The sequence below is a fragment of the Falco punctatus genome (assembly GCF_963210335.1).
Source record: "Falco punctatus genome assembly, chromosome: 8".
Lineage (NCBI taxonomy): Eukaryota > Metazoa > Chordata > Aves > Falconiformes > Falconidae > Falco > Falco punctatus.
This window is the reverse complement of record NC_137588.1, coordinates 43,035,126-43,288,563: the sequence shown is the minus strand read 5'-3', so window position 1 is coordinate 43,288,563 and position 253,438 is coordinate 43,035,126. Positions and strand designations below refer to the sequence as shown.

The 253,438-nt window shown below is 48.1% G+C and overlaps 5 protein-coding genes across 11 annotated transcripts; 4 read left to right on the top strand and 1 right to left on the bottom strand.

Annotated features, from left to right (window-relative positions):
* The first annotated feature begins 16,930 nt into the window (after nt 1–16,930).
* Nucleotides 16,931–84,603, top strand: ACVR1 (activin A receptor type 1). Of its 2 annotated transcripts, none has more exons than XM_080398686.1 (10): nt 16,931–17,155; nt 51,316–51,389; nt 60,132–60,398; nt 60,914–61,131; nt 67,395–67,494; nt 69,812–69,958; nt 72,473–72,748; nt 75,920–76,117; nt 82,560–82,694; nt 83,747–84,603. In XM_080398686.1, exons 1-10 carry the CDS (start codon nt 17,148–17,150, stop codon nt 83,845–83,847), a joined length of 1,524 nt encoding a protein of 507 aa, XP_080254812.1. In that variant the 5' UTR covers nt 16,931–17,147; the 3' UTR covers nt 83,848–84,603. The 2 variants fall into 2 exon arrangements, with proteins under 2 accessions (XP_080254812.1, XP_080254813.1); XM_080398687.1 differs by having other exon boundaries at nt 16,985–17,155; nt 82,560–82,690.
* A 3,564-nt stretch (nt 84,604–88,167) lies between these two features.
* ACVR1C (activin A receptor type 1C) lies at nt 88,168–139,579 on the top strand. Of its 3 annotated transcripts, none has more exons than XM_080398684.1 (9): nt 88,168–102,133; nt 115,196–115,426; nt 127,539–127,781; nt 130,170–130,400; nt 130,642–130,809; nt 131,337–131,493; nt 132,041–132,237; nt 132,471–132,601; nt 132,929–139,579. In XM_080398684.1, exons 1-9 carry the CDS (start codon nt 102,061–102,063, stop codon nt 133,052–133,054), a joined length of 1,557 nt encoding a protein of 518 aa, XP_080254810.1. In that variant the 5' UTR covers nt 88,168–102,060; the 3' UTR covers nt 133,055–139,579. The 3 variants fall into 3 exon arrangements, with proteins under 3 accessions (XP_080254810.1, XP_080254811.1, XP_080254809.1); XM_080398685.1 differs by having other exon boundaries at nt 127,536–127,781; nt 132,113–132,237; XM_080398683.1 differs by having other exon boundaries at nt 127,536–127,781.
* A 9,795-nt stretch (nt 139,580–149,374) lies between these two features.
* On the top strand, nt 149,375–164,121 carry CYTIP (cytohesin 1 interacting protein). 2 transcript variants are annotated; one of them, XM_080399290.1, is made up of 8 exons: nt 149,375–149,631; nt 152,479–152,528; nt 152,858–152,912; nt 155,702–155,804; nt 155,941–156,034; nt 156,399–156,468; nt 159,898–159,982; nt 160,519–164,121. In XM_080399290.1, the coding sequence occupies exons 1-8, from the start codon at nt 149,470–149,472 to the stop codon at nt 160,989–160,991; spliced, it is 1,092 nt and encodes a 363-aa protein (XP_080255416.1). In that variant the 5' UTR covers nt 149,375–149,469; the 3' UTR covers nt 160,992–164,121. The 2 variants fall into 2 exon arrangements, with proteins under 2 accessions (XP_080255416.1, XP_080255417.1); XM_080399291.1 differs by having other exon boundaries at nt 149,377–149,631; nt 159,898–159,964.
* A 5,279-nt stretch (nt 164,122–169,400) lies between these two features.
* Nucleotides 169,401–173,485, top strand: ERMN (ermin). Its single transcript, XM_080399292.1, has 3 exons — nt 169,401–169,850; nt 170,171–170,257; nt 172,793–173,485. The coding sequence occupies exons 1-3, from the start codon at nt 169,604–169,606 to the stop codon at nt 173,257–173,259; spliced, it is 801 nt and encodes a 266-aa protein (XP_080255418.1). The 5' UTR covers nt 169,401–169,603; the 3' UTR covers nt 173,260–173,485.
* Nucleotides 173,486–179,264: 5,779 nt separating this feature from the next.
* GALNT5 (polypeptide N-acetylgalactosaminyltransferase 5) lies at nt 179,265–206,434 on the bottom strand. Of its 3 annotated transcripts, none has more exons than XM_080399280.1 (10): nt 195,205–206,434; nt 190,386–190,552; nt 188,037–188,156; nt 187,494–187,629; nt 186,996–187,115; nt 186,386–186,503; nt 185,865–186,200; nt 182,584–182,664; nt 181,626–181,787; nt 179,265–179,854 (listed from the first exon to the last, which is right to left on the bottom strand). In XM_080399280.1, the coding sequence occupies exons 1-10, from the start codon at nt 196,371–196,373 to the stop codon at nt 179,714–179,716; spliced, it is 2,550 nt and encodes an 849-aa protein (XP_080255406.1). In that variant the 5' UTR covers nt 196,374–206,434; the 3' UTR covers nt 179,265–179,713. The 3 variants fall into 3 exon arrangements, with proteins under 3 accessions (XP_080255406.1, XP_080255407.1, XP_080255408.1); XM_080399281.1 differs by having other exon boundaries at nt 185,877–186,200; XM_080399282.1 differs by lacking the exon at nt 179,265–179,854 and adding an exon at nt 179,862–181,259.
* Nucleotides 206,435–253,438: the final 47,004 nt, after the last annotated feature.

Below are 253,438 nucleotides of genomic sequence, written 5' to 3'. Positions count from 1 at the left end.
TCTTCCAGTTGTTCTGCAAATATGCCTGTTAGATATGCCCAAGCCATCACAGAAACACAGTGCCTCCATAGGCTGCCATGTGCCAGAAAAGAAGGCAGTTTTAGCTGCAGAAAGAGAACTCATGAATTTCTTCATACTATATTCAAATCCATTTGCAGCGTAAGTATTCTGCTTCCTGCAACTTGGGAACACAAAAATTCACTTTACAGTAGCAGCAGAGTTTCTGAAGTATTGATGTGATTTTCCTGATGATTTTGAAATGGGATATTTAATCATAGCTACATTTCATGAGGCAGGAATTTAGGTAAATTATGCCTCAGGCCCAGCCCCCACTCATATGGGTTTCAATCTGAACCAATTCAGCTGAAGTACATGCTACTTCCATGCAGTAACGCCCTGCAACTGTTCATGAGATCTGCAATGAACTTTCACAGCTTTGTGTGCTGAAACGGTGAATCAAAAGTAACGTCACCCCTGAAATCTGGGGGTGGGAGCAGGGGAGAGCGCAGGGCACTGGCAGCGACCCCTGCCCTCTGCCCCAGCCCCAGCTCACACTCCCATCTGCAAGCCCTGAGAGCCCAGGAGCCGGCCCTGCGTCCACGGGCAAGTTGTGAAACAGCCAAACGGACAGCAGTCAGCGTGCTGGGGCAGAACACGCCCCACTGCCGACACCAGGGTTTTCCATCAGCGGCACATGGCAGCAGCGTGCGACAGCATCGCCCCAGTTGGTGGTTAACCGCCGCAGCGCTTGGCACCAACGCGTCTTCAGGGCCGAGGTGCTGGGGTGTGAGCCCCGGCGTGTGGTGCTGTGGGCATGTGCGGGCTGCAGCCAACAGCCCTCACGGTTAGGAGGGAAAAAGGGGCTCGACCGCACCGTGCTGGCTGGGGCTGTCGGCAGTTTTCGCACAGACCATTTTCCCAATGTGAAAGGCCAATTCGTCAAAAGCGAATACTCTTCGGTGAAGACAGACTGTTTTGATGAATTGCTACATCAGCAAAATGCCCAAACAAAAAATGATTCATTAATGTCATCCCAAGCTGACATTTTCAGAACGTGATGTCTAGATTGCCATGTAGGAACTTCATTACTTTGAAATATATTTCCTTTTATATTAGAAAAGGCCATTTTAAAAAAGTTGAGATTGGAGCACAGTGCTTTGACACACTAAAAAGTCTACCCCTACCCCAACCCCACTCTGATTTGGGGAGAAATACTGAAACTTTAACTTCCACTTGGTGTTGGGAAAGACATTTACTGGTGCTGCTGGCAAGCATGGCATGTGGGACCCTGCAATGGGAGCAATTAATCTAAGAGCAGCTCTGCATTGCAGCACACGCAAGGCTCTGAGCAGCAAGTCTGTACAGCCAGGGGGGCTGTACATGCCCCAGGGCTGTGCCTGGCCCAGGGTTTGGGTGCTCAGGGTTGTATGTGCTGGAGTTTTGGGGGCCCAGGGCTGTGTGTGTCAGGGTTTTGGGTGCTGGGGCTGTGCCCTGCCTGTGCTGTGCCCTGGTGCAGAGCACTCTGTGCTTTCCCCCATGCTGCCAGGGGACGGGACCAAGCTGGTGATGAGGTTAGGCCCAGGGATGTGCTCGTGACAGCCAGTCCCAGCCTTCGGTGATGTATTTGTTGCATTTTGAGAGGACCCTGAAGAACGGGAAGCATCTGTATAAATGGAGCCTCCTTGCCAACAATACATAACCAGGATCCTTAGTTTATTACAGAAAACATGACAGAGGCACTATCTTTGTCATTCCTTCATAACAGCTTGATAACAGCTGTTCTCTGAAGTCTGCTAATCTAAACAAATCCTGCAATATTAACTCCCTGAGTTTAGCAGCCATGGGACCAGCTCCAGAACAGCTCTGGGATGGATGCCAGGATGAGCATGGGCACACTGGGCTGTCAGACTTGGGCCATCCCGCTGGCACAGGCAGTGAACACCTTGCCCAGCACAGCCTGGGCAGCTCAGCCAGGCCACCGTGGTGTTACCATCTCACTACTTGATGCAAGAAACTATTTCCAGCTCCCCTGTATTTCTAATACATAATTATATTTTGCATTTCCTTTGTGTGGAAAGGTCAGGATCAAAAGCAAAAGCCTGCAGTGGAAGGCAGGCCTCTTCAGCATCATGCATTTGAATGCAAATGCATATTGTACGTCAGCAGAGCTATAACTGGTCTGCACTGTGTATGAAAAAAAAATTCTAAAATACCTTAATTGTGATTTAAAATTATAGGCACAAAACATGAAGCTCCATCAGATAAAGTGCAGGGCAGATCTGCTGGGAGCACATCAACCTCTTTCTCCATCTGCAGTGGGACATGAAGTGCTCACATGCTGGGGGCCAGGGGTGTCCCTGTACCAGCTCAGGCAGCCGGGGGTGGCTGGACAGGGCTCCCTGTTGGCTCCCGGGGCCACCCTTGGGCCTTGGGAGGCTCTGAGTGAAAGCCTGCCTGTCCCAAAGCTGGGGCACATGGGTGCTGACTCAGCTTTTGTCAGCCTCATCCGTCCTGCCTGCTTCTCACTGCTAAATACCAGTGCTGGTCATGGCAAAATTTACTTCTATTCCTGATTGTTAGTGCCTAGGAAAAAAAAAAAAATCGCTAATGAGTGAATTAATGATGAATTATGAGTCCTGTTTGCTAGGAGTAAATTTTCAGAGAATATTTTCAGGTACCTTTTAGCTTCTGCCGAGTGAGGCTGAAAGGGAAGGAGACAGGTGCCACCTTGTGTGGAAATGTTTCTTCATGCTGTAGCACAGGGAGAGACTTAATCCCCCCCATCTTCCCTCCCCCCCCCCCTTTTTTTTTTTTTTGGCATGTTTTGATAAACTCTTACTTATCACTGATATGCAGCCAGCTCTTTATTAGACCATGCCAGCTATTTAAAAATGCACAGCAGCACAGAGCCACTTTCAGAGAGACAATGATGAAAGATGCAATTTGCAGCGCGCAGCCAGTGGGGGCTCAGCTGGCGGCTGGGGGGAGCAGCCCGCGTGGCCGTGGGCAGACAGGGGGGTCTGGGCTGAGCCACTCACCTGCACAAAAGGGCAGGTACAGCCACTGCAGGGACCTGGCCCAAGCCTAAAGCGAGGACAGTCTCGGGCAATTGGGAAAGGCACCTTCAGGAGGCAGAGCAGGTGGCTGAAGTGGGTGGAGAAAAACCTGGCCCAGGGAGACGCCAAGTGCCGGCACTGGGTGCCAGAGGCTGAGCACGCTCTCAGTGGGGCAGAGTGCTGCCCTAGGTGAGTCTGCTTTAGCAAGGGGTTGGACTAGATGACCTCCAGAGGTGCCCTCTAACCCTGATCATTCTGTGAGTCTGTGATTTGGTGATGCTCACAGGCACCCGATCCCTCTGCGGTGCTCTGCGGAGTCCGTGCTGTCCGTCCCGCACGCAGCAGCCGGCGGGCACCCCTGTCCGGCAGCTGCCTCCCCCCCAGCTGCAGCCGGGTATGGCGCTGGCAGTAGGTTGTTGCCGAGGGACCAGTTGCATCCGCCTCTGCTCAGAGCTTGCAGTGTCACATGCTCAGCTAAAGCAGGATGAAAACCCGAGTGATTAGACATGCGATGGGGACATCTGCAGGGTTAACCGAAGCCGTCACATTTCTCATCAGACATTTTTGCCTTAAGTAAAATCAGCCCCATGATGGCTTCCCGTGCTGACTAGCTGCAGGTGTCAGAGCAGAATCATTTTCCGTGAAGATCGGCTTGTTCAGATCTGTGGTGATGAACCCAAATCTGCCCCGTGGCAGGTAATCCTCACACTGTGCTCAGCCCCGTGGAAACGGAGCCTGCTGCTGCTATCGTGTGCTCCGGCCAGGCCAGCTGGCAGTCTGCAGCACGTATGGGGCACATGCATGTTTTCATGTGTCTGGGGTCCCAGGTGTGTGGGGGACACTTAGCACGGTCCGTTGGAGGCACTGAGGGTACCACATTGCTCTGCAGCCAGCAAATGCTCGGCCAGGCTGTGCGTCAGGCACACTTCTGCTACCAAAGACAGTGAAGGCAGGAAAATAAACAGTAAAAGCCACTCAATGAATGTGCTGAAGAGCAAAACAAACGCACTGTATCCAATCTATGAAGAACCACCTGAGGAAACATAATGTGAAAGTGAGGAAAATGAAGCCGTTCGGTTCATTCTTGAGCCTGTGGAGGAGCAGGCTGTCCTCCCTGACTCGGTGCAGCTGAACATGAAGCAAACTGACCAAAATAAGACAAATAGTGACGGATGGAAGTGGCTGGTGCTGGTGCTTCTGCCTTTCACAGTGCCACTGGGAGGGAAGGAGCGGTGCTGACAAGCCGGAGGGAGGATGACGGGTCCCTCTCCCCAGCCAGTGCATCCAGCTGGGTGACTCAGGGCTTTGGCAGAGACAAGACTGGAGCACCATGCTCTGTTTTCTCTCCCTGCTCTTTGTCTCTTCGGTTATTAATGACTTGCCCCACTGTTGCTGTGACAGGCGCTGCTGCTCTGAAATCCTTACCTTGTTTGTGCTGCTTACCTTGTTTGACGCTGTACAAACTCCTCCTGTAAAACCAATTCCAGCTTCTGGTGCAATTATTTATGTGCTAGCCAGCAGACCAGGCAGGCTGGGCAGGTGTGCTAATGAAACATCAGTCGTCACCCAAGCTGGCAGTGCATCTCCTTCTTATAAATATTTACATTCCTGCGCTCACCTCCAGCTCTAGCAGTAATTACTTTATCAAGGTGATAAAAATAGCAGCCTTTAAGGCAGCACTAGCAGTTGACTCTGAGCTGTGTATCCCAAGCCTTTTCGAAAAATTAATTTGACAATCAATGTCATCAGGCTGAAGGTGTAGGTCACCCCAGCTGCACCAGCAGCGCTGCTGGCCTGGCACCGTGAGCGAGACCCACTGTTGCAGCACTGGCAGAAGGAGATGCCAGCACTGCCAGTAACTCGGGTGGGCTGCTCGAGGAGGGAGCACAGCCACTGGCAGCCTGAGCTCGACTGAAACACGCGGAGGGTGATCGGTGCTGGTACATCACTGGCAATGGGTTGGGAAGCTGACCTGTGCTGAAATGAATTGCTTTTTTTCCAGTTAATCAGGAGTTTGAGTAGAGTGCATAGAAAGATGAGATGGTATAACTGAAGCTGGCATGCAGCGGCATGCAGGACCCTCCTGGGTGCTAGAACTCAGGCCAAAGCAGGCAGCTGGGCTGCGCTCACCCCAGTGCCATGTTGAGGATGTGCCAGCAGGGCACGAGGTGCCACTGCCACTGCTTGTCAGGGCTTGTGCCCCCCGAGGGCAGGACACAAGCAGTTCAGCTGCTCATGACAGATTTTGAGCTGTGCTGCATTGACATGAAGTTGATGGGGTTTTTTTGCCCACAGAAGATGCTTCTGTGGCTCTCACCCGCAGGACTGCAGTGTTGAGCAGGAGGGGATCCATGGGGCAGAGAAACACAGCTCGAGCAGAGCAGAGGCTGAGTGCACAGGGGACCTGCTCCTGTGCAGGCAATGCCCACTGCCAGGGACACATGGGGCCGCTGGTATGGGGACACCACTGCACAGGGTCAGACTCTGAGCAGCATTTCCAGGCACAGTGCTGGTTTTCTCCTGCAGCTCAGCATGTCCCTGCGCTGCGCAGGGAGGCCTCATCCCTCGTTGCGACCCCACCACCAGCCCACCCAGCCTTAGCGGCATCCCCAGTGCAGAGCTATCACTTTGTTTGCAGACTGTGGGGATCTGGGCTAGGCCCCCAGGTAAGCGCATGGCGACAGCATGGGCAGCTCCAGCGTGGGCTGCAGGCTGGACTGGGAGGGCAGCTGTGAACCTGGGGGCTGGAGCTTTATTTGCCTACAAAATACCTGTCAGCTCAGGGTGTTGGCCACTACAGGGAGTGTTATTCATTTGCCTTTACTACATAAGGCACAGCACAGTAAAAGGCTCTTAAACATAAAAGTTTCAGAACTAATTTCAGTAACTATTCTTTTTTTGAGAAAATGTGCTCATTTTCTTCTGCCTTTATTAGAACAGATTTTTAATTCAGTGGTTATAAAGCTAAAGCTAAACAAGCAGCCCCCATCAGGAGAGTACTTCCCTTTTATTCCCTTTGCCCTGGTCTGTGTTACTAGCCCCAGCCATCCCCAGCCAGGGAAGTTGCTCACCCTTTGACTCTGGCCGGGTGCTGGTTTTGCAGGCTGCCAGAACAACACCAGCCTCCCTTTCCCTCCGCTGGCCCTACTTTCCTGCCATACCGAATTTCAGAAATACCATTGCCCAAATGACAGAGGAGGGTGCATGCAGCAACCCACTTCTGAGTGTCTCACCGCAGAGTCAAACCCAGGTTTGTCAGCCCAGTGCTGCGAGATGGACGGAGAACCTGGCAGCAGGGCTGGACCTGAGAGACAAAACTAGGGGGACTGAAGATCGGTTTCTGTAAACATGAAGGAGGGTTGTTCACGGGCAGCTCAGGCCACCTTGGTCATGCAGGCAGCCCGGGGGAAAGCTCCGCAAGCAGAAATAAAGCCAGGGCTGGTGGGAGTTTTCCAGTGCCGAGCTCCAGTCCTGGCCTGGATGTGGCATGGTGGGTTAGGGTGCCGGGCAGGGGCCCAGGGCGGGCAGGGGACTGGGGATGCTGGGCAGGGTGCTGGGGCAGGCAGGGTGCCAGGGCGGGCAGGGGGATGGAGGTGCTGGGCAGGGGGCTGGGTGTACCAGGCAGGGGGCTGGGGTGGGCAGAAGGCTGAGCAGGTGAGCGGGGCAGGGGCAGGCAGTGCGCCGGAGGTGCCCGGCTTGGGGAGGCATGTCACTTTCAGCATTGGCAGCATTTTCAGGGCCAGTTGTGGTCACTCGGTACTCCAGTCATCCAAGAGCAGGCAGGTGCTTTCCCAACAGCCAAGCAAAATCACAGCTCACGCTTTCTTCCTACCACGTTCCCAGTTCTTGTATCTGCACACTGGGCCTGGAAAGGGCAGAGCTGACACCAGGCAGGGAACAAAACTTGATGTGGTGCCATGCTGCTGGGTACACAGGGTCTGCAGGTGGACATCTTCTGGGGTCTGTGGAGGAAACCCAGCAAAAATCCCTAGCACTACAGAGGAGTCCTGCCCTGCAGCCTTCTGTAAATGTGCAGACTTCTTGCATTTAGGCCATTTTCATTGCTTTGGGCAGTAGCTCATGTTTTTCAATGGCAGCACTGCTGCATTTATATCTTTGTAGAGTGGTGGCTCTGGTGGCTTTTACACGGAGGTGACAGGTCAAAGGTGACAAAACTAAGGCATATTGGTGAAAGAGTCTCATTCTGCCCATTTGTGCACCGTAGCAAAGCAGAAGCATGCTGGGTGTGCCACTGGGTTCCCAGTGCTCCCCGCTGCTGCCCTCCTGCCTGCTCAGCCCTATGCCTGGTATAGCTCTGCTGGCTCATATCTCATCCCACGTAATGAGACAAAGGCAATTTAATTAAGTACACCAGGGCAGACAGCCTACCAACTGATCCACAGAGGAGCCTGATTTTCAGCACTCACAACGTCAGGACAGTTTATATACAAGCTGTTGACTCTCTAATTCCCAAGTATCCAACTATGCAGGTTATAATGTGGCAAGAGATTCAGGTATGCAGGTAGTATATTTTCTGTGTAGCTGTTTTAAGTTTTCATATACCTCTCACTTTGAAATCATGAAAGCACTTCCTGTATTTGGCCAGCAGTTGTGATTCTGTCCTTCAGATGAGCCTCAGATTATCACCAAATCTATGAAGTTTCCTTATTGCTTTGCAAAAAAGAAGCCTAAAACAAATAAATCACATTAAGTAGATCAAAGCATCCTTTTTACAGTGATGAGCTGGCTTTGTTTCTTATTTCATGCTGGCACTCCTATCTGCTGAAAGCAGCTGTTCTGGGGAGGAGATGTCATACACGACTGTTTATAACTGCTTCCCATCCCCTGCACCCAGCTCACCCAAGCACTCTCTGGAGCCGAGCTATGTCAGTGGCACTTTGCTGTGGACCACAGTATATTTCAGCCATGTTTCATCATGCACACCACAATTGTGCTCCCCAGAAAGAATTGTGCTGCCTGCAGGTCAGCGGCCAGCTGGGTCACGTTGAGCTTGTCCAAGAGAGAAGGACTTAAGTCAGGCTGTAGCCTCATCCACGCCAGTCACAAGTTCTGAAGAAATCTGGGAACGTTCCAAAGTGTATTATTTAAAATATAATGGTATCTTACAGCGCATGCTGCCCTTAACTGCATTAGGCTGTCTGCCCCCTGATATATTGCTGGGTTATTTCTGTCACATCCAGTATTAACAGACATTCTCCCTCTTTCCCTTTCCAGCTGTTCTGAAGCATCACAGCGAGCAGACTTCGGTTCCTTGTCCTGAGTCAGACCATGAACTACACATCTTCCCTTCACTGGCTACTTAATCAGCTGTCGGAGAGGAAAATAAAAATGGTGCCTGGCTTTATGAGGATTGATTTATGAGCACTATCTTCATACTGAGGCTGCCACTCCTTTTAGCCTTTACTTCGGGGGAGCCGCTAAGGACCTAGCCTCTTCTGCTCTGATCTCATGCCCTGTGCTCTGGAGGCATTTGAATCATGATCTCTGCTTGGCAGATGTTGTAAAAGGGTGAGCCAAGCCCCCATATCCAATACCTCCTCTCACTCCTAGGTCTAAGTTTGTTGACTGCAGTCCTCTTTCCTGTGTCTACTCTTCGAGCAGAAGAGCACATGCCAAGAGCTGCTTTAAAATACTGGGTGTGGTTTTCCAGCGCAGAACCTGGTCACAGCTTCCAAGCAGAAGGCTGAAGAAATCTGTCACAGAGTGGGTCTTTTAGGGGTGGTGCAGGCGATGAGACCTTTGAGGGATTCCTCAGCCCATGGTGAGGTGGGAAGTTCTGGAAAAGACGAGTGGGAGAAGAGGATGCCAGTGGCTAAGGTGGCTGCTGGCAGCCTGCCTTGCTCCTGCAGAGGTAAGGGCTCCCTTGATTCAGATCTGGAGACTGGCTCAAAAATCTGGAGGCTTAAAAATGTTTGGGTTTTTTATTGTCTGATTGAGCCTGTGGGGTTTACATCTCAAGCTCCTTGTTGTGACCACAAGGATGAGAAGCCTCTCTTCTTATTCTTTACAGCCCCTGTGGTGTCCAGGGTGTCCAGGACCTGTGGCTTTGGGACAACCCCAAACCACTGCCGGGATGGGCCGGTGAGGGACAGACGGAGCTGCTGTTGCCCTTCACCCACCATGTGGTGCCGAGCTGCCCGGGTGCGCAAGGGAGGGACGCCCGCACACGCTGCACCCCGGCGCAGGCTGATCCAGATCGGCCTTCAAAGCTTGGAGGGTATCGTAACGAAGTGTCAAACAGAAGCAGGAAGAAGAGGCTCTTTGGTAACCTTTGGTGTCGCTTTAGGCTTTTTCAGAAGTCAGGAACACATCTTTGTTAGACAGCTGTGGGACTGAGGCATCACTTTCTGCTTGCCTCGGTGCTTTTGCCCAGCTCCCCTCCTGCGCTGCAGCGGCACCAGGAAGGCAGGAGCGTCCTGCTGGGCAGCCTGGCCCTGCGGGCTCCACGGAGGGGTGAGGGACAGGCCATGTGCTGGCTCCGTGTGCGCAGACTGGGCCATGCTCGCTCTCCACCTTCCCTTTCCAGGTGTTTTTTGCAGACTAACTGCCAGGGCTGCAGCAAGAGCAGTGGGTATTTAAATACATGCCCTGGCACATGCATTATTTGATCAGGCACTTTAAACCATTTTCTCTCTTTAATTACTGCCTTTGATTAAATTCATGGCAGGCTGATGACCGTAGCTTGTCCTTCTCCCATTTCCTCCTCTGCCTCACTGCGTGGACCCATTTGACAAACCCTGCAGAGCCCTTCGTGCGCCAGCACCTTCTGGATGCAGCCAGCACCTGGCGCCAGCCCCAGCGGTGAGCCGAAGCCCCAGCCGGGGATGAAAGTGACATAGCTGTCACTGTTTGAGCTTGCCACCACCTCCTGCCCAGCCAGCACACAGTGGTGCCTGCGAGCTAAATGCCCACCAGCAGCAGGTGGTGAAAGCCCCGAGAGGGTACACTCAGAGGCAGCTGCTGCTGCCACGCTGCTGCTGCGAGGGCTGGTGCTACTCTGGGGGAGCGCTGGCGGGCTCTTCCTCTTCTTCCTGGCACCAGTGCTGCTCGGGGTGCCGGTGGTGCTCACTGGTTCTCCCTGGCAGTGCACCCACTGCTGCGCAGCCAGGGGTAACGTCTGTTTGCTGGCACAGACCTGAAGTGATGCAGAGGAGGGCTTGGGGGGTCTTCAGCTGGGCTTGGCAATGGGACTTTAATGACATGTGTTACAAGCCCTGGAACTTAAATATTTTGCTTCTATAAATGTTAGCCATGAGAGATCTCATTACATTTAAATGCCAGATGACAGAAGCAGAGGCCAAAAAAAGCACCCTTCCCAGCCAAGTGGGAAGAGAAGGGGGCGACTGTGCCAGCAGGGCCCTTGGGGCACAGGGCTGGCACCAGGCACGCCGGGGATGCCCATGCCGGGCAGGAGCAGGCGGGGGGGACAGCCCAGCTGCCGTTCTTTGGGCTGCAGGGAGGAAGGGGCTGGTGCATCACTCAGCAAACCCCACCTAGCGTGGCACCGAGCGGGGTGCTGAGCAGAGGCGTGCCAGTGCCCGCAGAGATGCACTGGTGGCCACAGAGGAGAGCTCGCCTGTATTACAGTCTTGGCGTTTGAAATAGTAAAGAGCTTGCTGGCTCTTCTCTGACCTCCTGCGTTCTGCCGTGTGCCCTGGGACTCTGTTGTGAGAGTCCTCATGAGCTGAAAATTTGGCACACACGGTCTCCCACCCAGCTGGGGAGCAATCTTAATTGTTTATTATTTTGACATAATTTCAATAAATTCCAGTTGGCCGTTCCTAAATAACAATCAGAACAGAAAGAAGTTGCACAGCCATGTGAAGTGAATCTTTGCAATTAGAGAACTTGAACACTTCTTGGTGGGTGTTTTGGTGAAAACAAAATGTTGCATGTGATCAGTTTGGAAAGCAAAAAGGACTAATTACAAGTACTATTTTAAAAAATGGAATGAAAATGAGTTATGCTGCTGATGCTCAGATGCAAGAACATGATTTGCTTAATTTAATAACACTGTGTAATTTGTGTAAAACCGAATTAGTAGCAATTATAGGTTATTGTTAATTACTTGGGGTTGGGTTTTCTTCTCTGTGCTCATACTGAATTGTACCTGGCTCCCTGACACCACCGTAGTCCGTGGGATTTATGACATAAAGGTACACGTGTGCTCTAAGGACCTGAACAAGGAGAAGCAAAGAAGGTGCTCGGCATCAGCCCTTTCCAGAGCAGCTGGGACAGCACACATGTCCTCCGTCCTATCCTCATGCTAATTAAACCTCCTCAGAGGAATTAATGGGAGTTTTGCATACACACACTGGAATTGTTAGGACAGGCCTCACCGGCTGTCTTCAGCAGCCTGAGCTCGGCTTCCTTTGTGACTCATGCGCCTGCCTCACAGACGCCTGATGAAATACATGTACTCCCAGTCAAATTTATCATAGCTAAATATTAAAATGAGCTCTTTAATTTCAAACCCAAGTACTTCCCGGGGTTTTCTCAGCAGCTGTACTCAAAACGATGCTGTGGTGTACACTTGGGAAGGGGCAGTGATGTAACAGTCGCTACGTTACAACTCAAAGATTTGCTTATTTGCATGTATATATATATATATATATTTAGAAATTTCCTCAAGGCAAAAGAAAATAACTCATGAAAAGAAGCAGCTTGGAAGGTCATTTGGATTATTATTTCTGTACCACAGCTCACCTCCAACACATAAGCAAAATCTTTATGCACCGATTTTAATAATGCTAAAAGAGTTCAAAACCTTAGCAATACTCCAAGTAATTATTAGGTAGGCTTTTTCATGTATGGCCTCATTTCACGTACTTTAACAAAAATACCTTTTACTGTGTATTTTAAAAGGAATAATAGTGTTGGTTTGTGGGGGTTTTTTTGGCTGAACAGGCTGAACAGCTCCATGCTGACCCTGAGCTGTCCCACCGCACTTCTGCTGGCCCTGAGCTGTCCCACCGCACTTCTGCTGGCAGCAGTGCCTGTCCAGGCAGCCCGGCCCTGCCTGCTCCTCTCCTGTGCGACGAGGGGAATGGTGTGCACCTCTCCGCAGCATCGGTGCCATGCTGCCTGCTACATGAAGAAGCCTCCTGCCCCTCACCCATGGGGTCGCGTGGAGCTGTGTTGGCACAGGAAAATTCCTACAAACTTTCTTGAAGTAGATATGCTTTAAGAGTGCCGAGTAACCTGGCTGATTGCTGCATGTGCCAAGTTGGGACCATGCTCGTGAGAATGGCAAATCTCCTATTCAATTGAAAAGCCATGGAGTCTAAAGGGAGATCATTTTACTAAATGAGGTGATTGGTCTGGGGTCCAACAACTCTTTAGTCTTCCAAAAATTTCCTCTATGTCATCTTCAAACTGTGCAAGCTGTTTCTAAACTCACAAAGCATTGCAAAGTGGTTTTACTTGAAATTTCAGCTGCTTCAGAGAGAGGCAGAATTTATGAAGTACAAAGGAGTTTCAGGTTACCATGGTAATAATTTCAAAACAGAGAAGCCTGATTTTGCTATACTTGCTGCCTTGTTGGGAGAGTTTTCTACATGGAAGGATGACAGGGTGAACCTGCTCTACAGCAAAAGGTGTGTTCTGCTTGCAATTGCTTTCTGGGACCCACATACTTCTAAAGAGCGTGACATTTGCATGAACATTAATGGGTTTATTCTAATGTCTGTGCATGGCAATTTATGCACATAGTACTCCTTTCACATGGACATGCCATTATGACACCTTGATTAACACAAACATTATCTGGGAAAAAAGTTACGAACTGTACACTGGCATGGGAACAGTAGCTACAAGAAGTACTCTGCCGTGAACAGGAAGACCCCAGATTTATTCGTGCGTCACTCCCCGTACACCTGTGCAGTCAGCTATGTATGACTATGCTCATTAAATCCATAACACTTTTCCTTGGAGGACTGTAAAACCCTTGAAAAGCGAGGTGTTTTACTGCCCTCACTATACCATCGTGGCAATTGAGACACAGAGAGGCGCCCTGTGATTCTCCCCAAACCACTGGTCAGCAGCAGAACCAGCAGTCCTGATTCTGAGACGCCACTGCCAGCCGTTGACCGAAACACCTTGTCATGATCTTAATCTTAGACTTCAGCCCTGGTTTTCTCCCCAAAGAGTGTTATTACAGATAAAATTCTACTTAAATTAAAATTTCATATCAACAGTTATGCTACTGATAGAAAAGATAATTAAAAAAAAACCCAAACTGCACCTTTTGGAAAGCAAATCTATTTGTAAGGGTGCTTATGATGATGAATAAGAAGTGGTATTCAAAAGGACAGAAGAACAGTCATGTTCACAGATTATGCTGAGGTTATCTCACTAACCTAATCCTTCCCTCATCTTCACTATTAATTAAAAATCAGCTGCATGTAAAATGTACATGATCCAGTTACATGGGGCTGTGGGCAGGAGCTGCTGAGTACTAATTCCAGTTTCTAGCACTGGCTCCTGTGTCTTTGAAAGAGCACTTAGCAACAGCTGTCCCTTACCAAGCCATGGGTGGGTTACTTAGAAAATGAGTTTCCAAAACTCATATTGTTCTACCAAAAGTAAAGTATAAACTTTTTCATGAGAAGTGTTTCTAACCCATGCGGTTTCTCATGCCACCTGGAAGTACTGCAACCTGTCATTAGTTAGAGATGGCTTTTAATCCAACAATGTCACCCTTTGTTATGAGTTCTATTAACCATGTGGGCTACTATTTTCAAAAGTGCTTTAGGCTGCAAATAAGCAGCTAGATTTTCAGAAGTGTTGGCTGTCAGCACCACCTGTGGAGCCTCAAGGGAAGTTTGGCATTTCTGGAAATTTGGCTGTTTACATAAATTCTGTAAAGTTGTATTTAGATACTCAACCTTTAGTCTTCTCTTTTGAAAAATGGTCCTTGGTAGAGCTGTATTTTCTCCTGAGGAACACCTACACACAAGCTACTTGAATGTCACATTCAGTTATTTGGCAGTACACTGTGGAAAATTACTGGCCTTGTACTGTTGAGCCAAATGTAGACCTAGATGTATTTTTGAGGGAATTAGTATTCTTTTCTCTGTTTAAAACATTTCTATTACTCATAATGAGTCAAACCCTGGCCCCATTCAGAGAGTGGTGCATAAATGGGTTGTGAGCGCAAAGAAGCTTCTGAGGGAACACTTCCCAAAGCCGCTGTGCACCTGCCTTTTCCCAAGGGAACCAGCATTCACTTCCCACCTGGACACCACCGCTGTGGTTACTACCCGTATTGTCCCAGCCTGACTCATGCTGTTTCTATGTCTTCTGTTTTCACTCCTCTTAGTTGCTCACCTCCTGTCTCGCAGATGCTCATGTCACTGCTTTGAAAGAGCTGCATGTTGAGAAAAAGAGCAATACGTCCTCTAATATAGAAGTGATACAGGGCACAGCATGCGTCTCCTCTGGCCTGAAATCTTTCCCTGCTGCCTCCACAGCTGCAGGCAGTGGTTCAGCCAGCCTTGGGGTCTTGTTACCATCACAAGAACATGTTTTGCCATTGTCCTTGCACAGACCTTTGGTGTCTGCATCACCTAGACTGGGAAGGAAACTTCTGAAGTTCTCCTGCTGGTATGTGCTGTGGGTTGTTAAAGTCCACGGGGCTCCATGTCCATCTGCAGCAGAGCTGTGCGTGGTGGTGTTGCCTGGGAAAACACACACAGTCTAGCGTAGCTCTAAGTGCAGAATGACGTTCCTGGGTAGGTGATAATGTACTGCAGGGCAGCCCTGAGCTGATTGCACAGGGACACATAATAGCTGATAAAATCTGAAGTCTTTGGGAACAAAGTTAATGTTTCAGACAGGGTTTGACAAATGAGCACTTACGGAATGTTTTCACCAGGCCTGAGCTGCTGATGTCATAGGACTCGCCTTCCTCACTGCTACTGACTGCTCTGTCATTGTGCCACTGTCTTGAGGAAAAATAGAGCATCACAGGGAAGCCCTGTATCTCAGGACTGCAGTCAGGAAGGTTTGCAGCGCATCAGAAGGTCAATTTGGAATTTCTGATGTGGTTGGTTTGCTCAGAGTTGTTCAGGCTTGTTTAAAATGTATGTTTTCATGTCCTTAATTCATCATGTAATAATGTAAGTGTCCTGTTGATAGTAATTAGATGTAACTGTTCTGGAAATTTACTTCATTATCCCCCTTGGAAACCCATGCCTTTTCAGGAACTTCCAGTGATGTTTACTTAGCACAACTGGCATGGCGACTGTTGTTCAACCCAGAACAAGCAAAATAGGGGTGTTGATATCACGGTACACTTAACATAGCTTATGGTGGTGTGAAAGTTGCCCACAGTCCAATTCTTGTTGTTGAGTGTTTTTCCTTCAGGTTTCATGCCCTTTGGAGGTCTCCAAGGACAGAAACGGGAGACCTGGTTACCCAGGATGTGAGGAAGGCTGAGGTACTCAATGACTTTTTTGCCTCCGTCTTCACTGACAAGTGCCACACCGCCCAAGTCACAGAAGGCGATGGCAGGGACTGTGAGAATGAAGAGCTGCCTGCTGTAGCAGATCAGGTTTGAGACCATCTAAGGAACCTAAAGTTGCACAAGTCCGTGGGACCTGATGACATGCATCTGCAGGTCCCGAAGGAACTGGTGGATGATGCGGCTAGGCCACTATCTATTATATTTGAGAAGTCGTGGCAGTCCAGTTAAGTTCCCACTAACTGGAAAAGGGGAAATATAACCCCTGTTTTTAAAGGGGGAAAACTAACAGGCCAGTCAGTCTTACTTCTGTGCCCAAGCAACACCAGGGAGCAGACCCTCCTGGCAACTATGCGTAAGCACATGAAAATCAGGAGGTGACTGGTGACAGCCAACACGGGCACATCATGCCTGACAAATCTGGAGGTCTTCTATGACTGTGTTTGGTTCAGAAGTTCAAATCAGACTTCTAATACTGGGTCCAGTTTTGGGCCCCTCACTACAAGAAGAACATTGAGGTGCTGGAGCACGTCCAGAGAAGCTGGGGCACGAGCCTGAGGGGGAGCAGCTGGGGGGGGTCAGCCTGGAGAGGAGGGGGCTCAGGGGGGCCCTGATCGCTCCCTACAGCTCCCTGGAAGGGGGCTGCAGCCAGGGGGGTCGGGCTCTGCTCCCAGGTAACAAGCGACAGGACCAGAGGGAACGGCCTCAAGTGCACCGGGGCAGGGTCAGACTGGGCACTGGGGAACATTTCTTCATGGAAAGGGTGGTCAGGCACTGGGACAGGCTGCCCAGGGGGTGGTGGGGTCAACGTCCCTGGGGGTATTTAAAAGACGCAGCGCTGAGGGACATGTTTACGGGTGGGCTTGGCAGAGCTGGGTTAATGGTTGGACTCCACGATCTAAAGGTCTTTTCCAACCTAGAAGGCTCTATGATGGGGTGACAGCGTTGGAGGATGAGGGGAGGCAAGGAAGCGGCGGCCGTTTGCCTGTGCAGGCTCCCCCCGCGGCCCCCGCACGCCGCGGGCCTGCTGGGCCTGGGGCAGCCGGAGACACCCTCGCCCAGGGCAGCCGCACGGCGCAGCTGCCGCGCCTCAGGCCCGGCGGGGCGCGCTCCCGTTGCCGGGGTCGGGGAGCCGCCGGCCCTCTGCTCCCGACGGCGCACTCCCGGCTCCCGGGGCCGCGGCCCGGCGGCCACCCTGCCCCTGGGCCAGACAGCGGCGCTCCTGCCGCCCCTCGCTGTTGCGGGCCACGCTGCCCCGCAGGCCGGTGGCTGTTTGGGTCCTCGCTGCTCACTGCCTCACCCGCACGGTAACGGAAGGAAGCGGCCATGCGCCCCCCGAGCCCCCTCACGCTCCCTCACGCCGGGGCCGGCCCGCGGGCGGAAGTGACGCGGCGGGCCGGGAGTGACGGCTGCCGGCGGCCATTGGCGGGGCGGGGCGGGGCGCTGCCGCCGCCGCCGCTGCTGCCGCCGCCCCCGCCGCGCCGTCCCCTTTGTCAGCGCTCCGCCGCCGCTCGGCGCTGCCGCGGGCAGGGCGAGCGCCGGGCCTAGGCCCCCGCCGCCCATGGCTAGCCCGCCGCGGCGGCCCTAGCGCGACCGCCGCCGCCGCGATGAGGAGGTGAGCGGGGCCGGGCCGGGGGGCTGCGGGCGGAGCCGCCTCAGCCGCGCCGCTGACCGGCCGAGGGGGGGCCGCGGGGCTGGGGCCGGCCGGTGGAGCTGGGGCCGGCACGGGCGCTCCGGACGGACGCTGGGGGGCCTCGGTCGCCACCCCCCTTCCCGCTGCAGGCCCGGTCGGCCGCCCCTGGCCGCGGAGCGCCGCGGGACGCAGGCGGGACTGTTCCTGCGGGCTGCTGGGGGGCTCGCCCCCTGCCCGGGGGGCTTCGGGAGCGAGCGGCTGTCCCGCGGAAGGGAAGGCGGGGGGCGCGGCGTTCCTCAGCAGCGGGTCTCGCCGCATCACCCGCACGGAGTTGTGGCTGAACTGCAGGGAGAGACACAAAGGATTTTGGTCCCTGTGGCTGTGGCAGAACACGCCTGTAGTGGTTAGCGGTGTTGCTCTGGGCTCCGGTAAACCGGGCTGCCGTGCCTGCGGAGCGGGGCAGCGGTCTGGGGCCCGTTTCCTTTCCTTTTCCAAACCTACATGAACTTACCCAAATCGGAGGTGCAGAGTTGTGCTACATCGGAACGAGCCCTGTAAGCGTGGCCGTGCCGGCATCGTTAATGTCAACGTGCTGAAGGTCCCTGGTCTGATAGGAAGGAGAAGGTTGCAGGTCTCTTGTGCATATTAGTCTGTTAAAGGCACTTCTACCTTGCACAGTGAGGCAGCAGGGGTTCCAGTCGGCTGACTTATTTACAGCCATGCAGCTGTGAATTTTAGGAGGAAACAAAGGGGATGGTGGGACTGTTGCCTAAACTCCTGTCAAGACTTTTGCTGGTGATGGAGGACGGGTCTCTAGAAGCAGGCAATCATCCTTTCAGCCTGCTCAGATCTGTGTATTAACCTCAAGGCTTTTAAAACCACATGCTGGTCTGTGAAATCTGGGACATGAATATAGTTGGAGAAGCTGCCTGGGCAGTCTTTCCAACTGTGTTTGTCTATGAAAATGTGTTAAAATAACTAATTTCTGGCAGCGCTTTTACAGCAAACTGGGGCTAAACCACTTTATTCTCACGAAATTGAGAGACACACTTGTCCTCAGCAGGTTTTGAAAGAGTAGAGGTTTATGTAGGTGTGCTGGAGGGACTAATTCATTGAAGCTGTGTTACTGGTGGCATCCTGATGTGGAAACTCAGTTTCTGTACTGAGCTGCAGACCTGGCACTTTTGTGTAAAAACACTTTTCAGAAATGATGCATTGAGCATTTAGAAGAAAACAGGCTCTTTTCTCATATCTCCATGTTTTTATGATGAGCATTGAAGCTCATCTGTCAAGGATCCCAGCCTTTCGTTTAAGAACACTCCTATGGTTGTAGCACTTTGCCGTGGGCAGTGACAGGTCTATTTTTAAATCTTCAGTTTTCTTTTGTTTCCTGTAATAGGATCTTTGCTGTGATCCTTACACTTCATCTTCAGAGAAACAGTAGTGACCTGGAATGCAGCAGCTACTTTGTAAATACTCTCCAGGTTCTGTCCTTGAAGGTCAAATACTGTTTGAAGAGTACTGGGTTGCCTTGCAATTGAAATCAGTGAAACCTGGAATCCTGGATGTGGAAAGCTCTCAAGTGTGCGTCTGGTTCCTTTGATGACCATAATTTCTCTTTTTGGAGGAGGTGTTGCAGTTCTATTCTAGGGGAACAAAAAGTTCCTGTATGCACTGTGCTCTCCCTCGGAGGTGTTAAGTGCGTGCAATGTTTTGAGAGGTTTGCCTTCCATCTCGGTATTTTGTTTGCTGGGATAAGATCTGCATTCCTTTGCTTAGTTGCAGGGGTGCTGCTCCTTGCCTGATGGCACAGGACTTGGGAGTAGTTACTGCTTGCAAATCTTTGCTTATTTGTCTTCTCAAACTGTAATGACAGGTGTGTGTCATTTGGTCTGCTCATGTCTCCTCCATTCCAGGACTAAGGCTTGTTGCTGTGACTTGGATTACCCCTCAACCATTTCAGTTTGTAAATAATCAGCTTTTATAGGCCTAAATCATCGTTGGGCCAAAACTATAGAAGGGCAGGCTGTTATTTAAATGAAAGAGCCTGAGGGAAGAAAACTGTTACATATTTTTAGTTTTAAGTCTTATAATGTATTTCAAAGTTGCAAGCTGAGAAAGGGAAAACCTACTGACCTGGCGCTGATGATGTTTCCAGACTCCTGGGCAACAGTCTCTGTATAAATTCCTTTGCACAGTAAGTAAAATGAGTTGCTAACTCATTTTCTGATGACTTATTTTTATATGTACCTTAGGAAACTGGAAGTATTTTGGTTGTGTAGCTGTTGAGGTTCTTACTTAAATATTTATACTCTCCGTAGAAAATACGATGGCTGCCTTAGTTCCAAAAGTATCTGTGAAGACGTGAAGGGTTCAGCCTTATCATCTGTGGACTTAGCTCATGAAGTAACTTTGGCCATATTATGTTCTGGGAGCTTGCAATTTAACTGACTTTGGGATATGAGAAATTTTTTTTTTTATGCCTTACTAGTTGGATATTTGATATTCTTATGATTGCTTACACTTCTGTATTAACATGTATTAAGTTGGTTGCATTTTTTTCTGCTGAGGTGACCTGCTAAAGCTCACCTCTAACACTATTTAGAAAGATTCTTCCGCAGGAGAATGTGAATGTGTTGAGGAGCTGAGGTGAAAGGGGAGGGCTAAAAATAGCCATTTCCTGTAGAACTTATCTATTTTTGAGGCTAGCTCTCCAAATGAAATTTGTCATCCCAAGCCTATGGAAAAAGATTTCTTTTCCTGTGTTCCTTTTCACAGGCTGCGTTGTAGGTGTCCGCAGCCTGACAGCGGTCAGTAAGTTCCATTGCAGTTGTAAGGGAACACAAAGGGATTGGTGGCCAGGGCTGGGGGAGATGAAAGGGCATGTGGCAGTGTAACTCCACATGGGATCCTTTGCCTGTCTGCAGTCTGCGGCCAGGAGGGAAGGATTTGAGGCTTGCATCGTCTTGCCAAAACTGCGAGACACAGCAACAGCAGAGGCATCCAATAGCTCATTTGGGAGGGATGCAAATGAGTCTAGGAGAGGGATAAAAATCATTTAGAGGAATCTCGACGCCCCCCCCACCCCCCTCCGCCTCTGTCCTAGCATTGCTCTTTCACAAGCTGCATGCTTCTTGGGAAAGGAGAACACAGTGGGCTTCAGCAGTGAAAAAGCTCTTGAGGTAGGAAGAGAACATAGGCGGGGGAACGAACACCAGTGGGGTGTTGTGGGTGGGTTGTTTGGTTTTTTGTTGTTTTTTTTTTCTTTCAGTTTTTTTGACCAGCTGGTACTCTGAAGTCATGCTTAAACTTAATGAAAGCCTGATGCTAAAATAGGATCTAGGGACAGCCGTTGTAAAATGATTAGGCAACCTTTTAGCCCCCTCATTCCTGACCAAAAAAAAAAAACAACAACCCCCCCCCACCAAAACCAAAGTTGCTTGAATTCACTTGCATTCTTAGGTATTTGAACTCTGAAATGGGCATCTCATTATCAGCTCTTGTATCTTTTATCTCCTGTGTATAAATAGGTTAAAATCTTAGTCTGCTCACCTGTGCAGCTATATAGAGCTACAGATTACTGTGGTGGTGTTGAATGCAGTAGTTTTCCAACTGATAATTGCTGGCTTCCAGCCTCTCTGTGTTTGAGAATTCATGGAGATCCATTGGGGTGGATTGCAGGCCTTGATGAGGGTATGCTCATGAATTAGGAGATAGCTTATTTCTTTTGAGTCTTGAGGGTGGTCAAGGCTGACGCAGTTTTAGAACATGTAAGTTAAAAGGTAACCATCACTGTCTAAAAAAGCACCTTTTAAATCCTGCTGTAGACAAGTTCAGTGACTACCCATTAACAATGAAAGTCACATCTTTTACATATCTGTAAAATAAGGAATGATGGTATTTCTAAGGAGTGTTGGAAAGCTGAATTCATGTAAGTTTACAAAGTGTTACGGGATCGTTAATTTAAAAAATGCTATTGAGTATGAAATGCGTATGGAATTCTGTGGAAATGCTTTCAAGAAATTCCTTTTTTCTTCACTGTGTTTGCAGCCAAAACACAGTTTTAGACTAATGCTTTCAGAAGCATAGCTGCATAGTCAAATAGCAATAAGTAGCTGTGATGAAATAGTGTCTTTGTTATACTGGACCATGAGTATGCACGTGACCCAGTTTCATCTGATGGGTAATATGTTCCTTAAAAATACAGTCTTTTGCCCTTACGTGTATACAACTCAGTGTTCACAGGTTCTATTCCAAAGTGATCTGCATTTGTAAGTCTTGCTGGTATTCAGTACATGCTCTCAAAGTTTTACTCTCATAACAAGATCTGTGGTGAACTAACTATGATTATAACATAGCATTGAATCTAGCCTTTGACATTAATTCTGTGGGATCCTAATCATTTTTTTGGAAGAAACGTCAAGAGTGTCCTGATATTCCTAATGAAGTAAGTACGTTAGTGCTTATTTATGTGAAAGAAAGAGGTAATTTATTTTAGTAATTTGGTGATGTTCTTTGCTAGCAGTTTGGATGCTGACTTTCTCCTGGAAGGCCAGAACTGACCTTATGATTCATCTGCAGGTGAATAGTCAACATCAGGTGCTGACTGGATCACAGTCTTTGCCAGTTATTATGCGGTCCCATCTTTAAAAAGGGTTCTTTTGATCTGCTCTTTCATTTCATGCTGAATTCATCCTGGCTGCTGGAACTCCACCTTGTTTGCTGAACCAGTACTGGCCACAAGCGTTGCTTTGTGGCATGGTGGCTGTGCCTGGCAGGCTGGGCAGTGTGTTGGATCCCAGGGCCTGTTGGACACAGGATTCTGCCCAGTTCTGGTTAGAACATGTTTTGCGTACTTTATGCTCGGAAATTAGCGTGCCACCAGCTCTTAAACACCTCCAAAGCCCCCGAGATCAATGTCCCTCAAGTGATCATGCTCTATTCTGTTTAAGTACGAAGGCAGCACAAGTCTCTAAGCAATTAGGGTAACTTCTTGTCCTTCAGATCTGCAGTTTCTTTATGCTCAGGACCTGTTGTTTTAGTTTTACGTGGGGTTGGATCAGTCTTGTTCTGCAAAGCTTTGTGAGATGGTGTAGATGCAGTGTGTCTAAATAAACTGACTTTTTTGCTGAGGAAAGAAATGTTTGTTAGGAAATATTATAGAGGTCTTAAAGTAATAACTGCAGTGAGAGTAAATGGGAAGTGATGATTTTGCATTATTTCTTATATAAGAAATAAGGAATGCCATGTGTAGTCAATAGTCAGCAGTTTCAAAATTGTAGTTTTTGTGTGTGTCTTAAGTTATAGAATGACTGCAGTGGGACATTCAAGAGACTTTATTTTTTTTTTTAAGAAGGAAGTTGCATATGTTTGTAGGCCTGTGGATGGACCATTAAATGCAGTGATCCAGGTGCAGTTTGGGGTTTGGGAATTTACCTTTGATGGGAAAGGATAGGGTTGGGGCAGGCAGAGTAGGGTGGAAGAATGACCTTTGCATGCTGTGTCCTTACACTTCTTTCTAAGTATCTGCTACTAGCCTCTTCTGGAGTCAGCAGATTATTGTTGAGTTAGGTGTACATTTTGTTGTTCTTTTTCTCCTGTTGACCTGAAAAATGGTTGCCTGTGCCAGTGGCCAGAAGTAATTTTTGTCAGTGCATCTCCCCTTTTTGAAATGCTCCTGGAGGTTTCAAATCATGTTACTGTTCGCTACCTGCAGTGCTTCTGCAAAGATGCATATGTAAGTGTCTGTAGCTTGTTATGAATTAATTCAAGTCTGTTTTAGGAAAAGGAGGGCTGTGGCTTCATTAGGAAAAGCTTATTAAAACAGAAGACCTCCAGTTTGGTGACAGTGCAAGGCAGATGTTGGACCCTTCATTTGCCCTGTCTGGAATAAACAAAAGATGGAGGTAGGAGATGGTGGAGGGGAACACCAGTGGCTATTATCTAGGCCTTTTTATAGAAGAGGAGATGATGCTGCAGTTCTTAACCTTCTGTCCTAAGTACCTGGAACACTCTTCCTTGGCATGCTGAAGCTACGACCATCCTCTGTTGAATGGAAGGACCTCTTCCTCATCTTGCAGAGCAGTTGTAACTAGCTGTGCTCACTGGAGGTCAGGCATTTCTTGTTCTGACTATAACCCTTACTTCTCTGCTAATAAGCTGCAGAAGAGAGGCCAACAAACACCTCTTCTAATTGCAGGTCTGCTGTTTGTCTGGCAAGTATCCTGCAACAGTAGGAGCAGGTTGGCAGCTTCTCGACAGCTGCCTTTGGCTGGGTGGATAGCTTGGAGGCTAGAAGCGGCTTCCTTTTGAAGTCCTGCAAGTTGCTGATCTCTGCTTTCATGAGTCGGTGTGCCTCGGCAGGCCCCTCCAACCTTCCTCTGAATGGCCTGGGGTTCCTGGCTGGGCAGTTCTCGGCAGTTGGTGCTGTGGTTGTGCAAGCCTTTTCACTGGCTACTAATGCCAGGGAAGTAAGTAGTCATGCTTGTCCCTCTCCATGGGTTGTTTTTTCTCCTGTTCTGGCATCTCTATGGCCATGTGGTGAACTGGATAAGGCATTAATTTGGTTAAAACTTTGTCTTTGCCAGATTAGTCCCAACTTGGATTAATTCCTGGTTATTTTGGTTTTTTTCTGCTGGTGCTAAGGAGGGATCTCTAAGGGTATGAGTGGCTGGGCAGATGTGGAGGACTGTGTGGGCTGACTTTATGTGTTTGTGAAAACCATTGCCTTACTTATGTGCCGTGTGGGTGTGTTGAGTTTGCCAGCTGTGACCAAGGCTGCTTGGCCCAGTTTGTCGGTCCCAGAGCAGAGCTGGTGTGATCTACTCCCCTGGAAGAGTTCCTGCAGGTGTCTTTGCTACTTGCTTGTTCTTGGCCCAGGGTGTTAAAATGGCGTGTGCTTGCACACACATATTTTGGAAGTTCTGCATGCCATGGCTTTTGGGCCACAGCTCTTAATGCCTGCCTGCCCTTCCTTCTTGTAAGGATTGTGACTAGCATGGAAGCCGGCCCGTCCTCTGTGAGACACTGCGCATGATGGCAGATCTGCCTGCATTACTCATCCCTTTAGGGGTGGATAATTTCCTACGATGTCAGTTGGTATTGAATTGCAGGTAGAAGAGATCTAAATCTCCCTAGGAACAAATGTAAAATTAAACAAAATGCATGTTTGTATTAGTCAGCCTAAAACAGACGGTGCTATTTAGGGCTCTCCACTGCAATAAAGTTGTCTCCTGTGTTTGTGTGGGTGGACTGCAACAATTAAGTCATTTTAAAGCTGCATCTTAAAAGAGAAAATAAAATGAAAAGATAATGGTTTGGTTTAAGAGAATAAATTAATTGTATCTTGTTACGCTGGAGAAAAGATAGATGGTACCTTGCAGGCTGTTTATTGTTGATAAAAAATCAGGTCTATGTTGGATGTTGAAACTCTTCTTGACTTCATAAGGAGTAATATTTTTTTGGTTTTTATCAGTTAAATAACACTCTTTACTGGTGCTCAAGTGTAACTGCCTGTTGAAGCTGCAGTTCTGTGTAGCAGCCTGCTAAAACATCGATTTTTGACTTGTATGGGCTGGATAAATCCCAGGCTATAGGATGATTTGGCAGTGGATTTTATGTGGCAGTCAATCCTGTAGTAATATAATGTGTGTGACTTCTTATATTCTATTGTCAGAATAAAAAGATATACCACCTGTAGTGCACTACTCTGAGTATTAAACTGGCTAATTTATATCCACTTAGGAATGGAATTAAAATAAGCTTTGCATTTTAAAAACTATTTTCACTTTGGCTTTTAAATACTGGCTCAGGTTAAGTGATAATAGAAAGTGTTTTAGATGTACTCTTAGCTCATGAAAAAGTGCTGATGCTAGTGAATAAAAAAAATTGAGGGGGTGCTTTTGGTGATTGTGATTACACTAGAAAAATAAAGTAAATATTTGGAAAGCTTAGGCTGAAATTCTTTTTTGGACATTAATTTTTACTTACTGGGCATTGATCTAAGTAATTTTTATTCCACTTGACCTGTAGTTTTCAAACGAATTGTAAAACCTGTGTGCATCCTGAGTCTAAATGAAATGATGGTGATGATAAAAATATGCTTGCATGTCAGTTTTCACTCTGCCTGCTTTTCATCTTGAGGGTAACTAGGTGTAAATGTGGTGTGGGACCATCTCTGCTAATCTTGATTCAGGAGCTGTCCTCACTGAAAGAGTTAGTGTAGGGCCTCACATTGATGTAGTCATTCCTCTTTCTCAAGCAGAATGCTTTTGCTGCAGTTTAGAAGCCCTTTCTGTTAAGACTAGCTAACCAAACACAAGTCAGTGTAAGAGCAGAGGTACGTCTTTACTTTTGTGGTTGTGATGAAGGTTAAATCATTTGAGTGTTGGCTGTCCTCCAGTAGCTTTGCATAATTTGAACCTTTCTCTGTCCAGAAAGAAACGTGCAAGTTATTTCAAGTCACTGGGATAGAAGAAAAACCTCCACCTAAAAGATTGCAAAGAAACATGAGATGTTACCCCTACCTGCAAATTCCTGCATGTGCAGCACCAGTAAAGGCACAGCTTGGAGTAGGGCTGGCAGCTTCCTATTTTTTGAATATGTCGTAACTTGGTCTTTCCTCCATGTCTGTTCTCCTGGATCCTGCCCCTTGGCTTTTGTTGTCAGCACTGTGTGCTTCTTGAAAATTCTTGACCAATTCCTTGCCTCTGCTTTTGCTATCTCTCTTAACCTCACATTAGTTGATATTCAATTACACCTCTACAAATGTGCCAGAAAGACACTTGTGTGTGTGTTTGTGGACCCGGCATGTTTGCATCAACCTTGAGTAGAGAATAATCTAAATGAGTAACATGTTCCAACTTGCCTAAACAATAGGGTGTTTTTTTTCTGTCTTTGTGTAGGCATTTTACACATTTGTAAGACTCATGTCCATACCTATGAAGCAAACTTGTGCATAATTGTTCTGCAAAACCTGTTCTAAAATCTGAAGTTATTTGGACCCTTCCCTCCGTGCACGTTCCTTACCACACAAATAATATTTTGAAGAATGAGTGCATCAATATGACTGTTCCTAAATTATGGAAATAAACTCCTAAGCGCCATTAAAATACCATTTAAAAAAAATAAGGTATTTCCATACCTTGTGCAGGTGGCGGTTTTTTTAATGAGTGGAAAAGTCTCTGACTTAATCTTTTTAGTTGGGATTTGTTCCTGGATGTTGGTTAGATATTCAAATAAAACATTTATTGGGCTCTCCTGTACAGCAACATCCAGGATTTTGAGGGAACTTTGTCTTGTTTCTTCATTAAGAAGGCCACAATGACATGCAGTTATGAGCCAGAAGAGCAAACTTGCTTTTAGAAGCTCCCGGTTTTCTTACGCAGTTACTGGAGTCTCTGGTGAGAAATCAGTGTTTCTGAGTTTGCATTGCAGTTTTATGCCTTCCTTAACAAAGGGTTTGCTAGGAGTAAAACTTGCTTTATTCCCAGTCTGGGGATTTGTAAAGCTTTGACGTGTAGACCAATTATAATTATGTTGGTTTAGTTCCCAAAGTGGATGCTCTTTATTCTAAAAGAGGCCCTACTGCATGCAAACAAGAGTACTGAAGGCCCTGAAATGTTAGCATTTGAATGGTTTTGGCTTAGCTTTAAAATAAATATCTACTGGATATGGAGCTCTGGGGAGTGGATTAAAGCAAATGGAAGAGGTGAATTAACTTGAAGTTGTTCTGCAAGGCTGGGTTAATAGAGCCACAGCACATCAACACAGTGGCAGATGAAGACAAAAGAAAGGGATTTTGAGAGCTTGTTTATATTTTGAGGCTATTCAGAAGTGAAGTAGATGCAATTCAGAGGCTACTGTCCCTCTGCACAGAGTCCTCTTGTCATTGTTGCTCTGCAGCGTTGGTGCTTGTATGGGCTAAGGGAGTTTCCTGTGAGCACTGCACTGTTCCTGCAAGGAATAGTGAGAAACATTTCTGGGTATTTTCTGATGTAGGGAAGCCTTTAACTTGCAGCTTTTGAAAGACTGCAGCATTTCTCTCATGGTACTTGATGGTTCTTTTGACACCTGGTTGAAGTTACCAGCAGATTCCCGCTTCCAAGAGGAAGATACAAAGTTTTTCCTGGCTGTGATGGAAAATCTGGAAAGAGAAGCAAACGTGCTTCTTCACACATGGGTGTGATGACTGAAAGCAACACAGATTGATAAACCCCCCTTTTCTGGGGAGGGAAGGAGCCTAGCTCATAGCTTTTGACTGCCTTCTGGCAGGATTGCTGGCACCTGATAGTTTGGGGTGAGTGGAGAAGGCTTTTTTTTTTTTTTCTTCCCCCCCCCCCCCCCCCCCCCCGATGCTACCTAGTTGAGAGTAGCACACGGTCCTTGCTCTAAAGAGTATTCTCTGTGCTCCTGAAAGATCCGTAACAGGATGGCTGCCTTTGTAGGATTGTGGGACTTCACAGCAGCTGGGGAAACTGGAGGATTTTGTGGAGAATGTGGGAGCGCAAAGGAGCCTCTTTCAACAAGCTTTGGAGGAGACCTGAGGGAATATTGGGCAAAGAGGATCACAGAATTTAGGTGTAGGTAACTGCCTGTATAAGTGAGACTGGAACCAGCTTGGAACTTGAAGAGCCAGTGCAACCTGCTTTGCATAGGGTCTTCAGCTTGGAATTCAAATGCCTGCAAACTGGAGGTAGCCCTGGCACCAGGGTTGCAAGGTTTATAGGGTGAAGAACCCATGTGCTGGGGGTGAAGATCTCTTCTGTCAGGCGAGTTCTGGAAAACTGAGATAGTTTGGCTCTTTTTAGATACAAGTAATTGGTTGGGGTAGAGGTGAGAGAGGGGCACTCAGGCAGGCTTTATGAGACCCCTCTGTGTCGCCATGAAAGGGGTTAATGGCAGAATCCAGGCATTGGGCTGAGTATCCATAACAAAATAAGTTGCTGCTCATCAGCTGCTGATTGGTGCTGTTCAGCTCTGTGTGTACACATGGTGTTTCATGAATATGGGTAAAATAGGAGCTGAAAACATGTTACTGGAATGTCAGGTGGTGTGTTTTGATGTTTACTGTGCAGTCACCATGTCCTAGTTGATGCACTAACTGGTATGCCACAGTACCACAGCACCATGGTGGCAAGTCAGAAGAAGTGTGATGGCATTGGATTGCATGTTTGACTTAAGAACTGTTCAGGTAAGACAATCACAGTAGCACATGTAACATCTCATAGGGTGAGGACCATGGTTTTTAACAACTGTTTGTTGGTGGGAGGTGAGAGCAAATGGCTCCGCATGGTGTGAAGGCTGAAGGCCTGACAGTCTCCCTTGCGTGGACTGCACTGGCAGTGACCCTCTGCAGGCTGAACTTCAGGGTCCATCAAAGGAGTAGGGCTTGGTGAGCATCTGCTAAGTTCTTGCATGGTGGTTAAGTGTGCATAGAAGAAGTCTCTAAAATGCTGACCAATGGGAACATGAAGGAAAAGAAAAAACCACCCCAAAACAAAACCGCAAACAGAAGTGAACAATTAGCTGTAAATTGAAGTCTCTGAGGGTTTGGTGTGCCAGTAGTGTGAAAGGATATGAAATGTATTTTTTTCCCCTCAAAGTTCTGAAATGTTCTTCCAAATGTGTTAAGGCTTTTTTTGACATGATTGTTCTTGATTCAGTCCCACAGGTGTGTTTGGTTGTAAGTGAAGTGGGGGATTCTTTTGAAATGAGCACGTTGCAGTTGTAAAAGTTGGTGCATGAACATGTAGCATACCAAAAATGTGCCTGCTTATCCTTAGCCCTTCAAGGTGCTTTGAGAACAGTTCTACCAGTTTCTCTGTAGCTCATCTTTTGGTGTTACAGCCTTCCTGTAACAAGTGCATAAGTAACGGTTTATTTTTTGGGTTAATGTTTGTCATAGCTTTACATTGAAGGTTTCCTTGTCCTTTGTGTTGTGCTCCAGGTGGATCTGCACAGAGATGGGGAAGTGCCGCAGGGTGGTTTTTGTGCGCTCCGTTGGCACTGCTAAACGTCCCAGGAGGATGAACAGTGTCCCAGATCCAGTTCATAATGGCACAGTAATTAAAAAATGAATGTTGGACAAGCCAGTAATGTCTGATTTAACACTCTCAATTTACACATCACAATTGTATGGAGAAAAAAGTCTGTTAAATGTGTTAGTTGACAGCTTGATGCAGCTTATTTTTTGTTTTACCCAAATTGTTCTTAGGATTACAGCCGATACACAGTTGTCTTTTGTTCTAAAAACTGAAGGAAGAAGTATAATTTATCCAAAAAGATAATATATTAAAAATTATTGCTCAAGAAGGCTGCGGTAGCTACTGTGTCAAGAATCAAACCAACACCAAAGGAAAGAAATTAGGCTTGTATAGCTAACCATGAGCTATAGCTTAGTATTAAAATGAGTTTCTCACATAATAAGAAAAAAGTACAGCAGGTTTTCTGCCATAGTATTGATCCATTTCTTGAGACACTGAGGAAATATTTAAGTATCTAAATATAATAGGAGATTCTGTGGGTTCTCTGATCTTGAAAGGCCGCTTTTCTTGTGAAACAAAGAACCTGCAAAAATGTCTTCTCTGTTGCATGTAATTTAAAATGTTTAAATAAATTAACATAGTAAAGATTTTTCCCTGTAAAACATGCAAAAAAAATTAGCGTTTGATTTTACTTTGAATTGAGTTAGAAACTACAAAGCTAAAACTTGGACGTCTGGAAGAATTTGAGGAAATAATGAGACTTTAATCCCTCAGCTAACCCGCCCCTGAAGCAGTACTGAGGCTGAGGTCCTGAAGGAATAGACTCCACCTTCGCTGTTGTGCGTTTAAAGTATAAAAGCTAAAATTAACCTAAATGGTTGAACTGTTTTGGGTTTAATTTAATCTGTATTTTTGTTTGCCTGTTCCTTTTCATAAAAGAACACAGTAAATACTAAATAAAGTTTATTAAATGCTTGCCCCAGCTGTGTAATGAAGATGATATAAAGGTGACTAAATGTTCCCTCCCAGTCTAAGACATTTCAGAGGTTTCTAAAAAGTTCTTCAAATCTTCCACTTGAAGATGGTACACAGACTGACAGGTGCTGGCGGCTGAAGGGGATGGGTGCAGGCAGGTACGGCGATGCTGATCCTGCTGTCTAGCTGGGCGCACAGCACCTCTGCCTGCACTCTGCAGGCTGGGAGCTGGGAAGTCTGCTGGGACTTCAGAAAGCAGACCCGCATGTTTCCATCTGATCTATGAACTGAGAGGCAAAATTATCTTAGAGCCCCACACCCCTGGGTCACCCAGACAAGGTCAACTAGCTGGTTTTTGGTTAATTTAGTTCAGTTACTGCAGGTACAGTGTCCTTTGTCTAATGAATGGGTTTTAATAGCAAAGTGTTTTGAAAAATCTTTCTTGTATAATTAGCACAGTCAAGCTGTTGTAATCCTATTTTCCAGTTAAAAGTGGACTTCTGAAATATTCTACTTGTAAGAGTGAATAATCGAAATAAATGTATGGCTTTCTATTAATGATAACCTGGTGAACTATAAAAACTAGGAACCTAGTTTCCTTGATATTAAAAGTAGTGGCATGGAGCAGCTTTGGTTAAGCCTTGGTGAGTGAAATAAGCCAAATGCAATGTAAAGAGCTGTGACTTTACTGCTCTTTCATGTGAACTGCCCTTGTGCCCCCTTTCTTCCCATGCTCTATGCTTCCCTGACAGCATGTTTGCTCTGTTTCTTTCTCACTGTCTGTTGTTCCACACACCTTTTGCGTCTCTTCTGCCTGATTTCTTGATTGGGGTAAGCAAAAGATTAGCAGAAGTAACTTTGGGGGCTGGCCCTCCTCATTACTGTAAGCCAGCACAGCATGCTCTCAACAGCAGTCAAAAAGTCATCATCTTCCCTTCCATCCCCTGTTATAACAAGACTGCCTTTCTCCCTGGGGAATGGTCTTGGTCTTTGAAGTTTGTGTTCAGTTAGTCTTAACAATATGTTTATTTGTATCACACAATAATTAACCTTGCTTTAGAAAAGAACAAAAAAGTGCAAAATCGGATGTAAAATTGGTTAAAGTGTGACTCAACTGGGTAATTCAAATTGCCTTGATCGCCTTGCAAGTATTTAAATACATACCATAACCTGAAATGAATATTCTACCTATGCAAATGTAAAATGCTGTTTTAAAAATTTCAGAAAAGCAGGTAAAATACTAAATGGTGGAGGGTTTTTTTTGTTTGTTGTTTGGTTTTTTTGCCTCTTAAACCTCGAATTTTGCTTAGCTTTTCATTGAATCGTATGCTCCCACTATTTTGCATTTTTGTACTCCACCCCCTCCCCACCCCAGTAATATCCAAAGAAACTGTTACGTGCATCCACCCTGAGTACAGAGTTCCCTGTTCAAGTGAGGTGGTTGCAGCAAAAGGATGAGCGTGTCTGTATTCAGGGGTGTTGGATATTCATTCTGTGGACTTGCCCAGCGTGAGCTGAGAAGGGTTGGGGGTATGATGTGCTATGAAATAACGTCACTGTAATTTTACACATTTCTAAGAATAAGATTTTGAATATGAGGAAGAAGAGAGCGTGAGGGGGATGAAGATGAATTGTTAAAGCAGTGTGGAAGGTCCAAAGAAACCTTTACCTTTCTATAGGAAAATTCCTCTAATAGCAGTGTGGCATAACACAGCCCCTAAAGCTGTGGTGGAGATAACTGGAGCAAGTCTAGGAAGGATGGAAATACTCCGTATAGTGCTAGAGTAACTCTGTGCAGGGTTACTTGCCTGAAGCAGCTTGTGTAGACTGGCTGGATTTTCAGGTGGCCAGGGATTGTTTTCTCCTTGGGAGCAGTGCAGACCTGCAAAGATCCCCAGCTCATACAACCCTCCCCAGAACTGCTAGTTTAGCAACTCTGCCCCTAGGAAGTTTACCACAAAATTGTTTGGAAGCCGTTTGATTTCTTTGCAGCCCTGCTTGTGGGAACCTTGGTGTTTTTGGGCTTTGTACTGTGGCTCAGTCTGCCTGCACTGAGCTGGTGTTGCTGCTGGTGCTTGAGTCATAGTGTGATGGCAGTGCAGACTTGTGCACGGGTGATGACGGAGCTGTTTAAACATCTCTTACTCTTTCCTCCTTAGCTGGTGACAGGTGAGCTAAGGCTGCATTGATATGGTCAAATGCAGACCATCAAGCAGAGCTGTTGCTCAGAATTCTTGTTTCCAGCAGTTTGTAGACAAGAACTGTCTTATGCTCTCTGGCTTGCACGTGATGCTAATATGAGATTGTCTACCTCTGGTCATACAGGTGTGTAACAGTTGCAGGATTTTAAAGAAAGAAGATAGACTGTTGAGTGCAGCAGTGAGGTGTATAGCTTAATCACTGCTTGAGGAGAACTGGAAAGTAATGTACAGTCACAGGTCCACAAATACACAGCCTTCTAAACAGGTGCAGGTAAGAAGTAATCTTTTAGAAGGGCTGTTATTTAAAGATGTGTTGTTAGTAGTTACGTTTCTTGCAGAAGTGTTTTTATATCTGTGGATCAGTGTTAATTTGTGTCCGGCAACACTTGTCTTCATCAAAACTCAAGATGCTATGTTGCTGAACATATTTAGTGTCCTCACTAAAGATCACAGCTAACTAGCACCCTGGCTACACCCTTCAGAACCTGATAGGACAAAAAGGGAACAGAAGAGGTGTTGATCACAGCTAGCAAAAAGAAGTTTGAGATCATGCACTGCATTCAGTTATAATAGCTACTTAAAAAAAAAAAAAAAAAGTGTGCAGGATGGAAGGAACAGTTGGTCACCTCTTTTCTTAGCCTTCTGCTGCTGAGGTGCCCTGAATGAGATGGACCTGAGGCTCCAGATTCCTGTCAGCTATACAGCTGAGGGACAAAATATTTCAGGCACTGTTCATTATTGCCTCCCATAACTTCTTTCTTTGACTTAGCACAAGTTCAGTCTAATACTTTTGTAAGTAAGGTGATGATGTTTGAAAATTATCTGCTATGTAGTATGCTTGAAATTTTGCTAGTGCAGAAGGTAGCCAGAAGAGAAGGTGGCCAGAAGGGGAGTGTGTGGACTGGAAGGCAGGTGGAAGGTGAAGGATAGGGGAGATTCCAGAAAGCGGAGTGAAAATGATCACTTTGACTTGGAGTGAGTGAAATTGATCATGGTGTTAATAAGGGAATAGATGAAGAGGAGAAATCTAAGTGCTTTCCTTAGATGATTTATGCCATGTAACATTTGTAGGTAGCTAAATTTCAGTTAATGCATCATCATGAACTGGATACTAAGAAAATGCTGCTTTGCTCTTCTAATTCAGGAAAATTCTAGGCAGGGAGATTTTGTTTAATTGTATAAATGGCTCTTCAGAAAAACAAACCTGACCAACAAACTTCATGCAGTAGAGGTTCACTGGTTTGTTAGTTCAAACTCTGCAAGCCCCAGTCTCAGTTGTCTTTGCTCTGAGGAATCTGTGAGGAATGTTAGATCATAGTTTCTGAAAATTGTGAACAGGACAAGAAGGAAGTCCCTTCCATCAGACAACAGTAAGACGGTTCAAGCCCGAAGTTCTAGCACAAATGAATGTAGTCTTATCCCTGTTCACGGTGGATGTTAAATAAACAAAAGGCAAATGACTGTTGCACAGATAGGTAGGGATGACTTTTATATTTTTACTAGCTCAAATTGACTGAATAATACAAACTTACTTGACAATCCTGGGAGTTTTGGAGATGTTTTTAGTAACTTCTGTGTTTATTCAGCCAACTGACATAGAAAAATAATGTATTAAAAGCACTGATAAAGAATTAATTTATTTATCTCTAATCTGCTTGTTTGCTTGCTGGTGCTTAGCTCTATTTGGAGTGCTGGGCTGCCTGCAGTGTGGATTGGAGACCTGCCATGGCAGGGGCACTGGGGGGTGGGAGAGCCCTGCTGTTCGCAGCACTGGGTGTGCGGGGCAGCTATTGCAATGTCAGTGCTTCTGACTACTGTTGCTTTCAGTTAATCCTCCTTTTCAGAAAGGAAATAGCTAATAAGTTGTAGATGCCTTAGGAGTAGGTAACGGGTGCAAAGCAAAAATCTGCTAAAACAGTAGTAATTTCTGAAGTGTTGCATAGAGGTTTTTTGTATGTATTTAGTAGCAAATTACCATTTGAGTGTATGCTGTTGTTGCTTCTCCAAAGTTGGCTGAAGTTGGCATGAGATGTCTATTTGAAACTGTCATTGCTATGCGACTTTGTTAGAAGGGTTGTACAATGTAGTGGTTGGCACTCTCTTTCCACTTGCAACACGATGGATTATGTTCAACAGGAACTATTTTAATTGGTTTCCACTCTGTGTTATGTTAAAACTCTGCTGCTAGATGTAGAAACCCGTGACATATGTTTTGTTTGCTCCTGAAAACATACACTTTATTCTGCTTTGGTCATTCAAATTCATTTATGTGATTGTCAGCTGAAAAAAATACTGCATTTGGCAGCACTTCAGCAGCAAGACAGCTTCCTGTGGCCCAGGACTATAAACTGTATAATTTGGCCGGGGGGGGCTGTGAGTTACAGAAATGAAAATTCCTTCTCTGACAGCGTTCATTGCTTAGCACACAGCGGTATGGCTGTTGGAAAGGGCTGGCACCGTGGGGAGGGTCAGGGGGCAGTGCTGGCTCGGGGCCCGCTGCGGCCAGTTCCAAGGATGGGTTTTGCAGCTGGCCTGCGGTGCAGGCAGCACCAGCCGGGGCGGTGGGCGTTGCTGGTGGGCGGTGGGTGGAAAACTGCTGCCAGTTGCCCGGCTCCTCTTTCCTGGAGCGCCCAGTTATGCCAAATGCGCCCCCGTGGCAGGGAGCTCCAGGTTGTGCTGGACGTCAGGTCTTTGCCAAGGTTAGGTGTGTTGTCTGCTGGGGGAGAAGGCAGGTGGGCAGGTGGGAGGGTATTTCTGTGGTGGTGAGCCTGAAGTTTGTAATTCTCTTCAATGTGATAGCTGGTTAGAAAATAACCAGTAGTCATAGCTTCTGTTAATTAACTACTAAGAGTTAAATAAATGTTGTTGGAAAAACTAGTCTGTGTTTATTTGGCACAGCTTTCTCCAGAAAAGGCTGGTGCTAGTTGGTACATGCTCGATTTCTGTGCATGTCTGCAGCATGGGTTTACGTGGTTTTTTTTTCTCTGTATTGATTTTCATGATTCATTGAACATGATCTAAGCAAAAAGCATACTTAAATGACACCGGAGACAGCTGTCTGTTAAAGTGGGACATTTATGTATGCTGTAATGGCGCCAGGCTTTTTTCCATTACTTTAACAAGTAACACACACCAGTAATATTTCTTTGTTTAATTTCCTTTTCTAGGTCACTGGTATGTCACCTTTGTTTTGTTTAAAGAGCTATGGTAAATTCTTACTCTAGATTTTCATATCAGTTTTGTTCCTGTTATTTTTCTGATAATCCTTTTTGAGGTTCTTTTGAAGTGGAAAGTGCTTTATATTGTCTTCGGGAGTCTGTATGAGAGACCCTTCCCACCCATCCCCAGTAGAGCTGTTTTGAAAGGTGCATGTGGGAAGTTTGGATAGAAGCAGAAATGTATAAAGCTCTGGAAGCTGGTGTGTAGCTTTTTCCAGTTTTAATCTGTCCCTCTTCTTTGTATGGCTAGCTGAAGTTCCAGATGTTGTTTTGGCTTGGAGATAGTGAATAGGGGAAAAATAAGCATTCTTAATGTTAACAGTCAGACTGGCTGGTTCTGTGCTGACAGGAAAATGGAGAGATAAAACCTCCATTAGTGGTGCATGCGCTGCCTCAGTAGCCAATAAAACAATGCCGTCTTCACTGGAAATAAGTCCCAGATTGGCAATGATCAGTGCCAACTGCAAGAGGAGACAGCTGCAGAGGCTGAGAAGTATTAAAGTAAAACTAAACATTAATACTTGGGTAGCAGTGGGGTTTTGTTTGGGTGTGCAACACCCCACCCCCCCCTTTTTTAGTTAAAAGTTAATTCTTAGCTCCCTTTTTCCTCCCACCCCCCAGACATACATCTTAAGAGTCCTGCTTGCCTACTTCCAGCAGCTGGCTGTGAGGGTGGGGGTGCAGAGCCAGGGTGAAGGGATGTCAGTGAAATGTCCGTTCAGGATCAGATGGCTTTATGGCTCTTAACTCCATCAGTTTTGTCTTGGAGCACCAGTGTGGTTTTTGAAGCTCATTGCCCTGATGAGCTCCACTTATTACAAGTCGCAGAGTGGTTTGGGCATGCATGTGCTGGATTCCTTCTGGAGGAAACTAAGCTGCAAGCTCAGTTTCTGGTGTGTACCAAATGTGCTCCATCCCGGAACGTGGGTGTAAAGGTCTCAGCCTCCTGGACAGCTTTGAGCCACATGTGGTGGCAGCAGCTTCCAGTAGAGGGACTGGGCTAAATCCACTCTGAAGTAAAACTGCTGAAATGCTTGTTAGCAGTATATATGGTGACCGCGAATGCAATTTCTGGAACTTGTCTATAGGTTATATGTATAATGGTCTATCCATTTTCCATGTTATATTAATTATATAGATGTGCTGTGTCCTGTGTCTCTTTCTGACCTGTTCTTCCTGTCATGTCATCTCTAAAATGTATGAGCAATTTATTTTTAAATGATTGCTGCAGTTGTGCTTATTTCCTCAATTTTTCTTTTCTTTTTTGCATGGTTAAGACTAGGAAATAACAGTTGCTGGTCAGTGGCTTGCTCCCCCTGTCATCTGTCCCTTCCAGCGTGGTGTAGTTGTCCTTCAGGGTGTTTTGACCTCTGTGAGCAGTTCTTGTAAGAACTCTTGGTTCACTTGCCTTGTTTAATACTATAAGGCTAAAAGTTAATAGTGCTGGCACTGATTCATCGAAGTTACAGAGGAGCCAAGCTTTTACAGCTCCTCAGGTACCAGAAGTCTTGTGTGTTTGCTGCTCAGAACTGGGATAAACTTCTCCATGTCACAATTTGTGTAATTTATTGAAACAAGGGTTTGGCTTTGTGGGTGGTTGAAAGGGAACAGGTGTGTGTTGGTGTAACAGAGTAAGAGATACTTGGAGTGTGTACAGTCTTGGCCAGTTGGACGTGCAAGCTAACATAGGCTAGGATTGTAATGATTTAACCCTTTTTCCCTTGTTTGCCACAGAGGTGGGAGTACATAGCTGGAGCTGGCTGGCTGACCAGCTGTGGTTGTATAAGCATTGCCTGATGCCCCAGAAACACCATCCTTAGAAATCCTACAGGACTGGGCCTTAGGAAGAGCTTCAGAATAAACGGGCTGTTGCACATTTGCTGGAGGAAGATACAGAAGGAAAATCTGGGTGTAGGAGACTCCTCTACCTACCTTTATGCTTCTCTGCATTCCTTTGCTTGGCTGCCTGGAGGCAGCAGTGGGGTGTCTTGCTCATGTGGTTCATGATTCAAGCCAAGCCCAGATGTTTTCGTGCCTGGTCTGACCTATTTTCTGAGAATAATTTTGGATGCTTTAGTCCATTTTATTGTGGTTTCCATACTGTCTAGTCCAGCTGAAGCTGAGTCCTGGCCCAGTTGAATGCTTGTAGGCAGGCATTGCAGCTACTGCTTTATCTCTGCAACCATGTTCCTGCTAACTCCAGAGCACTCACATCCACAATGGTGAGAACCTGGGGGGCGGGGGTTGTTGCTATTTGAGTGGAAAGTTTTGCAGCATGAAACTCAGAAGAGTCTGTCTTGTGGCCAGGAGATAGGTGAACAGTTGACAGATCCCTGTGGAGGTAGATCTGGCCTTGCTGACCGACAATTTCCATTTCCACTGAGTAGCAATAAAGACAGGGAAACCTTTTCATACTGACTGTTGGACGTTTTCATCAGTATTATCACCTGTGCTCACATGTTGATGACAATTAACTCTCCAGGGCATCCAAAATGTAGTTGCTTGTGCCATTAACAATGCTTTTTGGCCATTTTGTAGGAACAGTTTCCGTAGGGCTAGTATATTCTCTGCTTTAACTTGTACATTCTCATCTCACAGGCAAATAGCTTTATGCCAAATAACATCCTGACATTGGGGGGGGGGGGGGGGGGGGGAAAGTGGTGTGGTCACCTGCTGTGTATGAGCAAGAGCTGTCTTTTCTTGTGTTCTTTTCAGAATGATCTCTTACTCCATCACTTCCCATTAGTGAGGAAGTCTATTATACTAACAGTCGTGGCTGGATCCTCTATGTGGAGGAAATTACCAGTGGATGTATGTCATAAACTCACTTTAATCGTATGGCTTCTTTTCTCTGTGATCATAGATGGGTTGCTCTTAGGCAGTCCTTCATTCAGAGATCCAAAGCTAGACTTGTCTGTAAAGAGAGTTTTAGCTTGCATTTTACTTCACATTTGCAGCTAGGAGTATGTGTGAGGTCAGCCACGGTAATTTAGCTGTTAAATAGTAATTTGATTGATTTGTTTTGGCATCTGTAACAGCAATTAAAACAAAAGTCTGGCTAAATATGTGGAACAGTTTCTGAACATATACAAGTAAGGTCAAGTTTGGCAAGGTCATGGTGAGATGCATGAATTTCAAAGCTTACAGCTAAATAGGTGGAAAGGGAACACTTGGAACAGCTCTGGACAGAAGTGTCAAAATTGTATATATTTGGAATAAATTTGACATAGGGAGAGGTGACAAGATGCCTGGTTATTAGGCTGAGGGTTGCATAGTATGACAATGATGAACGTTGGTTGTGACTATGAAAGAAAGGGTAGTTCCATTACCAGGAGGGGCACAGATGTTTTTCTGTGAGATCAAGATAGACGCAGCCAAAACGGCAACTAAGGAATGTCAGGACAGAGTAGTTTGGAAAGAAAGATCCGAAGCTGTTTTAGCATACAGGTTTGAATGTTAGCTGGGTTAGTGCTGGCATGTGAGGCTGCCACAGGTAACGTGTGAGTGGAATGGGGACCTGTGGTGGAGGTTGCGGGGTCTTATAAAGGAAGCTTCAGGTGAGAAAGGAAGACAGCCTGTAGGATGCATGGAGGGAGCTAGGGCAGAGCAAGGGGAAAGGATCATGATGGACGGTAAGAACAGAGGGTAAAGCTGTGGTGTGAACAGCAGCATAAATAACTTTAAGGTTAATGTCGTCAGTGTGTGGGGAGCAGAAATATCATTGGAGAGTTCTAGGATGGAGAAAAACCCCAAGTGTTCTTTACTAGTTCCTTAATCTCAGTTTTGGGTTACATTCACTTTAGTGGTGACTGACCTTCCAGTGTTAGGCTTCTAGATTTAATGAGGTTCTGCATGCCTCTGCGCCGTAGCATCCAACGTACGTAATGTCAGTGGAAGAAGAAAGGTTGCAGACCACCGTGCCTGTAATATAACTTGGGTTTGTCTGTACTTTGTATTTAACAACAGAATAATAGGGTTCTGGCTTGTCCAAACAGGCAATACTAAATTGTAGGACAATATTGTTAAAAGTCTGTGGTGGTATAATATAATCTCTGAAGAATTTTACTTTCTCGTGCAGCAGGGTGTTTCCTCCTTTTCTGGATTGCTAATTGCATTCAGCTTTTTGGACTCCAAAGTAGTAGTTAATGAAAGGATCTGATGAGATGAAAGACTGTGCAGCAACACGTGCCTATGAAGTGTTAGGAACTCCCGTTCTCAGTCTGATTGTTCTAAAAATATTTTGTTAATTTGTATTTGGCTTCCTTTGCCTTGCTGACGTTTGGGAGGGAGCAGTTAAGCTTTAAGCGGCATACAAAACAAACGCAGGACTTTATCACATCCCTTAACCTTTCCCAATTTGTAGCAACCCATCGCTCTTGAACAATGCTGTTCTAATCCCAGCGTAAGCCGTGAGCAATGAGCTGGAGGTGCAGAGCTCTCCCGGAGCCCCTCACTGCTCCGTGGCCCTCGCTGTCCGTGGGGCCGTGTGGGGTGGTGCTGTGCTGGGGTGGTGCGGCTTTATTTTAATGAACAGCTGTGTGTTTGCTCTGTCATGCTGGAGTTATATTTATTCTGCCAAAGCAATGAAATGGATGAAAAAAAAAAAAAGCTAATTTTTATCAAAATACCACGAGTTGCATTCTGGTTAGGATACTTGAACTAAGGGACGTAAGTACTGTATTCTTGTGGTAAGGACCCTTTGGAAATAATTGTAGAGATGCAGATTTCCCCAGGCTGGCAAAATCCTGCTGGGATTATTGATTTGCAAATGCGGGTCCTGGCTGCTGGTGAAATCCCCACGCAGCCCAGGGTCACCAAAGAGTCCTGCGGCAGTGAGGGAGCTCCCAGCAGCTCCCTCCATTCACTCAAGAGTTTGGCTCTGAATAATCCTGCCTGATAACATCAGCGGCTGAAAATAAAAAGCATTTGCACCTCTGAAGGTCCCTGCGTATGGAAAACACAGAACCAGACTGTAGTGAGAGGCTGCGTAATTAATACTTTTTTTATCTTTCAGCAGGGCTTGCCTGAGAGAGAGACGGTCTTTAAATGCTGTTCACATATGATAATCAGACCCTAGCTTCTCTACTAAGAGAAAAACCAAAACCAAACCAAACCCACAGAAACACCCCATGGCAAAGAAATAAGTATTTAAAATTGTTGTAAAGAAAAAAGAGGGGGGAAACTAGAAAAAATACAGTTTTGTTATTTTTTTGAGGAAAAATTAGGACTTTTGCTGGCGAGACTGAAGCTGAGAACTTGTTTTCAGAAATGTTTGTTCTGTGTTGGCTGAAGTGTTCTGGAAGAAACTTTCAACAGGCAATCTGTAATACTTAAATAGTTAATAAAAAGGTTGTTTAAAATTCCTAATCTGAGATTAATAATCATTGATCTCATTTAGACTGTAATTTCAACTGTCAGTTTTTCGTTGAGATTATAGTGCAGTTCTCTGGAAGAGTTAAACCAAGCTGTCGGACAGGGCCGTGTGTGGATATCCACCATCGCAGTAGTGTACACAACCGCCACGCAGCCGCCGACTTCTGCAGGGCTTGACATAGGTGCAACGGTTTTGAGACCTGGTTTCAGTCCAACGTGATGATGTAAGGTGTTTGACTATCTGGTAAAATTGCAGTGCGGGGAGATTTTCTGTCATCCTGTCTTGCAGGCCACCTTCTGAAACTTTCCCGAGGTAGGGGGGTTTAGATTTTCAAGGGCAAAATATTATTTGGGGATGTGCTAGTAGTTTCTCTTTAAGTGGTCTCACAAAACCAGCAAGGCCCAGCCTGCTGACCTAAGCCTGCATCGGGAGGGCGAGCTGCAATTGCTTGAAGAAAGGAAAGTGAAAGCGAGTAATAAAAATAAGAGCTTTGTTTTAGATTGAAAACAAAAAAAAAAATCCTAGAGGAATGTTCTGATGAAAAGATTTCTTTACTTGGCAGATTATTAGGATTTTGCTTTAAAAAGTGTATTTTACTTGGAGAGCTAAGAGGGTGATTGTTACAAACTTGCCGTCTGTCTTGCTAATTCTCTTGTGGGGACTGACTTTTCACTGTGATTTTTTTTTTTTTTAATTTGTTTTTGTTTGTTTGGGGGCTGTGGGGAGGGATTTTTTTTGTGGTGTGGGTTTGGGTTTTTTGTTTGTTTTTTTTTTAATCAACCTAAAATTTTGCTGCCACTGAAGCAATGCTTGTCTGTGCTAGCACAGGCAATGTTGCACTGCTGGGCTGAGCCTTGCATGTTTAGTCACAGTGAAAACTAAAGAGTGTGTGGTCTGATCAGTGGCCTGACCCAGCTTACTCCATGTCCCTGTGATCACTGCAGCCAAGAGGAGGAGCGAGAGCCTGCGTAAAGTGATGGCAGTGACCTGAGGACACGGTTGGACAGCCAGTTTTGGCACTGCTGTGTCTTAGATGGGGTACAGTTTCACAACCAGTTTGGACCAAATAAAACTTGACTCTTGTTCTGTGTCAGACTACGTGCCCTTTCTGTGCAGATGTGATTTAAGCTGTGTTTCTGCCCATACTCCTTGTTTTCCTCACCTGTCAAGATGGACGCACTGGGGATGTGATATAAGCGGTGTTTGATAGGCAGTTTTGAAACGCATGCAAGCTCTGAAAGTGTGTTCCTCCCCAAACTTCTTCATCACATACTGCACAGATAAAATCTTTAATAAATTACATTGCTAGCTGGATGAAAGCAGGCCAAGTCTCAAAGAGGCAGAATTTGAGTAAGTTAAAAGTAGCTGTTATTGTGTGCATTTTGGGCTTGTGTGGTTATTTTCTTTTTCCTAAAGAATGCAGAAACAGCTTTTACAGGCCATTTCTGATAATTTGTCAGTTGAAAATACTTCTGTTTGGGTCTTATTCACAGTTGGTGGATAAATCCAGGTTTTCTGTTTAGATTAGAGGGAGTTTATATCTTGATTGGAAGTTCTGCACTGAGATCTGACAGCAGATGCTGGCTTCTGAGAGAGAACAATTCCAGGGGGAAAAGTACTGTGTCCTGCAGCAGGATTTGATAGGGGTATTTTGCTTGTCTCTTACGCCCAAGGCCCCAGCACAAATTAAGTCTCCAGATGTTAATGCAAATTGTCCCCACCTTGTGTGGGCATTTGGAATGGCCTTAGCAGAGTGAGTGGTATGAAGATTGTCTACAACTTTGAATTGTTTCTTATAGGCAAAATGTCTAAGAAACTTAATGTTGCAGCTGTGCAGTGGAGCCTTTTCCATGGCAATTACAGAATGCAGTGCTCCTCTCTGGTAACAACTGTCTGTACGGCATGTAATAATACCTGTGTAGCAATAAAATGTATGTAGTATAATAAAATAACATCTTTGGGTTTATGTGAAAGATGTGAGAAGCCACACAGTAATTCATGTATATCTGACAGTGTCTCGAGCTGATACCTACTCGATGCCTCAGGCACATACATTGTAGGCTGAAGCTACTGTGTGCTTGACTGTTCACTTGATTGTCTCATGAAACTGCTTACAAATTCTGTTAATTTGCCCATATAAACAAAACCATGTGTAGCTGATTTTTTGCACATGTGGAATTGAATACTTAACTTTCAAGATGCTCACAGTGATGACACGATCAGTGAACCATATGTAGTAACTTGGTGAATGAGCATTTTTAAGGGATGTTGCTGTGGGCAGGCTCTGCAGAGGAAAACTGTTCCATGGTTCCGTGCTAATCCTTGATAGCTGCCTGTTTCCTCGTGCCCAGTCTGACCCTGCCCCGGTGCACTTGAGGCCGTTCCCTCTGGTCCTGTCGCTTGTTACCTGGGAGCAGAGCCCGACCCCCCTGGCTGCAGCCCCCTTCCAGGGAGCTGTAGGGAGCGATCAGGGCCCCCCTGAGCCCCCTCCTCTCCAGGCTGAACCCCCCCAGCTCCCCCAGCCGCCCCCCATCAGGCTTGTGCCCCTGCCCGGGTCCAGCCACGCTCCAGCACCTCAATGTCCTTCTCATAGTGAGGGGCCCAAAACTGGACCCAGGGTTCAAGGTGCACCTTCACAGGGAGATGATCACTGCCCTGGTCCTGCTGGCCACGATGTTTCTGACACAGGCCAGGATGCCGTTGGCCTTCTTGGCCACCGGGGCACACTGCCAGCTCACATTCAGCTGGCTGTCGACCAAGACCACCAGGCCCCTTTCCCCCAGGCAGCTTTCCAGCCACTCTCCCCCAGCCTGTAGCGCTGCAGGGGGCTGCTGTGACCCAAGGGCAGGACGCAGCACTGAGCCTCGTTGAACCTCACACAACTGGCCTTGGCCCGCATACAAGGTTGAGTCTGCCTGCTCACCAGCTGACCTGCATGGGGAAGCTGGTGTTATTTTTGGTCTCTTCTGTGCCTCGTGCATCCTGGGCCTTCAGCTGGTCTGCTTGTTCGCCGGGGATTGCCCCTGTTGTGGGCACAGGAGAGCCTGCCTACCCTTCCATTACAGGAGGGGCTATATGTGTGACTCATGCCTTCCCCATCCCACTTGGGAAGGAGTTGGTGCTGCTTCTGGATCACTTCTTTGCATAGGTAAGATTTTTTTTCTCTCCTGGAGAAGTGGCTGTGTTGTCCCGCTGCTTAAGGTTAACTCAGAAAGTTTAGAATGGTCTGGTTATTTTGTGCAATATATACTTTGTATATGTTAAGCTGACAAGTTTAGGCTGTAATCAGAGAAGTACACAGCCATTCTTTGAGCAAGGGCAGTCTGGCACAGTTACGCTTTGAAGAAACAGTTAATAAGGATACTTTGAGGATGTTTCATATGCATTGCCAGCTTGGCAAGAAGGCTGAAGATCCATGTATCCTTAACTGAACTACTCTCATTATAATACTAAAAATCACACTCCTAGGTCAAAAAGACCCTTGCCCAGGTGAAGATCCCTCCCTGAGCATGCGTAATAGTAAAAATAGTTGTGTAACCATATTATAATGATATGTAAATTACTAACCGGTCATTGTAAAGAGGATGTATACTAACTCTGCAGTTTTTGTGTATAAATTTATTGTGGGAAGTCCCATCTGGTGGGCTTGCTTTGGAGAATATCACCTAGGCTCAAGCTTTATGCAAACCTGAAATAAATAATGTCTTATTGTGTAAGTGTGTGAAAACTGACTTACTGCATACTGTGCCATGGTTCGGTTTTTCAAATAACACCTCTGTGCCATCGTGTGTCTGTCCTCCCACCCTGACACTGTGACTGTTCCTTATTTGTTGCCCCATGCTATGCCTTTTCTGCACTTGGTGTATCAGCTGGAGCCTTTGGGTGCCACCATAGGCAGTAAATGGATTGTTACTTGCATATGCCAGGATGGAGACCAAACAGGATTTTATTTCTACAAGTAATGCCATGCATTGTTACTTTTTCTTTTTTTTTTCTTTGGGTTATTTTTTTTCTCCTAAGAACCTAGGGAGTGGCTCTTCATGAGTGTATTCAGAGTTATTAACTTCATAAGGAGTAACTTTCATAATATTTTACATTGTATAGGTTGCTTTCCTCCTGGTGTTCAGCATATTGTGATTTTGCTTTGTATATGAGGACTAGAGGAGAACCATTATCTTGCACACTTCACTCTCTCTGCTTTTGTGGTCATTTGAATCTGAGGCATTCAGCCTTTCAAGGTGGCAATCTTTTGCAAATTTTCTTGAGCTAAAGTGTATTGATGTGTGCCTTGTGTGCTTGCAGGTGGATGCCAAATGGAGTTTGTGGCTGGCTTCCATCTTGCTGAATTCTGGCAACAAATTCTAGCCTTTAAGAAAAGAATACCCAAGGCTGCCATCCTCTGACGTTAGGAATGCCTTTGTGTGTGCTGTTCTAAGATTGTTAGTTTGTGTGAGTTTCAATTAAAAAAAAGAAGAGCTGTGAATTATTGCTTTTAAATGCACAACTTTACTTTTAAAGACACAGCTGTTGATGAATTTAGTTTGTGTGTGGCTATTGTGGATGGCAGAATTACAATCCAGTATTATGGATGTTTTCTTTTGATACAAATCTGGTGAGGTACATGCAAAATATGTACAGCCCTTGGGCTTTTGGCGGGTTGCCACCATGACTGTCAGTGATAGTGTGGGTGCTTCTGATCTCATCAAAAAAGTCTGAACTCCTCTAATGGTTCGTGTTCCCATGTCTGTGTCATATTGAGATGAAATGTAATCTTAAATTTCTTCACTAATTGGGCGTGCTCTTTTGTCTGGCGCAGTCTTTGCTCTGTATCAGGGTGGTGGCAAGAGACTAAATGCAATTTCCCAACAGCCTATACTGGTGTTGGTGTGGTGTTTCATGTTGTCTTAACTCCTGGTTCTTCTCTCCCCTGCGGCTTGCTGCAGCAGTGATCTTGACAGGCCTGGGTATGGATCCCAGATTTCCCTTGCCCCCGTGTTGCTGTCAGGCCATAAAGGAATGATTTGGCAGGAGACAGATGGTTTTCTTAGGAAGAAAAGAGAAAGCAACTTATACGTTCTGTAAAAGTGGAAAAGGTATTGGGGTTTTCGGGATAAATCCTTTAAAGTGTTGGGACTTTATGAACACAAACTGTAAGAATTCTTATCAGGTTTTTTATCTAAAACAATTTGTTGTGCATCTGTATGTTAAGTTGGGTATCCTGATCAAGTATTATATCTGCCATATGATATGCTTATTATTGTTCATTTAGGCTTCTGAAAACAGTTTGATTCCTTCTTTGGAATCCAGAGCTGTCTTCAGCATATACTAGCCAGCTCTGGAGCTAGGTTCACTTTGTTTTCTGCACTTCACAGCAGATCTGTTTGGAAATTTGTTAGCTGCCACTTTAGAAGAGACTTTTGCATTGTGACTATAGCAAGTTTCAGGTTTTCTAATTATATGCTTTTGTAGGAAAAAGCTAAAACCCAGTGATCTTGTTTTCAGTGTACATGATTGTAATTCACAGAGGCTGTATCCTGCTTCCAGCTCTGCAGAATCCAGGTCTGTACCCTTCCTCCGTAGGGAGGGTGGGATGGAGCGCTCGCATCCTGGGTGCCTGTGTTCTGATCGCCCTCCAGTAGCTACCGCAGCGGTCGTAGCACTGCTACAGGGCACCTTGAAGAGCTGCAGCCAAATAGTAGTAAAGATATACATGTCTAGAAAGGAGAATAAATTTTATGCTTTTTTTGCTGGCTACTTTCTAATTTCCCCCCCTTTTTTTTTTTTATCTGGAATAAATCCCAGTCCTCCCCTTTGGAAAATGTTTGTGAATTCAAACACCAGATGCTAACTGGGTATCTTATGGATCTTTAGACCCATAGCAACTTGCTAGGGAGTTATATTAAAGAGTGTTTTGTTCTTTACATTAAAATGTGTATTTTCTTTCTAAACAAATAATGAGCGGAAGAGACGTGCTTGCTGGTGTTGCTAGAGCCAGTTTTTGGTTCTTATGTATGTGTATTATTAATTGCTTTTTTTAAAAAAGGTCATTTTTTTTAAGCAATGCAGACAGGACTTTTAAACTTATCCTCTGCAGTGTCTGCAGTTTGCTACTGGGATAACCTGAAAGTGAAATAGAGCAAAAGCCTGGCCGCAGCATTGCATGTGGTTTTCGTGTCTTCACTTAAGGGTACGGTGGGAATGCAGATGACTGTTAAAACCAGAGCACCATTTTGGAGCTGTGGCATCCCGGCACCTGCGGCAGCCCTCAGCGGGGCTGGTGCCTGGCGGGACCCTGGAGAGGGGCTTCCCAGCCCCACGTCCCGCAGCCGCCTTGTGAGCAGCATGCTCTCCAGGCTTATTTTTAACTGCTGATTTAACAGGCGCGCAGCAGATACAGCATACCCTGAGCAAAATGGCAACCAGCAAGGGATTGTGACACTTCTTCCAAGGCTCTGGCAGGAGTTCAGCTGTCTAAACAGTGTTCAGCCAGCGCTGGGTAACAGCAAGGGCAGAGAGCAGACTTTGCCTGATCCCACCTGAAATGTTCTCTTCTCTTGTCTGAGAGCAGGGATTAAGGACTTGACGTGGTTTTAGTATAGTGAAGAGTTATATTTTGTCATCTCTAATTTTTAGAGTGGATGCACTTGCTCTCAAATAATTTTTGAAGGAAAACAAATATTTTGCAAATATCAGAGGCTCCTTCCCAGCTCCTCGCCTCCTCCAGTCTCTCAACCCCAGCAAACCCAGTTGAGGTGGTGTAACTGGGCTGTGCCATGCTGAGGGCTGTGTGGGCGGCTTGCCAAAAGCCCGAGAGCTGTATCGCATCTGCACATACACAGCACAGGATTTTAATTGGTGATAAGTAGGTGCAGGGTGGGGTTTTTTATAGGCTGTTGTAAGTATTCACATCACTAGTCGGCAAAAGCAGACAAAATATTCTTTGAGGCTTTTGGGAAAATGAATGTCTACAGGAACAAAGTTTCATAGAAGCAGGGTTTAAATTCATAGTATTTGCCGCCTTTTTGTCGGAGAGGACCATGCATGCAGTGAAACGCATGAAGTCTGTTAATAGTCTGGTTTCGTTGTTTGCATTTATAATAGCAACAGTCTATTCATAAATGTTACCCTACCACAGAAGCTTGCACAAATACTTGCTTGCTAACGTGGGACTGAATGCAGGTCATGCAGCAGGCCTTTCTGTAGGCACTGGGCAAGCTGTTTCTGGCCCGTGGGACCAGGATCCAGGCTGGAGCAGCCTCTGACCCAGCTCCCGCCGGCGCTTGCGGGCTGCGTCACCGCAGGTGCCTTCGCTTTGGTGTGCACATCTCCCTGGCAGCCGTGAAGCAGGGGAAGGATGCCAGCCTTTTTTTGTGTTAGGCACTTAAATGCATTTAACAAAAAAATTGGTGTAATTTCAGGTGCTTTACTCAATGAAGTCATCCTTGGGTTTTGTTGAAGAGGAGCTCTGAACAGTGTTTTGGAAGAAGGATCAGGAATGACTGTTACGGTGGTTTTGTGGCTTTTTTCCTTACTTGATCCCTTTGGTGAGGACTGGTAAAAATCCTCGTACCTGGTGAACTGCTGTCTGTCTCAGCTCATGCTGGCTTTGACCTGACATGCAGATGTGGGCTGGAGATGTGAAAGCATGTAGAATTAGAGGATAGGGACCCGATTTTAGTACCCCAAGTGTGTTACAGTTCCCCTTCTTGAGGTGGTAAGTAGGCACTGTGGGCCAGCTCCCATGGGAGGTTGTTTGCCTCTCAGGGGGCTGCGGTTTGGATTACTGTCCTCTTCCTCCCACTGAGAAATACAGGGCAGATGTGTGTGTCTAAATATATTTATTTAGAATTTTTTTTGTGTGAATTGAAGTAGGTTTAGGAGAAAACAAATAGGTGCATGCAGCTTACAGGAAGCAAGACAACAGTACAGAAACCAGGAAGGCTCTGCATCTTCAATTCCTCTGCTCTAGCTAGCTCGCATGTCTTGTGTGCGGCTGCCTCTCCTGGCAGGACTGACCTCCTTGCAGGTTCCTCCTGCTCTCCCTCCTTCAGCCTCGCTTAACAGGAGGAAGGGCTGAAATGGCCGAGGGTGGGGGGACTTGCAGGTGGTGGATGGCTGGGAGGAGGGAGGGAGCCCCAGTGAGGGGTGCTCTCCCAGCTGACCAGCGGTGTGATGGTTCCCCACCAGCAGAAAAGAATCCTGTCACTTTTTAATTGTGCATGGAGGACACAGCCATGAATTACAGATCTGTAGAAAAACAGGCGGCTGCTCGGCATGTCAGCAGCATGCTGCTGTTTAATGCCTTAACCCACTCTGTCTTGTTAAATTAATTTTTTCTCTCTTGTAAGGCCCTTGTCCCTTGCACTCGATGTCCCCGCTGTCTGAAGGGCTCCCTGGGTGGACCAGCCGGTCCCTGCCAGGCTCACCCCAAGCGCTCCCCCTGCTCCCCCCTGCCCAGCTGCCTCCAGGGCGGCTGCTGGCCCAGCTCCTCCGCGGCTGCAGGCCGGCATCATTAAAATCAAAGTTTTCTGCCTCTGCTCTTTGAACCATTGATGTGTTGAAAGAAAGAGGGCATGTCTCATGAGCCACCTTTGTCTAGACTTGCAGAGAGTTATCCGGGTGTAATACCGAGGAAAATGCTGGTGTAAGCTGTTCAGCCGAAGAAAGTGCGTGTGGTGGCTGAGTGGCTGAGGAGGAGGATGGTACCGCTCTCATGCCCTGCACGCACCCCCCTTTGGAGCAACAGATCCATTTGAGCTGATCCGGAGCATTAGGCAGCTAATCATTCCCTGGGATAGCTTGCTTCTGCTTTGAACTTCCTGTATCGGATTGCTCAATGATAGTGCTATCTATAACTTCATTTCATCATGTTTCCAGTATAATTGTTGAAAGTTAAATATTGGCATGCGTTAAGAGTGGATTGATGTGTATTAAGAATGAGGAAGGCAAAGCTACTTGGTGAGTGGATGTTTGAAAGTAAGAGTTTCATTCCTGGAGACTAAGTGGTGGGCGCTGCCTGATCCTTTCTGTAAGGATGACAGCTCTGAATAGTTGGGTTCAGAATCTTTTCATCATTTTAACTGATGATGAAGAGTTACTGAAATGTTTCTCATGTTCTGCAAAACAAATCCGTGTCAGGAAATACAGAAGTAAATGGCTTGGCTTTCGTCACCAAGCACTTAAGCAGCCTGCTAATGATTTGAAGAGGCAGCAACAGAAAATGCGTGAAAGAAAAATGGCAATATAAATTTTATTTTCAAGTTTCATCTGCTTTACTAAAATTAAATCTGAAAAACGAAGACAAATGCTTACATGTGAGAAGAATGGTAATGACTCAGTACTTTAGTCAAGGAGAGTAATGTTGTTTTGAACATACTACTTGCTGCTGCTTTTGACTGAAATTTTATGGCTTGTGATTAGGCCAGAGAGTCTCTGTAGGAACCAAGTAGCACAGGACAGACGGGCCCTTCAGAGTCATCCAGTCCTACTTGTTGGGTTAAATCCCAATGAAGATTGATTGTAGTTAATCTATTCCTTGGTCATATTAAACACTTAAATGCAGAGTTTAAGAAACAGCAGAAAAGTTTCTTTTCAGAAGCATGTTAAACAAGAATTATTTCACAGTAAGGAGTGGAGCTCTTATTTTCTTGTAAAGACCAAGTACCCTGGAAAAGGTACACAAGAGAATTCACTCCTCTATTTACTCTTTTAGAGGGAGCATGTGCCTCTGCTGTGAACCTGAGTTTTCACACAAGATGTTGTTGTCTGTCTTCAACAGCAGGGAAAGAAAGCTGGGCCAGTGAAAGGAAAAGCCTTGGAAAAGCAGCTTAAACTGGGAAATTACTCTTCTGAGACTGGTGTCTCCCTTAAATACTTCTTGTTCTTTTTCTTGCCATCTAGCAATGGTTTCTGCTGGTTAAAGAAAGTTATTCACGGTTTTCTGGCTGAGATCTTTTCTGTTTCCCCACAAAGCCCAAATAATACACAGGTTTACAGACATTTTCAGTTCACAATAATTTAACTTTTTAATACCTGGTTGGAAGAATGTATCTTCTGTTTTACATGCCTGCTTGGTACTGAAGGGGTTCGTGTTTTCCTACTAGCATATACTACTTCTATATATGCACTGTAGTTGCAAGTGATGTTTCTATGACTCTTAAAAAAAAAAAAAGTCATTTAAGAAATTGTAGTAAACTATGAATTTTATAAATGGAGGCGATGACTTGGGGAAACAAGACACATTAAAAAGGAGCCCTATCAACCTTGGTTGCCCTGCGTTTCATATAAGGAATTGATGAAAACCATTGCTAAACACTGATTTTTGGGATGGTTGTGCTTTAAGACATTAGTAAAAGCATATTGAGTTCTCCTGTCTCTTCTCTTTCTGCAGCTCTGCAATGGTAGATGGAGTTATGATTCTTCCTGTGCTGATTGTGATGGCCTTTCCCTCCTCGAGTTGGCAAGGTGAGTGACGTGCATGGGGATGCGGTAGCTGTTGGCTGCTGGAGGAGCTGGGCTGGCGTGGCGCTCAGCCGGTGGTGCCGCCTGGCACTGTGCCACAGCACCCTGCACGCTTCACAAGCTGACAGCATGGGCAGGTTCCTCTCAGGAATGAGGTGCTGCTTTTCCATTTCAAGTTGCTTCAAAGGATATTCGTTGCCCATTTCTGTAGAAAATTTATGGGGTGTGCGATTGGCATAGGTCTTCCCAGGGCCTGGGGAGGGAAATGGGGAACCTCATTTCAATGGCAATTTTTTGAGCTATATAATGAGGAAATCTTTCTAGCCCATGGGCTGAGCTGCAGTTGTGTTGCTTACATTCTTGAAAAGAAAGTAGTTTGTTTGGGTTTTTTCCTCTGGGAAGGCTCTTAGGAGTATTTACTATGGTGTTTGATAACTTTTCCATGATTACACCAGTAAAATCTTTGGATATGGAAAATGACTTTTTTGTAAGTAATTTACATTGTTGTGTGCACATAAAGGTTTTATGACATGTAGTCCGTTTAAGATTTGCCTCAGCAAAAATGGGAGAAGGGTATTCCCTTGGGCATTCCCTCTCCATGGTATTCCTGCCATGGAGAGGCAGGAATGGTTCATTTGAGGGTCTCCCAGATATTTTGGTAGATGACCTTCTGAAAGGTGCCTACTTGCTACTTCGCAAACAGCCTTTTAAAAATGTTGAATAAAGGTTTTCTGTGAGTAACTTGGTTTTCTCAGTTTTAAGTGACTCGGGAGGTGTATCTAGTGTTTGTCATGGCATATCTATGCTCTCTTGTATTTACCTTGTGAAACCTTTCCGAACTAATCTGCTGAAATGCGTTCATTTTTAAATGTTGATGCAGATGATAAAAGGCAGAGTATATTAAATGGACTTAGAATGGGTGGTGGAAGGTAACGATTAAAAATGCACTGAAGTCTAGTGGTTGACTTTATGTCTATGAATAGAAAATTGAGACAAAATTTTAAAAGGGAGGAAGGTTGGATGAATGTGGAAATACATTAAACTACTAGTGTTACTGATACAATATTATCTTGAAATAAGGTTTGGTAGTAGTTATCACCGTGTACCTTATTATTGCTCTTCAAGTGCAGCTGACTGCTTCTCAGAAATGTTCTTTCAGCTTTGAGCTGCTTGTTTTAAAAATCTGAAACCACCTGCCTTTCACATCCTTAACGCAAAGAGCAGTAGATGGAGAAGAGGAACACCTGGGAAAGGTGCATGTTGAAGTCTGAAGCTCTGGCTCATTTATCTCATTCAATATGCAGAATCAGACGCTTTCACTGCTGGTGTAGCTGCAACCTATAGAGCAGCAGCATCAACCCACCCTGCCCTTCCAAAGTACCCTGCAGGGGTTCAGATCTTACCTATTTGACCTGACTCCGGTTAAAAAAAAAGACAGTAGGTTCTAGGGCTTAAGGATTATCTCTTTGTTAAAAAGATGCCAATAAATGATCAGAAAGAGAAGAGTTGCCAAATCCATGCCAGGATGTTTTCTTTCTTTTCCTGGCCATCTGGGATGCTAAGATTGGAGGTGTAGGATGGTTCCTCATCTGGGAGTGAAGGCAGAGCTGGACCAGGTGTGCTGCTGGAACGGGCTTTGGACAGGGTTTGTGTGGGGGTGGGAGTGTGAGCTGTGCAGGGAGGGAGATGTGCAGATGTTGTGCTCTTGCTATCTGTCCACCTGTGGCAACTGGACATCCCCAAAGAATGTTTTCCTGTTCACACTGTGGAGCTGCCCTGCCCAGGGAGAGCTTGTCCAGTACTAATTTTTAAAGAACTCTGTGTTTGGGCCTGCATTTTTCTCCCATGGTGATAGAGCTCCTGTGAAAGACTTTGTAGAAGAGGCATGCCAATCTTGCTTTGCTTTTCTTGCTTTATTACTTCCCTTTTCCCCTCATACTTCCTATGATGAGTTTTCTTTTTCTGTGAGCAATTACTTGTCTAATGCACACAAACGATAGTGCTCTTCCCCCTTTTCATGTTTGCTAGCAGTAGTGCTGTTCTGTTTCCTTTGGAAATAGTTTCCTACTTCTGAGCTGGTTGTAGAGGAGTGTCTGGGGAGGCAGAAATACCTAGTGGACCTATCGGCAAATTTTCATTTATGTCTCTTCATCTCGTTTTTGGCTTCCTTGCCAATCAGGTCCGTAGTAGCAGTGGGAGAGCTTGCTGCTTTGTTCCTTCCGTGCCCGAGTGCTTGGTGCTCACGAGCCAGCAGCCTGCACTAGGGCTGAGGTGGTGAGCCCAGAAGTGCAGACCTCTGGAGACATTTTCAAGGGAGATCCTGTGAGGGATTGGAAGTTAATCCTCTGCCACCTGCCAATAGGCCATGGAGGTGGGTCTGTTGCACCCTGAGCAGCATGCTTTTCCATGTGCTTTTTCTGAATTTTTAAAAAGTTGATGTTTTGGGGGAGAACAGTTATTTTGTCTTCCCTTGGCACAAAGTAACAACAAAAAAAGTGCAAAGCTTTAAGACTTTCCCCCCTGCCTTCCATGTATTTTATCACAGATCAGTCCATTTCCTTTCACTGGGATTTGGACCAGATTTGGGTTTTGTGTTTTAGGATTTTTTTTTTTTTTTTTTTTTTTTTTGGGGGGGGGCGTGTTTGCATTTTTGATGAGTGAAAAAAATGCCTGGACCTATCTTTGGGTAGTGTTCAGGGGCAGACTGACTATTTCTGCATTGCCACTAGGCTTCAAAAGATGAGATTAAACATGATTTTTTTTTAAAAAAAAGAAAAAAAAAAAACCACCACAACCCAAAAAACCAAACACTGTGTAGAATTTTAAGTGCAGAAACATGTCTCTTCCCTATTTGAGTATCCTGAAAATCCTTTTATTCTAAAGGTTTATTGCAGTGCTTTACTTCTTGTTTTACTTCTTTATTAGCCCTGTAAAGTGAGGTAAGAGGCTTTATGTCATTTACCAAGAAGCTAAACCCTGATGAAGGCAGAGTGTTTCCTAAATAATGTAATGCCTATGCTTAGGACTGTGAGTTTTTTCACTTGCTAATGGCTGTGCAAAATGCAGTTTCCTGATACCCGTGGCTGTGTTAGGAGCATGAAATGCTGCTGATGCTTCTGCCCTCTCTGGTGATGGGGGAAGGTGCCCAGGCAGCTTGCTGCTCCGGCTGCCACGGCTTCCCTGCCAAAGGCAGCCTCCTTCCTTTTGCAGGAATTGTCAGGCTGGAAAGGGTCCTGTGTTGCACCACGACCAGGAAGAGTTTGGGAGCTACTGAAACTCCAAAAACTACTGTCTGCCTGTGGGAAGCTGGCTCTGGGGACAGCCTAACCCGCTCTCCAGCAGCTGGGCTGGGGCAGGCTGCCCTTCTGCAAAGCTGGGCTCCTCTGCCTGGCCTTAGGGCTTTCTAACTGGCTGTCAGCGCCCATAGCACTTGTGATTTTTCTGGTTTAGGGTTTTTCTGTAATACAGAGAACAATAATAAGGCTAAACAGTAGTTTCTTAGTGCTGGAAAATTCAAAGGCTTTTGTTAAATTGATAAATGCTACATAAAATTATTACAGACTGCCCAGGGATGTGGTTGAATCACCATCCCTGGAGGTATTTAAAAGATGTGTAGATGTGGCACTTGGGGACGTGGTTTTGTGGTGGGCTTGGCAGTGTTAGGTTTGTGGTTGGATGCAATGATGTTGAGGGTCTTTTCCAACTTAAATGATTCTGTGATTATTATTATGGCTGTTATATGGTTCTTGTTACTGAATGCATTGAGAAAGAAAAAATAAACCTGAATGGAGCAGTCATCTCTACAAGTGTACTTCTGTTTCCCTGAAATGGCTAAGAATCATAAAGGGAAACTAACTACCAAAAAAGCGCTGTCTAAAGAGATTTTAACTTTTTCAATTGTGCTTTCCTTCATCTTTAGTTCATTATGATATGAAGCCCTAGCAGACCCCACCTCTTCCCCCAGTCCTAGTCATTTAAAAACAAAAAGAATATTGCTGCTTTTATGTATTTCGGCCTTTGAGCATGAAGTCGCTTTCATCCTACTAGAGATTTTCAGCAGTTTTCTGAAGAAAGCTTTGCCTGTGAATGGTAACCTTTCTGGTTTGATTTCAAGGTTTTCCATTTGAAGGAGTGATCCCGCTCAGCAGGTGGTCGCACTCAAAGCCTAGCCGCAAGCCTCTACAGGGGATAACAACCGTGGCACAGCTCCGAGCGGCCTCGAGTTGGGAAGCCGGATCCCAGTGGCTCTGAGGGCAGGGATCGGCTGCGCGTGCCTGAGGTTAGCCGATGACTGCAGTGTCTGTGCATGTTCAGTATGTGACCATGGAGGCACGGCACCTTCCTGCTGCACAGCTGTGGGCTGGGCTGGAGGAGAGATCCCGGCAGATACCCTCTACCTGCTCATTTTGGGACTGAAGGTGTCACTCCTGTTTGCTTTGCCTCACTCTTTGATAAAGACGAATCAAGTAGATGGAGTAGTTCCTCTTGAACTTATGCCATGATAAAATCATGTCTTGGTGGGTGAAGGACTGGTTTGTTTAAGGCTTGTTTACCTCTGTCTATCCTTGGTCACCTGGCTTTTTTTCCAGCTGCATACTAAGATAAGAGGTCTCGTGGTAGGTTATTCCTCTGAACACTTGCTTACATGCACGAGCTAAATACGTATTAAATCTGTGTAGTAAGATGTACTAGTCTTTACCTGCAAGGTGAAATTTAGTCCTGTGAGGAGCAGGGTGTTGGAATCTATGATCCTTACGGGTCCCTTCCAACCTGAGATATTCTGTGAAATTCTGAAAGGAAGAGTATGCAGTGGTGGGGCATTGCTGGAAGGAAATGATTTGTTACTGTTAAAGCCGTTCTTTAAAAGGTACATGTAATATAATTAGATACCGTGTCTTTAGAAAGAAAACTGAGACTCTTGTAGTACATGTTTTTATTCTTTTTATGCTTTTAAAAATTATTTAAATATTTGCTGACCACATTACATAGTTTACATAGGCATTTTTTTCAAGTCAAAGTTCACTGAAGGCCCTGTGTTGCTGCAGTGTCAATAAGAAAAGTTGGCCAAGTGCCTATTATACTAGGTGTTTTGATGGAAAACTTTGATGTTTCTTGTAAACATGAAGAGATCACTTCAAAGTTAAGATGTGTTACCAAAAACACATGTAGTGTATCTCACCTTGGAGAGAAGAAGTTTTGTATTTTCCCAAACAGTTAACAATGTTTACAGTCCAGGAATTGGGTATAAGATACAAAATAAAATTGCCTAGATTGGTTGTGTGAAACAAACTTCACATAGAAGTAAATAATTTGTCTTTGTTTGCATCTGAACCTTTCCATCATTGACCTTTGCAGGCTGGTGTCCTGGGGATTGAGGTGGGGATGGCCAGGGCTGTGTGCCTGGGCACCGCACGCAGCACCACATGCCCTCTGCAGCCACCGAGAGGGTTAGATGCTGCGCCTTCCCATTCCTCACTGAAACGTAGAGTGTCTTGCTTCTCGTTCTGTTGAAATACCTCAATAGAGTAGGCGCTCTTAATTGTTGGCTTTCACAAAGTGAATAAGCAAACAAAATAAAGGAGCTTCAATTTTGATGCTTTCATAATAATGGGCTAATAAACTAGTTAATGAGAACTTAATGCAAATCTCTGTATCTGTGTGGTAAGTCATATTTTTTTTGTGTATGTATGCACAATATATATAGGCCAGAAACGCAGCAATGAGTCTCAGTATTACGAAACAAAAATATATGCCATGAACGTGTTTAGGTAATGGAAGTATTTTTAAACTTGGCTCCGTGCCTGCGTGTGTTGCCAGACTGCTACACGCATAGTTGGCCTGACGGCGTTCCATGCCCGGAGCTGTTGTCAAGTAGGTACTTACCTCTGAGTGTGGGTTTGGGGGACTTGATCTGCTTCAGCCATAACCTCTTGATCACAGCTGGCCTGTGGCGTTTGCTGCTCACGTCCGTCCCACAGACTAGCTTGCACAGCCATGCTCAGGAGCGCTGTGGAGGCGTATCACCCAGTCCAGCTCTGCCTCTGCTGTGGCTTTGCCGTAGGCTGGCAAACTGTGCTTTTGGGGGAAATACGGCTATGGAGTACCCGGCCCTCCCCGGCTGGCTCGTTTGTGGCCTTCATGGGTACAGTGCAGTGCTTGGCTTGTGCGTGTTTGCTGAAGCATCGCCCCGTCTGTCTGCTCTCAGGCTTCAGACCTGCAGCTCTGCCATAGCTGGTGGCCTGCAGAGGTGGGAATGGAGGACACGGCTGGTGCTTTGGCTGGTTCTGCAGCCTGAATAAGCCTTGTGTGTACCAAGGAGCTGGAAAAACAACTAAGAATGGAGCAGCTGGGGCATAAGGGATAGTAACAGTCATGAAGGAGGGTAACTCCATTTCCAGCCAGGGAGCTCCTCACCAGAGATGTTTCATTTTTTACAGCAGATAATCGGTCTGTATTGGTCCATGGATACATCAGGATCTGCAGCAGTTTACGTGTATGCAGTCAGGGTTACTCTGTCTTCATGCTCTATTAAAGGAATCCACAGCCTACGTGTCATGTCAGATCGCTCACCCTGCGTTCGGACTACAGCAGTCTTTTCAGAAGACAGGCAGCATGTTTGGAGTTGTAGTGTCCTAGTTCACTACTTGTAAGGGATGTCAAGTTTGCTCTGCATGGGCTGATGAACTGCCCTGTGGCTGTGCGGTCACTTCCTGGCCTTTTTGGGGGGGATTGCAGAGCTCCCCAAAGAGGCGGCATGTGAGCGGAGGTGGTTTTCTGCCAGAACTGCTCCTCTGGCTTGCGTGAGGTTTGCTCAGTCTTGAAGGGTCCATGAGTCAAGAGAAGAGGGGGGAGCATTAGGCTGGGTCAGGCTGCATGCCAGATGAATTTTCCTCGTGGACTTAGTACCGCTGTCAGATGGTGGGTTGGTTGTCCTACTCTGTACAGCAGCTGTTTCTGCTGTTACTTAATAGCTGCAATGGCAGTCTGCAAACCTCAGCTCTGTCCTCGCAGACAAGTGTTTGTCTGACAGCAGAAACATCTTGCTCACTGGGAGGTACTGAAATCCTTGCTGCCTGAGGGCTGTGTGGGGAAGGCTGTCCTTACCAAAGGTATGGAGCTTGTACTCTTTCAGGCGGGTTGTGACCATGGTCTGGGAGTAAGTCCCTTGATGGTCTCTGGCTTTGAATGCCTTCGGCAGTTCCAGCCAGACGAACCAAGATTAAGGGCTTGTGTGTTACAATACCAGTGGTGTTTTACTGCTGCTGTTGTGGGAGGAAGAAAAGGAACACAACTTTTATTATAGGAATGTTTGGCATGATTTTTTTTTAAAAAAAAAAAGTTCCACAAAACTAGCAAAGTTATTACTTGGTACGTGTATGACTGGGATTGTGTGTGCCAGTACTGTGACAGACACTGTCCAGTTTCAGGATTCTTTCCTTAATTTAGTTTTTGTTAGCAGTTCAGAAATGGAAAATTGTGTTTGTGAATTTGTTCACTGTGGGAGGAGGAGGGGAGGAAAACAAAGGGGGGAAACAGAGTTACGTTCCCAATGGGCAGACTCTAATGATAGGCTTGAAAAAGGCCAACATGTGGTATGTTCAGCTGCTGTTGTAGGAGCATCCACTGTATTTGTGGCTGGAAATTTCTCCTGTGTGTTAAAACTGAAAAAGAGAATGTAGGCATGATTTAAGTTGGCATAAATATGTGTATGTGTGCGCACAGGATGCATGTAACAGAGACCAGTGTCTTATTCTGTCCTTCACAGCTGTGTCTCTTTTCTCAGCCATCTGTGAGTGCACATGGCTGTTTACTACCATGGGCACCTGTGTCTTCCAGGAAACTGAAGAGCTTCCAGTGTCCTCCATTAGCTAGTCAAGTGGTGTCCTCTCCTGTGGAGACCGGAGCGACCCTGTGCTGTGTGTTTAAAGGCATGTGCTCTTCCTGAAAGTGGCAATGTGTGCGGTTCTGGGCAGAGTGTGGGGTTTTTCCCAGCTAGAGAATCTCTGGACACTTCGTGAGGATGCTTAGAAGTTTAGTTTCCTATTGTATATATTCTCTTAAAATTCTTACTTTTACTTAGCGGAAGCACCTGGAGTTGGAAGGTAGGGGGTGTACCTGCTGACAGTGTGTGTGGCTTCTCACTTTACCTTTTATCTCCAGTGGTTACTCAGACTTGCAAGGTACTTCTCAAAGGCTTGCCTTCCTGGGACAGTAGGTCCAGATGTACTTATCAAGCAAGCTAGTTAGACCTGCTAAATCCTGTGTAGCTGTGTCCGCTGCAAATTTAAATGGTGCTAATGTAATTTAGTTAGTCATTGCCAGAATGCTTGAGAATAACTATTTCCATATAGAAATATAATGTGGTTTAGCAAATCTGTTTAAATTTACTGTTTGTTAGGTTTTTTTCCTCCCTGCTGAGTGTCCCTGTAGAGGTGACCCCCCTGTGTTGTCTACCTGCAGTAGTGTATGTGCAAGAGGTGATGTAAAATGTCACTGAACTCTGGAAATTTGAGTACCTGGAGCGGGCAGATATGACTGGTATTTCTTTGATAGTGAAAGCTCATATCTTTGTCTTGCTAAAACGGCTAAATTAGTGCTGAAGAACCACCAAGCAGGAGCTAACAATACTAACTGCAAGTATTATTTCTTCCCTTAAACAGAAGGCATATTGTCTAATGATTTAATTAGCTCTATATAACTGAAGCTATTGAGAGTATTTTTTTCCTCAACTTTCCCCTTTTACAGATGATGAACTGAAGCTAAATATGGTCCACTATGAATGTGTGTGTGAAGGCATGTCCTGTGGGAATGGAGATCGTTGCCAAGGCCAGCAATGTTTTGCTTCCCTGAGCATTAATGATGGTGCTAAGGTTTACCAGAAAGGCTGTTTCCAAGTCTACGAACAAGGGAAAATGACATGCAAAACACCTCCGTCTCCTGACCAAGCTGTTGAGTGCTGCCAGGGATACCTGTGCAACATGAATATCACTGCACAGTTGCCTTCTTCTAAAGGTGAGAGGTTAATTAATAAGTAGTGCATGTTGAGAAAGGGAAGAGGGTTCAGCTTTCATCTGATGTGATGGAAGTGAGATGGCTTCAGTGGTAGCGAAAGTAAGGGTTTCATCAACGCAGTGAGGCCCTCTCTGCTCTGTTCCCCACCCTGGGGCCCGCTGGCACACATCTGATGTCCACAGGTTGAATGATCTGTATTGCTGGATGAATGATAGGGGTTACAGTGTGCAGTCAGGGTTGGGATTGAGTTACTGCCTGTGAGTGAATTGCTCAGTCACTGTTCTGAAGGGGTGGGTTGTTCTGATTAGCTCTGCAGGGAGTTGTTCCTGTAGCATCTTTTGTATAAGCGCACACTCATAGCTCTGGCTGTCTCACAGCCTCTTTCAGACTAGGTGGCTGCCAAGTTAAATGTTTGTGTCAGTGCTACTCATTTTAAAGACTTTTGCTGGGAATTCAAAAAAAAATTTTTTTTCTTCTCTGTTTTTTTTTCCTCCCCTTCCCCCCTCCTCTCTCAGGGCAAACCTTTCAAGGAGAAGCTGCAGGTTACAGCATGGAAACACTAATCATTGTTATACTAGCCCCTGTGATAGTGTTGGTAGTTTTTTCTGCAGTAGCTGTGCTGATCATCCGGAGAATACAGAAGAACCATATGGAGAGGCTCAATTCTAGAGATGCAGAATATGGCACAATTGAGGGACTCATTGCATCAAATGTTGGAGACAGCACGTTGGCAGTAAGTAACCTGCATGCATGGTGAAAATTTGTGCGATCTTTCTTTGCTTCTGAACTCCCCTCTCGTACCCTCCAGGCATGGCCACATCAATAACAGGACCTGTGGCTGCCAGGGGATGCCACTTAGATTTAGGACTTTAGTGATCACGTTCCTGTGCTTGCAAAGTTGTAGTTTAAATGAAACTTAACCAAAAGATAGCTTTTGCAAGTATAGATCCTTTGACCTGGAGAATTGATATAAACTGTAGTCAAACTGTTTATGTTCCTAGAAGCGATGTCTAAACAGCAACAAAGAGTATGCCTGATTGTTGGTAGCCTGAAAGTGATACAAAAGGTGTAAAAATGTACTACATCTTTTATAACAAAAGACAGCCTGGAAAGTTAGAAAAGATGTGATTGCTAGAGGAAGAAGAAAATACAGGTATCTTTTAACTTTTTAAAGCTTGAAAAGTGACTCCCATGATCTTAGTAGAAGGGCTCTCAGATGACTAGAAAATCAGTGAAATGCTGTTGACAGAAGAGTGGTAGGAATTTTAAGGAATGAGAACTGCTTACTCAAACTTCAGTTTTTAAAATGTGTTCTTGTTTATGCAGTATATGGAAAATAAAATTGTATGGGGAAGTGTTTCCTTTTTAAAGACTTAATGTATCTTACCCTTTCACTTGAGGCCAGAAAAAAGTGGTCCTAGCACATTCCCATGCTTAATTGAAACTGAGTAAGTAAGGCTTCACAGGCACCTTGAGTGTTTGTTTCCGAAACTAGTGCAAGGAAGGGAAGTTTTCTCCTCCTTGCATTTCTAAGATAAAATCTCTTCAACATTAAGAGGTTGGAAAACGTTTTCCATTTAGGTGCTTTCACTGCAGAGTTGAAAAGTGGCTAAGAAAAAGGGTCCAAACCACAAATACCATGCTACTAAATACATTGACTGGGTATTTTCTTTCTGTGTTTTGGATTGGGTTTCTCTCTGTAGGAAAAATGGGTATTTTTTTAAGTGAGGGATACCTTTCGATACCTTCCTTAGAAAGTGTTGGTTATCACTGACTAGGGAAGCAGTTGTGGCTATGTCCAAAAAATACCCCAGAAAACAGTTGCATCTCCTCACCTGAAAGTTGACAACTGCTTTGCAGGCCCAGCTGTGGGAATTTATTAAAAGAAAGATTCGTGGGACTGCTCAGGAAGTGGAACTATTTTGGGGAGCTGGGAACTATTTCTTGCATCTCTTTGTTCTGACGCAGAGAAGTTTCTATAAAACACCACTGTGAATAAGTGCTAGAAGAATCATGTGGAAAACCTTTTCGTTCACAAGACAGTATGTCCTGACAAGTAAGTTTTGAGGGTTTGAGATGGCCAGTAAGGGATACCATTGGAGCAGGGAAGATCCTTTAAGGAACGATAGATTACAAGTAAATAATGAGACTCCTGGTCACCTGGATGCCCCAGTGTGCATTTTTGAAATGGCCTGCGTGGGGACCAAGTAAAGCAATGCTTCAGCCAGGAAGATGATCCTGGTTCTCTTAAGGCGGGGGCGGGGGGGGGGGGGGGGGGGGGAGGGGAGGGGAGGGCGCATGTATGATGGAGACATGTAACTTGGCAAGGAGAGGGTATATAGGAATCAGTTTTTCGCTTTCTGCAATGTAATAACAAGGGGAGGCATCAAAATTAGTAAGTAACAGCAAGGATAAAAATAAGGAAGGTGGTTCTTAACATAGTGATAATTGAACCACTGGAACTCCTTGCCCAGCAAATTTTCTAGATGCTACAAGTTTGTATGTATTCAAAGAGCAACAGGATAAGAAGACTGTATGTTGTTAAGCACACTAAAAAAAAACAAAACACACGGGTGTGGGGGTGTGCAAAAAAAAACAACACAAAAACCCCTAACACACAGAAAAAAAACAACCAACCATCAAACCAGCTAAGGAAGTTCCAGAGCTGAATGTTCTTGGAGGCTGGGAGAGCGTTAGAGGAAAGCATCATGTATGTTATCACACTTGTAGATTCCAATACTCTCATACCCCAGTGCCCCTGTATACTTCCATATGTCTGATACTACTATATGTCCGCTACTCCACTGCATTTGTAATACCCTAATAAAGGGCACCGCTTTTGGGTGCGGTCAGGGGCAAGATACCAATCTAGAGGTACCTTAGAGTGGTCACTCTGGTAACAAGTTTTGGCTTCCTTGGTAAGAGGATGCAAAGGGAATTGCCTTCCTCTTAGTGCTTGAAATGTCAGAGCACTTCACATGCATCAAGTATGAGTGCAAACTACAGCAGCTTTCTACTACAGCCCTGCTATTTTGCTTCAGCTTGACCCTATATAAACTATACTTGGTAATTTAATTTTTTTGAAGCGCCTTTGGCGCTCTTGAATTAGCCCACAAGGCTAGATTCTGTCTTACTGTTCTAAAAAGCAGCCAGTTTTGATATGTTCACAGTGAACTAGGCATGTGTGTAACTAAGCACTGCTTGCCAGCTCATACCAGCTCTTATCTCTTATCAGTGCAAGACCATTTCCATTCCATTTGCAAACCTTTTGCACTTCAAGTCGTTTAATGTTACTTGGAAAAGGTGATAAAACCTGAGAAGAATAAATGAAAATTCTTTTAAAAAGAAATTTGAGAAGTTGCTAACTGTAAAAGCTTGGTCTAATGGAGCTGTTTTGTTCTCAGCTGTTAGACCTTCATAGCTGTATGATTGCAGTGTCTCTGGTGTGCCTCGTGAGTGTTGGTGATGAAAAAATAAATAAATTGATAGTTCCTTGTTTCTAAATGTTCATCTAAACAGTGAGTCTTTTTTAAATTCCAGATTTTTCTTCTCCATTGTGTGTTTTAAACTGCCGGTTCTGCTGTGCATTAGATTAGTTTACATTTAGGATTAGTCTCCATAGTGTCGCAAATGCTTAAAGCCCTAAGCTTCCTAATGGGGAATGGAAAGAGCTGTGGCCTCTTCAAATCCTGTTTTTACAGTCGCTGCAGATAAGTTTGGGGGGGATTTGTCTCTGGTATAAGCAGGAAGGAAAATGAGCTGTCTCAGTTTGTATTAAAAAGCAAAACAGTAGTCTCCTGTTATTCTTAGATTATGTTTTTCTTGAGCACTCATTAAAAATTTGTTAGGAGAAATGAGATTTCACTGGATCTGGTTAAAGCTCGGTAGTGCAGTTTGCTGGAAATACTAGGAAGTTGATTGTGCTTATGCCTTTTTTTTTTCTTTACAAAGGAAAAGAGGATAAAAAAAGTCCAGTAATACAGTTAACGCTTTGAACTAGTATGGAAGTCCTAGCCATAAAAGTCGCTGGGTATTAGCACTTTAAAAGGCTAATAGGATTTTAACATTCAATTAGAATCTCACTCATGTCTTTTTATAAGCTTACAGTTTAAAGTCTGGTGTCTGTGCACTAAAAATACCAGAAACTGGTAAAAAAATTTAAGAAAGACTTGTTATGAAAAGTTTTTGGAGTATCAATGTTGTATCTAGTGTAGGTGATACAGGTAAATCTCCTATTGCCTTGTTTATTTTAAAACTGTTTTCAGTTATTTGTAACTGTACCAAATTTTAATAGTTTGGACCAAAAGTTCTCATATGACTGTTGTCTACCACAGAATGACTTTTTTTTTTTTTTTTTTTAAGGGTCTGTTCATCCAGTGCCATTCAGCCACTTTAGGGAAAGAAGACTTAGAATAAGTAATTTGAGTGTTGTCTTTTTAAAGAAGTTCTGATTTGGGGCAGGGACCTGATATTTATCAGGGAAAGCCCTGTGGTGGCAGACATGCTTGTGGCCATTCTTCTCAGGGCTCTCCGTTTTGAGCCACTTCAAAAGCTTATGGTTTATAAGATCTGTTCCTGGATGTGTGAGTCTGTTCCCCTCCGGATGCCATGTGGTGCTCCCCACAGAGATGGGGCATGCTTCTTCCCCAGCCAGGGCACCTTTGGGGTGTTTCTGGATGCAGGGCCGAGGTGGAGCAGAGGAGGCTGGGCAGCACCCAGGTGTCCTGGGAGCGGGCAGCGTTGGGGAGACTGTCATTGACAGTACAGGGCTGAGGGAGTAATGGCAGCAAGGGCAGGGATGGAAGCTGGGGTGGGAAACCAGCATGGTGTATACGGCAGGGGAGAACTGGAATGAATGCTGTAACCAGGGTGGAGGGAAGAGATGCAAATGGAATGGAGGAAAAGGACAGAAAACTGGATGGGGGCAGACTGAGCAAAGGCAAGCCTGTAGTTTGGGAGTAACAGTTCTCTATCTCAGCTTACTGTGTAATGCATGTGAAATAAACTGTAACCAAAGCATCTCTCTCTCTCCTTACCTTCCTTGCTGAAGGTAGTGGGCTCCTGCAGCTAGCAGTTGTTGCCATGCTGCAGATGTATCTACAAATCCTAACCCAGCAGGTTACCTGCAATCACAGCAAAGTATTAAATGATTTTGTTTCTCCTCTCTGTGACTTACTAAATTAACTTCACATTTGCGTTTGGGATTTGGTTGCTAAAACAGAGGTGCCTAGTGACATCAAGGTGCCATGTGGTTTTCAGGATATCTTGTGCAAGTCTGACGAGTATGATACAGGACTTCTTGGGTCCTTGTTCTTCTCTGGGGTGGTGCCTGGTAAGATACACTAGGACATCCCAGATAGCACTGGGTGTAGTTAATCTGCAGTTCACCAGTGGCTCCCACTGTCAGAAGCAAAGCACAGCATGCAAGAGCAAGGCAGTGAGGATCACTGCAGCAGCCTTCCTCCCGCTCTGTTACAGCTGAAGCTCGGATTTGCAGCGGCATGTAGTTTTGTAAATCCAAGCTTGGACTCAAAAGTGGGGAGGGTGGTATGTCGGCGATGGGGGCCTGGGGTGCTGCACCTGCTGGCTCAGCCCTTCCAGGAGGGTTTGGTTTTGGGGTGCTTGCCCACTCCACCTGCCAGAGTGTGCTTCATGGGGGGGTGGGGGTGGTGGCAGGCACTCGTGCTGGTGGGCAGTGGTGTCGGCAGCTGTCTCGTCCCCGCGGGTGGGTGTCTGTCAGGTCTGGGTGCCCCTGAGGCACCCCTGGCTGTGAGCCCTGGGACGTGAGCTCTGGGCTGTCACCTCTCCCCTCGGCTCACATGGACACAGAAGGCACCCGTTTGTAGGTTTTCCTTCAGCAAGACTGACTCCCCTCCCCATATGACTTCAGCCAAAACAGTCAGCACAAATTGTGTGCAGGCCACTGATTAAAAAGGTGCTGAAAACCAAGTTGTATCACAAGAATATGTTGGTTTTATCTGTCTTACCATTTCAATTGGGAACTTTCAGCTGTGGCTCTTTCTAGAGTCTGTTTATAGTAATAAAAAACCATTCAGAGTTCTGAATGTCTCCTCCTAATACACGTTTATTCATAGCGATTTGTAAAATAGATTTTGAGAGTATCTGGTGCCATAGATCAGCGGGGCTGGGACATGACTTTAGCTCTGATTACTGAAAACGCATTAGGGTTGCTGTGCCCTTCTAGTCATCATTACTAGGAAAGCCACAGGTGACTGGAAGAATGGGAAAAGTCTGCAGGAATATTCAGAAGTAAATACTGTTTTTCCTTCTGCTAACTGTTATAGGGATGAAGGTTTTAAGTGTAGAAGTCAGAGAAAGTAAGTTTATTTCTTTTTGAGGCGGCTCAGATTATTGCAAGACATAGAAAACTATGGGGGGAGAAGAGCTGATATTAACCTATTTGAAATAGGTGACAGATACAGAATTGAGATAGCATAAGCTAAGTAAGAAAACAACAAGGGACTGAAAAAGGGTGGAATTTGACTACAGAGGACAGCTTGTAGGCTATGAGTGAGCTTCCAGGTTCACGGTCAGTAAATTTGTTGTCATGTTATTTATTAAACAAAATTATTTATTTGCTAAACAAAATGATACTGTAATGCCAAATATAAGATAGAGACAGAATACGAAATCTGAGAATGATGCTTGATTTGTTTGCTGTTCCTTGTCTTGTTTGCAAAACTTCCAACAGAAAGTGATTACACCTAAGTTACAGCTCTCCTACCAATCTCTTCTATGCATGGGATGTTCTTTGAAGTGCTAAAATCTTGCTGAATAGCATTCTGTGGCCATCTGTATGGTGATGGCAGTGGTTTGTCTTGACCCTGAGTGACCAAGTGGCATCACCAGAGCCATTGAGATACTAATAAACTTTAACTTAACCTGTCCTGTGAAGTGGTGTGCCTTTGTGTATTTAAATGGGGAGAAAATGTAGTTTCTCATAGGTTGTAAACTTCTGCTTTTGTTTTTGAACAGGATTTATTGGACCATTCCTGCACATCTGGAAGTGGTTCTGGACTTCCTTTCTTGGTGCAAAGAACAGTGGCTCGCCAGATCACACTTGTAGAGTGTGTAGGTTAGTGTAATTCTTGTTTGCATCTAGTGCCAAGTCTTGGTAGCAAATGCAGAATGAAAGCTTTATATCCCATCCTAATCAACTGTTTTTTCTCAGTCGCTTATACAAAACTTCTCAGGCTTCAGCTTATGGCACATGTCTGGGTTTGGAAACTGGAGTGGAAAAATTCCTGTCAGATCTGTGCAGAAGAAAGGGGCAAATATCACCTGAGCTCTACGATTGAAAAATAAAGCTTTGTTCAGTAAGGCAATGTTAAAAACCACAAACTAGGCTTGTTTGCGTACTTTGTAAGTTAAGTAAACTATGTTTTTAAAAAAGCAAGCTCAATTTGAAGTTTGAAACTGTCAAACTGTGAAACATTGGTTCATTAAATGGTGTTCAGTTAGAAAGCTTTAGAATTAGAAAAGGATCATCTGGATTTGAGATCTGGAGTTAAAGCATCAAGCAAAGCAGCCAATGGGGCATTGGGAAAAACAAACAAACAAACAAAAAACCTACACCAAAACCCTGTGGGTTTATGCCATTAAAATGGGAGCATGAATGTTTTGTAACTTACCTGCTCTGCGCTGTTGTTTTGGGACTGTGTAGGCGATGATGTACTGTTGCTGCTCTTTTCCCCCTTAAAGAGAGAATCTTTCTAGTAATTCTTCCCTAAAACTCTTCTGGCTCTTTAGTTTTTTTCAGGACTTCAGGATTCATTTTAAGGATCTGTGACGTTTTTCTTCAGCCTGTATATATATATTATGAATTGAATGGTGTTAAATTGGAGTTTAGTAGTTTTAGGAAGCATTTGGGTCAAAGATACCCTGAGGCAGTGACTGAGCTGAGATGCCATACTGGCACTAAAGAGGTGAGGAAAGCATAATGATTGATTCCAGCAGGGAAAAAAAAGGACTGCTTAAGTATGTTCTGTGCTGCTGCTTCAGTGGCTTGAACTCAGAATGGGTTAACATTTTCCTGTAAGTCACTAGAAGTTTTAACTCATCAGGATGTTAAATCAAGTCTGACTAAAACAGATGAATCTGTGAACCTAGAGGGACTGGGCCTACTTTTCCCCAGTGTTTCTTTGCTTTTGGCTTATAGTATGTATTTGAGTAGGCACAACTGTTCACACTTGCATTAAATCCAAGCGTACATCCACTGATTCTCTGCAACTGTAGGATATGATATGTATGATGATTTTGCCTGCAATAGACATTTTTCTGTGCGTGTATATATTCGTGTGAGTAAGTGTGTGTGTCTGGAATTATGCCTGCTCCCAAGTTAACTCAGGCTGGCGCTATTTCCAGACACCATGTGTTTTAGCCTGTAGAGCAGAACCAGATGAAAGCACTTGTGCAGGAAGCCTCTTCTGGGTGGTGGCATTGAGACATCGGTGTTGGGTGTCTCTCTTCATTTGGTTATACCTGCTGCTGATTCATATGTGCCTCTAAAGAACACTGAATAGCATAGCAATGAAGGGCAGAGTTTAGATATTTATAGTTGTCAAATCTAGTACAATTTGTTGCATGAAGTCAGAGGCTGTTGTAGGTGGACTGTGATGAAAATGGCAATGACCAGAACTTGCAGTCTGCCTAGTCCAGGATGTTGCTTTGCTTTTGTGTGCTTGATAATTTCATACGTTTCTTCTAAGCTATTTGGGTAAAAACCTTAGCATGCAGACAGTGTGTCCTGATCTGCACAGAGCAGGATTGGGTTTGGTGGGTTTTTTTTCCCTAAATCCTTTTTAATTGTTGTTTGTGGCTGGATTTTCTCTTTTGTTTTTATTTGGGGTTGGTTTTTTTTTTGTTGTTTTGGGTTTGTTTATTTTATTAATTGTCATTCTGCATTTTGTGTGTCTGGCTGTGCTGACTGTTTTTTACAAGGGCTGATGATGTAACAGAGATGTAAAGGCTCTATCCCCCCAGCATTATATATCCGTCCTGTCCTCCTAACTTCAGAATTCATAGATTTATTTGTATTGTGTAGAATGACCTTGTAGTATGCTGCCCAACTTGTTTAAGCTGCAGAAGTGCTTTCGTTGCTGGTGGTTGAATGATTACACCTGCCCAGTACAAACACTCTGTCCACTGTACCAGCATGCAAGGAGGAGAGATACATACTCTGAGTTTGTAGTTGAATCAAACAGGAAAAATGAAGGGACAGCGGAGCACAGCATGACTATGAAGTGGGAAAAAGTATTTGCAGGGGTAGTCAAACTATATCAGTGTGATACTTGGGCCATGACTGTTGAGTATCCATCGTATTAGCTAATTCTGGTCCTTCTGTCCTATGAAGATTATTAGTTAACAGCTTTGTGGGTTTTTTCCCCCACCAGGAAAGGGCCGTTACGGAGAAGTTTGGAGGGGTCAGTGGCAAGGAGAAAATGTTGCTGTGAAGATCTTCTCTTCTAGGGATGAAAAATCCTGGTTCAGGGAAACTGAATTGTACAACACTGTATTGCTGCGGCATGAAAATATTTTAGGTAAGTAGGACAACCATATTCATGTATCCTAGTGTAGCTGCTGTAAAGGTGAATTAACTGAACAGTTGACTTGCAGAGCACTGCAGATTCACCAGATGTCTTGCAACCTTTGAGATTAGGTTTTTGTCTTTGTGATAAATAGTTGAAGGGAAATTCTAAGGCAGAGCCTTGCCAGGGGGTGCTGAAACCTCAGTCTCAGCTGGATAAAGTATCATAGTAACCATGAATCGTTGTCCTCCTCCAATATTCTAGCAAGCAGCAGTCAACCAGATTAATCAGTTGTCAGCAGCACAGTGTGTAGAAAAGAATAGAGGTGACACAGACCCACATGCTAAGAACTCGCCCTTGCAGCTCTTCTTGCAGGGCAGCCAAGTGCCAAAAGTGTGTTGCACAGTGTGTTAGGTGGGGAAGTTCTAGTGGATCTGTTTCCTTATAACTTCAGTTTACCTGGGCAAAATGAAAGCAGAAAAAGTGGAGAAGAGTTTGTAATATAGAGGTTTAAATATTTGAATACTTTCCATTGTGCCTGAATAAAGTGCACTATGAATCCATTATTTTTTCTGTTAAGTGTTCTGCTCAGGGTCAAACTAAGCTCCTTTTGGTGTTGAAACTTCAACTATAGTTGCCCCTTTATGATGTATCTCATTTCTCTGTAAATATGTGAGTATGATGATTTTGAATTTTCTGCATCCCTTGTACCTTGTGTGCTCAGTTCTGAGAGCTTAGAAAATGGCTTTTTTGTGTTGTGAGCCATGGCTGAAGTTTAAGCAGCCCTTTTGAATCCTTGTAGACATGACCTTCTTTCACTGGTGTGCTACCTTTACATACAAAAGCAGCAGCATATTTTCTGCCTGTTGACAATACCTCACCCCCAATCAGTCTGTCTTCAATCAGTTTTACTTATTTAGTTTTTCCCTATTCTCATTTCCTGTCAGAGTGTGTTCCTTGGCTCTATAGGTCACCCTGCTAGATGTTTGTCTGATGTGTCCTGAAGCAGTTCCTTTGTTACTACCAAAACAATTTGATGGCCTCCTGAAATGTGAATTATTGAACTTTCCATCCCCGAGAGAGCAAGTAACTTGGCTGAAATTACGTTACACATTTCCCATGTTCCTCTGTGTGTATTTAGTCTTTCTTGATAACTGTCAAATTTGTTGGCTATTTTATAGAGTTTTTTTAGATGTGATGTTAAACAATATTACAGATTACAAAAGCATCACATTGTGCAGAAATCTGACTTCAGGAGAGAAGGTAGTGACAATGTCATATGTGGGCTTTTAATAAGCATGATTTGTTCCTCTAACTTGGGAATGAAACTTCTGTTGCTCCCCAGCTAAAGCTGTTGAGGTGAACAGTGTGCAGATGCACGGTGATCTCGGAGGTAACAGGAAGGGAGCGACTCCTGAGGTTTGGATGCAGTTTTAAAACACCACATTTTTGGAAGCATGAGTTTCAAAGAGACATTTTCCTCTGTTCCTTTGTAGAAAATCATTGTGAAATATGGCTATGATGCATAAAGGGGGTCTGCCTTACTTCCCTGGAAGTAAGTTGCACACCAGTTGAACTGTCTGGTATTTGGAGTAGAAGAATTATTATTCTTTGTTTTTCGCTACGCTGATCTTCCGGTGCTGCCACATGCTCCTTAGCCATCTGCTGCTTCTATCCTGTGGCTCCGTTGCGAGCAGGTGAACAGCTAAGCAGATCAGGCGTTTGGAGCCTAGGGCAGCTCAGGGCAGTCCGGTGGGCCTGGGTGGCAGCAGTCCCTCTGCAGCCTGTGAAGCAGTTGGAGAGCGTTGGAGAGCAAGTTGTTGTGGGCAGATGTGCTTTTTCCAATCTGTGTTTGGTCAGAAGGGTGTGGTGGTACCTGTGGGGAACAGCAAGCATTTGACGTGTGGGGCTGGTTGTCGAAAGTACTCTGAAAAGAGTTACCTCGGATGTAAACGTGAAGCTGGCACAGCATGGGGCGTCTGTTGGTTGGGATGTGGTGGGTACGTGGAATGCACGTGACCTCGGTGGCCTGCACTGGTTGCTTGTTGTCCAGAAAAATGGGAATGATTACTTGGGACCTGTCTGTTGGAGGTCTTGCTTCTTTCCAGCATGGTCCCCTTGAGTGGACAGGTCATCTTGTTTAACTGGAAACTTCCCCACTCCTAAGTCCTTCAAAAAGAAGGAAGGAAAAAATACATATATTTTTTTTAAAAAATACAAAAAGTATGTGGTCCTAACAAGTAGATGTGTTTGGTGTGACTGACAAAGTGCATTCTTGTGAATAGACTGAAGAGTTCCAGAGTACGTCAGCTCTTTTTTCATCATGGTAATAATACCTGCAGTCTGTTTTCAGTGTGGTACAATAGTGGAAAAAATTTAATTAAATAGCGTTTGAAATGGCAAGAGGGGCCTGGTAGTATTGATTCTTTTCTTGGGGGGTGGGGGGGTGGGGTGTCACTCTTGTAAGAACTTTGTCACTTTATTGTGGTGTTTCTCCTTTTTTCTTTTTCCTTCCTTTCTTCCTAGGTTTTATCGCATCTGACATGACTTCCAGAAACTCCAGCACCCAGCTGTGGCTGATCACCCACTACCACGAGATGGGGTCCCTGTACGACTACCTGCAGCTCACTACCCTGGACACGGTCAGCTGCCTGCGCATAGTGCTGTCCATAGCTAGCGGCCTTGCACACTTGCACATAGAGATCTTTGGGACCCAGGGGAAGCCCGCCATTTCTCATCGGGACTTGAAGAGCAAGAACATCCTCGTTAAGAAGAACGGGCAGTGCTGCATCGCGGATCTGGGTGCGTGGGGGCAGCGGGCGCGGGTTGCGCTGGGTCAGCCCTGCCGCCAGGGGGCGCCTGGCGCCCAGCAACGGCCGGGCCGGCGCCCCGAGTTGGCCCCGGAGCGCGGGAGCGAACCGCGGCAGAGCAGGGGCCCCGGGTGGCCATCGGCTGGGCAAAATGGGTGCCGGGAGGTGGGAAATTTGGTGGTTTGTTGTTTTTTTTCAATGAAAATTGCACCGTGGAGCTCCTGTCACTTTTGCCTGTACGGGGAAAAAGGGAAAGCCACTCACCTGGGCCTTTTAAATTTGCAGAGGGAATAGTAAGTCAAAAAAGTGGAGCTGTAGGCTGGAAATACAAGGCTTTAGAGACTGGCTTTTAGATATATTTGTACCTCAGACCGAGGAGGGGGCAGCGCGTGTTGCCCTTGGTTGACATCACACTGATAAAGGCAGATCTCCTACGTTATTTGTCTAGAGGTTTCACATACATGCAAGATACTCTGAGAGCACAACAATAAACATTTCCCAGTTAGTTTCTGTGGTGGCAAAATAGCTACTTTTTAAAACATGACATCCTCAGGCGTGCATCTTGACATGTTCTTTGTTTCATATCCGTAAGGGAGAGTTACCAAAGAGTTTGTTGCTTCTGGCATATATCCATGCCCTTTTTTTCTGTATCTTTGTCTCTTTTTTCTTTTTTTTTTTTTTTTTTTTTCCCCTCTTCTGGTCTCCTCCTCTCTTTCAACACATGTACCAAACAAGAAAAACGGCACTAAGAGGCTGGTCAGTAGGAGCAGAGCAGATGAAAAGGTTCACTGTGGCTGCCCATAGCTAAGCTGCACTTGGGTTCTGTGGGTCACACCAGGTTCTGGGCTTGCAGTCTGCCCGTTAAGAATAGATGTGAGCTCTGAAAACGGAGAGGAATAAATGGCTTTGATGCACAGCTCGTAGCTGTCTGTTTTGCCGGCAGCCTGGGCGCTGTACGCCTGAACCGCAGCGTGGCTTGTTGTCTGTTGCCATTCAGTCTCGGTCCTTCTGGCTGGCAGCAGGCGCAGGAGCTTTGTGAATGGGCTGCTTGTCCTTCAGCAAGCGTGCTGGAACCCGGGATCTCAAAGAGCAACCCGAGTATCTAGGGTTGCAGTTACAAAACTGGCTGTTTCAAATATGTTCTAGCTAAGCAGAAACCGTGTGGTAAAGTCCAAGGATGGATGTCAGTCTCGCTTCAGTCTGTCAGCACTGTGGAAAAGTTCTGCCCTTCTACTTCTAAAGCAATTCACGTGCATGATAATAGGTTTTAGTTGAGCAACTTTATAGAGCAGCAGAATAATACTTATACAAAATGAAGAAAAAGCCCAGCCCTCCTCTTACTCCCTCCTGCCCCTTGCCCCTCTCTATAGGGCAGCGAATGTCCATTTGAAACAAACACGGGTATTTGTGAGGAAGGTGCAAAGAATGCTAACAAACCTGTTTGCTGAATTTTGGTTGCTAGCAGATACTCCAGTATACTAAAGAGATTTTTCTGGTGTCTTGAAAACCAATGTGTTCCATCAATTTGTATTCCTGCCCAGCTTTTTCTTTTTTCTTTTTTTTTTTTTTTCCTTTAGTGAATTAGTATCTTAAAGTAAGAGCTTCTCTGACAAGCACAAGCACTTATGTGCCCTTAACTTAAATGTGCACTGAGATCTTCTGAGGTGAAACGAAACTGAGGTAGTGTAATATCTGCTTCCTAACTCTCATAAACAGCACAGATGCCTCCATGATGAGAACATGATTACAACATCGTTGTCCCCTGACCTTATTGCGACACTTTCTTAGTTTGTAGTGTGCAGGATGCTGACTTGCATCCCTCAGCCTTAAACCTTTGACCTGTCAATCTATTTAATCTTATTTGCCCAATTTGGATGGAGAATTATGATTTTTATCAAAGTGTTTTCCAGAGTCTTGATGTCTTCAGAGTTTGCCAGGAAAATTGTTTTCTAACCTTTGTTTCCAATGTGCAAATTTTTGGTTTTGTTTTTTTACAGAAGTATAAACCACACATATTGTATAATATTAATATAAATATAAAAATACATAAATGTATATATGTGTGTGAGATATGTGTGTGTATATATGACAAAAATATTTTTGTCTGGAGAGCAACCTTTCCAAATTATCTTCTTGTCAGTTATGGGGTTAGTAGATGGTATCTTTGTAGAGGTGCCATAACAGTTTTCTTAGCAGCTTGAAATTACTTAAGTGCATTTAAATTGTAGGAAAGCATTTCCAAATTTTTGTTATGTTGAAGTACAGTCTCTTTTTATTTTTGAAAGAAAAATTATTGACCTCATGACAGGCTAATTTTTGTATAGGACTGAGTTAAAAAGCTTTTTTAAGTTTCATCTAAAATAAATTCATGTTAAATGTAAATAGTATATGTTATTCTTACAAGATTTGTTGAGGAAATTAGGGAGAGTTTGTGTCATCTTTTCTATTGCTTAGTTATGTCATGCACCTGTTGCTGTTCAATTTGCAGTACTCTCTGTTTACCATGGCAGAATGAGTACTCTGTGTGTTTCCAAATTTACAGTAATTTAGTCCCTCACATAATGTTCTTTGCCTAAATGTTTAGTAATTAGTAGAAACCAGGTAGAGTGGCTTTGACTGACTCATTTTAGATCAGCTTGAGGATGTTTATTTTTCAAGCTGCTGCAAATACGATGTTTTTTATTTTCCAGCTTCATTTTTTAACTTGTGTATATCCATCATGCAGTGTTTTTCTTCCTCTTCCCCACAGTTCGGATATATCCACCTACCCAAATGTTCTATAAATAAATTTGAATGCTGTGTAAAATTGTTTTCTTCTAAGTAACAGATGCTTGACCTTCTATGTATTACGTGCCTAGAGCGCTGGTGACATCCAGTGGCTGCAAAACACTTAATGACAACATTTTGCAACAGTGCAATAAAATGCTTAATGATAATCCCTGAGGAGATAATTGGTCTAAGTCTATGGACACAGTGGCTGTTTTTGATAGCTAGTTTGGAGCTGACCCAGTTGGTCTTTGGACAGTTGGACTCTCAGCTGCTTCTTTTTAAGAAACTCTGATGGGTGTCGCTGGTCACACGTAATTTTAAATGTATGCTGCTATACTATTAAAGGGGACTTGACAGTAATTTCTTTTTTTTTCTCCTTCCCCTCATCCTTCAGGCCTTGCAGTTATGCACTCCCAAAGCACGAATCAGTTGGATGTGGGGAACAATCCCCGTGTGGGTACCAAACGCTACATGGCTCCAGAAGTCTTGGATGAAACTATCCAGGCAGACTGCTTTGACTCGTATAAAAGGGTCGATATCTGGGCTTTCGGGCTGGTCCTTTGGGAAGTAGCTAGACGCATGGTTAGCAACGGTAAGTATTTGAGACTCCTTTACTTGTTTTTAGAAGGGGTCAAGTGAATGGTAATTTCACAGCAAAGAATCTGCCACCAAAATGCGTAGGATGCATAGTAAAATACTGGACCTCCAAAGTGTTTGGATTGCTGACACTTTGCTGCCTGGGTTGAAGTTGTTGGTACATTGGGTACAGTGGCCCAATATCATCATTTCTGGTAGAGAAGAGAACTCTGCTACTTTCTAAATAATTCATACTGAATAGTCAACTAAGTTAAAATTTTAGATGAGAAAGTCTAAACTTTTTCCATGTGTATTAAACCATGGTCAATACTTTAAGGTGGCTGTTTCTTATGACAAAACTTGAGGAGCAGAAGGAGAATACATAGAAAGTGAAGTGATCGGAAATCAGGGGTGTTCTTACTTTACCAAGTTAAATGCACTCACAAAGCAGGACTCAACAGTTCTGCTTGGGAAAAGGGCCACCACAGTCCTGTTCTGTACCATACAGTGTTGCTTCATGTTTCCTTGGCAAGGGTGTCTGGAATTAAGAACCTTTGAGCTGGGTCTCTGTTGGTGCGATTTTTTTTGGCCTTGTCAATTCAGGAGTTCTTTCTGACTTCTGGACCTCAGGTTGTGCTCTCAGTACCCAAGGGGAGAGGAGAATGCAGAAGACGCCTCTCAGGTGTGTCTGGAGAGACTGGCATTGATGGTTGTTAACAGTGACATGTTTAAATCTGAGGAAGTTTCGTATCGTCATATGCATTTATTTGCTCTGTGTCTGATTTATTCGCACTAAGTCCAAATTGGGGGTTTCTGTGACTGACATCAGACAGCGAGTTTATCTTCTTCTTCAGGAAAAGACAGCCAGTCATTCATTTGCTCTGGCTGAGATGGCTGAGAACAGTTGATTGTATCTTGGTTCTTGTGTTTGTCATTGTGTGTAGTATCAGTGTTTCCCTCTGAGCCTGATGGTAGGCTGGAACCTCACAGGGCAGGTCAGGCTGGTGCCTGCCAGTTTAGGATCCAAGTGCAAACTCGTTTGAAGGGGGCATGGTCAGAATGATAGGCAGTAGTCAGAGTGGCTCAAACTCTGGAGGATTGAGGGTTTTTGGTTTTTTTTGGTAGGAACTATTGCAAGTTGGAATTGGAGGGAAGATTTTGGAGGAAAGGGTTAAGATATGCTTTTGTGATGCTTTTTCAAAAAGCAACTGTTGAGAGCCAAAGGAGGGAGTGTGAGTGGTTTCTGGAGAGATAGGTACAAGGGAGCAGTGAGTGGACAGAGGCAGGCTGCAATAAGGTATGACAGCAGTGGCTCATGGTAGCTAGTACAGGGTAACAAAGCCTGGCTTCAATTCTAGGGGAAGTTAGGTACTTGCCTCCTGTTGTTTCTCATGCATTATCTCCCCTCTGTTCACTGACCCCAATGTGAATCCTGTCCAAATGAGGTTACGTTGGGCTGTGGGGAGCGGGCAGGCACATGTACAACGGCTCTAGAAGCAAACAAATACTGTTACTCTATTGAGGTACAGGGCTTCTTCTAACTATGAACCTTTTCCTTCATCTGCTATCTGTTGGTGGCCAAAGTAATTTAATGTGAGTAAAAAAAGGGAAAAAAAGTATTGCTCCCTTGTTCAGCGTAATTCTCAGCACAGCAGCCATAGGCAGCTAGTTGTCTCCAGAAATTTCTGCAGTGAGGCTCGTTACAAGAAGGCTGCTGGAAGGTGACACTTCTGAAAAGACTTGCAGACCTTCTAAGCTTGCTGGGAGATTCCCTGGGGCCTGGAGCACTGTCCCAGGCCCCTGTCTTCCCGAGGATACTTACAAGGTGCTTAAACAAAACTGACTTGAAGGTAGCAAAATGCTTCAGGTAGGCTCAGGTGGCAAATTTAAAGGCTCCTTGTAAGCCTGAGAGCTTGCTTTGATAGCTCTGAAGAGATCCAAAATGGGTTCTTGGCTATGAAGAGAGCAGGGCAATCTATGCAGGTGCTCAGCTGTTTTGGACAGATGCAGTTTAACTTGTAGGGTCCATAGTGAGCAACTCCTGTCTTGCTGGAAGCTGGTGGCAGCCATGGGACTGACTCAGGACCTGAAGAGAACTTCCATAAGCTTTCTGTGGAGTGGCTGGAGCTAAGGTTATAACCTCGTCTTCTCCCTGCGCTCTCTGAGGTGTTACTTGAAGACATACGCAGCAAAAGGAATAGGTATTGTTCTGATATAAGAACATAAGTCAGCTAAATCACAGTGTGATGATGATCTTGGGTGAACGTGTATGTGGTTACCCAGAGAAAGGAGGAAGGTCTCATGAACACTTGGTATTAATTTCTTCTTACGACGTACTCCATTTATTGGCAAATGTGTGTCATAGGCAGTTACGAAGACTTGCTCGTTGCATTTCCCAATACTTGGAGACCTCTGGGTTGCAGTTCATGTCAGTGTGAGTGCCTTGAGAATTTAAGGTGTAACTTCACTGTTTTCAGTGCAGTTTTATATTCTGCACTTTGTCTCAGCAGCCTGTGAGCACTGGAGCTTACCAGTTGCTGTGGTGGGTTTGCTGGGCAGGGGTTGATTAATTTGCTGTGCGGTAGGTGATGCTCACTGCGATGGGAAGGGAAGCTGGCTGCGGGAGGGGGCAGTCTGTCTGCTGAGGGGCTGTGCTCGTAGCTGTGGGTGGCAGGACCGGCAGTGCTTGCAGGGGTACGTGCTTGCACAGGCACCGGGTAGTGCTGGCTGTTTGAACATAGCAGCTGGCCTGTGTGATGACAAACATTCACATATATAACACTCATAAGTTTTGTTTTAATTGCCACTCTTGAATTTTGAGTAGTTCATCTGGAATCTGCCTTGCCACAGGACTGTTTTGGAGGCTGGTCATCCTGTGTGGAATATTTAGATGTCTGGCTCTCTTCGTGTATGAATATACGTTTATACTTTTGTGCGTCTATACTGTACATACGTAATATATGTATACATAAAAAATACATGTAGTCTTACCTAGTTACCTCTTGAAATGAGACTTCCGTGAAACAGTACCTATTATTTAGATATTTCTGTGCTGAAGTTCTGGTATGTATGTATTGCGGCAGTAACTGCAGTTCACAGAAAATGTACCTGAGCTACGTTCAACCGGAGAGCTTAGATCGTGCTGGCAGCTTCACCAAGATGGTATGGAACTCAGCATGGGCTGCAGACCTGCCAAAGGTGATGGCTAAATGATGTGGTACTTTGATTTAGGCTGAGCTCAGTGCCACTGTGGAAGCACTTTTGACGGTAATACAGATACATCATGACATTGAGTCATGTCTAAAGTCTTAAATTTAAGACAGTAGTGATACTAATGCCACAGTACGTACTTCTAATTGCTCTGTATTTTTGGCTGTTGCCATAAGTAATTACACTTCCTTGCACTGGTTTGAAGTGGAGTAAACATTTTCTCTCTAATCCTAGTATTTAGCAGTGTGGAAATCATTACTTCATCAGGTGATCGCTCAGATAACCCTGTTTGATTTGTAGTAAGACTTCAGCACTGGGAGTGAGCATGCTGAGGTCAAGGTAGCATGCTCCTGTGAGCTGGGTGATGGGGTGGGCCAGAGGCACTCGTCAGTTAAGTGTACTAGAAATTTTTGCTGCCATCTCGTTGCAGAGTCTGTTGCAGTGAGCCAGCCTGGTTTAGTGCTTCAGTTTGTGGAGACTCTGAAGTTGTAATCTGGCTAATAAGTCTGATGGCTTTTTAAAATTTTATTCTAATTTTTTTTTAATTTTTACTTTTACATGTTTAACTTTTTAAAACTTTGAATTCATTTTTTTTAACTTATCAAACAGTCCTCGAGGTGACACAGTGATTCTCTGCACTTTCTTATTGTGGCTTAATGTAAGGAGGAAAATGTTATAGGAAACTCCTTCTCCACAACCAAGACTACTTACATATTGTCTTTGTGCTATATCAGGAGCCACTCAGCATTCCTTTCTGTGCTTGAAAATGTGATTTAAGCCCCCAAATCAGTATTTTACTCACTTAAAATAGAACAGTGTGTGTTCCTTGTAGAGTGGAGGTCGCTGCTTTTTTGAATGTGCTCTCTTCCTAGTGTTCAGTGCCTTGCATCGTTGCTTACCCAGTGCCTGGCTCTGAGAGTTCTGTTCCTTGTGAATTTTCACTGTTGTTCCAGGTATTGTGATCTTGTTCAATATCAATAGTAACATCAGAAGCTGAAAGACGGTTGTTGCTCAAAGCCACCCCTGGGTATGTGATCATTGTGTTATCTGCAAGGCTGTGTCTGTCGCTTCGGTGTTTGCATAGCCCGTGCCTTGCTCCAGCAGTTAGGTTCCTGCATGCATAGGACAAGCTGGTGTTACAGTAACAAAGAATAACTGTGAAGACATTTATTACAGTAACAAAGAATAAACGTCAAGAAAATGCCACTGTATGTGTGAGTCCTAGTTGATTTGAGTAGCAAAAAGCCAGCAACCCGGGGGAGGGGGAGAATGTAGTATAAATGACAGAAGTCATCTTAAAAGCATGCGGAAAGCGGCAAGCTGTAGGTCGCGCTGATGGACCCTGAGGTCTGGCTCGTAGCGAGCGGCAGGCTCGCTCTCCCAGGGCAGTGGGCGAGGGAAGCGTGTCACAGTTCAGTGATGGTTTTGTGAGCAGGGCAGTGTGGGCTAGAGGTTGCAGTGGCTCGCTGGCACTGCCGACAGGCTGCTGCAGAGCCAGCAGTGGTCCCGCAGGGACTGTGCTGTTTGGCTGTGGTAGATCAGAGCACTCTACTGGAGCAAAGGCTAGACCCACATAATTTCATCTTTATTACTGCACGTCTTATCTGAAATAGCTAGTTATATACCCTATACTTTGGAAAGACTACATGAAAATAGTAAATTAGAACCAGACACTCTCTTTTAGTGATAAAGTTAATCTGTAATGTCCTGGTGACCCTGGAAACATTTTCAGGGCTATATGACATAGCTGTGAAGTTCTGCATTTGACTCGTATAAAGCCACTACTTCATCTGAAACAACAGCATAGACAGTGTGGATACACAAGGAGGCTTTTTGTATTCTTGAGTTCTCGCAATAAACTTTTTTCTGTGTTTTGCGAGGAAGCAGGAGGAGTGTAAAGGCAAGAGTTCAGCCGCATAGGTGATGCTTGGTGTACACAATTATGAATTAACCGAAGGAGGTGGATGGATGGGTGATGCTGCTTTACGCACTGTGTGATATAGTCTGTCCTTCTGCATCCATGTCAGAATACCACAGGGCAAACCTGCAGTCTGCTAGTTACTTTGCTATGGTAACTCACTTGCGTAGACAGATCTTTGAACTGTTCTACTGTGTTCTAAGGGAGTTGCAATTTCCTGAAGACCATTTCCCTTTTCAACTGTTCATCACAGATAGGGATTTTTACAGAGTATCTATGGGATTTTGATCTTCACCTCCAACAGAACAAGAAAACTAAAACTCAAACCGCTGTAACAAAGTTTGAGAACCTCTTTTAAACTTCAGTATATCCAAAGCAACAGAAATTCTCCTGGATTTCACGTACATCTGACTGTGGGACAGCTGCCAGTGTACCAAAAAGCAGTTTTAATCTTCTGACCATGTTTCTACTGTACATAGAGGGCCTCATTTGCTTGGTGTTCTTCCAGGCTGCTGACCCAAATGCCTGTTTTTGAACACCAGTTTTTAAATTGGCTTCCTAAGAAAGTTGAGCTCCCTGTAGATCACTTGTGAGCTTAATCCACTGATGAAACAACAGTGCTGCATGCATGTCTTAGAGTAGGCAAAAGGCTTTTTAGCCTGCCAGTTTTATGTGAGCTGGTTGCCAAGTTGAGAGCACACACACAAGCCCGTTTTTCAATGCAGCATCCTAGAAAATACGTTCAGACACTGGATGCCACAGGCTCTCAGGTGTTTGGCTTTGTGGTGGCATGTGGTACCCAGTACCCTGTGTATTTTACTTTATTAATAACCAAAACCAAAATCACTTAAGGCACCAGCGTGAGGGTCTGTAGATGCTGACATGCTTATTGGACGCTTTCAGGAATCATAAAACCATGCAAAATGTGTGGTAATCCTATTAAAAACCACAGTGCAGACCTTTAAATTTTTTACATTTGCTAGTAGAAATCCCAGTTTCATGGTAGTCAGTAAACCTCCATGCATTATAGAAGATGGCCTTTTGGCAAGTGAATTTTTTGCAGCATTTCAGCTCAAGCATCTGCAAAATGAATATAGTTTTACTTTGTGGAATTGTAATATGAGCCAATTGATTAACATTTTGGATAGAAAAAGCTGTTGCTATGATAGTAAGTGCTGTTCTGTTTAATGGCTGCTTGACATTGTGTTAACTTCTAAAAGACTTCTGTGCTTCTTAAATGGCTAGGTCATGCGTTCTCTCTTTCTGTGCAGCAGTGCTGTTTCACTGGCGCAGTCATTAAATAATGCCTCTCTTGTTTGTGTCTCACCAGGTATTGTGGAAGACTATAAACCACCATTTTATGACTTGGTTCCAAATGATCCCAGTTTTGAAGACATGAGAAAAGTGGTCTGTGTAGATCAGCAAAGGCCGAACATTCCCAACAGATGGTTCTCAGACCCTGTAAGTAGGTGTGCTTGCGAGTGGTTTGCAGAAGATAACAAGCCGACCTTTCTTCTTTTGAAATAAAATCATGAAAGTTATTTTCAATTATAATTTGAAATTGAAATGATCTCAGTGCTACTTGTCAGGAACTTTACCTGTACAGATCTCAGAAGCATGCTGGCATGGACCTTTTACGTTGGAGCAGGAAGAAATGCAATAAGCAAACTTATGACTTAAGTCTGAGCTATTCACAGATTAGCCTTTTAGTAGCCCAATTTAACAGTAACTGTTCTGAAGCTGCTCTTCCTATGTTGATATCATCTCTCCAAGGGGAAATTTATTGAAGGGGAAGGTAGTCTGCATAGGACTTTGTGGCTCATAAGCATGTGATTTTACAACAGTTTTGGGGTCTCTCCTGTCTACAGGAGAAGGGACTGCTGTTCTTTCTGAAAGCCTAATGCTGAAGTTTATTTTTCTTCACCAGAATCAGCCTGAACTCTCCAGGTTGACCAGCTGGTTTGTTCCTTATTACTGAAGCTGTGGAGGTTGGTTTGAATCTGTACAGCTGGCTAGGGCCAGCAAGGACAAGGTCCCATCTATAAGATTTTGGCTGTAGAGTCATGGCCTGTACTGCTGCACCAACCAGCTGTGAATCCCAGCAATTTAAATGGTGGACATGGTGAAATCGCTGGCAGAAAATCTGTGCCTTCTCTGGCTTCCTTTGCTGATCTTGCAGGAGCCAGTTTCATTGAAAAGAGATTTTGTAGAGTGTTTTCTTCATTAGAAAAACCCCCAAACGTCAGCTGTTTAAAACTACACTAGCTTGTCACTCCAGCCAAATTGTTGTCCAGCTATTCCCTTGATTTAACCAAACGTGAAACTTTTTTTTCTTTTTTCAACACTTAAAAGCTGTGTATTTGCTAGATAGCAATAAACTGTCTGTAGGCTCTGAAAACTAGTATTGATAAGGCCATAAAACCTTATTGTGTTGGTGCTTCACCCAATGAAGTGCTTTCTTGGCTTGTTACTTGTGGACTTACATGTGTGTTTTGTGTGTTTTAATCTTTTTCCCAGACATTAACATCACTTGCCAAGTTGATGAAAGAATGCTGGTATCAAAATCCATCAGCCAGACTAACAGCCCTGCGAATCAAAAAGACTTTGACCAAAATTGATAATTCCTTAGATAAACTGAAAGCTGACTGTTGACCTTCTTCTCGTGGTGCTCTCCTGGTAGGAAGGCATTTGTCTGGTTCAGAAGTAGTCTGGCCAGACAGTTTATACGATTGGTCCCCATGTGGCTACTTATAGAGGCAGAAGTTCTTACCAAGCCATCTGTGTGGGAGACATCGGAACCATATGGACTTTGCTCAGTGACTACAATGGGCATTTCACAAATGGTCAAGCTATAAAGACTCACGCTGGATGTACTGTTGCAAAGGTAGTGGCCTGAAGGAAGACAGAGAAATCCTAAGACAAGATCAGGGCATTAATTAATGGCTTTGAACAGCTTTTTCCTTTTTTTTTTCTTTTTTTTTTTTTTTTTTTTAATTCTCCTAATCACTCCCAGGGTGAACACATGGAAGTGGTAAATTTTAATCAGCAATATTGCCTGTGCTTCTCTTCTTTATTGCACTAGGAATTCTTTGCATTCCTTACTTGCACTGTCACTGTTAATTTTAATGACATGACTTGCCAAAAATATGATTGGCTGTATACTACATTGATCTATGCCTGAATAATAGGAAATTGGTAAACTGAAAATGTAACTGTCAGATTTTAGCTGCATTTTACATGTGTACTGATGTTTACAATAATGCTGAACATTAGGAATTTCTCGTTTATACAAAACTTGCAAATTATTTATTACTAGTGCACTTGCCAGTTTTTTAAACTGTAAAATAAGTGCATAAAGTTAAAGCTTATTTTTATGTGGCCTCTTTCATGAATTCTTACACAGATGTTTTTGTAACACAATATAACCTGAAACATAAACTGTTTTCTGTATTATCATATTACAACTTGATAGTCACATTTTAAGTGCTTCACATTTGTAGGTGTGTGGTCTGTAACATATTTTCAGTTTGAATACGGAACATATATATAGCCATTACCCACATGACATTGTGTCTAGAATCTTACCGATCTAGAAAAGGAACGCAATGGAGGAATTAACTAGAACTTTAGGTCATGAATGCTGTGGGGAAAATGCATTTTATTTCTTCTAAGCTATATAATATGCATTTAAACTCTGCCAGAAAAATAACTATTTTGTTTTAATCTACTTTTTCTATTTAGTAGTTATTTGTATAAATTAAATAGAACGTTTTCAAGTCAAATGAAAGAGTGTTTTAGTTCTCTTACTGCCTATTAGTAACGAAGGTATACTAATGCAGCAGTGGGTATCTCCAGGCATATGCTTGCAGGTGCGTAGAGTTTGTCCAGGTCAATACTGAGTAGAACACCAAGGTACTGAGGCTGTTAACAGTTGTTTGTCTGGGTGGTTTTTTCCTGTGCTGAACTGGATCCCAAAATAGTACAGCAGGGAACTGGTGTACTTTCCTTGGACGTGACATCAGCTGTGTTCGTGCAGACCTCCTAGAGCATGTCTTGCAGGGGATGTGTGTTATGCCCTAGCCTTAGGGGGAACGACTCAGCTTTGTACGCAGAGAGCTCTTTTACTCTGCCTGTACCTCTTGATACTCTCAGCTAATTTGTTATGCCAAGTGGAGTAGTGGCTAGGAAGTGACAGTGCCCTTTCATCCTTGGAAAAGAACTCCTTTATTCGTGGGCTTGAAATCCTCCGGGTGATCTCAAGGACCTGGATAGTAATTAGCTATTCAGACTTGTTTCCTCTCTGGGTTAAAAAATTTCTCTGAAGTTCCCTTCTGTGCTTTAAGTCTGCCAGATCCTGCTCTCCTTTATCTCTGTAACTTTTCCTTCCCGGCCCCAGGCTTCCTTGTCCTACTCTGGCCAAGTGGTATGCCTTTCTTTTTCTGCATTTTTGGTGCAGAAATAACACCCAGGTTTGTGGGGTAGGTACTGCGTGGGGCTAAGAGACTGCGTGGTACAATAGCTCTGCGGAGCAAACGGCACTGATGCCAGTTGCCAGGTCTGTTAATAATACTTGATGAGACTGAGCAGATCCACTGCTGCAAAAAACATAGGAAAAGCAGGATCTGGTTAGTTTTTATTGTTAGGTTTTAATAAGGAGTCAAATGGTCAGTTGCCTGAATACGTTCCAGTTTGCTTTAAACTGGTTTGTGTATGTGAGGCAGACTGGGCTGACTGTTAAATAACTGCAGCCCAGGGGGGGCAGTATTTCAGCAATGACTCGGGTGAGTCTGTCTGATGGATTGAAGATGCTGTATGAATGGAAGCAACTAGTGACAGTTAAACCTGCAAAATGAGTAGCTGTATTTAGTGATTATTTCTGATACAGAGTATTGCCTGAAGTTCTTTAGTTCTAGGTGCACACACGTAGATACCCCTTTCACATGTATTTGTGATAGAAGGGGCATCAGTATTTAAAACGGGAAGCGAGGCAACCTCTTGCAGAGGTCCCAGGCTGCTGCGGTGCTTAGCGAGGGGGATAGCCAGGGACATCTGGACCGTGGAGGGTGAGAGGGGAGGTAGCTACCGGTCGACAGGGTTGGAGCCAGAGGTGACTGTTCAGTGTGCAATGTGCATTTAAAGTGGCTGGTTAGGTTGATTGGTTTTGGTTTTTTACTTTGGGTTTTCACATCTCCAACCTTTTCCAGTACAGGTGTTGGAGGAGAGAGACAATCTGTCATGCAGATAATTCATAACAAATCTGGCCATGATGGCTTGATTTGCAGTGCTTTTCTCAAATGCTCATCTTACTAGATATTAGGGAAGATGGTTATGGTTAAACGCTTGATCCATCACTTCTCTGCATTGTAGCATCTTCTGAAAAGTACCATGTATGTAAGATCAACGTGACTTCAGGTTGGAAGCAGCTCAGTATATCCAATAGCTGTTTATTCTGCTGTCTCTGAAGATCAGAATTTTCTAATTGCAGCACTGGGTACCAGTCTGTTAGCTGTGCTAGGACTGGTTGGGATGCTGCAGGATGCAGGCCCTGCAGCAAGGAAGTGCACAGTTCTCCAGGGCTGGCCTCTGGGAATCACTGGCCTCTCCTGAGTTTGGATCAAGACTTGACTGTGGAACTTCAGTGTGAATTAAAACCGGAGTCTTGGCTCTCCCTGTCTATAAGGCACAAAACTACGGAATCGTTTAGGTTGGAAAAGACCTTTAAGGTCTTTAAGTCCAACCAATGCCAAGCCCATCACAAAGCCATGTCTTTCAGCACCACATCTACGTGTCTTTTAAATACCCCCAGGGACGGTGACCCCACCTCCCCCTGGGCAGCCTGTCCCAGTGCCTGACCACCCTTTCCATGAAGAAATGTTCCCCAGTGCCCAGTCTGACCCTGCCCCGGTGCACTTGAGGCCGTTCCCTCTGGTCCTGTCGCTTGTTACCTGGGAGCAGAGCCCGACCCCCCTGGCTGCAGCCCCCTTCCAGGGAGCTGTAGGGAGCGATCAGGGGCCCCCTGAGCCCCCTCCTCTCCAGGCTGAACCCCCCAGCTCCCCCAGCCACCCCCCATCAGGCTCGTGCCCCAGCCCCTGCCCCAGCTCCATTGCCCTTCCCAGGGGATAACCCAACTAAAGGATAAAAACACAAACCATAAACCCATCCCAGTAATACCCCATTTATCTCATGTTAGGTAAAGAAGATTATCCAGGCAAGCTATCAGCAGGGTAAAAAAAGTCCGTTCAGTGCTGTGACTGCTAGGCACTCATCAGTGTGCTAGACAAGGTCATTTTCATTGGTGCTGCTGCTAGTAGCTTCCTTTTGCGTATGAAAACGTGCAGGGATTATTTTGAACAAAATTTGCATTCATGCTGTGCTGATGAAGTATTTTTGATCCAGACTTTGACTGAACTGTTTGAAATGTTAACTAGTTTGTTTTTTTTTTTTTAATTAGGTGACTATTTGACAAACGAATCGAGAAAATTGAGTGGAAAACAACTAAGAAGTAATTTCATAGCAATTTCTTATCCCTTGATTTTAGGGATAGGTCATTCAGCACTGTGCTTTTCTAATGTATAGTTGCTACTGAGGGTAGTCAGGGTCCATGCTTTCAAAGAACAGCAGAAATAGCAGCATTCTCAGCAGTCCTCTTGAACTGCAGGGTGGTGTGCCTGGGAGCAGGGAAGGAAGAACTCGGTGATAGCCAGTGAAGGGTTATCCGTGGTCTGTGTTATTTAACCTCATTTTCAAGTGTCTGGACAGTTATAGGCAAAAACGTGTTGCTGCTTTTCCCTTCAAGTTGTCAAGGCTTGGGCAGTGGGGAGGGTTTCCAAGTGATGTTTGTGAAGATGACACCCCCACCTCCCACGCTATTTTTCCAGCATGCTTATTACTTGATGTTCCCTAATACCCCCATAAAATCTAATCTTTTAAAGAGATTTGGAATGCTTATATATAATCTGCTGCATTAAGGGTGTCGCTGCATTTATTACTATGGAGATGGCACAAGCAGTTCCATGGTTGAAGTTGAATTATTCATGTGTCTGGCGGATTTGCACTGGCAGAGCCAGTATGGATCTGGCGTGCTGTCATTTGAACAGTGCCTGGCTGTGTATTAGAGCCCTGGGAAGAGGAGGCCTGGCAATATAAAAAAATAAATAAAATGATTCATCAATGCATGAGTAGCACTGATACGGCTTATCCTGTTGATAGGTATGACCACCCGCCAGTTACAGGAGGGAGGCTAGGCAAAAAGCAGAGGTACTTTAGATTTGGGGGGTGGGGGGTTGCTTTTTGTTTGGATTTCTCTTTCTCAGATGCAGAAGGCTTGTTTACTGCTGGTAGGAATATACTGCACTCTGACAGTTGTCCTGGGGATGGCTGCCTCAAGTAGCCTCAGGCCAGTGACTCAAAGTTAGTGTTGCTGTAGGGAAGTCACTGACTGCTTCCTCTCACTTGTCTGTAACTTTCCTTGTGGGCTCTCCTGTGCTGGAGTTTTTCCTGAAAAATCCATATCACGCTTTCCAGAATCTTTTTATTTACCTGGATTAAACTGTTTTGACAGGGAGGGACAAGGAGGAGTTATCTTCCCTGCAGGGCAAAATGTCTGCTGTGCAAAAAGATCAGCCTTGGCATAGTGGTTGGCATTGGAGAGTTGAAACAAAGACATTACAGCTGCTGTTCCATTTATATAGAGAGAAGTTAAATCTTTCTCAACAACAGAATACCTTTTTACATTTTAAAGCTAAGATTTGTGTGGGAAAAGTAAGCATTTTATCAAATGCAGAGTTAATGGTGTACTGTGACATGCTCTCACCTGGGAATAGCACGTTTGCTTTATCCCCAGTTGGAAGGAAAAAACCCACCACGCTTCTAGTGCCTGAACCAAGAAACTGTGCCAAGATGCAAGCCAAAGTGTGCCAGGAAAAGCAAAGTGCAGTCGTATGTGTTTTACGTCAGTCTCGGCCCGTCACGGTGGAAGAGAGGCTGCTAGAGGGACCTCTGGTATCGCGGAGTAGAAGCTGGAACCTTCTCTGTGGAAAGTGTGGTTTCTCACTGGTTAATGGACTCATCTTGCTACCTCCAGATCCTGCGTGATGGAGATCTGTGTGGAGTCTGCAAAAGGGATCTTCCAAGGGGTGTTTGGGACATCTGCTCACAGGATCACCCTGTTGTGTACCAGCCAGACTGCTTAGAGGTCCAGGCACATGGTCCTCTTGGGGATGGTGGCCTGTAATGATACACCAAAGTGCCTGCCAGCTGCCAGACTTGGGAGACATAGTTGTTGGGGTTTTTTTGGTTGTTGATTTTAAAAAACAAACAAAAAAACAAACTCCCCCCTTTCCACCACAGTTGTTACTGTGTGTTGCTCTGTGCGTAGTGGCATTTGTCCCAGCAATGTGTCTCAACCTGGGGGTGCAGCCCTGGCAGAGCAGCGCGAGAGCTGGTGTACGTGTCCGGTCCTCCAGTCTGGCGTAGCTCCTCAGGTCTCTCTTTATACTTACAGATCTAATAAACATCTCTGCTTGTTCTTGACCAAAACGTTCCTACCTTATATCCGTGACTGCGCGGAGGGTGCTGTGCAGCCCTCCTGGGCTGTGCTTTCCCCCGGCCCTGGCGTGGGGCAGGCTCACACCCGGCAGGGAGCCAGGCGGAGGGGATGGAGCCAAGCCCTCACCGGGGGGTGCAGGACAGCCATGCCCGGGACGAAGAGGGGGAAGCATCCCAAAAAAGTGACTCGGTCCTCCTGGGCAGGCAGCCACTGTTATGGGGCTCCAGTGCGCGCCTCGACGTGGGCTGAGGGTTTTGCCCCAGGGTTTTTCATCTTCGTGAACTGCGTGAATGATGGAACAGCTGATGCACAGATGATGTGAGGTGGATTTTAAATATTACCCAACATCAATAATTACCAATTTGTCTTTCCAATTGCAGTCCCCACCAAAACACTGCCTGCCTTTTCCAGTGCAATGACTGAGGGTTTTCACTGTCACAGAAGCCCTGAACTCCTAAAATCAACAACATTCAGATACCAGCATCGGTTTTAGCAGCTCCATGTGTGTGTTACTATGCTAAAATCTGTTCCTTTCAAAAAATGAAGAGCTGGTGCTGCATTCAGCTTCAACAGCTTATTTTTCTTCTTCCCGTAGGCATCTTGGAGAGCTTTAAATTTTTTTTTTCCTTTGGTGGCTTTCACAGCATATAGAAGGAGCCAGCATGCTCTGACCTGATTAACTGTTGTGAGGCAGTACTTCAGGGAAGGGAGGAAGAGGCAGAGGGTGTGCTGGTGGCGGTACTGCACTGCTTTCACGGCAGTTCCTAACTTAATGCTGCACTTCATGGTTGCTTCTTTCTACCAGTTTAAGGATACTGGTCTGCCTTTGTGGAGTAAGGCTGCAATTTTCATGTTTTGTCAGTGTAGAACTGAAAAATCAAGATCTAACCTCAAGAGTGAGTTGGGGATTTTACCCGTTTTTGATGTTTTTCTAATCACTTAACTGCAGTGAGAGCCCTTAAACACACTGTGGTAACTCAGCGGGGTGTGGGACCTGTGTCGGGAGCTGCTGGTCAGGCGCAGCGTGCCCAGTGTCCTTGGTGCGGGTGTCTGTGGGAGCCCAGGGAGCTTCATTGCCGTGGTTGGGAACGGGGTGCGTGTTACGGGTTTTATTGACGGGAACGATCGCACAGGTGTCTGCAGTACTGGCAAGTTTTGCTGAGTGCTGTGCTTGCCCACACCCGCAGCAGACAGCGGGCTGGGAGTTGTGCCGCTTAAATAAGCTGGGGTGATGTCCTGGAGCGTCGAGATCCCACCGAGCCCTGGAGGTGCCGTGGGGGCGGCTCTGCTGCTGCCGGGGAGGGTCTGCCCAGGCTCGGCCCCGCGCTGCCCGGCGCCCCGGCCTCGGGGATGTGTGGCAGCTGGAGGTGCCCGCTCCTTCCCGGCTGCTGCCGATCCAGCCAGCGCAGGCGGGACGGCCGCGGGGGCGGCGCTGGGGTGGGCTGGCTGCTGCGGTGGGCTGGCTGCTGCGGTGGGCACCTCGCGTCTTGTGCCAGCGTCCATCGCGCCCTGCTCCCCGCGCAGCCCCTTCCCGGCCCTGGGTGCTGAAGACCCCCTCTGCCGCCGCTCCCAACTCCCCCTCCGTGCTTTCCCGAGAGCGGTCCCTGCGGAGGGACGGTGTCTGGGGGGCAGCGCCTCTGACCGTGCCCACCCCCCTCTCACCGCCGGGAGCTGCTCTGTCTCCTTGCAGGCTCAGGGAGAAGCCGTGCGTCAGCTGTGGAGGGCTGCGCCAGAAGGAAATCAAACTTAGCCAGGCTGAGGGGTTTTGTTAACGACATTAAAACTCGCAGCCAGCTTACTCTTTTGATTGTAAAAGGTTATGAGTCAGCTTGATGGCTGACTTACAGACTTCATATCACACCAGTCTCTTCCCCCATAGGTCTCCACAGCAGTTCTCTTCATCTTTCACCACCCAAAAAACCTCCCTACCCCAAATACCATAAATATTTCAGATTCACGGCATAGATCTCTCTATTCTGGGAACGTTTTCCTGTAAACCTGGAGCCTTAAAATGCAATACCTGCCGAAGGTGGTGGTGGGGATAGCGAACTGTTGGGTGCTAGCCAGGAATTTTATTCTGAAGCAAATGTAGCTATGGCATTACATTGTCTACCTCCAAGAAAGAGAACATATCTTTAGCCTACGCTCTAAAATAGAAGGCATTGAGAGGTCTCAAGCACAGTTTATAATGATAGCCAAACTGCTAGCAAAGCAAAGCTTACCGTAACTTGGTGTACGAAGAAGCTGCAAAATAAGGAGGGGAAAATGATGCCTTTTGTCTACCCATCTATCCTTGTTTGGTTATTTACTGTATGTGGATCTTGTAGTCTTTAATGCATGGAGTTAAAAACAGCTTAATATTTGTCATACACAACAGCTGGTTTTTAGCTTAAACAGCTGTTTAAGAAGCATCGAACGCAAGCAGCGGTGTGTTCTGACAGGAGTTCAAGCACTGGACATACGCTTGAGACAACGTAATGCTTAAAGTGTATGATCGATCAACACTATGGCCAGAGTTCAAGTTTGTATTTCAACTTACACTGAAAACAGGCTGAAAAATGATGAATTCACTATGTCAAGTTGCTTGTAATGAGATTCTGTGTGTATTTAAAATACATGACTACCCATCTTTGTTAGGAGAAAGAATGCTGATAACAGTAAAAAAAGAAAGGTATTTTACTGTTTCTAATTGCTCACTGAAATGAGATGATCTTAAATTGTATTTTCTCTGCAAGCACCTTTTTAAAAAATTACTTGAGAAACTTCACAGAATTCAATATTGTGTCTTCTGCTCTGTTTTACAAGGATCTGGAATTAAAATGGAAGCCTTTAGGGAAAGGGCTCTGGCCTTTACTCCTGCCCTTTGTTCCTTTGGCTGTCTGCAGCAGTTCCCAGCAGATGGTCCAGTTTTCCTTTTGCTATTTCTGGTGGATCTCTTCTCCTCCCACTTCCCCAGGGAGATGGTTCCAAAATGGGTCGCTAGGAGCTCCCCACAGGAGGCTCACTGCCTAAGCCCTGGTGCCCAGCACACCCTGGCCTGATCCCCAGCCCAGGGTTAGTGTCATGGAGCTGCGGGATGGCAAACTTGTGTTCTTGTCCGCACCCATACGGCAATGGCTGATGAGGACGCCGTTTCAGGAGCACCTCTAGCAACCGTCCTCCTCCAGGCAGTGGCCTCTGTGCCTGGGCTTTTCGCTGGTGGTTTGTGGATGTAAGGCCAAGCCCTTGCTGCCCTAGGTTGGGCACAATGCAGAGCAGAGGCTCAGAGCTGGGCTGGGCTCGTGCTGTTCGCTCACCTCTGCGGGAGCCGGGACCAAGTGCCCGAGTTGGCAGCTTTGTCGTGCTGGGCTTTGCCGCCACCTCCCCTCCAGTGACCGCTGCCTCAGCACCGGCAGCATCACGAGGAGGAGGAAGAGGAAAGCAAGAGCGGGTGAGGAGGAGGTGGCATGGTCACCACTGGGCTGGCGCTAGGAGGACACTGTTGGGCATCCCGAGGACTGAGGTAAGGAGCGGAGGAAGCAGTCCCATCAAAGAGGCAGCTTTTTAATTATGCTAATGCTCACTCTTTGGACGCTTCTTGTGTCTGAATATTGCTAAAGTGTTCTGAGAAGTTCCATTATTACTCTCCTCATCAAAAAGGCACCCACTGAGACTAATACGAACTTGTAAATAGGATTATGGGCTACTCCCTAATAGATTTCAGAGCTGTAGAAAGCAGCATTGGGAGGGGAGTGACTTAAAGAATTGTAGAATGGTTCTTGGAACAGTTTGGAGAATTTGTTGACTCTTTTTCTAATTGCCACGGTCAACAATATAATGTTTCTGCAGGGATGTATCATTCTGATGGGAGTTTTTGGAAGGTTTCATAGCATTTCTGGGTGAACAGAGTGGGAGGGAGGCAGACTGCAAGATGGGTCTGCAGCTGGGCACTGACCTGGGATGCGGAGGACCAAGGTAAGTGGTAAGTACTGACCTGCCGGCTCTTCCAGGATGTCTGTGGATTTTGTTCTGTTTTGTTTGCAGAAAATTTCAATAGGTCTTAGTTTTGTCCTGATGTGGAGCAAAACAAATTACAAAACAAAATTCTTGTTTTCCAGCCAACCCTAGAAGTACTTCCAGTTGGCAAATGTTTTTATAGTGTTACCCATTTCCAAGGGTTCTTAAATCCCCAGGATACACTATTTCTGCCCTACTATGAACCATGCCATGCAAACATCGAATTTGGGAGCACATTAGCCTCACAATAGCCTCAAAGTGTCGTGGGTTTTTTGTTTCCTCCATCCTTTGTTTTGTTGTTCTTTTGTTTTTCACTGGCATTTGGTGTGTCAAAGACCTGATGAAGATTAGAGACAAAGGGTGAAAGATCAGCGATCCTGGATCACTGGGGACTCAAACTTGCACTGGGGACCCAAACTTGCAAGTCACATAGTGCTCTAGAAACACAGGAAGATGAGAATACCTGGCTCGCCTCCTACTCTGTGCCCTGAAGTGTGCTCTTCAGTAGGTCCTGAAGTGCTGTTTCAATCAGTGCCCCCCCCCCCCCCCCCCCCCCCCCCCCCCCCCCCGTTAATAGCGACTTTGGCCCATTAACAGCGCCTGCTGCCTCAGCTCAGGGGTTTTCAGCAGGAGCCGCTTCTAGCACCTGCACGAGCAAACCCCGGAGCAGCAGTGCTGGGAGGTGGCAGGAGGAGGGAGGGTGCTCGCTGCTTTTCATTCTTACCCCTACTCTGATAAAAATATACATAGAGATTTCTACTTTTAAATTATGGAAGTTCAATTTAAATACAGGTTGTTCTATTTTCTACTCCTGTTGCATCTCAAACAGTTCACCAAATTCATGGCTGTAGAGTTAAGCAGTATTGGTAACCCTTGAAGGAATAAACCAGGACAACGTGCATCACACGAGCTTTGTGAAAAGGCACGTACATGTACATATTAGCAGTGGACTGTATTACATACTGTAGTAACCTTAGGTACTTCCCAAACAGCGGCTGAGGCTGGGGGCTGGAGATACACAGAGCACAAAGTGGAGAAAAAGGTTGAGAGAATATGATCGGGTTCAGTGTGGGTTTGTTGGGGCTTTTTTGTTTGTTTTAAACTCAGTTTCAAACCAATTTACAAATGGAAGTGGCTTGTAATTCTGTATCAATAATAGCTATACTCATAATGCCATTTGTTTACATGAAACCTATTGAAGCAGAAGGTTAAAATCTAACAGATGATTTGAAATACATTGTTCCAGATTTCACAGGCATCATATACTACACAGCATAATAGCTCATGAATTGCCCAGGCAATTAGTTTTTAATGGGCTAGATGGAAACAAAAGGTCTCAAGTGCGTTTTGAAGACACACAGCGTTATCAATATTAAATCATATGAAGGAGGCCTTGTTTAAAACAGATAACAATGATAGTTATCACATGGCAATTGCCACGTGATGTGTGAACAAGCTGGATAGAGCATTTGACCTGATAGGTATGATAGAGCAGTATGATTAGTGTTCTGACATACTACTTTTCTTTTGTAAATACAAATATAAACATGGGGGGAAATGGAAGAACTTGTCAGATCCTTAAATATACCACCAGTATCCATAGCCTAAGTGGTATGGTTTGATTTGTATCAACGTGCCTTAACATTTCTAATAGATATGTATTGAGGTCCCAAATCAAAAATTCCAGCTTTGGCATGCAAGCATCTGCAATGTTGCTTTTCATAAACAAGTCTTCAATCATTGGAATTATCCAGTCTATCAATCCATTACCCTGCTAGCATTCTTTTATATATATATCTGTGTGTATGTGTATATATATGTACTTATGTGTGTGTATGTGTATACATAAAAAATATAAACACATATATATATTTATATATATATACATAGTTTGTGTCTCCAAACCAGTACTTAATTGGTGTTTAAACTTATCTTCTATTGATTAAATGTGTCCAAAACGGTAGAACAAATGTTGTCCAGAAGAGTGGGGCAGGCTTGTGCCTGGCGCCAGCTTCAGAGAACTTTCCCTCTGTTCTCCTTGACGTCACGCCTGCCAAAGGATCAGACCTCCTGTCCCAGACAAGGTATCTTACTTGGGCCAAAGGCACCAGTTATCGTGCAGTTATTGGGTGGCTGGCATCTCTTCCTGAGCTCAGCAAATCTCTTCTAAAATGAAGCCGTCTCTGCTGAACCCCTGGGCGCTGACGGGACGCATCCAGCCTTTGGCAGCGTGGTGGTCACTGTTCACTGAACAGTCTGAAATCCCTTAGGACGAGCTGCAATAATTAACAGGTGTATCAGTTTTGTCATGGTATTTCTTCACTCCCAATGTGTGATATGAACAAAACCAGTTTTCTAACTGTATATACATGTATATAAAATTGTGTGAAACAACACGTATAAAGTAATATAATCTCTTGGAGAGGGGGTGTTGGATAGATGCAGCCTGTATTCCCACTTGCTCAGGCTGGTGGATGTTACATTAAGATGGATAAATTCTCTTCAGTTTGGGTGGAATTTTTGCTGTACCCTTTAGGGGAACTAGATTTGCAGTATATATTTCACTGAAACTTTCTTGCCTTAATGCATCATCAGTATTCTATCATAACTCCAACCAGAAAAAGAAAAACTGGTTGGCTTTCCCTCCCCCAAAAATCTCTTTATTGTTTTAATAAGTTTTTTTCATGTAATTTGTCATCTGTGTATTAAAAGTAATTTACCGTATCTTGTGCAGGGTTCCATGGCACTGACATTACAGATGTTACCTTGTTAGTTGGTATTGTAATAGAAGAGGAAATACAATTTCTAGCTAACCATTTTATTTGGCAAATTTTTCAACTTTTTGCATCCTTGACTGTAGGTAGTAATTACCCCCTGCCATGTGGGTGCTCCAAGGCACTTGGAAGGAAAATATAGCGCTCGCTTTAGGTTCAGCAGGTTCTGAGCAAGGAGAAATGCTTACAGGGGGTGAGGGGCAGAGCGGGGAGCCTCAGGAAGGGGCTGCGCCACTGCAGCGCAGTGTGTAATGGGCAGCGGCGGGGGATGCATTTCTGTCCTTTAAGGTGCGTTGGTGGGACCTGTCTGGGCTATTCATGTGGGGGTTTTTTGGTTGGTTTGTTGGGTTTTTTTAAAGTATTGTTTGCAGGCCAAAAAGTTCTAATTTTGATAAGTAGGATATCTTATGTGAGCACTTCCTTTTAAAAATTATTTTGGTTTTAGTTATCATCCACTTGTGTCTGCTGCTCCTGATGCCCACCCAGGTCTTGTAAAGATGTGAAGATAAAAACATTATGAAATGGAGCATATTGAGGTGAGTGATAATTTTCAGTGAATCTCCTCACCCTAAAAATGTTATATTGAACTGGGGATAGAAGATTGCTGGGGAGAAGGAAAAAAGTTGGGATGAGAACTGTCATAAAAAGTAAGAAGCCTGGAGGGGGTAAGGCTTCAATTAATCTTCTTAAATTTCAGGCAAGCTGGTGCTGCTTGAGTGTTGTGTCCTGTGTTCACTCCTCCATGAAATAGCCCGGAGGATAGGATTATCTTGGTCAGGGATAGGACTTCTGAAGTCAGAAAAACTGCACTCACATGCATTTACAGTTTTTCCTTCAGCTCTGCTGCTCTCACTTGCATCATCATCAGCTACCATGCCTGCGCTGATGGACCACCCGCTGGTGTGATTTTCTTTGCTGCATGCAGATAATCCCACATGATTTCCATGTAGCTGCTGTCTTTGTATGGCAAGAGTACAAGGGTACGAATTTAGAGATTCCTTGCAGTGTAAAAATTGCAAACAAGGATAAAAGTGGACTGGATTAAAAAACTGGCACTAGACAACAGTAGAGCATCGCTCACACCAACCTGCACCCCCAGACCCCTGAGCAAACCTTAGAAACCCTTCTCCCACACCTGAATAAGGTACTCGATGAGGATGAAGGTTCTGGCTTTTAAACTGACTTCTTGGGTTTATAATAGTCTGATATCGAGTTAGTCATGTGGCTCCTCATCATTAATAAACTATGTAACCATAGTGTCCCATTGATAGAGTTGGAGAACAGTCTTGCAATCTTTGTGCAGCATCTCAGGCTGACGTTTTTGGTTAGATTTGGTCCAAACAATAAATAAAGTTATTGACAGAAGTTGCTGTCAGATTTATAAAGGAGAAGTCATGTAGAATTTAGCAGCTGAATAACATAGTAGTAATAAGGCACTTCATATTCCTGTCTCTGTGACTAAGGGTGCTGCAACAAAAAATGCCCACTGGTTGCAAATAATTGATATATAATAATAATAGATATGAAAGAAATAATTCATTATGAATTTCTAGGGTGCTCATTATATATGTGTTTGCTTGACAATGTGTTTGAGACCAGGCCTCACTTTCTGGAAGGAGTAGATTTGATTAGAGTTTTCTGTTTAATAACACATCAATTGTAGGTAGCATTTCTTGGACTAGATCTGTTAAACTACAAGATGCCTCCTGTATCAGTGAGTAAAGGTAAACTTATGCCCATATTTTACTAGGGATGGTGGAGAGGGAGAAATAGGAAGGAAGGGATTAAGGTTGCTACAATAAATAGTTAAAATGGGAGACTTACTGTGGGAGTTTCATCATTTCGGTGTTGATATCTTACGGATTCTCCAAAAAAATGCAATTGTGATAGCAGGTGTGAGAAAGAAAGGAGATACTAAAAAACAAAACAGCCCAACCTGAAATCCAGGATGTAGAACAAAATAATGCTTGAAAAAACCCTCAGTATCTGTGTTATTCAAGGAATAATGCAGATAGAGCTAAAAACCTGTTGCAGTGGGGAGGGGGGGGAGCAGGAACAGACAATTACAGACTGACATCTTCATGGACTGTTAATAAAAACTATGGTTCTGCATTGTCCTCTTTAGATGATGTAGTAGCCCCTCTATATTTGTGTGATGGAAGAACGAGGGTTAACGATACCAAATCTCTGGTAGAAGTATGTCCAATACTAATTTTGTGATTTCTTGTAGGTGGTACATACAGGATAAGTGGGTTTAGCTGTTTATAACCTGAGCTTCCATTAACTTCAACACAAGGTCAGGCACTTTGCCTTTCTGAAGATCAAACTGTAAAAACATTAACATTCACAAATTTTACTCTAATAAACCCCATGGTACACTAAGGACAAACTAATTAGGACAAATGGAGTCTGATTTTGGCGTTGCTGATGAGAACATGGAGCACTTCTGTTGCTGCGATGCTTCAGAGAAGTTACCAATGTGAGCAACCCAGGCTGTTAATAACAAGATAGAAACAAAGGGAGAGGGTAGTAGTAATCAGGAGTTGATAATTAGTGTTCCTTTTCAACTTAAACACTTAAAAAGTGTTAATTATAAACTCGTTTTAGTTGATAATCTTCAAAGAGAGAGAAAGCAAGGATTTGCCAAGGACTGTGTTGTTAATGTTTATCTGATTCTGTCAGAAAGATGAGCAGTAGCTAGGTGTTGGTGAGGATGTTGACATTCTCTCATGCCATGGCCATGAGCAAGCTGGGATACCTTACCTGCATGAAGGTAACGTATGGCTTAACAGGTGTTTGGCAAGCTGCAGCCAGAGAGCAGTTACTAACTCTATGCTTTCGGAAGGGAAAGAGTTGCAAATTTTTCCTCTATTTTACTGCTTTGATGCCCGAACCTGGATGGCTTTTTTTTTTTTAATTAGATCTTAGCATGTATTTTCTAATCCCTCTCCATTATTTGTAAAGCAGTAAGGTATATAACATGCTGCCATGATATGTTTGAGTATGATATTACATTATTCAGTATGATATTACATACACCTATAGAGTTTGCTATGAAATCATCAACATGTTGGACTTAATTGTAATAAAATGTTGTAATTCCCATTGTATTTAACTGATGATGGGGTGACATGGAGTTCTGAATACCTTCCCTGGATGTGTTTGGATAACAATTTAAAAAGAAAAGAAGTTGTAGAAGAGCAGCTTTTTTTTGGGTCTTATTTAATGGCTAATTTAATGGTCTAAAATCCTAGACCACTTGGATTTCATCTTTGCTGTACTCATACAGGATATACTCAGAAATGTAACCTCTAACTGGTGTAGGTTAATTTGTTTTCTTCTAAAAGCATTTAGTCAAATGATTTTTGCTCGTGGAAGAGTAATGCAGAAACACAGGTTGAGTAGTATTAATGTGAGCGTGTTAGTTGAGATAAACACATCATGAAATCCACGGAGCAAACCCACAACAGCGGAGCGAACAAGCCCCGCTGAGCTGGGCTCAGGGGCCGGTGGGCCGGATCGCTTTAAGCAGGCAGCCCTGGTGCTCTGGGCCAGCACGCCAAGCCACGGCCCGTGCGCTCGGAGGAGGGAAAGGGAAGAGGAGACCATGTGCCTGCCTCGGCCGGTCGGTGCCTGCTCCCTGGGCGCATCCCTTGGGCAGCTTCTGCTGCAGGGGGAACCGAGCCCGGCTTCCCCACTCGAAGGTGAAAACTTCCATCACTGGTCTTATTTCCACACAGCTGGGCACTCCTCCCCTGGCATGTTTGGAAATCATTCAGTTAGGTCTGCTTTTTCTTTCCAAAGCAGGTTGTGGAGAAGGATCCAAGGCTCTGGGTCCCGAGTCGGTAGGGATGCCTCACTGCGGTGTCTGAGCTTGGAGGGATGGAGTGGGAGAACCAGCGCGTCCGTGTGCATAGCACTTACTGCTGGCCAGCCTGCACTCCCATTATCTGGGGCTCCGTGCCACAGCATCAGGCTCCTAATTTGAACAGAATCCTAAATTAATTTTCTAATGCTAGCAGCAAAGCACTGGAGTGCATTGCATTCCCAAATCCCAGGACCTTGCTGGAACTCCGTAAGTGTGACTGCCTCAGATGAGGCGTTGGGAACAGCGCTGGCTCTGACGTTGTGTGGAAGCAGCCCAGCGAGCGGGTTGGGGAGGCTCGGCTGTGATCTGCAGTGGAGAAAGGTCTGGGATTAGGAGCTAGCAAAGCCCTTGTGAATGTGGATGGTGGTGTTACCCTGAATAAATACTTAAGGAAAATGACGTGAATGAAATTCAACAGATGATGATGATTTATTTTTCTTTTTTCTCCCCTCTGCCCAGTATTTTGATACAATTATGGAACCGCTGCCAGCACGTTTGGGAATACCAGGTAGAACAAGGTAGGCTGCAAAACGCCGATTTGACAAATGACACTAACTTCGGTATTCAAAAACAAACAAACAAAAACAACCCAGAGAAAGAGAAAAAGATCACTGCTAGGAATTACTGTCTAGAGAAGTTAAAAGGCTTGACAGGGATGTAATAATAATAATAAAGTATTACAAGGCAGAATAAAAGCCTAGAGATTCATCTAAGAGTGTGTCAGAAACAGGGATCTCGCTAGTGTTTTTGCTTTAAAACAACAGAGAGAAACGGAGCATGTGCAACATCTTCCTGAAGACAATTCAGACTACACAGTCTGCTCCACTGACACTTTTAGAAAAGACTTGGTTATACCTTGATTTGAATTTTTTTGATTTTTATGATGATACCAGTAAGTACTACTGAGGCTTCTGGGTTATAGCGGCAGGGTGGCTTCAAAAAAAGTCATGATGGTTTGTAGCATACGAGGGAGCTTTTTGGATGCTGTGTGAGCCAGGCTGCGAGGGGGTGATGGGGTTTCAGGATCTGGAAATGGAATAGATCGTAAGATCTATTGAATGAAAAACCTGAAAACAGTTCAGAATTTTGCTGTTTGTGGAGAATTTGGCACAGCCTGATGAAGCAACCATGGGAAAGGTGCCAGAACTTACCCACAGGTATTTGCCAAAATAAAGAAAAAAAAAAACCCAAAAAAACCCAGACCCGGAGGAAAAGTCCTTTTTTCTGGGCCAGTTCTCTGTCCGCCCGCAGGACTTGCAGCGGGCTGTGCCGGTGGGCAGCGGGGCGGCACCCGGGGGTCCCGGCGCGCCGGCCGCAGGCGGGCGGCCCCGGGGCGGTGCGAGCGGCTGGGGGGTGGGTGGGAAGGGGACACGCCGCCCTGCCCGGGCCGGCTGCGGGGGGTAGGGGGCGGCCCAGCCGGGTGCCGCCCCCACCCCCGGCCGGTCGCCAAGGGCGCTGCCGGGGCGGGGTGCAGAGGCCGCGGCCGGCGGCGCCCGCAGCGGGGGGGTCCGGGCGGGGCAGGTGCGGGCGGAGCCGGGCGGGGCCCCTCCCCCCCGCCCCGCTATAGCTGCCGGCACGGCGGGCACCCGCGCGGCGGCGGCAGCAGCGGGAAGACCGGGCCCGGCCCCGCCGCCGGTGCGCGGCCATGTGGCGGGCGGGCGGCCCCGCGCTGCGCCTGGCCCTGCCGCTGCTGGGCGCCGCCGTCTCGCTGTGCGCAGGTAGGAGCCGCACCGCGCCGCACGCCGGCTGCGCCACCGCCGCGGGGCTGCGGGGGGGATGCGCCGCGCCCCGGGACCCCCGCCCCGCCGTGCGCTCAGGCGCCCCGACGGCTGCCGTCGCGCTCCCCCTGCCCCCGGCGGCGCCGGCGTCGTTCCCCGGGAGGCTGCGGAGCTCGGTGCCGTTAATGGCGGTGCCCCGCGCGCGCAAGTGGGTCAGCCGCGGCTTAGCGCGGCTCGGGCGCGCGCCCGGGGCTTCCCCGTCCCGCGGCTGCGGCCGCCCAGGGCGGTGCGGGGTGCGCGGTGCGGGGTGCGGGGTGCGCGGTGCGCGGTGCGGGGGCAGGTGCTTCCCGGGCACGGCCGGTGGGAGGAAACGTGCGTTCCCCTCGATCTTCCCGTTAAGAGCAGACGGACGCGCTCGAGCAGCGCCCTGCAGAGCCGCGCTTGGCGGGGCAGCGCGGAGCAGAGCGCTGCAAGGTTTCGCTGTCAGGTCTACTCCGATTTACTTTTCCCTCGGTGGTTTCACCACGGGAGTTCCTTGGTGCGCTCCTGGTTACGCTCTGGCAGGGAGGGGTGGTCGCAGCCCCAAGCTGACAGGAAGGACAGCGCCCGCGCCCCCGTCAGCGCTGGTGTAATCCCCTCTCCTGGGAGAGGAGGAGTGGGGAGGTTCAGCCACTGATGCTGGAAGCACTCCCGTGTGCTGTTGTACATCTGGCAAACCTTGGTTATTTCTGAGCGGTGTAAAACCCAATCCGCCTGAGCTCGCTCTTCGTCTAGTTTTTTCTTATTCAAGTTTGGAAATGAACTGCAGAAACGGGCAACCCGTGCTACGCTTGTTTTTCCCTGCTATGTTTGAATTGAGCTGACAGATCAGCAGTGCCGGGCCGCTTCCCTCTGGAGACCATTCATTATGCTAACAAATCGCATTGGCTTTGATTGTTATTTATATAAAGCGATCTTGCATTGCGTTGCTCTCTGAAGTTGCAATAATATGGTTTCCTGTTTTCCTTACCCCATTAATTGTCTTTTCAGAAGAGTCAGGATCAGGTACGGTATGCGTGCATGTGCTCTGGGTGGGCAGGTACCCTCTTCACCCCTACAGCTCTGTAGAGGGGGTCTTAGCTCTTGAGCAGTTGTTGCTGTAGAGAGTGTCCAGTGTTCAGCTGTGCATCTGCTTGATTTACTTTACATCTGGTCATACTCTGCTGCAAACCTGTCTGATCAAGATGCGTGGCTGAGCATGCTCTCCTAAATGTTTTACTCCCTGTTCTCTCTCATGCAAGTTTGAAGATGCCGTGCTGGGCAGTGCAGGTCTGAGGAGCTTCCATTGTGTCCCAGTGCTCAGGAATATTTATAGCATTAAGGGGAAAAGTATTTTGCTACTGATGTTTGCTACTGTGGCTTATCTGCTTACCTTGTGTGGGCTTCTCGAAATTGCTTTCTCCTCCTGGCTCCTACCACCTTTGTTCTACGTCACCTCCATCTGTGTTGTATTAAAATCTTTGCATGCTCTTCACAGTATTATTTCAGGGAAGCAGAGACTACTCACCGTGCTGTCATGTTTCTGAATAAACAGGAACGAGGGTTTGGGTTGCAGTAGGGAAACATGGTGTATGTGGTGGTGGCATGTGAGCCTCCCTCTGCTAGCGCTTGGCACTGAATTGTCTTGGTTTGTATTTCTTAAGGGAGCCTTCAGACATGTATTAAGTTTGCGAGAGTTTGTTTCCCACTTAAATGCATGTTAATCCTCCCAAAAGCAAACCATGAGAACTGTGAGCTGTCCCTGATGCCTGTGTGCACAGTGGAACAGGGGGGTGTGATGGCAAGTGTGGGTCCTTGCCGTAGCTGCGGGAGTGCCGCTAGTTTGTGCGGTGGAGAGCAGAGCACACGCACGGCAGCTGCTGCTTATAGCCAGCTGTAATACAGACTTTCGGTTTAAAAATGAGAAGCAAAATAGACTGCTATTGGAAACTGCTATGTAAGGATAAATACACGAAAATAACATAAATTTGGACTCTGTGTGAGTAGTATCGTACTAAAACAGCTTTATCTCCTTGTCTTTTCCATACTGTTTAATATCTTTCTATCAAGTTATAAACAGTTGCTGAAAATGCCCTGAAATGTTAATCTTAAGTCTGAGTTTCTAGCACACTCGGCTTATTCAAGTAGAATAGACTCCTATAGAAAGTAAACTCAGGATACAAGTCAGAGGTACACAACTGGCATGGTGATGGCTGCTGCCTGCACGCAAAGCTGTGAATCAGCCGCTGCACGTCTGGGTAAGTGTGTGTTACTGACAGGTCTAGAAAGCCACATTCTGAAAAAAAGCATCTTTGTTCCAGCTTAATAACTTGGTTTGCTTGGTCCTTATTAGCTGGTAATATTGAAAAGCTTATGTGTTGTCAAGCACCAAAAATAGTGTGTCCTCAGAAAGAAGTACCGCAATAGCAGAGCAGTTGTATTTTGCTAAACAGTTTAATTCACTACTGTAAAACAAATTATCAGTGTAATGCTGTCTTCTCATTTCTGTGGGTCACTGAAGCTCTGTTTTCTTAGTTTTTAGTAAAAAAGCTTTAATGAAACAACGTGGATGAGAACTGCAAGCACTTAGTAGCCCGACTCTGTGACCTGCCAGGGTGTCTGTCAGTTTGCACAGATAAAGGACTGTGTGTGGGGTGAGGGGGTGTGATTTAATTCTTTTTTTTCTGGAGTGGGTTCTAGATCCTTACCAGTTGCTTGCAAGTTATTATTCTAGGCTTTAATCTGGTCAGGATGTCGTGTCACTTCTGAAGGGCACTGCTGGCATGAGAACGGGACAGTTGCTCTGGGGCGCGCTGTGCAGCAGCACGGCATCCACCCTGCTGCTGGACGTGCCTGGCGAGTCACCCCCGGGCTGGTGTCGAAGCATCTGCCCAAGTCTGCCTGGAATTATGGGTTACAGCATTGAGATGTTGGAGCTTTCAGCAAAAATCCCTAGAAAAAGGGGTGTTGGACATTACACTGCAGCCCCTCAGAGCTGTACTCTGTTGCCGTATTCTTCTCCATATCAAGTGCTGGGAGAGATAGGCTCAGGGCTTTTTTCCAGACCTACTTTGTAGGCTAGAAATTCAGCTTCTGCCTAGCTGTGAAGGTTCTGATAACCTGGTAATTAACGGAACCGTGACATGAAAGTGTTGAGCAGTGAGCAGATGATAGGGAAGAGATACTTAGATAATAACTCCATCCCAGTTCAAAACTGCAATTTCCTCTCTTGTACCTCAAGTGCTGTTAGACTTTGAATTCTCCTGGATTGTCTCTAGCCGTCATGCAGAGAACAAAGTCCTAATTGAAGCCCAAGTTGGATGCTTAAATTTAGATGTTGTGAATAACTGTTGAGGGGGGAGGGATACCCCCCACCCCCCATGGCCCCACAGTAGCTTTGGGCACGTGTAGGTGAATCTGGGCACGTGCAAGTCGCTCTGATGGTGGTTGGCGGGTTCTGTTGCTTTAGCCTGGTCCTGTCCTGTCCTGTTCTGATTCAGCAGCAGCTATGTATCACTGCTGCGTGTAGCCTTGGGAATGGATTTTTCCAGAATAAATGGTCTTTGCAAGTTAAGTTTGGTTTGGTTTGTGGGGGTTTTTTTCTTCGTAGAAGAGAATGGTTCATTTGGAAGGGACCTGCAACCATCATGTTGTCCAACTGTTGGTGTGCAGTCAGCACTTCATCTTTTCTGTTCTTTGTTCATCTTCAGTTTGACTGTGGCAAAAATAAACAAAGTACACTAAAAAGTTAATGTTTTCTTACCGGGAAGCTGATTCTAGGCAATCAGAGCAGCGTTGGCAGAACTCGGACCCCTCTCGCTTCTCCAGCAGTACGCGTTTTCAGTCTGACACACAACGGGGTACAAACAGCAGCAGTTAAGTAAAAGGGACATTTTGGGTTTCCAAGTGTTGTTTTGAAATACTTGCTGCTCTTAATACAGTAATTTCAAAACATTCAGATTTTCACCTTAAAAGTAAAATTTCATGCTTCATTAGTACATACTTTTTGTGAAAAAAAGCCATATCTAATGTGGCAATAGAAAAGACAGTCGTCAAGATTTCCTGGATGTATAATACCTTGTCAGACTGTTTTCAGATGTTGACTATATTCTGCTTTCAGTGCTAGGGCATATTTGTTTTAATGCAAGCCAGTGCAGAACTGGAGTCAGTAAACGCTGTCGGCACTGTGTTATAGCTGCTGCCTTTCCCTGGAACTTGCACCCTCAGCCCTATGCTGGGTTCTCCTTCAGCGCCTTGTAGGCTGAGACCAGCAGATTCTCCTTCAGCTTTACGTGCGTGCTGTATTTCACAGAATTCTTGCATACATAGTGCTTTGCTGCGTATCTCTTGTTTCATAAAGCATAACTTTTCAAAGGATACATCGTCCATTCAAAGCTAATGAGAAAATAGCAAATGTCCTTTGAGAGTTTATTCCAACAAAAATAATTTTGCTGGGTTATGTTGCCCTTTCCCTGCTCAGTTAATATGAATGTAAATGCCTGGCCTCAACTTCTGTCGAAGGTTTTCTTGTCACGGTTGTTGAGTTTTTCTAGAACAGGGATTTTGTGTACCCAATATCCTCCTTCCAAAATTAAGAGACTTGCACATATTAACAAAATAACTTCCCATACATATTTTTAAGAAATGAAAACATTGAAACTATTTGATCTCTCTCATTCTAAGACATTTTCTTCAGTTCTGGAATAATTACTTTTCCTCTGTTCTCTACAGCTTTCTAGTTTTTGCCTAGTTTGGAATCCATCTTTTTTGCAGTACATTTATATAGTGAGCTTTTAATCTACTGTTACTCCTATTTTATTTTTTTTTTTAGAGACCTCTCCAGAGAGAGAACTCCTCCATATTTTTCATAGTAGTCCAACAAACATACTGTTTTTTTAAAAACCTGTCATTGCTTAAGATTCTGGTTTCCTCTTCTGAAGAGATGTGTTACAAGAGAATAAACCTGACAGCAGCACGCTGCCACTGCCACGGACGTGGCTGGCTGTGGGGGATGGATCCCTCTTTGCCCGTGCGAGGGGGCACAGGGCTCGGGGACAGCACGTGTCTCCTGTGGCATGAACAGACTTCCAGCCGATACTCGTGAGTTCATCCTCCTCCCCTTGCGGCCCAGCCACGCTCGTGGCTGCATGTGGGAGCAGGAGGGTGGGCTCGGCAGCCCTGACCACCGCCGCTGCTCCAGCGGGGGCTTGGGGAGGGAGGTGGGACGTGGCACAACAGGCGCTTCCTGACAACCCCCCAGCTCTCGGGGGCTGGCAGCCTGAGGGCTCCCCAGCAGGAGGTGGATTTGTATCAGTCTGCGTGGCAGTTCCTGTAAATCTTTAGCACGTCCAAGGACTTTTTGAATACGTGAATGCTTTGTCCTAAGCAGTGGTGATGGCACTGGCGCCTGACGCTGTTGGGGAAGGTGGCAGGGCGGTGTGAGGAGGAGTGCTGCTTCTTGCTTGTTGTAAGTTTGCTGTCGGTAGCGTCTGCGCTGCCTGGGAGCTTTCAAGTTCATGGGGAATGGTGAGTACCTGATCCCGTCTGTCTTCTCAATGCAATCTATGATTTCTTTGTAAAACTCTCCTATCTCCCCAAAATTGCCTTTGACATGAAAGATCCCTGTTTGTTACGCCCAGCCCCCCTTGCCGTCTGTCCCACAACACTTTCTGCTTCGCTGTGCCCTTTTGAAGTGGGTGACGATAACCGGTCCCAAACGGCAGAGCAGGGCATTGGGTCTCCTCCTGGTTTTCCTGCTGGTGCCTCCCTCCATCAGCTGAGCTGATGTTCTTGGGAGCTCCGCAGAAAGGGAGGGCCGTCCCTGGTCCCAGTGGCAACAGCCGGTACTGGAGAGGTTGCTGCACGTATGCAGCTGATGGTGTTTTTTCTCTGGTATGATGTTACTCTCCTCAGGCTTTTGATCCCTCAGTGTGCCGAGGTTTCTTCGCAAGGCTCTGCAGTCAGTTCTACTTTTTCTATCCTCAGCATACGTTATTGCTTTATTATTGATTCCCCTTTCCAGATCACAGGAGCACACAACACGTGTTTCTGTGCGGCTCTCCCGATAACAGCCTCTCACTGCGAAAGCCGATGGTTTCCCCCTACCTTTTACCTCGGTTGCTACCAGACAAATGGGCCGGCCTCTGCTTAAGGCTGAAGTAGCTCTGCCTTGCAGCAGCGAAGTTTCTTTGTTGTGGTTGTGCAGCCTCGGTCAGAGGACGCCCACCGAGGGCTGTGCCAGCCCCGCAGCATCTTTTCCCTATGCCTGCTCTGGTCTTTGTTCTGCCTCCATCACAAGCGATGGACTGGAGAACGGGAAGCAGCCAGTCTGTAGTTTGTAGGGTCTCCTTTGAGCCCCTTTTAGCCACAGTGAGGCTTTTGCCACCTGGCACCCTCCCGGGAGCGGGGCGGACAGGGTGGCTGCTGGTCAGGTCCAGGTGTGCATCCCGTAGTGCCGGAACACCCCCGAGGGGTCTGGCGGGCAATCCTGTCCCGCTGTGGGGTCCGCACCCCCGCGGGCACCCAGCGAGGCCGGAGCCAGCACTCGCGGGAGCCCCAGAGCTCTGAATCTGGGAGTAAAATGGAAGTACATCTAGAAGCGCACAATACAGGATGACTGTACTGAGCGACAGAGTATGGAAACGTTCTGGGTATTCAGCCCTCCTTCTGCCGTGATGAAAGGCCACTTAGATATTTGCTTTCCAATTTAATTTTGAAATGCTCTGCTGCCCTGTAGTCACAAGAAGAAACTGCTAACTATTGTGGGTAGTAGCACTGGGTTATGACTGAACAGAATATTAATGTATTGTTAATCTATGTAGTAAAGTGTCAGTGTTGAAATGTAGAACCTTGTGTGGTCCATAAGAGATAGCAAGTCTGGGCTTCCCCCCCCGCCTAGTTTTTGGTTTATTATTTTAGTCCAACCGTATTAGTCAGATTATGCTAATTATATGCTCAGTTCTTTCCGTTTAACTTTGGAGGTTGCACTATGTCTACCTACTTGTTATGTTACCTGCTTTTATTAAGCTGGTGTCTAAACCCATATTCTTCCATCTGTTGTTCGTATTTCTTGCATTTCTTGGTTATCTAGTGATTCATGTGTTTGAAGCTGACACTTGGGGAAAAAAAATGGATGGAAGCATACAAAAAAAATATATCTGTTGTGCATCTTTGTGTTGTTGTGAATCACATGCTGGTTTAGTTCTTCCTGCTACGTCAGTTACTTGCACAGTGCGTTTGCCCGTGCTGTGCGTTTTCTTACAGCTGCATTGAAAATTAAAAGGAAAAAAACCCCTTTGCTTTTTGTGTAAGTCACACAGGTTATTTTCTGCTCTGAAGATCAAGTCATCCTGTCCTTGATTCATAGCAGGTCTCATCCAAGAAACTGTAGTCTCGGCTCCTATGGCAATAACAGCAGGGGAAAAAAAAATCCTTGAAAACTACTAACGTCTTAAAATGCTAAAACTGGAGAACACCTGTTCCTTGTGGTCTCTACCTAAAAGCCACTTTCCTTGTGTATCTCACAATTTGTGAATCAGCTTCCCTGTCACTGTGGTTGTCTGTTAGCTTCTCCTGTTCTTCACTTGGGTCTTGACAAGTGCCATGCTCCTCTTTGGAAGACAAGGGGAACCGGCCACCTCTGCCACACAACGTGTCCTTGCAACCGCTGTCCCCGCCAAAGGAAACCCACCGTGTGTCCTCCTGCTGCACCTGTCCCTGCCTGGGGCCGTGCAGCCGGTCGCAGCAGGAGGGATGTGCTCGTGGTCCCTATGGCGTGCGGTGCTCTGGGGAGGTTCGGGACTGGCTCGATGACTGCTGGAGAGTCACACGCTCAGAGAACTGTAACCGTTGGTAACCAAGTTTGGGCGCCTGACACAGCTCTCTGAGGCCACGGCATGTTTCACTTGTTCACTTTCTCCCAATTTCGCAATGAGAGAACGCAGTGTTTAAGGGAAATGGTGTTGTGCTTGAGTAAATGAAGGAGTCATGTTCGTTATGGGATTGAAGAGTGCCTTATTTTGAAACGTAGGGAGCACATTTTCCTCCTGCCTCTTGGATCCTTTTCCCTTTAACTCCTTCACAATCATCTTTCTCCATGGCAGTGGAAGTCCCAATGTTCCCCCTGCCGCAACAGCACGTCACTGGTGATTGATGGCAGGATGGTGATGGTTGGCAGGAGCCTCCCTGGGAACAGAGCTGGAGAAGGGCGATGTGCCCTACCCGGGGAGGGGATAAGCTTTTCTTGTGGCGTGGAGGGACTTGCAGAATTTCAGTCAATATTTGCAAATTCTTCCTCTTCCTTTGTGCTGCAGAATGGCTACTTGGGAGGGAAAGTGTGGTTCAGAGGTGGTGTTGGCTTGAGCAGAGGGAGAGAGATGCAAAGTCTTTCGTTGATGTGCTCTTATCCCTCTGGTCCATAAATTAAGGAGACGGGTCTTGCCAGCTTCTCTGGGACAGCAGTGGAGGCAAATTAGAGCAGAACCTGTGTAGATGTGTAATGCGAAAGCTTGAAATGCATTGCCAGCAATTGTAGCCTGTGAGATCATAGAACTGATGTGGGCAGCTTTTTCCATAAAAAGCAAAGGGCAGTAGAGGAAGTTGTCACGAATGAACTGGAGCAGCACTGAGACATGCCTGGTGGGATCAGCATGGCTAAGTTGCAAATTCTGTCAAGTGCTGTGTCCCTGAGGATGTCAGTGGGAACGGTGATCCAGGCTCAGCAGAGTTCAAGAGGCTGTACAGTGTCTGTGAGGGCAGTACAGGGATGTGACACCGTCTGGGAGCTGATGGGGTTTGTCACCTGCCCCTCTTCAGCGGGACTGGGAGCAGGAAAGGTGTGCATCTTCCCAAGGGCACATTCACAAGGGTCCAGGCTCCTCTTCTGGTTCCACTGAGGTGAGGCATCTGAAATAGCATGGTTGCAAGAAAATCATACTTTGCGGTTACATTTTAAGATCCTCTTTCTGCTCTGTTAACAAAGCATTCTTGATGTATGAGGAAGCATTGGAATGCTTGGATATGAGGTCGAGTTCTTGAATCTGTTTTGAGTGTTCTGTCCCTTTTTCTGCAGGAGAAATTAGTAACACAAGTAGATTTCTGGGGAACCTTGGGCTTCTGTTTTTGTGGAATTATATTTAAAAGGGGTCTATGTACATCTTCTGGGAAGTGAGAGTCTTGTCCTGTCCACAGCTCAAAACTCCAATCTTGTCTTAGATTGAGATTTAGCCACGTTGTTGTCTGGGCTTTTTTTGGGGGGGGGGGTTTGTTTGTTTGTGGTGGTGGTGGTGGTGCTTTTTTCTCCTGTGTCAGGGCAGCATTTACCCCTGGGTGAGCAATGGCAGAAGACACAACACTAGGGAAATCTGAAATACAAGGCTGAAGCCTGGGCCGAGGGATGGGGGACGAGTCTGGTAGAGCTGGGATAGAGAGGCTGTGGGGGCTAATGCTGCAGCCGGCACCCCCATAGGAAAGAAAGCAGGACTGCGAGCCGGGGAGTGACGCGGGGAGCGGGAGCGGGTGAAGGAGGAGACGTGTGGACTGGAAGGGTGAGTTGGTTTGGGAGCTGGTGGGGTGTAAATGGTGAGTGGGAGCCCCTTGGGAGGAGGGTGCGTGGGTGGAACAGGGGGGGGCTGTGGGCACTCCTGGGGAGAGCTCCTGGGAGGAGGCGGTGGTGGGAGTCTGGAGCTGCCTAACCATGAGGGGATGGGAACTGGGACAGTGTGAGAGTCAGGACTGGAGTAGGACAGCGGGAAGGAGCTGGGTTGAGCAGCACAGGCTGAAGGCTTTGTACCTGCTGGGGGTACTCGGTGGTTCTCAGCTTTTTAAAAAAGGAATGATTTTAAAAGGACCAGTTTGAGCGTGGTAGGACAAACACACATTAAATTTCCTTTTTAGGATGTAATGGCTTTGGGTGTGGACAAGTTTTTCTCCCTGTGCCCTTCCCCCTCTTCCAAACTGAACAAAGTGTTCCCATCAGGAGCTTGTGTGCCTGTCTGAGTTCTGTGAGCTCAGTTTTTTCTGAAAGAGAAGTGGGAATGCTTGTCGAGCTGTCTTGGCCTCCAGGACTTTCTAGTCTCCAGTGGGCATGAAAATTCTCTGGGAGTATTGAGTTCAACTTTGCTCCCATCCCTGCTCCTCCCAGCTTGTCATCAGGTGGCTGAATGCATTCACTTTCAGAAGCAATGGTAACACAGCTGGGTTGTATTGAGAATTGTGACCAAAACTTCACTTCTCTTTGCTGTTCTTTGCATAACGGCTTCTCACAGAAACAGCTCTGTCGGGAACAGGGCTGATGTCCATGGGTCTGTGAACTTCCAGTTGTGGGCAGTAGATGGGACAAGTTGGTTTCAAGCAAAACACTTGGAACTAAAAGGAGAAATGGGGTTAGAGTCTTGTTGTCAGTGATGTAGAAAGAATAAAGGACATCTGTTGGGGTAAAACACTCTGCTTACAACAGTAGGAAATATGGGTCTCCAAGCAGTGGCAGCCCTTGCTTTCCGGGGCAAGCAAGCTGGCTGCCAGGCTTGCCCACCAGCGTGACTTCCAGCCAGCTCTGGTTCCAAACAGGCTCGAGGTGGTGCCAGGCCCCGTTTATTCTGGAATTAAGTGGCTGCCTTCGCTTGGTCGTGGTGAGGTTACAGTGTGCCTTGGTCAGGCTTTCCTCACCCTGTGTTCGCGGTGCCCAGGGCAGTATCCTTGGAGCTGCGCGGGACTTGCTGCGGCAGTTTTGATCAGCTCCTCTCTCGAGAAATCTGTGAAATACCAGATTATGGATAAAAAACCATCAGTTATCTGCTGTGGATGATAGCGTGAAGACCATTTTTTATTTTTAGGCTGTGAGAAGGGGGAAGAAAACAGCATGATGACATGTTGGAAACGCTGAAGACTCTACAACAGCCTCATATTCGTTCCCTCAAGTAATGCTTTTATTTTGCAGTGTTGGTGGTGACGCGTCTGTTTTTCTGCTGCTCAATCTCTTATTTACTGGGATGGGATGAGCCTTGCTCCTGGCATCTCTCCTAGGACTACGGTAATGTCTTTAAGGAAGAGAATCACCTGTGCTGTGGCTGTGTGATTGATGGTGCTTGCTCGCCATACCGAGAGAAAGCCAGAGCAGGCAGACAGCGATATGGTTCCTAGCGTACCCTGCATCCAGGATAAACACGAACATATGGTGCCAGCGAAGTTTGTTGCGGGCCTGAGCTGAAGATAAACACTACAAGCTGTTATTTCAGAAGGGTAGCACAGGATGAAGATTGTTGTAAAGAAAAACAAGTAGTGCCACAGAAACAGAAAATCAGATTTGTGCTGACGTTTGTCAGGGCTCCTCCGCTCCTCTGGAGATGGTGGGAGACGGGTCCCTGCGGCCGCTGCCACGGGGCGAGTGCTGCCACAGCCGTCACTCGGCTGAGGTGGGATGCAGCGCGCTGAGCGCTGCAACGCTCTCGTGCGAACCGGCCTCTTGCTGCTCGCCAGCTGGCGATGACGGCAGAGGCTGGTTTAGGTGCCGGTTTGATAAAGGGGGAGGGAGAGGCAGCAGCTGCTGGGGTACGCTGGCTTCTCAGGGCTGGCTAGTGAGCGCGGGGAAGCTTTCCTCTTCCTGGTGGCCATCCTCATCCCTTCGTGGTTTTACTTTTTGGATGTCTATTACATTTAAGTAAAAGAAACAGCCTCCCCCTGCTCAATTCCCAAAGGGACAGAATGGATTTGCAGATAAAATTACTTTTTTTTTTTTTTTTTTTTTTAAATAAAAATACCCTGGCACCTGTAGGTAGAGCAGGGTTCAATCTTGCAGAGGTGTAAGTGACCCAGGAAGGTGCACAGAAAGCATTTTGGGGACCCTGTGGTAGGATAAGGATGGTTTAAGTCAATAGTTGAAGAGATCAAGTCTCTGTACTCTAAAATGGGGTGACTTTTTTATTTATAGTTTTTAACAGAAACAAAATCATCATATAAAGTGCACTTAAGGAAGAGTTTCCTGTAGAAATGGTGCTCAGCCTGAGGTTAAGATGTCTTGGTTATTGTGTTACTGCTAATGTGGGCTCTTAAACTTGGCATGAAGCGAGCGAAAACTATTCCTTGTGAAACAGGTGAAGAAAAACAAGGAAGCCAAAATAATTTATGGTCAACATCTGGTGTTTCACTGAGGTGATGTAGCTTTGGTTTCCCCCTCATCTTCCAAGCATCGGTAAAGCCTGAGAATGCACTCGTTATTAAATGTGTTTCTATTTGATGTGGTAAAATGTGAAGGTATGGTTAAAAACCTGCGGTACTTAAAAAACATCAAACTTTTGCACCAGAAGAAATTGGGCAGCTGTTTGTGTGCTGGAAAAAAGGAAGACATGGGGAGGAAAAACCCAGTTACTGCTGTCCATGGGCTGCCTATGGGCTGTTGGGTGGTGTGTGTCAGGACTTTGCATCATGGTGATGCACAGGCTGGTTGCCCTCGCCCCATCGGCTCTGGCAAGACATGCCATTGCCGGCGTGGGGTGGGCGGTTGGCACCGGTGAGGGGGGGCGTGTTTTGGTATGCCAGCACAGCTCCATGAACAGCAGCTGCTGATATTACTTAAGCTTCGGTACCTAGTAAACATAGCTGTGTGTAAGTACACACCTCGGGAGGGAGCACGTGCCCGTGTGTGTGGTGGGCACTGTCTGAGGTGGTGCCTGGTGGCTGTGGGAGCTGAGGACGTGCACCTGGAGACGTGAACCTCCGTCCCCCCGGCCAGGCAAAGGGCGGCTTCCACAGGTGCTTCTCTTTGGGGTGGCCGGTCTTCTCTACCGCGCAAGGTAGATGCTGTCACCTCCCTCTGACTAAGGACCGTGCAGTTCGTCTGTGGGTGCTGGGGATCTGTGCTGTCAGGGACCTCCCAGGACCAGCTTCCTCCTGCAGCCCAGGAGCCCGCTCACCAGCATGGGACCTGCGCCGGAGCTCCGCGGGGTGCCGGGGCTGTATGGGCTAGCCTTGGCCAGCAGGCACAGTTGCCGTGGGAGGGGGTCTGTCTCCCCAGGGTCTTCTTATAAAAGCTGGAAACCTCTTTTTCAGGTCTCAAGTGCGTGTGCCAGCTGTGCGAGCACACCAACTTCACCTGCCAGACGGAGGGTGCCTGCTGGGCTTCGGTGATGCTGACCAACGGGCGGGAAGAGGTCATCAAGTCCTGCGTCTCCCTCCCGGAGCTGAACGCGCAGGTCTTCTGCCACAGTTCCAAGAACATCACGAAGACCGAGTGCTGCTACACCGACTTCTGCAACAACATCACCCTCCGCCTGCCTGTTGGTAAGTGCTGCCCAAGTGCAAACCCCTGTTCAAACGCTTGTGTGACAGCTCGAGGGTGCAGAAATACCGTGCAGAGGATGCAGCCGTCTGTGAGAGCCAGTTAATGGGGATTTTAAAGACGGCCTGTAAAACAGTAACTGTCTTTTTCCCCAGCTTGCTTCAGACAGGAAAATCTAAACTGCAGCTCTGTTTGGGGAAGAGTGAATTTCTAGCGTCTCCTAAAGATGTTCCAAATGCTGTCTTTGATACCCCACAAGGCATTAACCATGAAGATGAAAGGAAATGTTTGAAGGAAACCAACTTGTAACCTCACAAATTTTATGGGTTTGAATATCTTAAGGGAGCTTGTGGTTTGAATTGGCATTACTTTAGATGATATCTGATGTACTGGGGGCTTGCTGTGGGGCATGGGTCAGCAATGTGTAGCAGCTGTGAACGGGCAGTTGTGGGGTGCTGAGAGCTGTTACCTACTGCATCACAAGGAAATAATCACCTAAAGAAGAGAAAAGCCTTGCAGTGGCTGGAGTTTTACTGTCTCAAACATCTCTGCACACAGTTTTGAAGGACCTGCTTTGGTTGGCTCAGGTGAGAATTCAGAGAGGTTTAGGAAGGCGGGCAGGCAGTTGTAGGTGTTGACTGTGAATTGCGTATGGGAAATGCACCCCCGTGTCTTCGGGCAGACAAGCGTCTGGGTTGGTGGTGAGGTCTGACCCATGATGGGGCAGTCCCCCAGCATGTGAGGAGCTGCTCTCCTCATTGTCCTCGGTCAGTCTGTGTCACTGAGTGCCATGTCTTTGTGGTCTGGAGTGACAAGTGCTTACTGCAGCTTCTGTCGGCACACCTGTGTGTTGGAAGCAAGGGGTCTGCAGTGGCTCCACAGTGGGCAAGGGGTCTGCAGTGGCTCCACGGTGGGCAGGAGCACAGGTGGGTCCTCTCTGTTCCTACGTGCTGTATGACCTTTGTCATCATCTGCTGGGGGTGAGAGGACACAAAGTCATTGCTGGGCGATGTCTTTGGCTGATGCTGTTGCAGCAATCTTGTTACGCTCTCTTGATCATCAGGGTCCTGCAGTTCATTTTAGCAGCTTGTAAGGCAGCTTTTGGTGTCAGGTCGGTATCATTGATTCTTACCCAGCAGGGATGAGAAAGTGTAAGATTCCTGGTCCCAATTAGAGGGTGGAAAAAGATTTGCAGTTCCAGGAGCTCTGTGTATTACACAGCTGGTGCAGTTCTTGAGTCGTGCTAGACTCAAAATTGTGTAATGAAGTTGATTCAGTGTGCTTTTTTTAAAAAAAATAAATATTTATACTATTTTCAGATTTACTTATTTGACTTCTCTTTCCAAGATTTGTGTTTAATCCAGGCTTTTTTTTGAGAAAGCTGTAAAATACACTACTTTATCAGATTATAACTTTTTATAGACTTACACTGAGAGATGTTACAGGTAAGAAAGATGCACATTAATCCATGATTTACAATTATAACTTGCATTTAAGCTGCTGTCGTATAGTACTTCACAGAATTTAAAAGGCTGTTACTGGAAGCACTTGCTATATCACGTAAGACGCAGGAGGGCAGACAGTGTGGTGCTTGCTGTGGTAGCCGTGGGGACCGTCATCTCCTGGGGCGGACAGACAGATGCTGGATGCTGCTGGAGGAAGGTCTTTTGCCACTCGCTGCTCCGGAGGAGCCAGCCTGGGCAGAAGCCTGGCAGCTGGGAGGGCTGACCCCTGTATGCAATCTTGCCTGTCGTGTGGGGCAGGAATAAGGATTGTTTAAGTGTTTTTCTTTCAGTTGACAACAGAAGGGAGATACTAATAGTGGTCATGCTCTAGAAATGTAGAAATAAAATACCACGGGTTTTTGGTTGGTTGGGTTTTTTTAAATAATTTTTGGTTTTTTTTTCAAGTTGGGATGCTAGACTCTTTGGAGAGTACTGCTGTTTATGGAGGAGTGGTGGAGGCATGTCAGTCGTCCCAGTGCTTGAACTGGTAGTTGCAAACCCTCTGTTTTCATATTTCAGTACCAGAGAAAATTACTTAATTTTTAGCCTGAGCCCTTTGCTCTAAACATTTGGGAGAATTCACATTAGTCAAAAATTTAGCAGTGCTAATTTTATTTGTTTGTTGGTCTTCCCTGACAGCCCTTCTTCACATAATTTGCAGTGTAGGACAGCTTCATTTGGGCTCCAGTAAAAGGGAACTTTTGAAGGGGCATTGCCAAGTGTGTAGGCGAGGAGCTGGGCTGCGCGAGCCGGGGCTGTCCCACGCCGCCTCTGCAGCACCTGTGCCCTTTGCCTTGAGAGGTTTCGGGCTGGAGGTCTACCTGCCGTGCCAGCGATGGGCTCTGCCATGGGGGAAAACCAGTTTGAATGCCATTGCCTGGGCTGCCTGTGTGCATTCCCGGGCTTAGGAAATGGCTGTTTCCAAAGTGAGGTTTTAGGCAACCCCTTGTTCAGCTTGCATTTTTTTCTTCTTTCACTTCTGTTCGTATATGGCACTTGGCAATCCAAATCTGGATCTTGGGTTTGTCTCTGACTGAGGGCAAGAAATTTAAAGTGAAGGCACCATAGCGAGTAACCAGCATGGGACCTCTCAGCTGGCCTGACAGAACATGGAGGCACTTCTAGGTTTAGAAATTAGTCCGTTACTGATGTTGTAAAGGCTTTTGTTCCCACCCCTGGGCATGGGCTAAGCTGGGGTTCACACTGCTGGGACGTGCTGTGCTGGGACTGTGCTGGTGCAAGGCTGCAGGTGGGATTGCTTGGCGCTGGGGTCCATGTGTATTGTCACCTCTTCCTCCTGCAAGTCACTGCGTACCATTGTATGGCTTGTCTCATGTTGGTTGCCTGTCCCTTGTCAGCCATGGTGGGTAACTAAGTAAGCTGCTGGGTCGTTAATGCCGACCCTAGCATGCAGGCGCTCTGGTCTTTAAAATGTACCTGCTTTGTCAAGGTACTTATTTAAGGCAGCCCACCTCCCGCCAGCCCCTCTCAACTGAGTACTAGTGCATGCCGTTTGACACTTGGTACAGGCATCTTGATATGGAAGTTCCATCCATCTGTCCATCCACCTGTCTATCCATCCCCACTGTGCAGACTCTAGTTAAAAAGCAGAGAGCGTGCGGATATGAAAAGCTTGTCTTTAGGCAGGAGTGAATCTCGTGGAGAAGAAGAAGCCTTGAGAAGGTCCACCATGGTGCACATCCCTGACAGGTGAGGCAGGAATGTTGGCAGGCTCTTCCCTCCTGGTTACTGCAGCCGCATCCAGCCGGGGACACAAGCATCTCCTTTGGCTCTGCTTCGTGCCAACCTGCTTCAGCTCCCCTGTGTGTTAATTACCAAGGGCTTGTTGTAAATGCATCAAGAATGGCTGGAAAATAAACAAATGGCTTACAGCATGAGGATTTCTGAGGGCAGAAAGCAATTTGTGTGTTGTGATTGCCTGTGCATGAATTTCTGTGGTAAAACTGTAGATGGCATTGCATCATTGCATGCCTCGGTCAGCGGCGGAGCTCATGTTGCTGTGCCTTGTGCGAGAGGAGTTGCTCTTGTCTTGAGTTGTTATTTTTACAATGTCTGAAAATACACATATTTAAGGACAGAGTCAACCTGGACATCTGCTTCTTATGTAGATGCGGTGCTGAGGGACATGGGTTAGTGGTGGGCTTGGCAGTGCTGGGTCAACAGTTGGACTCGAAGGTCTTAAAGGTCTTTTCCAACCTAAATGGGTCTGTGGTTCTTGTTGGCAGGAATTTCATGGTAGTGTTCTGCGTTAACAGATGTTAAGTTTCAAAGTGCAGCATGAGTTTGCACTAATTGGGGTTTTTCTGTGTTACCTTGATGAATTCTTTTCCAGGTTTCTACCATTTTATCTGGGATACTTTCAGCCCCGGCAGGTGACTTGAGGTGACCTTTTGCTGTCAGTGGGGTGTCACAACAGGGCTGCAGAAGGCGACCCGCATGCTGCATCCTCGATGGACCTTTCTGTGAATCTCTCGCTGTGTGAGAAATGGCCTCGGTGCACCTCAGCGTGTAACGGGCTATTCTGAGGTGTTGCTAATAAGATCCAGAAGACTTCTTCCAGTTGTAGACTTGCATCTCACAGGATTTTCAGGCCGTGCTTCAGAGGTGGGAGATGGCACTTGTGATCTCTGCCCCGCCCCACGCATGAGCGGAATTTACCCCCCTCACAAGCCTGTTCGCGATGACAGACCTTCACCTGCAGCCCTGCAGAAGACTGCCGGTGCTTCTTAGAAGCCGATGCTTGCATTTGGTTATGGTGGAGGGTGGTGTTTGGCCCCACAAAGGGTAAGCACAGGCTGGGGAACTTGTTTCCCATGCCTCCTCCAAAGCAGCAAAGTTGATGTTGGCCTCAGTTACCTCCTTAGGTGGAGGCGGTGGCTCCGCAGCTGTTGAACCGGAGCCTGAAGGCTCAGGCGCTTTTTGTCTGTGACCAGACACAGTTAACAGGGCTTTCTTGAGTTCTGGTGTCCTTGTCTGCATGTTTGTAGATGTGTGGGGAGAAGTTTGCGCTGCTACTCATTCTAACCTCTCCATCTCGACACACCCCATGATGCTGTGTATTAAGTCTCCACCTTTAACAGATGGTGAAAATTGAGGCTGGATGGGTGCAGGTGGCTTTGAAATTTGTCACAAGATTCTGGGCTTTCTGATCAGGCTGCTGTCAGAGGCTGGCTGAAGAAAATGTCAGCCTCTCTGAGAGAGAAACATGGGGATGTGTTCGGTGTGTGCAGCCACATGTCTGTGAGTTGGTGGGAAACCGCAGCGCAGCAAAGAATTCTCTGGCTTTAGGTTTTTTCCTTCAAAAGTAGCTCCGTCATTCCAGCAAAAGGCAACGCGCAGCAAGCATGGTCTCCTCTCTGCTCTGTCTTGGGTGACCTGGCACAGCAGCATCTCTAGAACTTAAGATAAAAAGCATATGACTTCTGTTCTGTATTTGCATAATGGAAAATGAGTCAGAGGAGGAAAGAGGCTTTATGCAACAAGATTAAGTTAATAGTGGGATTAACAAACTGTATAATAAGTAACTTGCCAGCTCTCTTCTTTATTCCTATAGCCCAAACCGTACAAAGGCACAAATGGCCCTCATATCACCTACAGTGGCACACGCTAGGATCAAAGAAAGCGAAATATAATAGAATTCCTAAGATAAAAATCCCCCGAGTGTATTCGTGTTGCCCAGAGAGACGAATCATACCAATGAGACTGTTGGACAAGATTCTCTTATTTTGTTAGTTTTCTTTTAATATCGTCTGTAGGTTTTGCATGAGCATGTAATTACTCTTCATTCCCTGGTTTCAAAATGCCTAAAGACATCAAAGCCCTTTTAGGAGAATGGTATGGAGGGATACGTTAGCGTTAAAGGGATACGTTAGCGTTAAAGAAGTCAGACGCCACTGTACAAAAAGTTCTATAAGGTGCATATTAATGCAGAAAATGAGAAGAATCAGCCTTCAACCAATAGCTTTCTGAATAAAACCCAGTGTTTGGATATAAATTGTATATTTATCGTTCCAGCTGTTTTCGGACCTTGAGAGCTGCCCCGGGCGCTGGAGGGCTGGCGGGGGGGTGCGGGCTGTGCCAGGGGGGGCTCAGGGCAAAGCTCCAGCTTTCCCTCACCTTTATTTTTGGCGTTCCTCGTCTGTTACTGAACAGGATGAAAAGGTCTCTTGTTTTCTTGACACGGTCTCGATCCAGGAGAAGAGTCAGAAGGAAGGTCTGTTCAATGCGTGAAAACCCACAATACTTCTCACTAACTTTCCTGAAATGTTATTGATGGATAGGATGATATTAATGGATAAAACCAGGGAGGACGGGGAATGGAACAAAGGAGGAAGAGGAGGGGAAATATTTTTATATATTTGTTTCTCTCTTCTGTGTGGCTGCTTTGTTGCCTCTTAACTGATGGTTTCTGAAAGCCACTGCTAGAGTTCAGTGGCCAACGTTAACAGTTTGTGTTACTGCTTTGTTGCAGAGTAGTACCAGTAACTTGATTTCGCTGAATGTTTTCTGTTTGTTTTTTTTTAATGAAGAAAATGAGTGTCTGCTGTGGCCCAGGCAGCCTTGGGTGGAGGCCAGGACTCAAAAACAGAAGGAAAAAAAAAAAAGTGGAGAGGAAGAGCTGCTTGTGACCAAGCTCCACCGGGATCTAGTGCCTTCCAGCCTGCTAGGGGTGGGCTGAGCCTGGTCAGGGGGCTGTGGAGAAGATGTGATCACTGGGACATGCGTGGGCCAGTGTGAGAAGCGCTGTGGCCCAGGAACAACTGGCCTGAACCCATCAGCCTCTAAAGGAGGGATGCTCCCTTTCTGGCTGCTGGCAGGTTAGCTGGCTGTGCCCCGGGACATGGGCTGTCAGCTGGGGCTGCTGTGGCGCGGAGCAGCTCGGACACTGGAATGGCTGCGTGAGATGCACCAAACCTGTTCTGTTCCCCCTTCGTGCCGGTGCTGCTCAGTGTTGCAGCTCAGGGGATAATCCCCCAGCTGGGCTGGTATCCTGAGGTTCACCTCAACAACCCCCGCCCCAGGCAGAGCACCAGCCTGTCATAGCTGCTCTGTGGATGTCTTGTTTTGCAAGTATTTCACATACTTTGGTCCATTTTGGCCGTCCCAGATTTTGTGTTCTCTGGAGTGGCTGGTAGGAATACAGCTGTGCAAAGGGAAGGCAGGGGAGGGGGGAGCAGCAGTTCAGATAATGCATCCCTTTATCTCACAGCTGTATGCCTGGCGTGTTTGCTTGAACTTCTGGATCCTTAAGCAGACCTTTCCCAGCTGATTTCCTAATGTCCTGAAAGGGGTGATGGGGTCTGTAGTCATGGTGGAAGCTGGAGAAACTTTTAGACTAGTCCAAATTGTGCGTTTTTGAAATTGTCTAAAAGTATTCTGTATGTCTGACTAGAGCCCCCATTAGATGCAATAGATTTTCTTACTGTGTTGGAAAGAAGACATAGTTTTTTTGCCGCTGTGTAGCTTAGGAACTTAAACATGTATAGTTCAGGGCTTTTAGAAGTCTTATGGTGCCCATTATATGTCAAAAGCAAGGCAAACGTCATGCGTGAGAATGTCTTTTCCCTTGGAGGGGGAAAAAACACACCTTCCTTTTTTTTTTCTGCCTAAAAGTACTGTTTTGTTTACACAACTTGGACCATAACTATGCCATATTGTGAAATTGCTAAATATTGCCAGATGTGCTATTTTTGTTTCATACATGGCAACATGTCTTCAGCTTCTATTCTTGATTAGTAAGTCATTGAAGAGAACATTTGAAATCAGATTGCAAAATGTTGGGATTAATGGTGTTGATTTGACGGTTTTAGGTACTCATGAGGGATTTTCTTATTTCCCAAAGGGTTTAACATTGCACAACTGCCGTAAACATTACCACACTCATCTGGTGATGTCGCCTTCAATTACTGTTTGTGCCTTGCGTGTCGTGTGTTTTGCACTTGCACTGCTTGTCACTCCTGCCACGTGCGGTTCGTGCTGCAGGAAGCCCCACGGGTCCCCGGGGGGGTCAGGGATGGGCACAGCTGCCGTCCTGGCTGCAGGACGCCATGCTGCAAGGGCTGGGGACAGAAGGTGGCCTGCCACCAGCCGTACAGCGGACAGCAGCCTCCCGCACATGCTCCCTGAAGAACCAGAAAGGGTCTGAGTAGCTGCCACCAGCCTCGATAGCACTTTGTGGTACAACCAGGAGCCTACAGGATGACAGAGGAGTTTTCTGGATGACTCCTTCCAAGAAACTTCTCTAGACAGTCAGGACCTCATCATTTGTCAGGAACTCGGTGGAGACTCCGTGCAAACTGGCCCACATGCCTCCACTTCCAGTCTCACGGCTAACTTGCCTTCTGCACTTGAGCTCTCTCAACTCAGCAGCATCTCAGAGGAGACCTGTAAGAATCACTGAGCTTGGTTTTATTTTGAACAGCTGTCACTGCATAAGTCGTAGAGCTGGCATCTGTCTGTATTCCTGATGCTGGGTGTCACCCTCCTGAGTGGGTGTGAGAGTGTCTTTGACTTTTGCTTCTGCTTTGCTCTCAGTCTCGCTCTCCATCCCCCAGAACAGTGGGGGGGTGAGATCACGAGCCTGTTTTGCTCACTGTGTCCCTGCTAGACCGGCTTCTTTCTCCAGCCTGCCCCGCTGCTCGCCTGGCTCCCAGAATGTCCTGTGGAGGGGAAATTGCTCTACAAATTAAATTCTATTGCAGTTCTCTCACAAAGCCTGCTCTGCAGTGTTCTGACGATACAAGCTGTGCTCATACACATTTTCAGTAAAACTGTATCAGATCGCTTTTCTCTTAATTTAACTGCAAATTTTGCAGACTTTTTTTCCTGATAAGGTTGGTTTTGTTGCTTTTTTAAAAGATCATCTAAGCATTTATTGTGAGCCCCTTAAAATTCTGCTATAAAACCTGTTTCAGTGATTTACAGTGTATAGAGTGCTGCAAGTTACAAATTACCACGTCCCAAAAGCCTAACCGACACTGTTGTCTCAATTTTGTTGGCAAAACTAGGAACTGAACCTGGGTTTGTAGAATGTATGACAAGGTAGTGCAGACATAGCCAGTGTAGTAAATGCGGCTTTGATATTAAAAACCCTTCAAAAATGGGTACTTACTTCTGAGTTCATCGTGAGTCAGGAGCGTGTCCTGCAAGGGAAAGAGCACTTGTGGAAATGCACATTCCTGCACTTGCCATGCTCCACACCTCAATTCTTCATGCTCGTTGTCATCACTGGGTCACGCTCTCAGCTGTCAGTCTGAAATCACGGCCTGTGCGATCTCTCCGAGCACAGGGTGAGGCGTTCCTGCAGCGGTGGGATGGGCAGCTTGTTCAGGAACTTTAGCGAAGAAAAGCTGAGCAAAGCAATTTATTGTGCCCCAAGCAAACCTGACTTTTCCCTTCTTTGAAGTACTGCTGGAGCCGCTTTGCAGTTTCAGGCGATCCTGGAAGGGTTTATGTAGATTTATAATTTTAAGATAAAAAGAAAGCCAGCAGTAACTATTACTCTTCCTTTGCCTGCACAGGTTTGCCACCTGTAACATCCAGACTGCAAGGGAGCAGGCTTGAAAGTAAAGAAAAAGTGGAGACTGTCAATAAGTTTGCTTCTGGAAAGAGTGGTGCTCTGGAATGGGAGGAGCTGTTGAAAAAAGAGGAGAGGAGCTGGTGGGACTGGGAGGGGGATACAGGCCAGCAGGGAGGGTGCATGGCTAGGAGGGACTGCTGTCACCCGGCAGAGACTGCGTGCTGGTGAGGTGATGTGGGCGCGTGGCAAGGCTCACGGGCACAAGCAGGAGATGCGGGGAAGGATGTTCTGCCAGGACCACTGCTTGCTCTCCGACTGCCTGTCGGTGTTCGGCACAGGGCTCAAGGTCTGTGGCTGCTGGGGGTGAGTATTTTCCAGCAGGACTGCTTGTCACTGCTGCTCGCAGCAGGAGAGCCGCTGCTTCAGTCAGGGTGCCAAGCTCCCGCGCCTGTCTGCAAAGACACCCTCTGGAGTCTCTCCTCCCGCTGGCTCCGTTGCTGCTGTTCAAACCTTCCTGATTATTTTCCTTTTGATGTTGTTTGCGCTGGCCTAAGAAGAATGAAGTTTTATGTTTTGCTCATTTCACGTTATGTTGTTGTTCAGCAGCTGGTGGGAAGAACTGGCATTTTGTAGTAAGTATCTTGCACGCATTTGCCTTTACCAGCCACTGCCAATAGATAACGAATATGCTTAGATCTGCGGGAGATGGATTTGGGCAATGTGCTGGAAGTGATGTATTTTGAACAGCTGGGGGACAGCTCGTCACCCCAACAGCTGTCCTGCAGCGCGGCAGCCCTCCTCTGCAGCCTTCAGCGGGCTCGCAGCCTGCGCTGGGTGCGGCGGGGGCCTGGCCACGGCGCCAGAGGGGCTGCGGGAGGAGATGTGTGATACGTACTTACCGCACTTTGTACCTGCGTCAGGGGAATCTGTGCCATGTGAGACAGCAGCTTAGGAAATGGCAGTGTGTCTTATCGGTGAACAAGCAGCAGTTGCAGGGAGGAATCCTGCTCACAAATCCTTTTACGAATCCACTGGCTGACCCTGGAGTGTCCCGTTGAAGGTCTGTTAAACGAAAAGCCCTTGGGCAAGGTGCAAATGTTCGTTTTCAGAACATTTGAGTTGTGCACTGCGAACAGACATGGGCCCTTCTGTTGTTACCATTTTGTTTGTTTCCTTTCTCACTTTAATTAAAAGTGCATGGTGCTGGAACGTAAGGAAGAGAAGAAAAAGGAACAAGTTAACTTTGCACAGCAGACTTGTACCTGGCGCTTCTGAATGATGAAGTGCGTGGCTTGATAAGGCCCTTTGAAGAAGAAGAGCTTCTATTGTGCTATTACCTGGAGGAAAGCAGCCGTTCGTGCTGAGGGCTGTCAGGCTGCTTCTGCTGAGACCCCAACTCACTGGGTGATGTGGAGTCTCAGTTATTCTCAAAATTCAGATTACAGTATTCACGTTGCTTAACATTTGCCTAAAGGGAGAGAGGGGCTTTTTGCTTGCTAGAACAGCTAAAAGGGATGACTGCGTGGTGTGGCGTTCATGATTCTTAAATTTTCTGTAGCATGTAGATCCACCGTTTGGTACTCGTGATTCTGGTGAGGGGGGTTTTGGGGTTGTGTTTCTGTTTTGTTGTATTTTTAGGAGGGGAGGTGGTGGTTTTTGGTTGTTTTGGGTTTTGCTTTTGAGGGTTTTTTTTAAGCTTATTTACAATTTTTTGGCATTAAGGTATTTGTGTGTGTGTGCAAATAAACACCTTAGTAATATGTTCCTATATCTTCTTGATACGTTGTTTTGGGTTTTGGTTTTTTTTATTACCCCTGTAGTTTTAAAATGGAAAATTATGAAAGACAGTCCCATTTCTTGACCCTTGTGAAATACAGCTTCATGGACACAAGTTCCAAAAGTGTTCTGTTTTTGAAATCTTTTTAATGCCCATTTACTAGAACTTTGTATTCCCATATGCGTTGTTAGGAAAGTTTTTTCCAAGGATTTTCAGCAGGGACAGCGCGCTGAGGAATTTATACACAAACTTTCAAGTGTGGGAAGGGCGCTGTGCCCAGTGGCAGTGGATCCAGCGGGGTGTCTCTTGCTGAAGGCAGGTTACCCGCATGTGGAGCTGCCACCCATGCTACTGCGTGCAAAACGCAGGTTGCTGGCTGTGGGGGTGGTGGACACGCTGAGCAGCCTCTGCAGCGGGTGACATCTTGGTCGTGATCCTGCAGTGAGCTTGCTGGTCCTGTCTCGTGATCTTCTGCCGTGGGGAGATGGGGGATCAGTTGACTGCAGACAAATGGTGTTTTGCCAATGCAAACAGATTAAAACAGCATACTCTGTAGGGTTCCAGCTGTGGTTTTGGAAATAGGATTGCAAGGAAATGTCCTTCGTGTGTTTGCGGGCTTGTACTGAGAGGTGGGGTGGGTCTACGTGGAGAACCATAGAACCATAGAATTGTTTGGGTTGGAAAAGACCCTTGAGATCATCATGTCGAACCATTAACCCAGCACTGCCAAGCCCACCACTAAACCATGTCTCTCAGTGCTGCATCTACATATTTTTTAAACATCTCCAGGGATGGAGATTCCACCACCTCCCCGGGCAGCCTCTTCCAGTGCTTGAGAAGCTGGTGGCCAGGACACGTTGTGCTGCGAGAAGTCTGTAGGTTTAGTATCAGATGAGTGGAGACATGACTGGACACTTCCCTGCAGGGAGGGGTCAGCATGTCCGAGGAGCTTTCCTGGGGGCAGGCATGGCGATGGTCTGTGTGGCTCCTTCCCTCCAGCTCTGCACCACTGGATGTCTCCGTGGTGCTTCCTTGAGCAGCTACTGGTGGATGATCTGAGATGGTGATGTTTGGTGGCCGTCACAGTGCCAACCTGAGCCCAAGCTACCTGCAAAAAAGGTGGTGGTGGGGGGAAAGACTCTAATTAAAGCAATGTGGTCTGTCTCGCTGCTGCTGGTCCCGGTCAGGATGACTGTGGGAAATCATTACATCTTAACATGTTGTCACTCCACAGCCCTTCACTTACTGTCTTTTTCCCTCCACCCTGCTCTCCCTTGTGTCTTCCAAAGCAGCAGAGCCTCCCAGCAGAGCCGGCGCGGGAGCGGTGGTGCTGGCAGTGACGGTGGCGGTGCCGGTGTGTGTCCTGTCCCTGGCAGCCGTGCTGGTGGCGTGCAGCTGCCAGGGCCGGCGCTGCGCCCGCGGCAGGGCCAAGCAGCCCAACGTGGAGGAGCCCCTCTCTGAGTGCAACCTGGTGAGCTCCAGGAAGACACTGAAGGATCTCATCTATGACATGACGACCTCTGGCTCTGGCTCTGGTAGGTGGGGGCTGCCCTGCCCGCCACCCTCGCCTCAGTGTGCGGTTGCTTTGCAGGCAGCTTTCGCAGCAGGCTTTCTTGATGCTTAAACCGAAGGCGAGCGTGCCATCTTGCTTGTAGTGTGATGAAGAACGTCTCCTGCTGGGCATGGGGTGCCAGGGGACACTGGTGACAAGTTTTATGTCAAGGGAGGTTTTGTGCCGATGTGTTTGGCCACACCTTACGGCGGCAATAGGGCTTCGTTTGCTCCTTTTCCATCAAATCACAAAAGTTCAATTTTTTTGTTTGACAGGAAGAGTTAAAAAAGCTAATTCAGAGGTCAGTTCCAGATGTGAAACAGAAGGTTGCTGGCTGATGTGGCACAGCTGGTAATAAAAGGCACTAATTTAACTGAGTGAGTCAGTATGCCACTCCTGGAATGTTTACAGTGGTGCCACAATAACGTTACTCCAAATTCTTGTTCTGAGCAGAACACTTCTCAGTATTTTTCCCGTTTCTGATACCCTATCTGCTCTGATGCCTCCATTGCTATTGGGAAGTTGTTAAATGAAATAGATGCAATGCAGAAATTCCAGCTCACCAGGGTGGTGGCGTGTCTGGTGTATACAGCCCAGCTTTCTGTAACTAGAACTTGAAAAATTTGTAGATCAGGCTTAATTTATTTATAAGTGAGAAATGTATAAGTGCTGCTTAATTTCATTTACTCTGTTTCCCATGAACTACATACCTTTCAGGATTAATTTCTTGTACTTCCCCAGTGTTTTTTCACAGATGCGAGTAGGCTTTGCCTTGATTTACCCTGAAGTTTTAACTGTTTGTGACATCCTTGAGCTAATATCAGGGCTTAGCTTGCGCAGGGCCGCAGTGGAGGCAGGCGGAGCCTGGTGGCACCCAGCAGCGCGTTCGCTCCCGTTGCAGCCACGCAGTGCGTCCCACCGGCGAGGCTGGCAGCTGCAGGGTGCCAGGGCTCTGTCGGGGAGACCAGAGGGGAAATTTCAGTGCATTTGAGCAAGCTGGCCTTCAAACTAGAATTTTTCCTGTTGATTATTTTATTCTATTAAAAGCAAGGTTGCCTTGGTTCAAAAAAAAAAATAAATTGTTTTAACCCCCAAACAAAATACAGTATCAAAGCAAACAAGGCAGGTGTTTAGGGCTAGCAAAACAAAATGAATCTGTGATGATAATATTCTTTTTTTCTTTTTTTTTCTCTTTTTTTTCTTCTCTCTTTCTTCTCTTTCTTCTCTCTTCTCTCTTTCTTCTCTTTCTTCTTTCTTTTCGCTTTTTTCTTTTGTTTTCTCATTTTGTTGTTTTCTCCTTTCTTTCCTTCCTTCTTTCTTTCTTTCTCCTTTCTCCCGTTCTCCTCTCTCCTTTCTTTTGCTTTTTCTTTTTTCTTATTTATTTTTCTTATTTTTCTTTCTAAATTTTTGAAATTCCAGCCAGAACCAATCAGCTAATTGATTGCAAAACAAAACCAAATTAAGTAGTTCAGGCTTGCTTTTCTAATTGATTTTTTACAAACTTTTTTAATGTTTATTTGGGGTTAGGGAGGTAAGGTTTGGGGAAAGAAAGGTACCTGTCTCATATGGGTCTCCTGGCTTTGCTGGGAAATAACATACCCGCGTTGTGGTTGACTTGGAAGAGCAGGAGGGGAGGAGTGAGCCAGTTGCGGGCAGGGCTGGCAGCCGTGCCGTGCCGTGCCGTGCCGTGGCAGAACCGGGGCTGCTGAGGACGCGGCAGACAATGCCCGTCGCAGGGACTAGAGCGGCCGAGGGCCAGCCCTGGCGTTGCCGGTGACATGGTTATTGCATCTGTGGTGGCCTTTTAGACATCGGGCACAGCCAATCTTTCTCGCTTTGTTAACAGAATAGCAAAGCTGGGTTTATTTGCCAGGCAGGCCACAGTGTGCACACCAGATTTTTAGACCTTTTCTGTTTCTACCTCCTTACCTGAAGGGTTTGTGGTTCCTGTGGTGACCCAGACTGGGTTATGGCCCTTGAAGGAATGTGTGGAGCTTATCCTCATTGCAAGGGGGGGTGTCTGTGGCACCCTTTGGCACACTACCACGTGCCAGGCTGGCTCTGGCATGCACCAAACCGTGATGCCGGGTCGGGTCAGCCTGCAGGGTGCCGGTGGCAGGGAGGGATCGCGCCCAGCTGGCTTCAGCACCGAGACTGTCCGTTGTACCTCGTGGCAGGCACGATGCACGGTCATCCTGCAAGTAACACTAGAAAGTATGATTTGGGGAGATTATGGTTGGGAGAGGATTTTCCCTCGGTACTGTTTGAAAGCGAAGCCATGAGTATAGCTCACTGGAAAATGCCCCACACTGGGATTTAAAGATCATGCCTGAGCTACTTGCCAAATACCCATCTCTTCTCTTTACACTAGGTTTACCTCTGCTTGTACAAAGAACAATCGCAAGGACTATTGTCCTGCAGGAAATTGTAGGAAAAGGCCGATTTGGTGAAGTCTGGCGTGGAAAATGGTGTGGGGAAGATGTAGCTGTGAAAATCTTCTCCTCCAGAGATGAACGGTCCTGGTTTCGGGAGGCAGAGATTTATCAGACGGTGATGCTGAGACATGAAAACATCCTGGGCTTTATTGCAGCAGATAACAAGGGTATGCTGTGAGTTGCGTGTGTAATCCCTCGTGTCTGTCTCAGAACTGCTTTTGCTGCCATTGCTCCCATCTGAAACACCAGTGGGACCCTGCAGCTGCCCTCTGCTCCTTTCCCGTGGGGCGGCCGGCAAGCTTATTCATTGGCATGCCTGAGCCAGATGCAAAATGGGGAAGGCTTATCCTGGCTAATTTATTTTGATATTTTTTAATAAAGCTGAATAATCTTGCTTCCTCCGGGTAGATAATGGGACATGGACTCAGCTCTGGCTTGTCTCCGAGTACCACGAGCAAGGGTCCCTCTTCGACTACCTGAACAGAGGCACGGTGACGGTGGAGGGCATGGTCAAGCTGGCGCTGTCTGTGGCCAGCGGCCTGGCGCACCTGCACATGGAGATCGTCGGCACGCAAGGCAAGTGCTTCCCTCCTGCCTGCCCTTTGAGAATTTTGAGGAGTTATTTGGAAAAACGTTTATGGGTGACGTGGTATATTAAAGCATTTTACAGACTGTTACACTGCAAGAAACAGTATTTTAAACTGCAAGAAACACACGCTTGTAAGCGTGTGTGGTGCAATATAAAGAGGAGTATCATCTCCCCACCGCCTGCGCCTCCTTCCATGTCTTTATGTGGATGCCCATGAGGGATGCTAAAGGTGAGCTCTAATGAAGGATTTTCTAAATGAATTTGGCGGGTGAGCTTACACTATCTCTTTTTGTGTTTTATCCCTGAAATACAGACATTGGAACAAAAACGCCCTCGAGGTTTTGATTTTTTTTCTTTGATGGCATTTAGCAGAGCTTTTGTTGGTACAAAATAGGCTTCGGTGTTTTTTTACAGGGTATAGTAACAAAGCTGAATAAAACTGATTTTGCTTCCTTGCTTGTCACATTGAAATCCGTACTGTTGTTGTCAAAATTGATGGCACTTTTGTGAACAGGCAAGCCGGCAATTGCACACCGAGACCTGAAATCTAAAAACATCCTAGTGAAGAGGAACGAAAGCTGCGCCATTGCGGACCTGGGCCTGGCAGTGAAGCATGACTCGGTGCTGAACACCATCGACATTCCCCAGAACCCCAAGGTGGGGACGAGGAGGTGGGTGGGGGGCTGCCAACGGCTGCTCTTGGTCCTTTCCTCCACTGGTGACTTCCCCCTCTGCTTTTGGCATCAGCTGAGTGCTGGCAGCAGACCAAAGCCCGTCATCCCTGCAGGGTGGGTGCAGGAGGTGGTTGCTAGCCCTGGATAGAGCGTGGCTCTGCGGCGTAGGCATCAGGTGTCTTGTCACCCCATCGCTCCTGGTGCCGTGGGGACTCACGGTGATGTGCGTGGGTGTAGGCACCTGCGGCGCAGCTCTTCCCATCTGCCTGCCTGCCTCAGCCTAGCTGGTGGTAGCTGAGGGTGATGAATGAGCAGCAGCAACATCGAGCTGGAGACAAGTGCCTTTAACAGAGGATGTGCTCGGTTTCTGCTGGCTGCCGATGAGGTTTGAGATGGCTTATTTCAATACGAGTGCTTGCGCTGCGCAGTGTGAAGCGCTGCCTCAGACTTTCTCAGCGTTACATTTACCACCCAGGCCGAGTCTCTTGCTTTCACTCAGAATCACTGTCAAAAGGAGTGTCCCTTTTCCCTTTTTCCCAGTCAGACTGGCTGCTGCCTGGCCTCGGCACGCAGTGGCACAGCCATCGATGTGGACTGACCTTTGTGTGCTCTCAAGGTACATGGCGCCTGAGATACTGGATGATGTGATGAACATGAGCATCTTCGAGTCCTTCAAGCGTGCGGACATGTACTCTCTGGGGCTAGTATACTGGGAGATAGCCCGAAGGTGCTCCGTTGGAGGTGAGGTTTCTGGCCATTTCATTTTGCCATCCAGACCACTTTTAGCTTAAATAAAACGAAAGTGCTCTCGGTTGTCTTGGCGGTATGTGGTGGCAGAAGGCTGTTGTGGAGCAGTTGTTCACAGTGGCCCCAGGTGTTCCTCTGTTCTCCCTCATCGCCTGTAAAAGCAATTAGAGTTTATTCTGGAGCACTACTTTGGATTTTGTGTTACCTAGACCATAAATCTTTCCTAGGAATCACTGAGGAATACCAGTTGCCTTACTACGATGTTGTGCCTTCTGATCCTTCGATAGAAGATATGAGAAGGGTAGTTTGTGAGCAGAAGCTGAGACCAAGTATTCCAAACCAGTGGCAAAGCTGTGAGGTAAAACCAGTTTTCCATTTTATTACAGAGCCTGTTGAAATTAACACAGACTTTTTCAGTGAGACAAAGGGGCCTTGGTGCCCAGTCTCTTCTGAATTTAAGTGTGTTTCAGATGTCTAGCTCTTTTTCAGCTCCCAGACCAATACAGAGAAAACTCTTCTTAGCACCAAGCGCTGAACTCTCTCCAACGCAGCTCTTAATTCATATTGCAGCAGCAGAACCCTTGGAGAGCGCTGTGTTCTATCTCCCGGTATTGTGCTTCAAAAAAAGAAAAGCAAGAGGTAACAGTTTTACTCTTGACCTGTTCTTTTAATTTCTGATTTGCAGGCGCTGCGAGTGATGGGCAGGATAATGCGTGAGTGCTGGTACGCCAACGGTGCCGCACGGCTCACCGCGCTGCGCGTCAAGAAGACGATTTCACAGCTCTGTGTGCAGGAGGACTCCAAAGCCTGACGGAGCTCCTTGGAGAAAGAAAGGGGAATGAATCCTTCTGTTCATCTTTTAACATGTGATAATTATTTTTCTTTTTGGTCTACCTCAGATAACGTGGTTCAATATATAAGTGCCCAAACCAGAGCACTGGCATCTCACTTTGTATCTGGCTGCTGGAAGCGGCAGCTTTTGACAGTTTTGGCAGTTCATGTTTCCCGCAGCATGTCAATGACTTGCTTTGGTTTTCTGAAGCTAGTTAGGCGCTAGGCTAATCGCAGAAAGGAGCTTAGAACACCACAACAGCATAAAAATACCTTTTGCTGTTGGAAATAGCTGGTATTGGTTAAAGCCTGTTTGCAAGAGAAACCAAAGTTTTATCCTCAAACCTGAGTAAAAGACCAAATTTAATCCAGCTTGTTCCATACCTTTATGCAGGAATCTGAGAAAGGGTCTGCCAGTAAAATGCATTTTAAAATACTATATTTATCATTGTCTAGGCAAATAAAAATGGTGAGAATTCCACTAGGCGTGTATATTGTGAACAAAAGCATCTAGTCAGGTTTTTATTAATTTTTATTTTTATCGTCTTGATTTCATATACAGTACTATAGTTAGGGTTTGGAGTTACTTTACTGTGTTCATTTGTTCATTGAACATAACGATGAAGGGACAGTTTTTCTTTTTGATGGTTAGTAGGGAAAATAATGGAGCTTTTCCTGATAGATACATAGGAGAAATTCTACCTAAAATGAGAACGTATGTATTTTTGAATGACATCTTGCCAACCTGTCACTGGGTCACATCTTTTTAGTGCCTTTTGATGTTTTAGGGGGAGGCTTTAACAGTATTAATTCTTGGAAAATATGTGAAACCCGGCAGAAGGGTTAACTTCTCGCTGCAGTGACGTACGGCGCAGCCCACCTCGCTGCGTCGGAGGGGTTTGGGGGTGCCCACACAAGCGAGGAGCGCGGCTGGGCGGGCAGAGCTCCTGCTGAGGCGTGTGCTGGAGCGCTGCCCGGGCTTTGGGGGGTTCATGTGCTTTCTACTGCCCTAGCTTTTGGCACTGGATGTTTCAAACGTACCTGCGCTCTGGACTGGGATCGCTGTTGCTGTTGTCTGTCACAGCCTAGGGACCTGTTGAGATGTAAATTTGAAGCACTGATGTCCCTGCGCGAAGCCAATACAACCTGTTCAGAGGTTTCGTATGGATTTCTGTACTAGCACCAGGCTGGTGAAAAGCATTAACATCTCTAATCATATTTCCATAATAATGCAAGCTATCAAAAGCAAGGTGTTTTTTCAAAATTCACTGATGTTCTGACATTTTATGAATTTTGCCCCACTCTGTGGTCCACACATTTGAATATAGTATTCTAATATTTTTAATAGCCAAAACTATACATTTCATAATAATACAGTTCTTTAAATGCTTCTAAATCCAGGTGGTCCATGACGATTGAGCCCAGAGATGTTTCCAGAATAGCAAAGCTTTGCAAAAATTCAGTGTAATACACAGCTCTGTGGAAGTAAGCTGTGAGTTAATTACAGTATTTAAGATCATGAAGCACCTTGAATTGGGGATTTTACATGGAAGAATGGGTTAAACTTTTACTGAGTGGGACAGTTGGTAGTATCAGTACTCTGTATTTCATCCTGACCATGGACTTGAGGATGTTACGGACTCCTTAAGGATGCTAATTGCCCCGTAAATCAGCTCTAGTGCAATTTGCCTGTTTGCGTAAATTTTAGTCACTCATGCTTATGTTAAATAGTGCAAGTCTTTGCATGGTCTGTTAGCTGAGTGGTGGAGAATATTTCTACTAGATTACTAGTAGGTTTTTCTCCAGTATGCTTTCTGAGATATAATCAAAGCAGTCTTATAGATTAATTCTTATGTGCTTCAGCTGCATAAACTACACCAGAGAGCTCAACAGACATATACTTTCTAGACTGCTTGAGGGGTAACTGTTGCAACTGCATGATCCAAGGCGTGATGCTGACTTGAGTATCAAAAGAATTGCAAACATAAGATCCAGTATTTATTCTTGTAAAACATAACTTGAAAAAGCCCCTTATGTTAAAAAGGAGTGATCAAAGATTTTAGTATTTTTTTTAAGTGGGAAAAGGAAATGTCTTATCCATCGGAATCAACTCTTCTTGGATTCTTTGCAGAATAAGGTGTCTGAAATCAATGATAGTAGAGTAAAAGTAATTTGAAATAGGATTAGAATGGTTTCTTTGAAACTGTTTAAACAGTGCAGGTGAAGTGAACTTTTCAGAATTGCTTTAGCACTCGGGCAGGTGCCCAAAAGGAAACGGTCCGTCTTTCTAGAACTCCTGGCACTTACAGATGCAGTTAGCTCCTCTCCTGAGAAAAAAAGAATCAAGTTATTGTGAACAGCCAGAGTAGTGCATTAAAATATGCATTAAACCCAGTCATTTGGAGCAGTTAACAACAAGGAGGACATATTGGAGAGTGAAACCTGTGGAAGTGATGGTCTTGTCTACAAGGTGACCTGCCAGTGTGGGCTACCTGTGATCAGCTTCATGAGGGGGAGTGATCAGAATTCTCCCTAGGGATCTTCCTTCCATTTTAAGTTCAGTTCTATGCACTTTTTATCTATATTGCCCTTTGAAGGTATCTATGCCCTTGAAGCATACATGATAGCTGTTCCAGGGGATTCCTCCCCTGTGAATTGTGTTGCACAGTGGAGGGATTTGGTATCTGTGCAGAAGCTACTCTGGGTCAGGAACTGTGCTAAAGTCACGCTGTGAAATTAAAAAAATGCGGATTTTTTGGTGAGGTGCTGTCAGGGTAGAGCTAGGAAATGTTTACAGGAGGGTTTACTGAGTAAACTGTGGCAGTGACGTGATGATCAGGGATGTAGTGCCCGCCGCTGGCTGCGGATCCGGTGCTGCGCTCAGGTGTTCCTTGAAGCCCTGCTCCGCTCCAGGTGCCAAGGTGCGGTCTGTGCCTGCTGTGTCTACTGAAATAACTGTGGTCCTCGCCTTTGCAAGGCTCATGAAGCTGTTACAGTGGCCTCATGCTGCAGCATGCCTCATTTTTATTTACACCATGGTGTAATGAAATGGAGTGGGATGTGCAGGGGGAGCTCACTGGCGCAAGCCTGTGTTCCTCTGCGGCTTTTTGGCAGTCAGCCCTGGGGTACGGCCTGCTCCCCTTGCTTTTTGTGGTGTAATCTTGCTTCAGACACCAGCATAACCACCATCAGTAACTTTTTTAGTGTGGGTTGGTTTTTTTTCATTGTAAAATTTTGTAAAAGTTGCTTTTTCCTATCTGTTTGGTCAGTCTTATGTGGTGGTGGGTATTTAGGCTATGTTTTTTTCAGTTTTTCTCTCTGAAAATCGTTGAACAATGCTGGAATTTGAAGATGACCCTGTTTTGCTGCCAGGCTGGGGAGGTGTGCGAGGGGGGATGCTCTGCACAGGCAGACGCTGGTCTGACTTGGCTGCACCTCTCACAGGTCACAGCTCCAGCCCTGGGAACACTTTAAATCTTTTCTGTGCATGTCTCATGGCATGAGACGTTACCATCTGTTTGCCCTAGCTTGTTGCTTAGCTCCGTATTTTTGCACTGGTTTTCTTTTTTCTTTGGTTGTTGAGAGGTAAACGTACATTTTGGCAAACTAGAGTTAAACATAACTGAGCCAAGGGGCGGGTGTTGTACTGGGCTTTAAGGTGTTTGTAAACTGTGCACTCCTTTTAAGAAAAACCCAAACACTCTTGTTTTAGTGGCCTTTTCCCTCAGCATTTGTCCTGTTCAAGATTCAGAACAGTGGTTATGCTGAGACACTTTGCAGTTTTAGGGAGGCTTAAATTTCTTGAGAGAGGTTACTAATGTTTCTGCTAATCTTCATTTAAAGCACAAATTCTTGAGCTTGTAAAAGTTTTCAAGCTCAAGGATGCTCAAGACCAGTCACCACATTTAGCCTCTCCTACTTGATGCTTCTGGTTTAGGGGAGTTACTAATTTTTTTGATTTGCTTCTAATAATGGTCTAAAACTTAATGCATGGAATACGAACTGAAAGGGAAAGTTGATTAACGTTTTCTCTAGCACGTAATTATTTTTTTGTTTCCTTAACTGCTCCCCTGAAAGACCCCTTGAGAAATTAAAACTGTAATCTCATTTGCACTTCGCTACTTTTACAGTAATTTGCACTTAACCATGACCATTCCCTCATGTAACCCTGTAATGAATCCTGTAATATTTTAGTCACCATTATGTCACTTTTTTTTTTTTTTGGTAATAGATTCAGGAATTACAAATAAGTCTGTTTAGAAAGACGTCTAGTCCCTACAGTGGCTCTTAACATGGAATGGAGCAAGATCTTCTTGCGGTTCCTGTGTGCCTGGATCTCCTGTGGCAGTTGATGGGCTCAGGGGTGACCCCAGCACATCCTCGCTAATGGGAAGGCAGTTTTTGTGTTTCATTCATTGTGGTTGAGGATGGTGTCTTGTGAACTGCCTCACCTGCTACGTGGTCACATTTAGCACCAGGACTTTTGTCTGTGGTAGGTAGTGCTTCTGCAGGGCTCCCACCCGTGCAGTGGGTTTTGTTGTGAGGACGGGTGGGAATATGCTCTGTCATGTTGTGTGTGGGATGCAGATACGGATGCACCAGTGCTTTCCTGTTTGTTGTGCGTGTTGATAAAGGTTCTGGCTCAAAAAATTCCTACTGTGGTTTAGTGTCGGTTTTGTAAAGCTGTCCGTGGCCTGGGGGTAGAGCCCTGTGCCACCGTGCATGGGTGTCGGTCTCCTCCTGTGAGTCGGGATGCTCTGAGCTCGGGCAGTGCACGCAGTGTATCTGCGGTTCCGAACACTGTGGCAGGGATCATCCCTACGTGCTGTGATACCCCAGACTCTGTGAAGCTTTTAGGGAATGACGTCCGTGTTCTCTTTTAACAGGCAGCACAATTTATGAATGTACGAGAAATAAGCATTAAGAGGTACGATATATTTCTACAGAATATAAGAAATGTGCAATAAGTCATAACTTATACTGAATGTATTTTTGGCATGAATAGACTGAATGTATTTTGAATGTAGCTATTACCTTTGTGTCTAAATTGCTGTGGTTTTCAGTCCCCAAAGATAAATGTGTAGTGTTTTGTCAAACCAGTTTGAGTTGTCTGTTTTTTAAAGAAGCATCAGTATTTTATCCGGAAGTACTGCTATGTGTTAGAACTTAGTGTAGCAGTACAACGCTAAAATTCTACCTTCATATTGTGAAACACCTAATCTAGTGTACACTGCAAGTTATTTTTAGAATTATTGCTAAAGTTATCTCTTGATACTGCAGCTGCCCTGGGTGTAAATAGTTTGTTTAAATGTTGTATTTTGTATGCATATTTTACATACCAGTATACTTTCAGAAAGAGGTGGCAATTTTAATAAATTAAGCACACTCTGCCATTGTGTTCCTTTGAAGTGTAAAACTATATATACTTTTTAATGTGTTCATTTTGTGCGGGGAAGAAGGGTGAGGGCTGTTTCGGGTAGCTTGTAGCCATTGGAGGTTTCAAACACGAGCCAGAGCTCTCCCAGCAGCGCGTGCCCCCAGCCCCTTGCCCAGCTGCGGGCGCACTGGGCAGGGGGTGCTGCCTCCGAGCCTGGGGCTCTCAGGTCTCGGCCGAGACTGGGAAGGGGCAAGTGCCTGCTGGCCACCGCTTCCTCGGCTTGCTGTCGCTGCTCCCAGCCAGTGTGCTGCAAATCGGGGAGTAAGTGGTGCCTGGAGGGGCAGCCAGCACAGCAGCGACGGTGCATGGGCTCTGCCTTGCTGTTCCTCCTTGCTCGTGCTCCTCCCGGTGTACAGCGGACATGGTAGTGCACAAAAAACCCAGCTTCTGGGTATGGCTACGAGGGACCCTTATTCTAGTAAAGGAGATGAACTGCTAGTAGGCACCGGAGCTGAAGCAGAGCATTCCTCGCACCCTCGTGCCTCCCTGTCTGGGAAACAGCAGCTCCTCTCCCATGCTGGGAGCAACCTTCCTCCGGTAAGGGCGTCAGCCGCAGGGAGCGGAGCCTGCTCTTGGCCTTGTTGCATTGCTCCTGCACCTCTGCTGATGTGAACTCTGACTGAGCTCCCTCTCGTACCAGCGTCCCTGCATCCCACTCTTGCAGTTATTTAGGTTTGCAGTGGTGTAGCTCTGAGCAAGACCCACTCACATGGAGTGCTTCAATTCTGAAGTCTGCTTGCTTGACAAGGCCTTTGACGTAACCACAACCTCGGGATTTAATTCAGGCTTTGTTCCAGTTTAAGGCATGTCAAAAGTAAATCCACCACGCTGCTGCCCAAGGGTACCAAGACTTCCATGGCTTTTGAAGGATGCTGTGGGCTTTTTTTTTTTTTTTCCTGGAAAAGACTACTGTATTAAAGCAATTACTTGTGAGTTGAGTCCTTCTGCAGCAGACAGTGGGATCGTAAGTGCGCTCTCAATTTTTGGTAACTGCACATTTCCAGGAAGCTTTAACAGCCAGGTCTGGTGCTGGCCATGAAGTGCAGGTTCAGGTTGCTGTAAGGTGAGTGGTGGCTGTGGAGCGGGTCCCTCGCGCCACAGCCACAGCTTGCGGCTCGTCCGCAAGCATCGGCTGCCATCCCCTGGCCAGGGCCACGTCGGGCGGCCATCACCCCAGAGAGCAAAACGCTGTACTTCCAGCAGCCTGAGAAATTCCTGCTTCGTTGGAGATGCCCTTTTCCAGCACACGTGGAAGGAGGAGCAGCTCGCCCCATGAGCCAGATGGCACTTTTGGGTGTGGGTGCTGTGCCCTGACGGCTGCATGCTGACTCGGTGGCAGGCATGGGGCTTGGCACACCGGCAAAATGCCAAGTGCTTTTGCAAGGGGAGAGGTGTTCATGAGCAGCTGCTCAGGGGAGGATTTGGGTCTAAAAGTGAAAGAGGTAATTCTTCATTTTCTTGTTACCAGGTAAACCAATTCCAGCAGGAATTCACAAGAGTCATCGGTACAAACCTGGTAGCGCAGGAGAAGAGCCAGCTTACGAGCCCCTGAAGGTCCAGGTTCGTGTCCTGCACAGGATGGCTCCTTGCTCACTCCTTCCGCCCCAGTAATGTGGGTGTGAGCAGAAACCCTGCAGGCATCTCAGCCTTGGAAAGATGGAGGCTTCAGAAGCGGGCAGCTTTGCATGAGCTCTGCTCCTAGGAAAGTCTCCTGCCCTTTCTGGTGCATTTCAGAGTTGGTTAACAGTGAACGCAAGTGTAAAGCCTTGCTGAGACACGAACCGCTGCTGTTCTGTCTGTGAGGATGTGACTCGCCTCTGAGCTGTGTAGCTGGTGTTTGCTGTCCCTGTTGGCCATGCTGTGAGCTGAATGCATAGAAACAGCAGGCTAGAAACTGCTGAAACTCTGTGTGTGGTCCAGAAAGGCTTGGTTTTGTAATGGAAAACGTTTACAAAGTTTAAAGATTTCTGTGACTTTTCTGCGTGGCTGCAGGAGGGTGTATACACATGCACTAAGTGCACATGGAGGAGTGTGTGCCTGCACAGGACCTGCCAAGCACCCACCCGTCACCACCTGGGCGATGCACCCGTTACTTCTCAGCTATGGGAATGGCACAGTCCCCTTGGCAGGTGACTGCGGGTTTGGGGAAGCTGTAGCATTTTGTTCTCTATCAAATATTTTATTAATTCTTTCCTGGACCTGAGAGACTGGGAATCTAGGAAGTGTGTGAGTTCACGAGAGCCCAGGAAATGTATAGGTAGTCTGTGAAGAAAACAAAAAGGAGAAGACAACAAAAATCAGCAACCTCCGGTCAACAGGCTGCAGCATTGTTACACTGCAGAGGCAGGATCTCTTCCTTTTCTGTTAAATGTTTGATTGTCTCTTAATTATTTGGTATGAATTCAATTGCAGTCTTTCTCATTGCCCTGGCAGCCTCTGGCTGTAACAGTCTGGATGGCAGCACACCCTTTTATGAGCCTGCCTCACAGTTTGAGGACTGGCTTGTCTTTGGAGACTGGAAGCAAGGGACTGGATTTTAAGGTTCTGTCAGTTTAATATTAAAAGATTTACTTTAGATACTGCTGTCCTTAATACTAGCACGAGAACAGGATCTGGCTTATGACTAGGATCTGGGCTCAAAATAGATGTAAAGGAGACTGAAAGAAGCTGGGATTTTTCCTTGCATTATTTTTACAGTGATTTTTCTTTGCAAATTACTTTCCGAAGCATTGCAGTGGACTTGGTGTTTAAGTATATGTTTTTAATGCTTTAATAAGCTTGTGTTCCAGAGCTGATATATATCCTACAAATCCATTATTCTCCTATTTCATGCAAAGCTTTTCAGTAAGTCATCTGAGGGGGAGAAGGGGTGCTTTCTGCACTCCAAAGGTGATGGTTATTGACTCACTAAGGATTTGCTTCAGACAGCTCAGTACTGGGGGCATTTGCTGGAGCTCCAGATGCCCCAGAAACCAGGGAATGCCTTCCCAGGAGGCATTCTTGTTTCACAGCGCTGCCCGAGCAGGAGCAGAGAGATGTCTTTGCTGTTTGGCTATTTATTTCCATTGAAACAGGGAACAAATCATGGGGTGAAAATCGTTGTGGTGCCATTTCGGGCGCTGTCGTGGGTGGAGGGGTGACTGCAGCGGAGCGGAGTGGAGGAGACAGCCCCCTCAAGCCACTCCATGCTGGTTTCTGGTGGTGATGGCACAGGCCAGCACCAGACGCTGGGTTCAATGAGGTTTATTTTATGTGATTTGTCTCATTCTCCTCTGGGCTGGACTGAGAGAAGCCGTAACGTGCAGAACTGCCCCACAGCCGGGGCTTGATCTAACTGGTGCCTCGACATTATGGGAAAGTTTAAGGTGAAATTGATACTCGGCTGAGTTTTCACAGTGGGGTGGAATGGAATACTACAATCTACTTTCTTTTAAACCTTTTGATATTATTTTGAATAACAAATAAGATGAACACAGCTGAAAATTGTCTTTTAATGAGATATGTAAATGAGATATAAAATAGAAATATAATATAAATGGGATGCTACAACACAGCAGTACTGCAGTTGTCTGAGGATATTCCCTTACAAACAAGCAGTTATATATATTAGTGTGTATATATGCAGCCGAGTGCCCTTTACCTGCTTCTGAGAGGAAGTAGAGCTGCAAAGCTCTGTGCCCTAAATCTACCGCAATAATAGGTCATAGAAATCCCCTTTAACAAGGTAGTTTTGCTGTGAAACCTAGTGACCTGCCCTGATACCACAGTGCTGGTGTTCTGCTTCTGAAACACCTGCCCCAAGGATGCGCGGTGTGGCGAGGTCTCCTTGGAGCGCACTCAGATGGCTGCAAGCAAACGCCTGTCTTCAGGGTCCTTCCCCACCATGGACCAGCATAGCTCTTTGGTCCTCACTGGGAGGGTCCCGGGCTCTGCGTGACATTGCGCGCAAACTGCGTATCTCTCTGTCTTGTATGTATATAAAATCCCCCTCTAAGTGTTTATACACAGACATATTATATGTGAGCATAAAAATCTCTATACTGCATTGATAAAATTGAGGGGCTTGTTGGATATTCTTTTTTGTCCCCTCCAACTGGTTATTTTCCTTAAATGTAGTAGTGAGCCCTTGGTATGTATGTATTTAAAAATGAACTGTTCAGGTGTTTGGTATATTGCTGCTCATGTTTGATTCATTATAAAACACCTTTCTGATTTCATTGCTGAGTTAAAAGAGAGATGCTGGAAATTTACTGGCTATAGAAGAGTCACCAAGGTTACTGCTCGGGATCATTACCTTACACTTCTGCAAGTGTTTGAAAATCTAATATAAAATCACGGAAACCAAGGTTGTGTAGAGGTTAGAATTCTAAGCTTTCAAGACAACTCCAGCCCTCAGCAAGAGGCTTGTTGTTCAAGACTTCTTCAAAATCAGCCTCATATTTCATATCTTGTCATTCTGGAAAGTTTACTGTTTTGATTAGGGGAGCAGAGAAGAGGACATGGAATAGGTCAGCAGCTGTGCTGAGATGCATATAGGGTGAATACTCATCTGGGTACTCAAACGGTTACTCTGAGTCATTACATGGTTCACTAGCTACTTGTCAAATGGAAAAGTTGGTAGTACAAAGGACTAGGCACTTAAAATAGCTCGTGTGATTTGTCTGCATGTTAAAGGGTGACAGTACAAAACCTTATTCAAAAAATACAGAGAGACTTGTTTGAAATCACACGGCAGATTTCATTACAGTCTCAGGGAGGGTTTGCTCACCTTCATAAAATGAGTCTGTATCACAGCATATGAAGTTACTCAGATTAGACCAACTCGTGGGGACACCCTCCAGTTGCCTTTTCAGCTGGATCACAGAAGAACCCAGTTCTCTTTTCATTAAATGCAAATCCAGCCTAAGTCTGTGGTTGTCCATCTGATTATTTTAATGCAAAATTAGTCCCTTAGTTTCACAGCAGTTTTGGTTTCCTTTCAGAGCAGCTAGAATAGTTTGAAGAAGGTGTGTAAAGAATAGCAGAAATGGTTAGAGCAGAGCTGAAGTGCTGCAAGGAAGGGCAGAGCCTGAATGTGCATGGGGAAGCCAAGCCCAGCCCGTGGAGGTAAGGACCCCGAGAAAGGAGCAAGCGTGGTTAGGCGTGACATTGCATTCAAGCAGCAGCTACTCATCACGATGGAGCTATCCCAAAGGTGTCTCCAGGCTGTGGTCCTTCGGGATGGTGCTGCACCCTGAACCCAGGGCTGAGGGCAGAGCTGGAGTTGTTGCAGGACGGTGGGGACGAGCAGAGCTGGCAGTGCCTGAGCTGCGTTGCGGACCAGCGCTGCTCCTGGGAAGTGCCAGAGAGGCGGGGGGTCTGCTCTGATGTGCCACAGGGAGGCCCTCGGCAGACACCAGTGCTGGAGATGCTTTGGGAACTGGGAAGCCTATGAAGAGACTGGGAGCTCTGGGACTGGAGAGGCAGATGGGGATTGATTGAGGACTAGATGGCCATGGAGGAGAAAAGGAGCAGCTCCCTGGGGTCTGAGGATGGAAGATCAAAATTCTCTACTTTCCCTCGACAGAAACTGGGAGGAGAAAAGGAGAGCCGTGCTGATGTGTTTCCTCCGCTCTTCCCTCTCCCGTCAGCCCTCCCTGAGCTGATGGCCCAGATGGAGGAGCCAGCGCTGCGTGTCTGCCCAGAATGTGCCAGCGCGGCGGGCACACTGGGGGAGAACAGCGGGATGAGAGTGGCGTGTTCATAGTGCTCTATCACTAGCCTGCCAACAGCAACAGCATGCTAGAGGAGTTTAAAGTGCAAGATAAACATTAACTGGCAGTGCTGCCTGACACCTGTATGTTGCTGCATGTACTTTGCTTGGGAGTTCAGCACTGAGCTGGACTCGGCTGATGAGCCACAGAGACTCTCTGTTGGTGGTGGGCAGCCCCAAGAGCAGTCCCGATGCACACTCCTGCTCTGCCTCTCCAGGGGCTTGCAAACAACTTCCCTGCCGTGCTGCCCTGGGACTCCTGTCTGCTCCTGGAGAGGACACGAGGCTGCCTGTTGCTCCGGCCCCGAAGCAGAGCCAGCGCCTGCCGGGGAGGGGGCTGGAGGGGAGCATCCTCCGTGATCTCCCTGGACACACGTGAGCAGCTGCTTGTGGGCTCAGGGTCTGACTCGTGTCCCTTCTGCCTTCGGCTCTTCTTCGAGCTGGTTTGAGGCTGCCCAGCAAGACGGGAGTGGGGCTGTGTGCAAGGGGCACGGGGCGCATGGCTGGTGCAGGGGCACACGGCATCGCCCGCGCGCAGGGCTGCTGGGGCAGCTGGCAACAAGGCCGTGCTTGTTGCGCTGGTGGGAGGTTTTATTTCTTTCTCCTCTCGGCTTGTTTGGAGATGAGTCACTGGGTTTCAGAAACGTAGAAGAGGGTTGCCTGAGGAACTGAAAATGCATTTTGTTTGTTTTCAAGGGCACTTAGCAGGGTGATTGGGAGCAGGAAAAGGGGAAGAGGCTTTGAGTCACTGCGGTCCCCACATTATTCAGCATGCTTTAGCTAGTAAGCAGACGCCATCCCTGAGATACAGCTTGCTTTTCTCAGGAAAAAGGAGAGAGTTGTCCCCGTGTCGTGCATTGCTTTTTAGTGATTTTTTTTTCTGAATGAGCGCTGTGGAGGAGGTGAGTGAGACATAAACTGTGAGCAGGGTCAGTGCCACCCCTTAACCCAGAGGGGTTCCCCCTGGATCTGCCCAGACACTCGTTCACCTTCTCAGAGGTGAAGGATCTAAAATCGTCCCTGTGATGCTGCTGTGACATGCAATACACATCTGTCCCCACCTGCCTGCCAGTAGAGGCATGGGGACTGCAGGGACTCCTCACACAGCCACACACCTTCCTCCAGGTGCGTGGACCAGATGTGTTCTGACAGGGTGTTTCCCTGTTGCAAGATGTGGGGGGGTTGAGGGATGAGGGAAGATGGGCACGCACCACCACATCAGCAATCCAGGTCAGTGAGCACATCCCCTGGCACCAAGAATTCTTCTGCTCCTGCAAGCACCTTCTAAAGTGGCTGGGAGGGCAGAACATCGGGGAGCTCCGCAAGGTGGGACAGTAGCAGCAGTTTAGTGTAAAAAGGGGAATTTTAACTGGAAACGTGAACTTCAGTGGCACCGATAGCACTTACAGACTGGAATAGATTGAGCCTGGGCCAGAATGTGTTATTTTTTTTCATTGCAGATACCTGCCAAGTATAAAAGCATTTCATTGGCCATATTGTAAATTGGTTCTGCTAATTAACATATACTAATGCTAACTCACCCTTTGCTGAAGAAAGAAACAATGTTCTTCAAGATCCCCAGGAAGACACAGGTAAGCAACATCCTTCATGTAAACGCAATCTTGTGTGAAGGCTCCCCGGGAGCGGTACAGGCATCAGGACTGCTATGAAATAAGAATAAAACCAAAAATGCTTTAGCTATTATATCCTAAAGCATTGCAAATACTTCTTCAAAAATGGAAAATACCATTTTCCTGCCTGCTGCATCACCAGTATCTCCTGCAAAATCTGGGGTTCAGCTGGCGTTTGTCAGAAGTGTCGGTCTGCCAGCAGCCTTCTCTTTCTGGGCTGTCAGAAAAACCCAGTTCTAAAGCCAGGAGATGTGCACCCATTCAGTGAAGAAATCTGTGCAGGCGACACGGGAAGGCAAGGGGAGGTCCGTCAGGTGGCAGGAGGTCTCTGGGCCCATCCTCTGGCTGCTTTGGATGTGAAGCAGTTGGTGTCCCCAGCAGTGGTGAAACTACACCCAGGCAGGGTCCCCCGACACTCTACTGGTGGTAACTGCTGCCAGCACAATTCTGCAAAAATTCCTTTTTGGTGAAAGTTTGTGATTTCATTTTTTCTTTAAAATCTCTTGTGAGATGACAAGTATGTGGAAAAAAATCTTAAATTCTCGTTAGATGAAAAATCATCCACACCATTACACGTGGGGCATAACTGTCAGCTTGCTTTCCAAGGGAAGGCACTTTCCAGGCTCAATTATTCCCATCCGTTTTCCAGTCTGGCACTTGCTTTCCCCTCTGTTTCACCTCCCTTGGCTGCACAGCCCCCCCCACACACACACCCCCGCCTGGCCACTGCCGGTGAGGAGCCCCTGGGATGTGGAAGCCCTGCCAGGACAGACTGGTGCAGGTGGAGTGCTCCAGCGAGTGGCCCCATGGGGCATCTCTGCTGGGGCGTGCAGACACGGGCGGCTCTGTGCCTTCTCCAAGTCATTTCAGATTTCCTCTCCAGCACCGACTGTTTCTGAAGGGATACTGTATTTTTCAGTAGCACACAGTATCCTTTTTGCTATCATGCTTATGGAGTATTTCACTTTTGTCCTAAAATTATTGGGATTGTTGATAGCAAGACGAGGTGTCATGATTTAAAAAAAGCAAGGGAGGTCTTTACCAAATGACTGGTTCAGGTACATGTGTGTGAAACGTTTTCCCAATTGTCCTTTTGGGCACAGCAGAGCACCTAGAAGGATGTGGGATGGACATGGACGGACAGACATGGTTCCTGGCACTGTGACAGGAGCCCGTGGCTGCCCTGTGCCGTCCTGTCACTGTGTGTCACTGACCGACCTGCGGGATCCAGAGGGAAGGCAGCTCCTCCCTGCTGAGGTGACACAGCAAGGGGCTGGGCAAGGAGCAGTAAGAAAATAAACTTGCTGTGTCAGAAATATGATTAAAATCATCCATGTTAACAAAAGCATACAAAAAACCTGCTGTGCTAGGAGTTGAGTTTTACTTCGCTTTTAATCCCACTATGCTCATTGTTTTACCTACCGCGTGTTACTGGTGAGGTTGTGATGTGATCTGTGGTGCTCTGCAGTCCAAAAATGGACTCGTTTCCAGCATTAAGAGGATACTCAGGTTTCTCTTTTTAAATGATAGTAATTTAAAAAGCTCATTCTACTTCTTTCGCAGTCTCTTACTTCAAAGCTGATGTCTTTCCTGTGGGTGGGCGCCCTCAGCCACCGGCACCCACCCCTGCGCCTCCTGTGCCGCTGCTTACAGAGGCAGAGCCGTTGTAGAAAGCATGCACATCAGCTCTGAACTAATCCGTTGTGACAGCACTGAACTTCCACAAGGTTAGCAGAGACAAAACCTAACAGCCTTCGCCCCACAGCACTGGCTGCCCCCCCTCCTGCCCTGCCTGTGCTGCCTGCACCTCTGCCAGCCTTCCACCTGGGAGCTGGGTGTCCAAGGCACGCATGGCCATGCTTCGTAAAGGTGCCTAAAAGGTCTCTACTGAGAAAAAATGAACTTAACTCATACGTTTTTATTACTTCTCTGGTCTGATAGCAATAGCCCTGCTTTTCCCTTGCAAAGGTTCAAACACCAGCTAGGGTTAGTTGTAATGAACTCTGGTTCCTTTGTACAGTTCTTGTCCCTGGTATTTGTCCAGCTGACTCAACAAAAAAACCAGCAGCGTTTCAGACAAGTCCCATCAGGATGTCCAACCTTCCGCAGCGGCTGCCCCTGGCCACCGACAGCAGGCAGTGCCGGCTGGCCAGGGACATGGGGCTCTGGCCGTCAGCTGCAGGGTGGCGTGGCCCCGGGGGTGGCTCCTGGCTCAGGTATGTTTGGGACTCGGCTGGGGTCGGGCGAGCAGGCTGTGCTGCCTACGGGCTCGACCATGGCTTGCTGCTCCTCCTTTTGCATTGCTTAACCGCGGCAGAGGGGAGGCTGCTGCCCACCCCTGCCCACCGCTGCTTCCCCTGCTTCTCCAGGAAATCCAGGAGCAAGCAATCTGCTCAGAGGTCATCAAAACCTAAAGGTTATTGAAAGCCATGCTGAACTGAACTACAGGTCAGACCGTAACTGGAGTGAAGAACAAAAAACAGCCAAAAATTCTGAGAGTCCTGAATCTAAACGTGTTTGCTGCTACTGGGACAAAATCCTTTGCAAGAGAGGAACCCCATGTTAAACTTGATTTTAGAGCAACGCGCCAGTCCATGCTTTGGCCGGTGCAGAAGGATCCCAGTTGGGATCACTCTGCTCCAGGGCGGACCAACGGCTCAGCTCCCTGGCGGCCGGTGCATCACAGCCAGTGGGTGCATGAAGCCAATGCCTTGGGAAGGTCTGGAGAGCACCTGGATGTCTCTGGCAATGGCCACCACTCCAGCTGCCCACCTGGGTGGGCCCGGCATGTATGCCTGGCCAGGCACAGCGTGGCTGATTTCCTGTTTGCCCACCTGCAGCCCCCGCCAACCCCCTCCGGCCCTAGCCAGCCAGGAAAGGTGCAAGGATGACGCTTGGCCAAGGCTTGCCCTGGCACCATGCCTGCCCCTGGCTCTGCTGAGGCAGCCCCTCAGGTCCCTTCCTTCAGACATTGTGTTTACTTTGCTGTTTGCTCCCAAACTGGCTTTGCTGGGTAAGTCGTTGCTCCCCACCAAAAGGCCAGCATCCTGCTGAGGGCTTTGCTCTGCCCTTGCTCTGCAATGTTTTCAGCTCCTACCCTCAGCTCTTCCTTCCCTCTCTGTGGCTGGGAAGTCATGCACCAGCACCGTTATCTAAAGAACGCATTATTTTCCCATCTTGCCCAAAGGTAATTTGAGCAATGCAAGGGATTCTAAACAATTCGGAGAATGAACAAGCTGAATTCAGACAAGTGTCTGAAGCGAGTGGTGCTTTAAGGACAAATTGTTGCAGATAGAAGAAGCTGTTCAGTGAGAACTTTTGTGTGCAGGAATGGAAAAATTAAGCAGATTTCTCTAATTGCCAAGCTTAATTGTTAACTCTGCTATGAGCACAGCACATACTGAGTGCCCTGGTGATCTGCTAGAACAGATTTATGTAACATGCACCTAAACCACAGGTCATGTGGCTGGCTTTCCGGTCTCGTACTTTTTGATCGCAGAGGGGTGAATGTATTTTAGTTTTCTCAGCCATGCTGCAGCATTTAGCAATGCCCTTTTAGACGCCCTTCAGCCGACATGGCTCTGAGACGGCTCATTCAGCAGAACCACACCAACTTTGTAGGCTTCGGTGCCGGCACTGACTGCGCCGTCGGGGGGGACCAGGCTCAGCCAATGGACAACCGGAGGATCCAGCACCTGGCCAACACGGTGGGGACACTGCCCCGTGGGCGCAAGCAGGTATGGGGTTGCTCCCGTGCCCCGGGAGGCTGATGGCTCCTTTCTGCCCGGAGAGCCGCTTGCTGCCTGCGTCTGCAGGGGCCAGCAGAAAGGGATGAGTTTCCCCAAGTGACCGCACAAGTTCTCTGCGGCTCCTCATTTCAGGGCGCTAGAAGGATTACCGCTGGGTGCCTTTAGCCTGGCCAGCTCTGGGATTGCAAAGAAATCTTTGCAGCAGCGCAGTGTGGGAAGCTCCCGAGAGAAGCGAGCAAAGAGGCGTTCTACCTGCCGGGGCTTGGGCGCTTGAAGTGCTTTTGCAGCCGAGACCCTGCCCTGGCTGCATTTCTTCCCCATTTACAGCAGCACTGGAGCCAAAAGAGGCTCTTGCTGTCTGGGAGTTCCTTTAAACTCACTTTTACTTCAGTGTAGCGGCCTGGCTGGGCTGCCCTTTGTTCTGTGATGCTGACAGAAAGCACCTACCATGAGCTATTTCCATCCGGATTTTGGAGTATTTTGCTAGAGCTGTTGGGGCTGGTTGGGCAGCCTCTTTCACCTGGGCTTACCCCCCAGAAGAACACATTTCTGCTGTTGGCAGCTGGATTCCCACAAAACTGTCTCTTGCTGTTGCTGTAAACTTCCAGCTGAGTGATTCTAGCTTTGGTCTATTTGTCTAGCAAGCAGAAGCCTAAACAGAATATGTTTGAGGCACATGATAATCTAAAAGTATTATCAGAAAACTGGTACATAATATCTGTGCAGTTAAGGCTTTGCTTTGTTCAGCAACAGAAACATGCTTAATCCTTTTCTTTATGGAAGTGGGGAGATAAAGGAAAACCAGAGCCAGACTAATCTTGGGAACGCTGCTGCTGGGGGGCATCCAGCTCCACATCTGCGCTGGAGCAGCCCTTTGTGTGGTGGTAGCTGCTTGTGCGGGGAATGGCTGTGACATGGCTGTTAAAGATGAATTCCAACATGGGCACGAAGCCTGAGGGCCCCTCTGCACAGACCGTGCCCAGTGCTGGCATGCTGCAGGGGCCCATCAGCCCTGCTGTATGCCGGCCATCAGCCCCTTCGCCTGGTGCTCAGTTTGTTATGATCCATGTGGTCTCTCCCTCCTCTGGTTTTCTCTCAACAAGTAATGCCATGTTTATAAAGTAGGGTGTTTCCATAGGTGGTCATGCTATGGCATCGCTTTATACTGCTGATGCATGAGACATTTGCTATACTGACTGCAAACATTCAGTGATAATGTAATTCGCTGTTAGGGGTTCATTTTTATGGGAAGAATCAATACTTAACACTGATCCTGGGTTTTTCCAGAGATCTCTTCAGGCACAGGTCTGCCTTGCTTGAAGCAGGGGTCCTGGATGCTTGTTGCCATGATCCAGGCATGCACCAGCCCAGAAATGCTATGCAGCTGCCACGGGAAACTGCAGAGATAACTGCCTGCATTTATCTGTGCTTTCTGCATTTTCTGATAGGTGTTGAGTTTATAAATGCCTACAGATTTTTAAGGCAAAGGTACAAAAGAAAGATGAGGTTCTTAGCATAATGCAGATGTGATTTGGGTGCTGTATATAGATAATAGTTACAGTGTTAGTGGGAATTATGGCAACCCCTGGCCTTCAAAGTCTTGGAGCCTCACCCATTTTAGCATTTTGAAGGGTCCCCACTGCTGGAGAGATGCCCCGGCGCTGTGTGGGGGCAGCACAAGGGCACAAGTGCCTGTGCACCACCGAGGAGAAGCCCAGCCACAGCCCATGGTGTGGGGTGGCTGCACACTGAGCCACAGCCCCGGCTGCTGGCCCTGTACTCCTTATAGTGCACCACGACAAGGCAAGGCAATCTGCAAATGAGGAAGATTCCTGCTCTTATTTGAAAACATAGGGCTGCCATCTAGGCTTTTTTGTTGTTGGTTTGGGGTTTTCTATTATTATTATTATGCAAAATAAGACAAGAGGACTGTGGACATTGCAAGGACCAGTGAGAGGTCCATCGCCAACGCCCTGTTAGAGGCATGGTTTTCTTGAGCAATTGTGCCTCTTGTCTCTCCCATTTCTACTGTTCTCAGACATGACACCTCCAGCACTTTGGGGAAGGGTTCCCTGCTCCAAGCACTTTTTGCTGTCAAAAATTTTCCTTGGGATTCACCCTGAATTTTTCCACTTGTTCTCATGCTTTTTCACAGCAGCCTTTATCACCCTGTGACACCTTCCTGCCACAGGGTCTTCCTACAGGGTTTGCTACAGGTGTCTCCTGGCCAAGTTCCTTTGGTTCCAGACGTCTCTCCCCTCTGAAGCAGGTGTTTGTGAGTTTATGAGAACTAATTGTGAAGATGTCAATTTATCACCGCTGTGAAAAAAAAGCCTCGTGGTTTTTTTATTTAATATTGGCTGGTGGTAGCTCAGCTCTCAGTTTTAACTTATTGCAAGGGAGGCTGGATATCTAGTAAGTGGCCAATTTTTTCTAATAAAGTTGGAATGGGTACTGCATTAACATCTCCCAATGAGGATGCCCAGGTGTTTTCTGGAGGTGAACTGAAACAATATTATGACGTGCTAAGAGTACCCATATTTCTTTTTTTTTTTTTTAAATACTCAATTTTATATTTAAAGGGTTTGGAAAAATGAAAAAGCTGACCTATAGCCAGATTTTTAGACTCTCTGCCTGTGCCTGGCTGAGCTCCCATCAGCATCTAACAAGTGGCTTTGAACATAGCAGTCTTGCATCCTGGACCTGACTGCTCTTCCTTCTGATCCAAAAGTTTAAGTTGTCACTTGACTGAGGGAGAGGCTGCATTGATGTAAGCTGTGTCAGTCGTGTGCCTCAAACCTGCTGAACCTTTTCCTCTCCCATTTCCGTTTACAGCTTGCCTTAGCCAGATCCAGCTCCTTGGGTGACTCCTCTAGGCCGCAAAGGTATGAAGATATTCTTCTACAATTACTGTTATTTACTCATTCTGTGCAAAACATGAGTCCTGAGAATCTCCCCATTTAGCAGCCCCAGTGGGATAAGGGTGCAAGGCAGGGAGTGGTACCCAACACTCGGGACGTGCTGGTGAAATTGTGGCATTTAGTTTGAGCAAGGAAAGCGCAAATGCCACCGCTGCAACGCCGGAGGGAAGGCGTGCTGGCACCCTGCTAGCACCGGCAGGGGCAGCGATGGGGACACTACTCGGGTTAGAAACACAGGGTGCACAAAGTGTGGCGCCCTGGCCTTCATACGGGGTTCTGTATTCTTCTTACAGGCACGTCATTGCCATATTAAAAGAAGATAAAGAGACATTTGGGTTTGAAATCCAGGTAAGACTTAAATGGCAAGCTGATTCACTTTAAAATAAAATATGGTGCAAACTCTTAAGTGTCACATCTTCAAAATTAGGTTAAGGCAGCATAGAGCAGAGAAAGGTATCTGTCAGTCCCTCGTGAGATTTGAAGAGCTTACAGTAATGATATGGAACTAGGATGCATTTCCAAGGATTTTTTCATAGTGAAGGTCACAGATGAGGATTTCTGGCCTTCTCACAAGTCAGAGTGTTGAATGTAGGAGAAAACTCATCCAAATCCAAGTCAATGGCAATGCCTTCTTACCTCCGTAAGTGAATATTTCTGGGAGAATCGTATATAAGAATATATTCATATAAAAAGATATAAAAAAACCCTCCCTCCAAAAAATACCTTATACTAGCTTTTTACTGCCTCCTTCAACATACACAAAGGCGTATGTACATATACGTATATGTACATATAGATGTACAGTATTGGAATATTTTTTTAGTAAATGACTTAATAAAGTCATGCTAGGCATGACTTTCTGGGGGCTAAATCACACAGGAAGAAATTCTGTTAGATGTAGAAGTCAGTAAATCATCAGATAGGAAAGCCAGAATCTTATCAGGGGTACTGCTGATGGGAGACCTCTGTTCTGTTGGTTTTTGTGAGAAAAGTAACTCTTAGGTCAGTAGGTCTGCTAAAATCCTGGTTATAAATAAAAAGTAACACCAGGAAAAAAAGGATGTAGTTTTGGGAGCAGCAGGCTGTGTCAGTGCCGCAGAGCTCTGCCCACCAGCAGGACCTACAGGCAGGAGCCTGCTCCGTGAGCCAGTGCCCGTGGGACCCTCCCACGTCACCCCTCCATTGCGATCACTGTGGCGGCAGGGCATCTTCAAAGTGCTTGCCTGTATCTGTGCACAAAGGGAAATTAGTATTTTCAGTGAAATCAGTGTATTAGGAAAAGCTTAACTTTTTTCAATTTGGTTCTGTGACTAATGAGCGAGTAAGTGTTCAGCGTGCCAACAGCGGAGAGCTTTCAGAAAGGAGGATAATTGAGTCAATTATTGGGCTTTTGTATAAATTGTCAGGGCAGATTTTCATTATATGTGACATTCTGATTAAAAATAATTGCTCTTGGCACATTTACTACCTGAATGTACGTTCAGCATCAGCACTTCACTAGAAAGTCCAGGCTGTGGGAAGGCAACATCTGTCTAATACTAAGGATAAGCCATTATTTAAAAGCTGTAATTTCATTACTACAAGCTAAATTTAGGCAAACCAGAATAAGATGATGTGAAACTTTAGGTCTACCATCTGCAGGGAGCTCACGAGAACGGCAGTGATGGCCAAATGCCAGGGCTTCTTGTGTGTTCCCGCTTCTTCTCCTACTTCCCACTTGCGGAGCAGAGCCTGGGGGTGAGACAGATGCCCGGTGGCTCCTGAAGTGCCTGGGTGTTTGCAGAGCAGACGCGCTGGTAGCATGTCTCTCCCCTCACTGCAGCCGCCTAAAACCTAAGTGTCCCTTCCAAAACTATGGCCCAGCTGTCTTCTGAAGTCCGTGAGGAAAGATGGGACGTGAGGGGGAAGTCCATCCCCCAGGTTGGAGTGCCTCTCTTATGGCCATCAGTCACACCCTGGAGATGTCTACCTCTCCCAGTGGCTCTGGTGGGGAAGTCGAGACACCTCTGTCCAGGTGGCTCCGGTTATGTGTGATGGATCACACCTGCTTGTCCAGCTCCTATCACTCAAGCTGGCCCAATCTTTTAGGTTGCTAGGTGAGATCTACCACTTGGAAACAGGTAAAAAATCCCACAAAAACCAGACAAGTATGACCTGCAGTGGCATGTCCTCCAAGACCCTGCTTCCGTTGCTGCTCTTAGTTTAGCCAAAAGTTTCAGTGTTGGTCTAAGGACTGAAATAATTGCCTTGGTGTGATTTGGCTAGATAAGCTCTGAACTCACTTGGTCTTCACCCCTATTTGTTCCACACTGACTGAGAAATTTGGGAATCTAACACGACTTCTTATATCTGGATTAGATGTGGCTGTCATACGTTTCCAGGAAGTTCAGCTTCAGTCTTAAATTTCAGTAGGAAGATGTGGCTAAATGCTGGTATTTGCATGTAACCAAGAAGATGTTTCCTGTCACTGCAAGATCTGCTCAGGTCGCATCGCCTGCTTTTGCGTTTTTCTGAATACATTTCAGCACTGATAAGCACACGATGGATTTATACTTAAAATTACTTAAAGTATGTTTAAATGTATAAGTCAAGAATAAAAAGTGCTCTTGAGGGGATGTGGGGACATGTGTGGATAATGAGTTTAAGAGGCCAAAAAAGCAAAAGTAGGTTCAGCTCTCCTTGCTTTTCAGTCGTCATTGCGAAACCATCTACCCGGCAGCACCAGCTGACTCCATGCAGCATACACGACTAGGAGGCAATCACTTGAAAAGCCCGAGTCACACCACGCCGCACTGGGGCTGGGAACATGAAATATCCTTCCAGAAAGCAATCCACATCCATGCTAATGGATATGCTTGACTGAAGTTACTGAGGTTTTGATCATGAATAACCAACTTGCTTTAAAACTAGTTTTTTTCAAAAACAACATAGAGGCATCTGCCAGGTGTCTGCTGTTCTCTGTTGTAAGAATGCAATTTCTAATTGTTAGGTTACAACGTTTTGGTGTTCTCACCTGCATGATAATGTACCCTGCTCATTGCAGTCCTCTCATTTTAAAAATGTATAAAAAGACAAGTAATTTTTAAATTGTTTTCGTGGCTTTCATATTGGTGACACTGTCACTTTGGTGTTAACAGACTGTTAGATTTCCACACCAAAACGATTACTCCCTGGAAGTATGCACTTGCGTCTGCAAAATTCAAGAAGAAAGTCCTGCCCATCTTTCTGGCCTTCAAACCGGTAACTTTTAATGTTTTTTTCCTGCTGCTAAGGATGGCCTTATCTTGCTTTTCTCCCAATTACTTTTATTGTAGAGCATGTGGAAAGCGTGCATGTGCTGCAGATGTTAACTTTGGACTCTGTAAATCTCTAACAGGCGATATCCTTGCTAGTATCAATGGCGTGCACACTGATGGTTTTAGTCACAAGCAAATAGTAGACTTGATAAAGTCTTCGGGGAACTATTTAAGGTAGGTATGCCTCCTTCAAATATTTTTTAGCTTAATAGTCTCTCCTGCTGGAAGCCAAGAAAGCTTCTCATGCTACCTTGCAGTCCTGTGCTCAGAGGCAGAAATGCTGGTGGGTTTGGTTGTGCAGAGCTCTGGCTGTCGGTGAGGGCTTGGGAGGGGGAGAGGAGCTCTGGGAAGGTGCCCTAGTGTTGCCCCCATGGTCCTTTTTCTCCTGGCCCTGCTTGCTTGCCTTGCACCAGCACCACTGCTGCTGACAGCAGTGGCAGGGAGGGTTCGGCCGGGCGGCGTGCTCCGAGGACCCCGCGGCATGGTGTGGTGTGGGGTCTGGCAGCCCTTCGGTGCCAACATCACCTGTTCTTCCCAGGTTAGAGACTATCAACGGGGCCATGTTTCTGCGGAAAATCGAGCTCGAGACCAAGCTACAGTTACTGAAGGTAAAATAATTAATCAGTTAATCCACTGTCAAACACAGAGGGCTGTGGTGGATTCATTGCTAACAAGGGTCGGTGGGTGTCTGTGGGGCTGGGTGTCCTGGCAGGGAGCAGACACCCGTGTGTCCCCTGCTGCCAGCACCCCCAGCCACAGTCCCTGTATATATTTTCTGTATAATGTTTTGGGGGTAATATTTTCCCCCGCAATAGTTTCTGTAACTCTAAATATTTCCATTTCTGTCTGTCTCAGGTGTGCTGGGTGGGTAGGCGATCCTCCCTGTACGAACAGAACAGTGTATCTTCGTGTGCTCCGTGTTCAGCAAGAAGGGAAGGCAGGCTTTCACAGGCAGGGCTCAGGCTCGTTAGGGACGGCTCGCTGATGGCACCTCCGACTTGTGGAAGTTCCATTCCCCCAGCTGGGTCCGAGGCAGCCAGACAGGCAGCAGGTTTTCAGGTGCCAGCATGCCTCGCCGCTCGCCCCAGGGCAGCTGCAGTGCCGCAAGTGCCACAAGGGCCAGGGCTTTCCAAAGCCAGGGACTCGGCTGACCTGAATGGGGTAATTTTCCTTGTGGCAACTCCATACCAAAACCCTCTGCACAGGAGTATGGCACTTGAAAAATTAATCTGGCTAGAGTAAACCTCGTGCCAAATGGGTTAGGCTTGGCAGAGCTGAGCAGAAGGGACAGGGCTTGCTATATGTGCCATTGCCAATAAAATGGAAGTCCTGCCACGGGAGCTACTTCATGTTTAGTATTTAGTGTGTTCAAAACAATGTTTATTTAATTTGGTTTGTGCTGCACTTGTGAGAGTACAGTACGGGGTGTTGTAATCTGCTGCATGACACTGATGCTGTAGATGATATAACTAGTAGCTGTGGGGGCTGGAGGGTGAAGTGGGGGAGGGGTCTAAGGGCAGGGAGGGTGGGCAAGGTCTGTAAAAGGCTGTACGGGCACTTTTTTTGTCGCCATTACTTCAGTCTAGAAGGTGGGCAGGGGTGAAGAGAGCAGGGTGAAACCTTCATGAGCTGGGTTTCCCGTCCAAGGCTCATTAAACTGATGAGGGTTATGTAGGATGCTTTTGGAAATAGCTGGGATGATTTTAGGCATTGACACCCCACAGCCAGCTGTTATTTTCTGTCCAAAGGAGGTAAAACTGACCAACAGGTGGTGAGAGCTCTTGGCTGGTGGGAACAGCTGGGAGAGCTGAGCCCAGCAGCAGCACTGGTGTCTCTATGGGGCTGGGACAGATCCCTGCCCGCCTGGTGGGGTGGGAGGTGTTGGGACATCAGTGCGTGTGCAGGGACCATGGTGACCTCCTGTAGAGCTGTGTGTGACAGTGTCCCTGGTGCCCAAGGCTGGCAGGAGCCCGGGAGGTGGTTGGGGATGCCGAGACTGCCCAGCCAGCCAGCTAGTCCATGACGAGCAACAAGCTAGAGCTGGAGTTCATTGCTGTGTTAATAAGAATGCGCCATCAGGATGCTTCCATCCCAGCCAAGTGCTCCATGGCAAAGCCGTTGGGTCTGGTCCCTTAGAAATCTAGATGAAATAACAGGTAAACTTTTCAGAAATGGGCCATCCCCTACTCCCTTGCCCCTTACCAGGGAAATTATAAAGCCAGAAATCTCAAAATCTGCTGTGACAGGTTCTGTTTCAAGAGGGGAGTTTGCAGATAAGAGCTGTTCCCCAGAAGTGCCAAACCTTAGCAGTGAGCATCATTACAGAGTAAAACATGGGTGTGTGCCTGGCCCTGCACTCTCATGCCAGTGTGGCTGCAGTGGAAAGAACCTAAATCCGTTTCTAATTGCCTCTGATGTGTTACTGAAGGGTGTGCTCAGTTGCTGCAACCCACCGTAACCACAGCAAGAGGGTGACGTGCCTGCCAGCGCTGAGCGTCACGGTTCAGCCGTGCAGTTGCACAAGGGTGCCCTGGCCTCCGGATGCGGCAGCAGAGGAGCAGCCCCGCAGGCGCTGCAGCTGGGACATGCACCCTCTGTGCCCACCGCTGTGCTGGGCATCCAGCCACCAGCAGACACCCGCTTCGCACCCATTGTTCTGACAGTCCTGCAGCTATTACGATTTAATTAGAGGGGAGAAACTGGGACTAGGAGGTGGTGGCTCGTTTGGTTGGGTCCAAATAGGGAAAACCTTTGGGCAGCTCCCCAGCATCTCTTGCACACAATTTCCTAGGTTTGGCTGGGTTATAAACCATTGAAAACTACTTTATTCAGCATGGTGTAGAGACTGTAAGAGAAGATGTCTCTGGACAATTTCTCCTTAAAACCTGTCATTGCTCCCATTCTGCAGGCGAGCCTGCTTTAGCGTGGTAGGAATGGCAGCTGGGGGGACGCTGGAGCCCCCCAGTATTTCTGATTTGGCGAAGGCTGCCCTGTGCCTCTCAGACCTGATGCACCAGCACTCTGCCACATCACACCAAAACCTGCGAGGAAGTGATTCAATGAGAAGAGCAGCTGGGAAAAGGCTTGTTTCCCGGCACCCTTGCAAATCACTCCTGCACACTATGTGCCAGGAGCCCCGGGAACAGCCTCTGTGCTGCCTCTTCCTCCTGCTGCCGGGGGGCTGCCTGCCCTCTGCGGGGTGCTGGGGGCTTGCCCCGCTAGGGCTGCCCGCAGAACATCCCTGTGCCTCACCACCCTGCAGCTGGGCTGCTGTCTTCACTTTGTGATTGATTTTTCCAAAATGTGGAAAAGAGGGAAAAAACATTAAATGCCATAACAGGATTGCCCATGTGAGCTTAGTCCTGTCACTTTGGGTGTACAAATGCATGATCTGCCATTCTGTCCGGCCGCCCGCCTGCGGTGCACCAGCTGCATGCACACAGCTGGGGCAGTGCCTACTGTGACCATCCCTGGGCAGGGCTCGTCTCTTGGGTCTGGATTTCTTTTTTAATCAATGAGGCAATAGTTTATTTTTACACCAAAAGCTGACCAGCAACAGAGGGAAAGAAAAATATTGCTTGGTGTTGGACGGCACGGAGCACTTAGAGGTTGTGAGGGCGCACAGGGTGGTGGGTTCTCAAACACGGGGCAAGGGATGGTTACGGTGCCATCCCCACGCTGAACGGCGGCACCCAGGAAGGGGGAGCGGGATTCCGGGGCTGTGGAGGGCTGGAGAAGGGCAGCCAGCGGGCTGCAGATGGGAGATTTCGGGCTTGCCAGATTTCAGGCTGCTTCTTTTCAAATCAGATGTGTACTCTGATGAAGCAGTCCTCAGCTGAAGCACCCAGGACATGAGTGGGCTTGTGCTTTGTGGAATAAATTCGCTAAACTCCAGGAAAATTGTCTCAGTAAAAAGAGGGATGTACAAGTGCTTTCCATAGATGACCTGTACTTTCTAGACACACTGTTTTCTTTGCAAATGTTTTCTGTTTCTGCAGAAGCGTGTGAGTGACAGAGCCCTCTTTTCTCCCCCACAGCAAATGCTGCAGCAGAAACGGGTGGAGCTGCGCGCACTGCTCTTGCAGGAACAGCGCCTGCTGCACGGTGCGTCCTCCTTTCCGGGTAGGAAACCGCAGAGCTGCCGAGCCCTGCTGCGGAAATGCTGTCTGATCAGTAAAAAGCGATTCTTTAACCTGATTTTCATTTGCCTGCTTTTCCCCCTTCTAATGAGGGCGTGGGGCTGGCCCTGGGAAAGGTGTTTTATTTTTCCTCGGGAGTAATGAAGTTGGGTGCTGCTTGACTAAGGCAGACCAAAGGCTCTTTGGCATGAGTTGATGTGGGTTGCAAAGTTTGGTGGGTTTTTTTTTCATTCTTATTTTGGACTTAACAGAGGAGAGTTTTGTTTAGGGTTTTTTGTTTGGTTTTGGTTTTGGTTTTATGGGTTGCCCAGGGAGCAGCTTTGATCCTGGTTGTGGGGGAAGGCAGGGGCAGAGAGAACCCCACAGGTGGGAAACAGCTTCCTACGAGGGAAAGGGGCTGCTCCCTGCGCTGAGATGCTGGGCATGCCATTTCCCTGTGCTGCTGTGGCACGGGCATCCTGCTCTCCTGCCTTGAGCAGATACTGGTAAATAACCCTCCTCTTTGGCTTCTGCTTCCAGGGGAGGTGAATGACAATGCTCTGCTGGGCATGCTGGAGCCAGAGGAGTCCAGCTTGCTTGGTGGCTGCAACACGCTGGGACCTCTCTTTCCGGCAAAGCCTCGCTTCTCGAGTGAGAGCAGCTCCCGCAGCCGACTGAGCTCTATGACTGTGGACAGCGAGGACAGCTTCTACCAGAGTGGTGCCTTTGAGGATTCAGCCGCAGAGAGCCTGAGTCGCCAGTCAAGTGTGGATGATGACTGCTTCTTCCCCAGGGATGGGGACAGTGCTGCTGGGAGGTCCTCTCTGCGGAGGAACCGCAGCATCAGCCTCGCCAGTAGTGGGTCCATGTCCCCACTGTGGGAGGGGAGCAGCTGCACCAGTAGTTTTGGGACGCTCCCGCGGAAGAGCAGGCAATCCAGTGTCCGAAAGCATCTTTTGAAATTCATTCCAGGTCTTCACCGGGCGGTGGAAGAGGAAGAAAGTCGGGTCTGACATTGCACAGGTCATCCTTAGTCGTGCTATCGTCCTTGATGAAAACCACGGGCTCTGCACATGGCACTGCTGTGTGGCCTGGGACCGAGGGCAGCAGCTCCCCGAGAAGCATGCAGTGGCTGAAGCAGGGTGGCACGGCATGGCAGTACTCCAGACAACAGTACTGATGGTATTTTAAAAGCTATGGGGGTTTTAGTTATTTTAATTTTTGATCAGAGCACACATGGACCTCTTTCTTAACATGAAAAATTACTAACTTTGAAATGTGAAGAACCTTTGCAGAACTTCCTCAGCATACATCAGTGTTAATAAGTTTTTAAATGAATGCAAAATTGATAGCTATTTATTTCCTGTTACTGAAGTCATAGTCTTCCAAAGGCCTTTAATAAAGCAAGTGCTTCTACTAAAACCAGTGATAGCATCCCGTTAGAAAGAGAATGGAGCCCAGGGCATACAACAGAGAGAGACCTCAGGCAATAATGTTTTGAAACAAAGGGCAGGGATTTACCCATGGTTCGTGGTGGATGAATTACGCGGGTGGGCCAGCAGCACACTTGCCGACTCCCCTGGTGTGTCCATGGCCATCAGGACCTGTGCTGGCTGTTTCACCGTGGGGCTGCCCGTGCCGGCTCCTGCTGCCTGTGCGAGGCCATTGCTCCGACACGCTGCTGCTGCTTGAGGACAGGCATGCATGATGTGCCTGCCAGAAAAAGAAAAGATGAACTCCACAATCAGCTTCCCCGTCTCCAAAGCAGGGATCGGTTCCCTTGGTCAGCTGTGCTGAAAGTAAATGCTGGCTGCCGTCACTTTCACACCTCTTAGCAGCCGTTGTATAAACCCTGCAATAACCTGGTTTGTCAGTTGGGATCCGCCCAGATGGAGATCAATCTCCATCAGTAGTCAATACCCCATGTCCTGCCAAAGCTGTCACGGGAAGGGCAGTGATGAGCCAGCCAAGGGCAGCAGGTCTCCGTGCATCTCCTGCATCCCAGCGTGGCCCCGATGACAACGTGCTTTTCTCTGCAGTGCCTGCCAGCCTTGCTAGAAACGGCATTTTCTGCATGGCGTCAGCTCAGCAGGAGTCACTGGACTGCCGGGGTCTCGCCGGGGTCTCACCACACCCCCAGAGGGCACGCTGCTTAAGTCACCTGGCCGGAATTTTGCCAACTTTGAGAAAATACTCGTCCATTGACAACGGTGTAACTATGCAGCTCGGACTGATTTGACCTTTCTAAGGTGAGAGAAATAAAGGCAGAGGACTGGCCTGCAGGGATGAACAGGACTGTTCTCTGCCTGGACGTGGTGGCAGGTCACACTCTGAGAACCCCCTCAGAGGGCTTGGTCCCTCTGTGGTTCCAGGGGTTGCAGGAGATGCTCTTTGGGCTGGTGTTCCCACTGCTCATGGGCAGAAAGGTCATTAGCTGTTCACATTTCTTTGGGAGCAGAGGCAGTAACATTAACTTGATAGTTTATATGCAGTAATTTAATAAATTTGGACATAGATGTGAAGAAAAAGAGTAATTTTATTTCCCTCTCAGGCAGCACAGAAATAGGCTGTTTGTTCAGCCCAGGCAACCTAATTATGTTTCTCAGGTACGATTGGAAGAATTTTAAATATAATTTAAATACCTTGTGTGACTCATTCGTCCTTTGACCAAGCAGACCATGCGGTTGTTTACCATGCAGGCACCGCTGTGGCAGGATTTCCTGGTCTTTTCAGAAACCTCAGGCTAAATCAAATAGCTTGTCTCCGAGATGAACCCCAAATAAAAACAACCTGTTCCCAATGCTCTTCTAATTAATGAATGTTGCTAAGCCAGCAGAATCTGTACTGGCGTCTATAATTTCTCTTAAAAGGATTAAGTAGATGGTAATACAGCAAGTCTGCAGGAGAGCGGGAGGGCAATCAGGAGAGCAGCTCACCAGGTGTTTATGCATGGGAATGGTGTTCTGCCCACGCTGCTGAACTGAACACCAGCAGTTCACCCACGAGCCCCTCTGCTGTTGGCTCATCCCTGGGCACCAGAGGTGAATTTTGGTCTGATGCTGGCATGGAGGCAAAGTCAATCTGGGGCATTTCAGGTGCCAGTCTGGGCTCAGAAGCTCATTGCTAGACATCAAGGGTTTTTTGCCTATGATTTGCTGTCTCAGGATAGAGTTTTACTTTGCCAATAACACCAGCTGAAAGGAGGGAGAAAAAAAGAAAAAGAAAAAGTAGAGATTATTTCTATTGGGACAAACTGTGGAGTTACAGGCAGATATATGGGTGTCCAAAAGCAACTGTGGGCACAATAACCAGAAAATCTGGCGAAGGGTGTACCCCAAAGAGCACAAACAGCTCCAGCACTCAGGAAGGGACCTTAAACTCAGTCACCTGTTGCAGTTCAGAGACTTGCTTCAGGTGCCAGACAGACAGCTGAGGGAAGAGCAGTGTCCATCACCTGGTTGCTTGCAGGGACACGTGCTGGGCAGCCAGCACTGCCTTGCTCCTCAGGAGCGGGAGCATTCCCCTCTCTACCTGCCCAAGGTGTATTTGGACCCACCGCTGCTGCATGCATTTGTGTCAGAAGGCAAAATGTTCCTAGCCTGATTTGTCTGACCAGAGGGTTGAAGCTTTGCCCACCAGTGCTATGGACTCCTTCACTTGGGTGAAAACCAGAGCATGCCCAAAGCCAGGCCAGAGCCTTTGCCTTGGAGAGTGTGGGCTGACCGATCTGCAGAGACTGATAAAAATGTGTCAGCCTGACCAGAGCCTACTTTCCTTTCCCCCCTACAGCTCCTGAATTAAAGTCTCCTTTTGCCTTTATTGCAGCTGGTTTGTAGGGACCCCATGGCAGAGGTGTGGCTGGGTAGGGTGCCTTGGTCACAGCCTACATCCTCCACCTTGCTTTGTAAGTGGGGAAAAAAGGGTATTTAAAACACTGTGTGAACTCTGCTCCCTGAAGCTGCATCTCTGGTGGAAATTAGTGCAGCTTTATGGTCCAAAACAGTGACTCCTTTTGGTATGGAAAATTAATTTGACATACCTTGGGTACCTATCTACGTGTTTGCTTTTAATGTGGAAAGGCTGAACGAGCCTGGACACCTAACAAGCTTAAGAAAGGCCAAATAAACAATGTTCTTCCAGTGACAGCGAGAGCACGCTTTGGTTGCTACAAGGCGACAACATGACATGTTCATGGCCACCATCAAAAACAGGATGTGGGTAGCAGGCGGGCTCCGCGGGGCTGCTGCGGCCAGCGCCGGGATCAACGGTGCCCCAGCCTTCCAAGGGGAGGAAGGAGCTCACAGGCCAACCAAATGGCTCAGAGAGCAAAAAGAATGAGAAAGCTCCTTTAAAATGGCATTTCTCCTTGCAGAGAGCAACCTGGAAGGATGCCTGCTCTGCCTGCCGGGGGGCAGGGCAGGAGGAGGATGGGCGTACAGGCAATGCTGCGTGGTGATGCCGTGGTTCACGGGGCTGGGGCTCCAAGTGACACGCATGGGAAGGTGCTCCAGACCTTCAGCAGAGGAGTTGTCACTGATCATGGGGTCGCTGAAGGGTTTGCTTGGTTTCCTAACAGCCAAGGGATTACCTTTTCCCTTCTTATCCCCTGTGGATGAAGGGGGCAACCTGAGTTTACTGCCGAAAGAAGTGTGGCTGCTCTGAAGAATGCAATTCCTTTTCAAACTGAAACCCTTAATTAATTTGCTGAATGCTACTGAACCTGACCTTGTAAGAGTTCTTAACTGGATCTTTCCCAGTGCCCAGATCTACGTAACCCCTCCCTGAACTCAAGTCCCTGCATCAGCTATGGGCAAGGTACTACCATGGTATTCAGCCCCTGGGTTAGCAGTAAAGAGGCAGAAAACCCATCTGAGGTGAGGGGAATATTTGGGTCCTAAATCTTTTGGCTTGATTTAGCACCACAAAGAGTGAGCTGAGGCATCTCTGGCACAAGAGCTGAGGCATCTCTGGCACAAGAGCTGGTAGAACCTATTTTGGCTGTAGCAGCAAAGCCTTGTGGTGCTGACTCTGCACTGGCAAAGAGGCAGGCTGGTGCTGGGGGATGCTCGGCAGCTCCTGACGCGTGGGCATGGCCCCTTAACTAAAGGCGCCGGGTCCTGCGGCTCCAGCACTGAGCATGGGGCGTTGCAGCAATGACTTCCAAGGGCCTAAAAGTGCATCTTCTGCTGCCCTGAGACTTACCTTGTCCACGCTGGCCTGCAGCTCTCTAGCCAGCCTTACCCTTTTGTATGACCTTTGTGATATCTCCGGGGATTTTGCTGGGTTCTCCTGGCCTGTAATGTCTAGTGCAGAAGATTTTTTCCACAAAACCATGAAAGAGGTTGTGGCTTCTGCTGGGAACATTTCAAATCCAGTGGAAAATCATTCTGGCTTCAAGGCTGTACTGTCCTGCAAAAAACTCTCCCCTCACAGATTGAAGGTCCAGCCCTGGAATATGTGAGGAGTTCTGCTGTTTCTCTGTCTGACCCGTGTCTCTGCACATCCTGGATTTTGCTCCATTTCATTGTGCTTGAAGCCCGTGGCTGTGCCTTCAGTGACGGTGTTTCTGCATGCTTTTCAGGGTTGGCTGTTTCTGCCTTCCCCCGTGCAGTTCTGCTCTGCTGATTTCTGCTTTCATACCCCACGTTTCCTTTCTCATGCAGCTGCTTCAAAAGTTTTCACGTGGACCATCTGGTTGCACCCAGCTTTCGCAGCACTTAAAAGAAGATCATGAAACGTAGCTGTCGTGGGTGACTGATCTCATCCCGCCTGCCACTGCAAGGCCAAAGGGGAGCACAACTTAAGACATACAGAAAGCCAAGAATTTATTGCTGTGCTCCCAGCACACCCAAGCTGCTTGTTACTGCTCTCCATATAAAACCAGTTGTGCCACACACAGATAAGCAAAACTAAAGCAAACTCACCACTGGCACCTGGTCGGTTGCAGAAATCACCGTCGCATGAGGCCAAGCCAGCGAAGCCCAGACAGCACCCACCTGACTTGTCCTAGTGCTGAGGCCTTGCGAACTCGGTGCAGAGCTGGTGGCCTGTGGCAGAGGATGACAATGCCACGCTGCTGCCATAGGCAATGCCAGGCTGCACGGCCGCGAAATGCTGCGGTGGCACCCGTGGGTGGGTGGGGACAGGAGCTTCTCCAGGGCAGGTGGACGTGGCCGGGAGCAGGGCTGTGATTCTGTTCTGGCCATGCTCTGCTCAGGGGAAGGTCTGCAGCCTGAATTGCTTCCATAAACTTTGTTTTTTTCAGTACAGGCTTTTTCTTTTTTTTAGAGCTTGAAGAGGCAGAAATCATGCCGCCTCAGGTCTGTGCAAACGAAATGTTTTCCTAGCCTTGAGAGCTGGTTTTGCCCAGCTCTGTTTAGAAATAACTGCCTGTGGTGGGAGGAACCTGCAGCTACTTTTTCCTTTTCCCAAGCCCGGCTATAACTCTGCCTGCTTAAAAAGACCGCTGGGAATGTTGCAGCATCTGAGCAGCTTCCAGGCTCCCAGTCACTGTGATGACCTGGGGGTGACAGGCAGCCCCCTCAGCTCCTGGGGACAGTCTGGGGAGAACAACCCTAGGCAAATGCCTTCAAACAGGCAGGAATTTCTCTTCCCTCATCAGTGATCCCTTCAGACTCCTTGCATGTCTTTGCCAGGAAGAAAGCACCAGCTGCCTAGTTTTAACACTGCAAAACTTGAATTACCCTGCACGTGCCGGTGGTTTGTAACTAGCATGCCCTTGCTGCATCACTCTGGCATGTATTTCTGTTTTTTGGAGGAAACACACCGCTCCTCCTGCAGCTGCCTCTGAAGCCAAGCATGGCCCATGGGAGCATCAGGGCAGCAGCAGCATCCTGGCCCCAAGGATGTGATGGGGCTGGCTGCTGCTGACACAGCTCTGCCAAGGGGAACACCTGTGTTTCCGCCTTTCCTTTCATCCCTCTGCTGGGTGGAAAGTTAAAAATCTGAATTTTTCTATAGAAGAGGAATCCAAAGGTATGAGTTTTTTTCATAGACATAAGGTATTTATCTTGCTGACAAAATGGAAATGCTTGATTGTGGTTTATTGATGTGATCCACAGTTTTTCTTTGGGTCTTCACAAGTGAAGTGTTACCCCTCCTGGCTGTGCGCAGCGGTGGGAACATTTGTCCCCAGTGCCACCATGCCTGTCATCCTGTCCTGGCTTGTGGGTGGCCTTGCGTTATGTGGCTTCTGCTCTAGAGCTTCTCCTCTGACTGGAGCAGAAACTGGGGAGCAGAGAGTTATTGACAGAGGAGCCTACATAGCTCTGCACACACCCTGCATGCACCCTACACACACACACCCCCTACAAACACCCTGCACACCCCTTGCACACCCCCTGCACACACCCACCATGCGCACACCCTGCCATCGTGGCCTCTTCCTATTTCTGGAATGAATTGGAATCGCTGTGGCTCTAACGATTTACCTCGCCAGCTTTTGAATCCCCATTGTGCCCCAAATGCCTTTGAAATCCCAGGTGCTGTTTCTGAAATTTTAGCAAAGGATAGCTCAGATGGAAACTTCCTGTGTTAAAGGTCACACAGAAAAATGATTTATAATAGATTCATGCAAACTGTGCTTTGACCACAGGGCGCTCTTTTGGGAAAATATGAATTGTCGAGAACTGGTTGTGTAACTAATAGATGGCCCCAGGAAATACCTAAAATTGTTTCAATATAATTTTGCAATCAAGAAGTCTAGCAGGCAGGTTCCTGGGGAGGTGGGGGCAGCACCTGTCCCCATGCCTGTCCCTGTCCCTGTGAGGGCCGAGGTAGCTCTGGGACAGCAGGGCTCTCCGCTTGCCAAGCCTGGTGCCATGCTTTCAGCTTCAGGTTATTTCAGGTTTGGAGCCTGGCTGGAGGTTTGCCCTACACTTGAGTCCTGGTGCAGGATTTGTGCCGGCTGCACCGAGCGGGGTGCACCTTTTTCAGTGGTGTTTCCACACCGAGGGAAACCCGAGGGACAGGACCTGTCAAACAAGAAATCACCTGCAGGGCCCTTTGGATTATGTCAGAGACATAGAAACAGCATGATGAGAGTAGAAATGACCTTCTTCTCTCCAGCCACCAGCCTGTGCCAGGTGCCCACCCTCTCCTCTGTGGGCACCTACCACTGCATCCCAGTGACTCACTTTCAAACCTCATCATCCATTTTTCTTGGACAAATTTTTTCAGCGTAGGAACGTTTTTATAAATCAGTTACACCAAACTCGTTTTTGCAACAATGATGAAAAGATGTTGATTTTAAGATGCAAACTCAGATGAACAAAACCAGTGGGAAGGCTGTGGACTCATTTCTAATCAAGGTCTGAACTCAACAAGAGGACTTCCAAATCCTAAAGCCCAACGATGTCAAAAATGTTGTATTATACAAACACAAAAAGTCATTCACACAGGAGATTACACTCTTATGTAAACCTGGCTTTGGGCACCAGGGTTGAGATGAGTTCAGCTATGGTCAGAAAATGCCGCGGTGCTGCTCGGGCGATCCTCCTGCTTCCCTCTGTGAAACGCTCCTGCTGGCTTTAGGTCTGACTGGTAATTACTGATATAAGTGCTACGCTTGTCCCTCGGGTCTTTTATATTCCTTTGACGAGAGTTTCTACTGCTGTGGCCAGAAGATGCTTCTGCAAAAGGTGGCGCTGTTGTGTGGGCACGGAAAGAGGAGGACCACTGGGTGCTGGGGGGGGGTGTCCCAGTGGGGTGTCAGCAGGCACCAGGCATCCCATGGGCTGGCTGGCTCGGCCTCGGGCACCTGCCACCTTGCTTCATGTCTTGCCACAAAGTGCCCCTTTGGCTTGTGTTTTGGTTTTCATCGTCTAGTCCTGTCCCTGAGGGCCGAGCCCTGGGGATTCATTTCACTCAGCAGTTAATTGCAGATGCTCAGCATCTGGCAGGATGTGACCCTGCCCCTCAAACACATGTGGCTGGGCTAAGGCTGCGTGGCAGAGGAGCGTGGCTGTGCGCCGTGTGCAGGGCATGTGCCCTTCCCGGTAGCCAGTTTGTTCCCTGACCAGTACAAAATGTGCTCATTGTCCAGCCAGCGGCACGGCGAGGTTTATCGGCACACAAACCCGATGGGGAATGTTAAGCGGGTTAGGTGGCAGCAATGCTACGGAAGGTGGTCACCCTGCGGGGATTAGAGGTCAGAACAATCGTCGTCCCTGTGACCAGGCGGAGGCACAAAGGGCCATTGTGCCCAGAGCACAAAATCTCTGTTTATTACTGCGGGGCTGACATGCTGAAAGACCCGCTCTCCACGCCAGCACAAAAGCTTCCTTGCTTCAGATTGTTTGTTTATGTAAATTAAAATGGTGCATTTAATTATGCAACGGGCAGAGCCTCAGCAACAAGTGAGGTGCTGATTGGATTGCCCTGTGCCCCGAGCCCGCTGGCCAGCCCTGGGCACCTCTGATGGTGTGACCACGGACCCTGCTCTGCTGCAGCACCCGTGGGAGAGGAGACGCTTGTTGGTCATTTGCGTGGGGGAACAAAATCCCCGGGGGAGAAGGGGTGAGGAGAAGCACTCCCCACCCCGGGGTGCAGGAGCGGGGCCCGGAGGTGCACGGCCCCAGTCAGCAGGCACGGCACGGCCCTAAGCATGACAGAAGAAGTCCCAGCAGCATCCAGCATGCCTGAGTGCAACGGGAGCGTACCCCCGGAGAAGGGCCCACTCCAGGTCATCGGTGTCATCGATGAAATAGCAAAATCCGTCGGGATGGTTCCTTACATCAATGCAGAAATGAGCCCTGATGCTCTGCCTGTGAAAGAAACTCAGGAGGAAAACAGAAATTCAGTGGCAGAGGACATAGTTCGTGGGGATTTTGATGGAGAGAAGCAAAGCAAAGGTAAAGCACAAGGCTGCCTTTCTTAAAGGGTTCTGTTAAGGAAAAGCTCTGTTTTATGTGTAGCCTTATGAATAATGGGATGTGCTCTGTGTTAGTCAAAATTCCTAGCTTGCGGTAGTTGTAATAATAACTCAGAGTAATTCAGAGTTAGGGACAAATTTGAGCTAGCAGTTACACAAGATGAGATGTAAAGTATGTAAAGAAACAAGCAATTTTTAAATCCGCTCTGAAAGTCTGCTGCCAATCTGCAACCATTAGAACCTAATTATCATCACTAACTGCTCCATCAGTCCGTTTCTTGTGCTTTGTATTTCCTAAAGAAAAGCAAGAGGAAAACGATGGGACACTACAGCAGGGGTCAGCTGATATCCAGGACATGGGGACTGACGGCCAGGAATCAGAGGAAGGTAATGCAAAATGCTGTGTGATGTGAGGTTTTCCCGAAGCATAGCAATAAGTAGCCTTTAAAGATGGTGACATACTGGTGGCTGTAATTTCTTTTTAATTTGGTCAGACCCTTATATTCTGGAGAGCAGTGACACATTTCTCATCCATAGAGCTGCTGCACCTTAGAAAACATGGCTGGTAACCCTCTTGCTGAGGTTTGCACCTAGCTCTGTGACCGTGCGGCATCAAAACACTGTGGGGTCTTTGACCAGGAGGTCTCCAACAGCCTTGTGAGGCTGGAAGATGCTTTATCTTCTGCTCTATGCAGGGCAGCTCAGGGGATAACCTGGGGAGGCTGCCAGACAAAAATGCATGGCCTCAAAACCCAAACTCCTGCCTGACTCACCAGCTGCCTAAATCCCCCTGACACCTGGGTATCTGGCAGGAAATTGCTCTCCTAAATATCTGCTCCTGGCTCTTTCTCTACTTCATCCTATGTGAAAATGAGTCAGAGCCAGGCTGGACCTCACACCTGCCTCCTGCGGTGAGCGGGGCTGCAGGACAGTGCTTGCTGCCCATCCCTGGCCACAAGTTAAAATGTATTGACACATAGATGAACATACATAATTACGCTATGCAAAATGCAGCCACACCTCCAACAAGGAGGAGTATTTTATTATTATTAAAGGAGGAAAGCTATGTGTCTCTGTGGGTGGGCTTTCAGCATTGCTGCCTTTCTACATTTCCCACCCACTGGCTCTTGCCCCTCTTATAATTTCGGCAGCTGTGGGATGAGGGGCAGCTGGGCCACAGTCTGGTAATGATGTTCTCCCCACCACTGACCCAGACCACAGCGGGGGCACAGAACTGGTGGCTCTGCCCCACTCCCTGGCACCTGGCTATGCTGGATTCTTTTTGTCATTTACACATCTACCCAGCCGCAATAAGTCAATGTTTTCTGTAGGGCAGCTGCCACATAAATATGAACCCCTCCTTGGAGGAGAGCAGATTAACAACCCAGAGTAGCTGTCACAGTCCTGGCAAAGCTAGCATTGTTGAACATAGCTCTACAAGATGTATTGGCCATGACCTGTAAACAGAAACTTTGCTTTGATTAACAAAAGGAAAAGGACCCCAAACATTCATCATGGGCAAAACAGTATTTCATAGCAACTGCATAGGCTTTAAGGAGGTGAATCACGATGGAGGCTTTCCCACTTAGAGCTGACATCCATATTGCAGCTGTGTTGCTTTATGAGTGCACAATAAAACCTATTAAACGATCTTGCACAGCCCTCCCTCACTCTCCCCCACCCCAGCCACAAGCACTTTATCTCTAAATTGCAGGCAGCTTTTTAGTACCCAACCAATTTAGTCTAATTAATACTCAGGACCCCACAGGCAAAATATTGAATAGACCATTTGTTGCTACTCTAAAGCATCATTTAATGCAGAGGCGTGCCAAACAGGACAAATTGGAGATAGCCATCTCAGCCTGGGCAGCCACCACTGAAGGAAGGACCTGTCCCAGGGGAACTCCACCGGGGTACTGCTGCATTGAAGACACAGCTGGACACTGTCTGTGGAATGGTTCCCCTTCCCTCCTTCCCTTCCCTTCCCTTCCCTTCCCTTCCCTTCCCTTCCCTTCCCTTCCCTTCCCTTCCCTTCCCTTCCCTTCCCTTCCCTTCCCTTCCCTTCCCTTCCCTTCCCTTCCCTTCCCTTCCCTTCCCTTCCCTTCCCTTCCCTTCCCTTCCCTTCCTTCTCCTCTTCCCTTCCCTCTCCTCTTCCCTCTTCCTTCTTCCCTCTTCCCTCTTCCTTCTTCCCTCTTCCTTCTTCCCTCTTCCCTCTTCCCTCTTCCCTCTTCCCTCTTCCCTCTTCCCTCTTCCCTCTTTCTTCCTCTTCCCTCTTCCCTTCCCACAGAGCCAGCCCGGAGCACCGAGGCGCAGGGAGCCAGGACCCTCTGGTCCCGTGGCGGGGTCTGCCCCATGGGGATGGGTGCAAAACCCGGGAGTTTGGCTAATGGAGTCCAGCACCCGCCCCAGGCGATAACCGGAGAGCTGTGGGGCGGCTGCTTGGGAAGGCACTGCAGCAGGGTCCTGCAGGAGGGTATTTGCTGGCCGCGGGTCCGAGGGGGCAGGGGCAGACCTGGGGTGAGCAGGGAGGCACAGTGCCCCCATCCTGGGGCGCAGGTGGGGTGCTCTGCTGCCCTTCCCTCCTCAAGGCTTGACCATGATGCTCTTCATTGCCTCTCCTTTTAAAGGAGGGTAGAGGGGAGGGCACGGTGGGAAAGGGGTACAAAGGAGATGGGCATTAAAAAATGCAGGAGTCTGAGGATGTACAGAGCCTTTCTAAAGCACATGCCAGCACCCGCAGAGAGGAGGTCCAGCCTGGAGGTGTGGGGCACTCCTCAGCAAGCAGTCTCTGCGGGAGGGGTGCTGTGGTGGCAGGAGCCGGCGAAGTCACCAAGGGCAATGTGCCATCAAGAGCATGTATGACGGGGGCATGAAGGCGGTGCTGAGCCCGTCCTCACTCGCACTCCCCCTGTGTCGCTGCAGGGCCGGGCAGCGAGGGGCTGCCTGCGGGCAGCGGGGGGACAGAGCTGGGGACGGTGGCCAGCCCTGGCGGGGAGGCGGCGGAGACCCCTGCAGCCAGCACTGACAGAGGGAACGCAGCCGAGGAGGAGGAGGAGGAGGACGAGGCGGACGAGGAGGAGGAGGAGGAGGAGAAGGTGGTGGAGGAGGAGGACACTGAAGAGGATGAAGTTCAGGTGATTGAAATCAAGAAGGAGAACAGCGAGGCGTCCTGTCTAAAACAGCAGGACAGCAGCAAAGAGGCATCTCCTCTGACCAGCCCCGGCTGCAACTCCCAGGTGGAGAAACCAGGGGAGCAGCCCAGCTTGGGGAAAAAAAATGATATCTCCAGACACAGCTATTCCAGATACAACACAATCTCCTACCGGAGGATTAGAAAAGGAAACACCAAACAGCGAATTGATGAATTTGAATCCATGATGCACTTATGAACCAAGGTGGAGAATTGCTTAACGAGCCGAGCGTTTGCTCTGGTTTCATTTTTCGTTTTTGTTTCCTCCAAGACATGTCTCTTCACACAACATGAGGTCACTGCTTTTTTTCTTTTTGTATATGATTTCATAATACACTGTGAAAATGTAACATCTTTGCTTTGACAGCAGGCAGAGGCATCCATAGTGCGGAAAATAAATAATCAGTTTGCTAAATACAATACCATTTGATTTAAGGTTTATCCTCTCATTTTTTATCCAACTTTTGTAACCATACTCAAACAATAGGATGTCTTCAGCTGGCTGGGGCTCCTCTAGCTGCTGACACACGTGATCCATGCCATCAGCTGTGCTGGTAATGAGTTGGCAGCACAGCAGCTCAGTGACACTGGCAAGAGTGGTGTGAATAATAAAAGAGACAACTGTTTGCAACCACAGCACGCTCTGTTTTGCTGTCCGTCCGTGCCGGCATCTCCTGGCGCACTGACAGCTGCCTCCTGCTAGTGACCATCCATTTCCACCTTGTGCTGGTGGGGGTGGAGGGACATTTGCATGCATGGGTAGATGCTGATGTGCAGGAGTTAAAACAGATGAGAAGGCATCAAGGCCCCCGTTCATGCCTCGCGCTCCCACGGGTAGCTGGATTCCTCATGCAGTGCTGTAGCCAGCACCAGGTAGGACTGGTACTGCTGCAGGCCCTGCCGGGGGCCAGCGTGGGTGCCTTCAGACATGGCGCTGCCAGCGTGGGCACTGCCAGGTCACCAGTGCTGCCTGCCAGCCCCTGCTCTGAGCGGTAGTGTGAAGCCACAGGCACAGCCAGCCCGAACAGCTGCTCCAGAGCAGCTCCTCTTCCCCACAGCCTTCCCTCCTCGCTGTGGCAGCCCCCCGGGCCTGGCACTGGGACCCCCACCCAGCCCGGGGCAGCCGTCCCGTGTGGCCGCAGGCAGTGCCGGCAGTGGTGGCCGGCCGCGGTGCCTGACCCCACCGGGCTGCGGCAGGGGTGACCCGGGGAGGTGGTGCCGGTGCCCGGTGCCATCACCCGCGGCACAGCCGGGCGCTGGGCTGGGCCAGCCAGGAGGGCAGCGGCTCACACATGGTGCATGCCACATGTCCACGCGGGGTTCCACGTTCACCTGGCAAAACTGGCCGCTACCAGAAACATGGATCCTCCAAGTGCCACCGGTTTAGACTCTTATCTGTCTTCTCAACTTTCACACCAAGTTTAGTTGCAATTTTCATTTTTTTTGTCAAAGCTGGGCAAGTTTTTTGCATAATTTCTTTTTGTGTCATCTGAACACAATTTTTCTCTGATTTTAAAAACCTTTGTGTACCTGCAATGTTGTTGATGTGGCCTTTTATTATTTGTTTTATGGACAGATTTGCCTTGAGCTTGGACTAAGTTTTGCAAGTGTCATCCCGGAAAGCATCTGGGAAAGTTGTGGGCAGCTGACCAAGGGAGAGGGGGAAAAACCAAATTACACTCCCACTTCAGTTGCAGTGGTATCCTTCAGTCACAAGCACTTTTTTAAGGATTAGTTTTACATCTCCAGCAGCACTGAGTTTAATTTTGACTTTTCTTGTTCTACATAAAGGCAATTATTTATTGGCAACGTGAAAATAATAAATGGCAATTCTGTATTGTACAAACCAGACACAGCCCTCATTGTGCTATTCAGACTTGTTTATTTGCTCTTTGGTTTGTGGAAGTTCAGAGGTTTGCTTGTATGAACTTATACTGCTGGTTTGTTTGCCTGCTGACAGCTGCCCCCATCACTCCTCTCGCAGTGCTTCCTCTGAGACCAACATGTTTCTGCTAAAGATGTGACCATTGCCTGGGCTTTCGGTGACTTGCTGAGGTTGTGTGTGGCAAAGCGCTGCTCCGAGCTGGCCAGTCTCAGCTTCAAGTATTTGTACACTGTTAAGGTATTGAGACCACCATCTCCCCACCACGCTGCTTGGCCCCATTTGCACTTCAGAATGTCAATAACAAATTTGCTTTACCACAATTTAAAAATGCAATAGGGACAAAACCAACAAAAGCCCAAAGTGAAACAAAAATCAGAGCTAAAGTGAGCAAAATTGTGTGTTGCTGAGAAGTTTTTAAGGCATTGTATTGCGGTAAGGCTGGGGCTGATGGGCGGTATGTGCCCATCAGGGTTGGCAGGACATGTGGGTGCTTGTGCCAGGCTCTGGAAAAGCCGCTGGGGCTGGGCAGGTGGGATGCGAACACCTGGTTCACAACCTGGTTCACAGTGATGATGCAGCTGGATTTTAACAGTGTGAGATGCCAGGAAAAGCTGCCGGTACTGCAGCAAGTCACGGGCTGATGTAGTATGGGGGTCTTTGGAGAGGGTGGAGGGATGGATCAGCACTGGGGCTGAGCAAGGGGCAGCGCCGGAGCAGCGCAGGCACCCAATGAGCTGGAAAGCCAGAGTTCAATTACTTCTCCATGCTATCCTGGGGTGAGGAGAGCTGTAGCGGGAGGGGCAGCAGCATTTCATGGCCTGGCCATTCACCATCACAATTCCCATCTCCTGCGGGGAATCATCGGGCTGAGCCACAGCACCCAGGCACGAGGCTGAACCCTTTTGCTGGCCAGGCAGATGCCCTCCTGCTCTCACACGGTTGCGTGGGCTTGCTTTAGCAAAAGACAGGGGGGTTCCCCCCTTTTATCATATGTCTATCTCTAACAGTTTTTAACATTCAGCTTATACCCTGGGTGATAGTTAAAATACAGTTTCCAGACATTTTGGGCAATGCAAGGATGAGATGCTTGGTGCACTGACTGCAGGCTCTGGTTCCAGCTAGGTGTGGAGTCCTGCTGAGATTTTCAAGAAACCTGGACTAGTTTTTTACCTTCCTTGGAAAGCAGTGTTTGATCATCTGACAACTGCAACCCCCTGTCTTGCTTTCCTTGTAGCTGGTAAAATAGTCTTGGGATGCTCTAAGGACCTTTCCTACAACCACACCACTTCTTGCCGAACCCTCAGGATGGATGGGTGCGATATGGAAATCAAGGGGTGTACAGGCAAGTAAGCAGGCCGAAACGGCGGCTTGCGCTCTCCATGGCATGCGTATCGTCTGCGGTGCAGCAGCTCGCAGGCAGCACCTCTGCCCTGCTCCAGGTGCTGGGGAGCCACGGTCAGGCGTGGCAGGGTCTGCATCTGGCCAAAACCGCGGTCCATGGGTCGGATGAGGTGCATGGAGGAGCTGGGCAGAGAGCTGTCTGCTCGGCATCTGGGGAGAGCTGAAGACCGGAAAATTTGCCCCTTGGAGCAGAGGCGTTTTCAGGCAGAAAAGCAGGTGAGGATGCCGATTAGGATGTGGTAGCTACAGACCCAGCCTTAGCCTGAAAATAATTCCTGTTTCCACAGTGCCGGATGAGGGCTGATGGCAGGTACGAGATGGACCCTTTTGGAGGGTGACGCTTTGCCACCCTCTCCAGACACTGCCACATGGTGCTGGCTCACCCGTGGGAGCTGTTTCTAGCAGCACTGTATGCCAAACTTGAACGTGAATTAAACCACTTCAGCAGAAACTCACCAGTTGCCACAACATCTGCAGCAGCTGCAGGACACGGCAGCCAGCTCTGGCTATTGCTGTTTCCTGCACTAATAGCACACTAGATGAGAATCCAAAGCACAGCCATAAATCACGGGAAATTGGTGGTTTAAAGGTTCTTCCTGGGGTGATGTTTTGCGGTTCAGCCTGGCAGTAATTCCGGCAGGAGAGCCCCTAGAAAGAGTCCCCATTGGTCAGAAACAGTTAACACATGGGGCTCAGAGGAAGAAGCTTCATCTGTTGTATTTTTTTTCCTTTTGTAAAACTTTTTTAAAAAACAATCCAAATGGGGCTTCTAACCATGGCCACTTCAATTCAGGGTACGTAACAACAAAGTACAGCCCGATGTGCCGTGTCCCTCCCTGCCACAGCTTGGGAGGCATTGGTTCTCATTCGGAGAAGCTGAATTCCCGTTTGCCTGAATGTGCGTGCTTCCCGTTGCTGATTCCTGGGACAACGGTGGCTGGGAGCAGCGGTCCTCCCCACCCGTGGTGCCTCCCTCCCCTTCCTTACCGCTCACACGGCCTGCCCAGCTCCCATGCCCCGAGGTGCGATGCACACCCCAGTGCTGTCAGTGGGGATGGCAAAAGGAGCAGGCAGCTCGCCAGGGACGAGTGACATGCCTACTGCCACATCTGCCGAGTGTGCTGGAAAAATGCTCTCATTTCTGGAAGACCAGACTAACTGGTACAATCTGAATGCTCCTCAATATTGTGTAACAGCAGGCCACAGCTCACTGCCAGCAGCCCTGAAGGCACACTCCAGTCTTTAAGCACAAGATACCAACATGGAAGTGAGCATTTACACAAATGGGGCATCAGAGAGCAAGTGACAAGCCTGGCAATGGGATGTGACCATGACATATGACCATTTGGTGCCTACTCAGTGACAAGTGATTGAATGTCAGCAAGCAGAATTTGATATAAGTCATGCTCTTGATAAAAGATGACTGCGCAAACAACATCTGTGTCATTTTTCTGATGGTGACTGCAGGCTAGCTGTGCTAAGGAGGGAAAGAAAATTGGGAAGACAGTTGGAATAGGAGCCAATTGGGAAAATCTGTTGGGCCAGTCAATATTTTGGCAGACTCAGCCTGTCAGACTCTGTCAGCGTCGATCCACCACATAAGAGGTAATGTTATGCCAGGGCTTTCTGAAAAACCAAAAGAGAGGTAGGAGGGATTCTGTGAATGTGGGGTGGAGGCTCCGATGTGGTCAACAGCAGTGTGAGACCCGAGGGCGATGCTCAGCCCTGTGTAGCCCCAGCGGCTTGTGCTGCAGAAGTCTCTCAACCAAGCACAGGGCAGCAGGGCAGAAGGAGAATCCCTCCCTTTCCCAGTGACACTCCAGTGGTATGGGCAGCAGCCTCCCACAGTGGGAACTTCCTTGCAGAAATGGGGGAAGAAATCCCACCTGGGATGCATTCGTGTTATGCATCCTGCATCTCACTGTCCTGTCACAGCTCAATTTAATTCTCCTATCAAATCTGTCCCTTCAGAAACTGGTGACTGCTTTCGGAGATAAAAAGTTTCACAGTAAGAAAAATATTTGCCTGTGACAGTACGCCCAGAAGGACTCCTGGTGTGCAGAGCCTGGCCATCCCACGCAGCCTGGGCTGGGCAGTGGCTGGTGCCAGGCAAGGTCTCGTCACGCTGCATCACCTCTGCAACCGTCCCTGTGAGATGCATGTACACACACGTGTACATGCACACACACTTGTGTTCTGCAGCCCTGTGTGAGGAAAAGCCCTCACTGAGTTCAGCGGGCATTTTCATCCATCCCAAGTACTGGTGGGTAGATGTTTTGGGTTGTGAGATGTCCTGTTGGAGGTCTCTGCCCTCCCTCTGCCCATGGTGGGGGATGCTGTGATGGGGAGAGCTGCCTGGCTTGCACTGCCAGCCAGCAAAGCTTCCCTTGGGATGGCTCTGGCAGGAGCAGTGTGAGCCGCCCTGCTTGGGGCTGCACCAGGCATCATCAGACTCCAGCACAGGCACCAGTGCAAGCCAATGCCCCAACCAGCCGAGGGCCGAGGAAAGTGGCAGGGGTCCTGGGGGAAAACCCTAAAAAGCCATGGGGACTCGGGGACATGTCCCAGGGTGGGGACAGCCTGGCCACCCTGGGACGAGGTGCTCCCCAGCTGGCCTCTGGTGCGTGCCACTGGCAAGGAGCAGGATGCACCCCTGGTTCACCTCCCCAGCAGCTCCTCACCTCCAAGCAAAGCAAGGCACACGTCCTTGCTGTCCACAGGGCGCAAGCAAGGTTGCTTCTTCTGCAGTCCCTGGGGTACCTCATCTGCTGGGTGGCTTATCGACCCACATTTGCCTCCCATTATTAAAAGAAGGCTTTTTCGATATGCAATCGATTTCTAACGGAACCCTGATACTCATCTGTCAGAGGCAACGGGTCCCACAGGGCAGGATCCTGCAGCCAGACCCAGCACGGGCATGCCAGATGGATTTGTTTAATGCGTTGGTCAATAAACTTCCATTTTCTGTGGAAGAATAAGCAGCCCTATTTGCTGTTTGCAGACTACAGAGCCCTGGAAATATTCCTGTAGCTTATGCTGTTGTCCAGGAGGAACTGATGAAGGTTTGCTTACAGTATGATGGGAGACTTGAGAAAATATTTCCATTTAATAATACAGAAAATTATTTGAGTTTTTGCCAAAGTCTCCAACAGTGAAGGAAAAACACGCCTATCTGTTTCAGACATCGTCAGACCAGATGTGCTGCTCTTGGTATTCTGCTCTGTCAATGTACTGGTTTAACTTAAGGATTTCAATTATCATTTGGAAATGAACTTCCAGTTTTGTAATTGCTGTCACAAGTCGCACAGATGTCCTTGCTGAATTCACAAGATGAAAACACGGTGTTTCTGGTTCAACTGTGTTCCCTTCAGTCTGCATAGTAATTGCCAAACTGCCACTTTTGATAAGGATTTGCAGAGTCACAGGCATTTACCCTCAAGGCTTTGTGAGAGGGATCCACTTCCAAGCAAGCTGGCTGCTGGAGGTGCTCTGAGATGATGTGGTCCGTCTGCAGGGGAGAGAGAGAGGGCTTTAGGAAGGCTTAGGCTTTAGGCCTCATACAGCAGCAGCTCTGTTTTTCCACCACGAAAACTTGATTCTTTATGGTGTGCCCTTTTTTTTGCATTTCCCTAACATGCAAGATCCCTTTGCTGACTTAAAAGGGAATTTTGGGTGGGCTCCAAAGCCCGCACCTGTTGCTGAGCCAGGATCATACTGTACCTTCTGCGCCTCATGGGTTTTCGTTCACTGGAAATGGAAAGATTAGTTCTCTCACTGTCTGAGTGGTAATTACCATGCAAAGGAGATCACCCCAGATGGTAATTGCCATATCTAGGGGAACATACAGCAGGAGAATGATTTACAGATTTTGGACTTTCTTGGCTGATGAACTCAAGGCACATTTACTGTGCTGAAAAGGATGTTAGGTAACTCAGCGCTGAAGTTCAAATGCTGGGGCAATAAATTGGATTATGAAAGAACGAAGAGTCCGAGTGATCACCGTCCTTCTCTTTTCCACATCTGCTTGGCTTTGTCTACATAACACACATAGCCAGCAAGGTGATGCTGCAAGTGCTGCCAAAGGTAAAGGACATTTCCCTGTCACCGCCTACCATGGCAATACCTAATGAAATACTCCTGAAATGACCTGTAGAGTTTTATCTGGGAAAAAGCTGGATCTTTGTGTATACAGTAAAAGCACTTCACATCATTAATACACAATGACTGTGACAACAGAAGGTAAAGCATCGCAATTCCTTCAGTCAGAATTCAGCCACTGAGCTGCTCTTCAGACTTTATTGCTGGCACCAGTAAGGTTGATGTGACCATATCGACTGAGACGGCTGCCCCAGGGAGCGTGTCAGTGCCTGTGCCCGTGCTGTCGGGCAGCCAGACCCAACCCCTGCCATGGCTGGGAGCACCTGCCCATGTCCAGCCCCCTGTTATGGGGGAGACCACCAAATACATCTCACTCATGGCTTGAGGTGAGCTCAGGCTGGAACAGGAGACAAACACTGCCTGTGCACTGATAATGCTGCCTGTACTCTGAAATGAATGACAATTTTAATGTGTTTTTCACAAAATACCCAAGGTGAGCCTTGGTGCTGCAGCATTATGGCATTGGAAGTTTTATTTTTTCAGACTAAACAGGAATGGGAACTTGTCACTGTGATAAGTGTATAACTTAGCAACAGTTTTTCTTTCTTAAATATGAAGTATGCATTTCATAGCATTTTGGACTACTTACACCAGGCTGACAGAGATACAGTCGTGACTCTCTTGCTTTTTGCAGTGCAGGGAACAAATGTAAGTATCCATTATTTTCCTTTTCATAAATTCTTTCTTTTAGAAAAACAGGGAGCTGCGTGCTAATCAATAACAAGTCATCTCCATGTGAGTGCTATTGATGGTTTCTATGTAAAAATGGAGTTGTTTCGTTAGTGCTGTGTGGGCAGGGGCAGAGCCCTGCTGCAGCAAATGCCTCAGCGTGACCAGCATCTCCCCAGCCCATGGGCATGCGGTGTCAGGCATTGGGATGCACGTCACTTGGACTGGTGCAACCTGATGGCAGGGCATGCGCCGCTGTCCCCATGAGGAAAGGCAGCGGTGCTGGGCGACCAGTACTTAACTTCAGATGAAAGTGGGGGACCAGAGGGCTGGGGTACGCCCTGTGCCTTGCAACAGGCTGCAGCTGCCCATCAGTTTGCAGGCTGGCACGCTAACCCAAACCAGGAATGACGGGCTGCGGTGGGGGCTGCCCTCGCCACCGCCTCACTTACCAGCTCTGGCTGGAAGGCGGCCAGTGACCTGTGCAGCCACGTCAGGCTGCGGCTCCTGCCCTCGCAGTGGCGCAGGCCCAGCGACCCCGCAGCGCCGGCCGGGGCGATGCAGAGCTCTCCGTGCTGGATCAGCCTCAGCCAGGTGTAGTTGAACTTTTGGTTCTGTGGGGAGAGACAGGGGGGAAGCTGTGACCCCGCTGGCCTTCTGTCAGCAGGGCTGGCTGCTCAGGGATAGCAAGCAGCTGGCAGACGCTCCCCATCAGAGGCTCTCCTCACCTTCCTCCTGCCCTCAGCCAGGACTGGGGAATAAGGAAAGCTGTGATCCATGGGAAGATCCTTCCTATGGATTTACAGACCTAAAAAACGCAGGACAGCACAAGCGCAGGCTCTGGAAGTGGCTCCCACTGCAGCAGCCCAGAACCAAACCCGATTGCTGCGTGCTCCTCTGCCCTGCTGCCTCCCCTGGCTGCACCCCAGCACCGGGGGGCGAACGGATGAACCCCCGTATGTGACAGACCCCGACCCACATGCTGACCCGTGCCACTGCAGTGAGTGGCTAGCAGGGAACTGCCTAAGAAACACTGCCTATAAAGGAAGGGAAAGGTTGTCTGCAGCAGCTGCTTCCCATCTTGCAACAGAGTGTGGCTGGATGTTTTGCACACAAAACACAGGCTTGTATTTAAATGTTTCTTCCCATTTTCACGTGCAGGCTTGTAGCTTTATCAAACTTGAAAATTCCAGCTGAATTTGCTGGTTCTTGGAGTTGTTGCCTGGCTACAGGCTTTGCAAACGGGCAATTCCTGCCACTCGCTACTCCCAGGCATCGTCTGGCCGTGTCCCCTGGTGGGAAGGACTGCATTAGTTCTTGGGGAGGGGGCAGGTCACTATGGGAGATACAGCAGCTCTACGCCATGCACTAAAAATAGTATCACACACTTCATATGCAGGGTATCCTTACCTTGTTGCTAACATCACATGCCTCAAAAGTCAGGGTGGTGTTTTCCACAGTGATGCATCTTGCCATGGCTATGTTAACAAGCTGGAAAACAGCAACAAAATGCAAACACAGACATAAATTCCCAAGGAAGAGGAGAGGCTGTTACACTGTAGTTAACCTGCTGGATTCACAGGACACTGATTAATGCTGTCCACTTAACCACACAAAGCAGAGATGATGTGTCATAGTCCTTGGAGTGGTATATAAATACACATCTGGTCCATGACGCCTGTTTTTCTACCGAGAGAAGCTTGAAACTGGACCTTTCCGGACATGTTCAAACTTCGATGACATACATTCTTTTTTCGGGTTTTTTTTGGACATAGCTCATGCTCCTGTTCTGCAAATCCCCAAACCAAACAGCTCCCAACAATAACAACTTGCAGAATCCCTTCCCATTGCCACACCGTGAAGGAGGCGAGCTGCCCCCGAGAGCAGCTGACGCAAGCGCCTGGTGGTCCCATCCTGGATCTGCCCAGTCCCCTCCCAGCTGGGGCACAGGGCACGGCGCTCCGACCGCCCATCACGGACCCCGCAGCCAGCCCGAGGGAACAACTCCGTCACCATACACGATGCGCTCAGTGCCTCACCCCGAGGTAGCTTTTCCTGTTTTCCATCTAGGTTAGATGTCTTGGTACCCAACCTCAACGGGGAAACGTAGAGGTGGTCCCCCAAAGCGGGGAGCCCTGGCAGGCACATCACCGTTAAGCTGTTTTTAACTGAACTGCCATTACCTTGCACTGGTGAGGAGAAAGAGGAGTGAGCACTGCACCTTGGGTAGCGCAGACCAGATGTCTCTCCGAGTGTGCGTATTCGGCCCCCAGCTCGCTGCGAGGGAGCATCAGGCTCTGCTCCTTCACTCGGCTTCTCCTTGCTCTTTCTCCCTGCCGGCACCCCGCTGTCGGGCCAGCACAAACATCCACACATCGTGTGCTCTGCAAGAGGCATTTTCTTAATGCCGTTTGTACGACATGTTCAGAGGTTGCTCACGAGTACGGGAGATTATATGGGAAAGCTGGAAACACTGAGATTGAGCCCTGCCAGCCCCCTCCGGTCCCTGGGCTGAAGCCCACCACACTGCAGGGACTCACGGCCATGGACGGCTTGGTCGGTACTGGCATCGGCTCCTCAGTCAGCCCTGGCAGTGCTGCAGTTGGGGCTGCTCACACCTCCCATGCCTTGCAAATGTCGTTTCTTCTCTTTCAAAATTTCTGTCGAATTTATGAATTAATCCCAGTCAATAACTAGGCTATTCAGAAAACAGTTCTCAAGAAACTCTGGACAGTGTTCAGCACAGCTGGAATTTGCAGAGCTAGCTGAAAAACAGATTTTCCGCCCTACTAAGTTTTGAGAATGAAGATAAAAGAGCAATTCAGGTGGCCTGATTCCGGACAAAGTAAAGCAACATCCTGGAAATTTTCACGAACACCTTTGAAAAGCTGAGGTTTTGGTTAAGGTGAAACAGAAGTCTCTCTGTATGGTCTAACTGCTTTGTACTGAATTTGACATGAAGATTTATTGCTCTGATTGGAACAAAGGAGCTGAAAAAGTAAGTATTTCTCAAGGATTTCCCATTTTTTTTAATGTTCTCAAGACTGTTACTGCTTATTTTTTTAAAAAAATGTCACTTAAGGAGATGTTTCACTGAAGCCTTCAGTCTAATCCAAATGGTGCTTTCTAGAAGGCAATGCACGGATACAGGCTCTCAGCCACACAAGTTTCGAAGCCCCAGCAGACAGCCCATGGTTTGTGTGCTTCCAGTCACTCAGAGGCAGCAACCGGCCACTGCAGTCCCACCAAGACAGACAGATACATCCAAATGGATCCACTGCTCATCATCTGCTGAAGTGCCTGAAACCAGCAGTTTCCCACAGCTCTTGCAGGAGTGCCGACAGGTCACTCAAAGGAAGCATGGCATCCCTCCCTGCGCCCTCTGCAGAGCTGCCCCCCCACACCTTCACGGCTCCATCATAAAAGCTGCTCACTGACTGCAGCTGGCAGAGAGCCTGACTTGATCCCCAGGGATCCCTGTGATAAGGAACCTTCATCTTATGCCCCTGGCCCACAGAAAAGCCTGAAATGCAGCCAAATGGTTGCTGTACTTTTTCCTGGCTCCCAGAAGGGCCAGTGCAGTGGCTGGAGGCTGTGCTCCTTGGCAGGGACTGAGGGGACAGACAGTTCTTGTTCTCAGTCCCTCAGCTGCGCCAGCCCTGTGCTCACCAGCTCCTGGCCACCTCCCCTGGGCAAGTATCACTCCTGCCATGGCACTGGGAGATGGAAGTGGGTGGGGATGTCAGCAAACCCTTTAGTTTTCATTCCTGGCATTGCTGCAATCTTTCTGACAAAGCAGATATTTCACTTTTGTTATTGCAATTGTAACTGGTTTGCCATCAATGTTGTATCTTTTCTAGGGAGAACATTTGACATTTCTGAATGTTCCAAGCAGCAGCCAATATTGTGCTGAGGCTCAGGGCTGGGCCAGATTCAGAACCCAAATTTTATTCTTGTTTTAATTCACCATTTAATGTTGGTGAAGCGACACTGAACACCCAGGGGCACAAGCAGGACCAGGTGCCAGGTAGCACCACAAGTTTCCTGGCACGGAGATGGAGGGAGGGATGGATGGTGAAACAGAGCCTGACCCTGCCATGCTCGTCGGCCACCTGGCCAGCAAGGGGCTTGTGGAGGCAGGACTTCATCCCAAATGGACTTTCAGGTGTTCTCTGCCCACTGACCCCTCCTAAGGCAAGGCTTCACCTGCACTGGTGACATGCCAGGACTCTTCCAGGCTGCTGCCTTGCCTGTCTGCAGGCAGGCAGAGCCTCTGCCTTGCACAGAGGAAAAGCGGATTTCTGCTGCGCTCTGCTGGCAGCAGAGCACCGGTACAAACCCTGTCTGCGCCTGGGGCTCCTGCCCTTCCCTGCCCAGGCACCGCTAAGCCGCCCAGAAAAGTAATTTCTCTCCTGCTTTGGCCAAAAAGCTGTGCTAGCAGGAAGGATGCTGGACCTCCTGCCCTGGAACTGCTGCATGGGCGGCTCACCTGGTGTTTAAACACTGAAGTAGCTCTTGGAATGGTGACCTATTTCTTTATAAAAACACTGGGGAATCCAGACCACCGTGACATTAAATACTCAAAAATGTCACCCAATTCCCAGGAAGCAACTCAGAGACAGCGTACTGGGATGCTACCAAGTGTCTAGCCAGCCACTGGAAACATGTTTAAATGAAGGACAGCAAGTCACCTGGCTACGTACCAGCCCACTGGCTTTAACCAGGGGAGCTTCCAGGTCCGGGTAGACGTTCTCCAGGTACCACCGGAAACTTTTGCACTGAAGCTTCTTTCGCAATTGGATTTGTTGAGTCAGGTCGCCCACATCCACGTTTTTCAAGATCAAGTGGTAAGCATGGCCATAGAATAACTCCTTGTACTCGTCCAGCCAGACCTCTGCAACACGGGCCAAGTTCCTCTCCACCGTTCTCACACGATCTTTTGGGAAGGAATAAGGATTGTCGTTCCTGAAAATGTGCCCGACTCTGGAGCACGGAACAATCTCAATCTCGCCTCCACACATCCAGACCTGAGAAAGAGGGGTTGCTTTGATAGAAACATGGGCAAATGTCAGGTGCTGGCTTTGTGCAAGCCAGAAAAGCAGAAAACTACGTAAACTGCCAGGAGAGATGGGGTCTGCAGCATGGGGCTGTCCCTGTGGAGACCCTGGCTCAGCCAGGCTGGCAGGGATGCAGGCGTGTGACAGTGACGTACCTTGAATGAAATCTCCATATTTTCACCTCCCCAAACATCCAGTCCAGGGTCGTACATTCCCAGCTCAAAAAAATACTTCTTATCAATGGAAAAGAGGCCACCTGCCATGACCGGGCACCTGGGAACAGAGAAGCCACACAGCCTGTCAGCTGGTGGGGAAGCACCTGTCCCTTTCGCCTTCCTTGGACTAAGGATTCATGGAGAAGCTGTGGGCTACGAAATGCTTGGGGATGGTGCCTGAGCCTGCACTTACAGAGACAGCAAGGACCACTCGATTTGTCACTTCGCTGCAGGCTGACAGACGCAACGTTAAAATAGATATTTGGGTGGCTTTACCCAGTCTGAAAGCTGTAACAGGGCATGGAAGGGAAAACGCAACAGTACGTTCCCCTGGCCACGGCAGCACCAGCGAAATGCCAGCAGTGCCGCAGGAGGTAAGAACGGCTCGCCGGGCTGTGCCTACATCTGGTGATGTGATTGCCCACAGTGTACCACTGCCTCCCTTGTCCTTACAAAGGAACAACACTGGGCCTCGAAGGAGCCTTTGTTGCTAAATTATTAACAAAAGAACAGGTTGGTTCAGAAAGGTCTCACATTTGCTTTTTTTTACCTTATTATATCAGTTTCCTTGATTTTATTTTTCTCAATGACCTCTTGTGGAATCTGTCTCCATCCAAAATTCATTGGCCAAGTAAAAATCCCACGCTGAAAGTTGTCCACGGTCATGTAACTAAATGGAGAAAAGATCAGGATGACTAATTCTGAGTCACATTCCTGATTGAAATGTCACCCTTAATGAATGAAGATGAGTATCTGTACATAATTAAAACAGGATTTTAACAGATTTCATTAGGAATCTTCTTCATGTATTAAAAGTCATGGAAAATGGGAAAAGGTGTGTGTGATAAATGAAGGGGCCACGTCCACTGCTAATGTTCACTTCTGGTGTACAGCAACATTATGCATCTCTTGTGACATGCTGCTGAAGGCCAGTAAGGAGGTCTACACCTGTGTCTGTCTGTAATTATATGTTGGTGGTCCCAGTAAGAGGGTTTTCTCAAGCCACTGGCATGGACTGTGGGTTTCCCGGGGGCACAAGCTGCCTTACCTCATGTCCTTGTCACTGATGACCTCAATGACGGGGCAGGCGACCTTGGCCTGGCTCAGGCGGACCCTCTCCAGCAGCGGCTCCAGCCACCCCACATTGCACTCCACGTGCGAGTCCAGGAATGTCAGGACGGTGCCTGCGGCAGAGACCAGGGCAGCATCAGGCAATCAGGTACCCCATCCCCATTCCATGCTGGCCAGCCTCCCTGAGTGCCCCACGGGCTCAGGGTGCTGCTGCTGGTGCCACGACCCTCCACGGCTCCCAGAACGGTCCCAGCCATAGCCCAGAGCATGCTTCCACTGCTTGGCCATTGCAGCAGGTGAAATGGGGCAGCTGCTGGGAGGAGATCCCAACTGCTGCTTGCCAGGGCCATGCCAAGGTGCTGGACAATCCACAGCTCATCCCCTTGTCAGACCCCTGTGTTTCGCATACTGAAGAGATGCCCTTAACTCATTGGGAGGGGACTAAAACTTGGTGCTGGAGATGGCTTATCAGCACCTCTGGCAGGGTCCAGGCATGGCTGTAAAATGGTTTTTGTCCTACCTTTAGCAATCTCTGCTCCTGCCAACCTGGCCCGTATAAGACCATGCCTCTCCTTGAGATGGAGGATCTTCACTTTTGGGAACTGTGACATGTACTTGTCCAGCTTCTCCTTGAGGTACTCTGCAGAGAAGGAGAAGGAGAGGGTGAGGATGACTTACCCATTTTGCACTCACTTCCAGGGTGAAAAGCAGTGGGTCAATTTTCCCTGGAAGCACCTCCAGACACACCAGGGTCCTCAGGTCTGGGGCATGAACATCTGGGCACAGCTGTAGGGCTTCTGGTGCACAGCACTGCGATCTGAGCCTGCTCTCTGGTGAAACTCCCAGCCGCATCGCTGCCAGCAGGTTTACGCTGAAGTTGATGAGTTTAAAAATCTTTGTTGGAGACGTCTCTCCGGGTACTCTGGGACAGGTGTGCTGCTTGGTCCTGGGGGCTCGCCACGGGCTGCCTGGCTGCCCTGGATCTGCCCCTCCAAAGGACGGGCTGCAGGTGTTAGTATCATCTCCTGCTCCCTGCATGGTGGGTGGCTGCTGTGCATTGGCACAAACCCAGCAGCCGCAGCAAAAGCGGACCCATAACCTGGTGCTGGGTGAGCGCAGTGACTCACTGCATGCTGAAGACATGGAAAGTGGAGAGCAGCAAGTGCAGGGCTTTTGGCGAGAGGCCATCAGCAAAATCCCAGTGGCCCCACTTGGGTAGTTCACGATCCAAATCAGATATCAAACGGTTGTTCAAAGACTCCAAAATGAGCTTTTTTTTTTCTTCATTGCAGTATAACTGCAATTAAAATCTGTTGTAAATTTTCTTCCGTTGCAAAAAAAAAAAATTTTTGTGCTTTACAAATTTCTCAGTAATAAGCACCACATTTAAAGACTCGATCCAGGTTTAAAGTGCACAAGGGTTTGCACATCTCTACTTTTCAGGCTGCTTTTGTCGTGGTTTCCTGTGGCTGTGGAGGCAGCTGGTGGTAAACTCTCAGGAAGGAGAGGGTATGAGAAAGTGGTCTGGGGGACTTGAGCGCCTGGTAGTCCAGTTCACAGATGGACTACACAGATGGAGCCCAGGAGCCTCTGCCGTGGTGCTGCGGCTGCTGCTGCTGCTCCCAGCATTTCATTTGGAGCCAGCCACCACATCATTCAGGCTGTGGGGAGGACCCTCGACCTCCCTCACCAATGGGCTTCATTGGTGCTCTTCAGTTTTCTTCAGAATGTAACTGTCTGCATTTCAAAAGCCAGTTGAAAGCTTTAAAAGGTTCCAAAAGTTAAATATTTGTGGACGGGTTTGCTGTAAGTTATTGCTGCTGCTACTTGGATAACAGCAATGCCAAGCACAGCTCTCTGTAACTCCCCTGCACTCACCAGGTTTTTTTTGGTGGCAAACCCAGTGTTTCATATATTTGCTGGCTAACAAGCAGACATGAAGGGAAACCATAGGGAGAAAGTAAAGAGGAAACTTGAAAAAATGCTTTTGAGGGGAAGTGGTATGAATATGTTTTAATGATAATTTTAAAAAGTATCCAACTGAGTCTTTTTCCTCTTTTTTGCACCTATTCTTTTGTTGTACTGTAGGCTCCTTGCACATGTGGCATGAGCTCTGAAGTTCATCTGAGACAGTACTTTCCCTGAAGAACCAGCAGCTGGAAAATTACATCATTCCTAAATTTTTAAGGGCTGAAGTCAGCAGAGAGCCAAAGCATTACAAAGCAGAGGTTCAATATCATCTGAAATGCCTGAGTACGCATGCAAAGCCCCTGTACACGGGCAGATGCCTGCTCACCAGTGCTTTTACTGCAACTACTCTGTTCTCTGAGCAACCTGGGAAGTGCGAGCTGTTCCTCCCCTGCCACCAGTACTGAAAACATGGGGCACTCATCTGGAAACTGCACAGAGAAGGGTGACAGCATCTTTATGAATGCACAAGCCCCTGAGCTGGGATGCCCCTAAGATGGATGGGTTGGGCAGGACCAAGCTCCCTGGTGCTCCCGGACCACAGTGCCTCAGCCAGCCTCCGGCACACGCAGTGCAAGAGTGTGAACTTAGTGATGCACAGTTGTAAGAATAGCAGCTGTTTAAGTGAGTGAATTGGGATGGGAGAGACGTGAATGATAAAGTCTGGCAGGGTGTTATGCAAGAGCTGCAGCTTGATGCCCCACAGCCATCCCCAGTGCCCATCTGGCCTCTGATCCCCCTCATCTGGAAAGATAACAGCGCAGGCTGTGGACGCACTTCAGCACATCAAAAGGAGAAAATGCAATTTCTCTCTGCTATTCAGAATTGAATTACAGAGAACAAATTGCATTTTGGCCTCAAGTTATATTAGTTTCATAAAGGTAGAAGAAGCTTCACCTACCTTTTGTGCTGAAGTCGTCCACCAAAATGACTTCTTCAATCAGGTGCGGAGGAGATCTGCCAAGGACGCTGTGAACGGAGCGGAGGAGGGTGGACCACACTTCATCCACAAAGCACATGATGATGGTGGTGGTCGGGAGGTCATCATGAACCTGCTGCTCAGAGCACCTGCAACGGCAACAAGGGCTCTTAGGTGATGGCTGGTCACACTCCAGGCTTAGTGTTTTCTGCGAAAATGCACTGGGAGGGAGGAAATGCCAAATGTGAAATACAGAGGCAAAGCCAAACATGAAATACGGAGGCAAAGCCCTGTAATGAGACTTTGTCAGGAGAGGGAGCAGGGGGGTGAATGGGGGGAGCTCCCCACATGGTCCTGGGGACCCTCATGGGCAGCTCCACAGGACAGGACCCTTTCTAGCAGGGACCTCTTTTTAACTCCCAGCCCCCAGGGAAGAATCTCTCCTCTCCATGAGCAAACAGTGCTGGTCGTGAGGCCGATCCCACTCTGCACCACTGGTCTGGGGGACTCCTGCAGGGAAAGGGTCCTGCATGCTCCAAGTGCCCACAGGACTTCAGATCCCAGGTGGCGTGAGATAGCCTCATGGGAAGAAAAGAATTGGTATTACGATGAAAATGCGGGGAAGCGGTCCTTATGTCCATGAAGGGTTACTCAGTGCACCAACTTGTCTAACATGCAGGCAGCAAGGAAGATTCTCCCCATCCAACTTCTGCACCTCACTCAGGGGATCGTGGAGGACGGGAAAACACTCAAGTGTCCAAACTGCACACACGATGGTACTGGCAGGTCTGCTCCCTGAGCACCCCGTATCTGACACTCTGAGCACCCACGCCTCCCCAGGGACACCCCGGCCAGCCAGCTGTGCCCTGAGCCCACGTGCAGGGGCTCTGAGCGGCACTGCTTCCCTTGCCAACAGCCAGTGATATGCATCGGCAGATCTGAGGAGTGATAAAAATTTCTCCTGGCTCTATGGGTTTGTCATTTTGTTCTGCAACAGCCAAAAATGCAACATCTGGGTCAAGCCTGTGTCTTCAGTGTTTGAACAAAAGGTCGATGAGCATCTTTTCTCATCCTCCATTTGCAAGTCAAGCACCACTTTGCTGCGTGCTTTGGGGAGTGGGGCTCCCTCAGCTCCCTTATCTCCGAGTGGATCTCCAGGCCTGCAGAATGCCTGGCAGAGTGCTCCTCTCCCCCAGAACACCTGGTTTATCCCAGAATACCCATGAATTTCTGGCACTTGCTTTCTCTCTCACGTCAGTGAGCCGAAGCCTGATAGCAGGTTTTTCCCTTGTCCTTCCAGAGCAGACCTCCTGCAGGCTGGACAGGCACCAGCCTACCTGCGGATGCAGAAAATTAATTTCTCAGTGATCACCCAAAACCACTGTTCACTCTGCTGTCAGCAACAGACAGAAAACAGGGACAGGTACATGGGAGCGTATGGAAAATTGACTTCTTCTTCCATCTCAGTGAAGGGGCCCTTGGGTTTGGCAGCTGCTGGCTCAGATGCTGACACCAGGCTCAGACCATGTGGTGTTTTGAAGAAGACACAGAGGTATTTCAGGGCCTCACAGCTAATCAGAAGTGCTCTGGGTAAGTAAAAATAACCCCAGAATTGCTCTCTGTCGCAATCCCTAGGACATGTCTTTCCTTCTCCTTCTGCAGCCTGGGCAGCAGCCAGGGCTGGCTCAGGCAGGATGGGACGGGCTGTTTGATATGGTTTGGTTGGAAACCATAAGGGTGTTGGCCCGTGGTGATGGGACCTCTCTGCAGGATCAGGAGCTGCTTTGGGCATGCTGGCAGGACTCCCGGGGCCAACAGAGAGAAGGCAGGGACTGAACCACTGGGGAGGTCACTTGCAAGAAGGAGACAACAAGGGACAGCTAAACTAGGAGAATAGAGACAAACTGTAGTTGCTCCTACAGCAAACCCAAGGAGGCACCTCCTGGTGGGAGGAGGGACAGGGGCCATGGATAAGGCAGGAGAAGCTGCCGAGCACAACAGCTTTCATTGCATGGAGAGAGGGATGTGAGAGCAGCTGAGAAAACACAGCCAAGCCCCAAGCCGCGAAGGCTGCGTGCAGCCAGGCAGTACCTGCTAAGAGCACTTTTCTCTTTAGCCCCTTCATTAGCAGCAAAAAGGCTCTTGGCCAAGGGCTGCGCGTACACCCCAGGCAGCTGGAAAGCATCCACGCAAGGGCGATGGGAAACCTCAAACTGAGGAATCTTTTTCTCCCTTCTTGCCTAAAAAAGTAGGATTTCTAGGCAGCGAGCAATGGGTTTGTTATTGCTGACCCCCAGCTAAAGATATTTCACCATGTCCTGTGTGAGTCTGGGCTTCATTTCTTTCCTAACTATACACATAGACGCACATACATATGTATTTGTATATATTTGCATACAATACTTAATATATATGACTAATGTTAAGTAGAAGCCAAATCTTCTCAAAATTCCAACCCTAAACAGTCATTTAAACAAAAACAGCCCAAAGCCTTTATGTTCTGTTGACATCACTCTGAAAGTCAGCAAAATGTAGGCTCTCAAGTTGCTGAGGTTGCTCAGGGAGAAGGTCCCCTTAGACCTGCTGCCCCTGAGTCTGGCAGCAGCTTGGCGCTGAAAACCTGAGCCAAAGGGTGCCCAGCCCCATCCCTCCCCACGCCTGCCAGCACAGGTGCTAACCTACCCCGACCGTACCGGACCGTACCGCGCCTTGCAGCATGCAGTGACGGGTTTTTTGCCAGGCCAGGAAATCTGGGTCCCTGTCTAAACCCCGATAGCCTGAAGAAAAGAAGCTATGGCAGTAGCTTGGGGAGAGGGCAGAGGCATGCAGGGACCTTCGCTGCCGCTGCTGCAGTGTTGGGCTGAAATGGGGCCCAGGGCTCCCAGCCAGGGCTCCGCAGGGAGCACTCCCTGCAAGCCTCCTGACCACCTCCACCTGCATGGCTCGTGCAGCTCACTCCTCCTTGGCAGGACATTTACTGCACGCACTTCTGCAGAGGCAGCGGTGCTCGGCAAGTGCCAGCACGGTACACAAAGCTCAGAAAGCAGCAAGCATTGCACGTGGATATGCAGATTGTGACAGGATGAGTTTCCTGTTGGGCAAATTTCAGTGGTCTAGTCCAGTACCTCAGCAAGGATCACAAGAGGAACTGGGGTCTAAACTGGGAGAGGCTGGAAGACTCCAGCAAAAAACGTAACACGCTGTTTGATCCCCAAGAGCTGCCAACAGCTGATGCCATGAGCTGGCCCTTACAGCCCAATAGTGCTGTGCCAACAGGCTGAGGGCAGAGCTGCCCCGGCAGCACACATCCCCAGGCAGCGCCAGCAGGGCACACAAACAGTGTGTTTGGCCAAGGCGTTCCCCGTGACACCCAGCAAGCAATGCTGTCTCCTCCTGGGCAGGTACTTGAGTCACCGGAGGCAGGTGGGCTGCTCTTACAGGTGCTCCTGGGAGGTGGTTTCTGCTCCACAGCTCCAGAGCTTTGCTGTCAAAGACCAAAACACAGTGTTGGCTTTGAGCTGCCACGGCTCTTTTCCTGTGCACAAGTGGCTTCTGCAGCTGGCATCCTCTGCCCAACAGAACGCTGTCCTAGTTGTCTTCCTCCTTCCCTGCCCCGTTTCTTCCCGTGTAGGGCCTCACCTCACCGGCAAGCGCCGACAGCTCCATGGGAATGTCTGTGCATTGTCCTGGGGGATGGGGGACAAACACCACAACTCCCATCCCACTGTACCCATGGCCCACAAGCCTGGGAAGGGGGACACAGGAGGCTCTCTGCATAAGGCAGGTCTCTCTCACCTGCCAAGCGGCTGAGAAATATTTGCAGCAGGAAAAGCAGGAAAAAAAGAGAAAGAAGCCTACCTGAACTGGCGCCTTCCCTGGACCCTCCCTGCAGGAGTCCAGGCACAGCAGCTCAGGGGAGGAAGCCTCTCCAGACCCTCACCCCTCCAGCCAGCAAGGCACTGCCCACACCTTACCTTCTTCTCTTCTCTGGGGCTACAGGGAAGGAGGGGCTTTTTTGAAGCCAAATACTGAGATCTGCAGAATCACCTACACATTTTGTGGGGACAGCTGTAACCGGATGAGCATTTTCCAAATCAAAACTCTGCATCCCTCCCATGGACCCCAGTCCCCCGAGCCACCTCTGCAGAGTGGGTACCAGTGCTCTGCAGCGCAAGGGCAGCGATGCCACTGGTCCACACAAAGGAGCATCCCCCAGATCGCCTCAGCTGCAGGCTGGTGTGTGCCTGTTAGGTAACGTCAAAGTTGTAAGTGCTCAGCACATGGTTTTGTCTCCTGTGGAGGCTTTTAGGACCACAGTGGGCCCCCCGGGCAGGGGGGGCTGTTGGGGTGCCTCTGCCCCAAGGGAAGGGCAGCGGCAGCTTGCAGGTGTGAGCGCACGTCTGGGCAGGGGGGGGCTTTGCTACCGAGACAAACTGACAGTGTGCCAGAGCACTCCAGGAACCAAATGCACGAATACTGAAACCAAACAGCGCTCAGGGATGCACCAGGTAAAGCAGACGAGAGTGTTTTAAGGCACGAAGAGGCTTGAGCCCCACTACCTGCCTCATCTGCCCCTGCCTCTTTGGATGGCAGGGCTTGGCGCGTTAAGACAATCTGCAAACTTTACCCAGTTTTATGTTTAGTAACAAGCAGCTCTTACCTGGAAAGGCAAAATCCATCTCATGGCTAGCACGCATGAAGCGAGGGCCTCGGCAGCACGCCCAGCGGCCCTCCCCAGGACCCACCGAGCAGGTTCCCAGGGGCGCAGCGCAGGTATTTGTGCAAGGGAAGCAGAACTTACCTGGCAGGCCTGGTGTCCGCTATGGCTCGGTCTACGGGGATCAAATCACTGAGGTAGACATTAAAGTTTCCTTCTTTCCATCTGCTTTTTGCTTCATCTTGTTTATCATCAGGGACTGCAACGGGATGCCCAAACTGGCCGGGAGCTCGGGGGTCTCTTGGGGCAAGAGTCGCATCCACGGACAAGACCCTGTGTGTCCCCAGGCTCCTGCCACCTGCCCGCTCCTGTCCATCCTTGCCAGCGGCAGGTGCCCCAGGAGCTGCTCCGTGCGTGGCACCCGGCGTCCGTCCCCTCGGCGCCGCAGCCCCGGTGATGCCGTTCACAGCGTGGGCATCGTCGCCATTCTCCTGCGCTCCTTGCCGCTCATTGTGCTTCTCTTGCCTCTTGGCGATGCTCCCCGCAGACTCGAAGCCCAGCCGTGGGACTGCTGAGCTGCCGCGTTTTGCCCCTTCTTTGCTAATAAGGATGAAGCTATTTTGGGGGGAAGTTTCTTTCACTCCCACTTCTGCCTCCCCCCGCCCGGGCAGGGGTCCCAGCCCCGCTGGCAGCACCAGGCTGGCTGCGCCCAACGTGATGGCGGGCCGCTGCCGGCTCCCGTCGGCGGTGCGCCCGGGTGTCCCCGCCACCGTCACCCCGACGCCAGCTCGCCGGGTGGGCTCGGTGCGCCCGGGGGCCGGCGGGGCTGGGGAAGGGGGCTCGCCGGGGGGCGGCGGGGCCTGAGGCCGCGATAGCGACGCCTCCCGCTGCTCGGCTCCGGCGGGGCCCGTCACAAACTCCGCCGCCGCCGCCGGGGCCCCTGCGCCGCGCCCCCAGCCCACAGCCGGCCGAGCCGCGGGCCGCCCCCCGGCCTGCCCCGCCCGCTGCCCCCTGCCCCCGGGGGCGGAGGGGGGCCGGGGGCGCTCCCGGCGGGCTGCCCGGGCGTCTGGCGTCGCTGCGCCGCGGAGCCCCGCGGGGTCGGGCCGGCTGCTGCCCGCCGGGGCCTCGGGGCCGCGCCAGGGCCGCCCCCGCTGCCGCCCGCGCTCCGCCGCCTCCTTCAGCAGCCGCCCGCCGGCGTCGCCGAGGGAGAGGCGGAGCGCGGCCATGTCGAGGAGCAGCCAGACGACGGAGGCGGCGAAGACGAACGCCAGCGCTCGGCCGCTGCCGCGGAAGAGCCGTCGCAGCCCGCTCATCCCCGGGGCTGGGCGCAGGGAGCCGCCGGGCCGCCGCACGCCGTGCCCGGGGGGAGCGGGGGGGCCGGGCCGGGCCGGGCCCCTCTCGCCCCACCCAGCGCCGGCAGCCGGCGCGTAACCCAACACCGGGCCGGCGCGGGGGGCCGCGGGGGGCGGCGGGGGCTGCCCGAGCGGGGTCTCGGCGGTGCCGAGCTGCCGCGGCCGCGGGCCGGGCCGGCGTGGGAGCGCGGGGGGCTCCGCACGCTGGCACAGGACCCCCGTGGGCTGGAAAACACGGCTCGGGGGGTCCCTGCCAGCCCGGCGCGGGCACGCTGCCCTGCCCGGGAGGCGCCGTGCCACATCCCGGGGTCCCCGTCGAGCACCTTCCCTGGGTGAGGGCCTGCGGGGGGGCCGCCCTGTGGGCGCGGGACGGGGGCTGTAGGGTCAGCGGGGGGCGGCCGTGCCAGAGCTCGGGGTGCCGGCACCGAAGTGGAAGGGGAAAAAGCCTGAGCTGGTCGGCGCTGTGCAGCCCGGTTGAAGTCTGGCTTTAATAAATCCCAAACCAGCGCACGGTGTCCCAATTCACAGAGCAGGAGAGTTTTATTTATTTTAAATCAAGGGCTCCGACCCACGGCAGCGCGTGTGAATATTGAAAGGAAAATAAATGGGGGGGGGGGGGGATCCATTCATATTCATACTTGAAAAAAATGGGAATGTCAAAGCCCTGCCTACGGTTATATTGTGAGGTCGAAAACAAAAGAAATGGCAATTCTGTTGTTTTTCCAAGGCTTTTCTTTGTAAAGCAAACTCCCCTCAGACGTGGCAGGCAGTTCCGATTTCAGCAGGATTTGTGTGTGTGGATGGTGCAGGCTTCAGGACTCTCAGCAAGAGGGAGTGACGGATAAGGTTGCAAAACAACTTAAAATGAGTAGGTGTTGGAGAGCAAGGAAGCTTGGAGTCAAGTTTATACTTAAGTAATGCCTTGGGTTTAGAAATAAAAACTTAAGATAAACCACAGACTGTGGGTTCATCATTCACTACGCTGGCGCTGTTTTTCCATTTCTGTTTTGTTTCCTTCCCCAGCCATTGCTGACCGTCTCACCCCTCAGCAGAAGTGCTCCGGATCCCGCTCCAGTGCACCATCCCACCACCCCGGCACAGCCAGGGTCCCCACAGGTGGGACCCTGACTCCGTGCCGCAGGGCAGTCCGTGTGACCCCGCCGGAGCCACCCAGGGGCACAGCTTGGACCGGCTGCAGCTCTGTGGGTGCCTGCCGGTGGGCAGTGAGTCCCCCCAGACCTGCCGGTGGGCAGTGAGTCCCCCCAGACCTGCCGGTGGGCACTGAGTCCCCCTGGACCTGCCGGTGGGCACTGAGTCCCCCCAGACCTCCGTCCCGGGAGCTGCGGGCAGTCACGTTCCTCTCCTCTGCAGACAGGGAAGGCTGGCCAGCCTTTTCCCTGGTAGCTGGGCACATCACCGGCAAGGAGAGAGACCCGAGGTGCTCCTCTAAGCTTCGGTGTCACACTTAGGAGCTATGACAAAGTCGTTGCTGTTTTGGTATGGTCAGACATTCCCTCTGCTAACTCTGCGCTTTGGCTCTCCTCCCTGGCAAGTATAAATGTTCCAGATAGTTGAACAGATTCCTTGACACAAGACAGCTGCTTTTGTAGGGAGAAATTAATTTAATCAAGGCTACTCCATCATTAAAATAATCTGAAGTGTCAGACAGAGAAGCACAGAAACGCACTAACTTGAAGATGAAAACTCAATGTTTAGTGTCCCAGAAGATGAAGTAACATTATAATAAGTCACTGTAGGTCTCAATATAATATTTTAGTGAAGTAAGAAAAAATAACTATTGACCAAAGTCAAGTCGTGAAGGAATGATCTCTTGCTAAAGCCTGGCTGGCTTGATAAATAGTATTTCTTCTCTGGAGCATAAGAGACATTGCAGAGTCAGAGACAACACAGTGGTCCGCAAAGGGCAGGATTAGGCGTGTGTGGTTGATCCTACCATGCAGAATACAAGGGCCCTTTTGGCTGAAAATAGCAGGAAATAGTGCAAACAAATAGTGCAAAAAGCCATCAGGCTCTTCCTCTTGCCATGAGACAGATTCTGCTATGTATTAATTATTGGTTACTTAATTACTTCTCCATTATAGATTACCGCAGTGTACTCTTCATGGGCATCTGGCTTGGGTATGGACACAGGTACTGCATTAAGGAAATCATGTAGGAAAAGACATTTGTTTAAAGAAACCTGCTCTGTGCGCAGCAGGGGCCAGCGGCAAAGCAGACACATTTCAGCATGAATGGGAACAGAAGGGGAGACCTGACAATCACGGATCTTACTCAGAAAATGGTATACGCATTTGTGTGTATAAAATTTAACCTATGAATATAGCAAAGGTGACGCTAGAGCAGGTAAATATTTAACTTGTAGTAACCTGCCAGAAGACCGGGATACCTTTCTGTGCTGCTGTTGCAGCCGTACATACACGTGGCCACGTTTTGCTGGGGGAATGGCCCTACACACTGCTGGGGAGCAACTGCTCAGCTTTGTGACCCCAGAGGAGTGACGTCCCCGTGGTGCCAGCTCTGGGAGCTGAGCCCTGTCCCTGCGGCTGGGCCGGGGCCAGGAGTTTTGACAGCACGACTCCTGCTCGAGGCTGCGGTAGCTCAGGCTGCTCCATCATTGAGTGCTTGAGGGCTGCCCATGGTAACAGAAGCTATTTTAAATGAAACTCAGTGGTTTAGATCTTCCTTATTTTACTTTTAACTAACTTAAATGCTTCCTTCCTGAGCACAAAAGCGCCAAGTTTTCTGCAGCCTGGCATGATGCTCAGGCAAAATCTGGCAAATGATCCTTAATGAAAGCAAAAGAGAGAAACCAGGGAACCCTGATGGAAAAATAAGTGAGGAGGGCAGAAGAGAGCACGCAGAACGTCTACGCAGGCTTTTGCCGGTTCACAGTGCAGGATGTCTCCATGCACTGCAGGCATCTAGGTGGCCATCATACCAAGGCAGTTAAAGTGTCATCAGGTCTGTTGCCCTCCAGATGGGACAGTCTATGGCTGAGGTAGGAGTCAGGAGGGGACTTCTGCCCACAAATCACTGGTCTCAGCTGCAATTTGCCTGGGGAGGTGCTTGAGTCCTTGTGGGCTGGCCTCTGCCCAGCTGGCACTTCCAGAGCTGCAAGACCTTCCCAGCAGGTCCCCAAGACAGGTCCTTCCCTCCTCTGTCGCAGGACCATGGGCACCTCACGCATTACAGCTGTCTGGTAGCACCGGCTCCTTCCATCTACTTCATGTCGTATCTTCATACATGTTTCAAGCTATGAAATCTTGGTGGTTTTTTTCTGAAATACAACCATACCTACCAAATGTCAATAAACTGCTAGAATAGTAGTGAATTATTTGTGAATGGTTTGTGCATTAAGATATTAAGTTCCATAAGTTATTAATTGTGCTAAGACTGATATGATAAATCTCTCTCTCTCTCTCTCTGTCCTCTCTGAGGTCCTGCTGGCTTTTGAATCTGCTAATTAAATTTAATTGAATTTGACAGAAAGATACATGACTTGAGGATCTTAAGTACCCAGGTAGGGGAAAGAAAGCCCCAGCTCAGCACCCCTCTGAAAGAAAAGGGGAATGCTCTGCTCCTATATTAGACATCAGAGAATCCACACAGGCAGCCCGTGACAAGGGACTCAGCTGCAGGGTGCACTTCTTTGCCCTGTTCAGCAGGGATACCCGGCACCAGGGAATATGAAGGCATGGAGAACAGCATGTTCCTCTGCTGGTGGAGCTACTGGGGTGGTGTGGCACACGTTTGCCTCCCTGGGCAGCGCTGCAGGTGCCAGAAACCCAAACCTCTGAAGTTTTTCCAAGGAAGCCCTGGCAAACGCTGGCCCTGCAGCGAGGGGCAGAGTCGACTATTTGTGTGTCAGCAGGTGTTTGTGCTGCAGAAACAAACGCCGGCCATCCCCAGGGCTGAGCCTGCTCTGCAATACAATTCACAACTTTCCATTAAATCACTTTCCAACTATAAGTTGTTAATGTAACGAGGCACTAGGTATGTGCGCTGTATAAACACAGATGTGTCCTACGGTATGTTGGCAAATAGCAGATAAGCCTCAAAACTTGGATTGAGACTTGGTTCTCATGTACCTGTCAGAGAGAGGAGTTTTACCTTTGCTATGCGTTTGATTGACAGTCCAGTCTGTAAGTTACTAATTGTGACCTCCGCGGTGGGATATCTTATTTCTCTTACTATGGAAATTTAGTCAGCAAAAAATTAGGGAACACTGAACTTAAGAGCCCCTGGTAGTTCATCTGTACTGCTGGGGCATTTGATGATTTTCTTGAAGCCTCCACATACAGCAATTATACAATTTATATTTACAATGTACAAAATATACAATGTATATTATAGCAATTATACAGTCTGACAAGAATGGAAACTTTGGCTTTGAAAGAAAAGTTTATGGTTGCGTTCCACAGGGAAACCGCAAAGCTGTAGATGTAGAAAACTGGGAAATACCGGGCAATCCTTTGCTGGATGCTTGAAAACCTGAAGTTTAAGAAACTAAAGTTTACATTTCTAGTTTGAAAGGTTTCTGGATTTTTAAGCTGACCTCATTATTCTGGGGGTGGAGTGATTTTTGGTGCATGACGGCAGCAAAGCTCTATTTTTAGATGGCTGTTTGCACAAAGTATGATTGAGAGCAGCTTTCCCCAAAATGGAGTTTGTTGTGTAATAACTGATTAGAATAGCCATTTATGTTTATTTTTTTTGTTATAAATAGTGACCTAGATTGACTGTGGCTCTCGTGAAGCACGCTGCCATTACGTGCACAGGGATGCACGATGGGTGCAAGGATGCTGGCAGGGCGGCTGGGGTACCCAGCACCAGGGGAGTGTGCTTGCAGCGCCTTCACCGGCATTGGGAATGGAAGTAGCAGCAGGGCTCGGTAATTTGCATAGAGGTCATGTTTTGCTAATATGTTTCTTGTAGAAGCAGACAGCATGTAAAAGAGGATGGTTAAAACCTGACCCAGCAATGTTTTTAAATTTCAAATTATGCATAAAGTATGCATTAAATTAATTAGGGAATTCATTAAGAAGAGGGAGTAAAGAAACTAGTTAGCAGTGTGCAACATTTAGTAATGTAAGCCATTTTCTATAATTGTTATATATAATTTGTCTCATAACATTATCCTTTGATAAATTATTGCAGCATAATATGATATATGTAGCTTATTAACAGTTTCATTAATTAATATTAGAGCAAAGACACTCTGAAATCTGGTACACATAAGAACAAATGTTGAAGCAGATGGTTGAAATTAGTGAAATGCAATCAGTTGCTGAACCCTTTTACCTAATTACATTATTACATCAAAATAGTTAAACTAAATTTGTCAAGTTGTCGGCAAAGCGCTGGAATGTTTGGAGCCGCTGCCACAGTGCGGGGATCACCCCAGGCCCCACCTCCCTGCGCGGCACAGGGACCCTCTGCTGGGTGCAGTGCCCCTGCGCCATCCCCGCACCCGCCGGCACACCTCGGACCTTGCCACCCTCACTCCTCACCCGCATCCCGGGTTGGCCTCCTCTTCCTCGGGGCCCCGAAGAGCATTGTTTCCCTCGCCTTCCCTGGGCAGCCTCGCCATGCCTGGGCACATGTCCCCAGGACTGCGCAGGGACGGGGCTGGGGTCAGCAGTGCTTGCGGGGTTTGGTTCAGCTGGGTCAGGGATGGAGAAAAGGGTGTGAGCAGCGGTGATGGGTACGGGGATACCCAGCTCAGCTGTGTGGGAGATTACTTGCTCTTGGGAATCCTCCGTATGGTAGGAGGGTGGTCTATTAAAAGCAGGGCTCCACCTTCAGGGTCATAAGTAAATGGTAAAAATTCCCAGGAGCAAGGGCATGCACTGTAAAACCACTGTGAGATACAGCCTGGGATTCTTGGCCACGTGCTGCAGAAATAGGAAATCCCAGGTCTGACCAGGAAACAGACTGGCCACCGGAGTAACTCCCTCTCTATGCATGGACTTCTGTTGTGTTTGCAGGGGAAAACTGCACCTGGGTTGCTATCATCAATTTCTGAAGACACTCTCAGCAAAGAAAAAGAAGGGATGCCAGCCAGAGAGGTGGTGGTACCCACGATGGGGAGTGATGGCAGAGGTCGTTTGCATGCCTTGCACCTCACTCCGGAGGAAACCGGCCTCAATAGACAAGTCTGAGCACGCTGACAGCAGCGGCCCCGGAATGGAGATTTGCTGATTCCAGGTTTCAGAAGGAAAGACTCTAACTTCCCAAATGACTTTGCGATGAGGAGGAGATCTGTTCAGAGGGAAGCAGAAATGCTGCGAAGTGAAATGGCTCTTGCAACGCCTGGCTGTACCAGTGCAAAATGGGTCTGTAGTCCCCTTGTCCGGGCCAGGTATGGCTGGGTCGCTTCCTTTCCTTGAGGCAACCTGGAGGTTTTTTTGGACCAGGAGCTATGAAAGAAAATTTGGAAGATAAAACCAAAACCAAGTGCTGGACAAACAGTGCCTAGATCTGCTGGGGTGCTTGAAGCACAAACCTCAAGCCATGAACTCAGTCAGGATGGGCACCTGCATTACTGCATGCTGTGAGCCAGAAAGCTTCACTGACAGCCCGTTGTGCAGAAATTTGTATAAATAGGTTGTATGTACTGCTGTGAGGGTAAGGATGGGTGAGGAATCCCAAGCGTGGCACTGATGCACACTGCAGGTACTGTGTTCCCAGACACAAAATACGTTCACACAGTACAGTTCTGCTGGTGCAGACAGATTTACAGCAGCGTCTTCTTTAAGCTTCCTGAATTCTTTCCTTTTATGCCTGACTAAACCCAAGTAAATACGAAGCACATAACTTTCCTGCGTCCTCACAGCCAAACTACCTTGGGGTAGCACCCCTGGGAGTGTACCATTCCTCTTCCTCCAGACCAAGCGTTACCCAGGGTCTAATCGTCTCGTCTTTCTGCTGTGTAAGGGCCAGCCTTCCCTTCCTGACCAGCGAGCTTCCTAGAGGGGCAAAGTTACCTTCCGCAGAGGATTTCAACACTTTGGCAACTTTGAGCTCAATTTACCATCAAAAGCATCCAAATTTGCAAGAAATTTTCAGAAGAAAATGATCACTTAGAATCACTTCAAAATAGAGTATTTCATACAACAAAATATAAAAGAAATTACTTTCAAAATTGTTAAAGGAGGAAATTTAGAAAAGAAACAACATTGTAACAAAATTAATTTTGATAGGACTGTTTTTTTCTTTTTTTTTCCTCTCTTTTTCAGCAAATGAGCACAGCTTCTGGAGGGTGGGGTGGACCCTGCTCCCCACCTCTCCATCCCATCCACTGCAACCCTTTCCCGGGCTATTCCCATCCTGGCCCACCGGTTAGGGAAAGCCAGTCTTGCGCCAGTCCTTCCAGCTGCCATCTGTTAGACTCCTCGGGGGGAAAGCTGTCCCCTTTGCTGGGACACCCCCTGCACATCCGTGCAGCTACCAGCTGCCCTCTGCACATCCCGGTCCCCATCTTTCCTTCCTGTCACTCCATGCACAGGGTGTACCCCAAAACACCAGGGTGGCTGCAGAGTGGAGTTCCTCAACCCTGCCGGTGGGGTGGCTGTGGAGTGGGCGTCCCCAGCCCTGCTGGTGGGGTGGCTGCTGAGCAGGGGGACCCCAACCCTGTGAGTGGGGCAGACCCCGGCCATTTGCTCAAGGCGGCTGCTCCTTCTGCATGCGAGGATGGCTGCCCCGCCATGAATGCATTAGCAGGAGAGTTCAACCTTTCATTCTCAGCCTGATTAATGCATGGACGGATCCAGATTTTTGTAAATATATACTTCTGTATGTGCTCAGCTCATGGGGCAGGGGGTTTGAAGCCTGCTCAAAATAATTATTTAATATTTGAGGTACTTGACAGCTCACCTCAGCTACACATTATTTTCTTTGCCTCCTGCCCAAAAGGCTAAAACCATTAATAAAGATAGTGAAAGTGCTGGTTCTATAGAATGAGTTATAGGTGTGCAATCATGTACACCCGTGTTTGCTGGTGGCAGTGGACATTAGCACCAAAGCCAACTTACCTCTAATATTTGCACGAGCAGGAGCGGGCACACATATGTTAGTGAACAGCAAATACAAGGGGACTGGGACATGGCTGACCTATATCGCCAGTGGGAACTGAGGCAAATCTCTCCAAACACTGTTTTGGGGATGTCTGGCTGGCTGCAGGCACACTCCATCCCGTCGAGGCCATCCTGCCGCTCCTTCCCTGTGCAGCACCTGAAGTGATACGGAGAGCCTCAGCAGCGGCTCTCCCGCCTGCTCCCGCTCCCAGCGAGCCGGGCACCTGGAGTTTTGGTGTGCAGAGACTCTTCTCCCACCCTTTGATTTTTTTTTTCCTCTGACATCCAAGTGATGTTGGATGAAAGGTGCAAAAGCATGTGAGTAAAGCAGGACATAAAATCTGGGGGCAGTTCCAGCAGGTGGGGAAGAAAGGCCTGGTTGTGCCCCTGGAACACGCAGCCCGTTGCCATAAGTCTGGTAAAATGAGCTTGTAGAGTTGCTTACCTTTATCAATGTAAAATCAAAGATAAGCGTCTTCCTTCTGGGTCTCAGCTTATCCTTCATCTCTCTGAATGATAATGTTTTGCTGTTTGGGGACTAAAGCTGCTGGGTAAATATTTTAAAATTAGTAACTTCTTGCATTAGTTTCTGTACACGATCTTTTAGGAAAAGAGGGACATTTTCAGCAGTACATGGGTGCACCTTTGATCCCAAGTCCTGTGTCACGGCGTAGCAGGAGCAGCTCCCCATTTGTGTGTGAGGCAGGGAGGTGTGCAAGTTTGGTATTTCCTGCTGTGCACAGCATCACTTTTCTAGTGCAAAGTGAATATTTAGGATTTTGTATTCTTTTTTTACCATACATATTTCTAGGAAATACACTTGAAATGTTTTGGCCATTGATCTCGCTAAAGGCTTCAACTGAGAGAGAGGCAGAAATGAAAACTAGCAGGGAGTTCAAAAGGGTTAGTTGACAAAACTGAAATGGTTGGGTTTGGGTGTTTTTTCCTCACTATTTCCCTCTCTCTGGCGGAGAGCAAAGGTTTGAAAACCCTCTGTGATAGAATAGACCCCTGGACAGTTACCTGGAGCTACCTGCACTGTGAGCATCCTTCCTCCCGAGAGGAGCTGCTGCCCTGAGTGCTGCAGGCAGAGCACCTCTGCGCAGGCACAGGGAGTGCTGCCCTGCCTGAGCGTGACCCCGGCTCCTCCAGCGGTGAATGGGCTCTTCCCTTTGAGTGGTTCTTCTCCCCTTGAAGATGCTAGGCAGTGGGTGCTCTGTATCCTTAATTGCTCATGCAATACGTTAGTATTTTAAAAGCGCTGTAACTGGGAAAGCAACTGATAGCAGCAAATGTATGTTCCCTATATAATATTTTAACATATCACAGAAACGGATTAATCTAAAAAAAACTCCCATGAAATCCAGGGTAACCAGGTGGTCATTGTGCTTGACAGTCCTGTCCTGAGAATGAGTGACTGTGTTTTGGTAGTTTGATGGCTGTGAGATGATACATCATGTGAAGATTATCAACACGATCACCATAAGGCACTCTGTCCTTGTCTTGCTGAGCAATTCACATGCATGATGTCTAAGAAAGTAGGAACAATCAGTAATCTATTGCAAGCCAGGGAAAGTAATCAGTAATGTGTAATGTACTCTCCTTGGACTTGCCAATCAAAATGGTTTCCTAAGCAATTTCAAAAGCCCATAAGTTATTTAAGAATGAATTCCTGGTCTTGTTCCTGGCGTGTCCAAAATCAAGCCCTAAGTGTCCCCATCACACACCAGTGCCTATAGGAACAAACAGGCACATCAGGCTGCTGCTGATGACCCTACTGCTTAGAAAGAAGGAAGGAGATTAGAAAAGAATTGATATTTTAAAGTTGTTCTTTATCACAACAGTGGTAATAAACGGAGAAACCGATCCCTCCCACCGAGGTTGCTCAGGACTAGAACTGCCGGCGTGGGCCACGGACATGATGCAGGAGGGCGTGAGGGCAGGCTGCCCCCCTCCCTTTCACGGGGGGGAGAACAACAGCAGGTTTACAAGTTTCTGGGTGGGTGAAGAGCTCAGCCGCGCTCCGGGCGAGGGGCTGCCTGCAGCACGGGCTGCCCTCGGGAGCCTGCGAGCCCTGCAGCTCGGGGCGCTCCGCGGGCACCCTCCGGGGAAGGCTGGTACAGCTTGGACTGAAACGCCGTTTCTCTTACCCGAACGTGATGGGTTTAGCTGGGTTTCCCTCGCAGGATCTGGAGGGGATTGGGGGGGGGGGGGGCGGTTTCAGGGTTTGGAGGAGGCGGGGGTCACTCTGCGCAGCCTTGGGGCAGAGGCGGTGCACCCTGCTTTTGACCCACCGGCGGGGGAACGCGGGGAGTGCTTCGGCAGGCGCTGGCGGGAGCAGCCGGCGCCGCCAGGTGCCTTTCCCCGCTGCCGCAGGGTGGTGCTTTTGCCCGCCGGATCGCCCGCGGGCAGCGCCGAGCTGCTGCCCCGGCCCGCGGCCTCGCCAGGGCGCCACGCTGCCGGGCCGGCCCCGCGCCGCCCCCCTGCCCCCGCGGTGACGCTGGGGGGGCTGAGAGCGCAAGGCCCCCCCGGCCTGGCCCCCGCCGGGGTCCCGCGGGGTGCGGGGGCAGCGGGGCTGCGCTGCGGGGCGCGCCGGGGGCCGCTGCCGGGCGAGCTGCTGCAGCGCCGGCCGAGCCCGGCAGGGCAGCTGTGTGAACGGCGCATGAAGCGGCTTCACAGACTCGTCTGCACGGGAAAGGCTGTTGGGGTTTCATAGCGACTGAGCCAAGGTAAGCCCCGCTCGACAAATGCAGGAATGAAACACATTTCCGCATGTTTTATGAGCTGTGCGGAAGCGGAGCTTCCCGTGTTTGTAGCTGAGGTGTGATTGCCTGTCTGCTTTTACAGGACACTTTTGAAATATCTACTGAAGTGCTGTCATTCCCTATTCCACTTTATGTGAGCTGTTGCAGGCACGTTTTACCCACCGAGGCATAGCACAGTGATGCTGTGCCTTGATCCTTTGCAGAGGCATGCCATGCTGTGCGGGAGGAGCTCCTTCTGCCCCTCTTCAGCCTCGGCCAGGCAGAGGACATGAGGACTGACCCAGCCTGGGGATGCAAGGACCCAGTACGTACCCCATGAGAGGTTGGCCCCTCCAAAGTCCCTGCGGGAGCATCGCCTCCCCACCGCTGCCCCGAGCACCAAGCTGCCCCCCAGCCCGCCTCGCTGGGCTTCCCCGGGGTGGTGCCAGAGCAGAGACTGCGGCCCCGGCTGTGGGCTGGGTGAGTGTCCGTGTTTTGGCTTGCTCTGTCCAAAAATGCTAAGCAGAGTGGAAATGATACTACCTTCCTCGTCTCACTTGTCCCAAGTTTAGCCATCTTGATGTTTTTCTAAAGGGTTAATATAATTTCATTTGCATTTTAGGAAGGTTCTGGCTCTGCTAGGAAGCAGATGCTAGGGGGCATCACCAGGGGATGGCTGGTGCCACTTTCCAGGGCTTGGATGGGTCAGACCATTTTTGCAAAAGTTACTTTCAAGAGAGATCTGAGCACTAAAGCTGGGTGTGACTGTGTGGAGCCCAAATAGCTTATTTCCATGGACAAAGAATGTTGAAATCGGTCATTTGCCCTCCATGTGTCTCCAGCTAATACACCACCAGCACGTAACGCCCTGACTCCGTACACCACCACTCACCCATCCCAGCCCACCCCCATTATTTTCCTGAACTGAACATCCTGCAGATGGAACTGGTGGCTTTGGAAATGATGTTCAGTCATCTGCCCAGGATGCTGAGTATTTCTGGCATTTGTTCAGATCTTCCTGATTTTCATGTCCAATTAATGATTCCCATCCTTCAGAGGCTGGCCAGCGTGGAAGAAGCTGATGACCCTGAGGACAGATTTTTTAAAAAGCTTGAAAAGATCTTGGAGCACAAGACCTGTTGCAAGGCAGATTGCAAGGACTATGAGTAGGTACCACAATGACGTGTCAAGAGTCAGAAGAGTTTGTGGCTCTAAGCTGTATGGCCTGTGCTGAGTGCCATCCTACATGAACAGATTTCTCAAAGACCTGAAAGTGATTTGATCCGTAAGTGATTAAATTAATTTGTGTGGGTGTTACTAGTGCTGTTGCAGTCCTCAATGCCTCAGTTTTTAAACTAAAAGGAAAGGAGAGTCAGGCTAAGAACATATGGCTTAATGATGTATTTGGAGATGGTCATTTGCTCTGTTTTCCACCTGAATAAATTTAAAGGCACAGCTGAAATTAGCATGTAAACTTTTCATTTGAAATGTAATCTACTGTCATGTGGATGCTATCAAATCTGTTAATAATTAGAACCTGGCACCTTGGCTTAAGTGCAGCCACTAATTCAAAGTCATGGTGTTTAGCTCACTTCACAGCAGTGCTGGAAATAAGGGTGCTGATTTCTCGACAGCAGATCTTTTCTGTACATTTAAACAGATTTGTTTACATATTCTTTAATTAAAGCAAATGTGATTTAGGTGCCTAGCTCCCTTTTATGCCTTTGGAAATGTTTTGCTTTAAACGTAGTGTTAGCTCCATAATAGAGACTGCCTATATGGTAGTTGATTTAGCAGAATTGAAATTAAACTGAGGTATTTAAAAGCATTTATCTCTTTTTCTCTTCCTCTGGGTTCCTGACTTTTAGCACACCCGCTGTCCCAGAGGACTGACTAAAAGCTGAAGGAACAGCTGGTCTGCATGCTGACCAGAGGATCCGGGCCTCACGTCACTGTGTGTGATCTTCTCAGGTTTTCCAGAATGGAGAGAAGGCTCCTGGTACACAGCTCCACCACCCAACAACTCGCAGCAGGCAGCACAGACCTGAGGAATTTGTGAACTACTGCCACCATGCAGATGGGAGAAGGGCTGAAAGATGAATGTACAATTATTCTGCAGAAATCCCTCAAAATCATAATGAGCATAATTCACAATAAATTCCAGCTCCGCTCTGAACCCTGAACCCAGTAATTAAATGATCTCTCCATTTTAAAAAGAAGTCTATACCCATTGGGTACTTTAAATAATACCATAAGTAATGTAAAATAATTATCTTAAAAATGCAGCTGTGCTGCTATTAGTTTTCTCCCCAGAAGTGTTTCAGGTTAGCTAGGATGGCTGAAGGCATCTCCAGTAGGTTTGCAAACCCACTGTCACACTGGAGGTGGCCCCAGATGGGCAGAAGGAGACAGAAGTCCTGGGTAAGTACAAAGCATGGAAAAAATGCAAGTGCTTAATTTCTCCCTGAGCATCCAAAGGCGTGTGGGAGGAGAGTGGGAGTGTGTGGACTGAGTCACTGAACATAATTTCATGTGTTTGGGTTTTATTTTAATTATCCACACCAGCAGTTTTCAGGAAATCTCCCACCTTCGCGCTCCTCCCCGTGCTCCCCTCTGGGTACCAGCACTGACAGCAGTGTCGATGGGAGGCAGCGCCTAGCATCGCGCCTTGCCAGTTTGCCCCCACTGCCCGTAGCCAGCAGCCTGCTGCCAGGCAGCGTGGGCTGAGCACAGCAGTGACGGCAAGGCTGGGGAAGAAACTTGCCCGTCAAGGAGTCTGGCTCTGTGCTGTCCCAGAGATTTACTTAGGAGGCGAAATTACAGAACGAATGCCTGATTTGTTAATCATAGGCACCTTTTCATAAAAAGGCTGCTGTTTTTAATATTAGTCTGCCTTTACAGGTGGTCTTATGCTGCAGCTCTGCATGCAGGACATGCAATGATGACTTCAGTGTCCAAGAGACAAAAGTATGGATACCGCTACTGTTTTGCACCTGGAAGAAAGCACCGCACATTTGTGTCATCCCAGCTACAGACAGTGCCATCCCAGCAATGTCTTTGGTTGGTAACACAGAATTACTGAGAAACCCTTTCAGCAAAAGTGCTTTACAAACACTAAATGCATGTCTTCATTCAAGGTGCTGAAAATTATTATGGCCAGCTCTTCCCTCTGCTTTCCCTAGTGCACCAGCCTCTCCTTAGCTGTGCAAGAACAGGATCTCAGGCTGAGATCCAAGTCCCGATATCCTGACTGATGAGTCAGTCGGGGAAGTGGGAGGTGGGTGCACCAGCAGCCTCCCAACAGCCCCTCTCCTTGCGGGGCTCGTTGTTGGGTGCTTCTTTTCTGCAGATTCTCTACCAGTTCATGAGGCAAAACTTGGTCTACAAATTCTGGAAATCCATTTTTTAGCTTCAGCACAAAAGTTGCAGGGCAATGTCCCAGCTGCTGCAGCACCATCTGTGCCACTCCAGCAGGGACCCACACCCCTCTGCCCCAGCAGGGACCCACATCCCTCTGCCCCAGCAGGGACTGGACCCACATCCTTCTGCCCCAGCCTCATCTCTCCCAGGAGGGCAGGCAGGCAGAGCTGCCCTGCAGATGCAGCAGGGAAGGGGCTGCTGATTGCTGCAGTGCCACCTGATGCTGTCCCTTCTCCTCTCCTATTAAGAAATCTGGCAAAATGTACTTTCCTTTGCCTAGCTTTCCTGCTAACCCTTCTGCTGAGGGGAGAAAACCCGTGGGAGACCCCTGTGTCCTGGGGGTCCCAGCTGGCCAGGTGGGCTTGTTCTGCAACAGCCAGCCCAGCTGCAGTTCTGTGGCAGCACTCACTGAGGGACTGGCTTCTGCTACCATTTTCTTGGGCTGAGCTTAATTTTGACATATGCTTAACCTCATCTTTGCTCCATTGACTTGGTTTCTTCTGGAAAGCACATGAATGGGCTGAGACCTTCCCTGCCTGCTGCTGGCCGGCCTCTCCCCAGCTCCCTGGTCTGGAGGATGTGCAGGCAGACCCCGCCGCAGCCCTGCACCAAGCACAGTGATGCTCACATCACTTCTCTGTCTCCCTGAGTTTGGCCAAGTGGCTTTTCAGCTGCCCTCTGCCAGCTCCATGCCACCTCCGCCGGGAGATGGCTGGGCTCGCCGGGCAGAGCCGAGTGGGGTGTGACAGCGGAGCCCCCCTCCTGCCGGGAGGATGGGGCAGCCAGTGGCATGAAGATGATGCTGGCTGCCCATGAGAGCCACTGCCAGCAGCATCCCATCGTGAAACCAATGTACCGTATGGTGAGTAGGTACGACAACATCTGAGCGGGGTGGTGGGCAGTGAAGTGGGACCATATATGATCATCCCATGAGCTTGCGAGAGGAAGGATTCCAGGCCCAGAATATCAGTGCAATGCTGTCCTGAGCTTGTGCACATATGGCAGAGAAGATATACTATTATGAGTCATTGAGAAATGTAATAAAAATAGGTTCTGCTACTGTGTAAAGAAAATAACGGGTACTAATTAATCTGGGTGCACTCCATGGCACAGGGGAACAGCGAGGAGTGCACTGCCCAGGAGCAAGGGAGCGAAGTGAGGTGCTCCCAGCACTGGCACATTAAGAAAGCTGGCAGAAAGGCTGGGAAACCCTGTGCGATTTCAGCTGAAAAGACTCTTCAGATATTTTCTAATGCTATTTGTAATGCATTTGCAACTGATCAGGCACTTTTTTTTATTTCTATTCCACAGGAATTAAATTAATTTTAGAAATGGCACTATAACTATTTTCCTGCCTCAGGGACCATTTGTTTTAAAATCATTAAAGATTTTTATATGACACTGCACTGACATTTGATGTGAATAAATTAAGGGAATTAGTATAAAACTGTGTTCTTTCATCACGGACTTCCCAGCACATATCTGCAAGTGCGTACGTTTGGTAAGTGTAGCCTGTGTAAAGGCAATGGAGTCTGTGTGTCCATGAAGGAATGGAGATAGAGCCCTAGGGCTGCTCCGCTGCTGGCAGCGTGGCACAGGATGCTGCCTCCTCAGCTCTTCTCAGTACCCATGTTCATCCTCAGTGGGGGCAAAACCTGCCGGTATGTACCCTGCTGTGCTGTGGGAACGCAGCAGTGTAAAACAGCTATGGCAGGGGGATGGGCCAAAACTAAGACCCCATCACTGCATTGCACCTCCTCCCTCTGGCTCCACAGGTTCTGATCCAACTCCAGAGCCAAAGCATCCCCGACTCCAGAGCCAAAGCATCCCCGACTCCAGAGCCAAAGCATCCCTAACTCCAGAGCCAAAGCATCCCCGACTCCAGAGCCAAAGCATCCCCAACTCCAGAGCCAAAGCATCCCCGACTCCAGAGCCAAAGCATCCCCAACTCCAGAGCCAAAGCATCCCCAACTCCAGAGCCAAAGCATCCCCAACTCCAGAGCCAAAGCATCCCTAACTCCAGAGCCAAAGCACCCTCACTGGGATCTCACACACTGCCATGCAGCTGTCTCGGCCCCGAGGAAGCGGCCTTAAGGCTCTCACCAGGTGCCAGCAGGATTGCTGCTGGGTGCGGAGCATAGGGCCTGCCTGCAAACCCTGAGACCCTGGAGGGGCTGGGGCGGCAGCTGGCCACCCAGGTTTCATACCAGGTTGGTGTGCCGCACAGTCTGCTGTGCTCTGCGGGGCCTCTGCCTGCTCCCCACACCGTGCCAGCAGCCTCAGGTAACGGCTCCATTTGCTGTCTCCTCCCTGCCTGCCCTGCGTGCCCTGCGCCCCACTGACTGCCTGCGCCCAAGGGCTCACACCCCGGGGCAGGTCTGGGCATTCCCCTGGCACTCTGCGCTGGGATGTGGCAGTGCCAGCTGCGGCACGCTTAGCTCATCTGCCACAACTGCTCCTTAGCACGTTCAGTGCTGCTTGGGGACTCAAACCAGATATTTATTTTAATTTAGGAAAGGGTCTACTGAAGCCTTCTTGGTGCCACCAGCCACTAGAAGTTGTGCTTCACGCATGCAAGCAAGAAAACAATTTGTAGACAAACAAGCTGTACCATTTGAGCTTGCAAGAAAGTGCTGCAATCTGAACGTAACCTGGATTCAGACTTCAAGTAAAAAGAGTTAAAACTTTACATATTTTACTCTTTTAGAGGAATACTTGGTGCCTGTTGTGTTTAACTCTTGGGATGAGTACTTCTAGATTCCGCCTGCAGGGATGTTACCGCTTCTGCAACCACCTATCTACTCCAGTTTTGCTCAGGTATTTTGAAAGGCATACCACTTTATTTCCTATAACCCCATAATTTCTGACTGCAATATAATTGCCTTACGTGTGTTACTGAAACCAGTAAGGGAAATTAAAAGCATCAGAAGATATGTAAAAGGGTGACACACTTTTTTGTGTTCTTACCCTGCCATGTGATATTTAAGCAAATTGCATTATCCATTAATGTTTTCCTCTCCGGACACGTGTGCTCAGGAAGGTTGCAGTGTGGCACAAGTGTTCTCACTTGCTCCAGCGCAGAGCTTGGTGGCTGGAATCCCGAGCATCCCAGCTGTGGGGACAGACACAATGGAGAGCATCACTCGCTCTCCAGGGATATGCAGGGATAACCCAGGGGAGAGGATGGGTGGGCAGAAGCTGCAGCTGAGCAGCATGTTGCTTCCCTGTCCTCCCACACCAGCCCAGGCCACCTCACAGCCCTTAGCCCTGCACTGTTCTCTGCTTATCTGCTCTGCCCCCTCAAATATCCCCCCTCACCCTCACACCCCCTCCAGCACCGCACTGGCTGCTGAACCCAGCCCAGCCCAGCTCTGGAAACACTGAGAAATGTGGAAAGAGCAAGCCTGTGCCTTAATTTTCACTTCCAATAGCTGCTGGAAAATTGGCTGCGTTTCACACGGAGAGCCGGCATATGCAATGCCATTAAGGACAGATTAATGCAATAGACTCTACATGGGGCTATACCTTAAAACCATTTGGGAAATGAAGATAGCGGAGGGAGCAGCTGCTTTTCTATTAGGGGCAGCACCGTGCAGAGACAGTACCAGACCTGTGTGCTGATCTCCGGCATCTGCAGATGGGTCCCCTGACAGAATCCATGCTGCAGCCTCCACTTGGACAGCAGGGATGGCTTCGGTTTCCCATGGGTTTCCCACGTTCCCACTACTCTGCCAGTATCTCAGACAGTCCCCAGTTCTGCCTTCGTGCTGGGGCAAGGCAACAGGTCTGATGTGAAGAAACCAGCTTCTGCTGATGTTAACGTGCCAGGCTGCAGAGCACGTGCGAAGCGCCCTTTGTGCTGGTGACCTGTTATGGACATGGTGGCCCCTTGGGATGATGGGGACGTGCATAGGTGGCAAGTGCTCGACCCACCACAGCTCATCTGGGGCACCTCCGAGCCTGGCCCGTGGGCTGTGTGAAAGCAAGGAGGTACAGTTAGAGGTTATGGCTGCAGTGTTTCCCTCTCCCCTTTGCAACCCAGCTAGCTCGGGAAGAGGCAGCCAGAGCTTGCCTTCACCGCCTCGAAAGCACAGAGCACCCCACTGCCACCAGCCAGTGCAGCCACAGGACCCCCTGACTGTGGCTTCTCCCCCAGCCCAGCCCCCGGCTCCACAGCAGGTCAGGTTCATGATTTCTCTCAAACATCACGTGGAAACTCTTCACAGTAACTCAGACTTGTCTCTGCTCCAGACTGGAGGTCCTGGCCCTGCTGTCCACAGCCCCAGGTTGTCCTCAGTGCCATATGGGCATCCTGAGCTCCCTCCCGTGACAGACCACACTGGGAGCCCCAGGGGATGAGGAGGGCAGAAAAGGGGAAGGAAAAAATAAATAGCTAAGCAAGTTGAGAAAGCCGGAGCCCTTGGATGAACTATGGATGTTTGCTGCCAGGATTATTCTGGGGTTTCTTATTTCCTAGTTGGTTATCTACAGCAAGTAGTGCCTTTCTTTTCATAGCTATTGCTCTGTCAGCTGTGGGAACCCTCCAGTAACTGGGTGTCCGAAAACAAAGGCCATTTTTTTGGACATAAGAATGAAAGCAGGACTTAGCGATTATTTGCTGAGCCCAGTTTTCAGGTTACAACCCTGATCTTGACAAGGACTGGCAGTACCTGACCTGGCAGGGGAGTCCAGACATCACACTGTCCAAAAGTATCTTCTGCACTCATCCTGACCCCCTCACCATGGTGACAGCCCCCATCACGAGCATCACCTGCAATGCATGCCATGGCTGTTGTTCTCCCCGTTGCCCCTCACAGTGCAGCTGCCAGAGCAATTCCCCTGTGCGGGCAAGTGTCCAGCACCGCGACTCTGCCCACCGCTGCTTGCCCCTTTCTGCCTGTCCATGTCTCTTCCGAAATGCCATGGCTCAATCCTGTCACGTCAGCCCAGCCATGGCCTTTCCAATGGGGAAGAGGAGGAGGACCATCCTGGGTCCTGCAGGCTGGACACCTGCCCACAGGCTGGAGCAGCACGTTATTCTGTTCCGTCACAGCACTGCTGAGGAGATGCATTTCGGATGCTTAGCTGCACTGCTGTCTTTAAAGCTGCATGGGGTAGAGCATGTGGCCAGCATCCGCTGCGGGAGCCCTGATGGGGCTGTGGAGCTGTTTCTCCTCTCTGTCCAGGCCTGGGGGACCCAGCCAGGCAATGTCTGTCTCACCTGCGATGTCACGCAGGGTCCCAGACTGCTCTCACAGTGGGTGGATACAGTCTCTGGAAAGCCCTTGAGCCTGAGTTCTGCTCATACACTGTTTGGACTTCAGCAAAAGGGCTTCCAAGACTCGAGCCCCTGGGTGCAGACCAGGCTCTCTCCAGAGCATCACCACTTGCCACCGCTCTGTTCCCTTCTCCTGACACCCTGAGCCCCCACCCTGAGCATCTCCACTGGCAGCCACCAGGCTCAGGACAGGCGGGTCTGGGTGGCCAGCTGCTCCCCTGGGCTGCCACCCTGGCAAGTTGGCTCTGCTCACTGCTGGCCACTGCACCCCCGGGCAGCCTGGGCACAATCCTGGTTCTCGTTTTGGGGGGGTGGGATGCGGGATGCTCCAGCCGAGGCAGGTGGGGCAGGCACACAGCCAGGTACTCTCTGTTCTACCACTTTCCCTGCGTTTTGGTGGGTGTCACACTGTTTTGTTAAAACAATCCCTGGCAAGCGAGGGCTAGCAAAAATGGATTAGTTTAAATCAAGCGCTTATCCTTTCTAAATGTCAAGAAAAGGCAGTTTTGGTTTTCTGAGGCTACGCGTGACCTGGGCTGTGTCAGTGGGGTCCCCGCTCACCTCTGCTTGGCTCAGAGCTCCCACCAGTGCCCCTGGGGCTGAGGGACCACTCTGTTTGGAGCCAGGCTGCAGCCCCCTCAATATAAAAACAATATTTAGCATGCAGATGTGTTGTCAAACTTGACTGACAAATATTTTAAGGCAGCAGGACCTTCAAATGTAGGAAAATATTTGATGCTAAGGGTTTCAGCAACATCTGAATTCTTATTTCACTGCTAATGGCAAGCGATGGGCTCTGTCTCAGGCTGAGGAAAGTGGGACTGTGATGCAGCACAGTACTGAGGGAAGCAGGCAGAGCCAGCCCTGAGGCTGCAGGGTACAAAGGTGTTGGATGCAGGGTGCAGGAACATAGGATGGAGGCGTGCAGGGTGCAGGATGCAGAGTGCAAGGGTGTAGGATGCAGGGTGCGGAGTGCAGGGGTGTAGGAAGCAGGGTGCAGGATACAGGTTGTAGGGTGTGGGTATGGGCATCCCTTCCAGGCTGCAGCCAGATCTGGCAAACTGGGGGTCAGCTGGCGGGAGGGGGGCTGCTCGCATCCCGTGGCAGTGCACTGAGCGGTCTGGGGGCTGCCAGCCCTGCGCATTCCCCGTGTCCCCCCAGCCCCTGCGGCCAGGAGAGGAGGTGACAGCATGGTGGAGGTGGTTGAGGTGGCTCGTCCCATCACCGCCTGTGCTTTTGGCCCCGGCAAGGCTGCGGCTGCCGCGAGGGGATCTCAGCAGATACTGAAACCCAGATAGGAGGGGAATGAGAAGAGCTCGTCAGCTTCCCCTCCGTCATCCCATACTTGTACAGCAAAGTACTGTTAATAATAATTTAAATGCTTTGGTTGTCAGTCACTGCTCTTTCTTTGTAAATGTTACTCATTTCATAAATAAATCAAAACCTGCAGACCCTAGGTTTTCAGAAACTTGAATGCTTTTGTTAAAATTGTATGAAGCAAATTCACAAACACATGATTTATATTATCTCAGCACAGCACAGGAGATGATAGAATATACTATTTAAATTAACTTCTCTCCCAACAAATGAAATCAATTCTGTTCTTGGGTTACTTTTCATCTGTCTTTTGTCTTGTTGCTGAATCTTTTCTATTTCTTTCACTCATTCATCTATTGTGCCCTTTCCTTGATCTGATAGCATTAAACATATAATTAAGTCATAAAGGAGGGAACTGATGAGTATAGCAGATGGTAATTGCTTCCTACATTTGAATGAAATGATATGCATTGCTACAATTTACAGCTCTCGCCTCATATTTTATTCAGGAACCTTTTATCTCTTTTCCTGCAGAATTATTCTGCAATAAATTTAGACATCTTATCAATAGCTTGTGTGATAGTAGCAGAAATGGGGAAAAACTGAACTTTGTGCATCTTAATGTTTAAAATAATTTTCTACAATAATTGAATTATCTACCAGCAAATATCATATACAGAACCTGACTGACTTGGCTGTTTTCCTTTTAGAAGCTCACCTCATGATTAAAGAGAAAAATCGGCTTGTATAATTATTGAACTAGGAGATGCGGGGAATGTAATAAAGCCACGTCTCTTTTGGGTGAGTTTTATTTTTCAATGCTCTGAGGCTTTTGCCGAGTCCAGGGTGTCAGAGGAAGGGCAGGTGGGAGCACGCGTGGAGCTGGCGTGTCCCACACCATCAGTGCAAGGTGCATGCCAGAGGGTAACGGGGGCAGCGCTGGGGGAGTTCACGGTGCACCCCATATTTCTCCACACAGAATTAAAAAAAAAAAAAAAAAGTTTAAACTGATTTGCCCTGCAAACTAAGACCGTCAGGTTGCTAAAATTGCAGGGCCTTCAGGACTGTGTGAGTGCTTTGCTATCAGCAGCACTGCCGGCCCTTCACCTCCCCGGCCGGCTGGGGCCAAGAACAGGCAGGAGGATGCAGGAGCATCTGCGGCTGCTAAAGCTGCGTGGCCCTTCCAGAAAGTCTCGCTTGTGAAAGTGGCCTTTTTCTGTCTGGTTCTTGAGAATAAGAGAATTTATCACTCACACAGAAAGCAGAACAGGCACGTGGCCAAAAAAATGCAAGTAAAGGATAAAAGGGATGTTTTGGGGAAGACAATCCACATTTTGATACAATTTGTTAAAGTGCCAAAGAGGTCATGGGAGAAGAGGCTCCAGAGCATAATTAAATCTGCTGGTTTTGTCTAGATGAACAAGCCGGAAGAAAGAAGAGGCATATTAAAAGTTAACTTTCTGGTTTTAAGTCTAAATTCAGGACTAAAAGTCCTTAGTTCTGTTCTACTTCTTATTTTTTATTCTGGTTTTTAGTTTTTACTTTTTTTTTTTTTTAGTTTTTACTCTATTTTTCAGGTTTTATTCTTATTCTTATTCATATTCACACTCTTATTCCTATCCTTATCCTTATCCTTATCCTTATCCTTATCCTTATTCCTATTCCTATTCTTATTTCTATTCTTACGCTTTTATCTTATTAGTTGATGCCACTTTGGCTTTGGTAATTAAGAACACAGCCAATTGCTGTCCTGCTGGGAGGGTGGGACCTGAGGTAGGCTGAGACCTGCTGCAACTCGTGCCACTGCAGTGTGCTGCCGTGTGCCCAGAGACTGGTTGGGGCTCGGGAGCCCCTGTCACTGGGACCCTTCCTCCCTCCCGCACAGCCCAGAGGGCAAGGGCAAGTCCCACACCAAGAGCACTTTGTGCTGCTTTATTTTTTGAGTTTCATTTTCCTTTTAATTTTATTTGCAGAAGCTCAAGCCACCGTTAGGACTTGGAGGACTTTGTTACAAGGTGCTCCCCAAACTTACCTGGAACCAAACCCAGCTGTGGGGTCCCATCCCAAATATCCATGCCCATCCAGGATCACTGAGGGCTTTCCTTTGCCCTCTGGGGACCTGTGGAAGAGCAGCAGAACACCCACACCTCACCAATCTTGTATCATTTCACACTTAAAAACTTAAATTTTTCAATCGCTATTCATTTTGAACCTCAAAATTCCTGTTTTTTGGTACCAAATGAGTGCAGAAGATTGCCTGGGTCACTGCTGTCTGAGCAGCTGGTGCTGGTGGCAGGAGCCTCGTGCTGCCCACTCGCTCCTCTGCCCCACGGGACCCTGGCTCTCCCCTTGTCCTGCCCGCAGGGCAGGCACCCAGGCGCGGGTCCCAGCCTGGGACACCCCTGCACTCGCCCCGCTCTCCCCCTCTCCCCTTGGGTCTGCAGTTAGCACTGGCTCCATTCCAGGGACTTACGTTCCCATAGCCTGGAAGTTAACCACAAAGAGAGTGAAAAAGCAAAATACTAATGCAAAACTGTGACAGTATCGTGGGGCTGGTGCTACTAAAGCATTGTGATGAAACTGGCAGGTTGCTCATGTGTGCAGGCACACCCCAGTGCAATGCAGGGGTGGCATCCCATTCCTCGTCTCCATTTTCCTCCTTCCACCTGTAAATATGTCGCTGGAGAATCTCCCAGTCAGTCCCAGCACAAACCAGCTGGTGTGGGGCAGGGCCCTGGCAGGGCTGCCATGGCCATGTAACGGCAGGGATGCCCTCCTGCCTTTCCAAAGGGAGCACCGTGTCTGGCGTGTCTTGGAGCATCTCAGGGCGTGGGAGGCTCTGCCGGTGTGACGGCAGCGCAGGGAGGGAGGCTCGCAGGGACTGTGGCTGGTGGAACTGCTTCTCAGTGATGCCTGCACCGTGCCTCGGCCAAGGCCAATTCCTGACCTCCTTTTCCATTGTTCAAACACTGTCAATATTTCAAAATTTTCCAGAAAAATGGCTTTATCTTTCCCTTTTCGTGGGTGATGAAGTAGACATTACATATCTTTGTGATAGTCCAGCTGTGAAACAGCATAGGAGGAAAACCCCACGATGGGGAAAATCAGGAGAAGCTCTGCAGGCAAACTCCCTGCCAGTGAGGTAGAAGAATTGCTCCCCGTGGCAGGAAAAATCCCGGTGGGTAATAAGGCAGCGTTTCTGCCGACATCTCTCAAGATGGAAATGGATGTGGCCACACACGGTCATGTTCCTTTTTTTCACAGAAGACCGTTATAATAGTACAAAATGCAACAATATTGGCAAGAAGCTGGTCTTCATGTCATTTCCCCCGTCATCTTTTTTTATTAGGTTAAAAGCGTGATTGATAAAAGTAACTTCATTGAGAACACATTCTCAGCTGAAGCACGGGCAGAGGTCATCACTGTTATTGCACCTGCTTGTGCAGTTGCAAAACAGAGGCAGCTTTGGGCGCAGGGGCTGCTCTTGAGGTCTGAAACAGAAGCAGCAAACTTTGGGCTAAATATCACCCAAAATGAGCACCCAGTGTGTCGGTTCCCACCTGGGGAGCAGGGGCTTGGTGGCAGGGTGAGGACCTGGCCAGCCCAATGGGATGAGGCAGGGGGAAATACCCCCCTGGAGCTTGGGAAGGGAAAGATGTCACACGCCCACCATGAACGCTGTGGGTAAAGTAATGGAAAATACTAAATAATGGGGGGAACAGGTTCACTGGTGGCAATATGACGGCAGGCTCTGACTGCGCCTGTGCCCGTGGGGTGTGCAGCGTGGTGCTGAAGGGGCTGCCTGGCAGACAGCCAAGGCTGGGTCCCTGCCGCTGTGCCAAAGCCAAGGTGGGAAAAAACTACTGGGTGTCTAGGAAAGGAAGGGGAAATGGCCGGGAAAGGCAAAGTGAGCCCTGAAGGAACAGTAGCAGTGTCACAGGGATGCTGCATCCAGGTCTGGTGTCTGCTCATTGGGAGAGATTTAGAAGTCAGCAAATGTCCCGAAAACAGCTGTGAGAGTCACCAGCGATGCAGCAAACCTGCCCCGAGGCACGATGCTTCGGAAGTCGGTCTCCTTTACCTCAGTGAACCTGCCGTGCTCCGTGGGCTGCCCAGCAGAGGAGGCCTGTGGCTCCAGCTGCAGAAAGGGAAGGCGGCATGAAGAGCAGCAGCGGGAGCAGAAGCTGGATTAATTCAGTTTGAAAGCTGGTCCAGATCTGTGCAGGCAATGAACCATCACAACAACCTGTCTAGGGAAAGAGTTGGTTCTGCGCTGTGCTAAGAGAAGGGGTGGGGGTGGGGGGTGGGTGGGTTGGTGGGATATGTGAGCTCGGGAGAGGCAATCTTGATACGAATGGGGGAGGGTTTTGGTCTGGTTGCAAAAAAGCTCTGGCTATGTTATATCAGGGCCCCTCACAACCCACGAGACTGCTGACAGCTCGGGGTTGCAGGCAGTAGCTCTCCTGCATGGTGCAGCTCCCAGGGCAGAGGGACAGACTGGGAAGGGTTTGCCCCAGGTGAGCTGGGCAGGGGGGTGGGCTTCACTTTGCTGTGCTTTGCTCTTGTTTTACACCTGGGAAGAAGAGGGATGCTGAGGAGCCTATGCGTCATGTGCCCATGAGCACTTGGCTCTTCCTTCTTCACAGGGTCAGTGCTGTCTTTCACTACTTTTGCTCAGGATTTGAATTTTCAGTACCTAAAGCAGATGTTGAAAATCATCCAAAATATGTCACAGTTAGCTGTTTCCTTAAAATATAATTTCTGCCATATCCAGCTGAAATCATACATTTGTTAACAACTTACACTTGAAGCTTCTGTTACTCCAGGTGAAGTTGCAGGGCTGTTTTATTTGCAATGTAAACCACTGTTGCAAGACACGGCATTATAAAGCCTGTATGTCATGAGTGCATGTGGCAGCAAAACCATGAGCTGACATCATGCAAGGCATCTTAACTTCTCATTGCTTTCCTTCAGTGGAGTGAGGCAAGAAAGAGTTGTCAGTAATAATTTCCTGAGTGATTTTTAAAAACCTGTGACTCCCTCCCTTATTAGTTTTAATAAAGAGTCACTGCTCCCTAAGCTTGCTTGGAAAATTATTACCTATCAGCAAGACAGAAGACAAACATATGAGCTATTGACAGCAGTGGAGAGTAAGCCCCTCATGATGGCTATTAAGAGACAAGCGTTACCTTTTTTTCCACAGCCTACCTGAAATTAAGTTCTTTTTGAAGACTGGTGAGCTGCTGAGCTCTGGGAGTTCACGTCAGACCACCCCAGCGCATCCGTAGGGCAGGCAGTTTGCAAGAGCGTGATGTAGCTGTGTCCCCAGGCCACTGTGACCCCACCGGGATCCCGTTCCTGCTCCTGCACCCACGGGAAGCACTGGGTTGCCTGCAGCACCTGCCGCACCATCCTCTCCCTGGAGCACCTTCTCTTGCTGAGAGCACCACAAGCATAGCCTGGCCCTGGGGATGGTGACAATTTTGTGATTAGCAACACACTGAGCTTTCTCATTAGCCCAGTTCAGGTGACATGGCGCTTCCACGTCCTTGTATAAAAAACCAGTAAAGGATGTGCAAAACTTCCCCTCTTCCCTAGGTCTCACTAGTTTGTGAAGACGAGGAATACCACAAACAGAACCGGTGACACGATGACCCATCCAAGCCCCATGTGTACTCCGGGCTGTCTGTGTTTTCAGCCAGGACATGCTGGGTTTGCCCCTGGAACTTTCTGCAGGCACCTCTCTCTAAGAAGATGGTGCAAAAGCAGTGATGGGGAAGAATAGCCAGATTCTGCCCGGGCCTGAGCAGGGGCTGGGGCTGTGCCAAATTGGGGCAGCCCACGGGAAGGCACGATGACCCCACGCCGGCAGCGAGGAAAGCAGTGATGCACAATGGCAGTGGTGCTGGCAATTGCCTGTGCAGGGGGATGCATCGCTCAGGCTCATGGTTTGGAGTCATTGGGCTAGCCACGGTGGGGAATATGCAGGGCAGCTTGCATGCCAGGAGTATTCATGATAAATATCAGATTTGTTAAAACTGAAATACTTGGAAATACTAACATCTGCTGGTTTGCTCTGGTGGATGTGGCCAACCAGGATGCTGTAGGCTGGCATGCAGACACATCCCCAGGACCCTGCCAGAGAGCCCAGGCAGGCGCCGTGACATCCCTGAACTGTCACACAGCCATTACCATGCATCTGGAGTTAACATGACACAAATGATTCCCAGCATTTTATGAAATTTAACTTTTTATAACCTTCAGCTCAGGAAAAATACAGTCATAATGCAGAGATCCTGCTGTTTGCAGAGAAAGGAGGGGGACCGGAATAATTCAGATTTGGGGAGCTGATAGGCTAAATTTACAGTTGTGTGTGGTCAAGCTGCTATTGATGCTTGAGAGTTTCCAATTGCTGGTAATAGACTGGGGAAAAAAGATAATGTGTTTGATCGATCAGCATGGACAAATTTCATTTAGGGAATCAATAACAGTTTATACTAGACAGAGCGGAGGGACCACATTTATTTTTCCCTTTGATTGAATAAATGTTTTCAATGAAACTGCAAATGTAAAGCAATCCTAACCATTTCTTAACTTGAGGCACAGCTTCCTGCTCCACTGTTATTGCAAGCAATGTGTATTTAAAAGTAATATACAGCGCAACGGATAGCCAGAGGCTGGAGCTGCTGAATGAAACTAACGTGCAGTTTATTAAAACAGAAGACGTGGAAAGTGCATGGGCTAGTTTTCCTGACTCCCAGCAATGTGAAATACCAGAAAGAGACATCACTTGGGCATATTTTTCAAGGGTGGGTAGAAAGGGGAAGATTTTTTTCTGATTTTTTTTCTTTTTTCTATATCAAGCATAGTTCCTTCGAGCTACCAAGAAGATACGTAGGAGGGTAAACACGCAGCAGAAAACAGCCACATCTCCACTAACATATGTCGCCTCTTCTCCCAAGCAGCTACCACATCTCCGCGCTCTCCTGTGGCAGCATGAGGGACCAAGTGTCAGGCTCGGGGCTGCCTGGGGCAGGCTTGGCTGCCGGCATTGCAAAGCCCTGGCATCGTCGCAGGGCCCGGGCAGCTCCGGCTTCTCCCCTTGGTAGGGTCTTTATTGCTTACATGAACTTGTAGGTGCGCAGTGCTGGCTGGGAGCATGCAGCAAAGCCCTGCTTGGCTGCAGAAGCAGCTCGGGGGTCCCACAGGTATCCGCAGCCCTGGGAGGGGTTGATGGGAGCATCAGTGGGAGTCGCTCTGGCTGATGTGGTGACATCCCACCTTGTACGACCTACCCATCACCAGCTAGATGCCATCTCAGAACCATCCCCCTCTTCTGCCCAGGTAGCAGTGAGTGCTCCAGGATCTTCAGGCTCCTCACAAATTCCCCCTTGGAGCAGACCCACTCTCTGGCGGAGCAGGCAGAGCCAGTGGATTGCCGTTCCCAGCCCCTCAGCTGGGCTTTGGTGGGGGGACATCCATCCCTGCCACCACACTGTCCCTCCTCGCCGGGGCTGGGGGGAACAAGGCAGTCTCAGGAGGATCAGATGGGCATCACTGAAACGCTGCCAGCTTACCATGGACCCAGAGCTTCACTGTTACCCAGAGACGGCTGTGGGTCTCTGGGGGTTTGACTTCTACAAGAGAAGCTTTTAATTAGCTGGAAGGTGCGTGCCAAGCACAGCGACAGGTGGGCAGACACTTCTCCTGATCCACATGTCTGTGGACACTCAAGGTGAGAGCGTATGCTCTGCAGAGCCTGCCAATGGCTACACATCAGAAATTGTTGCTGCTAGGCCTGTTTCACTCAGCAACATATGGTGGCCTTGCAGAAGTGTTCCTAAGCAGGGGATCATTAAATAACGTACTTCGTGAGCACAATAGTTAATGTTGACTTTGGCTTTCCTACTCAAGGGAGTGTTTATCCCCCTTCTTGTAAGTTTGCGTTTGCTCTATCAGACCAAAGGAAGACTTGCAGTAATTGGCTTTTTTTTGGACCATTTCAAGACCTGGAGCGGGGCATCGGCTCAGCAGGCAGACCCTGCTGGCCAAGTACCAAAGCTGCGCAGGGTTTCTAGGTGCAGCTGCTTTAGCAGGGGCACTCAGTTTTGTATGGGTTTCTTTTTTTAATGCAGAATTTCCCCCCTCCTCTCTGTTGTTGTGTTTTATGAACTCTCTCGAAGAGAGGCTTAAAATCAAATTTGGCTGGTGGCAGATAGTAATTAAGTTCCAGATGACGCAGATGATAACTTTCCCTTGCAATATGGAGCAAATGCCAATAATAAATGCAGCTAGTTTCTAGCTCCAGATGCATCAGATTGTTTCGTTAGCTGACTTGCTCATCAAGGCGAGAGAGCTGAAATAGCGAGAAGCCTGTTTCAGAAAGGGATCTGTGGCCCGATGACTATTTTAGGCATGCAGCTTGGAATTGTTTAAAATGCATATTGTCTGTGTACATTTCAATAAGGCAAATGCCAAGTACGAATGCCGTAGGGCTCCTTGTATGCCAGATGATTAAGTCTTCAAGACTTGCAGCCATAGGGTCATTATTGATGGTACTTCCAGGTCATTGTGTGCACAGCAAAGTTAGAGGCAATGGTTGACCTTTTGACAGCACTGCAGGGTAACAGAGCTTCGTAAGACATAAATAACCATTTCTAATTTGTTTTTGTGAGGGGTATTTATTTAAAAATGCAAATATATTATAACATATGTGACTTAAGGATATTCAGATGGGAAAGCAGAACACATTTCCTCCCATTCTTTTTCCCCAGTGAATTTCCAAATGAAATGCTTAATGGGGGAAAAGGGAAGACATGGAATAAATAATAATAATAATGATGAAGATTACTTACCTTGTTCTCTTTATGATTGTCTAGTACTTTTTTGTCAATGACATGCTCTAAGCAAAGAGGCTTCTCGTGGCTGAATTGAGTTTGTGGTATTAACGAAAAACATGCAGTAAACTGCTTGTCAGCTTTGTTTCATTTCATAAAGATAATGCATATATGACCTTATTTTATACATAACGTACTGTAGTGCACACTAAATAGGGAAGCTTTCAAGAGCCTTCTTTCTTTTGCCTTCAATAAATTGTAAAACCAGACCTTTTAAAATCCTGCCTATTGCACTTCGTGGTGACCTGACTTAAATGCAGAAGCCATTGGTTGACTTTATTTTTATCCTTGTAGGAAGAATAGTTGTTTATAAAACTCGACAAACATAAAACAATATGCTTCAGGATTATAAATAACATTTGAAAAGGTTTCGAGATTACACACTATTGCCTGAAATACTACAGGGCAAAATTCTTCATCTTTATTCAGGTAAATGAGGAGTTTTGATCAAGGAAGGACAGTCAGAGCTTCAGGATGTGGCCAATAATAACTCAATAAATCAGCAACGATATGGTCTAATGGTGTTCAGCTTCCTTTCAACACATAATCAGCAAGCACTTAATTGTTAGAAGTTGTGTAATTACAGCACCGCCATGCAGGGGCTGCGCATTCTGTAATACTATAATTTCCTGTATTTGCAGTGGCGGGGGCTTTCATCAGAAGCGAGCTATCAAACTGCAGCTCATCAAACTAGCTATGATGTTAATGCGCATTTCGTAGGTGTCTGACAAGTCATTTAAAGCAGTGTCTGGAGCTCTTAATGCACTAAGCAGGCAAAATGGAAGTATAGCTATTTCTGTATACATTTATATAGAGATCAAGGAAACTGATCCGGAAGTTGTGAGAACTAATTGTACGTACAAGCTTGAAGGGATCGGGTGAATTAATGTTGCAAAATCAGGGGGTGATCACAGGCAAAATGATCCCATCAGCAGAGCAGCTGCCTGTAACTGTCAACACGCAGCTTTACATGCCACCCTCAGACTCGGCTGGAGAATGTGCATCCTCATAGCCACATAAATGGGGGGTTTGCTGCAATTTGGACAGGGCCAGGGTTTCACCTCCACTAAACGTGTAAGTTTGTGTGCTGGTGCCATGGTGGGATGACGGCGTGGTCACTGTCGGATGAGCGATGGAGCTCAACTGAAAGACCACAGCATGTATGGCAGGACCCTCTGCTGGGTCTCCTGCTCTCACACAAGATGTGGCTGCCCTCCAGGTTTGTAAAGAATAGACGGCTGAAGAAGTTTGGGAAGGGGAGATCTGTCTCCCTACACCACATACACATGGGTTGGCTGTGGTTGTATAAGATTTTGTTATGCAGCAGATGGTGTGCTATTTCAGAATATGTATTCTTATTTCTGGTCCATTTTCCTCTGTGACTCTTGGTGATATTTTTACATATTCATCAGAGCAGTCAGAGCTCGCTGTTTCTGACACTTGTCTTGCGTTGTGAGCATGTGTCACTGTTGTGTTGTATTGCATACGCACTGATGATGAGCAGGAGAGAAGAGAGAGGTGTTCCTACTGCAACGTCTTTTCAGTCGCATGAGGTCATGTCCAAGAAAGCGTGCTGCCAGGAGGGAGCAGGCAGCGTGGCTCTGCCAGCCTCTTCAGAAATGTTCCAGCTCAGACTTTAGCAGTTCACGTTGTACCGGGAGTGCTAGGCACAGCAAGACACTGCACACGCAGCAGCGTTATGAGGATGAATTCACCTTGCCAGCGTGCCATCATGGCTGAGTTTGTTGGAGGGCATCTTCCACTCCTTTGAAGCAAGCACAGGACCAGTGCTGTGTATTGTATGAAGATGACCAGGCACAGGAGAAAGTGACACCAAGCTGGAGCTCTGCTGCAGGTCACCAACTGCTGCTGCTGTGGGAAACCTGCTAGTCAGGAGCAGCAGCACCAGGAAGAGCTATCCATCAGGAATCAAGCCCTGGTGATGACATGGTTTGCCCAGCCATCTTTGTTGGAAGACAGTCCTGCAGGAATTGGAAGTGCAAAAACATCACCCATGTCCAAGGAGTGGGGTGAGGGCTTTCTCACGGACCTTGGAAGGGTTTGGGAACAGGATCTGCTGGAGGCAAAGTCTCCTCTTCCCCACCCGCTGCAGTCCAGAGAGCCTCAGGTGACACACAAAGCAGTGTGCGGTGGTTCTGCCAGTACCGCAAATGGCAGCCTGGTCCTTAAACATGAACAGACTCGGGAAGCCTCCATGAAGGACTTCAGATGGCTCTGAAGTCTAATGCACCTGTGGAGATGCTTTCCTAGGTGATGCAGCTGGGGAGCAACCATCCCAGGGAAAACATGCAAAATGCTCGGCCCAGGATAATTTTTTTATCACGCTTTTTAATCCAACCATGAGTGTATGTGGCAGCGTGAGTGTGAAGGGTCCCCCGCCCCGAGGAAGCATGTGTGAGCACTTGTTTGTCCATGTTTACCACTGGTTTCAGAGTGCTACTCCTCAGCTCTGCCCTTCTAAAATTAGAATAAACATACATTAGATTCGTTTCTTTGTTCAGCCCTGGAAAGTGCATGACTTCCATCTGGCTGTGGGGCTTGACGTAAAGGGGAGGAAGAGCCCGGGCAGTGGGAACGCTCTGCCTCGGTCACAGGGCGGACACCAGCTACTCCCCAGCCGCGCTGGAACAGGCGGAGGCTGTGATGAACGTGCCTGCTTCAACGGCCAGGAAAGGTCTCTTCTTCTAATGCAATAATGTCTCTTCTTCCAGTGTGATAGCAGCCGTGTCCCTCAGCACCCCGTGCAAGCGTGGAGCGATGACAAGGGGGACGGCGGATAGGAGCGAGGTGCTGCTGTTCCAAGAAGCCGATGTACCATTGAAAAGGAGCATCTGCCATTTTGTGGACACTTAGGAAATTGCTGTGACATTTGGGTGACATTTTACTTTGTGCTCTGACCAATTGCCTCTTACCTGGTAGTGTCGAACAGTGAGCCTGCTGCCAAGTCGTTAGGAGGGAGCTGGGGAAGCGGTGATTCCTGCTGGGGAGGGCACGCATGGGGCAGTACGTGCCCTGCCCCCGAGGGGACAGTGCCAGGCACCTGGGGGGCTCAGCAGGGAACTGGGGTGCGGGTTCGTGCTTCCCTTGCACTGCCTGTGAAGGCATGCTGCCGGGCGCGCGAAGGCAAGGAGGGCACCGGCCGAGGTGGTGACCCAGAGCCAGCTGCTTCGCTTGCCAGTCTGTAATCGACGCATCCCCAAGGAGCCGTGTTTTCCGTGCCTGGAGGGCTGCGGCTGGGACACGCGTGGCTCGAGGGAGGGCTGAGCCTGATCTCGGCTGAGCAGATGGCCCGGGGAAGAGACATTAATTAAGAGCAGGGCTCTGCTGCGCGGGAGCCTGCTATTTGTGCTCACAAGGAGGATTTGCAGAACGGCAAAAGCTGGAGGGACCTTCCTCGCCTGCCAAATAGCAGCGAAAGCAGACTAGGAGGCATGCAGCCTGGATCTCAGCTCTTTCCAAATACAAGTTATTCTCCACAAGAAAAATGTCACTGTGGCTGAGCAGCACTTCCCCTGAGCCTGCTGCTTACCACGTCCATGCGCAGCCCCTCAGGAGCGAGGGACAGAGTGCAGACACCCCTGGCAATAATGGGGGAGGCCAGGAGTCACTGGCTGAGGTGTGGGGCTCCCCACACCCAGCAGTACCACTGGGACTGACCCCAGGGCTGGTGCCATCACATCCTGCACCCCAGCACAGGAGGCCCCTGAAACCCATCAAACTCACTGAGGCTGCTTTGACAGGTAGCGGAAAAATAGCACCAGCAAGGGCAGATGTTGGGGAGGCGGCTCTGCTTGTGGTGGGGAATGGCTGGGGGCTGAAGGCATCACCACCAGCATGTGCTCTCCACGTGCCGCCCCCCCCCCCCCCAGCTTTCTCTTTCAAAGCAATCACTAGCCCATGGCGAAGCCCATGTTACAGACCTTTGGACAAGCTGGTAAACACAGCGGGGCCGTTTACATCCCGTGTTCCCTTCCCACCTAAGAGCCTGAACATGCCACTTGGAGAGGGGAGTGACTCCCCACATCCTGAGCTGGGGCTGTCCCTTGGCCCCCCCAAGCCCCCTCCTGCCGACATCACCCACTAACTCTGCCAGACCCAGTGGAAACCTTGCTGTGGAGTGGGGTTTTTTCAGTCTGAAATCTTTCCTGAGCTAGAAAGGAGGTTTAATCACTTGCTTTATTGTACAAGAAAAATCCTGCATTTTGTTAATGTTATGAATTAGCAGAAATTAAAAAATAGGGTTGTCTACACATTGCTTGAAAATTGTTTACAGCAAATAATGAACAAAGCAACGCATATTGCCAGAGGCCTGGTTGTTGAGACACTGTATCGCATTATTAATTAAAATACAAGTCAGCTTTTTCCAGTACTTGTAGCCTGTGGGTATCCAATGTACTCCACTTGATTGAATCAGGTAGTGGCAGCACAGGCATTTTTTATTTTGTGCTGCAAGGGATAACAAAAATGTAAAGCTGTTTTCTGCTACTTCATTTGAAAAAATATTATTTTGGAATGAAAGTGTAGCAGCTGCAGCAGCCAGGCAGGAATATTACGAGGTACACACTCCTACCTCTGCACTGGGATTTATGCACAGGTCTGCATCCTCAGCATCTCTCCAGCACAGCCCTTTGCATGGCCATAGGAGGCAGCAAGCAGCGGTCCCTGTTTTGGGGAAGTGAATTAATGGGAGCAGGAAAGCAGTTTGTCCTTGTAAGGGGATTTCCCCCTTCTTTCCCTGTGGGCAAGAGTCAGCAAATGGCCAGAAATAAGCACGGTTCTGTCTTTGGTTAGTCACAGGAGCCGGCAGAAAGTAAATAGGGTGTCAAGGAGTCCCAAAATGTAAGCTGTACTTGGCGTGTGTGCTCTGGTAGGGCTGCAACTGCTGAAGCGAGTGCCGTTAAAGCAAACCTCAAGCCTCTCCCAGCCCGCACCGAGACCGGTGGCAGTCAGAGCCATTCAGTTCTTCCTGAGAGCACACCGGGGCCATGGACCTGTCAGCCAGTGCTGGTGAGGGGACATTACCCAAAACAGTGCAGGGGCAAGGTACCATATTCCTGAAATCCAACTATATTCGAGACAAATTCAAATTTGTAAAGAAAGGCACAATCAAAACATAACATGTATGACAAAATCATTGCGTGAGGCATCCAGGTCATTTGCAAACCCGCCAATGCCATCAGCAGACATTCCAGCTGCCACCAGGAACGGGAGCAGGCTGTGTGAAGCTGCTGTTTTCCAGCACGTGCCCAGAGCTAGCTAGTCTCTCAACACCCCTCCAAAGCACCTACACGATTTGGGAGCCTACCTGTAACTTTAAAAATAATTTTTCTCCCTTTGATATTATTTGAATTGCTACAGGCCTCGGTACCCAACTGAATTGAAGGGATTTCCTCCCTGGAAAAGTTTGTGGGTTTTTTTGGTTTGGGTTTTTTTTTTTCCTTTTCCATTAAAAGGAGGTAACAAAATTACTGGAAATACCTCTGCAGCTGGTGTCCCCATGGAAGGGGTAGCTCAGCCCGGGGGAAGGCAAAGGCCACGAGGTACCTGGGCTACTCGAAGAGAGGCAGCACCCCAGAACCTTTCCAAAGGCTCTGGTTTTGAGCTGTTTTCCTGCAATAAAAATGCAAAATTACCACAGTGAACAGACACCTCTCGCCCCCAAGCACACTGCTTTCTCAAAACTCCAGTTGCCTTTTCAAGACCTTTCTGTCAGACTAAAAAGGAAGGACATCTTCAGGGGTCTCCTAGTAAACACAGGGTATTTTCTGCTAGACTTGCCTTTATTTCGGTATTCTGAAGTACCAGCAGTATTTTAATATTGCTTATTTTATTGCTTAATTATTAATATTTAACACTGAAGTATTTTAAAAAATATAGATGGGCAATGTATCAACTCAGCATTGCTAGAGCAACCTCAAGTTATGGAATTCCCTGAGTTTCAAATGCTCGATCTTGCAACATTAGCATTGCACTAACGTTGGGGGGGGGGGGGGTGTGTGCATTTAATTTTATAAAGGCCAAGGGGGAAATAAGCTATTTCCCTGCTGCCCATATTTGAAATCCATGCTTAAGTGCACATTGGGTCAACCCCTAACCAGATGTAAGTACACAGTCAAGTTATTGGATTTCTTGATGATGAATAGAGATCAGAAAATGCACCTGTCTGGCTGCAGAGAGATTTGCATAAAAATGAAGATTACATACACCTGCATATGTAAAATATTGATGAACAGAATCAAGTGTATGCATGTAAAACCCACAACACTAGCTATCAGATAAAGCCTGCAGAGCCATTTGAAACCTGAGTGTCCCCTCCCCGGGAGAAGAGGAAGAAGAGAAGCTGGCAGCCAGGCCCTCATTAGCTGATTCGATTTCCTGGCACAGAAATCCGCTGGAAAGTTGCAACAGCTCTCATCTGTCAGTCGGTGCAAGATTAGGCTCGTAAGTGCACTAATTGCTGCTTATCTTCTGTTCTGTATGCAAAAGGCTTGAATTATGGGAAAGCTTCAGAGCAGGATGCCCAGAGCAGGTGACTGCAGTAGGGCAGCGTGGGAAATCCCAGCACAACACTGCATCCCGGGAGCACATGCACTGCCTCGACTGCAGCTCCTCAGCGTCTGGGTGCGAGCTCTGTGTGCTCAGGTGGCTGCTGCGGGTCACGAAGCAATGGCCCAAGTGCAGGGAGCCCTCCCAAGCCTGGGCTGCAGGAGTTAATCAGCTCACTCATGCATACGTGCACTCATCTTTCATTTGTGTGTCCGTGTAAGACAGGGGTCTTCAAACTATGGCCCACGGGCCAGATATGGCCCCCCAGGGTCCTCAATCCGGCCCCCGGTATTTACAGACACACCCCCCCCCCCGTCGGGGGTTGGGGGGGGAAACCAAGCAGCCGCAGATGACTGCCTGCCACCTAATCCGCATGCCAGCCCCCTGTTTAAAGAGTTTGAGGACGCCTGGTGTAAGAGGTACAAATAGAGAGAGAGGAGGGTGATGAAGTGCAGTGCTGTTAAAATCAGGCTCTGCACATGCCATGCCCTGCATGTACTCACCGGTGCCTCCCGACCCTGGTCCTGGTGCATGGCTGGGCACCAGCTCTACAGCACCTGAGGCTGAGCTCAGGGAGGAGAAGCAGGGTCTGAACCCCACAGAGGAGGAGCAGCACGGCAGAGTGGAGACCAGCCCTGAAGCCAGGAAAGCCTGCTCTTGGGCCATCCTCATCTGGGAGGCTCTAATTGCAGGTGCTAATCAGCAGGTGCCCATCAGAGACCTTTGTGTCACCTGGTGCCCTGCAGTGTTCACACAAAGCAGCAGGCACTTTACTTTCTGTGGCAGTGGCCCATGTCCCTGCAGAGCCCATTTTCCAGCAGCGAGGAGTCAGCCTCTGGCTCGGAGTGGAATGGCTCCATCCACAACTGCGCGGCTGCGCTGGGTACCCAGACGTGCGCCCATCTGCCCTGGGGACCTGTAGCTGGCAGGACACAGAGGGGCCACCACTGCCCCCCCCCCCAGCTCCTTCCTATGAGGACCCACAGCAGAGCTTTTGCCTCGCAGCAGGATTGCTGTAGAGAAGCACCCGGCCCTCCCCAATGAAGGCTCATTCACACTGCCAGGAATGATACTCCCGTCATCCATTATTTCCACGTAAGAAACTGATGTATTTGCAATCTGACTGGCCTGGCTTTAGCCGCTGGTCCAGTGTCTTAGTCTGATGAAAGAAAGCTGCTTCTTCTAGAGATGCTAAAGTCACCTCTGAATTCTCTGTGCTTGGCAAAGTACTCTGCGTTTTGCAAACCCTCCAGCCCTCTGAGACGAGCTTTCCAGCCCAGCCCTGCATCACCTCGGGTCTTTCCCCATGTCCCTGCCGAGCACTGGCGGAGCCCGGCACAGCTTTCCAGGATGCTTCCGTGCCTGGTGGGCTGCTGTGAACCCTGTGTCCCAGGACCCCGCAATGCTGGTGCTGCTGCCATGCTGCCTGTCGGGCACCTGCGGGCTCCACCTCCCGAAGGCCTGGCTGCCCTGCTGCCATTGTGAGCGGTGACTAGAGGTGTGAAGCTGCTCCTTGGTGCATTCTCCTTTCCTTGATAATATTACTTGACTTGAAAATCGGTTCTATCCAGAAGGGGAATGCTTCCAAGTTGATTTCTCACCGGTTTTATATTCCCTTTAATTTAGAAAAACACATATAAATAGCAGAAGGTATATTTCGTGTGTACACAACCACTTTTCCAATAGTTTCATTATTGTGTGTGAAATTAAAATAACATATTGATGATAATTTTAGCCTGCTTTATTGTTAGTGAGCAAGGAGAGCACTGCTAGATCTGCTGATGCTCAGCCTGGTGCAGACGCAGGGACAAGGGACAGTGGCTGGGGCCAGGCTCCCCCAGCTATGCTGTGGATGGAGGGCAGGAGATGCCCCACCAGAACCAGCTTCTCCCTCTGCACTTGCCACAACTGAGAAGGACAGCAAAGGGATAGGGAGCTGAGGGGATGCTCACATCAGAGTCGTTATTGCCCTGTGGGGCCCTTGAAGGGTCTGCCTTAATGGCATGATTGAGCCCATAAAGGAGTTACAATTAATTAAGCATTATTTTTAAATTAAGAGAAATCTCTCACGCATCAGGGCCACCTCACACCATGGCAACCAAGCCTTTCTCACTGCTCAACCCTGCAATATCGCTTCCCGGGAATGAATATTGCAGTACCTACAGTGGGCAGCATGGAGATGCTGGGTACCACCTGGTATCACGCTGCCTTTGGTGGTCACCTCTGCTGCATGAGTGCACCACAGACATCTCTGTGGCAATGCACCAGCCCACACTGCCTGGCCATGGGGCTCCCCTGGGCTCCCTGCGCATCCCAGTTTTCCATGCTGGAAGGGATCGGAGCCTCCACTCGGGTCTAGACCTTTCGGCTGCCATGGAGGGGATGAGAACTGCATGGCTTCGTGGCTGGCAGCTTGTAGGGAAAGAAAGTGCATATTGTAAAGGGACCTTACAGAACAGTCGGCTAGCAAATACTAGTGATAACCACTTTAATTCATCTCCTCTGACATGAATAGGAACTTTCTCTTACAACTGAATATAAATAGAAGTTGGACATAGCATTACTATATGAATAAATGAATTAATCAATCAATGACAAAAACGTACTATGTAATCAAAAGATTTTTCATGTTAAGATTAATTTAGTGTAATATACACCTAAATATTACATAAGCCCCCTTGACATTGAATTATAAGGCTCAGGGATGGAAAGGGGCAGGCTGCACAGCGTGGGAAGGTGGGACAAGAGTTGAGGGAGTGGGTCGCCACCTCGGCACGGGAGATGCCGGCAGCCCCTGCGCTCCAGGCAGCCGTCCTCCCCCAGGGCCCTCAGGGCCAGGCCCAGCAGACCCAGCTCCTCCAGCCATCAGGGCGTGCTGTGCCGCAGGGGCACCCGCTACGCTGGCCGGGGGATGATTTCCCACTGATGGGTCCTTGTCTTCAATTCCTTAAGGGCATGTATTTCCTGTATATGTTCTGGGCGGACTGAAGGAAAAGCTAGATATTAATTTATGCTGCAAAAAAGGGCCACAGATTTCAGACTTTGCCCTTGCAAGCCCACGAGAAGCTGAGTATCCCTGCAGCATCAGGCACTCCCCCTCCCCAGGAAGCGATGGCAGCTGAGGGCGCTCGCTCCTTCCAGAGCTGGCATGTAAAGCTTCGCCTGCATAAGTTAATTAATCTAATGAGGCAACTTCTCTTGATATGTTATGTGTTCTGTATGCTTTCTCCCAGCAAATGATCACACATCCTAAAAATATAATCTTCATTCTTCACTTGAAGTTACACTTGGAAGTTGAGGTTAGACAAATTCAGCCTTGAAAGAAAATGTAATTTCCTAGCAGCAAGCATAATTAAACATATGGAGCCGTTACCAGGGGAGGTAGCACACCCCCGTGGCTTAGTCATTAAGACCAGATTACATATCTATCCAACAGATCTGCTTTAACTCAGCGTGGTGGTGGACATTGGTAACGATCAATGTGTGGCCTTGCACTCCACTGTCCCCTCTGCTGGGTCCCACAGCCCATGGGAGCAGAGCAGAGGCTTGTCTTCGCTGATGCTCCACACAAATGGGCCAGCTCAGCCCTCCTGTGCCTGTAGCTGCCTATAGAACACAGAGCAAACAAAGCACTTTGCTCTTTAGGCTGTTGGGATCACACCATCACCCATCTGATAAGTACAGAAATAAACAGCTGGCTCCTACTTCTCCTCTAAAACTGGGAAAGCCACTTATTCTTAAAGACAAGCTTTAAAAAACACACCCATGGCTGTGCAGGGCTGTGCTGTGCTGACTGGACCGAGGTGTTCGTGCTCCTCCTTGCGCCCAAAGCCCACGGCTGTGGAGCACGGCCAGCTCCAGCAGACCTCAGGCTGGCTCTGCCCGAGGCTGGAGCACATCCCCATGTGGACCGCTGGTCATCTTCATGGCTAGCTGCCCTTTCCCTGACATGCGTGCCTTGGAACAGCTGGGCAGTTCAAGTAAGGTTAAGAGGCCAGGGAGTAGTAAAAGCTGATGTGGAGTTTATTTGTTTGGTGCTAGTAAGATGATACCATCAGGGGAAGAACCTTTTGATTTTGCATTTATGTTGTATATTGATTTCCTTTAAAACAGTGACATGGGCTATTGCTAATACCTGTCTAGTTAATACTTAATGGCAACTCTGCTTTTACAGCCAACAAAGCAATGTTATAATACATGTAGGAGGAAAGCACATTTCTGTACATCTAATACTTTGCTTTTTTTATTTCTAATCACAATTCTCATAGATTTCAACTGAAAAAAATTGAGTGATGACAATCAAATACACTATTCCAAGCGGCTCTTGCAAGGTAGGCTGAGGATAGACTTACTCTCCTGGTGTTGCAGGAGACAGAGGGCCAGGCACCTCATTTTGAAATATCTCGGAGGGACCACCACGACTAAACTTTTTTTGCAACACATTTCTCCACAGAATTATCTGCAGCAAAATGCTCCCTCTAAAACTGAAAGGGAAACCAAGATTTTCATGTGGCCAAAAGCCATTGAGGCATCCTTCATAAGAAGGAGCATCTGTTGCAGTGATGCTCAAGTGTACGGGGTGCTCTGCTTTTGAAAACGGGGAAGACCCAGCCACAGGCGATGCCTGGGAGTGGCTGCAGCAGAGCTGATAACCCCCTGCCCAACTGCCTGCCCGTGGGAACTGGGGAGCCACACTGCAGCGTAACAGGCGGCAGTGGGGGAGAAGGACATACAAGGCATGGCTCTGTTCCCGCAGAGTGCTTGGCTGGACTGAGCAGTGAAATGATTCTCCATGCAGCGGCTCCTTCCAGCGGGATTGATGGTTCCAGATGAGACACAAACTTTGGTTTCATTTTCCTTGCTGGCAAATTTGCCAACACCCATTTTGACTGACATGAAAGTGTTTTTTCTGTTTGCAATGTGCTGCTTCTAAATTTTTCAAACTTCTTGGGAACTGAGCCGTTTTGGATAGAGATGGGCGGAGACAATGGATGCAAGGAGGGAATTGAAATGAAAAGATGTGATCATGGGAGAGCAGGAACACGCGGTTAATGCCATGGAAGGATGAAATCAGAGCAGCCAGGAGGGGGAGGAAGTGTTCTTTACTTGGGGATGGAGACGGAGAAGGACTTGGAAGCTGAGCCCTGCGTGGCTGCACATGAGCCTGCGGGCTCCTGGGGGCCGGGGCTGAGGCAGCCGGAGGGACGGGATGAGCTGCTCTCTGCTCAGTGTGGGCACCATGGGGCCGTCACCATCTCTGACTGCTTAAACGAAAATGAACCACCCTCTGGTCCCACATTTACCTTCTGAAGTCCTATTTCAGCTGCTGCAGATTTGTCCCTGCTTGCAGCCCTTGTTTCTGAGCATGGGGAACTGCCGGAGATTTTGGGGTTGTGCCAGGAGACAGCTCCCACTGCAGTAATCCAAATCCTGCTCTATGGTCCTGGGACTTCAGGGACACCCCAGGAGACCTGAGAAGTTCTCTGCGAGGACAAAGCCACCTCTTCTCCCACAGCAGCTTCAGATGCAGACAGACAAATCTGGAGACATGCAGCCCAATAACATGCAGCCATGGTGCAAAGGGACAGGACAGGGGACAGGGAGGATCCGGGCACCCACCAGGACCGGTTGCACCTCTGTGCTGGTCTGCATAGCACGCTGGGGTCTGCTATCTGCGGGCAATGCCCAAATCCTGCAATGAGCCATGCAAACACTGACAGACAGCAGCGGCGCTGGGCAGGACGGCTAGAGAAAGCTGTACATCAGGCACAAATATGTGTCACCAAGGCAAAGGATGAATGGATGAAGGTGTGGAGGGGTCTGGTCAGTGCCACCAGCAGCAGGGCAGCCAGGCAAAGGGGGTGCTGAAGCCAAGGCAGGCTTCAACCTGGTGACTTTAGGAAGAGCTTTGGGTCTGAACACCTCACACTGAAATACCTGCGAAGCGATGCCTCCTCCTTGGGCTGGGACAGGGAGGGTTTGGTTCAGGGGGAGAGCTGGGGGCCATTCCCCATCCCTGTCCTTGCAGAGTCAGCCGTGCTGCTGGCTCGTGCAGGCAGAGACCTGCTCTGGGGAAGGATGGAAACCCTCGTCTCTCACTAACCACAGTGTCCCCATGCAATATCTTCTCTGTCACCAAGAAATCATGGTGCTGCTTTACTCCCAGCGCATTCACTGCTGCAAGTACCACCATCAGGCAGACATCTGGGGTGCGTGTGTGAAGGATGAGGCCGACACAGACAGGAATTGCTCCTCCAGTTGCAAAAGCAAGTCTCAGTCCTCACACCTCCAAATGTTGGGCTGCAGGTGCAAAGCAGGTAGCAGGAAATGCACGGCTTCGCTTGCACCTGCAGAAGAAATGAGCCTTATTCTTTTGCCAATTTACCCCATAATGAGAAACATATGTTATAGAACATGATTTTCTACAAACCAAGCATTTGTGCATAGTTTATGGTTAAGACTGAATGTATTCACAGCTGTCATGGGAATTATGGGTTCCTTGATTTTCATAATTAAAAAGAGAGAGAGGAGAAGAGGGGGAAAAGGAAGCAGAAGCCCAGCGCCTGGTGCTATGGGCACTGCCCGCGACATGCAGTGGGCGACTTCGCTGTGGGAGGGAGAAATTCTCCTGTTGGAAATTTACTGAAATATTTCCTATCCTGGTAGGTTATGCAGGGAACACTGTCTGCCTGATTCGGCAGTTAATGAAATAAAAGATATTCCAAATATCAAAATAGATTCTGGGTTTGGGCTCTTGGGAAATCATTACTGACTAGTGACCTCTCTAAACCTGGATAAGGTTCACGCAGGAGATGTCAAAGCATGAAGCATAGCAAATATCCATGAGCATGTACAATTACGGGTTTATTAAAGGGAAACAAGGACCATACGATAAATGGAAAAATCTGTTTTATGGACATGATGAGCAGGCGTTTTCAGAAAGAGCCAAACCGGTTTCAGTAGGGGTTGTGCCCCTGGAGCTCCAGTCAAGCTGTCCTGCTGGGGACAAAGGTGTGGAACAGCTCTGCTGCCATGTGGTCCTGCCAGCACAGGAAATTTTTACCTGGGCACAGCAGAGGATGAAACAGTGGGTGAGGAATCTGTGAAAAGCCTGTCCGGGGAGAGAAAGGGCTGCGTGGCTTGAACAGGCTTATGTGGACTGGCTCAAAGCCAACAGAGACTGGGGCTGCTCCACCAAGGTTATCATCCCAGAGCAGCTACCTGGGCTGGAGGGCTGCAGGGGGTTCCCAAACATCATTCCTCTTCCATTTTTGCTGGGCATGATCCTCCATGCCCCATATCCCCTCTGGTCCCACTGGCAAGGTGCTGGCTGCCACTGGCAGCACCACCTGCTTCCACAACCGCAGGGAGCCCCGGCCGAGGGACCTGGCACAGCATCGCTCCTGCAAAGGTGCTTCTTTCCCCATCAGCCGCCTGCCTCTGCCACAGCATTCCCCACGATTACAGCTCCATGTAATTAATAATGTTTTCATGAAGGGCATTTCCCCTGCATTGGGAAACAACTGCAATCACATTGACGGTATATCAACCAAAATACAAGTCACTTGGGGAATAAAGTAAAGATGTAATTGAGGATCCGCTATTTATCACTCTTTCCAGAATCATCGAGTGCATGGCACTAATACTTTTGACACACATGCTGTTCTCAAGCACTTGTTTCATTGTCATCAGATAATTTTTTTAAAAGGAAATAAAACATCTAACTACTTTCAAAAGTCTCTTTGACTTTCAGTCATGAGCATGTTGCTTATTAGTGAGATGAATTTATAGGTAAGGCGCTAATCTTTTATAATCATCCTTTTATAGGCAGATGCCATCAGGTTTGCATAAGTAGTGACATTAACTGTTACAGCTTTAAGTAGAAATCAGAGTGCAGAAATGTAAATAACTACTGGATTTTAATATGTAATTAGTGATGCGAAACCTTAGTTACAATATTTAATTACAAAAAATGGATATGTTTCACCACACTCATTGCAAACCGGAGCACTCCGGTACATCTGACGCGTGCAGAGCTGCTGGTGTTGAGTGCTCACGCAGCATTTTGCAACCTCCTCGCACAGCTCGGGAGCTCTGGCGTGGCTGGGTCTACACAGATTTGTGCAATTGGATAAGAACTAGAGAATCAAATCCTAAATCCTATCTATTTGGGGGGATTAGCCTGTTCAGCTGATTCACTGAGGTAGGATTTTTAGTTATTCAACTAGTCTTTCAGACTGCATCCTGAGGGAAATCAGGCAGCATCTCTCCAATTCGTACACACCAGCAGCCAGCCCAGGCGGCCGGCCCCACTGGCAGGTAAGCGATGCTGTTCCTGCTCTGGCTGAGCTGCTCAGGAAAACAGCAGCCATGCCCATCACCAGTGAAGAGAGTGGAAAACTTTCACACTTTGATGCCTATAGCCCAATTAATGGAGAGATTAGCAAATTCTTTTTTTTTCCACCTTTAATTAGCAGCCCGCCTCCCCTCCCCTTATCCAGCCAAATGCCGTAATATTTTATGAAATCTCTAGTGTCACTTCAGCAGGGCTGGTGATAGACATAGGGAGGAGGGGATGAAATAAAAGAAGTAGACAAATAAAGGACAAAGGGCAAAATGCTGCTTGATTTGTGTAGAACATCCTCAGGAGAAACTCCCCTCCACTCCAGCAGCAACAAGAGGTCAGCGCTGCAGGATCAGTCCTCAGATCTGCAAAAGAAGTTTCCCTTCAATCCTTTCCTCATTGCAGCCTTCAGAGAGCTTCGGCAATTAGGGCTCTGTGTGTGCCTTTCTGTTATAACTCCCACCACAGGAACTCTCTGCCCAGGCTGGAGGTAGCACTCGCATCTCTGAGCCAATAGAAAATTTCAGATTTTTTTTTGTCTGGTGCCAGACCCAGCTGGCATGAGCCAGGCGGGCTGACTCTTGCTCTGCTCAAACTTCCAGGAGCCAAGTGGGGTCCTGGGGTGTCTCTACCGCAGAAAAAGTGGGAGATGTGCCCCACTGTGCAGGGGGAACAGCCCGTACTGCGCCCACTGACTCTTCTGTATGAGCTGCACAGCTTGGGGCTGGTGCAGCCACTGCGCTCTGCAGAGCCGAGCTCACTCCTCGCTCCACTGGGCTGAGCTGGGGGCTCTTACTTGGGACATGGGCTGGCGGGCAAGCGGGGACAGACAAAGGGGGCTATCTGCTTCAGGGACATGGTTCGGGTGCCCTCGCTGCCCCTCACTGCCTGGATGGTGAGCAGGAACCGGCTGGGGCAAGGAGCGGGGGGCTGCAGCCCCACGGGCTCCGCTGCCTCCCCCAGAACGCCGGCAGGCACCCAGCCCTGCCAGTACGGCTTCCCAGTGGGTGGCTGCACCCCTCCAACTGCGCTGACTTGGGGTCGGTGCTGGCCTGGCCAACAAGTCCAGGGTCTGGTTGGAAAAGCATTTCTGCACTCTCCCTCCCAGGCAGCAGTACCAGTACCACCAGTAAGTCATCAGACGGAGGGAATGGGAGTGCGCTTCTGTCGTCTCTGACTATTTACTGCTGAGGACTTTTATTTTTCGACTGGATGCATGAAAAGGGTATTATGAACAAGTTGTAGAAAGTGGGGAATGAGAAGTGTAGCAAGTATAAAATAATTCAGAACAACAGGCATCTTTCATATGGCCAGTGCAGCCAAGAGAGGAGCAGTAGCGCAGCTGCGGAGCCATAAATAACGGTGGAAGGGAGGAGAAATTCGGCAGTGACAGCAAGAGGAAAAATACAAGATTTCAGACGCAGCTTGGCAAGACGGGCACCGGCACTATGTCCTACTAACGGATTTTGTTGCATTTGCAACACACTGATCCCCATTCCTGAAACTTCCGAAGTAGTTGCTGGGAGTTGAGCAGTTCTCTGATGCTCATTATTGCTAATAATACCCGATCAAAGGCCCAATATTAGCTGTGCAAATACAGGCAAAACTCTCTTGCATAAGACACATCTTTTAAAAGTTGCAAACCTCCCCAGAACCAGCGGTTGGGAGGCATTCATTGTGTCATGCGCATTAATTCAGTTGGCACATTACAATGTTAAACTAAATGACATTATTACAAAGCTGTGCTAAGAAGTGTTGACAGGTCCATATGGTAATTTTACAATGTATAATGAACACACAGACTCCTTTCTTGCAGAAATTTATAGTTCAAATCTATACCCAGGATATCCAGTTTTATTTCCAGAAACTTAAATTGACTTATTACGATGTAGTGAATGTATAAATTAGTTCCAGTAGTTAAACTGAAGCATTTCCCCACAGACTCAATTAGATTCATTAATCTACCGTGTAGACCTGTAAACGGTCCATTGTTCTTTTCCCCCCCAAAATGTCAAAAACTATTTCTCTAACTATAAAATATTTCCTACAAAAACTGTTTTAAATGGTAAGAATTATTTAATATTAGGAACCCAGATCCACAAATTATTTCAGCGCCCTTGTTCTTCTTCAAAAGAAAAATAGGGTTCAGCCCTCACCAGATAATTTAGTGGGACAGAGGCTGAATTCACTCTTCTATTAAGCTTAAGACCTAATGGTATAAAACGGATCACTTTCCACCCTCATCCTGGAGAATAAATCGGCTGGAAACGGGATCCTTGTGTGTTTTCCTAACCTACAACACATGTTGCTCTAAATGTTTGTGTACAGTCAGATGCTGCCAAGGGTCGTCTGCAGCCGCTGGTCTGGCACAGCATCCGCAGGGACCTGTACCTGAAGGCAGAAGAGGCAGAGACCTTCCCCCCTGCTCTGCATAGGGACCATAATCTCTGTTTACACGTCAGAAAGATGGTCTTAAAATGATCCCTTCCTCAGAACAAAATCCACTTTATTCACATCCATCGGCATGGCTCCGCCCTGAGCCGTAGTTTCTTCCTTTTTGGTTCATGGCAGATGATGCGCTGCTTTGCGGGAGGGACACAACCCCAAAACCCAGACAACTGAGCACGTGTCTTTATTGGTGGGGCCTCATCGAGCCAGTTAAACTCTGCAGTGACAATTACAGGGCACCATCCCCAAAAAGAGGGGTTGGAACAAGCCTGTGGTCCGGACTGAGACAGACGGTGATCTCTGCGGGCTGGAGACGGGGCTCTGCTGGGAGCACTGGGAGCATGGGAACCTCCGTGTCCCAGCCTCCCACTGGCTTTGCTCTTTGGCATGAGAGACCATCTGCCACTGCAGAGCAAAGTTAAAACTGGTTTCAAGCTGATCTGCTGAAAAAGTGGCGATGTTGGGGTACTGGTTTTGGAAGGAAGGGAGGAAGGAAGAAAGGGAGGGAGGGAGGGAGGAAGGAAGGGAGGGAGGAAGGAAGGAAGGAAGGAAGGAAGGAAGGAAGGAAGGAAGGAAGGAAGGAAGGAAGGAAGGAAGGAAGAGGGAAGGAGACCAGTAGGTTTTTGCGCCTTCAGATTTTTTGGTTTAGCAATTCCACTCCATGTTCTCATTGTCAGAAACACGGTGCAGGTGCCTCATTGCACATGGCAGTTTTCCTCAGTGAGAGTCCCTTGACATTCCCCTTGACAGAAGGTGCTACAGGGAAGAGCAGGGCTGGAGATCCACCGGCAGAAGGCACGGCACCGGCTGCTGCTGCTGAACAGGAACAGCCCACATATGTGGTCACTTTTTGCCAAAGTCACTGAAACACAAAAGTCTAGACTATGATTGTTTTCGTATTTCACTGAGAATTTCCAAAGATAAAAAAGTTGTTTCAAAATATCACTTCCAGCAGAAAATCAACCCTCTCATCTCATAGGATGAAGATCAACTGTTTGGAAAAATGCCGTATTTTGAAGGTAAAACTTTCAAAACTTGACTCCACACAAGAAAACTGGACAATTCAACTTTAGGAAAAATGAAATTTTGGCATCACAAAATTTTTACGCAGCAGTTCCAACAAACTACAGTCCCTGCAGGCAGGGCAGAGCAGAGCTGTGCCTGCCGAGTGACTTTCCCGGTGGTGATTATGGCTGTGCCTCTGCCACAGAGGGGTTGGATGGCGCTGGCATAGAGAGTGGTCTGCTTCGGCTTCTTTGGCGCCAGACCAGAGGGAACCACATGCAGAAATAGGAGGGAGGGGAATGTGCACCCTGGGATGCTGGGACGTAGTCAGGCAATGCTGCACCTTCTGCCAGGACTGCCATCAAATGTGATAACAAAAGTAAAGTATTTTCACAACTACTGGTCGTTCACACAGCTGGAAATACTTCTTGTGGAGCTGGGGCATGACCTGATTTGGGGAAAACTCATGCATTAGACACTGATTTCCCAGAGCACCCCATGAAGAGTAGTTTGGGAACTTGCAGAACAATGTCCTCAGTTGTCCTGAGGCATTTGGTCCTAGCTGCTCTCTGCATTCAGCTTTAGTGCTAAAAAAATGAAAATGTTCCAGGAACTTCTCTGGGGAAAAGAGAAAATTTAAATCCAATGCCCAAGCTAGAAACAAGTGTGAGATCTCTAAGAGAGCACCAAGGTTTCCTGTTAAATTGAGGAATATTCTGAAAAAAGACATGAAGAAGAAATTCCTGGCACCTGATGTCAATCCTGCTTTGGATCCCAGGATGCTTCTCATCTTCAGCCACACGAGTGAGAGCTGTGCTGGCTCCATTTCTGCTCCACCTTTTACTGGCTGGGATCCCAAAGGACACTCGCCCCAGACCCACACTGTCCCTCTGGCATGGGGTGACAGAAATTGCCATGGGATTCCCGACTTCAGCAGAGAAATGAGTCATCCCTCATGGACTGAAACCACACAAAAGCAAAATCTGGCTGTGGTGGAGAAGAGTAAATTGCATTTCCTTCCCTCTCATGAATTAGCAATGAAATTGCCTGGTCTTGATTCTCAAGCCTTTACTGCTGGCAATGTACAAAACAGAAGGACCACTGCATGATTCTTCAGGTATGAGGTCAAGTTTGCAGCATTCATGGTCATAAAACTTTGGCTCTGACTTTTACTCTGAACAAATTTTATATGAGAGTCACTGAGAGAGAATAAATATGAAACACTAAGATGTCATTTAGCATCCCTGCCAGCACGACCCTGATCCCGCATCCCTGCAACACGCACAAGTGTGCCACGATTTCAGTGCCGATCTTGCCTCCAGATAGATTGCAAGTTTGAGGGTTGACTTGTGCTCTGCTTCTAAAAACCTGTAGCAGACACTGTGCTTTCACTGTCTTTTTAATACCTTAATAGTTCCCCCTCCAGTCCACTTGGCTATATCAGCAAAGAGAATAGCCTGCTGCAAGCTGCCTGAGACCATTTAATAGCAAATATATTCCCAGTGCATCCTAAAACTGAGGTGCAGGAGGGAAGGGAGTCAGGCTGGTATTAGCATTTTCCTCCCGGGAGAGGTTTCCACCCCATCTTGTTGCATCCTCCAGCTCAGGAGATCCTCTCCCACTCCCTCTCTCCCACATCAGTGTTTTTCCCTGGAGCAATGGCATTTTAAAAACATCTTTGTTCTGCTCAGAGGGTGACTCTGCCCTGCCCGTCGCTCACGTAAATGACCTTGGGAGCCTCGTGGAAATCGTGTGCAGGGTGTAAATCCCAGCTGGGACCTGGAGCCCTGCCACCAGGTAGCCAACAGTCAGCACATGAAAACTGCGCCGTTCAGCTACCCATGCCACCGCCATGGATGCTATCGCTGCTGACACTTGTATTTTCGCCTTGTCACCAGCCAGAAAGCAACCTGCTGACTGCAGCAAGGGTTTTGTCATTGCCTGTTTGCAAAGAGCACACCTGTTCTTCATTTCAGAGTACCTCCCCTCCCCTCATCTGACTTTAAAAGTGTACGGTGTAAGCCAAAAAGCAGCCATACATTCACGAGGGAGTCACTAGCGGCTCTCTCTGCTTCAGCTGGCTCCACAAAGTAAGGGGTTTGCCACTTCGTGTGGCGAAATGGCAAACAGACTTAATTGCAGATGCGAGGTGCCAGAGGGCAGGCAGCAGCCCTGCATTAGTGATGGGGAGGGCTGGATTTGACACTGAGGAAACGGGAAAATCTGCATGTGGAGCTTTTGGAAAAAGGCAGGCTGTTCACTGGGGCACACTGGGAGAAGATGGGGGACTGTGGGGCCATCCCTGGGGACTGCTGGCGGGGGACACCAGCAGCTGGCAGGGGTGGTGAGGCACAAACGTCGCCTGCAAATTAAACCCTGTGAGTCAGTATTTCCAGCATTGGCATCGTCAACAGTGTGAGGCAGAAAATACCCGCTTTGTCCGGCACAGGAGTCATCTGGGTCTTGCACAAGGACAGTACCTCTTGCAGTGAGGAGCGGTCTGAGAGAGGAGCGGTCTGCAGGGACGTGCTGGGTGGCCCCACACCAGCCCCAGCCCCTGCCCTGCCTCCAGCAGCCCTGGCAGGGCTCCTGGGGGCACCGGCACAAGCTGCAGGGGTCTTGCAGGAACCTGTTTCCAAATTGTCCCATTTGCTGGGATGAAACTAGACTGTTAATTAATTTGTGTTTCGTTATTGCTGGGTTCATGCATCCTGGTCAGCCGCAGCTGAGTTTCACCAATACATCCAGGTGGGACCCAGGACCCTGCCCAGCCACAGTTCTTAGCACTGCTCTGGTGATGCTTTAGTGTTGGCCCCCAAAGGAACCACCCACACTCAGCGCCGCTGGGTGCACGCCAAGGCTCCTGCTCGCCCTGCCTCTCCCGACACAGACCCACTGCGAGCACATGGTCAGGGCAGGCCCAGCCCCAAGCCCTTGGCCAGCCCTTGGTGCTGCTGGTCACTGCGGGCACCATGGGGAATTGTGTTGGACGGGGCGCACAACACATCAGCATTTGTTCCTCTTGAACTAAAATTATTTCTGCAATGGAAAGAACTTGAGCGCAGCCGCAGCAGCTCTGAGTCACTGCCTGGTATTTCTGCCGACTGGTGCCGAAAGAAAGTGAACATTCATGAAGCGGAGCCTCACTGCTTGGGGAGTCCACTTCAACACCACAATAGGAAGATTGTGGAGGAAGAATTGAAAGTAAATAATCTGGAAAATATTTAAAATAAATGTGAGCAGGGTGGGTGTGGGTGGGGGTGGGGGTTTGCTTGTTTGTTTTTTCCCTGGGAGAACCCAGAGTGGAGCAAGAGCAGCTGCTGGCAGGGCCCATGGCTACCCGGAGAGCTGTGCATCTCTGAGGTGGAGGAATCCCGGGCAGAGGCAGCCTGGGAGGGCTGCCTTCAGGCTGCCTGGGCGGGGGGCAAAGGGGCAAGGCACCAACCGGTTAGCTGCCGATGCTTGGAAAAAAAATGTTATTTTATAAATATGTAAATATATATTAAAAAGATATAAATATACAAATACACAAATATGCATGTGTATGTGTGTATTTGAGGGACTGTAAGTGTTGTGCAGATGCACCCTCTGTAATAGTGGTATTTTACTGTGTTTAGCCTCCATGAGAGCACATGTCTGGGCAGCAGCTCTGTGACCATCCCCACGTTTGTTCTTGGGGTGACTGGTACGGTTTTGCCATTCTGCTGTGGCCCCGGGCACCAAAGCAACTGGGAGGAGAGCCAGGGCTGCAGCGGCGTGGTGCTGCTCACTGAGGTGCAGAATGGAGGGTGCAGAAGGGCAGCAGCAGCCCATGCATTGTAATTACTGAACAGAACCTCGTCCTGAGTATGAACTACCGCTGTCAGAGCCTGACCCACCTCACTGACGCGTATCTCTGAGAGCTGACTGCAGGGTGAGGTGCACGTGGCTGTTTCCCAGGTTGCACTGAAGCCTTTGGGGAGTTCCAAATCTTCCCATACCGTTGCACTCCTTGCTGTCCCTCTCTACCTCTTGGCTAGCCGGGCAGGTATTGCTGGGTGTCAATCAGCCGTGCTGGGTGCCATGGCTGCTTTTTAGTTAAAGGGGCTGTGGGGTGATGCCAGGTCCCACAGGAATGGTGGTGCCAGTGATGCTGCAGCTGCACCTCTGTGAATAGGCATCCCTGCAGCTCTGCCTGTTTGCGACACACACGTTGCCCTCAGAGCCAGACCTGGGGTGCAGGAGCAGGACCCAGAGGGCATCTGCCTCTGCTTTTGGCCCTGCCCAAGGGTATGTGTCCGCAAGCTTGCCTGCTGCGCGGGGGGTCCCAGGGCACAAGTGGGATGTAGGGTAGAGCTGTGGGGCACCTCACTCCCAGGGGAACCATGGGTGTCTAGATGTTTATCAACAAGAAGTGCCCACGACTGTGAGTTTGCCCACCAGAGATGCTTACAGCCTTGTCCTGAGATCACTGCACCAGGACACATCTTCCAGTTTAACCTGGACACTCAGAGCCAAGGTACACCTTCAGCGGTCTTCCACCTGCTTGCTTGCAGGAGACTGTGGTGACATACTCCAGACTCACCCCTTTTCCCCAAAAAAAGTGTCCCAGTGAGTGGCATCCATTCCCAGTGGCTGGTGTGGTGAAGTCTGGAGACCCTTCAGGCACACCCCTGAGAACTGCAGCTGCTCGGATGCTTTGTAAAAATAGGCTGAGCTGGCTGGGTCCTGACGTCAAAGACAGGGCTTTATCAATGTCACCTTTATGTTAGCAAACAGATTAAACGCTTCTAATATCTCCCATAATGGCATTCTGTATGGTCGAGATCACATTTGTGATAGTATATTTGATACAGTTGTAAACCTTGAAAGAATAAGGGCTGCCTAAGAGAATAGCTTTTTCTAGCTTAAACACATTACAGTTGCGAGTGTAAATCACTTGTCAGTTGATGGCAAATGTAACAGTGTTATAATCGAAGGAAAAAAGAAATAAAGTGCAGATAATCTTTTTCGCCATTTTCCTGGCAGCGTCAGCGGTGGGAGACTGACAGCCCTTCACTTGAGTGGCAGGTGTCCTTTGAAGCGCCTGTGAATCACTATCTGTGCAGACTGTTGAAATGCATATTTCCATCCTTATCGTAAAGGAATGGATGGGCAAGATAGGTGCTGTTAACATTGCAAATAGCTCCAGAATTATTCATTGTCAGCTCCGGGCAAAGAATAGGGGGAAAGTTTTATTATTCACCGCGCACAATAGCCGGATGCTTAATGATTCCCTGCTACCTTGGCAGGATTGTCTGCCGACTTCAGGCGCTCGCGGTGGGTGACACAGGTCTGGCCAAGTGTTAGAGCAAGATCATACGTCCCGGGCCCATTTTAATTTCTAATACATTAATCTTTCCCTCGCAGATGCACAATGAATATTCCGCAGCCCCTTGTTTGTCAGGAGCTGTCTGCCTTTCATCTATTCAGGTGGTTTCATTGACTCTGAAAGCGTGCTTAAAAGGCCTGATCAGTCAATGACAACTGTGGCACAATAGCAGGGAGCCCCGCTCCCCCCGCGGCCCCCCGGCATCTGACAGACACGGCTGACACCCGCTCCCCGGGGATGCCCGCCGGTGGGCACCTTCCCCAGAGACATCCCGGGCGTTATCGTGGGAAGGACCGCGGCAGGCGGGTGTATCACGGCTCCCCAGCAGCTGAACCCGACCCCGCACTGCCGAGCTCGCACCGCAGGTCCCGCGCTGAATTAAAATGGATTAAGTTGGCTTAGTGCTGTTTTACAAGCAAGCTGCACGCACCGCACCATTCATTTTTAATTTTAATCCTTTGTCTCGGCCTGCTAATTACAATTGTTTTAAGTTCATTATCCCGATGCGCACATTGTAACTGGCTGGATCCATGTGCTTGTAAGCTGTGTCCTCACTTTTGCAGGTAGTGACCCTTGAATTGTTAAATGAGCCCGTGCCAGCGCCAAACAGCACACTCGGTGATCTACGATTCACTCCTCAGCTCGCAATTCTTTCATCTCTAATTAATTAAGTAGCAACCCCTCAACAGCAATGGGGACGAGGACCGCAGAAGCCTGTGGGGCTGGGGCAGGGGTGGGATGGCTGGGACCCCCGGGAGCAGCTATGGGTTGCGCTCATCCCAATGTCACAGCACTCCCTTGTACTTACATCCCTGTGTCTGCCCTGACGCTAAGCTCAGCTCTGGGCATCGCTGTGGACACAGGACCGGCATGTGCTGCCGCATCCCCTGCCAGGGCACTGCTCCCCCTGGTCCCTCCCACCCTGGAGGAGAGCTGGAGACTCCCCAAACTAGGCAGACTCACAGGGAACATAAAGGACACCTCAGTCATTTGTTCAATTGGGGATGCTCTCCTCGGCTCTCTCAGGGATCCCCATATTTTTGCAGGACCCCGTACATCAAAAAGTGACCCAAATACCTCTGGTTTTTAGGATATAATCTCTGATTCCAGTGATCCCACACGTGGCAGAAGGGATTAGCCATGGCCACACTGGGTTGGAGATAACCGGAGCTGGAATCTGCTGGAGTGGGGCAAGTGGCTTCCAGAGACTGGATCCCAAAGCCCATCCCTGCCCTCGGGCGTTCAGGCATGCAGATGTGCAGGCATGCAGATGTGCAGGTGTGCAAGTGTGCGGGCATGCAGGCGTGGAGCTTTGCTGCCTGCGGGCAGCGGGGGTGTGCAGTGGTGCAGGTCGGTGCTCCTGTGGCACTGCTGGCATGGCTGCAGCCAGGCACTGCCGGGACCATAGGAAGAAAGTTGATGCCACTAGTCCACCTGCAGCCACAAAGACCTGGGGGCTGGGACCCCCTGAGAGTGCACTTTGCCTCTCAGTAATCAGAGTAGCCACAAGCACAGAGCATGTCAGGGAGCCAGAGAGGGGAATGCCACGTGCTGGGTGGTGCAGACGCAACTGTAATGTCACCAAACGATGATCCAAAAGTGCTCAGCGCTGCCTCACCCCTCACGGGCACCTGGGCTGCCCAAAGTGGGGTCACACACCACATGGCCTGTCACCCAGATGGCTCCAGGATAGGGGACCTGCAAGTTGTGCCTGCCAAAAATTAACCCACTAGTGCTGGGACTCCCCATTCATTCAACTCTCTCCTTAATGAGGAACAACGAGCCTTCAGCTCGAAATGTAATTCTACATTTCAGCCAGAAATGTAATTCTATTTGGGCCAAAGACAACACTTGGGGGTAACAAAGGTTAAATCTGGGTTCAGTTCTTCCTGCTGAGGGCTGGTGCTGGATTTTTGCTACACTGCTGATGGCTGAGAGACCTGAGCATGGAGAGGGACCCAAGCCCCGGTGTGCAGAACTGCGGTCCTCAGAGCACAGCCACGCAGGGGCGAAAGCATCCCCAGCTCTCCTGTAAGTCCCAGCTATCCTGTCATGTACAGAAAGCTTCAAAGCTGCAGTACTGATGAAGCATAAGCAGGTTTGCACGTGGGTTCACTCCACTTTTGGAGACATTTCTCCACCTGGATGCCATGGGGCCCAGATGCAGACTGAGGTGGGATGCTTAGAGCCCCCACAGGGCTGTATCCTGCAGCTGCTACGAGCTGGCCCCAGGGCTGTGCTCCCATGCTGGGATGGGATGGCAAGAAGGGGTGTGCGTTCTTCTTCCCAGGTGCTTTTGTTTTATTTAATCCAATTTTAAAAATAGGATTTAAATGTGGTTTTCTCTCTCCTGTAAGCACAGCATAAAGCAGGGCTGCTGGGACCTGTGCAACCCTGGGGATGCTGCCCCTCTGCCCTGGCTGAACCACCCCCTTTGCTCTGAGAGCTGGGGGACCCCCATCCCCATTCAACTGAACCCAAATCACCCGGAGTGCCTCGTGCAAGGTTGCATTTTAATAACTCTGCACTAGCGTTTTCACTTGCAGTGTTGTGCTGTGATTAACCAGACACAGGCACACAGGGTTTGAAAAACCCCCTCTGTTGAACATTGCACCGAGGCTGGCCTGTGCTCTCAATAAAAGCTCATTAAGAAAAGATTATGAACATATAACAATACATTTTAAGTGCGCTGCAATGATCCATAAAATTGGTGTGGCTAATTAGCAGATCAAATCTCTATGAGAACTGGATCACTTTAATATCCTTGGGTAGTTTAATTCTGTAGGTATTTTACTATCCACACATGTTTAGTAAAATTAAATAACAGTATAAATGTTCAGTGGGATTAAAACAACAGTAAAATGAAACCAAACAAAATGAATTTATTTTGTTAATAGAATAACAGAGAATCCCAATGTTGATATAACATTACACAAAATCTAGAGCAAACATAGTCTGAATCCCAGTCTCATTTCACATGTAATTAACCTTTCTCAATCAAGCTAAGCATCCCTTATACCTCCTCCACAACGGCTGTGCACCCACGTCTCTTCCTTCACAGGGATGAGAAGCAGGCATCAGTTTGCACGACTGCTTCTTCCCCGCAGCGCAACTGGGCCGATGCTGGTGCTGGTGAGCACCGGTCCCAGTCCGGTGCCAGGGCAGGAGTGTGGCCAGTCCCTGTCCAGGGGTTCAGCCCCAAGTGGCTGCGGAACGGGGTGTTGGGTGTCCCCCATTCTCCCCTCTGCTGCACAGGGCATGCTGAAGACTCCCTGAAACCTAGAAAGCCTCCAGCAGAGAGGCCAGGCAGGAAAATGGTGGGAATGGTCAGGACACCTGGGAAGTTCTTGAAGAGTTGAGGTCCACCAGTAGATACACTTCTCTTTGGGGAATATAATTTTTTCCCTTTTTTTATGGTCCTTCAAATGAGTACCTGGACAAGAATACTCCTGCAGGTGAATTTGAACCTGCACTCTGTGCAATTCATGATTAAAAACATCTGTCTGGAGTGAAACATCAAAAAAATCAAGGATTACTTTTTTCTTTTTCATTTCACATTG

Excerpts from the sequence above, each read along its gene's own strand:
- ACVR1 (XM_080398687.1), top strand. Across the intron at positions 69,959-72,472 it reads GCGGCATGAAAATATTTTAG|GTTTTATCGCATCTGACATG; the intron begins GTAAGTAGGACA and ends CTTTCTTCCTAG. Across the intron at positions 82,691-83,746 it reads ACAGATGGTTCTCAGACCCT|ACATTAACATCACTTGCCAA; the intron begins GTAAGTAGGTGT and ends TCTTTTTCCCAG.
- ERMN (XM_080399292.1), top strand. The coding sequence starts at position 169,604 with ATGACAGAAGAAGTCCCAGCAGCATCCAGCATGCCTGAGTGCAACGGG. Across the intron at positions 169,851-170,170 it reads TGGAGAGAAGCAAAGCAAAG|AAAAGCAAGAGGAAAACGAT; the intron begins GTAAAGCACAAG and ends TATTTCCTAAAG. Across the intron at positions 170,258-172,792 it reads CGGCCAGGAATCAGAGGAAG|GGCCGGGCAGCGAGGGGCTG; the intron begins GTAATGCAAAAT and ends GTGTCGCTGCAG.
- ACVR1C (XM_080398683.1), top strand. The coding sequence starts at position 102,061 with ATGTGGCGGGCGGGCGGCCCCGCGCTGCGCCTGGCCCTGCCGCTGCTG. Across the intron at positions 102,134-115,195 it reads CGCCGTCTCGCTGTGCGCAG|GTCTCAAGTGCGTGTGCCAG; the intron begins GTAGGAGCCGCA and ends CCTCTTTTTCAG. Across the intron at positions 127,782-130,169 it reads GACCTCTGGCTCTGGCTCTG|GTTTACCTCTGCTTGTACAA; the intron begins GTAGGTGGGGGC and ends TCTTTACACTAG.
- GALNT5 (XM_080399280.1), bottom strand. The coding sequence starts at position 196,373 with ATGAGCGGGCTGCGACGGCTCTTCCGCGGCAGCGGCCGAGCGCTGGCG. Across the intron at positions 190,553-195,204 it reads GCGGACACCAGGCCTGCCAG|GTGCTCTGAGCAGCAGGTTC; the intron begins GTAAGTTCTGCT and ends TTGCCGTTGCAG. Across the intron at positions 182,665-185,864 it reads GTGGGCTGGTACGTAGCCAG|CTTGTTAACATAGCCATGGC; the intron begins GTGACTTGCTGT and ends GCTGTTTTCCAG.
- CYTIP (XM_080399290.1), top strand. The coding sequence starts at position 149,470 with ATGGCTCTGAGACGGCTCATTCAGCAGAACCACACCAACTTTGTAGGC. Across the intron at positions 149,632-152,478 it reads TGCCCCGTGGGCGCAAGCAG|CTTGCCTTAGCCAGATCCAG; the intron begins GTATGGGGTTGC and ends TTCCGTTTACAG. Across the intron at positions 159,983-160,518 it reads CGGTGCGTCCTCCTTTCCGG|GGGAGGTGAATGACAATGCT; the intron begins GTAGGAAACCGC and ends TTCTGCTTCCAG.